General features: G+C 44.3%; 3 protein-coding genes and 1 long non-coding RNA gene across 6 annotated transcripts in view; 1 reads left to right on the top strand and 3 right to left on the bottom strand.

Annotated features, from left to right (window-relative positions):
- LOC118362453 (formin-like) overlaps positions 1-13811 on the bottom strand; it is a 66662-nt gene extending 52851 nt beyond the window's left edge. The window contains exons 1-4 of one of the 2 annotated variants that reach the window (XR_008086205.1): positions 10671-13811; positions 10245-10365; positions 6570-6631; positions 4409-5094 (exon numbers count right to left, since the gene is read on the bottom strand). Coding sequence is in view for 1 of the 2 variants with exons in the window: in XM_035742794.2 (XP_035598687.2) it covers positions 4409-5094; positions 6570-6631; positions 10245-10365; positions 10671-12590 (2789 nt within the window). In the remaining variant the exon portion in view is untranslated. The remainder of the gene's footprint in view (positions 1-4408; positions 5095-6569; positions 6632-10244; positions 10366-10670) is intronic. The other variant, XM_035742794.2, reaches the window with a different exon arrangement.
- Positions 13812-24458: 10647 nt separating this feature from the next.
- Positions 24459-39647, bottom strand: LOC118362451 (formin-1-like). Of its 2 annotated transcripts, none has more exons than XM_035742790.2 (4): positions 39058-39647; positions 38883-38912; positions 35305-37040; positions 24459-24759 (listed from the first exon to the last, which is right to left on the bottom strand). In XM_035742790.2, exons 3-4 carry the CDS (start codon positions 36911-36913, stop codon positions 24725-24727), a joined length of 1644 nt encoding a protein of 547 aa, XP_035598683.1. In that variant the 5' UTR covers positions 36914-37040; positions 38883-38912; positions 39058-39647; the 3' UTR covers positions 24459-24724. The 2 variants fall into 2 exon arrangements, with proteins under 2 accessions (XP_035598683.1, XP_035598684.1); XM_035742791.1 differs by lacking the exon at positions 24459-24759 and adding an exon at positions 34742-34920.
- An 11552-nt stretch (positions 39648-51199) lies between these two features.
- On the top strand, positions 51200-205663 carry LOC118362454 (ryanodine receptor 3-like). Its single transcript, XM_052486186.1, has 103 exons — positions 51200-51342; positions 96183-96302; positions 107053-107157; positions 116591-116665; positions 116888-116966; positions 117697-117809; positions 118842-118941; positions 119045-119138; positions 120641-120715; positions 121192-121348; positions 126907-127071; positions 127709-127830; positions 133100-133280; positions 135148-135283; positions 137354-137449; positions 137697-137815; positions 139296-139429; positions 139622-139863; positions 140089-140281; positions 141522-141738; positions 141977-142081; positions 144783-144886; positions 146009-146092; positions 146274-146433; positions 146901-147048; positions 147153-147358; positions 147655-147829; positions 148519-148727; positions 151908-152110; positions 152220-152289; positions 152397-152557; positions 152677-152842; positions 153571-153657; positions 153786-154012; positions 154135-154951; positions 155414-155614; positions 157356-157458; positions 158202-158336; positions 162649-162922; positions 163088-163202; positions 163952-164084; positions 167873-167976; positions 168123-168258; positions 170397-170583; positions 170732-170840; positions 171043-171163; positions 172088-172257; positions 174195-174415; positions 174579-174669; positions 175229-175369; positions 175931-176094; positions 176315-176393; positions 176673-176762; positions 176911-177057; positions 177398-177460; positions 177572-177647; positions 177765-177888; positions 177981-178096; positions 178216-178283; positions 178389-178510; positions 178687-178736; positions 178832-178892; positions 179808-180046; positions 180174-180255; positions 180352-180482; positions 180594-180935; positions 181185-181425; positions 181610-181697; positions 181818-181910; positions 183190-183360; positions 183528-183587; positions 183699-183833; positions 184638-184750; positions 186890-186986; positions 188438-188547; positions 188849-188900; positions 189012-189065; positions 189150-189249; positions 191858-191937; positions 192025-192101; positions 192213-192286; positions 194788-194805; positions 195412-195492; positions 195649-195737; positions 195832-195960; positions 196075-196179; positions 196923-197004; positions 197274-198586; positions 198987-199045; positions 199786-199963; positions 200568-200654; positions 200739-200939; positions 201248-201378; positions 201534-201576; positions 201714-201841; positions 201944-202004; positions 202106-202252; positions 202384-202518; positions 202823-202979; positions 203520-203584; positions 203661-203761; positions 204419-204470; positions 204584-205663. Exons 1-103 carry the CDS (start codon positions 51295-51297, stop codon positions 204677-204679), a joined length of 14691 nt encoding a protein of 4896 aa, XP_052342146.1. The 5' UTR covers positions 51200-51294; the 3' UTR covers positions 204680-205663.
- On the bottom strand, positions 184762-186357 carry LOC127913623 (uncharacterized). Its single transcript, XR_008086206.1, has 3 exons — positions 186227-186357; positions 185951-186180; positions 184762-185904 (listed from the first exon to the last, which is right to left on the bottom strand). It is a non-coding gene; the product is annotated as an uncharacterized LOC127913623 (long non-coding RNA).
- Positions 205664-264269: the final 58606 nt, after the last annotated feature.

Consider the following 264269-nt stretch of genomic DNA (forward strand, 5'->3'; position numbering starts at 1 on the left):
GTCATGTCATGAGGTCAGGGTTTGGCAGGCCCAGGTTGTTCCACCCGAGAGGAGACATTTTACAACTGTGGAGACAAAGTGAACTCAACAAACATTCCAAAAAGTTGGCAAGCTAGTCATGGCTGAAATACCACAGCAATCAACCACATAGCCAGAGACTCAATTAGGGTGAAGTGAGTCCAATTGGGTCCTATTTGCTATTGGCTTCCCACAGCGGTGGTGAAAGTAACTGTCTGGGACAGCCCAGAATAAGCTTTAACCAAGAACATAATGTTACTCCTGAAAATCCACCCTTTCATTTCATACTGCCTTCACAGGGACCAACTCAAATAACTCCATGCAATGGGCTCTGACTCCAGCACGCTGCAGTGGAGGAAACAATGTCAGAGAATGTTGGGAAAGTAAATCTACATAAACTCCACTTAGCCTTTGTGATTCCACGGTAGACAACATTTATAAATGACCGGATCATGCCTGTATTGTCATTTATGCATTTCCCCTGTAAGTCTTGTATGCAATTCCCCTATATGTCATGTATTCAATCCCCTATATGTCATGTATTCAATCCCCTATATGTCATGTATTCAATCCCCTATATGTCATGTATTCAATCCCCTATATGTCATGTATACAATTCCCCTATATGTCATGTATTCAATCCCCTATATGTCATGTATTCAATCCCCTATATGTCATGTATTCAATTCCCTATATGTCATGTATTCAATCCCCTATATGTCATGTATTCAATCCCCTATATGTCATGTATTCAATCCCCTATATGTCATGTATTCAATCCCCTATAAGTCATGTATACAATTCCCCTATATGTCATGCATTCAATCCCCTATATGTCATGTATACAATTCCCCTATATGTCATGTATTCAATCCCCTATATGTCATGTATTCAATTCCCCTATATGTCATGTATTCAATCCCCTATAAGTCATGTATACAATTCCCCTATAAGTCATGTATACAATTCCCCTATATGTCATGCATTCAATCCCCTATATGTCATGTATTCAATCCCCTATATGTCATGTATTCAATCCCCTATAAGTCATGTATACAATTCTCCTATAAGTCATGTATACAATTCCCCTATATGTCATGTATTCAATCCCCTATATGTCATGTATTCAATCCCCTATATGTCATGTATTCAATCCCCTATATGTCATGTATTCAATCCCCTATATGTCATGTATTCAATCCCCTATATGTCATGTATTCAATCCCCTATAAGTCATGTATACAATTCCCCTATAAGTCATGTATTCAATCCCCTATATGTCATGTATTCAATCCCCTATATGTCATGTATACAATTCCCCTATAAGTCATGTATACAATTCCCCTATAAGTCATGTATACAATTCCCCTATAAGTCATGTATACAATTCCCCTATATGTCATGTATTCAATCCCCTATATGTCATGTATTCAATCCCCTATAAGTCATGTATACAATTCTCCTATAAGTCATGTATACAATTCCCCTATATGTCATGTATTCAATCCCCTATATGTCATGTATTCAATCCCCTATATGTCATGTATTCAATCCCCTATAAGTCATGTATACAATTCCCCTATAAGTCATGTATACAATTCCCCTATATGTCATGCATTCAATCCCCTATATGTCATGTATACAATTCCCCTATATGTCATGCATTCAATCCCCTATATGTCATGTATACAATTCCCCTATATGTCATGCATTCAATCCCCTATATGTCATGTATACAATTCCCCTATATGTCATGCATTCAATCCCCTATATGTCATGTATACAATTCCCCTATATGTCATGTATTCTATCCCCTATATGTCATGTATACAATCCCCTATATGTCATGTATTCAATCCCCTATATGTCATGTCAATCCCCTATGTCATGTATTTCCCCTATATGTCATGCATTCAATCCCCTATATGTCATGTATTCAATCCCCTATAAGTCATGTATACAATTCCCCTATAAGTCATGTATACAATTCCCCTATATGTCATGCATTCAATCCCCTATATGTCATGTATACAATTCCCCTATATGTCATGTATTCAATCCCCTATATGTCATGTATTCAATCCCCTATAAGTCATGTATACAATTCCCCTATATGTCATGCATTCAATCCCCTATATGTCATGTATACAATTCCCCTATATGTCATGCATTCATTCCCCTATATGTCATGTATACAATTCCCCTATATGTCATGCATTCATTCCCCTATATGTCATGTATTCAATCCCCTATATGTCATGTATTCAATCCCCTATAAGTCATGTATACAATTCCCCTATATGTCATGCATTCATTCCCCTATATGTCATGTATACAATTCCCCTATATGTCATGCATTCATTCCCCTATATGTCATGTATTCAATCCCCTATAAGTCATGTATACAATTCCCCTATATGTCATGCATTCAATCCCCTATATGTCATGTATACAATTCCCCTATATGTCATGTATTCAATCCCCTATATGTCATGTATTCAATCCCCTATATGTCATGTATTCAATTCCTCTACATAGTGCATTCGGAAAGTATTCAGACCCCTTGACTTTTTCCACATTTTGTTACGTGACAGCCTTATTCAAAAATTAATTACATTGTTTTTTCCCCTCATCAATCTACACACAATACCACATAATGACAATGCAAAAACAGGTTTTTATAAATTTTTGCTAATTTATAAAAAAACAAAAAACAAAACTGAAATATCACATTTACATAAGTATTCAGACCTTTTACTCAGTACTTAGTTGAAGCGCCTTTGGCAGTAGATTACAGAATGGATTCTTCTTGGGTATGACGTTACAAGCTTGGCACACCTGTATTTGGTGAGTTTCTCCTATTCTTCTCTGCAGATCCTCTCAAGCTCTGTCAGGTTGGATGTCAGGTCTCTCCAGAGATGTTCAAGTCTGGGCTCTGGCTGGGCCACTCAACGACATTCAGAGACTTGTCCCGAAGTCACCCCTGCATTGTCTTGGCTGTGTGCTTAGGGTCGTTGTCCTGTTGGAAGGTGAACCTTTAACCCAGTCTGAGGTCCTGAGGGCTCTGGAGCAGTTTTTCAAAGAGGATTGCTCTGGACTTATCTCTGTTAATCTTTGCCTCGATCCTGCCTAGTCTCCCCGTCCCTGCCACGGAGAACATCCCCTCAGCATGATGGTGCCACCACCATGCTTCACCGTAGGGATTGTGCCTGGTTTCATCCAGACGTGAAGCTTGGCATTCAGGCCAAAGAGTTCAATCTTGTTTTCATCAGACCAGAGAATCTTTCGCCTTTTGGCAAATTCCAAGTTGGTTGTATTGTGCCTTTAGTGGCTTCTGCACTGACATGCACTGTCAACTGTAGGACCTTATATTGACAGGTGCGTGCCTTTCCAAATCATGTCCAATCAATTGAATTTACCACAGATTGACTCCAATCAAGTTGTAGAAACATCTCAAGGATGATCAATGGAAACAGAATGCACCTGAGCTCAATTTTGAGTCTCATAGCAAAGGGTCTGAATACTTATGTAAATAAGTTCTTTCTGTTTTTTATTTGTAATAAATTTGCAAACATTTCTAAAAACCTGTTTTCACTTTGTCATCATGGGGCATTGTGTGTAGATTGCTGAGTTTTTAAAATGTATTTACTTCATCCATTTTAGAATAAAGTTATAACCTAACAAAATGTGGAAAAGGTTAAGGGGTCTGAATAATTTCCGAATGCATTGTATATCATGTATGCCATTCCCCTATATGCATGTAGAAGACGTACCCCCCACACTGCAGGAAGACTCCAATAATCCCCTGCTAAATTTGCTGAAGGAAATCCTAGGGGAAACACTAGTGTTAACTATTTCTTCCTATTGCAGGTGCCTCATAAAGCCTGCTCTGTGTACACAGTCAAATTGTGTATATCTTCACATTTGTTTGTTGACCTGGCCTTATTTCAAAGTGTACTGTATTTCCACTCATAATGTCCATTAGCCCAAAAACTTGTTACAGTTAAGAGTCCTGTTTAATTCTGTTCTCCTGTAAACTTTATAGCAGACATGAAACCCCTGTGGCCCACTCAACCCTCCACCATTGGCCAGGACCAGAGAGTGTGAACCACAAGTCAACTTCCTCTACTAATCCAGCCATAGAAATACAAGGCCATAAAGCTGGGAGCCTGGTATTCAGCAGTACAAACCACAGCCACTGGAAATTAGCTGAATAATCCACTACATCTCACTGGGGCACCTGTACTCATCCAGAGTACTGGTGCAGGGGAGGTCAACCCAGCCTGATGCATTACTGAATGACAGTGTCTCTGTACCGGATGGCAGTGACACACTGGGGAGACAAGGATGATAATAAAGCTTGTGAATGGGCTATAGAAGTAGTACATACTTATTGTCTTGGATCTGTATCCTCGTCCAGTATAGAGGCTTCATGGGAGTAGCAGGTTCCAACGCAGGTTTCCTTGGGGCCTTCTCTGCTGCCTGGCCGAACCCAAACCCAAATAATCCACCCCCAGGAGGAGGGGGTGGGGCACACCCAGGTGGAGGGGGAGGAAGGGGAGGACCAGCTCCAGGTAACCCCGGAGGAGGGGGAGGGGGAGGTGGGGGACCAAAACCTGGGAGGGGGGGTGGAGGCGGTGGCCCCATGTTGCCAGGTAATGGGGGAGGTGGAGGAGGAGGAGGTGGAGGCGGTCCTGATTGGCCAGGGAGGGGAGGAAGGGGGGGAGGGGGAGGGGGCGGGGGAGGTAGGCCGGGGATTCCTGAGGCTCCTCCATGCAGACTCAGGTTGAGTTTCTTAGGCACGTTCTGACTGGGGCCGAGACTGGGCCGACTGGCCTCACCCTCGGGCGTCCTGAGGAAGGTCTCCCTGTCTGTCTGGATGCAGACATTCCGAAATGTTTTGGGAGGCAGGTCGTCCTCGGTGGACACGCAGGCCTCACGGAGCTTGCCCCTCTCGTGGCCCAGGCTGAAGGCCTGTTGACGGTCTGTCTGCATCATGCAGATGACTCCGTCCAGATGGGACATGGCGACAGCATGCTCCCCTCGCACCTGGAAGATCTGTAGCTCAAAGTCTGCCTGTGTGGAGCAGGAGCACAGAGATAAATCAGAAACATCCCACTCAGCCATATGAAACAGAATCACATACTGTGGGGCTCCAAAAAGACCCCTGGGTGACTCAAAATGTTCATCATGACCTTCATGAGATGAAATGTAGTAATTTCTAACATAATGCCCACTCATTTTCATTCTAATCTTTCATCGCCAACCGAAAAGTACAATGACTGACAACATAATGAAGAGCTAATAAGCTTGATGTTGATAGACGTTTCAAACATCAACACAATCCAGACAAACTTGAGGAAAAGTGTAAAGGAAAATATTTTGCTTTGTATCTGACACATGTTCCTTGTTAGCATGTGGTCACATATTTAGGAGTGTCAATATCATGGCCTAATGCAAGGGATCAGGGACAAATGACAGGGTAACACACAGAGGAAGACAGAGAAACCTATATCTGCAGAATCAGCACTGCTTTAATAATAGTAATTTTAAGACACACTTTCCAGACACTTTGCTCCAATAAGCTTGATCTTCAAAAAAAGTGTTCCATAAATAAGGTCAATAGTTTGCTCTATCATCTGGCATGTTTTGACATGCATTCTTATTTATCTCAGGCTGATCTTGGAAGACAGAGAAAACATTTGGCTACTCCACTGAGACCTGTGAGAAACTATTTGATATACTGTTTTCAGTTGCACCTCCTTGGCACCGGTGGCTCAGTTGAACAAACAATGCATTATAGTGCTTCAGTGGAATCTAGTAAATTCATAGGGTAATGGAGACATTTCCAGTTGGAGAGAGACAGTTCAGTAAATGAGATATCTGTTTGCATCCAGCATCCAGGTAGTAAATGGCGATCTTATTTCATATGAGGACATCACAGCTTCCAGAATCAATGCTGACCGCATATCAAATGTGAATGTGGTCTGTCCTACTGGAGGTGAGCACTATCATTCCAACAGAGTCAAACACATTTGACCATTTCTATGCTGACAAAACCTTGGGACTGACAACAGTGTTATACCACAGAGGTGTGTCAATTACTGAGATGCTTTAGTTAAAATGACCATTTGAGTCAAAAGATGACACCAGACCCACTTTGACATAGAGTTTTGAATAAGCCCAACAGGTGAGGCCAATAACATTTAGATAGACACTAAAGGCTGTAAGTGTTCTATGGTGATGAAGAGAAGTGTTAACCACACTATGGGACAAGCTCAGACGTCCAGCGTGGAGAGTCCACTCACTAAAGACACAGGTTGGCTTTGCTTCTGTGGTTGCTTGGTGACATCTAGTGTCTCTGAAGAAAACTGCAGTTTCCTGGGTTCACTATAAGTTACTTTGTTATTACATTCCATGAGGACATGGTGAGGTGACTACAGTTGCAGACCTCTCTCTCTCTCTCTCTCTCTCGATCGAAACAAACCCCAGTGCTGAAACCAGTAGGAGCTATATGTAGTGAACTGCTTCGCACAAGGAGATGAACTTACATGTACTTTCTCCACCTCCTCTTTGCATTCTCTCTTCAGCTGTAACAGGGCAGCCTGGTGCTCTGTGAGGGAAAAGAGCACAGACACTGTAGGACACCATAATGTAATAAATATTTCTACATAAATACAATTACACAGTGTAAGACCATCTCAAATGTCTCGCTAGTTTGAAGGATTATTTTAATGCCTGACAGAGATGACACTTTCAAAAGTCATCAAATGTACTGGCCATTCATGAGATCATTTACTCTGTGATCGTACATTAACCAGTAAAATAGTGACATGCACACAAGATGAACCTATCATTGCAGGGGTAACTAATATGGCAGTAAAACATCATCCTCTCCTCTTCCATATTACACTAGGCTGATGTTGAGAGACAAAAGAGACATGCCTTTGTCTCGACGGACCACTTGAAGAACAATAAAGGACATTAATCTATTTTTTAAGACAACAGTAACATCTGACAACAGTTACTGTAGGGTGGATCACTTACAGCTATGCCAGTAAAAGCGCCTCTTTAGGAAACTAAACCAACCTGTTTTTAATGTCCTTGCTGGTACCGTGAAAGATATTGAATTTTCAAAGACTGCTTTATTTATGTTGCCTTGTTATCCCACAGTAAACTATAGTAATATATAGTTTATAAGGCCAACATACACTGAGAGTGAAAAACATTAAGAACACCTTCCTAATATTGAGTTGAAACCCTCCTTTTGCCCTCAGAACAGCCGCAGTTCGTCGGGGCATGGACTTTACAAGATGTCGAAAGCGTTCCACAGGGATGCTGGCCCATGTTGACCCGAGTGCTTCCCACAGTTGTGTCAAGTTGACTGAATGTCCTTTGGGTGGTGGACCATTCTTGATACACATGGGAGACTGTTGAGTGTGAAAAACCCAGCAGAGTTGCAGTTCTTGACACAAACCGGTGCGCCTGGCACCTACTGCCATAAAACGTTCAAAGGCACTTCAATTTATAATATTCAAATGTTTTGTACACTCAGTGGATGTGAGAATAAGAATGTCTTCGACAACCACATCAAAATACATATTTTTTTATCTAATTGTGCAGTGAACTATATAAAGAGATTCTGGCAGTATGAACAAGTTAGCACACTCAGCAGTAAAGCTATTTGCACGAAGCAATCTGTTGTAGATGGGATATCACAGTATGCTTGTTTGGTGTTATAAAGTATGTAAGTGTAGCCATGGTTTTAGAATAAGAAATATATATTTTATACTGAAGAATATATATAAATGCAACATGTAAAGTGTTGGTCCCATGTTTCATGAGCTGAAAGAAAAGATCCCAGAAATATTCCATACTCACAAAAATATTATTTAGTTAAAAAAAGAAAGAAAATGTGTTTACATCAATGTTAGTGAGCATGTCTCCTTGCCAAGATAATCCATCCACCAGACAGGTGTGGCATATCAATAAGCTGATTAAACAACATGATCATTACACAGGTGCACCTTCCGCTGGGGACAATAAAGGCCCACTCTAAAATGTGCAGTTTTGTCACACAACACAATGCCACAGATGTCTGAAGTTTTGAGGGAGTGTGCAAAATTGGAATGCTGACTGCAGGAATGTCCACCGGAGCTGTTGCCAGAGAATGTAATCTTCATTTCTCTACCAACGTCGCTTTAGAGAATTTGGCAGTACGTCCAACCGGCCTTACAAGTGCAGGCCAACACCAGCCCAGGACGTCCACATCCAGCTTCTTCGCCTGCACGATCGTCTGAGACCAGCCACCCGGACAGTTGATGAAACTGTGGGATTGCACAAACGAAGAGTTTCTGCACAAACTGTCAGCAAGCGTCTCAGGGACGCTCAACTGCGTGCTTGTCGTCCTCACCATGGTTTCGTAACTGACTTCAGTGGGCAAATGCTCGCCTTCGATGGCCACTGGCACGATGGAGAAGTGTGCTCATTATGGATGAATCCCGGTTTCAACTGTACCGGGTAGACGGCAGACAGTGTGCATGACTTTGTGTTGGAGAGCGGTTTACTGATGTCAATGTTGTGAACAGAGTGCCCCATGGTGGCGGATGGGTTATGGTATGGGCAGGCAGAAGCTACAGACAATGAACACAATTGCATTTTATCGATGGCAATTTGAATGCACAGAGATATCGTGACGAGATCCTGAGGCCCATTGTTGTGCCATTCATCTGCTGTCATTCCCTCATGTTTCAGCATCATAATGCATGACCCAATGTCGCAAAGATCTGTACAGAATTCCTGGAAGATGAAAATGTCCCAGTTCTTCCATGGCCTGCATACTCACTAGACATGTCACCCATTGAGCATGTTAGGCATGCTCTGAACTCTATGAGAAGGAAATGTCTCGTGCTGCATGAGGAAAATGGTGGTCACACTAGATACTGACTAGTTTTCTGATCCACACTCCTACTTAAAAAATAAATAAAGATATCTGTATTCCCAGTTATGTAAAATCCATAAATTAGGGTTTAATGAATTTATTTCAAATTACCGATTTCCTTATATGAACTGTAACTCAGTCAAATCTTTGAATTTGTTTAACGTTGCGTTTATATTTTTGTTCAGTATATAATCAGAAACATGTCATGTGTATCTGAGACTTTTATTATGACATTGAAATATATATTTTATGTTGGGACTTCTGAAAATACCCTTCCCAGACTCACCTGCACCTGAGGAGGAATTCACATGAGAGATGATGTGTGACAGATAAGTGAAGATGTGACCTGTTGTGTCCCTAAAGTTTGTGTTACTGCTACTTGGAATGATTCAACTATAGAAAATAACTTGATGGTAACTATTTATCATCGGGCCCTTAGGGGTAAACAATAGATAGTTAAGTAAAATAATTAGGGTTACACACACACACACACACAAACACACACACACACACACACACACACACACAAACACACACACACACACACACACACACACACACACACACACACACACACACACACACACACACACACACACACACACACACACACACACACACACACACACACGTAAACATGTTTTCCTCAACCTTCCAAACTCCATGAGATGGCCTGATATAGCTGCCACATAGCTCTGCTCCAGTATAGCAGGTCTTCTGCAACCAACACATTAAGTTAAATGAACTTCTCCCTGTAATGTTATTAGATCAGCCTATTTAGAGTCCTCTGTGCCTTTACCCTATTTGTGTGAGTATTCTTCTTCAAAGAGAGACAGGCTGAGAGAATGGCAGGCTGCCCACCCCCAGCCTATCCCCAAACTACCTCCCAAAGCTCCACTATACTGTGTGATTCTACCAGACGTCTCAACAGACAGCAGCATTACTGTGGAGGGAAGGTTTCAGTGCGTTCCTGCTTTAAATGGATTTAAGGGTCATCTTACACTCTGTCACTGTGATTAGCTGGCTCTGTAGATACCAGCAGGGCTACACTACATGTTTGTGTCACCTCTCAATTAGACTAAATAGACTGATTCCGTAAGGAGAGCGTCTGCCCTGGATAAACCAGGGTGGAGGCACTCAGTTTATTTTTGTTAAGACTATCTTGTCTTGTGAGAATTAGTTAAGGCAGACAACAGCATACATGCATTTCTTAACAGTACATTGCATGATACTTTAGACGCAGTGTTGAATAAGTGGAGAGCTCCAGGATGGCGCAGGTCCTTACCTGCCTCGGTGTACCTGAGCCCCACCTTCTCCTCCTCATCCTTGGTCTTGGGCGGGGGCCAGATGGCCTGGAGCCGCCCGGGGGTCCGGTCCTCACTGTCTGTAGGGGAGGTGACCTCAGACTGGGAGGAAAGACAGCAGATCATTACTCAATTAACACAGAACATACAGACTTACAGAACAGTTGGTGCCCAGGATAAGAGTATCTGCAATCTGACTGGAAGGTCAACATGTGATAAGACATGAGAACATCTCAAATCAAGATCATGACCAAAACTAATACCCTACTGTCCTGTCTGTCCTGCCTGCCTTGCAGGTCACAACAAAACACAACATACACTTCAAATGGCTCTACATTCCTACATTTCAAAACCTTGATAAGGTACAGAAGGAATAAACTTTTGAGTTAGACACAAACAGTACATACTTTAGACTCCGCTGGACCTTTTTGCTCACTGCTGGGAGACTTGGAGGTTCTCTCAAAGATGGATTTCAGCAGGTCCTTCTCACTTTTATTTTTTTTCTTGACAGCCTCTAAATCCACAGGATCCGCTGTATCCCTTTTAGCAGGTTTGGAGCTGAAGAGACTCTTAAAAGTGTTTAATGTTGTGTCTGAGGCTTTCCTGTTGTCTGCTGGTGGGGTGGTGGGGATCAGCTCTGGACCCTGGTCTGTCGCCCCCTCCTCCCCTCTCTCAGGCTCCCTGTCTCTGAGCTCTAGCAGTGGGTCCGGCTTGTCCTCGGCCTTGGTCCCGTCAAGGTTGAGCAGCTGGCTGAGCTGCCCCAGGAGATTACTCTTGGTCTCAGCCACATGTTTGGGCTCAGGACGTTTCTTGGGTGTGCGGCTACTGGAGGTGATCTGCTCAGGGAAGTTATTGGCTTTGTTGACGGTCTTCTTCAGGCTCAGAAGGGCCAGGTCAGCGTCTCTCTGTTTGATCTCAGACACTGTTTCCCTCTCCTCCCCCACAGCCCCTTTCCTCAGAACCCGCAGTCCACTGAACAGGGCAGGCAGCTGGAAGGAGGGGGCATGGGAGGAGACTGTGCCACTGGAGGGGGAGGTGGAGGGTGAGTCTGTGTCGGGCCTCCTTTTGACAGTCATGTCGCCTTGGCCCCTGGGTGAGACAGAGACAGGAGTGGCACTTGGCTGGCTGTCAGTTGGGGACTCTCCAGGAACACGCGACACGGCCAGACCAGTCCTTAAAATACCTTTTCTCACTTCAGTGTCAGGCTGCTTCTCCAGGCTAGGAGAATATGTCTCTGCTGCTTCAGGTGGCTTTGACTCAGAGAGGGTGGAGGGGGAGTCCAGGCAGTGGACATGATCTTTATGCTCCTCAGTTCCAGTGTTTTCACCAAAAATCTCCTTCCTCTGTCCAGAATCTTGTCCCTCTGGCTGTCCTGACTGCAAGGCAGTGTCGTCTGCTGCTTCCTCTGATGTCTGGGGTTCAGAGGTGAGAGACAAGTTAAGAAGTGAAGCCACTGCAGATTTGTCTCCAGCACACATGTCAGTAAGGCCCAATACCTCCTGGCTGGTGCTGAAGCCTTTGGCTACTTTGTGGTGATGATAGCTGGACCCCTTGGCACCCATGGCGGCTGCATCCACACCCACCTCCACAGGCCTGGGATCAGTGTAGAGGTCGGTGCTGCAGCCGTCTCCAGGCACTTGTGTTTTGGAGACAGAGGAGAGCAGTCCAAGGTCTGTCCCACTGTTTGATCTGCCCATAAACCTCGCAGAGTACAGAACAGAGGTGTCTTTGAGGGATCCCTCCACAAGACTATGTGGCTTAAACACAGGCAGCTTTAAGTCTGTCTCAATGGCACCTCTCACTGGGCCAACGGGTGACAGCTGACCCTTGTTATCATCGAACACTGCCACTGTCCACTGGTCAAAATCAGGTGGGAAGGACATTCCAGGGGCGTCAGGCTTGTCCGATTGGCTGAGGCTGCTGATCCCCTCCTCATCTTCCATCTCTGTGTCGCTACAGATCTCCACCATTGTAACCTGGACCAGACCTGGGTCGGCCGTGGAAACAGACACCTGGCCGGCGTTAGGAGAGGTCACAAAGCTACTGGACTCATTCTCCCATGATTCAATCCTGTCCTCTCTTTTATGAACTACCACACTCATACCCCTCACGTCACTGATAACATCCAGGGTACTTTGATCACTGACCCCTGTGAGATCGTTCTCTTCATCAGACAGGGTCCTGAAAGCCGTCAGCACCGCAGTCTCCCCCGCTAGCCTCTGAGGCTCAGTCTTTTCCCCACGTGTAAGCATAGTGGATATCTTATTGCGGAACAAATTGGATTGCTGCTTCCCCTGAACCTCAGGGCTATTACTTACACTGTCCATTTTCACAGAGCCCTTAAATGCACTGTAGCATGTACTTCGGGCAGTGAACTCTGGGTCGGCAGGTAGCCTAGCGTTAAGAGCGTCGGGCCAGTAACCAAAAGGTTGGTTCGATTCCCTGAGCCGACTTGGTGAAAAATCTGTTGATTTGCCCCTTGAGCAAGGTATTTAACCCTAATTTCTCCTGTAAGTGGCTCTGGATAATAGTGTCTACTAAATGACTAAAATGTCATCAGCCAGCCAGGTAGAAAGGCTACCCCAGTACAGTCTGTCCATTCAGTGTCACTAAAGGATCATCTCTACACCTCCAGCTGTCTAACCTGCCAAACTGTGTCCACTTCTACTGGTTCCAATGAACAAAAGGCCTTTGTGAGGACAAATCCCCTAGCTCTTCTTACCCTCTCCAGGAGGGCTCTAGCTATAACTCCTGCTATCCTGTAATCCCGGTAGGCAACACAAAACCTTGCTATGCTGTTAATAGACAACTTTCTTCAATCACAAACAGCCTCTACTCTACATTTTCCAGAGTTCCTGAACTTCCAGTTTTGTAGAGCAGAATTCCAATGACGTGCCCGGTCAAGTCAAACTGTTCAGAGGCAGGAAGCATGTCCCGGAATAATCTCCCTGGGAATCCAGGAGAAACAAATTATCACTTTCTCAGGAAAACAACGGAACAAGTTATTTGAATTTGGCCCGGAAGGTTCCAATACTCCTCTCCTACTATATGTGTAGATACAGAGACCTGAGTAAGAGCTACTGTCCGAGTTTCTCTCCTGGCATGGTTCTTTCCCCTCTCTTCCTGTGTGTATATGTGTACAGAAGATCTCTGTGTTCCTGAGAAAAGCCTCCAGGTTGGAAAAGAATGTGGCACACTGGTCTATCCAGTCTGGCCCCGCCTCCCCCCGCCCTGACTGGGAGGGAACTGTGGCAGCAGGCAGCACAGGTGTCCGGTTACTGCTTCTTACTTCCGCAAAATGGCAACCATGGGTAGCTGGAGCTCTCTGTTGATTAGCGCTGTGCTCTCTGAGTGAAGTGTAAGAGTGGGGCTGCTAGCTAGTTAGCTAGCTAATCTCCTGATGGTCAGGTGGACCGCAGGGGAGATCCAGCCCTGTGTTACTCTGCTCTTTGCTCTCTGTACTATTACAACATAGGGCTTAAGCTGTAGTGATTAGTCAGTCTGCTGCTGCTGCCCAGCCCTGACCAGCCCTGACCAACACTGCAATCTTGTGCCGTCAGTAGCTCCGCTAACGTCAAGGGTCTAATGCTGCTACAGTTTGGTGAGAGGAAAATAGGTATTGATTCCCTCATCTCAGAGTGTGAATATCGTTAGATAAGATTAGTCTTGACACTAAATCATAAACTGCAAACATACATATCATCACACAAGTTTTCTAGTACAGTGAGTTTATATTGAGTGTACACAGACAAGCAACACTACAATATGTATAGTCTACAAAACCTGCTGCTTCAAAGAGGTACGATGGGTTCAACAATCTATCTAGCACCAAGCAACTTTTATTTGAACACAATGTGCACTACCAATTGACAGATTTTAGCACAAAACAGAGCACAGAGGCCTGAAAAGTACTTGGTGAAATTAGGGCTGCTTGGTCATTTAACTTTCAGAGGGTGCTCAAAGCCCTACTAAGGCCATAGTTAGCGTCCAATGTTCACTGCTCAATGTATTCCTTCAGACATAGGAATATTAAGAATTACCAATGGTTGTCAATGTGATTTAGAGCCCCATACCAAACCAGACATGCAGTTTGTGTTCAAAGACAAAAACATGCCATTAATAACAAAGCTCTGTAAACATGAATAATATATTAGATAATCATATTTATAATGTATTAGAAAATACTATTATTGTACTTAAAACATTATTTCTGATGTTCTGGGGTTTAAAACAAATCCACAGATAGTCAGTCAGGGGCTGTCAAGCCTGGAGCGAGGCCCATTATGTCATCTCAGTGTAAATCCATCAGCCAGCCGCATCGCCAGGCCTCAGCACAACTTACCTTGTCTTGAAGGGCTGAGAGGAGCTGAGTAACAGTGACAGTAAGGAGGTTCTTCTTTAAATCTCCCACTGACTACAACTACTGTTTTTAGGACAGTATCGAATCACAATACAGAATCGTGAGAATCATAATACATATCGTATCAGGAGTATCATGAAAATATTGCATCATGAGGTCGCTGGCAATTCCCAGCCCTAACCACAACTACCGTACAATGGTTGAAAAGCAGTATATCAATCAAGTAACTTGTAAAACAAGTCACCCCAATGGATGCCTTGACTACAATGCCAGTGTAGGCCACACCACACATGAGTATGTGGGTATCTTCATGTTGAGACAGTCTACCACTAGTCTAGAGGTAAAACAAGAGACAGGTTACTTTTGTTATGATATGCTACAACAAAGATCAGGGAGTGCCTTTTGATTAAACTATGCTATGTCACTCTAACTGACACACAACCACACCCAAACCACACAATAATCTACCCTTCAAATCTAGTCAAATGGCATGATGGAATCTTGACAGACAGACACAGGAATTGTTAAGTTGTTACAATTTACAGTTCATTTGGAAAGTACTCAGACCCCTTGACTTTTTCAAATAAATATATATTACAGACTTATTCTAAAATTGATTAAATCATTTTTTCCCTTATCAATCTACACACAATACCCCATAATGACAAATCGAAAATAGGTTTTAGAAATTCTTGCAAATGTATAAAAAAACAAAAACAGAAATACCTTATTTACAAGTATACAAACCCTTTGCTATGAGACTCAAAATTGAGCTCCGGTGCATCTTGTTTCCATGGATCATCCTTGAGATGTTTCTACAACAAATTCTATTGATTGGACAACATTTGGAAAGGCATACATCTGTCTACATAAGGTCCCACAGTTGACAGTGCATGTCAGAGCAAAAACCAAGCCATAAGGTCTTACGAATTGTCCGTAGAGCTCCGAGACAGGATTGTGTCGAGGCACAGGTCTGGTGAAGGGTACCAAAACATTTATGCTGCATTGAAGGTCCCCAAGAACAGTGGCCTCCGTCATTTTAAAATGGAAGAAGTTTGGAACCACCAAAACTCTTCCTAAAGCTGGCCGTGGCCAAACTGAGCAATCGGGGGAGAAGGGCCTTGGTCAGGGAGGTGACTCTGAGTGAGCTTCCAGAAGGAAGCATCCCACCTTTATCAGGCCTTTGAGAAACAGATGCCTCACAAGTCCTCCACTGGCAGCTTCATTAAATAGTACCCTGAAACACCAGTCTCAACGTCAACAGTGAAGAGGCAACTCTGGGATGCTGGCCTCCTAGGCAGAGTTCCTCTATCCAGTGTGTGTTCTTTTGCCAATCTTAATCTTTTTTTTTTATATTGGCCAGTCTGAGATATGGCTTTTTCTTTGCAACTCTGCCTAGAAGGCCAGCATCCCGGAGTCACCTCTTCACTGTTCACTGTTCACGTTGAGACTAGTATTTTGCGGGTACTATTTAATAAAGCTGCCAGTTGAGGACTTGTGAGATGTATGTTTCTCAAACGAGACACTCTAATGTACTTGTCCTCTTGCTCAGTTGTGCACCGGGGCCTCCCACTCCTCTTTCTATTCTGGTTAGAGACAGTTTGCGCTGTTCTCATACAGCATTGTATGAGATCTTCAGTTTCTTGGCAATTTCTCTCATGGAATAGCCTTAATTTCTCAGAACAAGAACAGGCTGACGCGTTTCAGAAGAAAGTTATTTGTCTCTGGCCATTTTGAGCCTGTAATCGAACTCAGATACTCAACTAAATCAAGTCACATGCGCCGAATACAACACCTTAGAGTGAAATGCTTACTTACAGGCTCTAACCAATAGTGCAAAAAAGGTGAACAATAAGTAAGTTAGGTGAACAATAAGTTAGTAAAGAAATAAAACAACAGTAAAAAGACAGGCTATATACAGTAGTGAGGCTATAACAGTAGCGAGGCTACATACAGACACCGGTTAGTCAGACTGATTGAGGTAGTATGTACATGTAGATATGGTTAAAGTGACTATGCATATATGATGAATAGAGAGTAACAGTAGCGTAAAAGAGGGGTTGGCAGGGTGTTGGGACACAATGCAGATAGCCCGGTTAGACAATGTGCGGGAGTACTTGTTGGTCGGCTCAATTGAGGTAGTATGTACATGAATGTATAGTTAAAGTGACTATGCATGTATGATAAACAGAGGGTAGCAGCTGCAGAAACAGAGGGTTTTGGACACACACACACACACACACACACACACACAATGCAAATAGTCCAGGTAGCCATTTGATTACCTGTTCAGGAGTCTTATGGCTTGGGGGTAAAAAACTGTTGAGAAGCCTTTTTGTCCTAGACTTGGCACTCCGGTACCGCTTGCCATGCGGTAGTAGAGAGAACAGTCTATGACCTGGGTGGCTGGGGTCATTGACAATTTTTAGGGCTTTCCTCTGACACCGCCTGGTGTAGAGGTCCAGGATGGCAGGCAGCTTAGCCTCAGTGATGTACTGGGCCATACGCACTACCCGCTGTGGTGCCTTGCGGTCAGAGGCCGAGCAATTGCCGTACCAGGCAGTGGTGCAACCCGTCAGGATGCTCTCGATGTTGCAGCTGTAGAACCTTTTGAGGATCTCAGGACCCATGCCAAATCTTTTTAGTTTCCCGAGGGGGAATAGGCTTTGTTGTGCCCTCTTCACGACTGTCTTGGTGTGTTTGGACCAATCTAGTTTGTTGTTGATGTGGACGCCAAGGAACTTGAAGCTCTCAACCTGCTCCACTATAGCCCCGTCGGTGAGAATGGGGGCGTGCTCAGTCCTCCTTTTACTGGAGTCCACAATCATCTCCTTAGTCTTGGTTACGTTGAGGGATAGGTTGTTATTCTGGCACCACACAGCCAGGTCTCTGACCTCCTCCCTATAGGCTGTCTCGTCGTTGTCTGTGATCAGGCCTACCACTGTTGTGTCGTCTGCAAACTTAATGATGGAGTTGGAGTCGCGCCTGGCCATGCAGTCGTGGGTGAACAAGGAGTACAGGAGGGGACTGAGCATGCACCCCTGTGGAGCTCCAGTGTTGAGGATCAGCGTGGCAGATGTGTTGCTACCTAGCCTCACCACCTGGGGGCGGCCCATCAGGAAGTCCAGGATCCAGTTGCGGAGGGAGTTGTTCAGTCCCAGGATCCTTAGCTTATTGATGAGCTTTGAGGGTATTATGGTGTTGAATGCTGAGCTCTAGTCAATGAATAGCATTCTCACATAAGTGTTCCCAGGTGGGAAAGGGCATTCTCACACATTTGTCCAGGTGGGAAAGGGCAGTGTGGAGTGCAATAGAGATTACATCATCTGTGGATATGTTTAGGCGGTATGCAAATTGGAGTGGGTCTATGGTTTCTGGGATAATGGTGTTGATGTGAGCCATTACCAACCTTTCAAAGCTCTTCATGGCTACGGACGTGAGTGCTCCGGGTCTGTAGTCATTTAGGCAGGTTGACTTTGTGTACTTGGGCACAGGGACTATGGTGGTCTGCTTGAAACATGTTGGTATTACAGACTCAATCAGGGACATGTTGAAAATGTCAGTGAAGACACCAGCCAGTTGGTCAGCACATGCCCGGAGCATACGTCCTGGTAATCCATCTGGCTCCGCAGCCTTGTGTATGTTGACCTGTTTAAAGGTCTTACTCACGTCGGCTACAGGGAGCGTGATCACACAGTCATCCGGAACAGCTGATGCTCTCATGCATGCCTCAGTGTTGCTTGCCTCGAAGCGAGCATAGAAGTGATTTAGCTCACCTGGTAGGCTCGTGTCACTGGGCAGCTCGCAGCTGTGCTGTAATAGTTTGCAAGCACTGCTACATAAGACGAGCGTCGGAGCCAGTGTGGTATGATTAAATCTTAGCCCTATATTGATGCTTTGCCTGTTTGATGGTTCGTCACAGGGCATAGCAGGATTTCTTATAAGCTTCCGGGTTAGCGGCAGCTAAAATCTGCCATTTCCAGCTACAATAGTCATTTACAACATGAACAATGTCTACACTATATTTCTGATCAATTTGATGTTATTTTAATGGACAAAAAGTTGCTGTTCTAAGTGACCCCAAACTTTTGAACAGTAGTGTATAAGTGTATTAAAGTAGTAAAAAGTGTAGTATTTGATCCCATATTCCTAGCACGCAAAGATTACATCAAACTTGTTCGATCCATTTGCTGTTTGTTTTGGTTGTGTTTTAGATCATTTTGTGCCCAATAGAAATTAATGGTAAATAATGTATTGTGTAATTTGGAGTCACTTTTATTGTAAATAAGAATAGTATATGTTTGTAAACACTTCTACATTAATGTGGATGCTACAATGATTACGGAGAGTCCTGAATGAATCTTGAATAATGATGAGTGAGAAAGTTGCAGATTCACAAATATCCCCCCCCCCCCAAAAAAATGCTAACCTCCCCTGTTATTGTAATGGTGAGAGGTGAGCATGTCTTGTGGGTATGATATTTGTATGTCTATAACTTTCTCACTCATCATTATTCACAATTCATTGCAGGAATCGGTTACAGCTTGAAGATTCTTTTTGAGTGGACAACTTGATGACAATCAGTCAATATTTAGGTCACTCAGAAAATATACTTAGGTATCTGTTGATATCAAATACATTATCAAGCATTTCACACATATAGTCCAAAAATGGACTTTTAGCGGTCGGGAGTCTACAGCAACTTCCTATGAGAATAGGCTTTAGGTGAGGCAGGTGAACCTGTAGCTATATTACTTCAACATCATCTGACACTACCCTGCAACAAATGGTTGATGTTTGGATGGATGATTGGCTTCAGTAGTGAAAACACCTAGAGACACACTGCACCTAAGGGGTTAGTACAGTAGCTAGAGTCAGTCCTGGGCTCTGAACCACCAAGGACCACAGCACCACATCCCAGATCTCTTAATGTTAACGCAACTGGCGGAAATCATGATCAGGTGGTTTAGCGCTTCAGTAGATTGGAGTACTCGTTGGCCTGGAGCCCTGAGGGAACAGCACTGTCATGCTACACTGCTCTGAAAGCGGATACGTAATGGAGGATGACTAATGCTATTGTGTAGTAACCTTTATACAGTATCAATTAGGGCCAGAGGTGTTCCTGACCATGTGACTCACCTGACCAGGAAAAACTCTAGGGCCTAGTTACACTTTGGCCAGTTATTTCCTGGTTAGGTCGCATAACCCTAAGTATGACCTATTGCTGTTAGCTAAATGTGTGGGTGCAGCAGCTCTCACCGTGCACTCCAGTTGAGGGTAGTAGGGGGTATCTCCGATGATGTCATCCTCTGGGGGCGTGATCCTGAGGAAGTCCAGGTGATTGGGACGGGAGACACGGTTCAGGGAGTCTTGGGTCTGGGAGATGGCATCATCACCGTCCAGCATCCAGATATCGGCCTCCTCTACACACACACACACACACACAAACACACATGTGCACATGTAAACACACAATAAAGAGTTGTTATGAATTGTAATAACAGGTGTATTAGGATAGACTGAAACACACACTCTGTTAGGGAGGGATTTTACAGAGCAACAGAGCCAGCATGTATCCTGAATGGATCAAGTTGGGGGAGGTAGAAAGCAGGCATCGCAGCTTTTAAAAATCAAAGACACAGATTAAGCACATCTCTGCTGCAGGGTACAGATGTGTTTTATATACTGCACATAGCTAGACTTGCTTCAGCCTGAGGACCACCAACTGCCCTCTGATCTGATAAAGAACAGTGCCCTATAAAACAAATGCCACTATAACCAATATGGATTTCTGTATATGAGTCAATGCATTGGCCATCGCAGCACTGTAACAGAGTACATTACCTACGGAATGGTAATATGCTCTTATCTAAAACAATTGGCTAAAGAAACCAGACCAATTAAAACAGACCAATGTTTATGTTTGTTTTCACTCACTGTAACACATCTATTCTGTTGTCAGGGATTGGAGAGTAGAGCAGCCGACATCTAGCCCACTCAGAGAGAGACTAAACCTGACTAAATCTGACTAGATCACTATGTTCTGGCTAAACTATGGTGGAACAGAGCTGCAAGAACAGGGCTGATGTGAGTCTTTCATCCATACCCTATTCCAATTCTCAGATAATCATCAAACACCTCCACTCCCTTCAGCCTACAGGGAAGGATGGATTCAGATTCATTTGGTCTTTGTGATTCATAGCTCAGAGACAACCTCATCCATAGTCCATCACCTCTCCAGCCTATGATCACAAATAATGTCTAGGTGTTGGCTATTATAGTGCGCTTCCCAAAAACATAACACAACAGTCAGTGCATCTCACAAAATAATACTGTCACATCCACATTGACACATCCACATATGCACACGTGGTACTCTCACACACAGCGAAAATACTTCCTGCATTCTTCGCCTTGGGAGTGAACATTTCACTTTTAGTCTACACCTGTTGTTTACAAAGCATGCGATGAATACAATTTGATTTGAGAAGCGCTGAAGAACGATAAAGACAGAGAGGTGGGGGAGAAAGAGAGATAGAGAAACAGCTCACAATGAACACACTGATGCTCAACAACCTCAATTCAGGGTTTTCTCATGCTGTAATACAACACCTTCCCACGAGGGTCACACTGCTATCACTTCAACCTGTTGTTTAGATAAATAATAAGGTTAAACTGAGACGTACAGTGGTTTGCGAAAGTATTCAACTCCCTTGGCATTTGTCCTATTTTGTTGCCTTACAACCTGGAATTAAAATGGATTTTGGGGGGTTTGTATCATTTGATTTACACAACATGCCTACCAATTTGAAGATGCAAAATATGTTTTATTGTGAAACAAATCAAATCAAATCAAAACATTTTTGTCACATACACATGGTTAGCAGATGTTAGTGCGAGTGTAGCGAAATGCTTGTGCTTCTAGTTCCGACAATGCAGTAATAACCAACAAGTAATCTAGCTAACAATTCCAAAACTACTACCTTATAGACACAAGTGTAAGGGGATAAAGAATATGATAGTGATATATTTTACATAATTTCCCATCAATTCCCATTATTAAAGTGGCTGGAGTTGAGTCAGTGTGTTGGCAGCAGCCACTCAATGTTAGTGGTGGCTGTTTAACAGTCTGATGGCCTTGAGATAGAAGCTGTTTTTCAGTCTCTCGGTCCCAGCTTTGATGCACCTGTACTGACCTCGCCTTCTGGATGATAGCGGGGTGAACAGGCAGTGGCTCGGGTGGTTGTTGTCCTTGATGATCTTTATGGCCTTCCTGTGACATCGGGTGGTGTAGGTGTCCTGGAGGAACAAGAAGTAAGACAGAAACCCCGAAAACTTGAGCGTGCATAACTATTCCCCCCCAAAGTCAATACTTTGTAGAGCCACCTTTTGCAGCAATTACAGCTGCTAGTCTCTTGGGGTATGTCTCTGTAAGCTTGGCACATCTAGCCACTGGGATTATTGCCCACTCTTCAAGGCAAAACTGCTCCAGCTCCTTCAAGTTGAATGGGTTCCGCTGGTGTACAGCAATATTTAAGTTACACCACAGATTCTCAATTTGATTGAGGTCTGTGCTTTGACAAGGCCATTCCAAGACATTTAAATGTTTCTCCTTAAACCACTCAAGTGTTGCTTTAGCAGTATGCTTATGGTCATTGTCCTGCTGGAAGGTGAACCTCCATTCCAGTCTCAAATCTCTGAAAGACTGAAACACACTTCCCTCAAAAACGTCCCTGTATTTAGCTTCATCCATCATTCCTTCAATTCTGACCAGTTTCCCAGTCCCTGCCGATGAAAAACATCCCCACAGCATGATGCTGTCACCACCATACTTCACTGTGGGGATGATGTTCTGGGGACGATAGGAGGTGTTGGGTTTGCGCCAGACATAGCATTTTCTCATTGTCTCATTTGACCAGAGTACCTTTTTCATATGTTTTGGTAGTCTCCCACATGCCTTTTCGTGAACACCAAACATGTTTCTTATTTTTTTCTTTAAGCAATAGTTTTTTCTGGCCACTCTTCCGTAAAGCCCAGCTATGAGAAGTGTACGGCTTTAAGTGGTCCTATGAACAGATACTCCAATCTCTGCTGTGGAGCTTTGCAGCTCCTTCAGGGTTATCTTTGGTCTCTTTGTTGCCTCTCTGATTAATGCCCTCCTTGCCTGGTCCGTGAGTTTTGGTGGGCGGCCCTCTCTTGGCAGGTTTGTTGTGGTGCTATATTCTTTCCATTTTTTTATAATGGATTTAATGCTGCTCCATGGGATGTTCTGATATTTTTTTATAACCCAACCCTGATCTGTACTTCTCCACAACTTTGTCCCTGACCTATTTGTAGAGCTCCTTGGTCTTCATGGTGCCCCTTGCTTAGTGGTGTTGCAGATTCTGGGGCCTTTCAGAACAGGTGTATATATACTGAGATCATGTGACAGATCATGTGACACTTAGATTGTGCACAGATGGACTTTTTTTAAACGAATTATGTGACTTCTGAAGGTAATTGGTTGCACCAGATATTATTTAGGAGCTTCATAGCAAAGGGGGTGAATACATATGCACACACCACTTTTCCTTTTTAAATCTTTTTACATTTTTTGAAAACAAGTTCTTTTTTTCACTTCACTTCACCAATTTGAACTATTTTGTGTATGTTCATTACATGAAATCCAAATAAAAATCCATTTCAATTACAGGTTGTAATGCAACAAAATAGGAACAACTACAAGGGGAATAATTACTTTTGCAAGGCACTGTATCTATGCTGCACAAGATGCTCAACTCTCACACACTATTAGATCCCTGCTCTTTTGGTGTTGTTTCCACTCTCTAAAGCTCCTAAACACTATGATGGTGTTTCAAATCCTAATACTGTAAAGGGAGTCCCTCCTCTTATTGTATATTCCTGGCTCTTATATGGTGTTTATAAACTCCTCATTGGTCATTCCAAAAGTTCAAATTTACGCTTGAATAAAGTATGCTTGAATAAAGGACACGAGAAAATATACTTCTGTGAAAATACAAATTAATACGTTTGTTCAGGATAATAATTATTGAGTACAAAATTATTATCTTCAAGACATGATTTTAAAGCCTCAAATGCTTTATATTTTCATTGCAAATTATCACAAGACAAAACAACAGGTCTTTGTCATTTGTATATTGATAAAGTAAGACAGTTTAAAGATTTGTAAGGTATTTCACTGGCTCCAGGTCATCTACAAGTCTCTGATAGTTGAAGCACCGCCTTATCTCAGCTCACTGGTCACCAAAGCAGCACCCACCCGTAGCACTCGCTCCAGCAGCTATATCTCACTGGTCACGCCCAAAGCCAATTCTTCCTTTGGCTGCCTTTCCTTCCAGTTAGCTGCTGCCGATGACTGGAACGAACTGCAAAAATCATTGAAGCTGGAGACTCATATCTCCTTCACTAGCTTTAAGCACCAGCTGTCAGAGCAGCTCACAGATCACTGCACCTGTACATAGCCCATCTATAAATAGCCCATCCAACTACCTCTTCCCCATACTGTATTTATTTATTTATCTTGCTCCTTTGTACCCCTGTATCTCTACTTGCACATTCATATTCTGCACATCTACCATTCCAGTGTTTAATTGCTATATTGTAATTACTTCACCACCATGGCCTGTTTATTGCCTTACCTCCCTTATCTTACTTCATTTGCACACACAGTATATAGACTTTTTCTACTGTATTATTGACTGTATGTTTGTTTGTTTGTTCTCAACTAGCCTACCTGGTTAAATAAAGGTGAAATTAAAAATATATATATATAATAAATAAATGTAGCATTTTAATGATACATTTTAAAGGAAATATGGCATTTTATTTCACATTCATGGAAACAAAACACAGACATTGACTACTAATGTTGCCAGTAGCACTTGTACAAAACTTCAGCCCATGGCTCAATGTAATCTACAGCTCATCCATTATGCTAATGTCTATGACCTGAAACTTTATATTTAGATGATGGTGCATTGCATGTAAGGTTGTTCAGATGGATTGAATCACAGTACAGTTCAGTTAGATTGTTGACAGTTCAGTTGGAATTTTTAAAATTCTTGTCTTGATTAGCTTTGGTTAGGACTGTCCGGCCGGTAGGTAACGTAGTATGTCTGCAGGGAGACAAATAAATTGCAAATAATAACAAGCAATAATGATAGTACATGAATGCACAATTAGGTTATCTAATGCTATAATATTAATACATTGTAATATAAAAATATACAATTATTAAACAAATCAATAGCAATATGCATACAAATCCAATCAAATCAAATGTATTTATATAGCCCTTCGTACATCAGCTGATTTCTCAAAGTGCTGTACAGAAACCCAGCCTAAAACCCCAAACATCAAGCAATGCAGGTGTAGAAGCACGGGATCATACGTGATTAAGCTATGCAAAACAGGAACAATATAACAAAATGAACGTCAAAGTGGGATGCAAAACCATGTGGTGTGGTTGGCTAAATTGGCAGTGGCTATTTACTGCAGCATATAACATGTGGGTCACACATCAAACAATAGATGAAGCTCATAAAGCTAGTAGGCTTTCCAGCAGCATTAACTAGAAAGCAAACCTCGATTTGCATAAAGACAAGTGCAGGAAAGGAACAAACAATGACGTGTTATTTTACAACTCGAGTACATGACCAAAGGTATGTGGACACCTGCTCGTCGAACATCTCATTCCAAAACCATGGGCATTAATATGAAGTTGGTAACCCCTTTTGCTGCTATAACAGCCTCCACTCTTGTGGGAAGACTTTCCACTAGATGTTGGAACATTGCTGCGGGAACTTGCTTCCATTCAGCCACAAGAGCATTAGTAAAGTCGGGCACTGATGTTGGGGCCGATTATGCCTGACTCGCAATCGGCGTTCCAATTCATTCCAAAGGTGTTCGATGGGGTTGAGGTCAGGCTCTGTGCAGGACAGTCAAGTTTTTCCACACCAATCTCAACAAACCACTTCTGTGTGGACCTCGCTTTGTGCATGGGGGCATTGTCATGCTGAAACAGGAAAGTGCCTTCCACAAAGTGTTGCCACAATGTTTGAAGCACAGAATCATCTAGAATGTCATTGTATGCTGTAGCCTTAAAATTTCCCTTCACTGGAACTAAAGGGCCATGAAATATAGCCGCAGACCATTACCCTTTGTCCACCAAACTTTAAAGTTGGCACATTATGGCGCAGGAGGGGAGTGCTGCCCTCTTATCGGCTCTTAACCAATCATGCTATTTTGTTTGTTTTTTCGTGTTGTTCTTATCTTGTTTTGTACATAATGTCTCTTATGACCGAAAATAACTTCTGGACATTTGAACTTCGATTACTCACCTCAGATTAGACAAAGAGTTTATCTTCAATGAGACGGATGGGAGGGATATACTACAGACACCCGACCAGGCCCAGATCCCCGTCATTCGCTGGAGAAGGAAACTGAGATTTCGCGGAAAACGATCAGGGTGCCTTGTGAGGATCAGGCGACGAGTGGCTAATCTGCCTTTGTCTTCCGTCCTGCTAGCTAACATTCAAATGCTGGAAAATAAATGGGACGAACTGAAAGCACGTATATCCAACCAACGGGACTTTAAAAACTGTAATATCTTATGTTTCACCGAGTCGTGGATGAACGACGACATTAAGAACATACAGCTGGCGGGTTATACACTCTATCTGCAGGATAGAACAGTAGCCTCTGGTAAGACACGTGGTGGGGGCCTATGCATATATGTAAACAACAGCTGGTGCACGATATCTCAGGAAGTCTCGCCTGAGGTAGACAGGGCTCTAGTGGAGCAGGTTGAGAGCTTCAAGTTCCTTGGCGTCCACATCACCAACAAACTAACATGGTCCAAGCACAAAGACAGTCGTGAAAAGGGCACAACAAAACCTATTCCCCCTCATGAGACTGACGGGATAAACCTGTCAGTGTGCTCTCGATGGTGCAGCTGTAAAACCTTTTGAGGATCTTTTGAGGATCAGGCATACTGTTGCGTCGTCACACATTTAAAAATATTGACATTTTACGATCTGTAACACTTTTAACGTGCAAAAAAGACAAATTAATTAGCGGGTGATTGGGGGCTCAGTTTACCTCATGGCGCAGATCAGGCGCTGAGCCAATAGCCATAGATTTACAGTTGAAGTTGAAAGTTTACATACCCTTAGGTTGGAGTCATTAAAACTATTTTGTCAACCACTCCACACATTTCTTGTTAACAAGTGTGCATGACACAAGTAATTTTTTCGCACAATTGTTTACAGACAGATTATTTCTATAATTCACAGTATCACAATTCTAGGGGGTCAGAAGTTAACATACACTAAGTTGACGTTACTTGAAACAGCTTGGGAAATTCCAGAAAATGATGTCATGGCTTTAGAAGCTTCTGATAGGCTAATTGACATAATTTGAGTCAATTGGAGGTGTACCTGTGGATGTATTTCAAGGCATACCTTCATACTCAGTGCCTCTTTGCTTGACATCATGGAAAAATCAAAAGAAATCAGCCAAGACCTCAGAAAAAAATTGTAGACCTCCACAAGTCTGGTTCATCCTTGGGAGCAATTTCCAAACGCCTGAAGGTACCAGGTTCATCTGTACAAACAATAGTACTGTCACGCCCTGACCTTAGAAATACTTTTTTATCTCTCTATTTGGTTAGGTCAGGGTGTGATTTGGGAGGGCATTCTAGTTTTCTATTTCTTTGTTGGCCGGGTATGGTTCCCAATCAGAGGCAGCTGTCTATCGTTGTCTCTGATTGGGGATCATACTTAGGCAGCCTTTTTTTCCACCTTCAGTTGTGGGATCTTGTTTTTGTGTAGCTGTCTGTGAGCAGCCCAGAACGTCACAATTTGTTTGTGCTTGTTTGTTTTTGTTTGGTGAATTTCGATTTATTAAAATATGTGGAACTCTACGCACGCTGCGCATTGGTCCGCTCATTTCAATGACCGTGACAAGCACGTAAGTATAAACACCATGGGACCACGCAGCCATCCTACCGCTCAGGAAGGAGACGCATTCTGTCTCCTAGAGGTGAACGTACTTTGGTGCGAAAAGTGCAAATCAATCCCAGAACAACAGCAAAGGACCTTGTGAAGATGCTGGAGGAAATAGGTACAAAAGTACCTATATCCACAGTAAAACAAGTCCTATATTGACATAACCTGAAAGGCCGCTCAGCAAGGAAGAAGCCACTGCTCCAAAACAGCAACTGCACATGGGGACAAAGATCGTACTTTTTGGAGAAATGTCCTCTGGTCTGAAGAAACAAAAATAGAACTGTTTAGCCATAATGACCATCGTTATGTTTGTAGGAAAAAGGGGGAGGCTTGCAAGCTGAAGAACACCATCCCAATCGTGAAGCACGGGGTGGCAGCATCATGTTGTGGGGGTGCTTTGCTGCAGGATGCACTGGTGCACTTCACAAAATAGATGGCAGCATGAGGCAGGATAATTATGTGCATATATTGAAGCAACATCTCAAGACATCAGTCAGGAAGTTAAAGTTTGATCGCGAATGGGTCTTCCAAATGGACAATGACCCCAAGCATACTTCCAATGTTGTGGCAAAATGGCTTAAGGACAACAAAGTCAAGGTTTTGGAGTGGCCATCACAAAGGCCTGACCTCAATCCTATAGAACATTTGTTGGGTGCGAGCAAGGAGGCCTACAAACCTGACTCAGTTACACCAGCTCTGACTGGAGGAATGGGCCAAAATTCACCCAACTTATTGTGGGAAGCTTGTGGAAGGCTACCCAACATGATTGACTCAAGTTAAACAATTTAAAGTCAATGCTACTAAATACTAATTGAGTATATGTGAACTTCTGACCCACAGGGTATGTGATGAAAGAAATAAAAGCTGAAATTAATCATTCTCTCTACTATTATTCTGACATTTCACATTCTTAAAATAAAGGTGTGATCCTAACTGACTTAAGACAGGACATTTTTACTAGGATTAAATGCCAGGTATTGTGAAAAACTGAGTTTAAATGTATTTGGCTAAGGCGTATGTAAACCTCCCACTTCAACTGTATAAGTCATTTTAGAGAATCCAGGTCAGAGGGCCAGCTGATGAGCTCCATCAGCAGCAGATGTTAGAATGGAAAATGAATATGTTAATGCAACAAATCGAATCGTATCGAACCGAATCGCGTCATGTTGTTCCTCTAATCAAACAGAATCCCACCAAATCGTTTGTAACTAAAACGTATTGAGTAGAGAACAGCACTCTTCCATCTTTTCATCCCTATATTAAACATTTACTGATAATTGAGCTTTTGAGACTAGTTTGTCCACATCTATAGCTGTGACTACACGGCATATTCTGAGCTGAGGACACAGGCAGCAGTGTTAAAATGGCATTAAGAGGGCCACGCTGCCACCTTCTGGACAGGAATAGGTAGAGAGGCTTTGCGTCCCTGTCGAAACAGTCAGTGCAGTGCAGCTCTGACTGGCTCTGAGCAGAAAGACCACCCTAAATATAAAGGTGCACAATTAATTAACACTGTCATCAGGGGATCTCGTGTCTTCTTCTGAAATGATGTGTGCCAAAACATATTATAGACTTCAATCTATTCAACACATATCGAAAAACCCAATACTGGTGCACTGAAAAATAATACTCAAACAATTAAATGAGAGTGAGCCTCCATTCCACTATAATAATAGAACGTTAAACTTATAAAGTGTTGACTAGAATCTGATTTAGAAAGCACTCTGCTGCATTAGGTAATACAGTTATTAGCGTGTGCTCTGAGAACACTTAGCAGTTGCTTCTACACACACACACACACACACACACACACACACACACACACACACACACACACACACACACACACACACACACACACACACACACAAATACACACACACACACACACACACACACACACACACACGCACACGCACACACACACACACACTATGCTGGGTGAAGCAAAGTTCACTGGCACTGGGGAAAATTCTGCTCTAATTGTTATTTAATCTCCAACTTCTCTTAAACAGAAGCCAAGGTAGGCTGAATCGATGCCTGTAGTTCACTGAACACAGAGCCAGAAACACACTTCTCTTTTTCATTGATGACATAGGATCTGATAACACCCTTTCCCAGGCTATAGAGTGGACTGAACCTAAGACAACATTATCATCTTGCCAAACTCATTCCAACTGGATAGTGCTACTGTTCTGCTCCTGCTACTTTACTAGTTGCTACTCTGACTTATAAGACTTATAATAACTCCTGTTTCCACACCTCCTCCCTCTCAGTCAAGGCCTGGCAGGCAGACAGACAGGGAATGCTGTGGTCCTGTAGGTGTTCATTGACAGGGCTGTGATGTGACTGTGTATAAATCAGAGCTTGTGAACTGAGCAGCTGTCAAACAGACAGTGAGAAAGAATATTGTATTTGTTTCCATTTAAAAAACAATTTTCCTTATTTTATTTCACTTAGTCCTGCATGTTGGCGCTCGAAGCCCTGCAATCACACCTGCAACCCTTTACATGTGACTATTAAACACTGAATCTGAAAAAGAGAGCACTTGGCTGGGTGGGGTAGGGACAGCGCAGGGCTAATGGAACAGGGCCTGTGTTAGTTAGGTCACATGGTGCTGAGAAGGCAACTTCTGGCTGATTGTGGAGTGCCTGGAGGTGTCAGTGGTAATTGATGACTGGAGATAATACGCAATTCACCGCTCAACAATCTCAAGGTGAGCAGGAACAACCCTCTTCTTAATGCACTCCATCGAACAGGCTGAAGCCATGCATTATAAACAGTGCACTCTTCTCTCTCTCCCTCCCTCTCACCCACAGCAACTAACCCTCAAAGTGGTGTCCAGTGCCCTACTCCTACCATACTATACAAACATCTATAAACTCATTATTCCAATTTAAAGACTGCCCATGTGCTTGGTTAACTTGAAACACCATCATCTTTGTGCTGGAGGCAGGCTTTATACATCTTCATTTCCTGTCTGTCCTGCATGGTTTAACCCTGCTCCCGCTGCTCTCTGTGGGCCCTTGGTTGGTTGTCTGAGGCCTGGTCTACAGAGGCAGGGTGGACATACAGTAGCTGAGAATGGAGATTCTCTCTCTCTCTCTCGCATCCTGAAGGGGAGAGCTATAATGTAGCATGACGTGATGGTCACAGATTCATCCTCACTCATCTCCTGTCAGCACTAGCAGAGCGAATGGAGTGAAACTTGTGTGATGTCTGCACATCAACATAAAGCACAACAACTAGAGGCTAAACAACTACAGTAATAATACATGTAAGCAATAAAATAGGTTTTCAACAGATAACATCAACCTAAAAGTTACATGATACATACATATTACTATTTATGATTATGATAAGAAAGGTAAGATTATTCTGAAGAGCTCCAACAGTAACAAGTTCCACAGTAGAGAGGGACCGTAGTGTAGAACTATTCCTCTGGCCGTGATACACCTTAGACAGGCAGCGCGAGAGCTGAGCGCAAACCCTCCTACCCAGACGGGCTTCGCACAATCTATTTCATGATCTGAAGAGAGCTGGCCCTTGTCCTCACTTTGAGGAGCAATGTTGCATGACCGGCATTTTGCAATTGACGCTAGGAGAGGGGAGGAAAGACATGTCAACTGACTCCAGGCTGGAGTGGTCATTTCCATATGCCCTGGTTTATGTCATCGGGGTGTTATTTAAGGTACCTCAGATTGAGCAGGCAACATTCACTCATACTCTGTCTCTATTTGTGTCAGTTGCTGCTGTCTCTGCTATAGACAGTGGGAGGGAGTGAAAATCCTTTAAGAAAGTAATTTAAAAATGGGATTTACATTTGCTCTCCTGCTTAGAGCAGAGTAATTGCAATAACAATGAACATAGCATAGATAATCCGAGCAGAAATCTCTAATATAACGTGATTGTTATATATTCCCTATTGTACATCCATAAACAAACTTTCGGTCTAAAACATAGCGGGCGCAGAGCATTTATACTGAACAAAAATATAAACGCAACATGTAAAGTGTTGGTCCCATGTTTCATGAGGTGAAATAAATTATCCAAGAAATGTTCCATACTCACAAAAGTGTATTTCTCTGTATACAAATTAGTTTACATCCCTGTTAATGAGCATGTCTCCTTGCCAAGATAATAATCCATCCACCTGACAGGTGTGGCATATCAAGAAGAGGATTAAACAGCATGATCACTACAAAGGTGCACCTTGTGCTGGGGACAATAAAAGGCCACTCTAAAATATGCAGTTTTGTCACACAACACAATGCCACATATGTCTCAAGTTTTGGGGGAATGTGCAACTGGCATGCTGACTGCAGGAATGTCTACCAGAGCTGTTGCCAGATAATTTAATGTTAATTTCTTTACCATAAGCTGCCTCCAACTTCGTTAGAGAATTTGGCAGTACGTCCAACCACGCCAGCCCTGGACCTCCACATCTGGCTTCTTCACGGCCGGGTTGTCTGAGACCAGCCACCCGGACAGCTGATGAAACTGAGGAGTATTTCTGTCTGTATTAAAGCCCTTTGTGGGGAAAAATTCATTCTGATTGGCTGGGCCTGGGTCCCCAGTGGGTAGGCCTTGCTCACAACTGGGTGGGCCTATGCCCTCCCAAGCCCCCCAATGCTGGGCCTCTGCCCAGTCATGTGAAATCCATAGATTAGGGACTAATTAATTAATTTGGATGTTGCGTTTATACTTGTGTTAGTATAGAAGGGGAAGGGGAAAGGCGATACCTAATCAGTTGTACAACTGAATGCATTCAACTGAAATGTGTCTTCTGCATTTAACCCTCTGAATCAGAGCGGTGCGGAGAGCTGCCTTAATCGACATCCACGTCTTCGGGCGCCCGGGGAACAGTGGGTTAACTGCCTTGCAGAGGACAATAGGTTTCTAAATGTTACATATACACTCTCCCGTACAGCTTCCTTTGACCAATTAAACATTGATAACTGAACCTCACACAGACAACAGAGATGACAGAGATCGTATTTAAATTATAATATTATTGGCAGGACCAACCATGAAGAGCAGCCTTTATTCTGACCTACATAGTAGCAATTCTAGCCCCTCTGTTGTCCATTTGTCCTTGTTAACATTTCAAGTGTAATGAATTATTGAACGTGGAGAAAGGATGGCTCAGAACCCACTGAGGTCCTTCCAAATGAACAGTGAGACTGTTTTCAGATTTCTATCAAAGGGGAGATTTAGAGGGGACAATATGCAGCATGGAGAAATATCATGTTACTATCTATACATACACACACTATACTATACACACAGACACTGTTCATGCAATTCAATAACGGACAGTATTCATGTTATATGCCTGCAGATGAAACTGTATCCTGTTCACTCAGGCCAAAAATAGTTATTTATAGAACTCATATTGATTAATCATGAGCCACAACAGCCTGAAAGGCACACAGTGCCACAGACAGGCTAACAAGGGAAAATAATTATACTGCTTTGAATCCTATTTCTCTTACCATTTAAAGGTAGAAGCACATGTTGACCTTTAAAAGAAAATCGGATTTTCTGTCTGTTTGAATCTAGTCTCGGTAGTCTTGCATTCTGGGAAGCCTGGCGATCTAGGTTCAGAAGATGAATGAGCAATGGAAGTGGTGAAGACTTAAGCCGGCTCTGCAGGAAATGGTGTGTATGTGGTGTGTGTGTATGAATGGGTGGATGGGGGGACATTACATTTACATTACATTACCACGATGAGAATTGATTCAGATTATTCCTTCTATTTGTGCACGCACCTAAACAATGTATGGGCCTAATTATAGAACCACGTATAGAATCCCTATTCATTCATAAAGATTTGTTATTTCACTTTTAAAATGCATTAACTTATATTGTTGCATAAACACAACCAGTCATCATGTTTTCATCTGATTAACAAACAATCACTTCAAACAGCTCCTTTACTAGGATACCAGCGCACGTTCATCCACTCACAACATATTTCCACCTTCCAAACAGTGGTGAATGGAAGGATACATCTGTTACACCAAACACCAAAAAGTGTAATGACATTTGGCAAATGTCATTAGGCCAGAATGTATGTGTCCACTGCTGTCTGCGCTCCTGTCGGTTTCGGCCATGCTACCACATCGCATTTTGCAGCGTAGGCTGCTATACTACTCGTTGTCAACTCCATTTGTCATGCCTCTGCAGTATTGATAGATAATGGTTTAACAGCGTACAGTTTTCTTGTTTTACCGGTACGCGTAACCCAACTATTTATTTTGCTGGGACGCTGTACCGGACCGTACTGCCTTACTTTCACCCCTGGATAGACGTCATCAATGGAGTTACAATGTAATTACAGGTAACCTGTCTAATGGAAGCACCAGGCAAACAGTGATACAATCAACTTGCTTCATGACCTTTGTATCTTCCTTTACCAATTTGGACTGATGGGATGTACCCAAACACTAAGCCACGCTACAGCACTCTTACACTGATCAAATGTTGGGAGGTACCAGACAACCTGCCGACACAACGTAAAAGCAGGCTACTCTTTGCTGTAGGGGCAAGGCATTTGGGGTACAATGGCTGACAGTCAATGTTACATTTTTCAATGACCGAGGCTTGTGACACTTCTACATGGATTTAGAAAGAGGATATGGGGGAGCTATACTTTGTATCACATTTATGCTGTCGATGTAACCATGGAGATACTGCAGTTTATTAATTCCAGATTAAGAGGCCGTCAGGCCATTCGGGAAGTTCTGCTGCACTTCTGCTTCTTCAACTACATCCCAAATCCTAATCCTTTTGTTCTGTAACCCGTGTGCCTATTGAGGCTGTCTTTGTCACCTGGCAGTCTGTGAACTCAGTGGGCAGTGGTTCAGGAGGAGGTGCAGAGCACCGAGAGGACAAATTGGCAATGCTTCAGTTAACATTGTTTTCGTGAGAGCGGTAGTGGGTTTGAACTGCATGTCAACCCAGAGCCTTTGATCTGGGACCCCATCACAGCCCCTCCTTCCCTGCCCGGTGCTGAAACGGTTAAGGGTGTCTCATCAGCATGGGTTAGAAATGAAATCAGTCTCAGGCTCTGCTCTCTCTCTCTGTATGTTGGGTAGCTTTTTAATACGGAGTCGCATGCCAAGGGTAAAGCAAGCATATCAGGCCAGTCACAACCAAAACAGGATGATCAGAAACCATTTTAATTTAAACAGATTGCCAAGGGATGACTGTGCATCAGCTAGCACTGGGACATGCTTTACTCTGTCTCTCACCTAGAGGGGGGAACTACAGAGACAAAATAGCTTCAATCAGTGGGGAAAACTCCCACAGTGTGCAGTAGAAATAGTTTGTTGTTTGACAGCTACCACACTGCAGTAACCAAGCATTTCCAAAACATCTCCAGGCTGAATGGACTGGGTAAAAAATGTAGCTATAGTGCTCAGGTGCTATATTCTAAACATCAATCACTATGTAATCTCTCTTACAGCTAAGTTAATATAACAGCCATTGCAATCCAGTGTTGTATTGATGCCTGATTAAGGACACATTCTGAGAGGCATGTCCCACAAAGGAGTGAAAAGCATTGATGTCAACATTAGTGTCAAGACGGGGGGACATTACAGGAAAGAATGCAAGCGGTGCTTTTGATTGTTAATAAGACTAACTCACCTGTTGCCGTAGATAGGCCATTTAAATTCCATTTGGAAGTCCCTGGTAGTCTGCTGAGGTTCAGGTCCAGCCGTGTGATGGTCCGCTTGTTGCCATTCTTATCTATGACCTCTGTGGTGACTTTGGGCTCCTCTTCGGATCCAGCCATGGGGCTGTCACTGTCCGTCCCCTGGCCAACGTCAACGTCAGAGAGGAGCAGGATGCGGTGGTTGAGCTTAGGGCTGGGGAGCTTGTGCGATAGGGGGGACAGCACTGGAGACATGCTCTGCAGACTGTTGGTGGCAGGGTAGGAGGTGTTGAACACCCCACTCAGAGAGGGTGAAGAGGGGCTTTTTCTGTGGAATTTGATAGAGGAGGCCTCAACAGGAAGTGAGAGATGCAGCTGCAGCCCCTCTGAAGGTTTGGTCCCTCCCATATCTTTAATGTCCCTGTTTAGACTCCTCCACTCCCCATACCCCTGCTGACAGCTGCTCTTCCCCGGCTGAGGTACATCTGATTCAGTCTCTGGATAGAACTCTTTGGACCAGTCTGGGCTAATATGGCCAACATGTTGCACTGTGCCCTCCATCTCCTGCCCCTTGGCAACCACCCTAACCCCCGTGTCCCTCCTGTTGACCTCATCATATAGCTGGTGGGCTGACTTGTCCTCAGACCTCATGGGACGAATGTTGTTCCCACTCATCATATGCTCTAGTTGAACATGATCCTGCACGTCTTCCAATAAACTACAGGACGAAGCTTCGTAGCCCAAGCAGAGTTCACTGTCGTACTCAGACATGTTGTTGCAGAAGTCCAGGTCTGGCTCAGAGGCACGAGAGTCTTCCTCCATGAAGTCCCAGCCCTCTCTAGTGATATGGAAGTGCTCCTCCATACTGAGGATGGGGTTGCTGGCCACACTGACATAGGAGCCTGACATTGGAGTGTCCGAAGATTGGAGAAAGGCTGGGGTCCCAGGAATGATTTTCTCCTCCGCCACTGGGACGAGGTTGGATTGATCCCGGGTCTGAGTCGAGGACTGAAAAAATAAAGACTCTACTGCAGTGCTCCCTATCCCTACTTTCTTCTTCATCTTGCAGTGCAGGAACTCCTCTGCACTGTTTAACTTCTTTCCCCCCAGCTTCTTCAGCTTCCTGCCCAGTGAGGAGGCTCTATCGTGCCCCAGAGACATAGAGAGAGCATGTTGAGCATTGCTGCTGAGGACCTGTCCTGAGAAGCTCCCACGACCCTCCCTGTGATCCTGGAGCTTCCCATCCTGATTACCCATCCTGACTCTGTCAGCGCAGTCTCCACACAGAGGTAGGAGATCAGCCAGCAACTGGTGGTGCTCCGCGGCTAGCCAGCAGAGCTCAGCTACAGCCTCATTTGTTGCCTGGCAGCAGTTGAGGAGTTCGCCTGCGGACTCAGAAGACTGGCTTCTTCTTTTGGCTGCCATGGGATCTACATCTCCCTGGTCTTGGTCATTACAGGGCTGGGCCCACCGAGGGGCGTGGCTCTTGTACATAAACCCTGGGGCCCTCCCCTTGGGTTGATAAAGGCTGATACTGCACAGTTCCCGGATGGGCTCGTAGAGACACAGGACTGTATGCCTGCCCTCCATTATGGGTGCCATAATGTTAATTGCTTAAGCACTTTAATAAAAATGGACTGTTGTCCCCAGACGCTGGTGTGTTTGGCACTGGACTTCAGAGGAAGAGTCTGAAGAGCTCTAGCTGTTCATCATCTGGTTGATTGAACTCCTGTCAGAGAGAAATATGCTTTCATTGGGACAAACAGCCATTTATCTGCCTGAGAAAATATAAAGCATGTAACAGCTGTCAATCAATGTTGATTTTTTTTTACATTTAAAATTAAAAGTTGTATTTTATCTTTAGACAGATTTTTTCTAAACTGCCACCAATGCAAGAAGCCTAATATTACTATTAAAAGGTCCAGCAATACAAAGTATTTTTTTTTAAAGTCATTCAGGGCCAGTGTTTACAGAGTAAACATTGATACTGTTCTGAGGGTATACAACATAAAGGTAGAGCAAAACCATAAAAAGAAATAACAAAACCTTTAAGGCTTTGTTATTTGTCTGTTATTCTATTGAAAATAACACCAGTGGAAATGCTTAGCACAACAGAAGTCTCCACCTTTGACAAATAAGCAACACCAGCCAGACCGTTTTAGACAGAAGATCATTGGCAATAGATCAAGAATAATGGGTCTTAGTTTCATTATTTAATTCACCCCACTGCAGCAGTTCTGAATATAACCTTGAATAGGGATGTATTTCATTTACATTTAGGCTATGCATTTGCACAGATGAGAGGTTTAGGACAGTGGTTCCCAACCAGGGATACTAGGTACTTTTTAGGGGTGGCAGGTAGCCTAGTGGTTAGAGTGTTGGGCCAGTAACTGAAAGGTTGCTGAGTCGAATCCCCGAGCTGACAAGGTAAAAATATGTTATTCTGCCCCGGTAGGCCGTCATTGTAAATAAGAATGTGTTCTTAACTGACTTGCTTAGATACATAAAGGTTAAATAAAAATAAATACATTTTAAAAAAGGAACCCTGGAGGGGATACTTGAAAAGACTCATGAGAACATAGGCTTACTGGTAAAATGCTCAAGCGGGTACTCCGAGCAGAGCAAATTTCAGTTGGTGGTACAGTAAGAGGTTGGGAACCAGTGGTTTAGGAGATAAATTGCCTTATCAGATATACGCTGAGTGTACAAAACATTAGGAACACCTGCTCTTTACCAGACATAGAGACTGACCAGGTGAATGCAGGTGAAAACTGCAGTATGATCCCGTATTGATGTCACTTGTTAAATCCACTCCAATCAGTGTAGATGAAGGGAAGGAGACATGCTAATGATGGATATTTAAGCCTTGACACAATTGAGACATGGATTGTGTATGTGTGCCATTCAGAGGATGAATGGGAAAGCCAAAATATTTAAGTGCCTTTGAAAGGGGTATGGTAGTAGGTGCCAGGTGCACGGGTTTCAGTGTGTCAACAACTGAAACCCCGCTGGGTTTTTCACGATCAACAGTTTCCAGTGTGCATCAAGAATGGTCCATCACCCAAAAGACATCCAGCCAACTTGACACAACTGTGGAAAGCATTGGCGTCATATGCCCTTGCAGCAAATTCATGGATGACTGTCTTTATCTGGTGTAACACAGGTCATTTTGATATTTATTGTACTGTACCTAAAACCAGAACATACTGTAGCATTGGGAGTGGGACATGCACGACTGTGCTGCTGGTCAAATCACAGTGGGCTCATTCAAGAGTGCAAAGCAGGCAGTATCGAAGTGAATTAACAGCATGGAAAGATGTCACTAATGGACATTGGATCTATTGACGATGTATTGTATATCAATGTAATACTAGTCTTGCGGGGTCATCCTTTCAAATGTACGTAATCCTAACCGACCAACAAAAAATGGCATGCTATTTGGTGGATACTCATGAGAAAGACAGACAACATTTCTCATCACTGTTCTAGTCAATTGTTGCAGTCTTCATCCACATCATCATCATCATCAGCAAAACAAACTATCATCTTTATTGAAGCACCAACAACTCACCTAAAAATCATTCCATCAACATTGTATAAGCTGCGTCAACAATGTCCCAAAAAGTGAAGATGAAGTCACAAGCAAAACAAATATGTTAGTACCACAAATAAAAGAGATATAATTTCCCCTTTAAATAATGTATCTGTACTGTAACGTACATCTCTGAGTTTAACTGTTTACATACCTGCCTCTGTAGGGTTTCACCTTGCAGCAGCAAGTCAATTAATGCATGCGTCTCTATTCTGTTTCCTGTTTCACAAACTATGCACATGATATATCGTCAAAATAAACTATTCCATTATGTCTTACGTTATTAAATTCCATGGGAAAACGGTGCACCTTTAAGTTGCACGTCTCCTTTAAATGTTCTCCAAAAGGAAGGATTCCAGTGTCCCAATTCAATAATCAAAAGCATGGATACATACATCCAACGCACCTCCTGCAGATAAATTATTTAGCTGTTTGAGGACGATAAGCTGCGATTTACCAATTTTAGTTGCGTGACAAATAATGTATCTATATCCTTACTGCAGCCAGCGTCCACCGCTGCTTCTTGGAGGGTAGCGTTAATCCTTCAAGACAGACAAGCGTGTGGGCTAACTGGAGAGCTCAGTGTTTTTTTGACAATCTCCTATTGGTGCACCGGGACATGGAATAACTAGAATTAAATATACATTCACTGCAGTCCCGGAGCGTAGCCGCCTTTTACTAAAACCTGCCTGTCACTAAATGTATTATTCTCTACATAAATCCGTGTCACCTCATTTAGTATGATACGTTATGTTACTTGGCCACGCCTAGCTACCTTTCGTCATTTCCTTCTTATTTTTGGACGAGTAGTCAGTCTATGTATAACTTAATGACGATGCTTACAAAGATCATTTAAATATCTCACAAATTTGAAAACTCTTGTTGCTAGTAGTTCCTGCAGGTCAGAGCATATTTCAATCCTAAATTACACCTGTGGTGGTTAGACTATCCACTGCCATTCATATAGTCATTCTTAATTGACAGATATAGTTTGAGATGTCTGGAAGAGGTGGGAAGCATTTCAGTCTGAGTATGTACAGCAGCTGTGTGTCCAAATAAACTCAGCAAAAAAAATAAACATCCTCACTGTCGACTGCGTTTATTTTCAGCAAACGTAACATGTGTAAATATTTGTATGAAAATAACAAGATTCAACAACTGAGACATAAACTGAACAAGTTCCACAGATATGTAACTAACAGACATGGAATAATGTGTCCCTGAACAAGGGGGGTGGGGGGTGGGGGGGGGGTCAAAAGTAAAAGTCAGTATCTGGAGTGGCCACCAGCTGCATTAAGTACTGCAGTGCATCTCCTCCTCATGGACTGCACCAGATTTGCCAGTTCTTGCTGTGAGATGTTACCCCACTCTTCCACCAAGGCACCTGCAAGTTCCCAGACATTTCTGGGGGGAATGGCCCTGGCCCTAGCCCTCACCCTCTGATCCAACAGGTCCCAGACGTGCTCAATGGGATTGCGATCCGGGATCTTCGTTGGCCATTGCAGAACACTGACATTCCTGTCTTGCAGGAAATCAGTCACAGAATGAGCAGAATGGCAAGAGGCATTGTCATGCTGGAGGGTCATGTCAGGATGAGCCTACGGCAAGGGTACCACATGAGGGAGGAGGATGTCTTCCCTGTAACGCACCACGTTGAGATTACCTGCAATGAAAACTCAGTCCGATGATGCTGTGACACCGCCCCAGACCATGACGGACCCTCCACCTCCAAATCGATCCCGCTCCAGAGTACAGGTCTCGGTGTAACGCTCATTCCTTTGACGATAAACATGAATCCGACCATCACCCCTGGTGAGACAAAACTGCAACTCGTCAGCAATTTTTTGTCAGTCCTGTCTGGTCCATCGACGGTGGGTTTGTGCCCATAGGCGACGTTGTTGCGGTGATGTCTGGTGAGGACCCGCTTTACAACAAGCCTACAAGCCATCAGTCCAGCCTCTCTCAGCCTATTGCGGACAGTCTGAGCGCTGATGCAGGGATTGTGCATTCCTGGTGTAACTCGGGCAGTTGTTGTTGCCATCCTGTACCTGTCCCGCAGGTGTGATGTTCGGATGTACCGATCCTGTGCAGGTGTTGTTACACGTGGTCTGCCACTGAGAGGACGATCAGCTGTCCGTCCTGTCTCCCTGCAGCTCTGTCTTAGGTGTCTCACAGTACAGACATTGCAATTTATTGCCCTGGCCACATATGCAGTCCTCATGCCACCTTGCAGCATGCCTCAGGCACGTTCACGCAGATGAGCAGGGACCCTGGGCATCTGTCTTTTGTGTTTCTCAAAGTCAGTAGAAATGCCTCTTCATAGTGTCCTAAGTTTTCATAACTGTGACCTTAATTGCCTACCTTCTGCAAGCTGTTAGTGTCTTAACGACCGTTCCACAGGAACATGTTCATTAATTGTTTATGGTTCATTGAACAAGCATGGGAAACAGTGTTTAAACCCTTTACAATTAAGATCTGCTGAGTTTATAACCATTTCAAGAGAGCATAGGCTTTTATGCACACATGACTGTAAGTCGCTTTGGATAAAAGCGTCAGCTAAATGGCATATATTATTATATTATTTACTACCACTATCTCCATTCCAAACGTGTATACATTTGATACGTTTTCAGATTAAATGTGACCCTGGCATTAATCTAGTTTTATTTTAATCTGGAGGCAAGTTGAATTGAACCTGCAATAGAACTGTGATCAACCTGCTTATCTTTCTGTATTTTGTTAATGCTACAACCCTTACATTTTTTATACAGTAAACTTAGTCTATTACTTTGGTTTATGTCCTGTATAATTTCAAATGGCCTATTCACTCTTGTCAGTATGCACTGTTGAGATTGCTCTGAGGTACTGTATACATCCTGTTGAGATCGAACCCAAACACAACTATTGACTTATTTGGTCAGAGCCACAATATGTAACTTGTGTCAATTGTAGTATCAAACTATGGATTCTGTTCTCTCACTGTATGCAGAAATTACTCTGGATTGTCGTGTAACTAGTATACACGTCCTGCATTGCTTTATTTAATTTGTTCTAAGCATTTTTATGGCCGAAATGAAGACGTAGGATACTGTACGTCCTGCAATTCATATTATATTGTAAGGCCGCTATTCCATTGGTAGCTTAATGCAATGGAATCTACCGTAATGTAACATATCATAGTTTATTTTTAATTTTTATTTAACCTTTATTTAACTAGGCAAGTCAGTTAAGAACAAATTCTTATATACAATGATGGCCGACACCGGCCAAACCTAGACAACGCTGGCCCAATTGTGCGCCACCCTATGGGACTCCCAATCACGGCCGGTTGTGAAATAGCCTGGATTGGAACAAGGGTGTCTGTAGTGACGCCACAAGCGTGACGCCTCCATCTTAAATAAGCATGCCCCTTTCAAAAAATGTGGAACTAAGAACAGATATAACCCTTGGTTCACTCCAGACCTGACTGCCCTCGACCAGCACAAAAACATCCTGTGGTGGACTGCACTAGCATCGAATAGTCCCTGTGATATGCAACTTTTCAGGGAAGTCAGGAACCAATACACGCAGTCAGTCAGGAATGCAAAGGCCAGCTTTTTCAAACAGAAATTTGCATCCTATAGCTCTAACTCCAGAATAATTTGGGACACTGTAAAGTCCATGGAGAATAAGAGCACCTCCTCCCAGCTGCCCACTGCAACGAGGCTAGGAAACACTGTCACCACCGATAAATCCACGATAATCGAGAATTTCAACAAGAATTTCTCTACGGCTGGCCATGCTTTCCTCCTGGCTACCCCTACCCCGGCCAACAGCTCCGCACCCCCCGTAGCTACTTGCCCAAGCCTCACCAGCTTCTCCTCCACCCAAATCCAGATAGCAGATGTTCTGAAAGAGCTGCAAAGCATGATCCCGTACAAATCAGCTGGGCTAGACAATCTGGACCCTCACTTTCTAAAATTATCCGCCGCCATTGTTGCAACCCCTATTACCAGTCTGTTCAACCTCTCTTTCATATCGCCAGAGATCCCTAAAGATTGGAAAGCTGCCACGGTCATCCCCCTCTTCAAAGGGGGTGACACTCTAGACCCAAACCGTTACAGACCTATTTCCATCCTCCCCTAACTTTCTAAAGTCTTCGAAAGCCAAGTTAATAAACAGATCACTGACCATTTAGAATCCCACCGTACCTTCTCCACTTTGCAATCCTGTTTCCGAGCCAGGTCATGGGGGCACCTCAGCCATGCTCAAGGTATTAAACCACATCATAACCGCCATCGATAAAAGACAGTACCGTGCAGCCGTCTTCATCGACCTGGCCAAGGCTTTCGACTCTGTCAATCACTGTATTCTTATCGGCATATTCTACAGCCTTGGTTCCTCAAATGACTGCCTCGAGTTCAGTGTGTCAAATCTCTATGATTTGTCTCTATGGGGGTACCACATGTTTCAATTCTCAGGACAACTCTTTTCTCTGTATATATCAACAATGACGGTCTTGCTGCGGATGATTCCCTGATCCACCTCTACACAGACGACACCATTCTGTATGCATCTGGCCCTTCTTTGGAGACTGTTAACTAACCTCCAAACGAGCTTCAATGCCATACAACACTCTTTCCGTGGCCTCCAACTGCTCTTAAATGCAAGCTTTTCAACCGTTCGCTGCCCGACAACACCTCTTTGGCCGCCTTTCCTTCCGGTTCTCTACTGCCATTGATTGGAACGAATTGCAAAAATGGCTGAAGTTGGAGACTTATATTTTCCTCACTAACTTTAACCATCAGCTATCTGAGCAGCTAACTGATCGCTGCAGCTGTACACAGCCCTTCTATAAATAGCCCATCCAATCTACCTACCTCATCCCCATATTGTTTTTATTTACTTTTCTGCTCTTTTACACACCAGTATTTCTACTTGCACATCATCATCTGCACATCTATCACTCCAGTGTTAATTTACTAAATTGTAATTACTTTGCTCACTATGGCCTGTTTATTGCCTTACCTCCTCACGCCATTTTCACACACTGTATATAGACTTCTTTATATTGTGTAATTGACTGTACATTTGTTTGTGTAACTCTGTGCTGTTGTTTGTGTTGCACTGCTTTGCTTGGCCAGGTCGCAGTTGTAAATGAGAACTTGTTCTCAACTGGCCTACCTGGTTAAATAAAGGTGAGAAAAAAAAGCACTGTGATGCAGTGCCTTAGACCGCTGCGCCACTCGGGAGCCCAGTAAATTTATTTATTTATTTATAATTTAGGTAAATGGAGGGTCACAAATTAAATTCGGTCAAAGCAATCGAGAAATAGGATACTGTACGTCATATAATTTGTGTTAAATTATACAAGTGCTATTGCTTTGGTAACCTAATGTAATTTAACCTAACGTAACATATCCTACTAAAGCAGTCAAACATAATATATCATACTAAATGGGTCAAAGCATACTGATGCAATCAAGACGTTGGATACTATACGTCCTACAGTTCGTCTTATATTCTAAGACCGTTATTCCGTCGGCAGCCTAATGTAATGTAAGCTAACATACACTTAGAAAAAAGTGTTATATCTAGAACCAAAAAGGGTTCTTCAGCTGTCCCCATAGGATAATTCTTTGAAGAATTCTTGATGGTTCCAGGTAGAACCCTTTTGGTTTTATGTAGAACTTTTAGGGTCCTACATGGAATCTAAAATGGTTCTACCTGGAACCAACAAAGGTTTTACCTGGAACCAAAAAGGCTGGAACCATATAACCTACCTACCGGCTCCCTAAAACGTCGGGTAAACAATAGTTTTCTATCTAAAATTCTATCTAAAATTCTCAAATTTAGAGCAGCTGAAGACAAACAGCACATAAAACCGATAAAGTAAGTTTATTGTAATTTTATTCAACATTCTGGCTTGTAAAGGAACATTTACACAATTTTTCAGGGATTCGTTTCAGGCTGTATTTACCAAATAATTGTCTATTACAGCCTAATTAATCAAGCTGTAAACCACTCCTTTTTGGGGGTTATGGGTCAAACCTTTTGAGAACCACTTTTAGACAAACATACATCATTCCAATTGGAACAATGTCACAAGGTGGCAGCATTGGACCATAAAACATTAGGCTATTTCCAATTAAGACTTAAGGCACAACATCTGGTCAACTGTTCGAGAAAATACAATTATAGCCCATGTCAAGTAAAATACTTGCCTAATTATTAATTATAGATCTATGTATTTGTTTTTGCGAAATAAATGACTAATTTGCCCTCAAGAAATACAAAACTGAGGCAGAGAGGTGAGGAAGAACTATTCTGTCAAGATGGTAAAATATTGACTTTACAAACATCTTAGTACATAAGCTCTTTAACATTGTTTTGTTCAAGTTCAAGGTTTTATTGTCACATGCACAGTGAAATGCTTAGCTTGCATTATCAACAGTGCAGTCAGTAATCAATATAAAAATAGTATAACTAATAAAAAAATTAATATATACAGTACCAGTCAAAAGTTTGGACACACCTACTCATTCCAGGGTTTTTCTTTATTTGGACAATTTTCTACTTTGTAGAATAATAGTGAAGACATCAAAACTATGAAATAACACATATGGAATCATGTAGTAATTAAAAAAGTGTTAAACAAATCCAAATATATTTTATATTTGAGATTCTTCAAAGTAATAATAATAATAATAATATATGCCATTTAGCTGACGCTTTTATCCAAAGCGACTTACAGTCATGTGTGCATATATTCTACTTATAATAATAATAATAATATATGCCATTTAGCAGACGCTTTTATCCAAAGCGACTTACAGTCATGTGTGCATACATTCTACTTATGGGTGGTCCCGGGAATCGAACCCACTACCCTGGCGTTACAAGCGCCATGCTCTACCAACTGAGCCAAAGTAGCCACCCTTTGCCTTGATGACAGCTTTGCACACTCTTGGCATTCTCTCAACCAGCTTCATGAGGTAGTGACCTGGAATGCATTTCAATTAACAGGTGTTCCTTGTTAAAAGTTAATTTGTGGAATTTCTTTCCTTATTAATGCGTTTTAGCCAATTAGTTGTGTTGTGACAAATAGGGCTGGCATACAGAAGATATGTTTGTGAAAAGATAAAGTCCATATTATGGCAAGAACAGCTCAAATAATCAAGGAGGAATGACAGTCCGTTACTTTAAGACATGAAGGTCAGTCAATTCAGAAAATTTCAAGAACAAGAAAGTTTCTTCAAGTGCTATGATGAAACTGACTCTCATTATTTACATTTTTGGTTCCAACCGCCGTGTCTTTGTGAGATGCAGAGTAGCTGAACAGGTGATCTCTGTATGTGTGATTCCCACTGTGAAGCATGGAGGAGGAGGTGTGATGGTGTGGGGATTTATTTATAATTCAAGGCACACTTAACCAGCATGGCTACCACAGCATTCTGCAGCGATACGCCATCCATCTGGTTTGCACTTAGTGGGACTATCATTTGTTTTTCAACAGGACAATGATCCAACACACCACCAGGCTGTGTAAGGGCTATTTGACCAAGGGGAGTGATGGAGTGCTGAATCAGATGATCTGGCGTTAACAATCACCCGACCTCAACCCAATTGAGATGGTTTGGGATGAGTTGGACTGCAGAATGGAGGAAAAGCAGCCAACAATTACTTAGCATATGTGGGAACTCCTTCAAGACTGTTGGAAAAACATTCCAGGTGAAGCTGGTTGAGAGAATGCCAAAAGTGTGTAAAGCTGTCATCAAGGCAAAGGGTGGCTACTTTGAAGAATCTAAAATCTAAAATGATTTGTTTAACACTTTTTTTGGTTACTACATGCTTCCATACAGTATGTGTTATCTCATAGTTTTGATGTCTTCACTACTATTCTACAATGTAGAAAATAGTACAAATAAAGAAAAACCTTGAATAATTTTGTGTTTCCAAACTTTTGACTGGTACTGTATATATAATAAAGAAAACACGAGAACAAGAAATAAGTTATGAAGCTTAATACCAAATGTACAATGTGCATGGATACTGGAGTTTTTGATTTCAGTATTTTTTGATTTCACCTTTATTTAACCAGATAGGCTAGTTGAGAACAAGTTCTCATTGACAACTGCGACCTGGCCAAGATAAAGCAAAGCAGTTCGACACATACAACAACACAGAGTTACACAATGGAATAAACAAACATAAAGTCAATACTACAGTAGGAAAAAAAGTCTATATACAGTGTGTGCAAATGAGGTGAGATAAGGGAGGTAAGGCAATAAATAGGCCATGGTGGTGAAGTAATTACAATATAGCAATTAAACACTGGAATGGTAGATGTGCAGAAGATGAATGTGCAAGTAAAGATACTGGGGTACAAAGGAGCAAAATAAATAAATAAATAAATAAATACACTATGGGGATGAGGATGAGGTAGTTGGATGGGCTATTTATAGATGGGCTATGTACAGGTGCAGTGATCTGTGAGCTACTCTGACAGCTGGTGCTTAAAAGCTAGTGAGGGAAATATGAGTCTCCAGCTTCAGTGATTTTTGTAGTTCGTTCCAGTCATTGGCAGCAGAGAACTGTAAGTAAAGACGACCAAAGGAGGAATTGGTTTTGGGGGTGACCAGTGAGATATACCTGCTGGGGTGTGTGCTACAGGTGGGTGCTGCTATGGTGACCACTGAGCTGAGATAAGGCGGGGCTTTACCTTGCAAAGACTTGTAGATGACCTGGAGCCAGTGGGTTTGGCGATGAGTATGAAGTGAGGGCCAGCCAATGAGAGCGTACAGGTCGCAGGGGTGGGTAGTAAATGGGGCTTTGGTGACAAAACTGATGGCACTGTGATAGACTGCATCCAATTTGAGAGTGTTGGAGGCTATTTTGTAAATGACATCACCGTCAAGGATCGGTAGGATGGTCTGTTTTACGAGGGTATGTTTGGCAGCATGAGTGAAGGATGCTTTTGTTGCGAAATAGGAAGCCGATTCTAGATTTAATTTTGGATTGGAGATGCTTAATGTGAGTCTTTTTTTAATGTGAGTCACAAAGTCACATTAAAAACTCATTATAATAAAAATGGTAAACAGTATGGCAGCAGCATAACCGATGGATGGCTGTGTATGTGGTGGTGAGTGTGTCCATGTAAGTGTGTGAGTGAGTGTGTGTGCAAGACTGACAGCGTAGGTACCATGAGCGGATATGTGAACAGGCCTTGAAAGTGACTGGTAGCAACAATATATAAATACTTTTGGTACTATGCTTGTGATAATATCTACATGTAACCACAAACAATAGTGACCAGTAGCAGGATAAAATACAGTGCCTTGCGAAAGTATTCGGCCCCCTTGAACTTTGCGACCTTTTGCCACATTTCAGGCTTCAAACATAAAGATATAAAACTGTATTTTTTGTGAAGAATCAACAACAAGTGGGACACAATCATGAAGTGGACCGACATTTATTGAATATTTCAAACTGTTTTAACAAATCAAAAACTGAAAAAATTGGGCGTGCAAAATTATTCAGCCCCCTTAAGTTAATACTTTGTAGCGCCACCTTTTGCTGCGATTACAGCTGTAAGTCGCTTGGGGTATGTCTCTATCAGTTTTGCACATCGAGAGACTGAAATGTTTTCCCATTCCTCCTTGCAAAACAGCTCGAGCTCAGTGAGGTTGGATGGAGAGCATTTGTGAACAGCGGTTTTCAGTTCTTTCCACAGATTCTCGATTGGATTCAGGTCTGGACTTTGACTTGGCCATTCTAACACCTGGATATGTTTATTTTTGAACCATTCCATTGTAGATTTTGCTTTATGTTTTGGATCATTGTCTTGTTGGAAGACAAATCTCCGTCCCAGTCTCAGGTCTTTTGCAGACTCCATCAGGTTTTCTTCCAGAATGGTCCTGTATTTGGCTCCATCCATCTTCCCATCAATTTTAACCAATTTCCCTGTCCCTGCTGAAGAAAAGCAGGCCCAAACCATGATGCTGCCACCACCATGTTTGACAGTGGGGATGGTGTGTTCAGGGTGATGAGCTGTGTTGCATTTACGCCAAACATAACGTTTTGCATTGTTGCCAAAAAGTTCAATTTTGGTTTCATCTGACCAGAGCACCTTCTTCCACATGTTTGGTGTGTCTCCCAGGTGGCTTGTGGCAAACTTTAAATGACACTTTTTATGAATATCTTTAAGAAATGGCTTTCTTCTTGCCACTCTTCCATAAAGGCCAGATTTGTGCAATATACGACTGATTGTTGTCCTATGGACAGAGTCTCCCACCTCAGCTGTAGATCTCTGCAGTTCATCCAGAGTGATCATGGGCCTCTTGGCTGCATCTCTGATCAGTCTTCTCCTTGTATGAGCTGAAAGTTTAGAGGGACGGCCAGGTCTTGGTAGATTTGCAGTGGTCTGATACTCCTTCCATTTCAATATTATCACTTGCACAGTGCTCCTTGGGATGTTTAAAGCTTGGGAAATCGTTTTGTATCCAAATCCGGCTTTAAACTTCTTCATGATGCTCTCTGCGCTTTTAACGGACCTCTGAGACTATCACAGTGCAGGTGCATTTATACGGAGACTTGATTACACACAGGTGGATTGTATTTATCATCATTAGTCATTTAGGTCAACATTGGATCATTCAGAGATCCTCACTGAACTTCTGGAGAGAGTTTGCTGCACTGAAAGTAAAGGGGCTGAATAATTTTGCAAGCCCAATTTTTCAGTTTTTGATTTGTTAAAAAAGTTTGAAATATCCAATAAATGTCGTTCCACTTCACGATTGTGTCCCACTTGTTGTTGATTCTTCACAAAAAAATACAGTTTTATATCTTTATGTTTGAAGCCTGAAATGTGGCAAAAGGTCGCAAAGTTCAAGGGGGCCGAATACTTTCGCAAGGCACTGTAGATATGTTCTAATAGTAATGCCAATCAATAATCAAATAGCAGCAGAATAGTGGTGGTAATACCTCTAATCAATAACCATTTTAGCAGCAGCGTAGGTGTGAGGGGAAGCAGTAATTGTTAGCCATTTAACAGTCTTATGGCCAGGGGATAGATGCTGCTTAGGAGTCTATTGGTCTGAGTCTTGATGCGCGGGTACCGTCTGCCAGACCAGAGCATGGTGAACAAACAGTCCATGTCTGCAGTGGCTGGACTCTATGGCAATTTTTCGGAACCTTTCTCAGACACTGTACATGTACTTCCTGGCATGTACTTCCTGGATGGCTGGGAGTGATGCGCAGGGCTGTATGCACCACCCTCTGTAGGGCCTTCTGGTCAAGGGTGGCGCAGTTTCCATACCAGACCAGACGGCGATACTACCAGTCAGGAGGATGGAGCATCTGTAAAAGTTCCCAAGGATCTAAGGGGCCATGCCAAGTCCTTGCAGCCGTCTGAGGGAGAAGAGTTGCACTTTATGTCTCAGACAAATACAGAATATTGCTATTGCTGCACAACTTGACCTCGTTTTAGGTTGTGGATCTGACTAAAGCTATGAACATTAACTAAGTAAACCAAATGAAAGTTGAGGTTATGCATTGATTTGCTTTCCAGTGTTGCAACATTATTTGAATCAGGGTTGGTTCTGTCCATGTTGTCAAAACAATGGGCTTTAATATGCTGCTGGACTGGGGAGCCTATGTAGGCCTATTATAGGTTATATTTACACATTTAACCTGACTCTACAATACATTATTTATTTAAGCTACATAAGTCGATTTGTAGCCTACACTGAATATTGATTTTTTAAAAAATTGTGCAAGATTGAAGCCATACTTTTTATTCTGGGTACTGTCCATGGTGTTGATTTTTGGAAGCACTTAGGCCTACTTGGCTACAATTTCATGCATCTTGGATGCTTGATAACCCAATTCTGCTATGTCTACACACCCAAATTCACCATATACCATCGAATACCATCGCTGTAGCATATGTCATAGATTATGTTGGCCAACGGAAAACCAATTGTCGTGCGCAATTATGTGGCAATTGTACGGTGAGGGAATTTTGAAAGCTCGCGCTTTAATGTTTAACGTATATTAATCGTTTGTATTTTTATTTTACCTTCATTTAACTGAATAAGATCCACTGGTGACGTCGACGACAAAAGACCCCACTGCCGTATTTTGACTGCAAGACTACGTTTCACATTCCAGACCCGTTTTCATTTGCTCCCGCCTATACCAACGCTTACACGCTCCTTTGGGAACAGCACCGCTGGCATTTGCAATGAGCGAGCGGGCTTGAGTGAGTGACAGGCTCCAGTAGTTCGCTCGGTCTCCGGTACATGGCTGTGGATTAGCTATATGCTAATATCGATAAGAGAGAGGAGCAGCAGCGTGGTGCTGCAAGCCGACAGTGGAGGCTACCCGAGTCTGAGCAGGCTCCTCAACAGCCATGGCTGAAGGTGGTGAAGGGGAAGATGAAATTCAGTTCTTGAGAACTGTAAGTAGCCTAATTTCCGTCCGCTATTTCGTGAGGCATCATGCCTCCTGTGTGCATTTCGAGCATCTTATCCCATGCATGTCGATGCCTATGCAATAGCCTACTGCTATTAGTCTTACAGATTATGATTTGTGCAGCCAGGTTATAGACTACATGTTGATTATGAAATATGACTATAATGTAGCCTATAGTTCTAATTACGAGTAGACTGTCTCCTGAACGAGTTGGCTTTCTAACCACCGCGCTTTTTGGGTAGCGGTCCTTAACCTGCTCCCTCGTAAAGCAGACCTGCCTCGCGATGACAGGACCTTTTTGTTTGGCCCATCCCTCACCTTGATTCCCTCCCAGATTGAACTTGTCCGGTTGTCTCAGTACGTATTGCTATTAATGAATACAATGGAATGTCTACCCGTGTAGGCCTACTACTCTATCCAGTTTACGCAACGATCTCTGTCTCACTTCCAGCCCACAACCCTCCTGCTTTGTTGTTGTTAATTGATAACTACGTGTTCCTTTTCCAGGCATATCAATGCTGTCTATAGTTAGAAAAAGTTCACCTTTGCAGGCCTAGTTCTTATTCAAGGAAACGTTCCAACTCACAAGATATTGGTGAACAACTTCTTAACCTCAAATTCTGCATATGGTGTCTATCCAGGCAGATTTATATGCAATAAACAAATAACACAAATTATCATGTTATAATGAAAATAGGTGAAGATGCATTGATGACTGATCCATAGGCTAAGATTGAACTGTTTTTGAGCATTTATTTGGAATACTTTTTTTAATCCTTCTGCCCTGTAGATTTATCTACAAAATTGAGGCTATTCTGAAACCAAACTTGAACCAGAGTGACAATCCACCTCTTAAGAGAGGCTACTTACTTGGACATTAGCAGTGGGCTTACTACTACTTGGACATTAGCAGTGGGCTTACTACTACTTGGACATTAGCAGTGGGCTTACTACTACTTGGACATTAGCAGTGGGCTTACTACTACTTGGACATTAGCAGTGGGCTTACTACTACTTGGACATTAGCAGTGGGCTTACTACTACTTGGACATTAGCAGTGGGCTTACTACTACTTGGACATTAGCAGTGGGCTTACTAAGTCTTCCACGTTTGCATTGCTTTGGAAGCCTCCTGTATTCCCAGAGATGCCAGTGGGGTTTAAAATGCATTGCTTTGGAAGCCTCCTGTATTCCCAGAGATGCCAGTGGGGTTTAAAATGCATTGCTTTGGAAGCCTCCTGTATTCCCAGAGATGCCAGTGGGGTTTAAAATGCATTGCTTTGGAAGCCTCCTGTATTCCCAGAGATGCCAGTGGGGTTTAAAATGCATTGCTTTGGAAGCCTCCTGTATTCCCAGAGATGCCAGTGGGGTTTAAAATGCATTGCTTTGGAAGCCTCCTGTATTCCCAGAGATGCCAGTGGGGTTTAAAATGCATTGCTTTGGAAGCCTCCTGTATTCCCAGAGATGCCAGTGGGGTTTCAAATGCATTGCTTTGGAAGCCTCCTGTATTCCCAGAGATGCCAGTGGGGTTTAAAATGAGACCCTGAAAAAGTTGATGATTTCAACTCCCCGCAGCTCCCTGTCCCTTGTTACCACTACATTCAGAGGTCATTACATCAGCATTCACACTGCCCCAAACAGTGCTGACATTTCAGCACCATTACTGCTTGGAGAGCTAGCACCTGTGTCAGCCAGCAGTCTGCAGTTGTGATCTACACAGTAAAAACAATTATCAAAAGTTCTGGTGTTTTGCTGTCTGTGCTAAAATGGTGTTTCTTAGTCAATCAAATTTGTCCTGGCTGGTCCCACCACAGTTGTCCTATTTGGAAAAGTTCAAATGTGACACTTTGAGTTGCAAAGGCGCTGCTCCTTTAAGAGGCTTTGTAGCTTGTTGCATCTTTCCACACGGGGCAGCAGCAGCTGACTGGATGGCACGGGAATGGGGATGGGGTCTGCGCTAGTGTGTGGATGTGTGAATGCAAAGTGGGCTAGGCTATGTGGTGCTGCTGCAGAAGCAGGCAGGCTGCTCAAGATGTGCCACAGCAGAGCAGAGTGCAGAAATGATTCATCAGGCCAAGTTGCAGCTGAGCTGAACCATTGAGCCGTCAATGACTCTCGTCTCTCTATCCTCATGCTGATGCCAACACACATTAGAACGCACACATATGCACACACTAATACACACCCTTGTGCATGTACACATTAACATCCAATCAGAACCGCACACACACAGTCTCTGACTGATCTTGCCTTTGCGTGGATATTGTTTAGCTGTAAATAGGAAGAATGTTTTCCTCCTACATTCAAATAGGTGCACAAACTACCTTTTCTCTAGTAATAACTAAACAATTTCCCGTAAAAGAGAACAGAGAAATTAGCCGCTAGTGGCCTGCTGTCTAAAGCCAGCCCCGGGTTTTACACACCAGCCAAGCTTCTGGGAGAGCACGATGGTATCCTTTTGATTAGAGAGTATTTCTCTGTCATGGGTAATTTGATGCTACAGGAAGAGAAACAGCTCTTATTGTGCTCATGCTTAATGTTAGAGGGTGCTAGGGGGATAGGGGAGAGTGTAATAAGGCTCCACGTCACAATGTAGTACGGTTGTTTCTGTATTTGTAGATGTCCTGAGATGCACCAGCATAGTGGCCTCATAAGCAGGATGATGATTAAAAAAATATCAGCTTATTTGTATTTGTATGTATTATGGATCCCCATGGGATCCGGCAAAATGAAGGCAGTTATACAATTTTAAAAACATTACAATACATTCTTTACAGAATTCACAACACACTAAGCTTATATGGAATAACGGATCAGACTGTTAAGTAAGAACAGTTTTGCAAATTAACTATAGTACGTTGTGTCGCTTTTAATCAGTATCAGTGGACTGTGCTTGTGCTTGTTTGCACACGTTCGTGCCATGGTTCCATCTCTAACTTAACACCCATGGGCTCTAACAGGGAGCTGATCTGTGGAGGGATGGAACAGTCTTCAGAGGGAAACAAGCCATTAGCTTTTTCTAATTGGGTTTGTTATTTCGCCCTAAGTTTGTTTGTCTGTTTGATTGTGCTGTGATTCTGACAGGAGGCCTCTGATTTGTAAAGGCACCACGCTGCGTGGGGCATGATGCACACATCAGATCACTAAGGAATAGATATGTGCTGGGGCCACAAACCCCTCCTCGGGAAGAGTCCCAGCTGGGAGAATATCACAGTCTCCGGCTCCATTAGCAGGTAGCGGGGTAGTGGAGGCAGCAGTGAAAAGGGCAGCGTATGAGTGTGACTAATGTGCTATGGCATCGTTTGGGACTGTTACGTTTTATGTGGAGAGACTGTCTGACCTGGTGTACCAACCAGCTGTCAGCACATTCAGAGAGAAAAGCGTTTGTTAATGAACCAACACTGCTCCCCTCCTAACACAAAAACAACTCCAGGTAAGCTTGACTTGGCACCAGCTCCAAACAGACGCTGGCGTGGAACGTGTTTTCCTGGCTGGTGGGTGTATTCTCTAATGGCAGCAGTGCGGGATAGCTGCCTCCTCTGCCACACACACGTTTCTCTGTGAGTGCTTCTGGCTGTCTCTCTCTCAATTCAATTTCAATTTAAGGGCTTTATTGGCATGAGAAACATAGGTTAACATTGCTAACATTGCTATGTTAACAGTGAAGTAGATTATAAACAAAAGTTAAATAAACAATAAAAATTAACAGTAAACATCACAAAAGAATAAAGACATTTCAAATGTCATATTATGTGAAAATAATTCAAGTACAAAAGAGAAGAAAAATAAACAGAAATATGGGTTGTATTTACAATTGTCACATTTGTTGAAAGGATTTATTAAAAGAATGAACACCGAACAAACTAACAAAATAACAAGCGAAAAATAACAAACTAAAAATAACACAGAATCTGTGCAGAAGATCTAGGTGCTGTTGTAGGCCCTCTTTGGTTGGGGACAGAAGCACCAGATCATCAGCAAACAGTAGACATTTGACCTCAGGTTCTAGTAGGGTGAGGCCGGGTGCTGCAGACTGTTCTAGTGCCCTCGGCAATTTGTTGATATATATGTTAAGGAGGGTGGGGCTTAAGCTGCATCCCTGTCTCATCCCACTGCCCTGTGGAAAGAAATGTGTGTTTTTGGCTAATTTTAACTGCACACTTGTTGTTTGTGTACATGGATTTTATAATGTCTTATGTTTTTCCCCAAACACCACTTTCCATTAATTTATATTGCAGACCCTCATGCCAAATTGAGTCCAAGCCTTTTTTTAAATCAACAAAGCATGAGATGACATTGCCTTTGTTTTGTATTGTTTGTCAATTAGGGTGTGCAGGGTGAATACGTGGTCTGTCGTACGGTAATTTGGTAAACAGCCAATTTGATATTTGCTCAGTACATTGTTTGCACTGAGGGAATGTACGAGTCTGCTGTTAATGATAATGCAGAGGATTTTCCCTAGGTTGCTGTTGACACATCCCACTGTAATTATTGTGGTCAGATTTGCTCTCACTTTTATGCATTAGGGTGATCAGTCCTAGGTTCCAAATATTGGGGAAGATGTCAGAGCTAAGGATGATGTTAAAAGAGTTTAATAAGTATAGACAATTAGAATTTGTGGTCTGTATTCTGTCATGACGTTGCCAGGTTGGTGAGGTTTATGACCCCCATAAATACCTTTCCCCCTTTTCTCTCTCTACAGAATGGACTCTTGGATAGACCGTTGTTAACATAGAGATTGTATTGTAACATCAAAAGGTTGGGGAAAAGAACAATATTTATGTAATCCAACCAGTTGAATGTGTTTGTTGGTACTTAAAGAATATGATGTCAGATCAGTAGTCACATGGAATTGTTGGAATTGGAATTGTTGGAATTGTTGTGCAATTTAAATGTTTAAATATGAAACTATTTGCGAAAATATGAAATGTAATTTTAGTTTTTAAAATGAGAGAATTGTTTTCATAAGTAAAATATGCTCAATCAGTGGCCACGCCCACGTGAATAGGCATGGGTTGGAAATGATGAGCCAACCCCTTTTTTACATTTTTATAAGAGCCCCCGTGACCCAATTCACACAAACTAAGCCAACCTCAGCGTGAGCTCTGGTTGCGAATGGTTGTACGACTACAACCTAACAAAATTAACATTGTGTTCTCGATGACGTGAGGACTGATGTCCATACGTTTAAAATGGCGAATTTCAACAAGGAGGTGACGATCACCACGCTGGAAGGATGAATTTCGACTATACCAGCCAGAATATAGCATGAGCTTATAGTATGGCAACTTGGTATGAACTTTGAACTCTTATTCACTAAAGAAGTGATACATCCTAGACGTTGAGTTAACAGCAACAGCTGTAAACGTGCGTGGCCTAGGAAAGGACGAACAATCTCTTCAGAACGACAGGGTACCACAACGTATCCGTTCTACTAAACGATGACGGTACCGCAACGTATCTGTTCTACCACAAGCCGACAGACAACGTATCCGCCCAGAAATATTCTTCAAAGGACAAGGGAGATCTCTGCTGGGCAATCCAGCCTTCCATCTTCCACCAATCTATCGAAGCGCAGCTCAGAGTAGAGGTCGACCGATTATGATTTTTCAACGCTGATACCGATACCGATTATTGGAGGCATTAAACGGCCAATTTTTTACAATGTATTTGTAATAATGACAATTACAACAATACTGAATGAACACTTATTTTAACATAATAGAATACATCAATAACATAAATTTAGCCTCAAATAAATAATGAAACATGTTCAATTTGGTTTAAATAATGCAAAAACAAAGTTTTGGAGAAGAACGTAAAAGTGCAATATGTGCCATGTAAGAAAGCTAACGTTTAAGTTCCTTGCTCAGAACAGGAGAACATATGAAAGCTGGTGGTTCCTTTTAACATGAGTCTTCAATATTCCCAGGTAATACGTTTTAGGTTGTAGTTATTATAGGAATTATAGGACTATTTCTCTCTATGCCATTTGTATTTCATATACTTTTGACTATTGGATGTTCTTATAGGCACTTTAGTATTGCCAGTGTAACAGTATAGCTTCCGTCCCTCTCCTCGCCCCTATCCGGGCTCGAACCAGGAACACATCGACAACAGCCACCCTCGAAGCAGCATTACCCATGCAGAGCAAGGGGAACAACTACTCCAAGTCTCAGAGCGAGTGATGTTTGAAACGCTATTAGCGCGCACCCCGCTAACTAGCTAGCTATTTCACATCATGTACACCAGCCTAATCTCGGGAGTTGATAGGCTTGAAGTTATAAACAGCTCAATGCTTGAAGCACAGCGAAGAGCTGCTGGCAAACGCACTAAAGTGCTGTTTGAATGAATGCTTACAAGCCTGCTGGTGCCTACGATCGCTCAGTCAGACTGCTCTATCAAATCATAAACTTAATTATAACATAATAACATACAGAAATACGAGCCGTAGGTCATTAATATGGTCGAATCCGGAAACTATCATCTCGAAAACAAAACGTTTATTCTTTCAGTGAAATACGGAACAGTTCTGTATTTTATCTAACGGGTGGCATCCATAAGTCTAAATATTCCTGTTACATTGCACAACCTTCAATGTTATGTCATAATTACGTAAAATTCTGGCAAATTAGTTCGCAACGAGCCAGGTTGCCCAAACTGTTGCATATACCCTGACTCTGCGTGCAATGAACGCAAGAGAAGTGACACAATTTCACCTGGTTAATTTTGCCTGCTAACCTGGATTTCTTTTAGCTAAATATACAGGTTAAAAAATATATACTTCTGTGTATTGATTTTAAGAAAGGTATTGATGTTTATGGTTAGGTACACGTTGGAGCAGCAACAGTCCTTTTTCACGAATGCTCACCACATAGATTAAATGCGACGCAGGACACACTAGATAAACTAGTAATATCATCAACATGTGTAGTTCTATCTAGTGATTATGATTGATTGATTGTTTTTTATAAGATAAGTTTAATGCTAGCTAGCAACTTACCTTGGCTTCTTACTCCATTCGAGTAACAGGCAGGCTCCTCGTGAGGCAGGTGGTTAGAGCGTTGGACTAGTTAACCGTAAGGTTGCAAGATTGAATCCCCGAGCTGACAAGGTAAAAATCTGTCGTTCTGCCCCTGAACAAGGCAGTTAACCCACCGTTCCTAGGCCGTTATTGAAAATAAGAATGTGTTCTTAACTGACTTGCCTAGTTAAATAAAGGTGTACAAAAAATATTTAAAACACAATCGGTGTCCAAAAATACAGATTTCCGATTGTTATGAAAACTTGAAATCGGCCCTAATTAATCGGCCACTCTGATTAATCGGTCGACCTCTAGCTCAGAGTAAATATATTTATTGCATTTTTCTTTTCCGAATAGGCGGTTATTTAGAATGCATAAGATTCTGTATTTACGATAGCATAGCTTCATAAGGTCCGATAGAGACCCAAAATCCTTTTGTTCCTCAGTCTTGCCGCGCTTTCATTCAAACCCAGTCCCTTTTCTTTGTGTAACCAGCCGTCATATTGGCCACGGACGTTTTCTTTTATGCCATAATTAGTAATCAATGTATGATCCATCTTGTGTATATGTAATTCTGTGTGTTTATTTAGGTATTTATTAACTAAATAATTGAGTAATTGCTGATTCAACCTGTTAGCCAGGGTTCGTGAAGATAACCAAGAAGTTCACAATGTTCAGATGAGACTGAATAAGGTGACGATTAATAATTGACTGCTATTGAATTAAAAGATTATCAGGTCTTTAAGATTTTATTCGGAAGACAACAGCTCTATAAACATTCTTCCGTGGTGCCCTGTCTACCTAGTTTATTACATTTACATGATTAGTTTAATCAGGTAAAGTTAATTTCAAAGAATGTATTTGATAAAATAGCATGTCATATATCGCTTAATCCATAGTAAAGGCACAACAGTTTATAATTTCATTGAGGATACCATCAACACCACAGGCCTTTTTGGGTTGGAGGGTTTGTATGTTGCCCTGTAGTTCATTCAGTGTAATTGGATATTCCAGTGTGATCTGGTAGTCTTTAATGGTTGATTCTAAAATGCGTATTTGATCATGTATATGTTTTTGATGTTTGTTGTTTGTTGCTTGTTCTTTGTTATAGGGCCAAAAATATTGGAGAGGTGGTTTACCCATAGATCCCCGTTTTGGATAGATAACTCTTCATGTTGTTGTTTGTTTAGTGTTTTCCAATTTTTCCAGAAGTGGTTTGAGTCTATTGATTCTTCAATTACATTGAGCTGATTTCTGACATGCTGTTCCTCCTTTTTCCATAGTGTATTTCTGTATTGTTTTAGTGTTTCACCATAGTGAAGGTGTCGGCTCATGTTTTCTGGGTCTCTGTTTTTGTTTGGATAGGTTTCTCAATTTCTTTCCTAAGTTTTTGCATTCGTCATCAAACCATTGGTCATTGTTGTACATTTTCTTCGGTTTACTGTTTGACATTTTTAGATTTGATAAGGAAGCTGAGAGGTCAAATAAACAGTTTAGGTTTTCTACTGCCAAGTTTACACCTTCACTATTATAATAAAAAAAATGTCCAGGAAATTGTCTAAAAGGGATTGAATTTGTTATTGCCTAATTGTTTTTGGTAGGTTCTATACTAGTTCCCTTCCATTTATAGCATTTCTTAATATTATTCAGTTCCTTTGGCTTTGATGCCTCATGATTGAGTTTTTCTCTGTTCAAGTAGACTGATTTTGCTGTGATCTGATAGGGGTGTCAGTGGGCTAACTGTGAACGCTCTGAGAGACTCTGGGCTGAGGCCAGTGATAAAGTAGTCTACAGTACTACTGCCAATAGATACGCTATAGGTGTACCTACCATAGGAGTACTCTCGAAGCCTACCATTGACTATGTACATACCCAGCGTGCGACAGAGCTGTGACCCGTTTTTGTTGGTTATGTTGTCATAGTTGTGCCTGGGGTGCATATGGGGGAGGGAATGCTGTCACCACCAGGTAGGTGTTTGCCTCTCTGTGTGCTGAGGGTGTCAGGTTCTTGTTCAGTTCTGGTATTTAGGTCGCCACAGATTAGTACATGTTCCTGGAATTCATTGATTTCTCCCTCCAGGATGGAGAAGCTGTCTTCATTAAAGTATGTGGATTCTAGTGGGGGTATATACAGTTGAAGTCAGAAGTTTTCACAATTCCTGACATTTAATCCTAGTAAAAAAATTCCCTGTCTTATGTCAGTTAGGATCATCATTTTATTTTAAGAATGTGAAATGTCAGAATAATAGTAGAGAGAGAATGATTTATTTCAGCTTTTATTTGTTGCTTCAATATATGCACATAATTTCCCTCCTCATATTGCCATCTATTTTGTGAAGTGCACCAGTCCCTCCTGCAGCAAAGCACCCCCACAACATGATGCTGCCACCCTCGGGCTTCACGGTTGGGATGGTGTTCTGCGGCTTGCAAGCGTTCCCCTTTTTCCTCCAAACATAACGGTCATTATGGCCAAACAGTTCTATTTTTGTTTCATCAGACCAGAGGACATTTCTCCAAAAAGTACAATATTTGTCCCCATGTGTAGTTGCAAACCGTAGTCTTGCTTTTTTTTAATGGAGGTTTTGGAGCAGTGGCTTCTTCCTTGCTGAGTGGCCTTTCAGGTTATGCCAATATAGCACTCGTTTTACTGTGAATATAGATACTTTTGTACCTGTTTCCTCCAGCATCTTCACAAGGTCCTTTGCTGTTGTTCTGGGACTGAGTTGCACTTTTCGCACCAAAGTACGTTAATCTTTAAGAGACATAACGCGTCTCCTTCCTGAGCGGTATGACGGCTGCATGGTCCCATGGTGTTTATACTTGCGTACTATTGTTTGTACAGATGAACGTGGTACCTTCAGGCGTTAGGGTTAGGAAATTGCTCCCAAGGATGAACCAGACTTGTGGAGGTCTACAATTCTTTTCTGGAGGTCTTGGCTGATTTCTTTTGATTTTCCAATGATGTCAGTTAGCTTATCAGAAGCTTCTAAAGCCATGCCATCATTTTCTGGAATTTTCCAAGCTGTTTAAAGTCACAGTCAACTTAGTGTATGTACGCTTCTGACCCCCTGGAATTGTGAATTACAGTGAATTATAAGTGAAATAATCTGTCTGTAAACAATTGTTTGAAAAATTAATTGTGTCATGCACAAAGTAGATGTCCTAACCGACTTGCCAAAACTATAGTTTGTCAACAAGAAATTTGTGGAGTGGTTGAAAAACGAGTTTTAATGTCTCCAACCTAAGTTTATGTAATCTTCCGACTTCAACTGTAGGTAGCACACAGAATGGCATTTTTCTCTGTTGAGATAATTTCCTTTTGAATTTCTTGCCAAATGTAAAATGTTCCTGTTTTGATTCATTTAATAGAGTCAGTTAGGTCTGCTCTATACCAAATTAGCATACCCCCTGAGTCCATTCCCTGTTTCACACCTGGTAGTTAGATGGATGGGACTACCAGCTCTTTCTCTCTCTCCTCTCATTCTCCATTCCCATCTATCTCTGTGTAGTAGCTCCTTCAAAGGGCCTGATTGGGCCCTGCCGCTACTCTGCCTGCCTGTGCGGTATGCCGTTAGGTTCTTCTGTCCTGATCTGTAATTGGGGTATTCTTAGACAAGCATCCAGTGAGCGGCCTGTTAGGGAGTCATGGAAACTTCCCTGATATCTGGGCTGATAGAGAAGGCCATTTCCAGCTGTTTGAATTCATCAATAGTTGTTTGGGATCTGATGGCTCCTGCTTTCTGGGAGGCAGCAGGGGCAAAGGCTCCCTCTATCAGTCCCACACTGTGCCAGAGGGTATCAAAGGTGCCCTTGATCCCTTCCCTTTCCTGGGTAGTGTAGATTCTCACCCTCTTCACATCTAATAATCAGTGTTGGGTCTGTAAACTGCAACGTTATGTTATTGTCACCGTCAATGACATTGAAATCACCTTTGTGGAGTAGGCCTGAGGCTCCTACTTTATTCAACCTCTCTAGGGTAGGTGAGACGCTAATGTCTCACCAGGCCAGCATCCGGTGAAACTGCAGAGCGCTAACATTCTAAATACACCATTCGTTATATTAAACATTCTTGTAAATACATGAATCTTACATCATTTAAAAGATGAACATCTTATTAATCCATCCGCTGTCTCAGATTTCAAAAAGGCTTTACTGCGAAAGCAAACCATGCGATTTTCTGAGGACATCTCCCCGCACACACAAGTATTACTAGCATTTTCCAACCAAGCATTAGCGTCACGAAAGTTAGAAATAACAATAAAATAAATTGCTTACCTTTGAAGATCTTCCTCTGGTGGAAATGCCAAGTGTCCTAACTAAATCAAATCAAATTTTATTTTTCACATACACATGGTTAGCAGATGTTAATGCGAGTGTAGAGAAATGCTTGTGCTTCTAGTTCCGACAATGCAGTAATAACCAACAAGTAATCTAACTAACAATTCCAAAACTACTGTCTTATACACACAAGTGTAAGGGGATAAAGAATATGTACATAAAGATATATGAATGAGTGATGGTACAGAGCGGCATAGGCAAGATACAGTAGATGGTATCGAGTACAGTATATACATATGGGATGAGTATGTAAACAAAGTGGCATAGTTAAAGTGGCTAGTGATACATGTATTACATAAAGATGCAGTAGATGATAGAGTACAGTATTTACGTATACATATGAGATGAATAATGTAGGGTATGTAAACATTATATTAGGTAGCATTGTTTAAAGTGGCTAGTGATATATTTTACATCAATTCCCATTATTAAAGTGGCTGGAGTTGAGTCAGTGTGTTGGCAGCAGCCACTCAATGTTAGTGGTGGCTGTTTAACAGTCTGATGGCCTTGAGATAGAAGCTGTTTTTCAGTCTCTCAGTCCCAGCTTTGATGCACCTGTACTGACCTCGCCTTCTGGATGATAGCGGGGTGAACAGGCAGTGGCTCTGGTGGTTGTTGTCCTTGATGATCTTTATGGCCTTCCTGTAACATCGGGTGGTGTAGGTGTCCTGGAGGGGAGGTAGTTTGCCCCCGGTGATGCGTTGTGCAGACCTCACTACCCTCTGGAGAGCCTTACGGTTGTGGGCGGAGCAGTTGCCGTACCAGGCGGTGATACAGCCCGCCAGGATGCTCTCGATTGTGCATCTGTAGAAGTTTGTGAATGCTTTTGGTGACAAGCCAAATTTCTTCAGCCTCCTCCACTACTGTTCCATCGATGTGGATAGGGGGGTGTTCCCTCTGCTGTTTCCTGAAGTCCACAATCATCTCCTTAGTTTTGTTGAGTGTGAGGTTATTTTCCTGACACCACACTCCGAGGGCCCTCACCTCCTCCCTGTAGGCCGTCTCGTCGTTGTTGGTAATCAAGCCTACCACTGTTGTGTCGTCCGCAAACTTGACGATTGAGTTGGAGGCGTGCGTGGCCACGCAGTCGTGGGTGAACAGGGAGTACACGAGAGGGCACAGAACGCACCCTTGTGGGGCCCCAGTGTTGAGGATCAGCCGGGTGGAGATGTTGTTGCCTACCCTCACCACCTGGGGGCGGCCCGTCAGGAAGTCCAGTACCCAGTTGCACAGGGCGGGGTCGAGACCCAGGGTCTCGAGCTTGATGACGAGCTTGGAGGGTACTATGGTGTTAAATGCCGAGCTGTAGTCGATGAACAGCATTCTCACATAGGTATTCCTCTTGTCCAGATGGGTTAGGGCAGTGTGCAGTGTGGTTGAGATTGCATCGTCTGTGGACCTATTTGGGCGGTAATAAAATTGGAGTGGGTCTAGGGTGTCAGGTAGGGTGGAGGTGAATGTTAGTTTTGTTTGATTACATCCATTTTTATAGCCTAACACGAAACATTGGTAAACCGCTTGTGTCGTGATTTCCGTCTCATTCAACTTTGGACAAAGCGTTCGTGGTAATTACACCCACTAAACAAACGTTTATCCAGTCATGGTTGGTTTCATTGCAATCCTCTGGTTGTTCCTAACACAACCATACGTGATGGTTCTTTTCCCGGGACGTATTGACCGAAACAAACCGATTTGAAGACACAAATCAATGACCTCATTGCGCACCAATGGTAGGACCGGTTTATCGTTGATTGACTGTATTTTGTCCCAATGATCACTGATCATCTTGAAATCTAGCTTGGAAGATAGCCAATGAGCTGAGGTAAATGACAATATGTAATGGTTACTCGTTCGAAGTCCAGCCTTTGTCGTAAACTCTGGCATAAAAGAGGTTAATTCGCCATTACAAATCCTACTTGACAGAGCCACAAGTGTTACTCATAGCAGTACATAGTCAATAGCATTTTCAGCAAGTTGATATATTTAAAATATGGCGAATAAATCAAGAAAAGCTCAAACAAAGTCTAGGTATACAGATTTAACCTAAATCATAGTGGAAATTGATAGAGAAAGCGAGACCGAGTAAATAGTTACCGTTGTTATTAAAAAACAAACAAATTGTAAATATTTTTTATATTTTTTGCGTGTGTGTTAGAATATAATTTATGTATTTTGTATATACACTGCTGAAAAAAATAAAGGGAACACGAAAATAACACATCCAAGATCTGAATGAATGAAATATTCTTATTAAATACTTTTTTCTTTACATAGTTGAATGTGCTGACAACAAAATCACACAAATTATCAATGGAAATGAAATTTATCAACCCATGGAGGTCTGGATTGGAGTCATACTCAAAATTAAAGTAGAAAACCACACTACAGGCTGATCCAACTTTGATGTAATGTCCTTAAAACAAGTCAAAATTAGGCTCAGTAATGTGTGTGGCCTCCACGTGCCTGTATGACCTCCCTACAACGCCTGGGCATGCTCCCGATGAGGTGGCGGATGGTCTTCTGAGGGATCTCCTCACAGACCTGGACTAAAGCATCCGCCAACTCCTGGACAGTCTGTGGTGCAACGTGGCATTGGTGGATGGAGAGAGACATGATGTCCCAGATGTGCTCAATTGGATTCAGGTCTGGGGATGGGCGGGCCAGTCCATAGCATCAATGCCTTCCTCTTGCAGGAACTGCTGACACACTCCAGCCAGATGAGGTCTAGCATTGTCTTGCATTAGGAGGAACCCAGGGCCAACTGCACCATCATATGGTCTCACAAGGGGTCTGAGGATCTCATCTCGGTACCTAATGGCAGTCAGGCTTCCTCTGGCGAGCACATGGAGTGCTGTGTGGCCCCCAAAGAAATGCCACCCCACACCATGACTGACCCACCGCCAAACCGGTCATGCTGGAGGATGTTGCAGGCAGCAGAACGCTTTCCACGGCGTCTCCAGACTCTGTCACGTCTGTCACATGTGCTCAGTGTGAACCTGCCTTCATCTGTGAAGGGCACCGGACACCAGTGGCGAATTTGCCAATCTTGGTGTTCTTTGGCAAATGCCAAACGTCCTGCACGGTGTTGGGCTGTAAGCACAACCCCCACCTGTGGACGTCGGGCCCTCATACCACCCTCATGGAGTCTGTTTCTGACCGTTTGAGCAGACACATGCACATTTGTGGCCTGCTGGAGGTCATTTTGCAGGGCTCTGGCAGTGCTCCTCCTGCTCCTTCTTGCACAAAGGCGGACGTAGCGGTCCTGCTGCTGGGTTATTGCCCTCCTACGGCCTCCTCCACGTCTCCTGATGTACTGGCCTGTCTCCTGGTAGCGCCTCCATGCTCTGGACACTACGCTGACAGACACAGCAAACCTTCTTGCCAGGGCTCGCATTGATGTACCATCCTGGATGAGCTGCATTACCTGAGCCACTTGTGTGGGTTGTAGACTCCGTCTTATGCTACCACTAGAGTGAAAGCACCGCCAGCATTCAAAAGTGACCAAAACATCAGCCAGGAAGCATAGGAACTGATGGTCTGTGGTCACCACCTGCAGAACCACTCCTTTATTGGAGGTGTCTTGCTAATTGCCTATAATTTCCACCTGTTGTCTATTCCATTTGCTCAACAGCATGTGAAATTTATTGTCAATCAGTGTTGCTTCCTATGTGGACAGTTTGATTTCACAGAATTGACTTGGAGTTATATTTTGTGTTCCCTTAATTTTTTGAGCACTGTAGTTATTTCCATCAAAATGTATCACTGTACCATTTCGGCCACTTGGGTACATTTGGTTACATTTGTGTGGGACCCCTGGGTGACTTCATGCTCAATGTCATGTAGCTCGCTCATTTATGAAGTTATCTGTCAAAAATTTTGCTTGGCTATTGTTGCCATCTTATGTTCTTCATTAAAATCAGCCCCAATATCCTATTTGTATGTTTGGCTGTTCTTGGTCATTTGACAGATGATGCAGCAACAATAACAAACAGAAAACGTATGTTTATTTCCTTGTATTTTCTTCTACCAGATCTATTGTGTTGTATTCTCCTACATTCAATTCACATTTCCACAACATTCAAAGTGTTTCCTTTCAAATGATACCAAGAATATGCATATCCTTGCTTCTGGGCCTGAGCTACAGGCAGTTAGATTAGGGTATGTCTTTAGGCGGAAATTGATAAATTCAATCCAGTTGATATCCTATAATAATGTGTTTTTTTGTGAATGAGAACCATTTTTATGATAACTTCACACATGAATGTTCAATTCAAGTTCAAGGTTAATATTTGTGTAGAGTTGTGTTGAATGAAATCTGGATTTCCATCCATGTTGCTTTTCCCTCAGCTCTCTGCATAATTATCCCATAGGATTGGTATTCAGTTGAACACATCACCCCAATCTACTTGACATGAGAATGATAGCTTTAATGCTATTATACTCATGAAGTTCACTGTCATTTCATGGTTGATTTAAAAAGTAATTGGCTCATTTGATTTAGAACTAAATGGCATTTTCAGCATAATGGTACTGGTCTGCCAGCAGACTTGGTAGAACCAGCAGTATAATGGAAATACCCTGAAATATGACTGATTCGAGATTCCAAGTTCTCTGCTCTTGTAAGAGTATGGTAAAGATGTAGGATCTTAATTTGAACCAGATTGCTATAGCAAGAAAATAATCCTGCAGCAGCAGGAAATGTGAAATATTATATGGATTATAATTAATGGATTTTTTTTTGTAGGGGATGATACATTTTTTGTTAGTGCAAATCAAGTCTGGCATTTTAAAGTGTAAATTACAAACTTTAGAACACTTTTCAAACCTTGAATACGCTACAAGTTTGTATTTTCTGCTATGCAGGAAAATTCTCAGCAACAAAAGAGTGTTCAAATTAAGATCCTACATCTGTATGTCTTGGAGAATCCACCTTTCCTCATTTTTATATTATTTATTTCAACACTTTGCCATCTGCTTTTACCAACTGCTTCTACCGACTGTTACTTTTCCATTTAATTAATATTTTTTAAACATTTATTTGATTTACCAATGGAGTTAATTAAATGGATTGAACAATTACTAGTGCTGTTCACCAAGAGTACGCTCTAATTCATGGTTTCCCAACCACCTGGCCGGAAAAAAGAAACATAAAAATATACCAAAACAAAAATAAAATAGTTTTCTTCCAAAAATATTAAGTTGGCGTATGAACGGCATTATAAGAAATGTTTCATTACTTTTCACAATGCAAATTGTTCATAATAAGAGGCTTTTAATTTTTACATTCAATGTTAAAATGGACTACATTTGACCTCCAAGATATTTAATGTAATTTAAAAAAAATCTGACTACATGAATGGTGGTCCTCAAGAGCTTTTGACAGTGATTTGGTGTTCCCTGGAACGGTAATGGTTGGGAATCGCTGCTCTAAATGTTATCTGGTGCTCCTTTCTCTCCAAAAAGTGATCGTCACGCAGATACACTTTTTCTCTGCTCCAAGTAAGCAGAGATTGTCTACCCTATATCCATATTGATTTCCTGTATCTAATAATGGTTAACACATTTCCTGAAAGTCATGGAGTGTTTTCAATAGTGCACATTTAGATAGAAGCTGTTAAAACAATGGGAGTCTCATTTTAGGGTAGAAGCAGTATTCAGCAGAAAGCTGCTCTCCTGTGTTCCTGCCGGGTGGACGGACTGTCACGTTCGTCATAACGGGGAGACCAAGGCGCAGCGGGAGAATACATTCAAATCAAAAATCGAATCAAATTTGTCACACACACATGGTTAGCAGATGTTAATGCGAGTGTAGCGAAATGCTTGTGCTTTTAGTTCCGACAATGCTGTAATAACCAACGAGTAATCTACCGGGCTGGGGACACGCACCTCAGGGCGAGTGCGGGGAGGAGGAACAGGACATACTGGACTGTGGAGGTGTACTGGAGGTCTAGAGTGTAGAGCTGACACAACCCGTCCTGGCTGGATGTTTATTTTCACCCTGCAGGGCGCTGGCACAAGACGCACTTGGCTGTGCAGACTCACTGGAGACACAGTACGCAGAGCCGGAGCAGGATATCCTGGTCCAAAGAGGTATACTGGAGACCAGCCTCCTTCCTGGCTGGATGCCCATTCTACCTCTGCCAATGCGAGGAGCTGGAATAGAGCGCACCGGGCTAGAATAGTGCACTGGAGACACCATGCGCTCTACCGCATAACACGGTGCCTGACCAGTAACACAGTAATCACAAGGAGTTGGCTCAGGTCTCAGACCTGACTCATGCAATCTCCTCATGTGCTCCCCCCCAAAAAATGATTGGGGCTGCCTCTCGGGCTTCCGTGCTAGCTGTGTACCTTCATATCGTCGCTGTTCCTCTATTCTCCGGTATTTCTCCTCGTAGTATCGCCGCTCCGCTTTCGCTGCCTCTAACTCCTCCGTAGGATGGAGATACTCCCCCGGCTGTGTCCAGGGTCCTGCTCCATCTAATATCTCCTCCCAGGTCTATTTCCCCATTAAGCGCTGTTCCTCCTTTTCATGCTGCTTGGTCCTGGTTTGGTGGGTTATTCTGTCACGTTCGTCATAACGAGGAGACCAAGGCGCAGCGTGATAAGAATACCTTCCTCTTTTATTACACGAAGAACACTAAACAAACTAACAAAATGACCGTGAAGCTATAAGACACGAGTGCTGACAGGCAACTACACATCGACAATAACCCACCAAACCAAAATGGAAAATGGCAACCTAAATATGATCCCCAATCAGAGACAATGATAAACAGCTGCCTCTGATTGGGAACCAATTCAGGCCACCATAGACCTATATTTACCTAGACATACCAAAAACCCCATAGATATACATAAACCCTAGACAAGACAAAAAACACACATACCACCCATGTCACACCCTGACCTAACCAAAATAATAAAGAAAACAAAGATAACTAAGGTCAGGGCGTGACACGGACAGAGGGAATTAAACAGCAGCAGAGCCAGAGACATCCCAGTGAAAGATAGCTGTCATGAGCTATTGATCCAGCCACCAAATGAAGACATTTCCTGAGGAATGTCAGTGGTATGCAGTTAACAACCCTCATTTATTTGTGTTTCACAGCATGAATCTTTAATCCAGGAAGTAGATTTAACTGTTTTTTAAGATGCAAGAGAGATGGGTATCGCCTCTTCCTCAGCGATAGTCTGCTAAGATTTATTTTGCTGTTAAAGGGATTTTTCATTTGCCTACTCCTCACACTTTATGACAAGGCTGTCAGAGACTTGCTCTTCTCATTATTGTTAAACTGGTATTTATGGATGTTGTTTCAGTATTTAGCAGGATTTATTATATAACAAAACTTATTAAACAGTTCCTAAAATAAGTGTCTCTCAAGGTAGTTAATTTGTAGTATTACGTGGATTATAATCAATGGACATTTTATGTAGGGCTGGGAATTTCCAGGGACCTCACGATACAATATTATCACGGTACTTTGGTGCCGATATGTTATGTATTGCGATTCTCATGATTGTATATGCAACGTGATTCCATACTGTGATTTTATTGCGATTCGATGTTCCTAATGTATTGCTCACCATATGTCTGCTACAGAGGGCCAAGAGGGCCATGAGAAAACAAGTTTTGATTGGGCATGGAAACAATAGTGCTGACAACAAATTGACTCCCTTTTTAAAAAGAAGATGGAGAAAAAGCTATTAAGGAAAAATACTGGAGTTGTGGTACAGGTACTAGCGCAAAATAATATTGCAATATTGTCAAAATGGTACAATACGATATATCATTAAAAAACAATCTCCCGATATGTAAGTGTATTGTTTTTTTCCTCTACACAGATTTTATGAAGTGGTCGATACATTTTATGTTAAGTCTCACATTTTAAAGTGGAAATTCCAAACTTTGGAAGCCTTTTTGAACCTCTAATACACTACAAGATTGCATTTCCTGCTGTGCATAAAAATGTTCAGCAACTGAAGAGTGAGCAAATTAAGATCCTACGTCTGTACAGCTAAGTTGCTTTCAAGGTAGTTAGCGCTACAAGCTCACATGTTATCAGTGCTGACAGTGACACTACCCAAATGAACATAATTACATCACATGTAGTAAGCAAACTGGATGCTGAGGGCTCACTCCATATATATGCCACTCACTCCATCACGCTAACCTATTTTTAACCAGGGCCAAGTATACTGTATTCCTGAGGTTACTTCCTTCCTGTATATGGTACACATAGACTACAGCCTTATACACACCACATAATGTTTTGCAGTGTGCAAAGTTATGCAGGACTTTTCTACCGTCACATTATCCTCCACCATCTGTGCAACCGCCAACTGTATTCATGCCATTTAAAAACTGTCCCGGTTACCACGGAAACAATGTGAGTGTATTCTATTATAGCACGTAAATTAAAGTCATTCTACCACTTTGCATACGGTACTTGTCTGAATCATTCTCTCCCTGTAAGCAGCACCTCAGGTATTTGTGTGATAATGATATCCAATGTTCTGCTGTGCCCCACTCACTCCCCACTGTGCTCTTAATAAGGGTTTTTGAGGAACATTTAGTATCTGCTGTTTGGATTCTTAGCTTACTCAGCCTCGCATGGCCCAGGCTCCAGTCTAGTGTTGTTTTAGAGCCCCAGTCTAGAGTTTACAGGCTCCAGTCTAAAACGCGTCTGGTCTCTTGTTAACCCTGCACATTACCTTATCCTACCCTTGATCTCGCTGTTCAATTGAGATATCTGCTGCATCTTTACTGCACAGCCCTTGGTGTCTCTTGAACTACGATAATTGTTGTGTCTTGAGAACCTCATATTTCTCTCTCCCGGCTGATGCCAGCCTCTGAGCCTTATGTCCGATATTGACGACACTGCCATTCCCCACCCCATAAAAGATTCATGCCATTTTAACAACCTCTGCGTCTGCTTTCCACCACAAGCATAGACTAAGAGATATTGGCCTCTTTATTGGGCCTTGTTGCAGCAGAGTCAATGATGTGTGTAATAAAACAATGTATTATTCTGCTAGGGCAGCAAGCAGGAGACAGACCAGGAAGTGCTGAGAGCAGTACTAGCGGTGAGGAGGGATATACAGCCTGGACACTGATGAGCATACTTGACCCTCCGCCATGACCTTATCAGGGCCCACTATCTGCACACTCTCCAACCTGGCACTTTTCAATGACAACAGTGTGATTATGACCCACTGTCATACACCTGCTTGGTGAGTAACTTTCCTAAGGGAATCAAAGTAATGTGGAAATAGAGAGTAAACTTTTACAACTGCGGCTCAGCTCTGTGGTATAGGGATGCTGTAAGGTTTCTTCTCCCTTGATTGGCTAGGGTTTCTATCTCAGCTGCCTGTGTTTCTCCCTGCCTTATCAGCCCACAGCGGGGCTCAGGCCAAGCTAGAAGCTTGAAGAGTTACTGGGACATTAACCGAGAGAGCTGACGGCACAGATTCCTTCTCTCAGCTCTTAAAATTAGAGCACTGGGTTGATTTTTGAAGCACCTGAAATTGCACCGCAAGAGGTTGTACTCCTATAAAACATTGTTAAATTGCACCCAGATGAGACAGATTTATGTCACTTTTTAATTTTTTTTTTACTACTACTCTTTGCGTCTTCACATTATATCTGTGAATTGGCTGTCAAACTCTCTCTCTTTATCTTTCTCTCTCTCTCCCCCCTACCTTCTCTCTTTCGATCTGACTTAAAAGTGTTTAAGTGCGGAACCATTGGCCTGGGCAGATCTGTCAATCCCAGGCCCTCAAATTGTTTGACAAAGTGGGAAATCAGGTGTAGTTCACTGTCTGCCCTCTCTGACAAGGCGCCCACCTCTCTATTCAAGGAGGGGATAAGTACATGGAATATTCCCCTGATGGATTCAATTGCTGTCAGAACCTAGAATTCAATACCAATCATCTTTTTATTACCATGGCTTAGTACTGTCACTAAAATTGCCCACATTGAAATTCTGATCTGCTATACAAACACTGAGAGTAAATGTACAACAGTGCTGTAGGTGTTTACCCAAAGGTCCTACGGGTTATCTGCATAGACATGTGGTAGGCTGAATAGTGTCAACCTGTCTCTTCCTCAGCATTCTTTTCTCTGGTGGGAGGCATGAATGAGTAATCCTGTTAGCGGTGTGGCAGTCTGGGTACAAGTCAACAAGCCCAGTTGAGCAGCATAGCCAGAGCCAATTAGTGGGTTTCTAGAGAGTTCCATGTGAACAAGAGAGTCTCTGGGATCTCAGCCTCCCTGAGGCAGGGACACGGTCACATGATCAACCCACTGCATGATTGATATTGGATTGGACTTCTATCAGAGGAAGTAACCTAAATGAGTCAGCCACACGCATGTGGGCAGAGATAATGCTGACTGGTATTCTATATTCTAGTATTTACAGGAACAAAACAACAAAACAATAGTCTATATCATACATTAGACAATACATCACAACAAAACAATATCAGGTATTACCAAATTGGGGTACAAGCAATTCTGTTGGGGGTACGCCAAATAAAAATGTGATTCACATTTAATTTATATATATATATAATGTGATTCACATTTTTACTTTAAATATATATATATTTTAAACAGTCCATTTGTATTTTCCAACGGGGCTATACATTTGGGTGATGTTTTTTTCTCACCTGAGTAGCCTCGTTTCACTGCCAAAAATAAAATTAGTGTTCAGGGAAATAACAACACAATGTCAAATACAGGTAACCCAGTCAAATAATTAACATCCAATCACATTAACTGTTACTCTCTCATGGGAATTCCACAAAGTGTCGGTGTGTAGCCAAACATAGCTGCTGCTCACTCCGTTTGCTCGAAAATTGATAAATGGTTTAAAAAAAAGTAAGGTCCACGTCCATAAAGATACATACAGTTGAAATGGGAAGTTTACATAACTCAGTTTTTCACAATTCCTGACATTTAATCTGAGTAAAAATTGCCTGCCTTAGGTCAGTTAGGATCACCACTGTATTTTAAGAATGTGAAATGTCAGAATAATAGTAGAGAGAATAATTTTTTTCAGCTTTTATTTCTTTCATCACATTCCCAGTGGGTCAGAAGTTTACATACACTCAATTAGTATTTGGTAGCATTGCCTTTAAATTGTTTAACATGGGTCAAACGTTTCGGGTAGCCTTTCACAAGCTTCCCACAATAAGTTGGGTGAATTTTGGCCCATTCCTCCTGACAGAGCTGGTGGAACTGAGTCAGGTTTGTAAGGCCTCCTTGTTCGCACACACTTTTTCAGTTCTGCCCACAAATTTTCTATAGGATTGAGGTCAGGGCTTTGTGATGGCCACTCCAACACCTTGACTGTGTTGTCCTTAAGCCATTTTGCCATAACTTTGGAAGTATGCTTGGGGTCATTGTCCATTTGGAAGACCCATTTGCAACCAAGCTTTAACTTCCTGACTGATGTCTTCAGAGATTGCTTCAATATATGCACGTAATTTTCCCCCCTCATAATGCCATCTTTTTTGTGAAGTGCACCAGTCCCTCCTGCAGCAAAGCACCCCCACAACATGATGCTACCACCCTCATGCTTCACGGTTGAGATGGTGATCTTCGGCTTGCAAGCCTTCCCCTTTTCCCTCCAAACATAACGGTCATTATGGCCAAACAGTTCTATTTTTGTTTCATCAGACCAGAGGACATTTATCCAAAAAGTACAATATTTGTCCCCATGTGCAATTGCAAACCGAAGTCTGGCTTTTTTATGGCGGTGTTGGAGCAGTGGCTTCTTCATTGCTGAGTGGTATAGGACTAATTTTACTGTGGATATAGATACTTTTGTACCTGTTTCCTCCGGCATCTTCACAAGGTCCTTTGCTGTTGTTCAGGGATTGATTTGCACTTTACGCACCAAAGTACGTTCATCTCTAAGAGACATAATGCGTCTCCTTCCTGAGCGGTATGGCGGCTGCGTGGTCCTATGGTGTTTATACTTGCGTACTATTGAACGTGGTACCTTCAGGCATTTGGAAATTGCTCCCAAGGATGAACCAGACTTATGTAGGTCTACAATTTTTCTTCTGAGGTCTTGGCTGATTTCTTTTGATTTTCTCATGATGTCAAGCAAAGAGGCAGTAGGTTTGAAGGTAGGTCTTGAAATGCATCCACAGGTAGACCTTCAATTGACTTAAATGATGTCAGAAGGTAGGTCTTGAAATACATCCACAGGTAGACCTTCAATTGACTTAAATGATGTCAATTAGCCTATCAGAAGCTTCTAAAGCCATGACATAATTTTCTGGAATTTTCCAAGCTGTTTAAAGACACAGTCAACTTCGTGTATGTAAACTTCTGACCCCATGGAATTGTGATACTGTGAAATAATCTGTTTCCAAAAATTGTTGGAAAAATGACTTGTGTCATGCGCAAAGTAGATGTCCTAACCGAGTTGCCAAAACTATAGTTTGTTAATAATACATTTGTGGAGTGGTTGAAAAAGGAGTTTTAATGACTCCAACCTAAGTGTATGTTATCTTCTGACTACCAACAGTACTGCACCTGCACCTGCACCTGTCGATGACACAAGTTGTTCTGTGCCACGAGCACATCCAATGTTAGCATCAGTAATTCTACATGTTGTTGTTAACCCAGCTAGCATGGACACTGACAGTTGTGAATCTGATGCAGCCGACGAGCTACTGCCCCCTTACCCGGGAAAGCACCGAACAACAGACAGGGACGTTGGACCATCGAAGAGGCACAAGTATGATGTGAACTGCATTGATTTGGGGTTCACTTATATTTTCACTAGTGCCTTTCCTCAGCCACAGTTAAATCAAATCACATTTATTTATATAGCCCTTCATACATCAGCTGATATCTCAAAGTGCTGTACAGAAACCCTGCCTGAAACCCCAAACAGCAAGCAATGCAGGTGTAGAAGCACGGTGGCTAGGCAAAACTCCCTAGAAAGGCCAAAACCTAGGAAGAAACCTAGAGAGGAACCAGGTTATGAGGGGTGGCCAGTACTCTTCTGGCTGTGCCGGGTGGAGATTATAACAGAACATGGCCATAATGTTCAAATGTTCATAAATGACCATTATGGTCAAATAATAATAATCACAGTAGTTGTCGAGGGTGCAGCAAGTCAGCACCTCAGGAAGTAAATGTCAGTTGGCTTTTCATAGCCGATCATTCAGAGTATCTCTACCGCTCCTGCTGTCTCTAGAGAGTTGAAAACAGCAGGTCTGGGACAGGTAGCACGTCCGGTGAACAGGTCAGGATTCCATAGCCGCAGGCAGAACAGTTGAATCTGGAGCAGCAGCACTGCCAGGTGGACTGGGGAGAGCAAGGAGTCATCATGCCATGTAGTCCTGAGGCATGGTCCTTGGCTCAGGTCCTCCAAGAGAAAGAGAGAATTAGAGAGAGCATACTGAAATTCACACAGGACACCGGATAAGACAGGAGAAGTACTCCAGATATAACAAACTGACCCTAGCCCCCCGACACATAAACTACTGCAGCATAAATACTGGAGGCTGAGACAGGAGGGGTCAGGAGATACTGTGGCCCCACAGTTTGTTATATTTGCAAAAGTACTAACTCCCAACTCGATAAAACCTTCACTCTTGCGCAGACATTTAGAAACAAAACATGCAATTTTCGAGTAGTAAGACATGCATACAGCAGGAGCGGTAGAGATACTCCGAATGATCGGCTATGAAAAGCCAACTGACATTTACTTCCTGAGGTGCTGACTTGCTGCACCCTCAACAACCACTGTGATTAATATTATTTGACCCTGCTGGTCATCTATGAACATTTGAACATCTTGGCAATGTTCTGTTATAATCTCCACCCGGCACAGCCAGAAGAGGACTGGCCACCCCTCATAGCCCGGTTCCTCTCTAGGTTTCTTCCTAGGTTCTGGCCTTTCTAGGGAGATTTTCCTAGCCACCGTGCTTCTACACCTGCATTGCTTGCTGTTTGGGGATTAAGGCTGGGTTCCTGTATCACTGTGAGATATCAGCTGATGTAAGAAGGGCTTCATAAATAAATTAGCTTTAATTAGGTATTGAAAAACCGTCCCGTAGTATTTCCAAAAACCCTGGTATATGGTAAATACGGTATACCACCCAAGCCAACTATGTAATAGTGTGTGTTTCCCAGCCTCTGTTTTGGACGTAGGAGCTGTAAAGAGACCCCTCTACATTTTATTGGAGCAGCGCTGACATGAGGCAGAACGACAGATTTGTACCTCGTCAGCTCGGGGGTTTGAACTTGCAACCTTCCGGTTACTAGTCCAACGCTCAAACCACTAGGCTACCCTGCCGCTCCTGCTCAACATTGTTGAAGAAGAAAAGCCCATAAGATGAGGGATGCAGTGTGAGCAGCGTTTCCTCCAAGGTATGACAGGTATACAGGTTAGTGGGGAAAGTAACGGCTCTCTCAGGTTCGCTCGTTGGAGTGGCAATGGGATATGGTTACTTTAAAGGTTGGCTTTCCAAGCTTAGACTGCTGGCGGTTATTGTAAAACAGCACCGAATTTCACAAAACAAGCATACAAGAAGGGTACAAATGTATCTATTTGTATTCCCCTCCAATTGGGGACTTTCACAACATTTTCTCCTAGAAATACTATTGCTTGCCAGATGGCAGACAACATAAATGTGTATTTCTAGCGTTGTTTCCCTTCCTTGGTAAATTAGCCTCCTACAGTATGCGAAAAGTAAGTAAAGAAAGTGAACAGTTTGTTTCTGTAGTCCCCAGTGCAACACAGCCCAGAAAGAGCTCTGTCATACACTGGCCCTATCTCAGCACACCGTCAGTTACCCTCACAAACCAAGCATGAAAGAGGGAAATACATTGCTTCCTATATACAGTACCTAGTGGATTTCATCTCAAAGCATACCTGGATTTTCAACCGGAACTTAATAGGTTGGTAGCCTCCTCTTGGGGTGAGAAGCTATGAAAACTGCTCTCTCTCTCTCTCTCTCTCTCTCTCTCTCTCTCTCTCTCTCTCTCTCTCTCTCTCAATTCAAAGTAGCTTTATTGGAATGGTAAACATATGTTTACATTGCCAAAGCAACAAAACTGGAAAAAAAAGAATAATAACAAAAGTGAACTATTACAAATGAACCGTAAACATTGGACAAAGGTTTGAAAAAGATTAAGACATTTCAAGTGATATATTATCAGCTATGTACATACAGTGTTTTAACAATGTGCAAATAGTAGCGGAAGATAAATTAACACAAAAATATTGGTGCTATTCACAATGTTGTTTGTGCTCCACTGGTTGCCCTTTTCTCATGGCAACGGGCCAGAAATATTGCTGCTGTGATCTCTCTCTCTCTCTCTCTCTCTCTCTCTCTCTCTCTCTCTCTCGCTCTCTCTCTCTCTCTCGCTCTCTCTCTCTCTCTCTCCTTCTGTAATGAAGGATGCAGCCTGACTCGATACTCCTTCAAGTGGGAAGGGAGGCTTCGATCGGCTTGCAGGGCAAATGTAAAACATTCAAAGGAGTTTTGTTCAAACTTGCTCAACAGATGAACAATATTAGTACTGCCAATGAACTGCTCTACTGTGGAGCAATCGTAAACACCACAGTGATCGTAAAATATATTTTAATGTTGCTCACTTATATAGTGCACTGTGATATCTGTCACTGTGACTCATTTTATGAGATAACCATTCCTGTCCAATGCTGTAGATGGATAGGAATAGCACAGAATGGTGTTGAAATGCACAACTGTATTGTGGTGATTAGACTGAATGAAATCACCCATAGCCTGATGTGGACCAGATGTCTCTCAGTCTCAGACAGGTGGAGAGCAACCCTGGGCTGTTCAGACAGGTGGAGAGCAACCCTGGGCTGTTCAGACAGGTGGAGAGCAACCCTGGGCTGTTCAGACAGGTGGAGAGCAACCCTGGGCTGTTCAGACAGGTGGAGAGCAACCCTGGGCTGTTCAGACAGGTGGAGAGCAACCCTGGGCTGTTCAGACAGGTGGAGAGCAACCCTGGGCTGTTCAGACAGGTGGAGAGCAACCCTGGGCTGTTCAGACAGGTGGAGAGCAACCCTGGGCTGTTCAGACAGGTGGAGAGCAACCCTGGGCTGTTCAGACAGGTGGAGAGCAACCCTGGGCTGTTCAGACAGGTGGAGAGCAACCCTGGGCTGTTCAGACAGGTGGAGAGCAACCCTGGGCTGTTCAGACAGGGTTAGAACGTAACACGACCACAAGTTAACCTGTGTAAAATAGAGTCAGTACTTTGAACAGTAGTATTGAAAGGGCGGTAGAGAAATAGTATGCTCCACATGAAAAGGGATACATGGAATGGCTTTGTACCCTACATAATGTAGTTCAGAGATTATGCTACTGTAGCAGCCTGTGCCACGTTGGCCAGAGGAATGTATGTACACTTTAAAACTGTCATATTCAGTGCTGTTAGCATCCTGTTTAAAGCAGGCTGAAATGTTTAATGGATGTTGAGATAAATGTATGTTGTCACTCCAGGGTGAGGGAAAGGAATGCAGCGATGGTGTTTCCTCTGGACCCAGTCTTAGCACTCTCTCCCCCCAGCAGCAACAGAACAGCACACTGACAGCACTGTGTCACGGGAACAAAGTGGTCTGCTTGCTACTCAACTCCAACATGGCACTCACTTTCTCTCTGTCTGAGTCACACCACTCTCACTCGCTAAGAGAAGGAAAAAGCCATGAATCACTCCAACACAAACACACACAGCTGGAGAGCATTTTGAAGGGAGGGAGGGAGGCTGGGAGGAAGGGAGGCTGGGAGGGAGGGAGGAATGGAGGAAGGGCGGGATTGTGACAATAATTTCTCTCCAGCTGCCTGCTTCTGAAGTAGCGCTGTAAGGTGATCTCAGTTGATGGTTTGAGAACCACACTTATCACACTCCATTAACTATTTGTATACTGAAAACCAATATGAACGCTGCATGTTAAGTGTTGGTCCCATGTTTCATGAGCTGAACTAAAAGATCCTAGACATTTTCCATACTCACAAATATCTTATTTCTCTCAAAACATTTTACATCCCTGCTAGTGAGCATTTCTCGTTTTGCCAAGATAGTCCATCCACCTGACAAGTGTGGCATATCAAAAAGCTGATTTAAACAGCATGATTGTTACACAGGTGCCCCTTGTGCTGGGGACAATAAAAGGCCACTCTAAAATCTGCAGTTTTGTCACTCAACACAATGCCACAGATGTCTCATGTTTTGAGGTAGCGTGCAGTTGACATACTGACTGCAGGAATGTCCAACAGAGCTGTTGCCAGTGTATTGTTAATTTCTCTACCATAGACCACATCAGCCCAGGACCTCCACATCCGGCTTCTTCACCAGCGGGATATTCTGAGGAGATGGGGCGGGTATAATAAAGCTTTTTTGTGGGGAAAAACTCATTCTGATTGGTTGGCTTATAGCCCCCCAGGCCCACCCATGGCTGCGCCCCTGCCCAGTCATGTGAAATCCATAGATTAGGGCCTAATTTATATATTTCAATTGACTGATTTCCTTCTTTGGACTGTATCGTGCTAAAATGTTTGAAATTGTTGCATGTTGCATTTATATTTTTGTTCAGTACAGGTAGGTATTATTATATGAACCACGTTAGAGCCCTAAGGTGAAGCACTTACAGGCATAGTTAAGTGAGTGTGTATCCTTTCTCTGTCATTCCAAAATGGTGACCCTGTGCACCATTTTCCTGATGCCTTCCTACAGTGCGTCATATGTTGGGACAGGATACTTCTGGAGCCGAGGAGGAGCTCTCAGGTTGCTGTCTGTACAGTCTGCCTCCAGAGACAGTAGAGAGAAGAAGAATCCACCCACAGCTGTATTTTGTTCTATGGGGCCTGACCCGCTGTAACTATCACAGCTATCCAAATACTCTGCTTGAGCCAGCACACGTATGACATTGAGTGACATGGGCTCTCCATGTCTGGCTATGTGTAGGGCTGATAGGGCTGTGTTGTTGCCTAGAGCCCAGAGGTATGAGGACATAGGCAGGAGGAGGCCAGTGGAGCATAACTGACTGCTTCTGGCTTAGGTTGCTCCCCCTGGGAAAGGCAGCTCACGACCTCTCCCCCTGCCCTCGATCTCCTCCTCCCCTGGCCCTCTCCACTGGCACTCCCCTCCCCCCTGCCCTCCATCTCCTCCTCCTCTGGCCCTCTCCACTGGCACTCCCCCTCTCTTCCCCCTGCTCTCCCTGTCCTCTCCCCCTGTCCTCTCCGTCTCCTCCCCATGACCCTCTACTCTCCTCCCACCTTACCTCTGTCTCCTCTCCCCCTGGCCCTCCCCTTTCTTTCCCCCTGCTCTCAGTCTCCTCTTCCCCTGGTCCTCTCTTCTTCCCCTGTCCCTCCCCTTTCCTCCCCCAACCAAAAATATTATATTTTCAACTGTTTGAAGCTGGTGTACAAAAAGTAAAACACGAAGAAAGTAAACTTAAGAACAGGGAGCATAGAAATAGAAAATAACAGATCTATCTACCGCTTCTTAGACTTGATTTCCAGGAGAATGACAGATCTGTAATGCACATTTCTATGTGAATTCGGTTGGGTCGACAAAACAGTTTGCAGATTTCAAATCAAATCAAACTTAATTTGTCACATGTGCCGAATACAGCATGTGTAGACCTTACTAAGAAATGCTCACTTTACAAGCCTTTAACCAACAATGACATTTTAAGAAAATAGAGTTAAGAAAATATTTACTAAATAAACTAAACTAAAATAACACAAATGTTAACACAGGGTACCGAGTCAATGTGCAGGGTACAGGTTAGTCGAGGTAATTTGTACATGTACTGTACAGTAGGTAGGGGTAAAGTGACTATGCATAGATAATAAATTGCGAGTAGCAGCAGTGTAAAAACAAATATACCGGGTGGCCATTTGATTAATTGTTCAGCAGCCTTATGGCTTGGGGGTAAAAGCTGGAGCCTCTTGGACCTGGACTTGGTGCTCCGGGAACCGCTTGCTGTGTGATAGAAGAGAGAACAGTCTATGAATCGGGTGCCTGGAGTCTTTGACATTTTTTGGGGCCTTCCTCTGACACCGCCAAGTATATAGGTCCTGGATGGCAGTAAGCTTGGCCCCAGTGATGTACTGGGCTGTATGCCTTACGGTCAGATGCTGAGCAGTTGTCAACCGGTGCAACCGGTGCTGTCGATGGTGCAGCTGTATAACTTTTTCAGGATCTGTGGACCCATGTCAAATCTTTTCAGTCTCCTGAGGGGGAAAAGGGATTGTCGAAAAGGGATTGCCCTCTTCACAACTTTCTTGGTGTTTGACCATGATATATTGTTGGTGTGGATACCAAAGAACTTGAAAATCTCGACCCGCTCCACTACAGCCCCGTCAATGTGAATGGGGGCCCCTCCTTTTCCTGTAGTCTACGATCATCTCCTTTGTCTTGCTCACGTTGAGGGAGAGGTTGTTGTCCTGGCACCACACTGCCAGGTCTCTGACCTCCTCCCTATAGGCTGTCTCATCGTCGTCAGTGATCAGGCCTACCACCTTTGTGTCGTCAGCAAACTTAATGATGGTGTTGGAGTCATGCTTGGCCACATAGTCTTGGGTAAGCTGGGACACAGGATGGAAATAAGCACCCAGCCCTAAGGGGCCCCCATGTTGAGGATCAGCGAGGCAGATGTGTTGTCGCCTAGCCTTACCACCTGGGGTTGTCCCATCAGGAAGTCCAGGATTCAGTTGCAGAGGGAGGTGTTTAGTCCCAGGGTCCTTAGCTCAGTGATGAGCTTTGTGGTAGGGCTGGGCGATAAATCAATATCAATAATTATTGAGGTAATTACTTCCCTCAATAACGATATAAAAACGTTTAGATTAACTTTCGATAATGTCGATATAGAATAAATAGGTACAGCAGTCCATTTCACCTCTGTGACGCAGCAGGAACGTGCGGAGAAGTGACAATATGCACGTGGAGAGGTATATGCCCACTAAAAACCACTTAGCACCTCGAGTGATGGAGTAGCCACTATTAACCACGAAAAATGAGTGAGGTAGGTGAAAACATTGGCAGTGATAGCCATGGAGAAGGAGCAGCTTCCAACGAAGAAATTATTGATAAAAAGGGTTAAACTGTTTCAGTAATTTGGAAGTGGTTTGGCTTTTTGAAGTCAGACAAAGAGCAGAGCTATGTTCGGTGGAAATTGTGCTGTAGACAGGTGACTACGAAGTCTGGTAATACAACAAACCTTTTTCAACATCTGAAGCAAAATCACTCTTTGGAACATGCAGGAAGTTTGAGTTTGCCACACGGTATTGATAAATGCCTGTCAAGCACCAGCCAATCTAGGGATTTTGGCTCGAAGCAGTCAACACTGACAGCGTTTATGCCATACAAGTAAACATCGAAAAGACAAAGACATCACAGACGCTATTATGCATTGCATTGCTAAGGACATGCTACCAATTAGCACAGTCGAAATGAAAGGTTTCAAGAGGCTTATCAATTTAATTGACCCTGGCCGCAAACATGGAACAATGTTCCTTCAAGTATAATTTGGTGTAGCTCACATAATTTACATTTTTTAAAAACCTTTATTTAACTAGGCAAGTCAGTTAAGAACTTCTTATTTACAATGACAGCCTATCAGGGACAGTGGGTTAACTGCCTTGTTCAGGGGTAGAACGACAGATTCTTACCTTGTCAGCTCGGGGATTCAATCTAGCAACCTTTCGGTTATTGGCCCAACGCTCTAATCACTAATCATTTGTTCAGGCATTCTTGAGTTTGAAGCATATGTGCTCCTTTTAAACATTATTTGATTAATATCATGATATTTATCATTATCAAATAAAAAAATATATAGATATTGTGATAATTTATTTGCCATATCGCCCAGCCCTTCCTTGTGGGCACTATGGTGTTGAACATTGAGCTGTAGTCAATAAAAAGCATTTTCACATAGGTGTTCCTTTTGTCCAGGTGTGAAAGGGCAGAGTGGAGTGCGATTGAAATTCCATCAACTGTGGATCTGTTGGGGCGGTATGCGAATTGGAGTGAGTCTAGGGTTTCCGGGATGATGGTGTTGACGTCAGCCATGACTAGCCTTTCAAAGCACTTCATGGCTACCGACTTGAGTGCCACGGGGCAGTAGTCATTTAGGCAGGTTACCTTCGCTTTCTTGGGCACAGGGACTATGGTGGTCTGCCTGAAACATGTAGGTATTGCAGACTCGGTCAAGGAGAGGTTGAAAATGTCACTGAAGACACTTGCCAGTTGGTCCGCGCATGCTCTGAGTACATATCCTGGTAATCCGTTTGGCCTTGCAACCTTGTGAATGTTGACCTGTTTAAAGGTCTTGCTCACATTGGCTATGGAGAGCGTGATCACACAGTCGTCCGGAACAGCTGGTGCAGTGTTGCTCTGAGTACATGTCGGGGGCAGGTAGCCTAGTGATTAGAGTGTTGGCCTAGTAACTGAAAGGTTGCATGTTCAAATTGACAACGTACAAAAATATGTCTTTCTGCCCCTGAACAAGGCAGTTAACCCACTGTTCCTAGGCTGTCATTGAAAATAAGAATTTGTTCTTAACTGACTTGCCTAGTTAAATAAATAAACAATTGTCCTGGTAATCTGTTTGGCCTTGTGAATGTTGACCTGTTTAAAGGTCTTGCTCACATTGACTATGGCGAGAGATCACACAGTTGTCTGGAACAGCTGGTGCTCTCATGCATGCTTCAGTGTTACTTGCCTTGAAGTGAGCATAAAAGGAATTCAGCCCGTCTGGTAGGCTCGCGTCACTGGGCAGCTCACGGCTGGGTTTCCCTTTGTAGTCCGTAATAGTTTGCAAGCCCTGCCACATCCAACAAGCTTCAGTTGGTGTAGTAGGATTCAATCTTAATCCTGTTTTGAGGCCTTGTCTGTTTAATGGTTCGTCTGAGGGCATAGCGGTATTTTTTACAAAGCCTCCTGATTAGTGTCCTGCTCCTTGAAGCGGCAGGTCTTGCCTTTAGATTTAGATGTAGCCTGTAATCAATGGCTTCTGGTTGGAATATGTACGTACGGTCACTGTGGGGAAGATGTTGTCGATCCACTTATTGATGAAGCCGTGGACTGAGGTGGAATACTCCTCAATGCCATTGGATGAATCCTGGAACATTTTCCAATCTGTGCTAGCAAAACAGTCCGGTAGCATAGCATTTGCGTCATCTGACCACATCCGTATTGAGTGAGTCACTGGTACTTCCTGCTTTAGTTTTTGCTTGTAAACAGGAATCATGAGGATAGAATTATGACCAGAAATAGAGGGTGAGAGAGAGCTTTGTAAGTGTCTCTGTGTGTGAAGTAAAGGTGGTCTGGAGTTTCTTTTCTCCTCTGGTTGCATGTGACATGCTGTTAGAAATGAGGTAAAACGGATTAAAGAATGCCTGCATTAAAGTCCCTGGCCACTAGGAGCTCCACTTCTGGATTAACATTTTCTTGTTTGCTTATCATCTTATACAGCTTGATGAGTGAGGTCTTAGTGCCAGCGTCGGTTTGTGGTGGTAAATAGATGGCTACGAAAAATATATATGAAAACTCTCTTGGTACCTCGAGATGACCTTAATATTAGACATTGAGCACCAGCTGTTATTGACAAATAGACACACTCCCCACCCCTCGTCCTACCAGACGTAGTTCTGTCCTGCCGATGCACAGAAAACCCAGCTAACTGTATATTATCTGTGCCGTAGTTCAGCCACAACTTGGTGAAACATACAATATTACAGTTTTTAATGTCCAGTTGGTTGGATAGTCTCGATCGGAGCTTATCCAGTTTATTTTCCAGTGATTGCTCGTTGACTAATAGAACGGATGGTAGAGGCTGGTAACCCACTCACCGACAAATTCTCACAAGGCACCCTGATCTCTGCCCCCTGTATTTCCTTCTTTTCTTCATGCGAATGACGGGGATTTGGGCCTTGTCTGGGAGCAACATTATATCATTTGCCTCTGACTCATTAAAGAAAACTCTTTGTCCAGTTTGAGGTGAGTAATCACTGTTCTAATGTCCAGAAGCTCTTTTCGGTCATAAGAGACGGAAGCATCAACATTATATACAAAATAAGTTACAAGTAATGCGAAGAAATTGGTTAGGAGCCCATAAAATGATAGCCATTCCCATTGACCCATCCAATCCAGTGTGGAAAACATTACCTGAGGATTAACATCTCAGTCCTCAAACCTTCCACTCTATAGCCTTGCGTGTCAGGCTTCTTGGTACAATTTTTTAAATTTTATTTCACCTTTATTTAACCAGGTAGGCAAGTTGAGAACAAGTTCTCATTTACAATTGCGACCTGGCAAATGCAAATGTGAGATTATCTGGCAATGTGAGAGTACCTGTGATCTGAGCTTGGAGAAGGTGATTTGGAAAGGTGTCACCAGTTTATCATTTTAAGCCCCAGTCTGTCACCTCAAACTGTGCAGTGTCAGTGTTCACAGAACAGGGAGAAAGTGATTTAGTCTGCAGCACATTCAGGGAGATTTGTGATGTGCCTCACTGTTACTGTGCAGAAATCTCACGTTGTTACAGTGCGTGGGGCTAAAGTGATTATAGCACATCCAGAATGAGTTGAGCTATCATTCATGTACAGTAGTAGTAGTAGTTGGGTTTTTAGCTCTGCTCAATGTCAAACTGCTTATCCAGGGATTTGACATTATTTAACGTGTCATGATGCACTCTATTCCCCCTAGGATCTCCCAGGGGAGATGTTCCACCCAAAAGGCCTGATTTAGAGAGGGGCACTGTCAGGTCAAAGCCAATTATGTCAAGGACAAAGCGTCCTCTAAAGCTGTGCTATTCATAGAAAGTGATACCAGTCATGATGGTACTGGTAGATAGTGATGATTCATGACTTGTCTAGTAGAGTGCTGTAATTAGGGATGACCTTATACTGTACATCTGCAAGTTAAATCAGCCAGTGTAAATTTACTCGTTCTAAGCTGACTCTCAGCCTCCCAGCTGTAGAGTAGAGGCACCTATCTCACAGCCAGGCTCACATCAATTGAGATCCATTCATGAATGATGGATGGTGGTTAGGCTTGCAGCGGGCTGCCCTACCTGCTCCCTCCCTCCCCTCCCTTACCTCCTCTGTGTTGGCCAGGTGAGACGGGAGGTGAGTGTGTGGGCCTTGCCTAGCGTGTGTATGATACATAATTCTGCCCTGAGACAGGAGTGAGAGATGAGGTAGACGGAGAGGAGAGATGGGGGGAGTGTGTGCCCAGACGTGGAGGCCAGACAGAGCCCGGGCCAGCCTGGGCTGTGAGAGGAGAGGAGAGTGAACCGATCTGATTAACGAGATCCTCTTGCCGTGCTGCTGGCACTCAGACAGACCTGACGGCACAATATGAGAGACAAATCAATAGTGGCCTCGTATGGCCCAAATCACAACTCCCCCTCCTCATAGAGAGTGATTGCTTGTGCAGTGGTGTCTGTCCACTGTGTTGATATGCCATGCTGGTTATTCATGTCGATTAAATTCATAAAAGGGGAAAACAATGTTTTAAATTGGTCCTGCATGTTTGTATGATATGATTCTGATTTCTGGTAGTGGTTTCCACCATAGTGCAGTGGTTTACAGTGTAGTACAGTGGTTTACATCAAAGTGCAGTGGTTTACAGTGTAGTACAGTGGTTTCCACCATAGTGCAGTGGTTTCCACCATAGTGCAGTGGTTTCCAGTGTAGTACAGTGGTTTACATCAAAGTGCAGTGGTTTACAGTGTAGTACAGTGGTTTCCACCATAGTGCAGTGGTTTCCACCATAGTACAGTGGTTTCCACCATAGTGCAGTGGTTTACACCATAGTGCAGTGATTTCCACCATAGTGCAGTGCATACACCATAGTGCAGTGGTTTACAGGCTAGTACAGTGGTTTCCACCATAGTGCAGTGCATACACCATAGTGCAGTGCATACACCATAGTGCAGTGGTTTAGACCATAGTGCAGTGCATACACCATAGTGCAGTGGTTTCCACCATAGTGCAGTGCATACACCATAGTGCAGTGGTTTCCACCATAGTGCAGTGCATACACCATAGTGCAGTGGTTTAGACCATAGTGCAGTGCATACACCATAGTGCAGTGGTTTCCACCATAGTGCAGTGCATACACCATAGTGCAGTGGTTTCCACCATAGTGCAGTGCATACACCATAGTGCAGTGGTTTCCACCATAGTGCAGTGCATACACCATAGTGCAGTGGTTTCCACCATAGTGCAGTGCATACACCATAGTGCAGTGGTTTCCACCATAGTGCAGGGATTTCCACCATAGTGCAGTGGTTTCCACCATAGTGCAGTGTTATTGTAAGTTGCAGCAGCATCTACCTCAGCATTCACTATTCTATCAGATGTGTTCTACTTTGTATGCTGTAGTTGAATTGCCATCATACATTTCCAAAACTAATAGACAGTTAGTGTCCTCAAGGCTGGAATATGTCATGAACTTTAAAATTAAAATCAAAATGCCTTAGTAGTAGTAGTGCTATAACGGGCATGGATGGAGAATTTCCTCACGGGCAACATCTGAAGCACACGTGTGCATAGAGGACTTGAAATAATGTCTGAAGTAGCGTGTTTTTTAAGAGCTCAGGGCCTTTCACATCGGACTTCAGACACACAGCGACACAGGGCTGAATGCTGTTACTACACCACTCTGCTCTGGAGTGCTACAGCTGCTGCTCTTTCCTCTCCTCTCCTCTCTTTGCAGAATCCCTTCCTTCAGATGAAATATTGTAGAAGCACAATCTCTCAGTTAGCAGCAACATCAGCACATTCTGCCTGTCTGCTACATTGGGAAAAGAACATTAGAAATGTCAGTATTTACGCTGCCAGTGAGTGCTGTAAATGCAATCACAAGGTTTTCAGAACGAGGGCATTTTCTAATATTTATTTTCAGATAGTGGGCTCCCTCAGTAAGCAGTATACTGTAGGTAAATAACACTGTACAGTCTGTGAACACTGAGCAGTGATATGGTTACGGCTGCTGCAATATTACTGTAGTAAAACATGTAAATGCTCACAGCTTTAATAAATCACATCCATTAAACATTGATGTTATTTATTTCTTGCGGGATTCCCATTTATTAATGTGTATGGAACTACAACATAGTGTAAAACAGGCGTGAATAATCGTCCTGTTAATTATTCATTAACTGCTTAGTGATTCTCTAACAGAGACATTCATTAACCACATGCTGAAGGGTGTTTATATGCTCTTATACTTATGTTAATTATATTGTATAACATTCATACAATGAAAATTCTGGTTGGAAACATTAGTCAGAAACAACCAGAAAGTGAATAAAAAGATATTGATATACAGATATACCAAATATACTATATAATGGCAGTTTCCAGTGTATAGCTGTAATAACTACTGTATATTGATGACCAGAATGTGGTGAAAAGACAATTAACTGTTATCAGTATTTACACTGTCTCTTACATGGTCTATGACTTAAACCAAATCCTCCATATCTAATAAACCCTTACAGAAAAACCACATGATTTCACCTATGGAAAATCACGATTTCACCTGAAATTTCACATGAATACATGTTTTCGGAACATGTTTTCATGTGTAGTTTCATGTTATTTCATGTTGCTTCACATGTTATCACATACGATCACATGACAGCATGTGTTTTTGGAACACTTCACATGTGATTAAATGTGAAATTAATTCATTTTTGCCATAAGGGAGGCATCATCAGATGATATCTTCAGCAAAGTGCATGCCAAGTGCCTGTTGTCTCATGAGGTAGGCCTAATCTAACCCAAAGCAATGAACAGCTGCTGTTCTCTTTCATGATGCTCCTCAGCATACATTTAGCTAGATCACTATGAACTCTCCAATCAATGACTTCAGCCTCATTTATACTGGTGACTTCAGAAAGTAGAGCCCTTTCCTTTTTCCACATTTTGTTACGTTACAGCCTTATTGTTAAATGGATCAATAAAACATGGTCCTCATCAATCTACACACAATACTCCATAATGACAAAGTGAATAGATGTTTTTAGAAATGTTTGCAAATATATTGAAAATAAAGAAATAGAAATATCTCATTCACACCCCTGTCAATACTTTGTAGAAGCACCTTTGGCAGCATTAACAGCTGTGAGTCTTTCTGTTTGTCTCTCAAGCAACTTCAGTGTAGATGTGGTCTTGTGTTTTAGGTTATTGTCCTACTGATAGTCAAATTCATCTCCCGGTGTCTAGTGAAACGGTTGAAAGTTTAAACCAGGTTTTCCTCTAGGATTTTTCCTGTGCTTAGCTCCATTCTGTTTATTTTTTTTTATCCTGAAAAACTTCCCAGCTCTTAACGATTACAAGCATACCTATAACATGATGCAGCCAGTGGCGATTGTAGTATGTAAAACTTGGTGAGGCAAACTCAACCATTTTTTTTAGATGCATGCCAGCAAAGCCACTACACGACACAACACTAAACAATGAATTGCACCATAACGATGACAAACGGTGCGATTTCCTCTCAGCACCACCAATACACCTGGCGGAGCCTCATCTGGCAGCAAAGCAGTTCATTCAGTCTCATTTACTGCCCTTTTAAAGACCATAACTGATATGGCTGACTTCCGTAAAAAAATATGGTTTCTACTGAGTCTTTGTAGATTTGTGTAACTTATTAAGATCCACATTCTTCTTCAATGATAATGAATATCGACATGAGTTTTACTTTTGAACCGTACACAAACATTATTACATGTATGTTCAGTAAATGCATAATGTTTGTTCTTATATCATTAACACTTAGCTCTAAGTATAAGCAAATGCAAACAAGCTGCAATAAGGTAGGCCTATTTGTTCAGCACTTTCAAAATAAACACAGACAGAAATTTAGATAGATGTTCGTTCAGATAAATTCTTTACTTTACTTTTCTTTAAGTCAACGTACACACAGAGAGAGAGGGAGGGAGAGAGAGATGTGGTTAGCCTACCATTTGTATTTTATTAGTCCTATGTGGTCTTAAAGGAAGGAAAATACAATCACGAGGATCCACTTTTATAGACAATGTACCGAAGCACAGACAACACATTGTGCAAACAAAACAACCCTCGCAATATCAACTGGAATTACATGGGTCTATTAGCCTAATAAACATTTCTTACATTTTTATTTTAATTGGAAGAGATTGTAACTGGCAAACATGGTTACAGACCGCAAAACACCAGTCTCAACGTCAACAGTGAAGAGGTGACTCCGGGATGCTGGCCTTCTAGGCAGAGTTCCTCTGTGTTCTGGCAGCTTCATTAAATAGTACCCGCAAAACACCAGTCTCAATGTCAACAGTAAAGAGGCGACTCCGGGATGCTGGGCTTCTAGGCAGAGTTCCTCTATCCAGTGTGTGTTCTTTTGGCCATCTTAATCTTTTCTTTTTATTGGCCATTCTGAGATATGGATTTTTCTTTGCAACTCTGCCTAGAAGGCCAGCATCCTGGAGTCGCCTCTTCACTGTTGATGTTGAGACTGGTGTTTTGTGGGTACTATTTAATGAAGTTGCCATTTGAGGACTTGTATGTTTCTCAAACCAGACACTCTAATGTACTTGTCCTCTTGCTCAGTTGTGCACCGGGCCTCCCACACCTCTTTCTATTCTGGTTAGAGACAGTTTGCTCTGTTATGTGAAGGGAGTAGTACACAGCGCTGTACAAGATCTTCAGTTTCTTGGCAATTTCTCACATGGAATAGCCTTCATTTCTGACTGACGATTTTCAGAAGAAAGGTCTTTGTTTCTGGCCTTTTTGAGCCTGTAATCGAACCCACAAAAGCTGATGCTCCAGATACTCAACTAGTCTAAAGAAGGCCAGTTTTATTGCTTCTTTAATCTGAACAACAGTTTTCAGCTGTGCTAACATAATTGCAAAAGGGTTTTCTAATGATCAATTATGATGATGATCAATTAAAAGTATACATTTGGATTAGCTAACACAACGTGCCATTGGAACACAGGAGTGATGGTTGCTGATAATGGGCCTCTGTACACCTATGTAGGTATTCCATTAAATATCAGCCGTTTCCAGCTTCAATAGTCATTTACAATATTAACCATGTCTACACTGTATTTCCGATCAATTTGATGTTATTTTAATGGACAATAACAAGGACATTTCAATAACAAGGACATTTCTAAGTGACCCCAAACTTTTTAACGGTAGTGTATATAAGCAATATAACAATTCGGATGTAGAAACTATTGCATAAGGGAACAATGAGTGGATAAGTGGCAAGCCGTAATTTCCATGTAGACATTGAGCAAGCTAAGACGGACCTAGTCGATATGCCTTTTTGTTCAGCACTTTTGAAATGGACAGCGACATAATTCAGAACATGGGCTGTTCTTACAGTATTCTCCCATTACACCAAATCAGAACCGTAGGATAAATAATGGGAGCATATAAGCAGACAATGAAAGCTCTTACAATATTCAACTATGGCATTTCTCTAAAATAGGCTATAGGCTACATGTGTACCACCAAGTCAGAACAGTTGGCTAAGTTCCGAGGGGGAGAAGGACCAAATTCTTAGAGCGAGACACATGGGCTACTAACAGCTTACTACACAACATACACTTAGTATTACTTTCTTAGCTATAGTATACATATCCTGGCATATTACATCATTTATGCAGCAGCATACAATAAATATTTTTGGACTCTTGTGGGCCTTCTTGTGGGCAAACTTTGTATTCAAACTTTGTCATTAAAGTCTAGCATTCTCTGGATAAAGTCATGCTGGAATGACTGCATGGCCAATGTATTCAACTTTTTCTGGCCCATGGTGTTGCGTGTGAATGTTTATCCTTTTAAGCTAGGAAAAGAGACTCTTTCTGACAGATGTTTTAAATCCTTAAACCCAAACCCGGATAGCAGGCAAGGGAAGCAAAACTGTGATTACTTTGCAATGCTTGCAATGATTCCTTCCAAACCACTCATTGTTGAATTAGTGATTTCCGACATTCTGTATAATGTTTATGTCAAATGGCCAATGAGCACCGCTACATTTTATCTATAATTTCTCTTCATATGACAAGGATTCGAAAGGATTTGCCTGTAGATTGTCGACTTGATTCATGAAGATACTGCTTGTCTAGCTAGCTAGCTAAGATTTTGTAAGTACAGTATGATGTTGATCAGTCCAATCAAAGCTACTGTAGATACACTGCTCCAAAAAAATAAAGGGAACACTTAAACAACAAAATGTAACTCCAAGTCAATCACACTTCTGTGAAATCAAACTGTCCACTCAGGAAGCAACACTGATTGACAATACATTTCACATGCTGTTGTGCAAATGGAATAGACAACAGGTGGAAATTATAGGCAATTAGCAAGACACCCCCAATAAAGGAGTGGTTCTGCAGGTGGTGACCACAGACCACTTCTCAGTTCCTATGCTTCCTGGCTGATGTTTTCGTCACTTTTGAACGCTGGCGGTGCTTTCACTCTAGTGGTAGCATGAGACGGAGTCTACAACTCACACAAGTGGCTCAGGTAGTGCAGCTCATCCAGGATGGCACATCAATGCGAGCTGTGGCAAGAAGGTTTGCTGTGTCTGTCAGTGTAGTGTCCTGAGCATGGAGGGGCTACCAGGAGACAGGCCAGTACATCAGGAGACGTGGAGGAGGCCGTAGGAGGGCAACAACCCAGCAGCAGGACCGCTACCTCTGCCTTTGTGCAAGGAGGAGCAGGAGGAGCACTGCCAGAGCCCTGCAAAATGACCTCCAGCAGGCCACAAATGTGCATGTGTCTGCTCAAACGGTCAGAAACAGATTCCATGAGGGTGGTATGAGGGCCCGACGTCCACAGGTGGGGGTTGTGCTTACAGCCCAACACCGTGCAGGACGTTTGGCATTTGCCAGAGAACACCAAGATCGGCAAATTCGCCACTGGCGCCCTGTGCTCTTCACAGATGAAAGCAGGTTCACACTGAGCACGTGACAGACGTGACAGTCTGGAAACGCCGTGGAGAACGTTCTGCTGCCTGCAACATCCTCCAGCATGACCGGTTTGGGTCAGTGGGTGTGGGGTGTGCGGTGGGTGTGGGTGTGCGGTGGGTCAGTCATGGTGTGGGGTGGCATTTCTTTGGGGGGCCGCACAGCCCTTCATGTGCTCGCCAGAGGTAGCCTGACTGCCATTAGGTACAGAGATGAGATCCTCAGACCCCTTGTGAGACCATATGCTGGTGCGGTTAGGCTCTGGATTCCTCCTAATGCAAGACAATGCTAGACCTCATGTGGCTGGAGTCTGGGAGGAGATCCCTCAGGAGACCATCCGCCACCTCATCGGGAGCATGCCCAGGCGTTGTAGGGAGGTCATACAGGCACATGGAGGCCACACACACTACTGAGCCTCATTTTGACTTGTTTTAAGGACATTTCATCAAAGTTGGATCAGCCTTTAGTGTGGTTGTCCACTTTAATATGAGTGTGACTCCAAATCCAGACCTCCATGTGTTGATAAATTTGATTTCCATTGATAATTTTTGTGTGATTTTGTTGTCAGCACATTCAACTATGTAAAGAAAAAAGTATTTAATAAGAATATATCATTCATTCAGATCTAGGATGTGTTATTTTAGTGTTCCCTTTATTTTTTTGAGCAGTGTATAACGTGATTTGACGTCATTTTTTAGCCAATGACCTTGAGCCTTCTTGAATGGGCACTTCTAATGTAAATCTATGGCAGCACCCAAGGGGGCTTGAACTGCCTAGTTCTCCCTGTAGATTCTGCGGTGACGTAGTGTCTCCATGAGAAACCGAACACTTAGTCAATCACGGCACAACTTAATGCCAGGAAAACATGCAGAGTGGTACTCAGTAATGTGTTGTATTGGATTTGCCCCAAACTTAACACTTTCTATTCAAGACAAATTGTATATTGCTTTGCCACATTTTTAGCAGTATTACTTTAGTGCATGTTTTGGAATATTTGTATTCTGTACAGGCTTCCTTCTTTTCACTCTGTCAATTAGGTTAGTATTGTAGAGTAACTACAATGTTGTTGATCCATCCTCAGTATTCTCCTATCACAGCCATTCAACTCTGTAACTGTTTTAAAGTCACCATTGGCTCATGGTGAAATCCTTGAGCAGTTTCTTTCCTGTCCGGAAACTGAGTTAGGAAGGACGCCTGTATCTTTGTAGTGACTGGGGTTCTTGACATACCATCCAAAGTGTAATTAATAACTTCACCATGCTCAAAGGGATATTCCATGTCTGTTTTCATTTGTTTTTACCCATCTACCAATAGGTGCCCTTCTTTCTGAGGCATTGGTAAGCCTCCCGGGTCTTTGTGGTTGAATCTGTGTTTGAAATTCACTTCTCGACTGACAGAACTTACAGATAATTATAATTGTATAACACTATTTATAACACTATTATTGCGCACAGATTGAGTTCATGCAACTTATTATGTGACTTGTGAAGACACATTCTACTCCTAAATAAAAAATAAAGAACTTAATTCCACTTTGACATTATGTGTTATTGTGTGTAGGCCACTGTCCAAAAATCTAAATTCAATCAATTTTAAATTCAGGCTGTAACAACAAAATATGGAAAAAGTCAAGAGGTGTGAATGGTTTCTGAAAGTATTGTAAATAGCGTGAATAGCCTAAAGGATGTTTGGCAGATTTAAAGGGATCCTCAGTGGATAATTTGTGTTCGTTCATTACCTTAGCAGGAGACTGCCCAATCAACAGCCCGAAACAGTGAACCCAAATAGAGAAATGTATTAGTCATCAATATTAACTCCTCAAAGCAGTAGTTAATATTGCATTGTCTTTTTCTTTAGCATTTGTGTCAACCTATTCTCCGGTTCTGCGTGGTGTGTCAAGACGTAAAATACTAGAAATCTCACCCCACCATTTTTCCTTTATATTTTTAAGGTACCTATTTTGCTGCTGGAAAATATGGTCCTTGAGAAAAGATTGTGAAGCCTGAATCTTAAACCAGCAGCACATTCAATGTAATGCTCTGCAATTATGTCAAATTATTCTGCAATGATGTAAATCATGACTTTTTTCTACCCACCCAGTGTCTGGGTAGATGAATCCCCTGTTTCCAGAACACACTCTTAGAAAAAAGGGTTACAAAAGTGTTCTGTAGCGGTCCCTATAGAAGATCCATTTTTGGTTCCAGGTGGAACCGTTTTTGGTTCCATATAGAATAACTATTTTAGGTTCAATGTAGAACCATCTGTGGAAAGGGTTCTACCTGGAACCAAAAGGGGTTCTTCAAAGGGTTCTCCTATGAGGACTTCCGAAGAAGCCTTTTAGGTTCTAGATTTTGTTCTAATAGTGTGGAGTCACAGTGAATAATCTCCCCCTGTTAAAAGGTGGTTGATGGGCTACTGCTCCTGAGGGTAGTTTTTTTTGTTGTCTACCTCCTCTCACTCTGAAAACCTCAATTTTGTCTTGACAGGATGATGAAGTGGTGCTCCAGTGTGTCGCCTGCATCCACAAGGAGAATCGCAAGTTCTGCCTGACTGCAGAGGGGCTCGGAAATCGACTGTGCTACCTGGAACCCACATCAGAGGCAAAGGTAGGCACATAGAAACGACTTACTGTGGAGAGGAGTAGGGTTGTCACGTTATTCGTTGTTTGTTTGTCTCAAACTAAAATCTTATGCAAGAAAACATGAGACAGAATTTCAGCGTGGCTCTAACGCTAAGATATAATAAAGTATTTCCTACCGGAACTAACATCTTGAATGTAGAATTATCACCCTTATCTTTTCAGTGCCTGATTCTCCTACCGTTCAGTGTAGATTATAATGTTGTGAGAAAGGGTGTATTTGAGTCAGAGATAAGCTCTTCCAAGGTGTTCTCCATAGAGCCCAGTGAGTGAGATGAGAGAATGCCAGGACATGTTAACCATATGTTCACTGAGTTCAGACGTCCATATACATGTAACTAGGGTCTTTACATAACCAGGGTCTTTAAGTAACCTGAATGTACACTTTTTATTTTATTTTAAAAAAAAATTAACCCCCTTTTTCTCCCCAATTTCGTGGTATCCAATTGTTAGTAGCTACTATATTGTCTCATCGCTACAACTCCCATACGGGCTCGGGAGAGACGAAGGTAGAAAGTCATGCGTCCTCCGGTACACAACCAGCCACACTGCTTCTTAACACAGAGCGCATCCAACCCGGAAGCCAGCTGCACCAATGTGTCGGAGGAAACACGGTGTCGCTGGTGCGCGATAAGACAAGGATATCCCTACCGGCCAAACCCTCCCTAACCCGGAAGACAGCTGCACCAATGTGTCGGAGGAAACACTGAGTCGCTGGTGCGCGTTAAGACAAGGATATCCCTACCGGCCAAACCCTCCCTAACCCGGAAGACAGCTGCACCAATGTGTCGGAGGAAACACTGAGTCGTTGGTGCGCGATAAGACAAGGATATCCCTACCGGCCAAACCCTCCCTAACCCGGAAGCCAGCTGCACCAATGTGTCGGAGGAAACACGGTGTCGCTGGTGCGCGATAAGACAAGGATATCCCTACCGGCCAAACCCTCCCTAACCCGGAAGACAGCTGCACCAATGTGTCGGAGGAAACACTGAGTCGCTGGTGCGCGTTAAGACAAGGATATCCCTACTGGCCAAACCCTCCCTAACCCGGATGCCAGCTGCACCAATGTGTCGGAGGAAACACTGAGTCGCTGGTGCGCGTTAAGACAAGGATATCCCTACTGGCCAAACCCTCCCTAACCCGGAAGCCAGCTGCACCAATGTGCTGGAGGAAACACGGTGTCGCTGGTGCGCGATAAGACAAGGATATCCCTACTGGCCAAACCCTCCCTAACCCGGAAGCCAGCTGCACCAATGTGCTGGAGGAAACACGGTGTCGCTGGTGCGCGATAAGACAAGGATATCCCTACTGGCCAAACCCTCCCTAACTCGGAAGCCAGCTGCACCAATGTGCTGGAGGAAACACGGTGTCGCTGGTGCGCGATAAGACAAGGATATCCCTACTGGCCAAACCCTCCCTAACCCGGAAGCCAGCTGCACCAATGTGCTGGAGGAAACACGGTGTCGCTGGTGCGCGATAAGACAAGGATATCCCTACTGGCCAAACCCTCCCTAACCCGGAAGCCAGCTGCACCAATGTGTCGGAGGAAACACGGTGTCGCTGGTGCGCGATAAGACAAGGATATCCCTACTGGCCAAACCCTCCCTAACCCGGAAGCCAGCTGCACCAATGTGTCGGAGGAAACACGGTGTCGCTGGTGCGCGATAAGACAAGGATATCCCTACTGGCCAAACCCTCCCTAACCCGGAAGCCAGCTGCACCAATGTGTCGGAGGAAACACGGTGTCGCTGGTGCGCGATAAGACAAGGATATCCCTACCGGCCAAACCCTCCCTAACCCGGAAGCCAGCTGCACCAATGTGTCGGAGGAAACACGGTGTCGCTGGTACGCGATAAGACAAGGATATCCCTACTGGCCAAACCCTCCCTAACCCGGAAGCCAGCTGCACCAATGTGTCGGAGGAAACACGGTGTCGCTGGTGCGCGATAAGACAAGTATATCCCTACTGGCCAAACCCTCCCTAACCCGGAAGCCAGCTGCACCAATGTGTCGGAGGAAACACGGTGTCGCTGGTACGCGATAAGACAAGGATATCCCTACCGGCCAAACCCTCCCTAACCCGGAAGCCAGCTGCACCAATGTGTCGGAGGAAACACGGTGTCGCTGGTGCGCGATAAGACAAGGATATCCCTACTGGCCAAACCCTCCCTAACCCGGAAGCCAGCTGCACCAATGTGTCGGAGGAAACACGGTGTCGCTGGTGCGCGATAAGACAAGGATATCCCTACTGGCCAAACCCTCCCTAACCCGGAAGCCAGCTGCACCAATGTGTCGGAGGAAACACGGTGTCGCTGGTACGCGATAAGACAAGGATATCCCTACCGGCCAAACCCTCCCTAACCCGGAAGCCAGCTGCACCAATGTGTCGGAGGAAACACGGTGTCGCTGGTGCGCGATAAGACAAGGATATCCCTACTGGCCAAACCCTCCCTAACCCGGACGACGCTAGGCCAATTGTGCGTCGCCCCACGGACCTCCCGGTCGCGGCCGGTTACGACAGAGCCTGGGCGCGAACCCAGAGTCTCTGGAGGCACAGAGCACCACACGGGAGGCCCTGAATGTACACCTCATCGGGGTCTACACGCGTAATCAGGGTCTACACATGTAATCAAGGACTAAACACCAGGGTCTTCAAATAACCAGGGTCTACACAATGCTGAATGTCTCCAAAATTGTTATAAATTCACTGGGTTAAATGACGTGTCTCTCCCTTGCCCACTGCTTGCATGTACTGTGAGAGAGACACTCACGAGTGAGTGATTGCATGGAGTTTATACAGTACACGTTTATAAAAGAAGAGATTAGTCATAAATGGAACGGAAACAGATTATTTACTGTACCCCCTTATACCCAAAACAAGGTAAATAACATGGATTCACACACTCCTATTGGATATGCATTCACACACTCCTATTGGATATGCATTCACGCACTCCTATTGGATATGCATTCACCTGCCTATGACATCTTGATTTACTCAGTTTATCAAGAGATTTACCATTCAAATGAAAGATTATTACCAATATGTTGTTATGTAGTTAAATTGGTAAAAACAAAGTCAAATGAATTGTATGAGAAATGTTGTCATCAAAATGTTCAAATGTTATAATATTGAATATTGGCCATCCTGGACCCCAAAAATGTACTATCAGCATTGGCCCTAAAATAAATCAGATCTTGCTCTCTAGTAACCAGGGACACGCTGAGAGAAGCACAGAGGCAGCTTACTATACCACATTATCAGAAACAGGAACCAATCACAGTCACCTGATTATACATGATGCAACAATTATTATGTATTTTCTTTTGTGATTGTACGTCTCAGCAGGCCTCCAGTTTTATGATAATGCTCAATTTGGAAAAATTAGACCATGCGGTTTTTCTTGATTAGTTCATAAACAAACTGTGGTTGTTTGCTATAATTGCTCAATGTTGTAATACAGCCTGGTGCTTTGTCAGTGCTAATGCATTTGTGGTTTGTGCAACTACGTGCAAAATCACTGCAAGTTTTATAAGGATGGATTGAGCAAGGCTTAATTGTTTTAAAAACCAAATCAGCATTTGTCACATCAAAGGGTGTAGTTCTCTCCTGAATGACTTACAACGTGACAATTCTTACTATTTCAAAGCCGATTAGTTTAATTTGTCACGTTTTGCCTGCTTGTAGTTTTGGAATATACTTGGGGAAGAAGCACCATTGCTGTTCTATAGAACTAGTTCTATGAAAGCATAGCAATATTGCACTTTAAAACATTGCAGCTGTCCAAGTGACAATATTACACAGTAAAGCCAGTCGCCCTCATCAGCGCTTCCGAATTCCATTCCCTCTGTCACTGTAACCTGGCATGATTAGATTATTCAGCATTGATTGTTCTTTTAATCATAATCCATTTAAGGTAGACTTAGCTAAATGACGTTGCCACAAGCAGCACCGGAGATATTGAGACAAGCGAGATGCAACACTTCACTCTCACACAATCACACACGGTATCTGCGCATGTGCACGGGTTCACTTCACTCTATGTACAGCGTGGTAGCCATGGGACCAAAACAGTGGAGAAGTTGGGCCTTGCGCTTCAACGCTCTTAGTTGTTGCGGAAATTGATCTACTATGCTGTTTATTTTCTGCCTCTATGTCATATCACAGAGTCTATACCTTTAACATGGTCTCCGATTCATTTCAACGTGGCCGGGAAGCCAGTTACGTAGACGCTGAGATAGAGACACAGACACAGAGAACATAAGAGAGTGAGAGAGTGTGGAGTGATAGTGATTTATGTTTGCACTGCTTAGCTACAGTTTTCCCCTTTCTTCACCCCCACCCCACAGCACTCACCTAGGGATGGAAGGAGAGGCAATGGGAGGGTCTGGATGCTTTCATCCCAGATGGGATGGTAATTACACTAGACAGGTGTAATGGATGCTCTTCCTGTCTGCCACTTGTTCTTTATTGCTTGGTGTTTGTATGAAATGCCGTCATCCCCCAGGGACAGGACCAGAGACGGGGAGGGGGAAAAAACGACTCAACTAACTACAGTACCACTACTCTTTAATAAAAAAAGGGTTCCAAAAGGGTTCCTTTAACATCCTAAGAACCATTTTTGGATGGAACGGTTGTTTGATGATTCTTTGGAAGGCAAGAAGGGTTCTACATAGAACCATATACTATTTTCCAGAATGCTCTAATGCAGGGAGAATTTGGGGAAATGGTTTGTTTTACTGTAATATCTGTGTTTTTGCATGTATATTGATCGGTTGATTCTTTTTAATCTACACAAAGATAAATAACATACCATTTCTTTATTTTGTATTTATTTAACCCTTATTTAACTAGGCAAGTCATTTAAGAACACATCCTTATTTACAATGACGGCCTAGGAAAAGTGGGTTTAACTAATCCAATCTGTTAGTAATTGCTTTTATTGCACTCTTTACTGAGATGGTTGTTCCCAATTTAGATGATTGAGTTCGTCTCCCTATTCAATCTTCCCTACCCTGACAGTCATTCTGAATTCAGGTTGAGGGTGATTAACAATTCCACTTGTTGGATATCCTAACTCTGGCTGGATTCCACTAGGAATTACACGTCACTTTGCAAGCCTGCATAATGTGACGTGCAGGCCTGATGTGGCCTGTAAACCAGGAGATTCATAACACCACAGTGTTAGGATGTGCGGTGCATTCGGAAAGTATTCATACCCGTTGGCTTTTTACACATTTTGTTACATTACAGCCTTATTCTAAAATGGATCAAATATATATTTTTCTCATCTACACCCAAAACATTTCTGCAGCATTGAAGGTCCCCAAGAACACAGTGGCCTCCATCATTCTTAAATGGAAGAAGTTTGGAACCACCACAAAATAAACTATTTAATCCACTTTAGAATAAGGCTGTAGCGTAACAAAATGTGGGAAATGTCAAGGGGTCTGAATACTTTCCGAATGCACTGTAACTAGGCCCTCAAAGAAAGGCCTTATGATATACGTAATGTATTGTCATAAATAATCAAATGTTAAAGGCTAGTAAGGTTGGTAGAACCGTTCATAGAGGGTTTTTAGGCAGAACCCTTCATAGAGGGTTCTACTGTATGTATAATCATACAGAGGGGGTTCTTTGAAGAACCCTCTGCAAAGGGTTCTACCCAGCACCAAAAAGGGTTCCCCTATGGGGACAAACCCAAGAATCCTGTATGGTTCTACGTAGCACCTTTTTTTCTACGAGTGTACAATCACAATCTAAGCAGAATGAGAGGATTGGTTTTGATGTTCCCTCCCTTGTGATCAGTCAGATCGACATGTGGAGCGTAGGGACAGTGTAGGGACACAGTATACAAAATGTATACAGTGCATTCAGACTTTTTCCATATTTTGTTACGTTACAGCCTTATTCTAAAATTGATCAAACTGTTTTTTCCCCTCATCAAATACCCCAAAAAGCTGGTTGCCTTACTCTTGTACGTTGAATCAACATATTTTTTCTTTTTATTTACAGTGCATGGAGACATACACAAGGCAACAAGGATGTTGATTTAAATGGTGCATGTTTAAATGTGACATCAATCAGCCAATGAATTAGCAGTTGATGTTTATTCATGGTTAGCTGCTCCCCCGCCAGCTCTCTCGTGGTAGGATCACCAGAGAGCTGAAGCCCCCATCATAGAATCAACAATGTACAGCTATTGTAAAGTGAATGTTTAACTAATGAAATGGCCAATTAACTGTTAAATAAGATGAAGATGATGATATAGCCAACTACTTCTAGGTTTCTAAACTAATGCACAGTATGTACTCTGTCATTAGGGTGAACATGAAGGAGCTAAATTGAGAGGTCATCTCTTGGGGTAATCAAAGTGAAAGTGGCATGTAACCTTTTGGATCTCCTCCACAGAGAAGATGGGATATGTGATCCATTGGTCTAGCTGCTCCCCTCCCACAGCATGAGCCATAAACCAAAGAGCAGTGTGTAGGCAAGCAGCCCTAAATATATCTTCATGATATGCCCTCTCAGATTGAGGACACACAGACCTACGCCCCCAGCGCCTCAACACAGATTCCTCCGTGCTTCCCTCTATTGTGTTTCCCCAACAGCATGCCAGGAAAGAGTGGAACGGGGGAGAAAATCAAATCTAGTCAAAGAATAGAACTGGTACAGAGTCCTCTCATAGGGTGCGGATCAAATGGACTTCGGGCTTTTACAGTGTCTGTGCTGCTGTGGCTGTAACCCCTGGTTGTGTGTGGATGGGTGCATGTGTGAGCATAGCATATGTGTGTGTTTTGACTAAAAACAGTGATGACAATTCTCAAAATGCCCTTAGTAATGGCAGGTCATTCAGGTCATTATGTCTGAGTACGTTACTTTAAGCCACTTTGACATCATTTTGACATCTCCGAAGCTGATGCCTGAGGCTGTCCTAAGAGAGACACTGGGCTTCCGATGTTGGCATGTGTCACTACAAATCACATCATGTCTGTTTGACTGGTGTAACTCCACTGTCCTGCCACTGTTGCTCCAGCTCTCTGGATCTATACTCCACCATGATTTAAATGTGCATATTTAAAATGTCTCGAGAATGGATAGCTGCGTCGATACTGCTTTAGATTATTTCACATATTAACTTAGTTTTACCTGAGTGTAGAAAGCAGGTAGGCTCACAGCTGAGTAGAACTAGGTCGGCTGAAGTTCCAATTTAAAGTTAGATTAACCTGTAACAAGGTGAACCAGTTTAGCCAAGTTTTACATGTTGCTACTTAAAGGAGGATAGTGTGTGTGTTTGCTGTGCATCATTTATCTTGTAGTGTTGCAGGTCCCTAAGTATCTCCCTCTCTGCCTCATTCTGTCAGACTGCTGCCCTGTCCTGTATGAAGAAGGGATGAGTGCTCCACTCTCTCTGTTACTTTGTCTCTCTCGGTCTGTCTCTCTCGGTCTGTCTCTCTCGGTCTGTCTCTCTATGTTACTTTCTCTCTCGGTCTGTCTCTCTATGTTACTTTCTCTCTCGGTCTGTCTCTCTCAGTCTGTCTCTCTCAGTCTGTCTCTCTCAGTCTGTCTTTCTCAGTCTGTCTCTCTCAGTCTGTCTTTCTCAGTCTGTCTCTCTCGGTCTGTCTCTCTCGGTCTGTCTCTCTTGGTCTGTCTATCTCTCTCGGTCTGTCTCTCTCCGTTACTTTGTCTCTCAGTCTGTCTCTCTCGGTCTGTCTCTCTTGGACTGTCTCTCTCAGTCTGTCTCTCTCAGTCTGTCTCTCTCAGTCTGTCTCTCTCAGTCTGTCTCTCTTTGACTGTCTCTCTCTGTTACTTTGTCTCTCAGTCTGTCTCTCTCAGTCTGTCTTTCTCAGTCTGTCTCTCTCGGTCTGTCTCTCTCGGTCTGTCTCTCTCGGTCTGTCTATCTCTCTCGGTCTGTCTCTCTCCGTTACTTTGTCTCTCGGTCTGTCTCTCTCGGTCTGTCTCTCTCGGTCTGTCTCTCTCGGTCTGTCTCTCTCGGTCTGTCTCTCTGTCTGTCTCTCTCAGTCTGTCTCTTTGTCTCTCTCTGTCTCTCTCGGTCTGTCTCTCTCGGTCTGTCTCTCTCGGTCTGTCTCTCTCAGTCTGTCTCTCTTGGACTGTCTCTCTCTGTTACTTTGTCTCTCAGTCTGTCTCTCTCAGTCTGTCTCTCTCAGTCTGTCTCTCTCGGTCTGTCTCTCTCGGTCTGTCTCTCTCTGTTACTTTGTCTCTCAGTCTGTCTCTCTCAGTCTGTCTCTCTCGGTCTGTCTCTCTCAGTCTGTCTCTCTCGGTCTGTCTCTCTCGTCTGTCTGTCTCTCTCTTGGACTGTCTCTCTCTCTGTTACTTTGTCTCTCAGTCTGTCTCTCTCAGTCTGTCTCTTCTGTCTGTCTGTCTCTCTCGGTCTGTCTCTCTCGGTCTGTCTCTGTTACTTTGTCTCTCAGTCTGTCTCTCTCAGTCTGTCTCTCTCGGTCTGTCTCTCTCAGTCTGTCTCTCTCAGTCTGTCTCTCTCGGTCTGTCTCTCTCAGTCTGTCTCTCTTGGTCTGTCTCTCTCTGTTACTTTGTCTCTGTCTGTCTCTCTCAGTCTGTCTCTCTGTCTGTCTCTCTCGGTCTGTCTCTCTCAGTCTGTCTCTCTCGGTCTGTCTCTCTCAGTCTGTCTCTCTCGGTCTGTCTATCTCTCTCGGTCTGTCTCTCTCTCAGTCTGTCTCTCTCTGTTACTTTGTCTCTCTGTCTGTCTCTCTCTCGGTCTGTCTCTCTCGGTCTGTCTCTCTCAGTCTGTCTCTCTTGGTCTGTCTCTCTCTGTTACTCAGTCTGTCTCTCTCAGTCTGTCTCTCTCGGTCTGTCTCTCTCGGTCTGTCTCTCTCGGTCTGTCTCTCGGTCTGTCTCTCTCCGTTACTCTGTCTCTCTCTGTCTCTCTCGGTCTGTCGGACTGTCTCTCTCTGTTACTTTGTCTCTCAGTCAGTCTGTCTCTCTCAGTCTGTCTCTCTCAGTCTGTCTCTCTCAGTCTGTCTCTCTTGGACTGTCTCTCTCTGTTACTTTGTCTCTCAGTCTGTCTCTCAGTCTGTCTTTCTCAGTCTGTCTTTCTCAGTCTGTCTCTCTCAGTCTGTCTCTCTCGGTCTGTCTCTCTCGGTCTCTCTCAGTCTGTCTCTCTTGGACTGTCTCTCTCTGTTACTTTGTCTCTCAGTCTGTCTCTCTCAGTCTGTCTCTCTCGGTCTGTCTCTCTCGGTCTGTTTCTCTCTCTCGGTCTGTCTCTCTCGGTCTGTCTCTCTCGGTCTGTCTCTCTCGGTCTGTCTCTCTCAGTCTGTCTCTCTCAGTGTCTTTGTCTCTCAGTCTGTCTCTCTCAGTCTGTCTCTCTCGGTCTGTCTCTCTCGGTCTGTCTCTCTCGGTCTGTCTCTCTCTGTTACTTTGTCTCTCAGTCTGTCTCTCTCAGTCTGTCTCTCTCGGTCTGTCTCTCTCAGTCTGTCTCTCTCGGTCTGTCTCTCTCTGGTCTGTCTCTCTTTGACTGTCTCTCTCTGTTACTTTGTCTCTCAGTCTGTCTCTCTCAGTCTGTCTTTCTCAGTCTGTCTCTCTCGGTCTGTCTCTCTCGGTCTGTCTCTCTCGGTCTGTCTCTCTCTGTTACTTTGTCTCTCAGTCTGTCTCTCTCAGTCTGTCTATCTCTCTCTTGGACTGTCTCTCTCTGTTACTTTGTCTCTCAGTCTGTCTCTCTCAGTCTGTCTCTCTCGGTCTGTCTCTCTCGGTCTGTCTCTCTCAGTCTGTCTCTCTCGGTCTGTCTCTCTCGGTCTGTCTCTCTCGGTCTGTCTCTCTCAGTCTGTCTCTCTCAGTCTGTCTCTCGGTCCGTCTCTCTCGGTCTGTCTGTTACTTTGTCTCTCTCTGTCTGTCTATCTCTCTCGGTCTGTCTCTCTCGGTCTGTCTGTCTCTCTCTTGAACTGTCTCTCTCTGTTACTTTGTCTCTCAGTCTGTCTATCTCTCTCGGTCTGTCTCTCTCGGTCTGTCTCTCTCGGTCTGTCTCTCTGTTACTTTGTCTCTCAGTCTGTCTCTCTCAGTCTGTCTATCTCTCTCGGTCTGTCTCTCTCAGTCTGTCTCTCTCGGTCTGTCTCTCTCAGTCTGTCTCTCTCGGTCTGTCTATCTCTCTCGGTCTGTCTCTCTCAGTCTGTCTCTCTCAGTCTGTCTCTCTCGGTCTGTCTGTCTCTCTGATATATAATTCTGAATTTGGCCCTCCAGTCAGTTGATATGCTTTCAAAGTTGCATCTTGTAGAGCAGGTGGACTGACTTACGCAGGCATTCAGAACTATTTTGGGAGACACAATATAGATAAATGACTGTAGGCTTTTCCTTATCAAATAAGATTGATTGAATGTTTTCAAAGACATCTGTGTTATTGCGTTTCTCTCACTCTGCAGTGCTGAGGGAATGTGGAACAGGCATCTAATATGGTTTTCAAGTATAATCAATCTCTGGCGTTTGTAATTGATGGTTGTTATGATTATTAGTCATGAGTGTAATGGACAAAAAATGCTTAGTAAAGAACAACACACTCAGTCACAATCTGTGACTAACCAATCTGAGGACCAGGCATCTGTAGTGACCAATCAAAAGCCTTTTCTGGGTTTCCATTTAATCGAAATTTTATATTGAGCCTTTTTAACATGGTTTGAAATCCTCACTTGTAACTAGCAATTGCTGCTGCATACAACCCTAAACCCAATCTCCCATCCTCTGTCTCTTCCAGTATGTCCCTCCAGACCTGTGCATCTGTAACTTTGTGCTGGAGCATTCTCTCTCTGTGCGAGCCCTGCAGGAGATGCTGGCTAAGACGGGCCAGAACAGTGAGGGGGTGAGTACTGTCCTTCTACCGCAGCATCCATACACACACTCCACACGTCCATACACACTCCCACCCCAGGACAGACGGCAGAGAGAAGGTATCATCACGTCACAGAGAGCCCTCTGAGAATCTACTGAACATCCCCGTTTCACATATTCCATTTAATTGATTAAGACTAAAATGTTGTGAAATTGTTTCTTATAATGATGCAAGCACCACCTGTTTATGTTCATTAATGGGATTAATGAGAGGAATTGGCCTATTACAGTGGCCTGGGGACCTGGTTGCTGGGAGGTTGAGCCCTCCATGAATAGTAATGTGAATGAAAGTCATCAGACGGAAAGCGCTGCCCTCTTATTGCAGCTTTACTGAAGTGGTTCTGCCCTGTGCTGCTCGGTTGTCCATTTGATTAACAATGAGGCTGAAAGGACAAATTCTCAATGCTATAATTTTCACTATAGAGCAGAATTGCACTGTAACTACTTTTGGTGTACTGTAAAACACACACAGAGAACCAAACAAGTTCAAATGACAGAGCCACAGTGTAGAATATACAGCACACACGTTACCGAGGCAATGGAGGCAATCTCATTGAATGGACCTTCATATAGCTTTTGCATAGCAGTTTAATCTGTGTGTATAGCTGGTCTATTGGTAGTCAAAGCAGGTCTCGTCACCACCTCCCTATCTCCTCTGAACAGCCAGTTACACTGGGTATCATAAGTATACACCCCCCTGGATTTTCCCACATTTTGTTGCTTTACAAAGTGGGATTGAAATAGATTTAATTGTCATTGATCCGCACAACATGGTTCTACACGTTTTTACGAATGAATACAAATGAAATGTAGTTGTTGCATAAGTATTCACCCCCTTTGTTTAGGCAACCCTAAATTAGTTCAGGAATAAAATATTGCTTAACAAATCAGATAATAATTTACATGGACTCACTGTGTGAAATAATATGGATTGACATGATTTTTTTATTGACTACCCCATTCCTCTGTCTCCCACACATACAACATCTGTGGAGTACTGCATTTCAAGCATCGATTTTTTATTTAACCTTTATTTTGACAAAGAAGACATATTGAGACCTAGGTCTGTTTTCCAAATGTGCCTGTGATGTATGGCAAGATTCAACTACAAAGACCAGGGAGCTTTCAGAAAGCCTCAAAGAAGGGCAGTGATTGGTAGATGGGTGACAATAGCAAATCAGACATCGACTCTCTTTAAGCATGGTCAAGTTAATAATCATGCTGTGGATGATGTATTAAACCACCCAGATACATCAAAAGTGGTCCTTCTGAACTGAGCTGCAGAACAGGAAGGAAACTGCTCAGAGATGTCACCATGGAGACAATGGTGATTTTAAAACAGCTACGGAGTTCAATGGCTGTGATGGGAGAAAACTGAGGATGGATCAACAGTAACCTAAATGACAGAATGGAAAGGAAGAAATGTTCCAAAACATGCATCCTGTATGCAAATCAAAATCAAATCAAATGTTATTTGTCACATACACATGTTTAGTAGACGTTACTGCAGGTGTAGCGAAATGCTTGTGTTTCAACAGTGCAGTAATATCTAACAAGTAATATCTAACAATACACGCAATCTAAAGTAAAGGAATGGATTTAAGAATATATCAATATTTGGACGAGCAATGTCAGAGCGGCATAGACTAATATACAGTAGAATATGACAGAATACACTATATCACTATATACATATGAGATGAGTAATGCAAAATATGTCAAAAAGTATTAAATGGATTAGTGTTTCAATTATTAAAGTGGCCAGTGTTTTCAAGTCTATGTATACAGGGCAGCAGCCTCTAATGTGCTAGTGATGGCTATTTAACAGTCTCATGGACTTGAGTTAGAATCTGTTTTTCAGTCTCTCAGTCCCATTTCAGTTTGTCAGTGATGTGTACACCAAGGAACTTGAAGCTTTCCACCTTCTCCACTGCGGGCGGTCCTGTCGATGTGGATAGGGGGGGTGCTCCCTCTGCTGTTTCCTGAAGTCCACTATCAGCTCCTTTTTTTGTTGATGTTGGATGAGAGGTTATTTTCCTGACACCACACTCCCAGGGTCCTCACCTCCTCCCTGTAGGCTGTCTCGTCATTGTTGGTAATCAGGCCTACCACTTTGGTGTCGTCTGCAAACTTAATGGTTGAGTTGGAGGCATACGTGGCCACACAGTCATGAATGAACAGGGAGTTTATTTGGTAAATCATTTATTCACTCTATTTCTTGAACTGCATTGTTGGTTAAGGGCTTGTAAGTAAGCATTTTACGGTAAGGTCTACAGCTGTTGTATTCGGCGCATGTGACAAATACGATTTCATTTGATTTGAAACACAGCTCGACCAAGTTGCTCTCTATGCTCCTCTTGCAGGGAACATTCTAAACAGTGGCTGTCCTAAAATATAATGTTTCATGTTTCAGAGGAAGGAGTAGGGAAGATGTGAACATATGCTAATTTCTCATCCATTGTATTTTAGTATGACATTACACTTTTTCCAGGTTGCAGTGGTTTACTGATCTCATTTATGCACTTTCCTGAGATGGGATTGTTGTAGTTCATTACCAGATGCAGCATGTTGTATTTTAGTACATTATTAATCCAATAGATAAGAGTATATTGTAAGTGTAGAGAGAGCGAGGAAGTGTAATTACTAGATCATTTATCATCTTATTGTTCTGTTGTCAGTCGTTCTCTAATGTATTCTAATAGACAGATAATGCATTTCTGATACTGATAATGATCTTATTCGATGCAATCTTCTTTGTTAAAAGTATCGTTGCAAACATTGTCTTTTGCTTTCATTGATCAGCTGTGAAAGATCTGTACTGTTTGCATTGCTATGTTCATCCATTGTGTTCTGTTATTCTCTCTGCCTGTTAGCCTCAAGGCAAGAACCGATGGGTATGTTCACCATTCATCCCGTTCTCCTCTCCTCTCACCTCTCTGCATTGCTGTTTAGTCATGCTAGCAGCCTGCTCTCCCAATTTCATATGTCTCCTAGGGATACGATAGTCCCTTCAGTGAAGCAAATAGGTTCCCCACAGAATGCTAGGGTTTTTTTTATATGAAAACATGAATGCGTATGCTGCAGAAATGACTGCCATTATGGATTTATTTGGTTAAACAAGTGAATCAATTTTGTCACAGCACTTAGCAACATGACAAAGACAAATAGATCTGAGTATAGACGTTGTTCAATTGTTACTGCTCACATTTCACCTGATCAAAGAGAACATTCTACATCTATCCTGAATTAACATCAGAATTAACATCAGATCAATGTCAGTCTTCATTCATTCCTTAGGGGATTTAGAGTTATGTTTTAATGTTTTAAAGTCCAGAATCATTGAATTTTACCAACAAATGATTACCTGTTCAGACATTCTACACCTGAAATCAAATGTTATTGCTCACATACACATGGTTAGCAGGTGTTATTGAGAGTGTAGCGAAATGCTTATGCTTCTAGATCTGACAGTGCAGCAGTATCTAACAGGTAATATCTATCAACTCCACAACAAAACCTAACACACACAATCTAGTAAAGGAAAGGGATGAGAATATATAAGTATAAAATATATGGATGAGCAGTGACAGAGCGGCAAAGATGCAATAGATAGTAAAGAATAGATAGTGACGGATACAGTGGCATTATTAAAGTGACAAGTGTTCCATAGTGTTCCATTTATTGAAGTGGCCAATGCTACTTTAATAAAGTCTATAGATAGGCAGCCGCCTCTCTGTGCTAGTGGTGGCTGTTTAACAATCTGATGGCCTTGAGATAGAAGCTGTTTTTCAATCTCTCCCGGCTTTGATGCACCTGTACTGACCTCGCCTTCTGGATGGAAGCAGGGTGAACAGGTAGTGGCTCGGGTGGTTATTGTCCCTGATGATCTTTTCTGCCTTCCTGTGATATCAGGTGCTGTAGGTGTCCTGGAGGGTGATGCGTTGTGCAGACCGCACCACCCTCTGGAGAGCCCTGCGGTTGAGGGCGGTTCAGTTGCTGTACCAGGCGGTGATACAGCCCGACAGGATGCTCTCAATTGTGTACCTGTAAAAAGTTAGTGAGGGTTTTCGTTGACAAGCCCCATTTTTTCAGCATCCTGAGGTTTAAGAGGCGTTGTTGCGCCTTCCTCACCACACTGTCTGTGTGCATGGACCATTTCAGTGATGTGTACACCGAGGAACTTTTCACCTTCTCTACTGCTGTTCCGTCGATGTGGATATGGGGTGCTCCCTTTGCCGTTTCCTGAAGTCCACGACCATCTCTTTTGTTTTGCTGACATTGAGTGAGAGATTATTTTCCTGACACCACACTCCGAGGGCCCTCACCTCCTCCCCGTATGCTGTCTCGTCATTGTTGTTAATCAAGCCTACCACTTTGGTGTCGTCTGCAAACTTGATGATTGAATTGGAGGTGTGCATGGCCACGCAGTCATGGGTGAACAGGGAGTACAGGAGGGGAATGAGAACACACCTTTGTGGGTCCCCAGTGTTGAGGATCAGAGGAGTGGAGATGTTGTTTCCTACCTTCACCACTTGGGGGCGGCCCATCAAGAAATCCAGGACCTAGTTGCACAGGGTGGGGTCGAGACCCAGGGTCTCAAGCTTAATGAGTTTTGAGTGTACTATGGTGTTGAATGCTGAGCAGTGGTCAATGAACAGCATTCTTACTTAGGTATTCCTCATGCCCAGATGGGATAGGGCAGTGTGCAGTGTGATGGCGATCGTATGGTCTGTGGACCTATTTGGAGGGTAAGCAAATTGGAGTGGGTCTAGGGTGACAGGTAAGGTGGAGGTGATATGATCCTTGACTAGTCTCTCAAAGTACTTCATGATGACAGAAGTGAGTGCTACGCGGTGATAGGAACAATGGTGGCCATCTTGAAGCATGTGGGGACAGCAGACTGGGATAAGGATTGATTGAATATGTCCGTAAACACACCAGCCAGCAGCTGGTCTGCGCATGCTCTGAGGACGCGGCTAGGGATGCCGTCTGGGCCGGCAGCCTTGCGAGGGTTAACACGTTGAAATATTTTACTCACGTCGGCCACGGAGAAGGAGAGCCCACAGTCTTTGGTAGCGGGCCGCGTCGGTGGCACTGTATTCTCCTCAAAGTACGCAAAGAAGTTGTTTAATTTGTCTGGAAGCACGACTTCGATGTCCGCGAAGGGGCTGTTTTTTTTATAATCAGTGTTTGCCTGTAGACCCTGGCACATACGTCTTGTGTTTGAGCCGTTGAATTGCGACTCCACTTTGTCTCTATACTGACGTTCTGCCTGTTTGATTGCCTTACGGAGGGAATAACTACACAATTTGTATTCGGCCATGCTTCCAGTTGCCTTGCCATGATTAAATGCGGTGGTTCGTGCTTTCAGTTTTATGCGAATGCTGCCATCAATCCACGGTTTCTGGTAGGGGAAGATTTTAATGGTCACAGTGGGTACTCTTATACACTTCCTTATAAACTTGCTCACCAATTCAGCGTATACATCAATGTTATTGTCTGAGGCTACCCGGAACATACCCCAGTCCATGTGATCGAAGCAATCTTGAAGCGTGGAATCCGATTGGTCAGACCAGCGTTGGGTAGACCTAAGCACGGGTGCTTTCTGTTTTAGTTTCTGCCAATAGGAGCGGAGGAACAAGATGGAGATTTGCCAAAAGTAGGGAGGGGGAGGGCCTTGTATGCATTGTGGAAGTTAGAGTAGCAATGGTCGAGCGTGTTACTCGCTCGAGTACTGCAATTGATATGCTAATAGAATTTAGGTAGCCTTGTTCTCACATTAGCTTTGTTTAAATCCCCAGCAACAATACATGCGTCCTCATGATATATGGTTTCCACTTTCCATAAAGTCCAGCGAAGTTCATTTATGGCCGTCTTGGTATCTGCTTGCAGGGGGATATACACAGCTGTGACGATAACTGAGGAGAGTTCTCCGGAGATAATATGGTTGGCAATTGATTGTGAGGAATTCTAGGTCAGGTGAACAAAAGGACTTGAGTTCCTGTATGTTGTTACAATTACACCATGAGTCGTTAATCATGAAACATACACCCCGCCCTTCTTACCGGAGAGATGTTTATTCCTGTTGGCAGGATGCACTGAAAGTCCCGTTGGCTGTATGGACTCCGTCTGCATGTCTCCAGCTAGCCATGTTTCCGTGAAACAGAGTATGTTAAAATCCCGGATATCTCTTTGGAAAGCAACTCTTGCCCTGATTTCATCAACTTTGTTAACTAGGGACTGGACATTAGTGAGTAATATACTCAGAAACGGTGGATGGTCCGAAGCCTCACTAGAAGACCGCTCCAACACCCTCTCCTCCGGCGGCGTTGTTTTGGGTCGGACTCTGGTATCAGTTCAAATGCCCTGGGAGGTGCAGACAAAGGAACCGCTTTGGGAAAGTCGTTTTCCTGGTCGTAGTGCTGGTTATGCTGGTAAGTTAACGTCTCTCTGATATCCAGTAGTTCTTCCCGGCTGTATGTAATAACACTTAAGGTTTTCTGGGCTAACAATGTAAAAAAATATATATACACTGCACAGTTTTCTAAGGACTGGAAGCGAAGCTGCCATCTCTATCTGCACCAACCAACTTAAGACATACAATAGTGCCCTACATTACATGTATTATAAATCCAGAAGTCAGTGCACTGACATTTAGAAGGATAAAAATAACATTCTTATATTTGTGAAGTGAAGCAACCCCTAGACAGGCTGCCAGTCTGTTTCTGCTTTAGCTAACTCGTTGTTGCCTTGCCAAACTTATAATAATTTATTAAGAATTTCCATAATTTGATAGGTGGAGCTTCATACTAATTGAGTCGAGTTCAAAGATAAATGGACTTTGTCAAAGCTGCAGCCTAGTGACCACACTAGACTCCCAATGTAGGGGAATTAACTAATCAAGCCCCATTGGTTCTGCCACAGCTGTGTGAACTGGAAAAGCTCTTTGGCAAGAGATCATGCAAAGCACAGGCTGACTGGACCTTCATGGGAGCTTACTGTCCCTTTAAAGCTTAGTGAGACATTTTCAAGTGAAACTGCTGGTTTGCGGTAGCTAAGCTGCTTTCTAGGTGCCACTCTCACCCCTCTTGCATTTACACTTGTGTATTAACTTAACATGACTTGCTAGACTAGTTCAACATAACCAAAGGGAAGGCCATGGGTTAACCAGTATTGATGTCTGATTGTAATCATACAGTGTACTCTAATCACTGTTTCTCCTCCACGGACTATCCTCTCTCTAAGGAATGACGTGGAGACTGATTCAGATCCGTTTTAACACTACAGTATGTTACGTCTCTGCAAATTCTCTCTCCTCACATGTATCTTTTTTCAATAACCCTTAGCTCTCCATTCCTCTATTCCTGCTCTGAAATGTCAACGGAGGAAACACTGATGGTAGTTAAATGCTGTATGTCATGTTTCAGGACTCAATAGTCTGTCGTGGAGCTGATGAGCTACAATGAGGGTATCGACTCACAGAAGGAAGAACTTATTCATTTATTCAGCTGGTCTCAACGTATATACAGGGGTTCCTCAAAGTGGAATACGGTCTTATTAATGGTATTTTGGACTAATATTGTGTGGGTTTGAGGGTTATCAGTCTCATAGATCTTGTAAACGGTGAAAACACAATGCTCAGAAAACCATTGAGTCAGCTATCAAACATTCATTTATCACCATTTCAGCTAGTGACCCAAATTGAGTTTGGAGTGAAGCTGTTCTAACTCATCCAAATAGAGTGCTGAACACACTTGTGATTTCATCACTTTGTTGACAGGGTTTTGGATCAAAGTTCAAACAATCAGAGTCAGTGACTGAAGTGCCCAGGGTAAGGCAGGGTGAGGCTTATACCCTCTGGCAGGGCGATGTGCGCAGCGGTATTTCAGTACCACCTCTTTGTGTCAGTCTGCCTCTGTCCCCCTGGTGGCTGCTGGGTAAACGCAGTGGGGTGACGTGCTGCTAAAGGTCACACTTCTTCAATTGATGTCAGCATGTCATATCCCGGCTACAGCTGTGGGGGTGAAATCGGTCCCCCCCCCACATCTTTGATCAGCCTTTTCCCCTTCTGGGCCAGATGGCCAGGGACACGACAGTAGGGACACTATGGACACCAGGGACACTAGGAACACTAGGGACACCAGGGACACTATGGACACCAGGGACACGACAGTAGGGACACTATGGACACCAGGGACACTAGGAACACTAGGGACACTAGGGACAGGGGAATCTGAACCTGCCAGAGCTTTGGATGGTGTGAGGTTAGGATAAGAAATGTTAAGAGCTGGTGTAGTTTTCTCAGGTTGTGTTGGGGAGAATGCAGCTGGAAATGCCTGATGCCTATTAGACTCTCCCACAGGAAGTAGAACAGCCTGGCATGGTGCTGGTACTGCTGCAGTCTATATAACCCATGGTAACTGCATTGAACTGGAGACTAATTGTCTTAGCAAATAGCAGCGTAGATAGATGTTGCACGGTTTGTTTGGACTAAGAGACACTGGCATGCAAGATCAAGTACGTTACAAATAAGATCTTACACAGCACGTCACCATCTGTGAATGACCGACAAGGACTATACACAGTTTACTGTGGATAGGACAGACAGAGACCAACTCAGACAAAACTTACAGCACATTCTCAGTAATGTAACTCTCTCTTATCTTACTGCTCCATAGAGGCTCATAAGAAAGGTGAGTAACACAATGTTGCCTGAAAAAAGTAGGGACAGGTTTGCAAGCAGAGCCCAAGTCCGTGATGTCACATCACTCTTACCCCTATGCATCTCCTCAAACCACTATGGAACCAGAGTGGAACCAGAGTGGAACCCGTTTGTGTCTTTCCTTCCTAGCTCTCTCTAATATCACAAACCAGAGACTTCTTACTGTAACAAAAAGTCTCTGTTACCGACTCATTAGAGGCAGAGAGCTCTCGCTCTCGCTCTCTCTCTCGCTCTCTCTCTCCCACCTCCCATTCCCTTCACCTGTAGTCATGTGATGATGATGATCTGTATTCTGCTCCATGAATACAGGAAGCAGTCATCTCCCCTGAGTGACACGTCTGACTGCATGCCTTCAGTATTGTGTTGTGGACAGTAGGACAGTCGTCCAAGAGGAGAGTCAGTCTGTGGCCCCTGCCTTGTGTGAGGTCACCCCTGCCTTGTGTGAGGTCATCATCATGAGCCAGAGTCTTGGTTCTCCCACTATGATGCAGATAGATGCAGATAAAGAGAGAGAGGAGATTGAGAGAGAGAGAAGAGTGAGAGAGAGAGAGAGAGAGAGAGAGAGAGAGAGAGAGAGAGAGAGAGAGAGAGAGAGAGAAAAGGACAGAGAGCGAGTGGCCACAGGGGACATTCTGTCTGACAGTGTGTCTTGTGTGTGATGGGTGTTGTGCTGTCTCCGCAGGCGGCCCAGGGGGGCGGACACAGGACACTTCTGTATGGACACGCTATCCTCCTGAGGCACTCCTTCAGCGCTATGGTGAGAGTACACCACCCGCACTCACTCATCCATTACCCAAGAAAAATGTATTGTTTTCTCATTCCTCCATGTGTTACTGTTTCATAGTTACGACAGTTTATCTGAAGATTTGATGCACGTGTCCTAGTGACATTTGTTCCAGTTCTGACTGTGACACCGGAGTTGTGGGCCTCTTTTGATCAGCTCTTTTATGTTGTTTTGATGTCTATCTATCTGCTCCAGTATCTGACCTGTTTAAAGACATCAAGGTCACAGACAGATAAGCTGTCCTTTGATGTGGGGCTGCAGGAGGACTCAACAGGTAAAACCTTCCACTCTATCTGTCTCTACTCTCATTATCACACAGTCACTCTCTTAGCTGGGATTCTGAGTGGGACTGACTCATGGGATTTCACCTGCCCCAGTGTTCATTTCAGAGCTCCTAAGCACTGCACGAAAAGAGGGACTTTTGGTTCGGATACTGTAAAAAATGTACCACCTTTGCAGAGATTTTGTGTCAAGTCATTTATTCCATAGGATATCTCTGAAAACATTCCAAGCAGACTGAAATAAATGTCTTAGATGTGCTCTTTGTCACGATGTCGAGGCTCAGCTAATTTGTCTCATAGAGATGTAAAAGATGGTTTGGCTGTCCAGGTATTGGAAAGCTGGTTGCTATGGTGCTTGCATGTTGAGTGTGAGTGGGCATATATTAGTGCTTGTGTGAATACATTTGTGTGTCAAATCTAAGTTGTGTCTTTGCTGTGCTCGCGCGCGCGCGCACGTTTGTGTGTGTGTGTGTGTGTGTGTGTGTGTGTGTGTGTGTGTGTGTGTGTGTGTGTGTGTGTGTGTGTGTGTGTGTGTGTGTGTGTGTGTGTGTGTGTGTGTGTGTGTGTGTGTGTGTGTGTGTGTGTGTGTGTGCGCGTGCGTGCGTGCGTATTGCTTTCACCATTGTAATCTGAGTTTCAATCACCTGTGTATGGAGATCAAGGAGTTGTAATCACCATTGTGCAGGCATGTGTCCCCACCAGTGTCTCTCTGTGTTCCTGCAGGTGAAGCCTGTTGGTGGACCATCCATCCTGCCTCCAAACAGAGATCAGAGGGCGAGAAAGTGCGCATCGGTGATGACCTCATCCTCGTCAGCGTGTCATCAGAACGATACCTTGTGAGTACTCCCTCAGTCTATAAACGTCTTATTAAGAATAGTTTATATGATAGGCTATTAAATGGTTACAGCCCCATTACACAGGACCATTATGCCATTCAATCCAGTAGGATGAGCCATGAATTGTAGATCTCGGACTGAAGGTGTCTCCCTCCCACTCAGCTCCCTCTGTCCAGTAAAGAAGACTAGATATTGGGGACATGAAGCTAAGAAAGAGCAGGAGAAGGCTACGTACGGAGAGCAACACTGTCAAACTGAATACCCTATCTTACTCTGTCCCCTATCCCACCTTTCCTACACTGTGTGGCCTGGCAAACCCTGCTCCCCTGTTCCTCATCAGCCCCATCTATGACCATCTCCCAGACCCCTCTGTTATTCTACTGTGTGGGCCTCAGGGCCTTGTGGCATGCTGTTCCTGGAAAACATCTCCAGCATGATGCAGGGAGAGTGTAACAACAGCCAGCCCAGCCAAGCCCATGTTTATGGGAATTAAGCAGGGATACGGCAGCTTTCACTGGGCTAGAGGCCCACTTTCATGTGACTGTTACTGCCACAGCTCCTCTCTGTGCTGCTGTCACCAGCGAGACACTAACCAGGCCTACAGCACCTTCAGGACCAGAGCTGGAGAGTTCCCCTGCGGCACTGCTGCAGAAATGTCCCATGCACGGGCATGCCAACATACACACCTCAACCCACACACACATACACATACACGCACACACACATACAGACACACACACACATACACACACATACAGACACACACACAGCCCACTAGAAACTGGCAGTCCCAAGTTCACAGTGCTGTTGTCTCTCCAGTGCCAGCTTCTCTCCAGGTTGATGAATGACTCTAAATCTACTGCAGCAATAGCTTGCATGCATGGACAAACCTCTGAGTTGTAGCCTGGCTCAATGCCTTGAATCAAACTGTGTATTTGACATGGCTCCTGCAGTATAGGCCAACGGTAGTTTATGTCCCATAATGTAGTTATTGATGGTGTGTGTAACATAATGTTTCTCTGTCCCCACCAGCACCTGTCCATCTCCAATGGCAACATCCAGGTGGACGCGTCCTTCATGCAGACTCTGTGGAACGTCCACCCCACCTGCTCCGGCAGCAACGTGGAGGAGGGTATGTCCAACTGTTAGTTTAGTTTCACTGCTAAACTGGCTTATAATGTTGTTTGAAATGTATGGGTATCAATGAAAGGTGCTGTTAATCCACTCTCCAATAGGTTATCTGCTGGGTGGCCATGTGTTGCGTCTGTTCCACGGTCATGATGAAGTTCTGACCATCCCAGGTTCCGACCAGAGTGATGAGCAACAGAGGTAAGTCACACAACTGGGAAACAGCTGTAAGACTAAACGCAGTGAGTCTTCAGGAGTTAAAGAGCGGCTGCCTTTAAAAATCAGCTAATCCCTTTGAAAAACAGCTTATGTGGCATCGATATGAGTCAAACAGTTATTCTGGTGTCAAAATGTACTACAAAGTCTAACTAGGATAATTTTGGACATAAAGTCAGTCTCGTTTAAAATGGAGTGTGGCACATCCTTGCATCACAACGGGTAAATGAAGGTTGGGTTTTGATTAGATAATGTCTGTTTGTCCATTAACATGGGATGACAAGCTGTGGTGATTGCTCTCTATCCAATAGCATAGACAGTGCGACAGACCTGCTCAAGCAGCTCCGACTGTTTACATAAGACACGTTGCGTTTTTTAAAACTTGAGAAATACCCCCACTAAACACCTTAGTTTGATGTAAAATGGCCCAACTTAAACATCCTTGGAAAAACGTCAAAATGATCTTAGATTCTTTCTGGGGATTATGAGGAAGTGAAATAAATATGTGTCCGTGTCTACTGTGTCTCATGGGAAATAAACACCATTAACCAAACGTGGAATCAGTCAGGAAACACACCTCCAAGACTGAAATCAACTTTTTCTAATGAGCAACAGAAAAACACATGTGCCAATTGGCTTGTTAAGTGACTCTTTAAGGGGTTTGTTTTTTCCTTAGTCTTTTGTGAAAGGGGCCTAAAATCGAACTTGGTGGACCTGGCTGACTGTTTTGAATTCCCTGTGGGTCCAACAGGTTGGTGTCACTACTCAGTCTGACACTGGGTCTCAGGAGCAGGAAAAATGACCGCCCTGCTATCTATAGTCGCACAGCGCTAGCGCTGACAGACAGCAAGGTAGCAGAGGGATATGGCACACAAGGCCTGAAGTGGGTCGAGACAACAGTAGCAGAAGCCCACAGCAACGTTAACATAGCCAGTCACCGAAGACGTGTGAGATGACCCTTCGTCTTCCTCTCAGTCAAACAGTCTATTTTTAGGACGGTGTGTGTAGGACAATAATTCGCTGAGGATTATATATTGGTTGTCAGTTTTGGCTTTGCCTTTAGTCATGTCCTTGAAATTGAATAGAGGAAGCATTTTTTTAAAGACGCAACATTTCAGGAGGTCCATCAAACCTAGTCCAAACTGTCACCAAGGGCCATGAAAGATTCCTTTTATCTTTGGAGCCAGTCCCCCATATCAGTGATAGACAGTGTTGCTCTCAGTCTCCGTTGGTTAAGTGGGTGGCCTCGATGAAAGATGTGCTGTGTTGCCGGGAGGGTAAACAGTATGGTTCATCTGAGGTCCCAGTCTGAGTATTACCTCCTGTGAGCTGATATCACTATGACTGTAGGGAATAAAGCAGTCAGAGATGGTATCCTGCTAAAGTCATAAAACACGACTTTAGGACCATTATGAGCCTGTGGCAGTTTTAATAAAACATTGCAGAGATCCAGACATGACAACCTCATGCTCCTCTCGTGTCCCCAGGATAGTGAACTATGAGACGGGGAATGCAGGAGCGAAGGCCAGGTCTCTGTGGAGGCTGGAGCCTCTGAGAATCAGGTGAGTTCAGCTCTTTTTATCCTCTCCGTCTTCTGTCTATATGTGTTCTCTCTCTCTCTCCCTCTGATCTGTCTATCTCTTTCCTTCTCTCTCTCTCTTTCTCCCTCCCTCTGATCTGTCTATCTCTTTCCTTCTCTCTCTCTCTTTCTCCCTCCCTCTCTTCCTCCCTCCCTCTCTCTCTTCCTCACTCTCTCTCTCTTCCTCCCTCCCTCTGCTCGGATTCACCTTGATATTTCAAGATGCTTTGAGTCATTTTGACTTTTTGACCCCAACTATTTGTAGTCTTTCAAAGATTCCTTTCCTCTCCTGCACTTTCAGATCTGGAATGTGTCATCTGCTATTTTGTTTTGATCTGAGAAACTGGTTAATGTCTAGTCATAGGAATAATCCTGTAAGTGCCTAATTAGTCATTTTTGTAGTTGATATAATTCTTTGTGTGTGTTTGTGTGTGTATGTGCTTGTGTGCCCCTGGACAGCTGGAGCGGGAGTCACATTCCCTGGGGCCAGCCCTTCCGTCTCCGCCACCTCACCACGGGGCACTACCTGTCCCTGACGGAGGAAAGGGGGGTGGTGCTGCAGGACCGGGAGAAGTCTGACACATCCTCCACTGCCTTCTGCTTTAGAGCCTCCAAGGTCAGAGTGCAGGACCAACTCTCTCTCACACACACACACACACACACACACACACACACACACACACACACACACACACACACACACACACACACACACACACACACACACACACACACACACACACACACACACACACACGCACACACACACACACACACACTTCTCAAACTTTGCCTTTCCATCACAGTCAAGGACTTAGCCGCACACTCACTTACAGAGAGCTACTGAGATTATATTACAGTCCTAGGAACAATTCTAAAGACTATCAAATGAATTGCACCTCCTCTCTTTGAGTTATTAAGCACATTAAAGCCATGCCATAAAGGTTCATTTAGCTGAAGTTGCTCTCTATAAATGTATGGACCTGCGGAACCATACCATTCTGGACTAGGGTATTTAAGTCTATTCTTGGTAATGGTGCTTTCAGACGTAGCTAGTGATCGGAAGCTATTAGTGACCTCTTCACAATTAGTGACCTCTTCACTATGGATCAATAGCATGGTGTAATTCACCATTTCACTGAGGCAGTTTATCATAGGTTTAATATGATTCCAAGAACACAGGATGAGATGTTACTATCCTTTGTGCAAGCACTTCCAAGAGTTAATGAACAGAGAGCATGGTGAAATTTGGGGAGCGCATCGTCAGTAGTGTACCTTTGGTTCCTAGGGTGTTTCGGCCTTTCACACTATACACCCTCCCCAAAGGCGGCCAGCGACAGGGTGATCAATCCTACGCTTGCGTCCCATTCCCAATTAGTCATAGGAGTTGCCTTGTTGTTGATAGCCAACATCCCATGGGACTATGCATGGCAGGGGCGTCCTCCTCCCTGAGTCAAGCATTGTTGACCGCATACCTCCTGGCCCTCTCACTTCGGGGCCCAGCTGGGATCTTTCCTCTTCATCCAGAGCCACTGACTGCTGCCTTCTGCCGCCTCTGATACAGCTTTGATTGCCGAACGCTGGCTCTGGCCCTTAATTCCCAGGTCTCTAAGCAGTCTGGTTGTAGATGTTGCCACAAAACCTCTGCAGCCCACCTCCACTGGTCGGACTTCTGTGTTCCAGCCATGATGCCGTGCTTCGGCAGCTAGATCAGCATAGCGCAGATGTTTTCGCTCATAAGCCTCATCTACTGAGTTTTCCCAGGGTACTGTGAGCTCAATGATGAAGACCTTATTGAGTGAACGGGACCAGAGCACCATGTCAGGTCTTAGGGTGGTGGTTGCGATCTCCGGAGGAAACACAAGTTGCCGGCCAATGTCAGCTAGCATTTTCCAGTCGCGGGCCAAGCACAGCTGGTCTCGCTCTAATGGTGTAGAGCCGCTCTTCGGTGGTTTAGCCCCTTCGCGGACAAAGTTTGTCCGTAGGAGTGTGATGCTGCTGTGGGTGGTAGGGAGTTGGTGGCAGCTCGCTTGTCCTCCAGGGCGGACGCAAGGTTTTTAAGGACTTGGTTGTGACGCCAAGTGTAGCGTCCTTGGGTGAGGCTTGTTTTACACCCTGTGAGAATGTGCCTGAGGTTGGCTGGCATGGAACAGAGGGCACAGTCCGGATCTTCACCATACCATTGGTGAAGATTAACTGATGTTGGAAGGACGTCATATGTTGCTCTGATGGAAAAGCTCAACCGCCTCGCTTCCATGGCCCACAGATCCTTCCAGCTGATCTTCCTCTTCTCCACACTGTCCCATCGAGTCCACTGTCCCTGTTTGGCAAGAGAGACTGCCTTGGCCCACCTTGCAGCCTCCTCCTGATGGCGTACTTCCTGCACTACCATCTTCCGCCGCTCTGGTGCAGTGGCCTTACTCCAAGCAGCACGGCTAGTTAGCCCAAGGCCTCCTCTCCCTTGCTGAACATGACCCACAATGTCAGCATGTCTGAGGGCTGCTGTTGCCTCCTGGACTGCTTTTCCTGGCCTCCATTTGCGCCCAGTTGCCAAGGTCGATGCGTTGTTGCTCACCACTGGGTCTTGAGATTCATTCAGTGTCATCTGGAGCCTGGTTTTTGCACACTTGAATTCCTCTGTTAGACTGGTGAGGGGCAGCTTGAGGACACCATCTCCATAGAGGCCTATGGTGGTAAGGCATCGTGGAACTCCGAGCCACTTCTTTAAGTAGCCTGTGACTCCTCTTTCCATCTTCTCCACTGTTGAGATTGGAACCTCATACAGTGCTAAGGGCCACAACACCCGGGGTAGGAGACCAAAATGCAGAAACCAGGCCTTTAACTTTCCAGTCAGCTGGGTGTTGTCGATGGACTGTAGGCTACTACTGATGTCTTTGTGCAGCTGTTGCACCTGGTCTTTATCCTTCAGGCTTGCATCATACCACCTTCCAAGGCTTTTTACCGGCTGCTCAGACACTGTTGGGATTTGGTCATCTCCGATGAAGAATTTCAGGTCAGAGAGTGCTCCCTTCACAATAGAGATGCTGCGTGACTTGGATGGTTTAATCTTCATACGGGCCCAGCTGATGTTCTCCTCGAGTTTTCTGAGCAGTCTCCTGGTGCATGGGACAGTGGTGGTCAATGTTGTAATGTCGTCCATGTAGGCTCTGAGTGGAGGGAGGCGGAAACCAGAGTCGACTCGCTGTCCACCAACAACCCATTTTGAGGATCTGATGATAACCTCCATTGCCATTGTGAATGCCAATGGAGAAATGGTACATCCCGCCATTATACCTACATTCAGGCACTGCCATGAGGTGGTGAACTCTGAGGTGGTGAAGCAGAACTGCAGATCCTGGAAGTACGACTTCACCAGGTTTGTGATGGTGTCCGGTATGTGGAAAAATCTGAAGGCAGACCACAGGAGTTCATGGGGCACAGAGCCAAATGCATTGGCGAGGTCGAGGAAGACTACATGGAGGTCCCTTTTCTCCACCTTGGCCATTTGGATCTGGTGCCAGACCATGCTGGAATGTTCCAAGCAGCCAGAGAACCCTGATATTCCTGCCTTCTGTACAGATGTATCGACGTACGCATTCCTTTGCAGGTACTCGGCCATCCTCTGGGCAATGACCCTAAAGAAGATTTTACCCTCGACAGTCAGTAAGGAGATTGGGCGGAATTGGCTGATGTTCACTGCATCCTTCTCCTTAGGGATCAGGACCCCGCCTGCCCTACGCCACACTTTGGGTATCATCTTCTTCTGCCAAGCTGTTCTCATAAGCCTCCAGAGGAACCTCAGGACGTCTGGTGCGTTCTTATACACTTTGTACTGAACTCCATTTGGCCCCGGGGCTGATGCTGTTCTTGCCCGTCGAACTGTGTTTTCCACCTCTTTCCATGTCGGAGGGCTGGTCTCAATATGATGTTCCGGGGGTTCAATAGGTGGGATATCTGATGGGATGGCCAGATGTTCATGTCGCTTTGAGTCAAAGTTTGTTGTTCTCAGGTGCTCCTCTAGGTCTTTCTTTGTTGTTTTTAGAGCTCCACTTTTTTCCTTTGTGAAGAGACTTTTAAGGAACTTGAAGGGATCTTTATAGAATCAAGTTCTAGTTTGTTCTTTCTTCCTTCTGCGTTTCCGTAGGTTCTCTGCTCTACGGAGGGATGCCAACCGGGTTTTGATGTCAGCCTGAAGTGCCTCTATGCCCTCCTTTTCCACTTCAGAGGCCTTCTTCCACTGTTTCTTAAGCTGCCGCCTTTCTTGAACGAGGCGCTTGATTTCTTGTTGCCTCCTGGAAACTGGTGGGGTTGGAACCTTTCTCCCGCCTTTTGCCTCTTCCACTCCAAATCTTTCTGTCCCGTACTCATAGATGATGTCCCCCATCCTCTCCAACTTCTTCTCCACTGTGCCTCGAAGTTTCTAGAGGGTCAAGGTAAGGTCAGTATTCACTGTTTCCCACAACTTCTTGTCATTGGCGCCAGGCCACTTCACATACGGTCTGTGCCCTGGTAGTCTCCTCTCGACTGCAGGTCTGGGAGGCTGGGTGAGTTCCGCTCCTGTTGTTGGTTCCACCTCAGTTGCTACTTCGGTGCTTGAGTTTACGTCCTCCATGACAGTGGTACTGATGCACTGCAAACTATGGTTTGCGTCCAGTTGCTGTGCTTCATTCGACTGATCTGATCGCTTTCGCAGAAAGTAATCAATGCGAGTTCTCTGTATCTCTTTACCCAAACACCCCTTCTTCCCCTGGTGGATCCTCAACCCATGGTGTGATGTAACTTTCCTCCAACCACAGACACATACCTGCATCTGTTTGTGGCCCACTGTTGCAGCAGAACTTGTGACAGTTGCTGTGGTGTTCTCTTGTGCTGTGCTCTCATTACTCGTAGTCGTTTCCAGTCCAGTCGTTACCATGTTGTCAGCTGATGAGTCATCTTCCGCCCCCGCTCTCGCAGACTCTAGGGGTATTCTCGTATGTTGACTTTCTGTAGCTAAAGCGGGTGTTTCCAACATACTGCGAAGCATGGGAAACTACAGAAATGGGAAGCTACCCCATGACTGTCCCAGTGGGGTCTATTCCCTCCTGTCAGCAGTCTCTCCGTGCCGCCACAAGGACTTTCCCCTGTTGTCAGCTGATCTTTCTCAGCAGTCACTGGACAAGTCCAGATATTCAGATTCCAAGAACACAGGATGAGATGTTACTATCCTTTGTGCAAGCACTTCCAAGAGTTAATAAACAGTGAGCATGGTGAAATTTGGGGAGCGCATCGTCAGTAGTGTACCTTTGGTTCCTAGGGTGTTTCGGCCTTTCACACTATACACCCTCCCCAAAGGCGGACAGCGAAAGGGTGATCAATCCTACGCTTGCGTCCCATTCCCAATTAGTCATAGGAGTTGCCTTGTTGTTGATAGCCAACATCCCATGGGACTATGCATGGCAGGGGCGTCCTCCTCCCTGAGTCAAGCATTGTTGACCGCATACCTCCTGGCCCTCTCACTTCGGGACCCAGCTGGGATCTTTCCTCTTCATCCAGAGCCACTGACTGCTGCCTTCTGCCGCCTCTGATACAGCTTTGATTGCCGAACGCTGGCTCTGGCCCTTAATTCCCAGGTCTCTAAGCAGTCTGGTTGTAGATGTTGCCACAAAACCTCTGCAGCCCACCTCCACTGGTCGGACTTCTGTGTTCCAGCCATGATGCCGTGCTTCGGCAGCTAGATCAGCATAGCGCAGATGTTTTCGCTCATAAGCCTCATCTACTGAGTTACACTATACATTATCCATTGTGTCTGTTCTTAATGGGGAAACAAATGCATAGTGATGCATGAGGGCTTGCCTACGGCCATCCTTTATTGCTCAGTGATATAGGCTATACACATTGTATGCCCTCTTCCTATCTCTTCCTCCCTCTGTCTCTCTCTATTAGGCTAGCCGTCATAGCGTGTGTAATTAGAAGTTGTATCATGGAAAGCTGTCAGTGCTCCTTCAGTCCTTGACCAGCCTGATCCAGATCTGTCAAAATCTTTAAATGGCTTTTCTTAGATCAAGGTCCCTCAACACCTGCTGCTTAGCATAATAACATGTGATTTGAATAAAACTGTATAACGTTTTGAAGCCTGGCTTGGAGACTTTGTGTGACCGCTTGATCTTGTTTTGGATTCTTCCTTCCCTCTAGGAAAAGCTGGAGTCGAGTCCAAAGCGGGACATCGAGGGCATGGGGATGGCAGAGATTAAGTATGGGGACTCAATCTGCTTCGTCATGCATGTGGCTACAGGACTCTGGCTGTCCTACCAGGCGCCTGATGTAAAATCATCTCGCCTGGGCCCTCTGAAGAGACGGGTGAGACACCAATACACTGCTTTATTTGTCAGCTGTTTATGATACAGCCAGGACTTTTTAAAATCCCTAGTTGGATGAATTAACTGACTTTCAAGTGAGAACTGTTATGGTGTGACTATTCCACTAACAGTGATAAAAAATAATTCCATTGAAAAAACAATTGACCAGAAAGTAGCACATGTAATAAACATCATTAGAAAATTCCTAGTGCAGAAGAGAATTCTCTTGCTGATTTTCTAGTTGATAGATTTGAGATAAGTGTATTATACTGATAGTGCTTTTCCTGTGACTAAATCAAACCCTGTGGCTGTAATGAATGAGATGTGAGAGGAGTGTATCTGACAGTCCCTGGATTCCACAGATACAGAGCCTAATAGCCTGTAGTGTCAGCAGCACCTGCGTTACAGCCAAGCCATGCTCATCTCTGCTAATGTCTGGAAATGGCTCCCTCCCTCCTTCCCTCCCTCTTTCCTTCCTCTCTTTCGCTGTCTTTTTCTTTATTTTTTCTTTTGACTCTCTCTATCCCTATCTATCTTTCTATCTATCTCTCTCACACACTCTATCCCCTCTCTCTCTCTCTCTCTCTCTCTCTCTCTCTCTCTCTCTCTCTCTCTCTCTCTCTCTCTCTCTCTCCCAGGCCTTCCTCCACTCTGAGGGTCATATGGATGATGGGCTGACCTTGCAGCGGTGTCAGCACGAAGAGTCCCGTGCTGCTCGCATCATCCGTAACACCACCCGCCTCTTCAGTCACTTCATCAGGTAGCACCACTATCACCGGTACACCTAATATCACCGCTACACCTAATATCAGCAGCATACCACCCTGCATACCACTGCTGGCTTGCTTCTGAAGTAAGCAGGGTTGGTCCTGGTCAGTTCCTGGATGGGAGACCAGATGCTGCTGGAAGTGGTGTTGGAGGGCCAGTAGGAGGCACTCTTTCCTCTGGTCTAAAAATAATATCCCAATGCCCCAGGGCAGTGATTGGGGACACTGCCCTGTGTAGGGTGCCATCTTTCGGATGGGACGTTAAACAGGTGTCCTGACTCTCTGAGGTCATTAAAGATCCCATGGCACTTATTGTAAGAGTAGGGGTGTTAACCCTGGTGTCCTGGCTAAATTCCCAATCTGGCCCTCAAACCATCACGGTCACCTAATAATCCCCAGTTTACAATTGGCTCATTCATCCCCCTCCTCCTCTCCCCTGTAACTATTCCCCAGGTCGTTGCTGCAAATGACAACGTGTTCTCAGTCAACTTACCTGGTAAAATAACGGATAAATAAATATCACCGCTACACCTAATATTACCACTACACCTAATATCACCGCTACACCTAATATCACTGCTACACCTAATATCACCGCTACACCTAATATCACTGCTACACCTAATATCACCACGACACCTTATTTAACTGCTACACCTAATATCACCACTACACCACTATCACCCTACACCTAATATCACCGCTACACCAATATCACCCTACACCTAATATCACCGCTACACCACTATCACCTCTACACCTAATATCCCCACCTCACCTAATATAACCACTACACCACTATCACCCTACACCTGATATAACCGCTAAACCACTATCACCGCTACACCACTATCACCGCTACACCTAATATCACCGCTACACCTAATATCCCCACTACACCTAATATAATCTCTGAACCTAATATCACCGCTACACCATTATCACCGCAACACCACTATCACGCTACACCACTATCACGCTACACCACTATCACCGCTACACCACTATCACGCAAAATCACTATCACGCTACACCACTATCACCGCTACACCACTACACCACTATCACCGCTACACCACTATCACGCTACACCACTACACCACTATCACCGCTACACACTATCACCGCTACACCATTATCACCGTTACACCACTATCACCGCTACACCACTATCACCACTGCACCATTATCACCGCTACACCTCTATCACCGCTACACAACTATTACCGCTACACCACTATCACCACTACACCACCACACCACTATCACCGCTACACCACTATCACGCTATACCACTACACCACTATCACCGCTACAAACTATCACCGGTACACCATTATCACCGCTACACCACTATCACCACTGCACCATTATCACCGCTACGCCTCTATCACGCTACACAACTATCACCACTACACCATTATCACCGCTACACCTCTATCACCGCTATACAACTATTACCGCTACACGCCTATCACCACTGCACCATTATCACCGCTACACCTCTATCACCGCTATACAACTATTACCGCTACACCACTATCACCACTGCACCATTATCACCGCTACACCTCTATCACGCTACACCACTATCACTGCTACACCATTATCACCGCTACACCACTATCACCTTTACACCACTATCACCGTTACACCACTATCACCGTTACACCACTATCACCGTTACACCACTATCACCGCTACACCACTATCACCACTGCACCATTATCACCGCTACACCTCTATCACCGCTACACCTCTATCACCGCTACACCACTATCACCGTTACACCACTATCACCGCTACACCACTATCACCACTGCAACATTATCACCGCTACACCTCTATCACCGTTACACCACTATCACCGTTACACCACTATCACCGCTACACCACTATCACCACTGCAACATTATCACCGTTACACCACTATCACCGCTACTCCACTATCACCACTATCACCTTTACACCACTATCACCGTTACACCACTATCACCATTACACCACTATCACCGCTACACCACTATCACCACTGCACCATTATCACCGCTACACCTCTATCACCGCTACACCTCTATCACCGCTACACCACTATCACCACTACACCTCTATCACCGCTACACCACTATCACCGCTACACCTCTATCACCGTTACACCACTATCACCGTTACATCACTATCACCGCTACACCACTATCACCACTGCAACATTATCACCGCTACACCTCTATCACCGCTACACCTCTATCACCGCTACACCTCTATCACCGCTACACCTCTATCACCGCTACACCTCTATCACCGCTACACCTCTATCACCGCTACACCACTATCACCACTGCACCATTATCACTGCTACACCACTATCACCACTGCACCACTATCACCGCTACACCACTATCACCACTGCACCATTATCACCGCTACACCTCTATCACCGCTACACCTCTATCACCGCTACACCACTATCACCACTGCACCATTATCACCGCTACACCACTATCACCGCTACACAACTATTACCGCTACACAACTATCACCACTACACAACTATCACCGCTACACCACTACACCTCTATCACCACTACACAACTATCACCACTACACAACTATTACCGCTACACAACTATCACCACTACACAACTATCACCGCTACACAACTATTACCGCTACACAACTATCACCACTACACAACTATCGCCGCTACACCACTACACCTCTATCACCGCTACACCTCTATCGCCGCTACACCACTATCGCCGCTACACCACTATCACCGCTACACCACTACACCTCTATCACCGCTACACCTCTATCGCCGCTACACCACTATCGCCGCTACACCACTATCACCGCTACACCACTATCACCACTACACCACTACACCTCTATCACCGCTACATCTCTATCGCCGCTACACCACTATCACCGCTACACCACTATCACCGCTACACCACTATCACCACTACCACCACTACACCTCTATCACCACTATCACCACTACACCACTATCACCACTACACCACTATCACCACTACACCACTATCACCACTACACCTCTATCACCACTATCACCACTCACCACACCACTATCACCACTATCACCACTACACCTCTATCACCACTATCACCACTACACCACTATCACCACTACACCACTACACCGCTATCACCACTACACCACTATCACCTCTATCACCGCTACACCACTATCACCGCTACACCTCTATCACCGTTACACCACTATCACCTTTACATCACTATCACCGCTACACCACTATCACCACTGCAACATTATCACCGCTACACCTCTATCACCGCTACACCTCTATCACCGCTACACCTCTATCACCGCTACACCTCTATCACCGCTACACCTCTATCACCGCTACACCTCTATCACTGCTACACCACTATCACCACTGCACCATTATCACTGCTACACCACTATCACCACTGCACCACTATCACCGCTACACCACTATCACCACTGCACCATTATCACCGCTACACCTCTATCACCGCTACACCTCTATCACCGCTACACCACTATCACCACTGCACCATTATCACCGCTACACCACTATCACCGCTACACAACTATTACCGCTACACAACTATCACCACTACACAACTATCACCACTACACCTCTATCACCACTACACAACTATCACCACTACACAACTATTACCGCTACACAACTATCACCACTACACAACTATCACCGCTACACAACTATTACCGCTACACAACTATCACCACTACACAACTATCGCCGCTACACCACTACACCTCTATCACCACTACACCTCTATCACCGCTACACCTCTATCGCCGCTACACCACTATCGCCGCTACACCACTATCACCGCTACACCACTACACCTCTATCACCGCTACACCTCTATCGCCGCTACACCACTATCGCCGCTACACCACTATCACCGCTACACCACTATCACCACTACACCACTACACCTCTATCACCGCTACATCTCTATCGCCGCTACACCACTATCACCGCTACACCACTATCACCGCTACACCACTATCACCACTACCACCACTACACCTCTATCACCACTATCACCACTACACCACTATCACCACTACACCACTATCACCACTACACCACTATCACCACTACACCTCTATCACCACTATCACCACTATCACCACTACACCACTATCACCACTACACCACTATCACCACTATCACCACTACACCTCTATCACCACTATCACCACTACACCACTATCACCACTATCACCACTACACCACTACACCGCTATCACCACTACACCACTATCACCACTATCACCACTACACCACTATCACCACTACACCACTATCACCACTACACCACTATCACCACTACACCACTATCACCACTATCACCACTATCACGACTACACCACTATCGCCGCTACACCACTATCACCACTATCACCTTTACACCACTATCACCACTACACCACTATCACCGCTACACCACTATCGCCGCTACACCACTACACCACTATCACCACTACACCACTAAACCATTTTCACCGCTACACCACTACTAAACCACACAACCAAAATATAACTAATCATTGACTGTAGTGTAATATTCATGCTGTCTGCGTAAAGCCCTGTAGATTTGAATGCGCAGCAGCAGTTGAGCTCATGGCCTGTGAGAAGGGTCCTCTATGGATAGCACGGCCCCCAGACAGCATGCTGCCTGCCTTGCTCAATGACCCAGTCCCTAGCCAAACAGGACAATAAACATCTCATGGCATGAGGCCACGCAATGGAATGGAAGAGAGCGCAATGGATAGAACAAGTATTAAACTGGCCTGTGACTGTGACTCAAACCCAAACCCCCTCGGTGACGTCAGTCGTTCACACATGGCTGACTGGCTTTCACCACTGTCCAGACCCAGATCGCGTCTTGTGAGCTGTACCTTTCCACACACCCCTCCCAATCTGTGTGACAGAGTAGGCACTATTTTTAGCTCACAGAGAAATAACATTTCAGCATGGATGAACCTCAAGGCACAAATTATGTTCACTATGGCAGTCACTCCTTGAGTCATATTCTAATACTGGAGTTTGGTGTTGTTATGAAATCTAATGGCATCATTATGAAACCTTCTGATTATATAATGATATAGTGATATAAATGAGCTGCTCTCATAATATTATGTTGTTTTGATGCTGAAAAATTGAGTACTTTCTAATAGTCATCTGATGAAGATAATCTCTTCTCCTGTTCCAGAGACCTAGACTGTCTGGGGGGTAAGAACCATGCGTCAGTAGCCCTGCCCATCGAGGAGGTCCACCAGACTCTCTACGACCTCATCACCTACTTCCAGCTGCCTGATGCTGAGCTGGAGCACGAGGAGAAACAGATCATGCTGCGCTCTCTCAAGAACCGACAGAACCTCTTCAAACAGGAAGTGAGTTCATCCACACAGGAAGTATTGCATCGCAATCCTGCATGGCGGTTGGTTGGCAGCAGAGGACAATAAAAGTCAAAAGTCAGGTTTTTGTAGGGACCGGGCGTTGACACAATGTTCGCAATACACACTGTTTTTAAAGGCTAAATCAATAGATTCTATAGTATTTCAATGGCACATTGTATTTCAGAGCATTTATTTTTAACTGTCAGCAGTTTTGCTCTGAGTTTTTCTGTGGTGACAACAATGCCTTTTGATAAGCCTCTCGGCCCAACATTTCTCTTATCAATTATAAAATGTCAGCTTCCTTCCCTTGTGCCTGTAATGTCAAATACTCAACGTCAACTACTCTCCCTAACTCAAACAAAAGCCGCTGCTATGGATTTTATTTTCCCCCAGTGGTTCACTATGTCCTCAAGCAATACATTGATAAGTTGAATTAATGTAAAATAGCTGTATGCTGTGTTTATGTTATGTTTACATAACTAGTATTACCATGGATCCTGCCCTTGGAATGCTGCTATAACTCATCTATATCCTAGCCTACACCATCATTTTATTAGCATCCCCAAACTGCCCTTTTCCATCCCACTCTCCCATACATCCTGGTTATAAGGTAAATGTTTCAGTATTGACAGCTGACATAAATAACTTGCTTTCTCACTGGGCTTGCATACCTCTTAGCATGTCTGAGGTGGGACCAAGTCATTCTTTTACAAGTCACAAGTAAGTCTCAAGTCTTAGCACTCAAGTCTCAAGTCAAGACCGACAAGTATCAAGTCAAGTCAAGTCTCAAGTCCTAAACTTTGAGTTTCGAGTCCTAAACAAGTCATAATGTGCTCTTCACCAAATGTAATACCATTTCATATGTTTAAGAAGAGTAATATTTAGTATATTACATTCATGCAAATCATGAATGCATTTAAAAATATCTATATATTTATTACTTTCCAAATAAATGTTATATTTCCATGTAAATACATGGGGGGGTCTTTCTCATGGGTGGCCATGAGAAAGACGCCCCCCCATAGTGATCGACAATCGAGGATCGCTATGGGACGCAATCGGGCGATGTAGGCTTGTACACAATCACCCAACATTAACACACGCAAACACACTCTGTGTGGTTACAGTGGGATTTAGGGAACCAAATGCCTAGCCAGTTGTAGCTCAATCTTGGGTGCAATGATCACGTTCCTCCACTGACTGACTGTGTGGAGGTTCATTGATTTAACATTATGTTAGCCTACATGCTACACTCACAAAGTTATAAAATATATAGTCGTCGTCTGTAATTTTGTTCCCGCATGTTTGCGTTTTTGTTGATACAGCGTCGTCGTTATATCCGAAAATAATAATTTTGGGTATCATCTTTCCAAGGGCTCCATCTGAATTCAGCCGCCGACGTTCCTCTGCATTGCCACGCACAGCTTTTTCTCAGCTGGCACAGTTTGATTGGCTGCTGTCTGATTCAAACTGTAATCCGTTAAATGAAGAGTTGATGTTCTGCACACTTTTTTTAATAGCATCATTTTTTATATTTGGGCTTGGGGAGGGTATCAAGTCAGGTCGAGTCAAAAAGTCCAAGTTAAGTCACGAGTCATTGGTGTTAAAGTCAAAGTCGAGTTGCAAGTCATCATATTTGTGACTTGAGTCACATGACTTGGGCTCCAGTGAGACTCGAGTCACAAATATGATGACTTGCAACTCGACTTTGACTTTAACACCTCTGCGGATCAGTATTATTACCATTCTAGATTAATCACCAAGACATGCAGTGGGAGTAGTGCACAATATAGGGATAATGGCACCATTTTGGAAGCACCCTAGGAGCTGACAGGTGATGATGGGTGCGACTGTGTTTCAGGGCATGCTGACTCTGGTGTCCTGCTGCATCGACCGTCTCAACGTGTACAACAGTGCAGCCCACTTTGGGGAGTGTGCCGGGGCAGAGGCTGGGGCTTCCTGGAAGGAAATCCTCAACCTGCTCTATGAGCTGCTGGGTGAGAGAGACAATAGAAGAGTTAATTGTCCTCCAATGAGGACAGAGTCTTATACACAAGTCATCACGCCAATACTGTAACAGTGACATAAAGAGTCACAGTAGGCCAAGACAAACAAACACACACACACACACAATGTTGATTACAACTCTATGATCTACATACACAGGTGATTGAGACTCAGTCTCACCTTTCACTACTGTTTAGGGAGAGATTACAATGGTGAAAACAACACACATGCACGCAAACACACACACACACAGTATTCAGTCACAGGTACCAGAGGCATTGTAGCCTGCCACTAAAGCCCTGGCCATCCCAGCGTTGCTCTTACCAACCACAGGCCTGCGTCTCACTGCTGCGCTGGGATTATTTGGGATACCTGAGCTGGTATTTACAGAGCTGTTTCTGGTCCTCTAGGCACCCTGGGGTGGTGTTTCCCTAACGTACACTGCTGTTTGCTGTCTGTAAGGATGCCTCAGTACACATGCACTCTAGCACACACACACACACACACACACACACACACACACACACACACACACACACACACACACACACACACACACACACACACACACACACACACACACACACACACACACACAGCCTGTGTAACGGATTTCCTCCTCTTCGTCTGAGGAGGAGAAAGGATCGGACCAAAGCGCAGCGTGGTAGGTGTTCATGATGATGTTTAATTAAAACTCAGAACACTAAACAGTAAATGACAACGTGAATTTAGCAAAACGGAAACAGTACCGTGTGGCCCAAACACTCACACGGAAACAAACACCCACAAACCAAAAGTGAAACCCAGGCTACTTAAGTATGATTCTCAATCAGAGACAACTAACGACACCTGCCTCTGATTGAGAACCATACTAGGCCGAACACAAAAACCAACATAGAAAAACAAACATAGACTGCCCACCCCAACTCACGCCCTGACCAACACTAAAACAAAGACGATAACAAAGGAACTAAGGTCAGAACGTAACTGACACAAAATCTATTCTACAGTGTATCCTATCATCAGCTAGCATTAACACAAAGTTACACGTTCACTCTATGAGTACACAGGGGCTGAAGTTGGGTGCTGGGAGTGGATAAGGATAGCATGTAGATTTCAGGTCTGTGAGAAGTGCTTCCCGGGCTTCTTCCTGACTGTACATCTCCCACAGCACACAGAATGTCCAACACACACTCCTAGCCAGCCTGGACTGTGCCATGCTCACCAGTTGGCTTTTTACCCCATAAGGAACCACACCATCCCTTCTCACCATTGTATTTGGTTGTTGTTTGGTCACTCTGTTATCCATGTCCTTACTTAAGAACTAAAATTGCCAGAATCACAGACCAGTCCAACCGTTCATGGTAGTTGGACATTACAGCCATTCCCTCACAGTGACAGAAGCGTTTCTTTGTCTCAGAAGCTTCCCAGCTCTAGTGTCTGTGTCACTGTCTAAGCCCTTCTGTTCCCCTCTGAGTGTGTCCTTCACAGCGTGTTTACATGGTGCTTTCTCCTCATGGGGAGCATTAGTGTGCAGACCACGTCCCCCATCTCACATTCCTTCCTTCATGCACCTGTTCCAGCTAAATGGATTTTTGGAGCCAGGCTTCCTCTCCTCTGTTTGTCTGCACTGGGTGACCCTGTCATTTTTGGCTTGGACGACTCTCCTGTGCCCCCGATGTCACGCCCTCCCTCTGCACTCTGCTGCTTAATTAATATGGATGAGGATTAGGAAAAAGACACTACTCTTTCCTTGGCATGGAGTGTGGTTTAAGGTGTGCGTTTTGGGTGACGTGGTTGTTGTGTAAAGATGTAAGTTTTGGCAGTGTTGTTGGCTGTAGGTCAAAGACATCTTCATAACTATGTAACATGTCTCCTTGGGTTTAATATGTTGTGAAAGATGTACAGTAATGTTCGGTAGTGTTTTTCTATAGTTGCTAGGTTTTCTGTACTGTAGGTCAAAGATCAGCAATTTGCATGATCCTCTTCAAACCAGCCAACTGTGTATGAATGTATCTCCTCCCCTTGACCAGTGACCTTCTTGTCCATGTGTCCTTTAGCGGCGCTGATCCGAGGCAACAGGAACAACTGCACCCAGTTCTCCAACAACCTTGACTGGCTGGTCAGCAAGCTGGAGAGACTCGAGTCCTCCTCAGGTACCATGATGATGACATGTTTAAAGCTCTGTTTGTCCTTGACCTACCGTTCCTTCGGCTGCATGCTGACTGGACAGGGTTGAAAAGGTGACGTGTAGTTGGATTACACTGCTGTAGACCCCAGATCTGGTGTTTAGAGTCCTGAATGGGTTTAGTTATGCTTTACTATGTATGGTCACACCCAGAAGCATGCGTTTAAGGAACGTCCTTTCGTGTCTTGTTCCCTTGTTCTCTGTGGCCACGGCAGGCATACTGGAGGTTCTCCACTGCATTCTAACTGAGAGCCCGGAGGCTCTAAATATCATCCAGAGAGGACACATCAAGTCCATCATCTCCCTGCTCTACAAACATGGACGCAACCACAAAGTGAGCTGAAACCGGAGGAGGAGCTGTATCAAATATCACCATGATCATGTGGATGTAGAGACATTGTTTGTTATTTTGATAACATTTGTCCATCACAACAGTTATAAAGCACAGTAATTCACTCATGAGCCTGCGTTTTATTAGTACACCCAGTGCTGACAGGGCTGCAGAGAGTTGATGAGTTGCCATTTATTGTCATGATTCTTGCCCTGGAGGCAGCTTTGCAGAGTGGTCACTAACTGGCACAGCCACAAAGTAATAAAAACTGATTTTAAACCTAACCCTAACCTTAACCATGCTGTTAAACCTAATGGCTAACACTAACCTTAAATCTAACCTGTAACCCTTCACATTGCCTCGGTACCGGTACCCCCTGTATATAGCCTCGTTATTGTTATTTTGTTGTGTTACTTTTTCTTATTTTTTACTTTAGTTTATTTGGTAAATATTTTCTTAGCTCTTTTTTGAACTGCACTGTTGGTTAAGGGCTTGTAAGTAAGCATTTCACAGTAAGGTCTACACATGCATGTGACAAATCAAGTTTGATTTGATTTGAAATCTGCAAACTGTTTTGGCGACCCGACCAAATTCACATAGAAATGTGCATTATAGATCTGTCATTCTCATTGAAAGCCTGTCTAAGTGGTAGATTTATCTGTTATTTTCTATTTCTATGCGTCCTGTAATTAAGTTTAGTTTTTGCGTGTTTTACTTTCTGTTTTGTACTCCAGCTTCAAACAGCTGAAAATATAATATTTTTGGTTATGGAAAATATATTTCACAGCGGTTTAGATGGTATAATGATTCTCTACACTATACTTGCTTGTTTTGTCACATAAACTGAAATTAGGAAAAACTATTCGAATTTTAGCAACAGAAAATGGCAGAGTGATTTCTGCATAGTCCACCATTAAATTAAGCAAATTTTTGTTTTCATAAATGTTTTACAATTTTGACTTTGCAGCTGGCCCATCTAGTGAAAATCAGTCTGTTCTGCCTCCAAGGCAAGATTCATGACAATAAACGTCAACCTGCTCTCCAGTGGGCTGTCATCTCCTTTGTCATAAATCACAGTTGATGTATCATTTGGCTGTGGCCCCTTATGAAGCGGTGGATAATAAAGCACAGGTCTTGGCCTGGCGCCCTTGGCTGCCGTTCCTTGCCCATTTAATTCCTCTGCTTTGTAAAGCCAGGTTGGGCCCCCATGCATCAAAATGATATTACTGGATATGGTTTCACCCTGATTAGCATCTCTCAGTAATTATGGCTGGCTGCATTAATAGCTGCATAAAAAGGTTCTCCCTCTAATAGCAACATGAAAAAGGACTACGGATGAGTTGGTAGTCCTTAGTGCTCTCTCTCTCTCTGTCTCTCCCACTCAGGGTTTGAATGGGTTAGATGAGCTGTATTCTGTACTCAGTGATTAGGGAGCTGCTGTATTCACCCCCTCTCTCTCTCCCTTTCTCTCTTCAACCTGCAGATTCTGGATGTGCTCTGCTCCCTCTGTGTGTGTAACGGGGTGGCTGTAAGAGCCAATCAGAATCTTATCTGCGATCACCTGCTCCCTAAAAGAGATCTGCTTCTCCAGACCCGATTGGTCAATGACGTCCAAAGGTAACAAGCCATCCAATCCCAGCCCGGTATAATTAGATTAATGCGCTACTGGTTGTAATATAAGAGTGATAGATAGTGTTGGTTATTCTTCTCTTTGCTGTGTTTGTTTGATGGGATTGTGCATAGTGCCTAAAGAAACATCAATCACAATTATATGATTAAACCCTAATCCGAGTCTCTGATACTTGGCAGCATGAGGCCCAACATCTTCCTGGGAGTGAGTGAGGGCTCGGCCCAGTATAAGAAGTGGTACTACGAGCTGACGATTGACCAGGTGGACCACTTCTTGACCAGCGACCCCTCTCACCTGCGTGTGGGCTGGGCCACCAACAAGGGTTACGCCCCTTACCCTGGTGGAGGGGAGGGCTGGGGGGGCAACGGGGTGGGGGACGACCTCTACTCTTACGGCTTTGACGGACTTCATCTCTGGTCAGGTGGGTATTCGCAGTAGATGTTTGCTTTCATCTTAACCTAGCTGCTCCAAATTAAGTCACCTGATTCATAAATGATGAGAAGTAACCCAGGGCTAAGACCAGATTGTGTCTAGACAGTGTGTGTGTCCTACAGGGTAAATCGGTCTGCTCCGCCCAAAGAGTGTGTGTTCATGTGTGTGTGTCTTGTAGGTCATATTTAAGTGCTGACACTGTGGTTTATTGCAGGTCGTATCTCCCGGACGGTGGCTTCTAATAACCAACACATCCTGACCTCTGAGGATGTGGTGAGCTGTTGTCTGGACCTGGGAGCTCCCAGCATCTCCTTCAGGATCAATGGACAGCCCGTACAGGGCATGTTCGAGAACTTCAACATCGATGGACTCTTCTTCCCTGTTGTCAGCTTCTCTGCTGGCGTCAAGTATGTGTTTGTCTTAGACACACACCTATGTCATTAACATGAATGAACACGTATACACACCTACAGAGCACTCTCTTCAAATATCTTCCTCTCTTCCCTCTAGTCTGCATGAAAATACATCTAATCTCTCCCTACATCATTTCCTCTATATACTGTATTAAACCTTAAGGGCTCAGATGCAGGTAGAGGCCATCTTACCCACTTGTGTTGCCATGGCAACTTCAGATGATATGAATGACGTCTGCTAAATGAAATTTCAGGCCCCAGCAAGCTTCACAGGATTTCATGATCGACTCCGTTTTTGCAGCAAAATGGCATTTTACTATTCTGAACTTCACTCTGTGCCGAGATGTGACGCTTGACAGTTCCAGACATTTCCATTCACATCCAATTCCACCCAGGGCTGCAAGCTACACTGTATATCAATTACCACAATCAAATTTGCGGAAGTGTTAAACAAAATTAACATAACCTCATATTTATAGAAATTCTGTCAGCGTTATTCTGCATTTGTCTGTGTGTGTCACGAGATGCAGGCCACATCAGATCATGTAAATAAGGAACCCTGAGGGGCTTGAACATTTCCTGTGCTCTGAACTGCTGGCCGTGCTATGCCATGGCACAGCCAGTCACTGTGCAGCAACACTTGTTAATAATTGATTGGTGCACTGCACTCAGAATGGACTTGGAGTGAATGCGTCATCATCACTACTACTTCAGCTGCTATTTCAGACAGGGCCCAGGAGGGCTGCTGATTAGTGGGCTGAAATGCTGCATCATTCTCAGTGTGGGGTAAGTCATAGTCACTCTCTGTTCTACTGGGCTCAGCTGGGGCGCGGTTAGAGATGAGCTGGGGCTCGGTTAGAGATGGGCTGGGGCTCAGTTAGAGATGAGCTGGGCCTGGGGCTTGGCTAGAGCTGGGCTGAAGCTGGGGCTTGGTTACAGCTGGGCTGGGGCTCGGTTGGAGCTGGGCTGGGGCTCGATGGGAGCTGGGCTGGGGCTCGGTTGGAGCTGGGCTTGGGATCGGTGGGAGCTAGGCTGGGGCTCGGGTTGGAGCTAGGCTTGGGCTCAGTTGGAGCTGGGCTGGGGCTCGGTTGGAGCTGGGCTGGTGGCTCTATGCTCTGCTCTAATCCTCTCCTCTAACCCCTCCACCTAAATCAACCCATCAACCCTCTTCATCACTTTCAAGCTCATGCACATACTGAACACACTAATTGACTAAGTCCCCCTCTCCCTCTAGGGTGCGTTTCCTGTTGGGCGGTCGTCATGGCGACTTCAAGTTCCTGCCTCCGTCAGGCTACGCTCCGTGTTACGAGGCCCTGCTCCCTAAGGAGAAGGTGAAGGTGGAGCCAGTGAAGGAGTACAAGAGGGACATGGAGGGGGTCCGAGACCTGCTGGGGACCACACAGTTCATGTCCCAGGCCTCCTTCATACCCACCCCTGTGGAGACTAGCCAGGTAACAGGGGTATGGCATTCAGCTCAGAACGCGTCATATTAACTGCAACATGGCTCATCTGAAACACAGTTACAGTGATTATACTGCATGTTTGTAAGGATGTTGTACAATCATACCTACAGAGGAAGGGTTTCCAAATATCCACACATGTATGATTGATGACATAAGCCTGCTGTACTGTCTACAAACAGATGCTGTTTATCGACGACACAGATTCTTTGCGTTCTCTGTCTCTCAGATCGTCATGCTGCCATACCTGGAGAAGGTCCGGGACAGACTGGCTGAGAATATCCACGAGCTGTGGGCCATGAACAAGATAGAACTGGGCTGGTCTTATGGGAAGGTAGGAGACATCTTTAACACTGATGGAGAGAATAGAGTCACAGAGCACTGGCAACCCCTTTTGGACAGTCCATGTCATTGGCTTACATAGGAAAGACATGATACACTATGATGGGTTATCACTCAGCTGATAATTTCAGCCAATATAAACATGAATGCAATTGTATTATGAAATACAGTACACATCAGCTTGCACATTTTTGTTTGTTTTAAACAATTATTAATATACTGTAATTGATCGATGTGAAATGCATTAACCCTAAACTAAACGTACAAGTTCTACCATCATTAAAGCAACAAAACAAGCCTGTACACCATTTTGCTTTGTCTTTTATAATTTGCGGTACAAACCAAACAGAGGGTAAGTGAAGAATACTCCTGTCTTTCTCCCATTGTGCTCCTCATACCATTCATTCTAGAGACTTCATTATAGTTTGTTTGTAGGGGTCTTTTTATTTCTCTCTTGATTCATCAAGTCCTGTTTCTTGGTTTCATGTGAGTAGATGATTGCCAAAGTGACCTGAGGTGCGTTCAGTTCGCTTGAACGTTTGCTATGTTGTGGGACGGTTTGTACTGAGCGACACGTTTCTCCAAAACGTTCTTGTACATTCTTGAGCAGACTTTGAGGTACGTTTGCTCCCGTTTGGTGGGAGTGGAGAGGTGTGGCTTGTTGCAGTGAGTGACGTATTTAAAGGGCAGTCGCAATGTTGACAGCTTTCCCCAACCCACAATCCAACCCCTCCATGTTTTTCAACTGGTCGTTCAGAACAGCACCGTTTCCCCTTAATTGAACGTCCCAGAACGTAAAAACATTCTGAACGTCCGTCCCAGAACGTAAAAACGTTCCGAACTTCCCAGAACGTAAAAACGTTCTGAACGTCCCAGAACGTAAAAACGTTCTGAACGTCCGTCCCAGAATGTAAAAACGTTCTGAACGTCCGTCCCAGAATGTAAAAACGTTCCGAACGTCCGTCCCAGAATGTAAAAACGTTCCGAACTTCCCAGAACGTAAAAGCGTTCTGAACGTCCCAGAACGTAAAAACGTTCCGAACTTCCCAGAACGTAAAAGCGTTCTGAACGTCCCAGAACGTAAAAACGTTCCGAACGTCCCAGAACGTAAAAACGTTCCGAACTTCCCAGAACGTAAAAACGTTCCGAACTTCCCAGAACGTAAAAGCGTTCTGAACGTCCCAGAACGTAAAAACGTTCCGAACGTCCCAGAACGTAAAAACGTTCCGAACTTCCCAGAACGTAAAAGCGTTCTGAACGTCCCAGCACGTAAAAACGTTCCGAACGTCCCAGAACGTAAAAGCGTTCTGAACGTCCCAGATGTAAAAACATTCTGAACGTCCCAGAATGTAAAAATGTTCTGAACTTCCCAGAACGTAAAAGCATTCTGAACGTCCCAGATGTAAAAACATTCTGAACACAGGCCTGTTGTGCCCTACTTACTACCCTTAAAGGTGCAGACAATCAATATCAGAAACAATATGCAACACAGCTCTTATGTCCATATTACAAATGTGATGGAGTTGTATAGAGTAGACCCTCTTGTTCTCTCAGTCTTACTGAATGATTCTCTCAGTCCTCCAGTCTCTTCATCCACCCTTTCCCCATTTGTAAACTCCACTGTGACAGCCAGCCATTCCTTCAGTTCCAACATCTTAATAAAGCCTTTTATTTGGGGTGAGGACATCTATTACGCCGGGGTCAAGTTCTCTCTCATTCATTATAACAGAATTCTGCACCCCAGACATACCAGGTCGGCTTTTATATGTGATTTTAGCGAGACCTTGTTAGCTCAGGCCAGGTGACATTGTCCTGGCCGGCTATAGAGCTAGCTTCACCAGGGAGGCATCAGTGTGCTGAAGCCAGGCTGAACCGAACTCATACAGTACCTGGACAGCACTGGTATTGTATTCCAGTCCACAGCTCCAGTGCTTAATAAAGAGGTGAGCGTTGTAGTTGCCGGGGTTGCTATGGGGTAGAGCTACCTGACACACTTCCTAATCTGAGTCCAGTATTTGGCATAGCATAGTTATAATAGTTGTATCAGGATGGGCCATTGAAAGTATAAAAAGGGTCTCAAACAAGACGTGTGACTCATATGGAGGCTATTAAGAATGGCATGTACTTCTTTGTCCTGTTGCACAGCCCTCTTTGAATGGACTGTAATAGGCTGCAGGAAACTCTGTTCGATAAAAGCATTCATTCAGGAGAGTTCTTGTACTATTCACAAAAGAGCTGCCTGGTGTTCATTTAGCACACAAATAGCCATGTATGTGTACATGTTTTCTTGGTCAACATGGATGTAGTACTGCTTGGGCTGCAGAGAGCAGCCAAACGGATTAGTTGGCGTAAAACAAAGCAAGTCAATTAATTACTGACTTGGTAATGCAGACTCACACCTCTCTATCTTCCAAGAAAACATGCTCCTCCAACTACATTCATAACATGTCCACTAGACTAGATCACGTTGTCACTCCAGTACACCAGTAGCTCTCTGTAATTAAGGAGACAACATACCTACTCCTCTGTTGATTCACAAATACCTTCATTGTGATTCAAATTATACTTATAGTTGTCTGTTGTGTTTTTTTAATACGTTTTTTTCTTTTGGAGCATTTCTGCCCCTCTTCTTCAATACATGTACAGTAACTGAAATATTCATACGCCAACAATTATTTCTATGTGTTTCTCAGATAAGGGACGATAATAAGCGGCATCACCCCTGCCTTGTGGATTTTTCCAAACTGCCTGAAACAGAAAAGAATTACAACCTGCAGATGTCAACTGAAACCTTGAAGTATGTCCTGCATTATAAGTAACACTATATTAGACGCACTGAGAAAAGGAGGAAGACAAGGAGAGAGATATGACAGAAGGTGTGGGTGAACCAGGGGCTCAGTCAGGAAGTAGACTAAAGGCTCTCTCTGTAACGGCTGTTGGTGGAAGAAGGTGAGGACCAATGTGGAGCGTGGTTCGTGTTCATCCTTTTATTAATGGAACTGAACACTGATGAACTAAAACAACAAAGAGCACAACCGAAACAGTTCTGTCTGGTGCAGACACAAAAACAGAAAGCAACTACCCACAAACACAGGTGGGAACAGGCTACCTAAGTATGGTTCTCAATCAGAGACAACGATTGACAGCTGCCTCTGATTGGGAACAATACCAGGACAAACACATAGAATTACAAAACCTAGAACAAAACATAGAATGCCCACCCCAACTCACGCCCTGACCAAACCAAAATAGAGACATAAAAAAGAAACTACGGTCAGGATGCGACACTCTCCTGCTGGGCTCTCAGCACCTGAAACACCCCAGTGTTCCTGACATCACCCACCTATCACCGTAGGACATCTGCTATTGATCCACTGACAGCCCACACTGAGAACACTGAGAAATGAAAGTTTCACGAGACAGAGAAGTGTGTGTGAGTGATGCGTGTGTGTGATTCGAGAGGGCGGCAAAGACTGCTTTGATTAACGTTCATCTACAGTGACATTGACACAACAGAGACAGACAGCGTGGGCCCCGAAAGAGCAGCCCCGCCCTTCTGCAATCACACCACATCTCTCCTTTGTCCTCTTACTATGACAAAGCAATGAGATCCTGCTGATAGTTGTACCTAGTGAATAACTCTTCCCTAATACGTCTTTAAAGGTTTCATAATGGACAAGGACATGCATGATTGAACAAATCATTTCTCTCTTCACGTTGGTTCTATTGCCAGTCTGTGTGATTTGGAAATAGGGCAGAAACCCACCAGACCTAGTATCATAACATTAAGCCTGCTGATTATAGTATTTAGTAGAGTGTGAAGGCAATGTGAGTGTCTTAAACTGTCACTTACTAAGAAAGCTGATAGACAGATCTAATCCCCAGGTTGGGGAGTGTTAATATGTGTGTCTCTTCACAGGACCCTGCTGGCATTAGGCTGCCATGTTGTCCAGGTCAACGCCAACGCTGAAGAGGACCTGAAGAAGATCAAACTCCCCAAAAAGTAAGTGTACTGTAGAGTAACAGAGGATGGAATGGACAGAGAATGGTCAACATCAATAACCCAATACATGATATACTAGATATGTAGACATGTTCTGTATAGGATAGTAGAAATATGAAACATCTAGACATGTGTGTTTTGTCCAGGGGTTCATCTTGATAATGTCCTGTTTTGATTGAAGCTACATGATGTCGAATGGTTACAAGCCCACACCGCTGGAGCTGTCTGACGTGAAAGTGACCCCAGGTCAGGAGCTCCTGGTGGAGAAACTGGCGGAGAACGCCCACAACGTGTGGGCCAAGGACAGGATCAAACAGGGTTGGACCTACGGCATTCAGCAGGTAAAGCACACAGTCATCTGTGTTAAGTATTTGTGAAAGGACTGCAGGTTCATACTATCCCAGCTCATACAGTACCACACAAAGTTTTTATAACGACTGACAAAACAATGACCCTCTCTCTCTATGCAAGCCACAACAAATGGGAAATGGAACACAACCTCCACCACCTCCTGCAGAGTGAGGAATGATGCTGAAAGGATTCACAGAGTTTAGAGTCATAGTAATAACATCAAACACTCAATGACCCTTAGGGATTGGCAGTGCAGTCGTAACAAGCATTGGCCTAGAGCGTGTGTGTGTGTGTGTGTGTGTGTGTGTGTGTGTGTGTGTGTGTGTGTGTGTGTGTGTGTGTGTGTGTGTGTGTGTGTGTGTGTGTGTGTGTGTGTGTGTGTGTGTGTGTGTGTGTGTGTGTGTGTGTGTGTGTGTGTGTGTGTGAATCTAACTGTGCCTGCATTTTCTCAATGCAGGATGTGAAGAGTAAGAGGAACCCTCGCCTGGTGCCATATTCTTTATTAGACGAGCGCACTAAGAAGTCCAACAGGGACAGCCTCCGTGAGGCCATCCGCACTCTGATTGGATACGGATACAACATCGAACCTCCCGACCAGGATGGCGGTAAGTTATCATTACCACACAAACCCATGCTGACATCCATGGTTAGGATGTATAGAACAGTAGAAGACTTCCTGTGTTGATACTGTGGCTGTCCTCCTACCCAGCAGGCCACGTGGTGGAGAGACTGAGCATTGACAAAATACGCTTCTTCCGTGTGGAGAGAACGTATGCGGTGCTGACAGGGAAGTGGTACTTTGAGTTTGAGGCGGTGACGGGAGGTGACATGCGTGTGGGTTGGGCCAGACCTGGATGTAAGCCGGATGTAGAGCTGGGTACTGATGAGCTGGCTTTCGTCTTTGATGGATACAAGGTGAACCCTCCCTTTTTCTTCCTACATCATTGAACATCATGTACTCATAGAGTGAACGTTTAACTTTGTGTTAATGCTAGCTGATGATAGGATACACTGTAGAATAGATTTTGTGTTGGTCCTATAATTTAAGATTGAGTAAGATTGCAAAGGTTAACCTGACTGTGTGTGTGTGTGTGTGTGTGTGTGTGTGTGTGTGTGTGTGTGTGTGTGTGTGTGTGTGTGTGTGTGTGTGTGTGTGTGTGTGTGTGTGTGTGTGTGTGTGTGTGTGTGCGTGTGTGTGTTTTTATCTTCAGGGTCACCGTCTGAACATGGGCAGCCGTTTCTTTGGGCGTTGTTGGCAGGCAGGGGATGTGGTGGGCTGCATGATCAACATGGAGGACAAGTCTATGATTTTCACCCTCAATGGAGAGATCCTCATCACCAACAAGGGCTCTGAGCTCTGCTTCGCCGACTTCGAGACGGAGGACGGTAAGTGTGTGAGACTGAAGATGGTGGGCATGTACAACAGCCAGCAGTGTGTGAGACTGAAGATGGTGAGTTCTGTATGTAAAACAGCCAGCAGTGTGTGAGACTGAAGATGGTGAGTACTGTATGTAAAACAGCCACCAGTGTGTGAGACTGAAGATGGTGAGTTCTGTATGTAAAACAGCCAGCAGTGTGTGAAACTGAAGATGGTGAGTACTGTATGTAAAACAGCCACCAGTGTGTGAGACTGAAGATGGTGAGTATGTAAAACAGCCAGCAGTGTGTGTGTGAGACAGAGGATGAAGAGTGTCTGTCACGGACCTCTCTAAGCTCTGCTCCCTCTCTTATGTCTCTGTGCCGCCGGATCACTGACAGACATGCTGACAAGTTAACCTAAAACCACCATGCTGAGAAAATGAGTGCAAAATCAGTCCCTCCCCATTATGAAATTAACTTTATATAAGGTGACACTTCTAAATTGACTTGGATAGATTTGACCCTCCCCCAGCTGTGTGTGTGACAGGTGCTCTCTCTCTCTCTCTCTCTCTCTCTCTCTCTCTCTCTCTCTCTCTCTCTCTCTCTCTCTCTCTCTCTCTCTCCCTCTCTTTCCCCTCTCTACCCTCTCTCTCTCCCTCGCCCCCCTTCTCTCTCTCTGTTTCTCTCCCTCCTCTCTCTCTGTCTCTGTCTCCCAGGTTTTATCCCAGTATGTAGTCTGGGCCTGTCCCAGGTGGGTCGTATGAACCTGGGGAAGGATGCCAGTACCTTTAAGTACTACACCATGTGTGGTCTCCAGGAGGGCTTTGAACCCTTCGCCGTCAACATGAACCGTGAGGTCACCATGTGGTTCAGCAAACGCCTCCCCACCTTTTTCAATGTGCCAAAGAACAACAACCACATAATGGTAAGACAGACGATAATATCTTTTAGAAAATCAAAATCAATCACAAAATCAATATTGTAATATACAGTTGAAGTCGGAAGTTTACATACACCTTAGCCAAATAGATTTAAACTGAGTTTTTCACAAATCCTGACATTTATTCAGAGTAAAAATTCCCTGTCTTAGGCCAGTTAGGATCCCCACTTTATTTTAAGAATATGAAATGTCAGAATAATAGTAGAGAGAATGATTTATTTCAGCTTTTATTTATTTCATCACATTCCCAGTGGGTCAGAAGTTTACATACACTCAATTAGTATTTGGTAGTATTGCCTTTAAATTGTTTAACTTGGGTCAAACGTGTTGGGTAGCCTTCCACAAGCTTCCCACAATAAGTTTGGTGAATTTGGGCCCAATCGTCCTGACAGAGCTGGTGTAACTGAGTCAGGTTTGTTAGGCCTCATTGCTCTCACACATTTTTTCAGTTCTGCCCACAAATTTTCCATAGGATTGAGGACAGGGCTTTGTGATGGCCACTCCAATACCTTGACTTTGTTGTCCTTAAGCTATTTTGTCACAACTTTGGAAGTATGCTTGGGGTCATTGCCCATTTAGAGGAAAAGGGGAGAGATGTCTGAGATGTTGCTTCAATATATCCACATAATTTTCCTTCCACGTGATGCCATCTATTTTGTGAAGTGCACCAGTCCCTCCTGCAGGAAAGCACCCCCACAACATGATGCTGCCACCCCCGTGCTTCACAGTTGGGATGGTGTTCTTTGGCTTGCAAGCCTCCCCCATTTTCCTCCAAACATAACGATGGTCATTATGGCCAAACAGTGCTATTTTTGTTTCATCTGACCAGAGGACATTTCTCCAAAAAGTATGATCTTTGTCCCCATGTGTAGTTGCAAACCGTAGTCTGGCTTTTTTATGGCGGTTTTGAAGCAGTGATGTCATGATGTTGGCCTGGGGGTATGTTTATGACAGTCATAAATACCTCTTCCCCCTTTTTTCCTCTCTCTACCCTACTGATGTTACATTTGAAAATCCCTTTGCTTAACAAAGAGATTCTGGGAACATCAGAAGGTGGGGGGGGAAATTAACTATATTCTGGTAATCCGACCAATTGAACATATGCGGTGGTACTTAATGAATATGATGTCAGTTCGGTTGTCATCTGAGACATTTTCATCAATGATAAGATGACATAAACTCTACAGTGGAAAGTCTACACATCAGAGTTATCGGATTCACATGGAATTGTTGTTCAATTTAAATGTTTGTATCTGAAATTATTTGTGATGGAATGAAATGTGATTGTAACTTCTAAAATGTGAGAGTTGGGTTTTCATAAGGTTAGAGCTCTGCTCAATCACTGCCCCCCCCTGTGAAGAGACACACAAAACTTTTCAGACACACATATCGCTCCACTATATAAAGCCTTGACGAAAATGTAACCTCCTGTTCCGAGGATGTGGGGACGACGGTCCAATGTCAGAATGGTTCAGATAATAACTACAGAACAAAGCCAACATCAGCGTGAGCTTTGGTTGCGAATGGTATGAACTTTGAACTCTTATTCACTACAGAAATTATACCGATTAGCCGTTGAGTTAGCAACAGCAGCTGCAAACGAGGGTTAGGAAGGAACACAGAGAATATCCCGTCTATAACACAACAACGTTACTACAACGTATCCAATTGACCACCAGAGACATTCTACAAAGGACTCGGTTTGGCAACACGGCCTTCCATCTACCACCAACCTACCGAAGCGCAGCTCAGAGTAAATATTTATTGCATTTTCCTTTTCCAAATGGGCGGTAATTTAGAATGCATAAAATACTGTATTTATAATAGCACACTTTCTTCCTTTGGTCCTCAGTCTTCCCGCTCTTTCACTCAAACCCAGCCCTTTTCTTTTGTGTAACCAGCCGTCAAATCTGTTCCGCCCGTTAGGGACGTTTTCCTTTATGACGTCATTTGTAATCCAGGTCTAATTCATTCTTTGTATATGTAATTCTGTGTGATTCGTTAGGTATTTAGTAAATAAATAATTAAACCCAATTTTGCATTGCTGATTCAACTTGTTAGCCAGGGTTCGTGAAGATAACCAAGAATTTACAACTTTCAGATGAGACTGAATTAAGGTGACGATTAATATTGACTGCTATTGATGTAAAATATTACTAGGTCTTTAAGAGTTTATTTGGAAGATAACAGCTCTATAAATATTATTTTGTGGTGCCCCGACTCTCTAGTTAATTATATTTACATGATTAGCTCAATCAGATAATATTAATTACGGAGAAATTATTTTATAGAATAGCATGTCATATTACTTAATCCGGTATAGCCAAAGACACGACAATGGCTTCTTCCTTGCTGAGCGGCCTTTCAGGTTATGTTGATATAGCACTCGTTTTACTGTGGATATAGATAATTTTGTACCTGTTTCCTCGAGCATCTTCACAATGTCCTTTGCTGTTGTTCTGGGACTGATTTGCACTTTTCGCACCAAAGTACGTTAATCTCTAGGAGACAGAACGCGTCTCCTTCCTGAGCGGTCCCATGGTGTTTATACTTGCGTACTATTGTTTGTACAGATGAACGTGGTACCTTCAGGTGTTTGGAAATTGCTCCCAAGGATGAAACAGACGTGTGGAAGTCTACAATTGTTTTTCTGAGGTCTTGGCTGATTTCTTTAGATTTCCCCATGATGTCAAGCAAAGAGGCACTGAGTTTGAAGGTAGGTCTTGAAGTATATCCACACCTCCAATTGACTCAAATGATGTCAATTAGCTTATCAGAAGCTTCTAAAGCCATGAAATAATTTTCTGGAATTTTCCAAGTTGTTTAAAGGCACAGTCATCTTAGTGTATGGAAACTTCTGACCCACTGGAATTGTGATACAGTGAATTATAAGTGAAATAATCTGTCAGTAAACAGTTGTTGGAAAAATGACTGTCATGCACAAAGTGGATATCCTAACCGACTTGCCAAAACTATAGTTTGTTAACAAGAAACCTGTGAAGTGGTTGAAAAACGAGTTTTATTGACTCCAACCTAAGTGTATGTAAACTTCTGACTTCAACTGTACATATATGTAGAGGTCCACAGAAGGTGAAGATAATAGGCTATTTCACTATATTGTTTAGAATGAGTAAATTAACTGGCAAAAAAATGTATCTATGCCAGGTGACCAGAATAGATGGCACCATCGACAGCCCTCCCTGTCTGAAGGTGAGTCACAGGACATTTGGGACCCAGAACAGTAATGGTGACATGGTATACTGTCGTCTGAGCATGCCCGTGGAGTTCCACACCTTCTTCAAGACCATCCCTGTCATGGACATGAACGGAGTGCACGAAGAGCACGAGTCCCTCAAACTCAAACACAGGTCAGACCTCTGAACACATTCACCGTGGTACAACACAAACACAATTTCTAAAAGCACGTTATCTTCTCACATTTGAAATGTTTCTTCAACGCTCATGTTTTCCTCGTAGACATCCACTGAAGTCCATGAGACACAGTCATGACGGAATAAGAGGAACAGATTACAGCAACATCACCACGGTATGAAGTGGATGATAAACAGCTACTGATGGTGCTTGGTATAATGTCACCATTATAGACTTCAGGTGTTGTAGATCAAGCTAACCTGCCACCATGTTGTCTTGCAGTACTACTACTCTGTCAGGGTATTCGCTGGTCAGGATCCATCCTGCGTGTGGGTGGGCTGGGTCACCCCAGACTACCATTACTATAGCAACCACTTCAACCTCAGTAAGAACCGGACGGTGACAGTTACCCTTGGAGACGAGCGTGGGCGGGTCCACGAGAGGTAAGCATGTTGTTAAGGAAACCCTCATCCTCATGTCGGTATCAACAGTAATGATCAGTGCTAATCAAATACCCATCTCTCTTCCTTTCTTCCCCTCTTCCTCCCTCACCATTCCCCAGTGTGAGGAGGAGTAACTGCTACATGGTGTGGGGAGGGGATGCCACCAGCTCAGGCCACTCGTCCAGTCGCAGTAATGTGGACCTGGAGATAGGCTGCCTCATTGACCTGGCCACTGGCCTGGTGACCTTCACTGTCAACGGCAAGGAGCTGGCCACCTCCTACCAGGTTCTGCATTGCCAACTACACAGAGTGTCTCTGTACAGTCTCTTTCCTCACACACTTTATCGCTTCAGACTCCTTTCTGCTGCTATCAACCCAACACTATCTGTCCCATCATGCAGTCTGCATCTTATCAGACCTGCATCATCTCTAGAAACATATCATTCTGTCCTGGTCTCTTCATTACTCATTGTAATAATCACTCAGTCCTCCTGCCTCGGGCTCAGAAGTAGGGTAGGCCTGTCTGTCCTGCCTGCCAGCTCTTAACCCAGCGTCTGGCTGTCTCTGTATGTACTTTCAAAACCGAGAAAAAAAATCTCCCCTTTGTAGGGCATGATCTTCTTCATTCCTCCCATGGCAGAAACACGGTGAGCTTTTAAACTGTTCTGAGTCATCCTGCCAGCCTCTTCCCTCGTCTCTTTCAGCAATGCCTGACCTGACACCAACGCACATAGGCACACACACACACACACACACACATACACACACACACACACACACACACACACACACACACACACACACACACACACACACACACACACACACACACACACACACACACACACACACACACACACACACACACACACACAAACACACACACACCAAGTCAGATAGCTACAGAACATCATGCACTTTCACTTCCAAGCTGCTCTCTAAGTCACCCTCTATTACTGCACCTTTTCTGTCTGCAAACGTCTTACATTAATGCTGTGCTCTTTCTTCTCCAGGTGGAACCCAACACAAAGCTGTTTCCTGCTGTGTTTGTGCGACCGACCAGCCCCAATCTCTTCCAGTTTGAGCTGGCCAAGATAAAGGTAGAGTAACTCAATTCCAATCGCTACTTTCCTGACCTAAAGTGTGTTCAATTCTTCTCCGGTTCTACTGGTATACAATCGACTGTGCGGACCACAACGTCGCTCTGTGTGACCTCTGACCTCTACAGAACACCATGCCTCTGTCGGCGGCCATCTTTAAGAGTGAGCATAAGAACCCAGTGCCTCAGTGCCCTCCGAGGCTGGACGTCCAGACCATCAACTCAGTGCTGTGGAGCCGCATGCCCAACACCTTCCTAAAGGTGGAGACATCCAGGGTCAGTGAGAGACACGGCTGGGTGGTGCAGTGTCTGGAGCCCCTCCAGATGCTGGCTGTGCACATACCTGAGGAGAACAGGTAGACATTTACATGTGCTTATACATACTGTACACACATACACAGAGGCAGCACACACGCCCTGCTTGAGGACATAAGCGCTCCTGTATACTGCCAAACACAACATGTTTGACCTCCCCCAGGTGTGTTGACATCATGGAGCTGTCTGAGCAGGAGGACCTGAGGACGTTCCACTACCACACCCTGAAGCTCTACTGTGCCCTGTGTGCACTGGGTAATACCCGTGTAGCACACGCCCTCTGCAGCCACCTAGACCAATCCCAGCTGCTCTATACCATCGACAACCAGTACCTGTCGGGCATGCTGCGTGAGGGCTTCTACAACGTCCTGATCAGTGTTCATCTGGAGACGGCCAAGGAGGCCCGCCTCATGATGAACAACGAGTTCATCATCCCTGTCACTGCCGAGACTCGCAGCATCCGCCTGTTCTCCGATGCCACCAAGCACCACTCTCCTCCCGGCGTGGGCCTCAGCACCTCCCTGAAGCCCCGGCTCAACTTCTACCCTCCCTGTTTCATCAGCACCAAAAGGGAGCAGCAGCTGTACAGCCCCCAAATCCCCCTGGATGCCCTGAAGGAGAAGGCAATCACCATGCTGACCGAGGCCGTACAGGGCGGTGGGCATTACATCAGAGACCCTGTAGGGGGCAGCGTGGAGTACCAGTTTGTGCCCATCCTGAGGCTGATTGGCACGCTGCTCACCATGGGCGTGCTGGGCAGTCAGGACGTTCATAAGATCCTGCTGCTTATCGACCCCAAAGTGTTCGCGGAGCATCACGAGGAGGCGGCCACCGCGGTGACGGAGGCCGCGGAGAAGGAGGGACTGACAGGTGCCGAGGAGAAGGCGGTGGAGGCCGGGGAGGAGGAGGCTGCCAAAGAGGCCAAGCAACCAATCAAAGGCCTGCTGGAGAAGAGGCTGCCTGAGCCAGTCAAACGACAGGTAACATGGTCACTGAGACAGAGTCCCTGCTTCAGCTAGTCTTTCAATCACATGCTCTGCAAAATGCACTGACATTTATAGTCCGTTCCAAAGTCACTTAACCATGTAATGTTTCTGTATCAGTGATTTCTCTACTCATGAGTCCACTCAGATACAGTATGTGTCATTAGATGCAGCGGTCTAAGGCACTGCATCTCAGTGCTAGAGGCGTCAATACAGACCCTGGTTCGATTTCAGGCTGTATCACAACATAGGGCGGCGCACAATTGGCCCAGCGTCGTCCCTGTTAGGGTTTGGCCGGGGTAGACTGTCATTGTAAATGAGAATTTGTTGTTAACTGACTTGCCTAGTTAAATAAAGGTTAAATAAAAAAATAAAAATGAATTTCTGTGTGTCCAAATCCCAGCTGATGTTAAATGTGGAGGCTGACAGATTGTCTCTATGTGTTTTTCTCTCTCGTAGATGTGTGAGCTGCTTCACTACTTTTGTGACTGTGAGCTGAAGCATCGCATCGAGGCCATCGTGTCCTTCTCAGACAGCTTTGTCTCCAAGCTGCAGTACAACCAGAAGTTCAGGTACAACGAGCTGATGCTGGCCCTCAACATGTCTGCTGCCATCACCGCCAAGAAGACCAAGGAGTTCCGCTCCCCTCCCCAAGAACAGGTACACACTGAAATAGAAATAACCTAGGATGGCCTCCTAGTTAAAGATGTAGGTAATGGTGAGTTTATCATCTCTCTCCTGTAGAGTCATAGTATGAGAAAGTCACAGGCAAGCAGTTTTATTCACAGACTTTCAGACGTGGCTGTAACTCTGTAATTGAGTTAGGCTTTTTGAAATGCTGCCCACTTCATGAGGACTGGGATGACTGCAGACATCTGTGCGTGTTAACCTTGTTACACGAGTATTAGATAGAAGTGTTTGCACATTAACACAGGACAGGCTGCTGCTCCTAAGCGAGTGTGCGCACACATACACACTGCAACAAGGGCACATTGTTCTCATAAACCTCAAAGTGATCCTCTGGCCGCCTCTCCACTCTAAACTAAAAAGAGAGTATTTTGGTGGGAGTTGTGGGAGTGTTCAGTCATTTTTCCACATTCATGGGTAATTGATTTCTTCCTTTTCCTTAAATTCCCTTTGGTTTTGTGTCATTGGGTTCTTTCATTTGTGGAGAGCACAGCTGGCCCGGAGTGACTGAGTGAGGCTTAGTGACCGGCTCTATAACAGTCTAACAGCTCCCCAAAGATCTTTCATTTGTGGAGAGCACAGCTGGCCCGGAGTGACTGAGTGAGGCTTAGTGACCGGCTCTATAACAGTCTAACAGCTCCCCAAAGATCTTTCATTTGTTGAGAGCACAGCTGGCCCGGAGTGACTGAGTCAGGCTTAGTGACCGGCTCTATAACAGTCTAACAGCTCCCCAAAGATCTTTCATTTGTGGAGAGCACAGCTGGCCCGGAGTGACTGAGTGAGGCTTAGTGACCGGCTCTATAACAGTCTAACAGCTCCCCAAAGATCTTTCATTTGTTGAGAGCACAGCTGGCCCGGAGTGACTGAGTGAGGCTTAGTGACCGGCTCTATAACAGTCTAACAGCTCCCCAAAGATCTTTCATTTGTGGAGAGCACAGCTGGCCCGGAGTGACTGAGTGAGGCTTAGTGACCGGCTCTATAACAGTCTAACAGCTCCCCAAAGATCTTTCATTTGTTGAGAGCACAGCTGGCCCGGAGTGACTGAGTCAGGCTTAGTGACCGGCTCTATAACAGTCTAACAGCTCCCCAAAGATCTTTCATTTGTTGAGAACACAGCTGGCCCGGAGTGACTGAGTGAGGCTTAGTGACCGGCTCTATAACAGTCTAACAGCTCCCCAAAGATCTTTAATTTGTGGAGAGCACAGCTGGCCCGGAGTGACTGAGTGAGGCTTAGTGACCGGCTCTATAACAGTCTAACAGCTCCCCAAAGATCTTTCATTTGTGGAGAGCACAGCTGGCCCGGAGTGACTGAGTGAGGCTAGGTGACCGGCTCTATAACAGTCTAACAGCTCCCCAAAGATCTTTCATTTGTGCATGTCCCTTCGCTGCCCAGCCTCAAGGCTGTGGGAATCCATCCCTGTCTGCTGTGTCATTGTCACTTCAGGTTTACCAGGGCTCTTTACGACCCGCCCCCCCCGGCCCTGCCAGACAGGAGGGAAGATCACCCTCATCTCATCCACAGTATGTCAGGGTCACAGCTCCCTGGTCACTTCAGCACTTTTCACAAACTATAATGACTTTTTACCTGGCTCCTTCAACTTCTCCTACTGCACACAAGCTTTGCTATTTTCTCTGAACTATTGATGTATAAAGTGTGTAGGGCCATTGTGTAGCACAGTCATGTGGTCTAAATGACAGTCTATGTGTGTTTCAGATTAACATGCTGTTGAACTTCAGTACGGGGGAGGACTGCCCGTGTCCAGAGGACATTCAGGAGGAGCTCTATGCCTTCCACAACGAGCTGCGGCTGCACTGTGGTAAAAAACACCATCAGGTTTTATATGACCAGTCTGGAGATGGAGATTATGACCTGCCGTCTGACTAGGATTCAAAATTAATGTCAGCATCAAATGGTCTGTGGCGGAAAATGATACCGTAGAGATGAGCTGTGGAATTCATCGAAAACAAAAATGCCAGCATTGGAGATGTACTTTACTTACAGCAAAGGGGACACAATGCTTGTCCAAATAGGACTGGATAAAACACACACAACAAGAGTCAACATAATAGCATTTTTACTTGACAAACGGTGTAATATAGCTTGCTCTCATCCTGTATCCTTGTAAATATCCGTGTATTGCCTGAGCTCCCCAGGTTGGTTTGAAGTACAGGGGATGTTGTATTAGAGCTTCCGGTGTGTTTCTCGGCAGAATGGAAGCCTTCTCTATCTCTGCAGATATCTTATAGTTCACTGCCTCTCCAGATTGCTCTGACGTCTGAATGTTTTGCTAAATAATTAAAGGCTTGGTCCTGGGGGGGCGGGGGGTACTATACCAATGTAATGTCTTCTACAGTCACACTGCACTACTCTGACATAATGCAGCACCGTAGAATGGAGACTGCAGGGAAATAAAAAGGAAGGACACAGAGGGGAGAAAATAACGCTAGCAAAAGAAAACCTGTAATACATCTAAAATATGGCGCTAGATTGACCGCTAGGAAGCAACATTTGTCCAGGAGTGGGATATTGGTTTCATCTCTGTGCCGTGTGCTTGTGTAGGAATCCCTATGGAGGAAGAGGAAGATGACCAGGACACGTCTATTAAAGGTCGTCTGCTGGCCCTGGTCTACAAGGTCAAAGGTCAACCTCTGAAGACTGAAGAGGAGCCCACAGAGCAGGAACAACAAGCCCCCTGTAAGACTATTACTTCTACAGCTATGTCAGAGCCAGCAATAACATGACCTGGTGACTGTGGAATCCACCTCATTCCCATAGTCCCTGAAGATAATACAGTCTCGCAGTAATAACACACGTTTCCTAATAGGCTCTTTGTTGGAGGTTATCCTATTTTTGTCCTGAACAAGCCACTGTTTACTCTCTCTGGCTAACATAGGTGGACGGGGAAATTGAAAGGAGCCGTGTAGCAGCTGAATAGTGATGCTGGCAAACAAGCCCTGTTCCATTTGTCTGGCATGTAGTAGCACAGACACCCAGTTGCATCCGTTTCCATTTCAATGTCTTTTTCAATGTTATTATGGTAATGTCGAGCCGGTAGAGGATTGGCTGCTCTGCCTGGCAGTGAGGGGCATCTTCACTCGGTCCTCCTTCTCTTCTGCAGAGAGAGAGGAGAAAAACACTGCGCTGAGATAACTCAGGCTTCTTCATCCTGATCTTACACACATACACACACACACACACAGGCACACACAAATATACACAAATGCAGAGCTCTGTACCAGTATGGAAATTGTTTGACATTCTTCATGTACAATGCAATATCAGAGGCTACTAATTAATTCACTGATTGCCATTAATCACTTCCCTCCCTTCCTGTCCTTCAGGACAGACCACTGTCACAACACTGTTTCACCATAGCAGAATCCTTCCCTCCCTGTCCTTCAGGACAGACCACTGTCACAACACTGTTTCACCATAGCAGAATCCTTCCCTCCCTGTCCTTCAGGACAGACCACTGTCACAACACTGTTTCACCATAGCAGAATCCTTCCCTCCCTGTCCTTCAGGACAGACCACTGTCACAACACTGTTTCACCATAGCAGAATCCTTCCCTCCCTGTCCTTCAGGACAGACCACTGTCACAACACTGTTTCACCATATCAGAATCCTTCATATTATCGGGACAGTTCTATTGAAACCTTTTATGGCGTTTAATTATAATTTTACTCCCCTGTAAGACAATAAAGCAATCAATAAAATTAAAGCCCTATCTTGAGTTTAGAAGCCTCTCTGTATCCAGCACAGGAGGTTGGTGTCACGTTAATTAGGGAGGATGGGCTCATGGTAATGGCTGGAATGGAATAAGTGGAATGGTATCAAATACATCAAACATGTGGTTGATACCATTCCATACGCTCCGTTCTCCTGTGGTATGTATCCAGGATGGGCTACACTTGTAGTTGAGATCAGTACATTTCATTCAAAGGAAAACATGTTTGCACTTTTCCTGACCCCAAACCAATATGGGTACACCTCACTGCCTATAATAATAGTGCTGCTGGCAAGGACAAGTGCCCAATTTGCGGCAGGTAAATTTGGTCTGGAATATGCAACAGTGAATGCAGACAGTGAAAGGCAATCTGTCCCCAGACCGTTAGACTGGCCCTGATGTGGACCATATGAGACCCTATTGATCCCACAAGAGAGAGGACATGAATATAGAGGTTGTGTGTTTCCACTTAAACACTTGTTTGGATATTTTTTTGCCCCTGTTTTCTGTTTTTTTTCCAGACATGATTTATTCTAACTGTGCTGGGTTCAGGGTTCCTACTGGGTTCAGACTGGGTTCAGGGTTCCTACTGGGTTCAGACTGGGTTCAGGGTTCCTACTGGGTTCAGACTGGGTTCAGGGTTCCTACTGGGTTCAGACTGGGTTCAGGGTTCCTACTGGGTTCAGACTGGGTTCAGGGTTCCTACTGGGTTCAGACTGGGTTCAGGGTTCCTACTGGGTTTAGACTGGGTTCAGGGTTCCTACTGGGTTCAGACTGGGTTCAGGGTTCCTACTGGGTTCAGACTGGGTTCAGGGTTCCTACTGGGTTCAGACTGGGTTCAGGGTTCCTACTGGGTTCAGACTGGGTTCAGGGTTCCTACTGGGTTCAGGGTTCCTACTGGGTTCAGACTGGGTTCAGGGTTCCTACTGGGTTCAGACTGGGTTCATTACCTCATCTTGTATGTCTTCCACTTCCTAATAATTGCTCCCACAGTTGATTTCTTCAAACCAAGCTGCTTACCTATTGCAGATTCAGTCTTCCCAGCCTGGTGCAGATCTACATTTTTTTTTCTGGTGTCCTTTGACAGCTCTTTGGTCTTGGCCATAGTGGACTTTGGAGTGTGACTGTGAGGTTGTGGACAGGTGTCTTTTATACTGATAACAAGTTCAAACAGGTGCCATTAATACAGGTAACGAGTGGAGGACAGAGGAGCCTCTTAAAGAAGAAGTTACAGGTCTGTGAGAGCCAGAAATCTTGCTTGTTTGTAGGTGACCAAAAACTTATTTTCCACCATAATTTGCAAATAAATTCATAACAAATCCTACAATGTGATTTTCTGGATTTTTTTCCCCTCATTTTGTCTGTCATAGTTGAAGTGTACCTATGATGAAAATTACAGGTCTCTCTCATATTTTTAAGTGGGAGAACTTGCACAATTGGTGGCTGACTAAATACTTTTTTGCCCCACTGTATAAACAGCAGCTCTTTAATGTATTCATTGACAGTCTCTCTCTAGTCATGGTTTTAAAAGTGTTGAAATCTCACAGCATCAACTTTGCTGTACTGAACTTTTGTACCTGCTACGTTACTGCAGACACAGCCATCCGATTGGCCAGCGGTTGGCCTCTTGTGCACTTCATTTGCTCTCTGTAATGTCTTCATTGTACCTTCATGAAATGGTTGAAAATGGCAACAATTGGCCTACCCGGCACACAGGGCAGCTGAATCAAGTGCACCTACAGCTTGAGACAAATAAAAAGAATAGGAACACAAGGCTTTATCATTGGGTTTTTACAGAAATGTTTGGCGATCGACTAGGAATGCATTAGAGATCAACCAGGCGATCGCGATGGACGTCTTGGTGAGCACTATTCTAAAAAGTTGAGTGAAGTTCAATCTCGTGCTCTGTGGGATGATATTTCTGCGCGGCAGTCCCGGGGAAGAGGTCTCGGGGAGGAGGTCTTGGGGAGGCAGTTTCGGGGAGGCAGTGTCGGGGAGGCAGTCCCAGGGAGGTCTCGGGGAGGCGGTCTCGGGGAGGCGGTCTCGGAGAGGCAGTCCCGGGGAGGCGGTCTCGGGGAGGCAGTCCCGGGGAGGCGGTCTCAGGGAGGCAGTCCCGGGGAGGCGGTCTCGGAGAGGCAGTCTCGGGGAGGCGGTCTCGGAGAGGCAGTCCCGGGGAGGCGGTCTCAGGGAGGCAGTCCCGGGGAGGCGGTCTCGGAGAGGCAGTCCCGGGGAGGCGGTCTCAGGGAGGCAGTCCCGGGGAGGCGGTCTCGGAGAGGCAGTCCCGGGGAGGCGGTCTCAGGGAGGCAGTCCCGGGGAGGCGGTCTCGGAGAGGCAGTCTCGGGGAGGCGGTCTCGGAGAGGCAGTCCCGGGGAGGCGGTCTCAGGGAGGCAGTCCCGGGGAGGCGGTCTCAGGGAGGCAGTCCCGGGGAGGCGGTCTCAGGGAGGCAGTCCCGGGGAGGCGGTCTCGGAGAGGCAGTCCCGGGGAGGCGGTCTCAGGGAGGCAGTCCCGGGGAGGCGGTCTCAGGGAGGCAGTCCCGGGGAGGCGGTCTCGGGGAGGCGGTCTCAGGGAGGCAGTCCCGGGGAGGCGGTCTCGGGGAGGTCTCGGGGAGGCAGTCTCGGGGAGGCGGTCCCGGGGAGGCGGTCTCGGGGAGGCGGTCCCGGGGAGGCGGTCCCGGGGAGGCGGTCCCGGGGAGGCGGTCTCAGGGAGGAGGTCTCGGGGAGGCTGTCTCGGGGAGGCAGTCCCGGGAGGCGGTCTCGTGGATGCAGTCTCGGGGAGGAGGTCTCGGGGAGGCGGTCTCGGGGAGGCGGTCTCAGGGAGGCAGTCTTGGGGAGGAGGTCTCGGGGAGGCAGTCTCGGGGAGGAGGTCTCGGGGAGGCAGTCTCGGGGAGGAGGTCTCGAGGAGGAAGTCTCGGGGAGGAGGTCTCGGGGAGGCAGTCCCGGGGAGGCAGTCCCGGGGAGGAGGTCTCGAGGAGGAGGTCTCGGGGAGGAGGTCTCGGGGAGGCAGTCTCGGGGAGGCAGTCTCGGGGAGGCAGTCTCGGGGAGGCAGTCGGGGCTTCTGCACTTAGAGGAAGCATTGCCTACAAACCTCTTTGAAAAGGCTCACTTCCCACACACTAGTTCCATCGACTGTACTTCCGTAAACTGCTCTTGTTTTTACCACTATAATGTTAGGACTTCTTACTATACCACTATATGACAAAGGTTACAAAAAATGTGGCGGTACAGTACATATCCTAAACATGTAAAGGAGATAACAAGGTTCTGCTGTCTGTTCTCTAGCCAACCTGAAGGAGTTGATCTCCCAGACCATGGTGAGCTGGGCTCAGGAGTGTCACGTCCAGGACCCCGAGCTTGTCAGAGTGATGTTCAGCCTGCTGAGGAGACAGTACGACAGCATTGGAGAGCTGCTCCGGGCCATGAGGAAGAGCTACACTATCAGTGCTGCCTCTATACAGGACACCATCAACCTGCTGGCCTCTCTGGGTCAGATCAGATCACTGCTATCCGTACGCATGGGCAAGGAGGAGGAGAAACTCATGATCGACGGTCTGGGGTAGGTTACATGTCAGTGACACAGTCTACTGCACGAACATATATAGTCTGATAACCAGGGAGCTTTAAAGTACCAATGCTTAATTTAAGATACAATAATGATCTCAATCACTGTTCCAAGTATTTGACCTGTTCTGAGTATTCTGTGTTTTATATTTCCATCCAGTGACATCATGAACAACAAGATATTCTACCAGCACCCCAACCTGATGCGTGTTCTAGGCATGCATGAGACGGTGATGGAGGTGATGGTCAACGTGCTGGGAGGAGGCAAGTCCCAGGTACAGTTCAGTACTGCTACGGATGATAGAGGAGACTCTGATGTATCACAGCATCCATGAGAGTTGTTGATGAGAGATTCAACTAGCACTGTGTGGCTACTGGGTAGGCGTCAGATGTAGCATAACACAACACAATGGCCAATTACGGGGAATTACTTTAATAAACACACTTGAGAATAAATATTGGTTGTATACAGTATTTGAAAAACAGGTTTTCCAGAGCTCCAATGTCTATGTGCTACAAACCAAGGCAAGGGAGGCTGTACTGCATGTAGAAGGGAGGCTGAGTGTGTGTATGGGAAAGGAGGGGAGGGCAGTAATAAATGCACCACAGCAGGTGGTTATTCTCCCAGGCAGACGGCTCTCTACCATGACACTGGGGTATAGAGCCCGGCCTGGGGATGGAGGAAGGCCTTTTTAGACATTCGTTAGTGAAGGGGATTTATAGCAACACGCCTTGAGGAAGCCAAATAGTCAGTAAACCCAACATAAGCCCAGAATAAAGTGATACTGTAACTGTACCCTCTCGTCTGTCTGCCTGCCTGTTTGTCTCTTGTTGATGATCACATGAGTTAAGCTTTTATTTATCCTTTAGGTCTTCTAGTTTCAACAGTTTAACTTCTAGTAGTTTCAAGTTTTTTCTACTAATAATATGCATAGCTGTCAGAATGTCAGCTGAGTCTCAGTTTTATAGTGAGAATTGGACAGGTTGTGCCTCATCAACCCTAGTCTCTGTGTTTTCCTCTCAGGAGATAGCGTTCCCCAAGATGGTGGCCAGCTGCTGTCGCTTCCTGTGTTACTTCTGCAGGATCAGTCGTCAGAACCAAAAGGCCATGTTTGACCACCTCAGCTACCTTCTGGAGAACAGCAGCGTAGGCCTTGGTAGGTACACTGCTCCTGGTAGAGCTAGGCCTGGGGGTACACTCCTCCTGGTAGAGCTAGGCCTGGGGGTAAACTGCTCCTGGTAGAGCTAGGCCTGGGGGTACACTCCTCCTGGTAGAACTGGGCCTGGGGGTAAACTGCTCCTGGTAGAGCTAGGCCTGGGGGTACACTCCTCCTGGTAGAACTGGGCCTGGGGGTAAACTGCTCCTGGTAGAGCTAGGCCTGGGGGTACACTCCTCCTGGTAGAACTGGGCCTGGGGGTACACTCCTCCTGGTAGAACTGGGCCTGGGGGTAAACTGCTCCTGGTAGAGCTAGGCCTGGGGGTAAACTGCTCCTGGTAGAGCTAGGCCTGGGGGTACACTCCTCCTGGTAGAACTGGGCCTGGGGGTAAACTGCTCCTGGTAGAGCTAGGCCTGGGGGTAAACTGCTCCTGGTAGAGCTAGGCCTGGGGGTACACTCCTCCTGGTAGAGCTAGACCTGGGGGTAAACTGCTCCTGGTAGAGCTAGGCCTGGGGGTACACTCCTCCTGGTAGAACTGGGCCTGGGGGTAAACTGCTCCTGGTAGAGCTAGGCCTGGGGGTACACTCCTCCTGGTAGAACTGGGCATGGGGGTAAACTGCTCCTGGTAGAGCTAGGCCTGGGGGTACACTCCTCCTGGTAGAACTGGGCCTGGGGGTAAACTGCTCCTGGTAGAGCTAGGCCTGGGGGTAAACTGCTCCTGGTAGAACTGGGCCTGGGGGTAAACTGCTCCTGGTAGAGCTAGGCCTGGGGGTAAACTGCTCCTGGTAGAGCTAGGCCTGGGGTAAACTCCTCCTGGTAGAACTGGGCCTGGGGGTAAACTCCTCCTGGTAGAGCTGGGCCTGGGGGTAAACTGCTCCTGGTAGAGCTAGGCCTGGGGGTAAACTGCTCCTGGTAGAACTGGGCCTGGGGGTAAACTGCTCCTGGTAGAGCTGGGCCTGGGGGTAAACTGCTCCTGGTAGAGCTAGGCCTGGGGGTAAACTGCTCCTGGTAGAACTGGGCCTGGGGGTAAACTGCTCCTGGTAGAGCTGGGCCTGGGGGTAAACTGCTCCTGGTAGAACTGGGCCTGGGGGTAAACTGCTCCTGGTAGAACTGGGCCTGGGGGTAAACTGCTCCTGGTAGAACTGGGCCTGGGGGTAAACTGCTCCTGGTAGAGCTGGGCCTGGGGGTAAACTGCTCCTGGTAGAGCTAGGCCTGGGGGTAAACTGCTCCTGGTAGAGCTAGGCCTGGGGGTAAACTGCTCCTGGTAGAACTGGACCTGGGGGTAAACTGCTCCTGGTAGAGCTAGGCCTGGGGGTAAACTGCTCCTGGTAGAACTGGGCCTGGGGGTAAACTGCTCCTGGTAGAACTGGGCCTGGGGGTAAACTGCTCCTGGTAGAGCTAGGCCTGGGGGTAAACTGCTCCTGGTAGAACTGGGCCTGGGGTAAACTGCTCCTGGTAGAACTGGGCCTGGGGGTAAACTGCTCCTGGTAGAACTGGGCCTGGGGGTAAACTGCTCCTGGTAGAACTGGGCCTGGGGGTAAACTGCTCCTGGTAGAACTGGGCCTGGGGGTAAACTGCTCCTGGTAGAACTGGGCCTGGGGGTAAACTGCTCCTGGTAGAACTGGGCCTGGGGGTAAACTGCTCCTGGTAGAACTGGGCCTGGGGGTACACTCCTCCTGGTAGAGCTGGGGCTGGGGTACACTGCTCCTGGTAGAACTGGGCCTGGGGGTACACTCCTCCTGGTAAAGCTGGGGCTGGGGTACACTGCTCCTGGTAGAGCTGGGCTGGGCAGTACACTGCTCCTGGTAGAACTGGGCCTGGGGGTACATTGCTCCTGGTAAAGCTGGGGCTGGGGTACACTCCTCCTGGTAAAGCTGGGGCTGGGGTACACTGCTCCTGGTAGAACTGGGGCTGGGGGATACACTTGCTGGGGGTTGATGTAAATCACATTCTCAGTACCCTACACCCCTGAGTTGATGGAGAGTCTCTGACATAGGAAAATCACATGCTATATCCAGCATCTCTTACTTCCTATTGGAACAACAGGCTTATACTGTAGTTACACTGGGGGTAAACTGCTCCTGGTAGAACTGGGCCTGGGGGTAAACTGCTCCTGGTAGAACTGGGCCTGGGGGTAAACTGCTCCTGGTAGAACTGGGCCTGGGGGTAAACTGCTCCTGGTAGAACTGGGCCTGGGGGTAAACTGCTCCTGGTAGAACTGGGCCTGGGGGTAAACTGCTCCTGGTAGAACTGGGCCTGGGGGTACACTCCTCCTGGTAGAGCTGGGCCTGGGGTAAACTGCTCCTGGTAGAACTGGGCCTGGGGGTAAACTCCTCCTGGTAGAACTGGGCCTGGGGGTAAACTGCTCCTGGTAGAGCTAGGCCTGGGGGTAAACTGCTCCTGGTAGAACTGGGCCTGGTAGAACTGGGCCTGGGGGTAAACTGCTCCTGGTAGAACTGGGCCTGGGGGTAAACTGCTCCTGGTAGAACTGGGCCTGGGGGTACACTCCTCCTGGTAGAGCTGGGGCTGGGGTACACTGCTCCTGGTAGAACTGGGCCTGGGGGTACACTCCTCCTGGTAAAGCTGGGGCTGGGGTACACTGCTCCTGGTAGAACTGGGGCTGGGGGATACACTTGCTGGGGGTTGATGTAAATCACATTCTCAGTACCCTACACCCCTGAGTTGATGGAGAGTCTCTGACATAGGAAAATCACATGCTATATCCAGCATCTCTTACTTCCTATTGGAACAACAGGCTTATACTGTAGTTACACTGGGTGTGACGGCATCTCTGACACTGTTCTCATTGTTATGGACAATAATCTCATTGGGGCCTCACGTTAGGTCCTTGAGCTGTGAGTCTGCATACATTAGACACACACCTGAGATTGTGTGTGTGTGTGTGTGTGTGTGTGTGTGTGTGTGTGTGTGTGTGTGTGTGTGTGTGTGTGTGTGTGTGTGTGTGTGTGTGTGTGTGTGTGTGTGTGTGTGTGTGTGTGTGTGTGTGTGTGTGTGTGTGTGCGTGTGTGGTTGGTTGGTCAGTTGGTTGTGAATTCATCAGGGGAGAGGGTGAGTCATCATACATTCTGTCAGGAGGGGTTCTTCACTCTTTGAACACCGTGCTGTGGCAGGGAGAAAGATAGAGCGGTTCTCTCCTGGGCTAACTCTCTCTCTCTCTCTCTCTCTCTCTCTCTCTCTCTCTCTCTCTCTCTCTCTCTCACTCACTCACTCACTCACTCACTCACTCACTCACTCACTCACTCACTCACTCACTCACTCACTCACTCACTCACTCACTCACTCACACTCACACACACACATAATTGTCCAAAGGCGAGGGACAACGTAGTCACTTACAGTATATTGGACAAAGTCTTTGAGTGTGATTTTAGCCTGAACAAATAATTTGCACATCTTTGAATGTTTCTGTTTATGAAAACAAAGATAGTGAAATATACTGCTGCTTTAATGAGCTTAAATAAACAATAGAAGGTATGAGTCATTACTGCCAATATGAGTTGGACATTTTGGTTTAGCTCAGTATCACTCAGCTGTTGACAGATGAACAGTCTGACAGTCCAATCAGAGTCTGGTCCTGATTCATCATGAGAGTGTAATGCTGCCACCTGCTGTTGGCTTTAGGTTACTCCCACAACTTCCCATCTCAATGAGAAGAACCTCTGACTTTGTGGACTGGAGAATCATTCTCTGAACACCAGAATTGTTGTAAATACCTGTGAGAAATGAATAACTTAACTTGGATCCCATGTATGGTTTCTCCACGTAGCATCCCCAGCCATGAGAGGCTCGACTCCTCTAGACGTGGCTGCCTCCTCTGTGATGGACAACAACGGCCTGGCCTTGGCCCTGGAAGAGCCCGACCTGGACAAGGTAGGGGATACTGTCTCTATTGGATGTGTGTGTGTTGGTGTGTGTGCATTAGAATTGGGTTTTTGTGTCTATGTGTTTCAGAGTATCCTCAGTCCATGTGACTGTTGCTAAGCTTGTCTTTGTTTTGTCCTGGTTGTGTGTCGCAGGTGGTGACGTACCTAGCAGGCTGTGGGCTCCAGAGCTGTCCCATGCTGCTGGACAAAGGTTACCCTGACATCGGCTGGAACCCCATTGAGGGTGAACGCTACCTCTCCTTCCTGCGCTTCGCTGTATTTGTCAATGGTAGGTGGGGCACTGTACTGTAATGACTGTCAGCAGCTCCTGTACTGAACCTTGGTCTCTGTAGGGTAAAGTGGAGGATGCTGCTTGGTAATGTACTGTACTGTGCCTTCCATACCAGGGGTGGGCAGTGTCGTGTCTTTACTATCATTAAATGAAGACTTTTAGTTTTTATCAAAGATTCTCTGTAATTAGTATTACGCGATTAAACTGATGAATCATGTAACTGTAATTAACGCGGAATTCGGGGCACCAAGGAAAATATTCAGATTACAAAGTTATCATTTCCTAATATTACTTTTCAGATATTTTATATCTGATCAATTAGTCTTCGAATTCATGAATTATTTACTTTACCTCACATTAGTCTCATTCCAAACGTTGTAAATTGTTGGTTATCTGCACGAACCCAGTCTTCACTATGAGTCATCCATACATCAATTGTCTTAAATCATTTATTTATTACTAACTAAGTAATTCACAAAAATGCATAAACAAACAAACAAGGTAAATATGGTTACATGAAATGATAGGGGAATGTGCCCTAGTGGGCTAAACCGGCATCGCGGCTTGGTGGACAAAGGGGGGAGTCACCACAGAGTGGTAATTATAACAATTGAAATGCTAATCCTTTGCACATGAACACTCACTCATTCAGGAACAATTGCAATCGATATATATATTTACTCTCAGTGTCGTCTTGATCGCTATTGAAAAGTTCATTTCTGTTGGAGAGTTTGTCCTCTCTCTCTCTTTCTGTCTTGGTTAGAGTGGATTGTTCAGAGTGACATTCATTCGTTTCGTCATAGAATTGTTTTGGCGGTTGTCGTTCTTCACGTTCAATGATACCGAATTCCTAGCTGCAGACTAGTAATTAATATCAAAGACTTGTTCTTATTCTGTCGGTATCAATAGTCTAAGAGGTTAACCACGTGGTATGGTTAAGAGATTCATCAATGGTCTACAACCTTTGTACTCCCGTGATTTAGAGAAACATGGTCTGGTGATAATTTCTCAAAGTTGTGGTTTTATTCGGAATTGCAGAAAAGGGCTGTCCCAGGATGCCTGACCATAACTAGGCTCAGGGGCGGTCCTCTGATTTAGTTCAACTCAAAAGGGAATTGGAGTTTTCTTCATTAAACAGCCCAAAATCACATCACACAATTTTACAAACAGTATCATACTCACTCATTCATCTTATACAACAATTAGATGTAAACCTCATATCTGAGGCTATTATATAAACAGCGTTATGGCAATGTGGCCACACGTCTCCCATGAGCTTCCCCAAAATGTAACAAACGGACCAGTTCGTAGCTGGATTCTTCACCGATCTTAAATACATTGTCCGGAACATGACACTTGTTCGGACCTCAAGTTCTGTGAGGTGAAAGAAATTCCTTTGTTCTCTATGAAAATTCCCCCCGGTCTCTTATACTGTGTGGCCATGAGGCAGGGTCTTCTCAGGAATTTACGACATCTCTCTGACCACAGCAGCCTAGTTGAAGGAGGCAGGGGGAGGCAGGGAGAGGGAGATGGGCTCGCTGTACCCAAAGAGGGCAACGTCATGACAGCAGTTTTAGAGATGGCCTGTCTGTGTGGATCCTGCTGGGCAGGCTAGACTGCCTGAGGGGGTTAGCTGATAGGAGCCACAGCCTCAAGGTCAGTAGAGCTCAGTGGAGGAACAGGATCTCACTAAAGAGAGTGAATATTGGAAACTGCTCCTGGATGAAAGAGCAGGGCAGCCATTAATTTGCTTCCTGACAGTGATGGACTAAAAACAGTGGCGATACATTGTCGAGCACTCACTAGATGAGCTTTATGTCTGGTGCTGTTCACCTCCGAGGTGTTTGGGAGCCCAAAGGAGTATTTTGTTCATATCAGTTGTTGATGTGAGTGTGTGTGTACTGTGTGCCTAATTTGTGTGTGTTTTTCCACTGCCAATGCATTTTATGTGCATCTTGTGTCGATATCTGCGTTGATGTCAATATGCTAATGCAGTGTATTACTGAAATATATGTTTTATTAACCTGGTGGGGTGTGTGTGTGTGTGTGTGTGTGTGTGTGTGTGTGTGTGTGTGTGTGTGTGTGTGTGTGTGTGTGTGTGTGTGTGTGTGTGTGTGTGTGTGTGTGTGTTCCAGGTGAAAGTGTGGAGGAGAACTCCAGTGTGGTGGTGAAGCTACTGATCAGGCGTCCAGAGTGTTTTGGCCCGGCTCTGAGAGGAGAGGGGGGTAACGGGCTGCTGGCAGCCATGAAGGAGGCCATCAAAATCTCAGATAACCCTGCTGTGGACTTGCCCTCATCCGCCCAGGGGGTCAGCTCTGACGCGTAAGCTACATACTGTACCTGCCATAGCTATAAAGCAAGAGCTAACGGCATAGAGCATCGCAAAGTAAACGTTGTAAGATCATCATGAGTTAGTTGAGATGGCAAGGTAAGGCCCAGAGGACCTTCTCATTGGTTTTGTTATGGGCAGGTCTGCTGAGGACGATGAGGAGGAAGAGGTGGTGCATATGGGCAATGCCATCATGTCCTTCTACTCTGCCCTCATCGACCTACTGGGACGCTGTGCCCCAGAGATGCACGTGAGTTTAGCTGATGGTCCCACTCCTATCACAGATCACCTGTACTCTAACCTACTCTGAGAGGTTAATTTGCATACGAGACATCTCAGCATCTGTTCTCTCTGACTCATCTGGATAAGTAAAGATTGAATGAATGTCTGTTTTCCACCAGTGAGATTTCAATAGGACTAATGACCTTCTCTCCTTCCTCCTCCTCCTTCAGTTGATCAACAAGGGTAAAGGGGAGGCCCTGCGAATCCGTGCCATCCTGCGCTCCCTTGTGCCCACTGAAGACCTGGTGGGCATCATCAGCATACCCCTCAAAATGCCTGTCGTCCACAAAGGTAGAGGACTGCCCAGTTCCCACTTCAGCACTTATAACGCTCAACAGCACACACAACAGCACACAATAGCAACACACAACACACAATAAAATCCCAAATCACTCAGCCGTCGTGGTGATCTAATGGCATGCACACTTTACTCTCTGAAGTCTAGAAACAACAGAAAGTGATCTAAATAATGAATTGGTTGAGGTAGAAATGATGAAGTATGAAACTTAATCGTTTAAATGGTGGTGCCGTGCTTTTGATCCCAGCTCACAATTCATGTGTTTTTAATCAAACCAAGGCTTTCTACCTCCCACGGCTCTCCTCGTCTCCCTCTCATTTTTGTTTCCGGGTGTTTTTCTCTATTGATTGCTCTGCACAAGCTTGGCATTACTCGGATCTTAAAACGCTGCTAGCTAGTGCTGCCACACAACGAGCACTGTCGGCAGGCCAATAACTGAATAACTCAGCCATGCCTCGCTCCCCAGAAACCCTCTCACAAGCTGCACTGCTGCTAATGAATACACATTAATTATCTGGACTCGCATGCCTTTCAGATGAGGCTTGCTATAATGTATGGGTAGGTCTCCCTGTTTGAATACTGCAAGAAAAACATATTTACACAAGTCCTATTTATACAGAGACCCACCTCTTCTTCTTCTTTTGTTGTCCTCTGTGTATCTCATTATTTTTTATATCCTCTTTCTTTGTCTATCTTTCCCTTTTATGTTATTTTCTCTCTCTCTCTCTCTCTCTCTCTCTCTCTCTCTCTCTCTCTCTCTCTCTCTCTCTCTCTCTCTCTCTCTCTCTCTCTGTCTCTGTCTCTCTCTCTCTCTCTCTCTCTGTCTGTCTCTCTCTCTGTCTGTCTCTCTCTCTCTCACTCTCTGTCCCTCTCTCTCTCTGTCTCTCTCTCGCTCTCTCTCTTCCTCTTCCTCTTAGACGGCACTGTGACAGAGCCTGATATGGCAGCCAGTTTCTGCCCGGACCACAAGGCCCCCATGGTGCTGTTCCTGGACCGGGTCTATGGTATTGAGGACCAAAGCTTCCTACTTCAGCTGCTGGACGTGGGCTTCCTGCCCGACCTGCAAGCCTCTGCTTCTCTGGACACGGTGAGTGGTGAGCTCACCCTCAGCTGAGAAGTGGGAGATGTGGAAGACCACAAATTAGGCTAAGGCATCAAGTTGTTTGTTTTGGCAACTAGTTCATTGTTTATCAGACAAGTGGGTTGAGGTATTCAAGGATGTGGGAGATGAGTGGAGTGGAGGCTGTGTATTGAAGGCTTGTGTGTGTGAGAGGGAGTTTAAAACATGTATTTAAAGCTGAGTGTCTACGTGGAGTCAGCTAAGAATATCTCAAAAATCTAATCAAATCAAATGTATTTGTCACATACACATGGTTAGCAGATGTTAATGTGAGTGTAGCGAAATGCTTGTGCTTCTAGTTCCGACAATGCAGTAATAACCAACGAGTAATCTAACCTAACAATTCCAAAACTACTACCTTATACACACAAGTGTAAAGGGATAAAGAATATGTACATAAAGATATATGAATGAGTGATGGTACAGAGCGGCATAGGCAAGATACAGTAGATGGTTTCGAGTACAGTATATACATATGAGATGAGTATGTAAACAAAGTGGCATAGTTTAAAGTGACTCGTGATACTTGTATTACATAAAGATACAGTAGATGATAGAGTACAGTATATAGAAATACATATGAGATGAATAATGTAGGGTATGTAAACATTATATTAAGTAGCATTGTTTAAAGTGGCTAGTGATATATTTTACATCAATTTCCATCAATTCCCATTACTAAAGTGGCTGGAGTTGAGTCAGTGTGTTGGCAGCAGCCACTCAATGTTAGTGGTGGCTGTTTTTCAGTCTCTCGGTCCCAGCTTTGATGCACTTGTACTGACCTCGCCTTCTGGATGATAGCGGGGTGAACAGGCAGTGGCTCGGGTGGTTGTTGTCCTTGATGATCTTTATGGCCTTCCTGTGACATCGGGTGGTGTAGGTGTCCTGGAGGGCAGATAGTTTGCCCCCGGTGATGCGTTGTGCAGACCTCACTACCCTCTGGAGAGCCTTACGGTTGTGGGCGGAGCAGTTGCCGTACCAGGCGGTGATACAGCCCGACAGGATGCTCTCGATTGTGCATCTGTAGAAGTTTGTGAGTGTTTTTGGTGACAAGCCAAATTTCTTCAGCCTCCTGAGGTTGAAGAGGCGCTGCTGCGCCTTCTTCACAATGCTGTCTGTGTGGGTGGACCAATTCAGTTTGTCTGTGATGTGTACGCTGAGGAACTTAAAACTTACTACCCTCTCCACTACTGTCCCATCGATGTGGATAGGGGGGTGCTCCCTCTGCTGTTTCCTGAAGTCCACAATCATCTCCTTAGTTTTGTTGACGTTGAGTGTGAGGTTATTTTCCTGACACCACACTCCGAGGACCCTCACCTCCTCCCTGTAGGCCGTCTCGTCGTTGTTGGTAATCAAGCCTACCACTGTAGTGTCGTCCGCAAACTTGATGATTGAGTTGGAGGCGTGCGTGGCCACGCAGTCGTGGGTGAACAGGGAGTACAGAACGCACCCTTGTGGGGCCCCAGTGTTGAGGATCAGCGGGGTAGAGATGTTGTTACCTACCCTCACCACCTGGGGGCGGCCCATCAGGAAGTCCAGTACCCAGTTGCACAGGGCGGGTCGAGACCCAGGGTCTCGAGCTTGATGACGAGTTTGGAGGGTACTATGGTGTTAAATGCTGAGCTGTAGTCGATGAACAGCATTCTCACATAGGTATTCCTCTTGTCCAGATGGGTTAGGGCAGTGTGCAGTGTGGTTGAGATTGCATCGTCTGTGGACCTATTTGGGCGGTAAAGCAAATTGGAGTGGGTCTAGGATGTCAGGTAGGGTGGAGGTGATATAGTCTATCTTTGACACACCTATTGATAGTGATTGTGGAACAGTTGAAGTTGTGCCTGGGTTGTGAGAACTGCTGTGTGACACTGTGTTGTGTTGACCTCTCCCCTTTGACCCCTCCCCTATAGGAGGTACTCAGCACCACAGAGACAGCTCTGGCCATGAACAGGTACATCGGCTCTGCCATGCTGCCCCTGCTCACCCGCTGTGCCCCCCACTTCGCTGGCACAGAGCACTATGCCGTGCTCATCGACTCCACGCTGCACACCATCTACAGGCTGTCCAAGGGCCGCTCGCTCACCAAGGCCCAGAGAGACGCTATCGAGGAGTGTCTGCTGGCCGTCTGCAAGTAAGGAGTTCCACTATGTACATTAGCACCCCTTAAGGAAGCGATATGCTCACTGTGTGGCCATTGAAACACTTAAGCCAAACAGATACAGTATTATCCTGGGTCATGATGTAGTCTCTCTCTGATTTCCTGTTCCCTCCCTGGTCTGGTCCTCTGTCTGCAGGTACCTCCGTCCCTCCATGCTGCAGCATCTCCTGCGACGCCTCGTCTTTGACGTGCCCTTGCTGACGGAGTACTGCAAGATGCCTCTCAGGGTATGTCTCCTTTCCTTCCCTCTCCCTCTCTCTTTCTCTTCCTCTGCCCTTCTGCTGCCCTCCCACAGTAGGCTGTGGTTTCAGGGGTGTGCTCTGCAGCCTGCTCTCTATCCTGTTGCGCGTTAAACACACTGTTTATCAAACATACCGTCTCTGTCTCTTTCTCTGCCTCTCTCTGACTCTCACTGCTATTAATGATGACGTTCTCAGCATTAAGCAGATGTTGCCAGTTGTTTCGTTTTTATAACAACACCCGAGCACCAGGGAGCAGAGAGCAGCCTGGAGGAATTTGATTGCCTGTGGAAGACGGAACACAGTTGATTCTGCCTCCACTTACACTGAGATAGGTCATGGGTTATTCATTCTCACTATCATCAGCTGTAGATCCTATTGGAGATATTTGGCTTGGTGCCAGTGTGTAGTTGTCTTTCAGTACACCAGTAAAGTGGTGACCTACGTGTCTGTTTTCTATTCCTACAGTGTAGCCCACAGCAGACTGTACATACATCCTCTCTCTCAGTCTGATGGACTGTCCTTTGACCCTTTGTGCCCTCCACAGCTCCTGACCAATCACTACGAGCAGAGCTGGAAGTACTACTGTCTGCCATCAGGCTGGGGCAGCTACGGCATGGCCTCAGACGAGGAGCTGCTCCTCACAAAGAAGATCTTCTGGGGCGTCTTGGATTCGCTCTCACAGAGGGTACGATGAGGTCTCCTTTAACACAGCACTTAGACCCAGGAGAATGGCAGGGCTCCAACAGGATCCTTGTTGAGGCTATAAAATAAAAAGGCTGCTAATGAGCCAATAAAAACAAAGCTGCACTGAGCTTTGATCAGGAAGTGCTGACCATGTGGATACATGTTCAGGCCAAAAGGTCATAACCTTTAGTAATCTGGTACTAGACACTCCTCTTTAAGTGTCCTATTGAATTATCTCTCTACAAATGCCTCATTGCCTTTCTGTGCTGTTGAATATGGCCATTGATTTTATGGTTCATCTTGTATGCTCTTTTTGAAGTATGGTAAATGTCTGGACCCAGCACATGAAAGTGAAGATGGTGACAGAAAGACCAGGCCGAGAACATCAATATTTGAACAGTCATCATCGATCTCAGCCTCTGCTCTCTGTAACTGGGACGACTAAGCATGTCTCTTAACCTCTCGCCATTCCTGCAGTCTCTAGTCGATAGTTTAGCCTTACTCAGACCTCAGTGGAGGTACCTCTGATAGTCCACCAATCAGAGTGTGTTTGACATTGCAGAAGTACGATGCAGATCTCTTCAAGATGGCCATGCCCTGTCTGAGTGCCATATCTGGGGCCTTACCGCCTGACTACATAGACGCCACCATCAGCACCACCCTGGAGAAGCCTGTGTCTGTGGACGCTCAGGGCAACTTCGACCCCAAACCCATCAGCACAGCCAAGTGAGTGGCCATTGGAGATTATGGCACATAAGGCGTGACTGTCTGATTCCACTCTGACATTATATGTAACAACTTGTTATAGGTGCCATGTAGAAGTTATGCACATAACTGATTTGATGTAAAGTGCAGTGCTTTTATATACTTTATGACTGCGTTTACATATGCTTTATCCCAGCATGCATCATACCTGCAGTGAGTAATGGTTACTCTCTCTTGACAGCATATCTCTTCCAGAGAAACTGGAACACGTTGCCAACAAATATGCTGAGCATTCCCATGACAAATGGTCAGCAGAGAAGGTAGGACAACGATGAGCTCCTCTGCCAAGGAAATGTGTATTAGATGCTGCAAAATTACACCTGGAACCAATTCATTATAACAGGCCATGAAGATTAAGAATCTACTGCGTTTGCACTGTGTTTTATAAAGCCTTACCACGACCCTCTTGGATGAAACAATAGGAGGCTGGTTTCAGGGTTGCTCTCTCTATCCTGTTTGTTTTTATTTGGGTTGAAAAACTAGCTGGTAATGTATCAGGTCTGTAGTAGGGTCATACAGTACTTGTCTGTTCTCTCCAGGTGATGTTGGGATGGAGGTATGGGGACTGTATAGATGAGAAGGCCAAGACTCACCCTCTACTCAGGACCTACAAAGGTCTGACAGAGAAGGTAGAGTGTAGTACAACATTACACAATATGGAATTGGTACACTAAAGTACGAGCTCAATAGGTAGACCTCATGATGTGGTGATTTGTTTTGAACTGATTGTATATCTTGCTAACTCTTGGTGTGTATCTGTGTCTGTGTGGTCCTCAGGAGAAGGATATCTACAGGTGGCCTGTGAGGGAGACTCTGAAGAGCATGCTGGCTATGGGCTGGAACATCGACAGGACCAAGGACGGAGAGACCATGTCCCTACGGGAGAGTGAGAAGATGCGCAAGATCTCCCAGTCCTCCTCTCATGTACTCAGTTTAATAACGTCCTCCTCCTCCTAGTACTTTACACTCTAAGAAAAAAGGTGCCATCTAGAACCTAAAAGGGTTCTTCGGAGGTCCCCATAGGAGATGCCTTTGAAGAACCCTTTTGGGTTCCTTTCCACAGTTGGTTCTACATGGAAACCAAAAGGGTTTTTACCAGGAACAAAAAACGGTTCTACCAGGAACTAAAAATAGTTATCCTATGGAGTACATCCAAAGAACTCTTTTGGAACCCTTTTTTTCTGAGAGTTTATACCAGGACTGCTGAGTTATCTGTTCAGTGTTTGTTTTTATTACTGAATGTTTTCTTGTTGGCATTTGGCAGGCTAACGGTTTCAACCCGAACCCAATAGACACCATCAATGTGGTTCTGTCTAGAGAGTTACAGGTGAGTGAACCACACAGCTGTTATTTTGTAACTGTAAATAACTGGTTTGTTTATGACTAGGCTGTTAATGTTATTTAATTAACATAGGTTCTCTTTGCTCTTTGGATCAAGGGCATGGTGGAGGTTGTGGCTGAGAATTATCACAACATCTGGGCTAAGAAGAAAAAGAATGACCTTGGAATTAGAGGTGATTCTATAATTATCTACCCTCCCTGTGAGATGGAGGAGCCAGATTAATGTAGTCAAGAGTAAATGTGAGATTTATTGGTTCTGATTGTTACAGTGTTGTCGTTTGTGGTTCCAGGTGGGGCAACTCACCCTCTGCTGGTGCCCTATGACACCCTGACCGCCAAAGAGAAGGCCCGGGACAAAGAGAAGGCCCGGGACCTGTTCCGCTTCCTGCAGATCAACGGCTACGCCATCACCAGGTCAGTGTGTGAACTTCAGTCTTTGTAAAAACATTGATTTGTATTGTTGTGACAGAATGACAATTTGTCTGTCCCTTCTCCCTGTGTTGTAGAGGTCTGAAGGACATGGAGCAGGACTCTTCCTCCATGGAGAAGAGGTTTGCCTACAAGTTCCTCAAGAAGCTGCTGAAGTATGTGAACTCAGCCCAGGAGTTCATTGCCCACCTTGGTAAGAGCCTGGTGACATTCATATCGTTGATCTTTGAATGCTCCTCCTCCTTTTCTCTGTTATGGACAATGCTGCCTTATTGACCTGCTCTTTATTGAACTTTGACCTTGTCGTTTCAGAGACCATGGCTACCAGTGGGAAGACCGACAAGTCGCCTCATGAGCAAGAAATCAAGTTTTTTGCCAAAGTGAGAATATTGTAAATCTGTGTGAAACACATGAACATTTTAAGTACAGTACATGAGATTACACAAAGATTGTCACACATCTCCTAAATGGTATTTATTCTTTAGGTCCTCCTCCCTCTGATAGACCAGTACTTCAAGAACCACTGTCTCTACTTCCTGTCTTCTCCCAGTAAGAACCTGAGCAGCAGCGGCTACGCCTCTAATAAGGAGAAGGAGATGGCCACCAGGTCGGTACAATAACATCTCACGACTCTGCAGTTCCACTTTCTCACTCTCTGTGAATGCTACTTACTTACTCTTCTCCGTAAACTCCTTTCATCTTTTCATCTTTTCCTACTCTTAGCCTTTGACCTCCCTGATTTCGTTCTTTCTTTCCTTCCTTATCTCTCCTTCACTTTTCCAGCCTGTTCTGTAAACTGGCAGCTCTTGTCAGACACAGGATTTCCCTATTTGGTAAGAAGCTGATTCTCATCGCTCTTTGTTGCTGTGAATATTAGGATGACGATTAGTGTGTGATATGCTAATGACTGTACTGTGTTCTCCTGTAGGGAGTGACTCCACCACCATGGTGAGCGTTCTCCACATCCTGGCCCACACACTGGACACCAGGTGGGTAGAACTCAGTCCTGCAGTCCTATGCCACAATATAACCCTTAGAGTTTGAAATTAAATCAAAGGTTTGAAAGAGGTCCGTCACGTAGCAATTTTACAGTACATGTCATTGGAAAAGAGGGCTAACCTAATGTCTAGCCAACGTTGCATTACTTAGGCCCACACATATGTTGTTCTCCACCATGTTCATAATCACCAGTTGTTGTTATTCGTGTCGTTTTGGAATCACTGACATTAAGAGAAACAACTCCCGCTGGTATTTAGATAAGTACACTCATCATGCATACACAGCAGGTACTGTAGCTAGCTCCGGGCTCCTAGTGTTCTTTAGAAACGATGTGTTGTTTGAGGCAACAGTTCTCACAAATGAGGTTAAAATAGCAATGCATTAAACATGATGTTTATGCTGAGGATGTAGCCACTGTACTGTACTGTACTTGCCCATAGGCCTTGTCTTTCAACTCCCTCCCTTTGGGAGATTCATCACGGCTTCAAAAAGCTTTAAGAGTCACAAAATGCATTACTAAAAATGGACTAATCTAATCTGCTTAATGTATCAAATAGTTTTTGGGGTGTAATATTTCTGCACGTCCTTACACTGATAGTCTCACCTTGAATCTAAATATTTACATAATTTACTGTATAAATCATACACTGTAAATATTCAAGGTCAGATAGAAGTTTTTATCTCAGTCACATGACATGACTAGAGTCCCTTGGGCGCTCTCTGTAGTATAGCTGGCTCTCCTCTATGGAAATGATGCTGTCCTTTGGGAACTCTTCTATCATATGGCAATTATTATTCTAATCAAATACGATCATTTTATTATCCCACATGGGGACATTGTTTGGTTATTGTGTGCACAAGCGGCAACTCCACCATTTAACCCCTTCCTCCCTCTCCTCCGACAGGACGGTGATGAAGTCTGGCTCAGAGCTGGTGAAGGCGGGGTTAAGGACGTTCTTCGAGAACGCAGCGGAGGACTTGGAGAAGACACTTGAGAACCTGAAGTTGGGGAAGTTCACCCACTCCCGCTCACAGATGAAAGGCGTGTCCCAGAACATCAACTACACCACGGTGGCACTGCTGCCCATCCTCACTGCCCTGTTTGAACACATCACCCAGCACCACTTTGGAGTGGACCTGCTCTGTGAGTGACCACAGCAAGACCTACACATCTAGGAGATATGAGGAGTGGCGAGAGTATGCTTTATATGTCAAATCACTGATGCTGTGCATATGAATGTAACCAACATACCTTTTCTGCTGTTTTTCAGTGGATGATGTCCAAGTGTCCTGCTATCGTATCCTGACCAGCCTCTATGCGCTCGGGACTGGGAAAAACATCTATGTGGAAAGGTAGTATTATTTAGATCTTGCTAGGAGACTGATATCACAGATACTATATGTCTGAGATCTGTGTGTCTGTCTCTCCCCCCTCCCTGTCCCCTCCAGGCAGCTGCCGGCCCTGGGGGAGTGTCTGGCCACCCTGGCAGGGGCCATGCCTGTGGCCTTCCTAGAGCCCCTGCTCAACAAACACAACCCCTGCTCTGTGTTCAACACCAAGACCGCCAGAGAACGCGCCAGTGAGTTACACACACTTATACGTGATAGTGTTGTACATGTTACACCATGATACACTATTTAATGGTTCTTTACCTGTGCATGTAAAATAGTGCTCATCTTATTCTGTGTAGTCCTGGGCATGCCAGACGCGGTGGAGGAGATGTGTCCGGAGATGCCTCGTCTAGAAGTCCTGATGAAGGACATCAACGACATGTCTGAGTCTGGGGCGCGCTACACAGAGATGCCCCACATCATCGAGGTGGTGCTACCCATGCTGTGTAACTACCTGTCCTACTGGTGGGAGAAGGGCCCAGAGAACCAGGCGTCTCCGCACAGCGGGGGAAGTGTTGGGGGCAGTGTCTTCTCCACCACCGTCACCTCAGAACACCTCAGCCTCGTCCTGGGAAACATCCTGAAGATCCTCAACAGCAACCTGGGCATCGACGAGGCCTCCTGGATGAAGAGGATCGCAGGTTAGCTGGGTTGCATTACTGTGTGGGAGTGTACAGCAGTCTGTCACAGTGGATGGGGGGATTTAGGAAACAAATTGGTTTTGAGGGCAAAACTGTCTTCGAATTTGTATACAGTGCTGATCAGATGAACCAGACTGAAAAGCGATTGTCTTTTGCATTCCTAGCAAGACAGCTTTTCTATTGTTTTGTTTTTAATTGATAATAAAACAACTAACTCTGTGTCTGTCACTACGACTGCTGTGTGTGCAGTGTACGCCCAGCCCATCATCACTAAGGCCAGGGCTGTTCTGTTGAAGAGTCACTTCCTGCCTACACTGGAGAAGCTGAAGAAGAAGACAGTGAAGGTGGTGTCGGAAGAGGAGCTACTGAAGGCTGACAGTAAGGGAGATACCCAGGAGGCTGAGCTCCTCATCCTGGATGAGTTCGCTGTGCTCTGCAGAGACCTCTACGCCTTCTACCCAATGCTCATCCGCTATGTAGACAACAACAGGTGAGCCCGCTGAACCCTGGGTAATGGAGTAGTTTACAGTGGCATGATGTGGGTGTGTTTTACTTTTACCATAGGACCTATTGTAATGAAGGAATGTACTAGTTTGGTAGCAAGGCTTTGGAGCAGAGGATATTATATTGATATAGTCTTTGGGTTCATCGCTCCTCTCCTCTTTGTCCTGCAGGTCCAGGTGGCTGAAAGAACCAGACGCTGACTCCAATGAACTCTTCAGAATGGTGGCTGAGATCTTCATCCTCTGGTGCAAATCACATGTACGATTTCTCCTTGAAAACCATGGACAAACTAACAGTTACAATGGAGAGGACGCTCAGAATGAGAAGTAAACAAAGCAGAAATGTCTTCTTCATACATTGTCATTACTCTTTCCTCAGAACTTCAAAAGGGAAGAGCAGAACTTTGTGGTTCAGAATGAAATCAACAACCTGTCATTCCTGACTGGTGATAGCAAGATCAAGATGTCAAAGGTAGCATTTATTATTATGTGCCTGCTTACTGAGACAGTCAAAACAGTTCTGCATCTTCCCCTTATTTTCAGTGGTGGAGAGTCTGCAGCCCGTGTGGTCATGTATGTTCACATCCTAACCCTGCTAACCTCAGTTCAACCTCCCACTGCTCTCTGTCAGCACGCTCTCCAGCTGAGCCTTGTTACTGGGCTTCATTCTGCAGAGGCAGCCCTTTCTCTCTCACTGCTCCAGTACTGCAGCAACCCTAACACTCATATCCCCCGTGGCCAACCAGCGGCCATGTCACCACCTCAGGGACAGAGAATAGATTTGTTGATTGTTTTTTTTTTTTTATCCTGTCTGCATTTACACTCCATTCACTGGCATAGGCAGCAGCCATTGGCGTGCCCTGCCTCGCTGTAAACACATCACATCAGCCAATCATTAACACCTATCGGCCCTCCATCATCAGACCCGCCTAACATCATAACTAGTGTTTCTCATTCCCTTATGGGCCGACCACGTCCCATCTCTGTTATTGAAAGTCAACATGCCCATGACAAATAACATGAGCACATGTCAATGGTGTTTCTGGGTTATGGGGACCCTGGTGTGTGTGGCTCCTGCCTTCTACTTGCTGTCTCTATTAGTCACTCAGCTCCTGCACTGGTGTGTGTGTGTGTGTGTGTGTGTGTGTGTGTGTGTGTGTGTGTGTGTGTGTGTGTGTGTGTGTGTGTGTGTGTGTGTGTGTGTGTGTGTGTGTGTGTGTGTGTGTGTGTGTGTGTGTGTGTGTGTGTGTGTGTGTGCGCCCATACATACAGTTAATTGTGTTTCTGTCTCTCTTGCTCAGTTGAATATGAGTGTCTCCTTTGTGCCAGCTTCTTCCATTAGCCTTTTTCAGTGTCGTCGTTCTTGAATAATACCTCACTGTATGGGTAGAGGCAAACTGTGGGCTAATGCTGCTTTCAGGCTATAGCTCAATTTGAAATGCTTCATTGGCACAGCCTCTGCAGATTTTGCTGGTGATTAAAAAATGCCTTGGTTCTCTCTGCTATCCACAGGCTTAATTTAGCGTGTGGTGTGCTGTGTGCTCTCCCACTGTTAAATAAGCTCCAGTGAAATACAGCACAGTCAGGTCAAGGTAGCAATTTGAAAGTAAAGGTAGACATAGAGAAAAGGCTAGACTTTGTCCCAAATTACTGCCTATTCCCTTTAGTGCACTACTATACATAGGGTGGTGTCTTGTGAACTTCCTGGTACCAGGTGAAGTTATTAACATTTCATTCCGTTCTGGTATCAGTCAGGGGGTCAGGACCAGGAGAGGAAGCATAAGAGGAAACGAGGAGAGTTCTACTCCATCCAGACCTCCCTGATCGTGGCTGCCCTGAAGAAGATGCTGCCCATTGGACTCAACATGTGCACCCCCGGGGACCAGGAGCTCATCTCCCTGGCCAAGACACGCTATATCCTGGTGAGACGGCCTGCCTAGCCCACACTGGTCTGGGGTCAGGTGTTACCGACTACACAATACTCAGCAGAGACCAGTTTTCCATTTTTTTTTTGGTCATCAAAGGTGGTCAACAACTGGGTACGATTAATGAATGGTATATCTAATTGTTTCCTCATATTACTCAACAGAAAGACACAGATGATGAAGTGAAGGAGCATTTGCGGCAGAATCTGCACCTTCAAGAGAAGGTGAGCTAGAGAAAATTATGAATTACTGTAATTCATTAAACTAGAACAGCACCTCTGTATCATACGGCAGTGATGTTTTCTAAGCCCTACACTGCGCTAACCCACCCCCAGTCAGAGGACCCTGCAGTGCGGTGGCAGCTGAACCTGTATAAGGATGTGATGGTGAAGAACGAGGGGCCTCCAGACCCTGAGAGAACAGTGTTCCGGGTCCAGAGCATCTCAGCTGCAGTCTTTCATCTGGAGCAGGTCAGTGGCTGGCTGCATCCTTACTGCCTACAGTACATCCAGTTTTCTCCGTCTTATATCTGTGCCCCATATCTCCATATACTGGCTGTGCCGCATATCTCCATATACTGGCTGTGCCCCATATCTCCATATACTGGCTGTGCCCCATATCTCCATATACTGGCTGTGCCCCATATCTCCATATACTGGCTGTTCCCCATATCTCCATATACTGGCTGTGCCTCATATCTCCCTATACTGGCTGTGCCCCATATCTCCGTATACTGGCTGTGCCCCATATCTCCATATACTGGCTGTGCCCCATATCTCCATATACTGGCTGTGCCCCATATCTCCATATACTGGCTGTGCCCCATATCTCCATATACTGGCTGTGCCCCATATCTCCATATACTGGCTGTGCCCCATATCTCCATATACTGGCTGTGCCCCATATCTCCATATACTGGCTGTGCCCCATATCTCCATATACTGGCTGTGCCCCATATCTCCATATACTGGCTGTGCCCCATATCTCCATATACTGGCTGTGCCCCATATCTCCATATACTGGCTGTGCCCCATATCTGCTATGGGGCACAGCCAGTAGATCTATGATCAGAGAAGCAGGACATAAAGGATCCAGGATATAGGATATAGGACACAGCCAGTATATGGAGATATGGGGCTCAGCCAATATATGAAGATATGGGGAACAGCCAGTATATAGAGATATGGGGAACAGCTTCTGCTCCAAACCATACTCCTTATATCATTTGATATATATAACACAGTACATATTTTGTCTTAATTTATTCAATGTAGGTTGAGCAGCCGTTGAGGTCTAAGAAGTGTGTGTGGCAGAAGCTGCTGTCCAAGCAGAGAAAGCGTGCGGTGGTGGCCTGCTTCCGCATGGCTCCTCTCTACAACCTGCCCAGGTACCACACCCGTATCCATTTTCTATAGTCACATTCCTTTACAAACAAATTCATTAGCTGACTGAATGTAGTGTAATGGCGCCTAACCAACTGTTCTATTCATTTATTTTTTAGCATTTTTTCGCACGAGTCTCACTCCTCTTTCCTAGGCTCCAGACCCTGTATTTAATGTGAAGCTCCCCTCCCCCAACCTGTACGACAAATGACTCGCCTCGGCCAGTTATCAAGGAATAGAAAAGGACACGAGCAATTTCATGCCCTGCTGCACTGTAACTCAATCACAGAGACCCAGGAGGAGAGACAGCAGGGAGAAAAACAATTAGGAGCCCAACCTGGGGTCGGCCATCTTTAATGTGTGCTTTGTTGCCGCTCCTCGACACCAGATGACTCATTTCACCTCGTTATTGGTGTTCTTTTAGGAATATGACATTGCCTCACATAGTTGAGTAATGAGTAAGCATTAGCCTTCTCAGTCAGAGTAATGTTTTTGAAAGAATGACATTGTTGAGGACATTTGATGAAATGTCTGTGTATTTTTCTCCTCCACCTGTTAGCTTAAATTTCCACCACCTCTAAAACTATTACATACCCTTGTTTCAGTGACTTACCACGCTTCTTACTGTGTCTCTACTACTCTGTCTCTACTACAGACGTACTTTCTTAATGTTATAACTCTGTTGTTACAGAGAACATTCTCTGTTCCTGCGCAGCATCAAATGCAAACTTGTATTGTATTCAAGTTTTAAAAAGGCTTCTGAAGTTTGTCATTTCCACTTTAAAATGTCAGACTTGATTAGCCCTAATGATAAATGTATCAAATCCTACAACAATGTCCATTATAATCCACATAATAATTTACATTTCCTGTTGCTGCAGGATTATTTTCCTGCTGTGAGAAACTGGTTAAATGAAGATAGTACATCTGTACTTTACGTTCTCTCCTGAATGACATTACTATACTGTACTTCACCTTCTCTCTGTTCTCTCCTGAATGACATTACTATACTGTACTTCACCTTCTCTCTGTTCTCTCCTGAAACACATTACTATACTGTACTTCACCTTCTCTCTGTTCTCTCCTGAATGACATTACTATACTGTACTTCACCTTCTCTCTGTTCTCTCCTGAATGACATTACTATACTGTACTTCACCTTCTCTCTGTTCTCTCCTGAATGACATTACTATACTGAACTTCACCTTCTCTCTGTTCTCTCCTGAATGACATTACTATACTGTACTTCACCTTCTCTCTGTTCTCTCCTGAATGACATTACTATACTGTACTTCACCTTCTCTCTGTTCTCTCCTGAATGGCATGACTATACTGTACTTCACCTTCTCTCTGTTCTCTCCTGAATGACATTACTATACTGTACTTCACCTTCTCTCTGTTCTCTCCTGAATGACATTACTATACTGTACTTCACCTTCTCTCTGTTCTCTCCTGAATGGCATGACTATACTGTACTTCACCTTCTCTCTGTTCTCTCCTGAATGACATTACTATACTGTACTTCACCTTCTCCCTGTTCTCTCCTGAATGACATTACAATTCTGTACTTCCCCTCAGGCACAAAAGTAATAATTACTTCCTGAACGCCTACCGACTCTATTGGCTTGAAAAAATGCATGAGATCACAGACTATGACAGTCTGCTCTCCATGCTAACGGTAATGTAATGTTCAGACAACGTTTGTGACCTCCACTTCCTTCCTCCTGTAACTCTCATACAGTGATCCAACTGGCATTCTGACTGGTCGGCCTGGGAGCTACACTCATTACAAAAATATTCACTCTGACCCAAAAGTATTTTTCTCCTAAATTCTAGGTTTCTGTACTGATGTCTCTGTCATTTATACCATATATTTATTTAGCTTTAATCATCATAGTACACTATAGATGTTTCTAAAAAATAAATATGTTCCGTGATAATTGTTTACTGGTGTATACATGACAGGGTTATGAATTTGGGGGTACAGTTCAGTCTGTGTTTTTTCAGTGTTTCTCCACAGTGACCAGTTGGATGTTCCAGTGCCATACTAAAAAGTATGAACCATTCTTAAAGTAATACCCCGCTCATCTCCTCTCCCCCTGGCCCACCCTGCTAACCCTCCTCATCTCCCTCTGCACCCCCAGGCATCGCTCTATTAACCTCTTCCTCCTGGGCTATCAGAGAATATGGATAGAGACAGAGACGTACTCTTTTGAAGAGAAGCTAGTGCAGGACCTGGCAGTAAGTACTGTACTTGTCCTCACAGTGCCCAGCCTTCTCTGTGTTATTTGTGGTACTAGCCTGTCCTGTCCATCCTCACCTGGCCGTGCCACAACCCAAGCTCTTCGCCAGCACAATGCCTGCCAAGCACTTCGGGTGTTCCGCCAGTCATCCATGTTTTGCCCCTGGTTCCATATTGATCTGTTCCTTGCTAACGAAATGCCTTCCCAGGCACGCATGATATCAGTCTGGATGTCAGTGCCATGCTGCCAGCTGTACTGTACTGTTATCCGGTTCTAGAGCTGTCCCCCATCCCACAGGGGTAAGAGAGCATCCAACCACGATGCTACGGCTTACTGGTGAAATTTATGGAAGGTGTGGCGTCTTTCGTACATTTTCTGTCGCAGCATGGACACATTATCGTGCCATATTCATGTCGTTTGAGGAATTTGTTGTAATAAAATAATGAAGGAAAACTGTCCCTGCAAGGGTTGCTTTCTTTACAACTTTGATTCTAGATTTCTCAGAATGTCTTCAAAAACACCATTCTGTCCTGTGTAAATATTAGAATTGGCTACATTTATCAAAACAGCAATTAATACAATGGATATAAACACTCTATAACACTTTATAAGATATTGTGGACTTAAAAGAGATGACCATGTGGAATAGCATCCCATCGACCACTTCTTTTTGCACCATCTTTTCCTGGTGCTCTCTCTTCTTCTCTGTCTGTGACTGTCATAGCGATACAGTGGTAGACTAGTATAGAGTATTATAGAGTATGGATCAGGCTCATGGAGAGTCATGCTTAACCTCCATCTTCCTCTCTTTATCTCTACTGAGCACACACCTTGACACCGCTGACCTTGACACTGCTAACCTGGACACTGATGTACCGTCTAAATGTGCTGTGCGTATGTCCCTGTGTGTGTGTGTGCCTGCATGGTCTGCTGATGTAGGAGTGGCGTGCCGTACCCATAATGCTATCCTGTTGAGATACACTCAGTCTGTGTTTTTCCATGGGCCATGCTTCAGTGAGACAGGGTTTGACTGCACATTAGGCATCTTTCATTTCAATGTGTTTCTGTTGATCAAGTACACCCTGTTGTCTCTGAGGTAAGTGATGCGCAGTAAGATAAGACTACTTATGACATGGCAGTGGTTACTGCATATGGATAATAAGCGTCCATATTTTTGTTTAGATACCTTGGCCTTCTAGCAATTGTTATTTTTAAAGTGTGTTGCAGTGTAATTTGAACAACTTTAACTTCCATTATTAAAATATCACTAATTCAAAATAGAGCACACTGATTTAGAAGTTAAATCTATAAGATTTGTATCAGCTCAGTGTACAGCAGGCACATTTAGTCACTCTCAGAGGGTCAAGGGAACTGCTACTGTATATATGACAGGTGATTGGGTGTCAGGCTGTACTCTGATGTACTCTGTGTGACTGGGTGTTTGTGCAGAAGACCCAACTGAAGGTGGAGGAGGAGGAAGAGGAGGAGGCAGAGATGCAGCCAGACCCTCTTCATCAGCTCATCCTGCATTTCAGTCACAATGCGCTCACTGAGCGGAGGTAAAACACACACACACACACACACACAACACACACACACACACACACACACACACACACCTGTGCACCTGGCATCATGCTGCTAGCTCCATCTGTGCTATGTAATATTGCTGGTGTATCCCTTGGCTAATAAACTGGCACATTAAACTAAATCACTGCAGCATTTCTCCCCACACAAGGAGAAGCACTCGGGCACAAGTAATTGTGTCCCATTTGTTCTTAGTCATGCACCTGAGATACTTGTTTATTATGGAGTTATGCAAGGTTTATTCACATACGTTTATCCTGCTTTTTCATTCAGTTCTTTGGAAGAGGATCCTTTGTATATTGCATATGCAGACATGATGGCAAAGGTACAAAGCCTATAAGGATTGTTTGCTGATTTGTTATTGGATTCATATCTTTAGTGTCATGTAGAGGTCAACAGAGACCTGGCTAACAAAGCTCTCGCTTGTCTTCTTTAGAGTTGTGCAGAAGATGAAGAAGAGGAAGATGAAGGAAAAGAGAAAACGTTTGAGGTGTTTTGGATCTCCCGTCAGGGTTTTAGATTTGACTAGTCTCAAATGGTTTTGTAAGGAGCTGTTTGTTTGTTGACCTGATAGGAAAAAGAGATGGAGAAACAGAAGACTCTGTACCAGCAGGCCAGACTGCATGACAGAGGAGCTGCTGAGATGGTGTTACAGATGATCAGTGCCAGCAAAGGTACAGGGTGTTCTGGTGTTCAGAGATAGATGGGAATGGTTGAGGGTAGCTGAAGGATGGGACTAAAAACATACAAAGATAACTATTGTAAAATGTATATAGTATGTGTCACGTTCGTTGTAACGATGAGACCAAGGTGCAGCGTGATTAGAATACATTCTTCTTTTATTAACGAAAAACACGAAGAACACTTCAACAAACTAACCAAAAACAACAAACGAACGTGAAGCTATAAACAACTAGTGCTGACATGCAACTACACATAGACAATAACCCACAAAATACCCAAGGAATATGGCTATCTAAATATGGTCCCCAATCAGAGACAATGATAAACAGCTGCCTCTGATTGAGAACCAATCTAGGCAACAATAGACATAAAAACACCTAGACTATATATAACCCCATAAACATACAAAAACCCTAGACAAGACAAAAACACATCACCCTCGTCACACCCTGACCTAACCAAAATAATAAAGAAAACAAAGAATACTAAAGTTCAGGGCGTGACAGTACCCCCCCCAAAGGTGCGGACTCCCGACCACAAACCTAAACATATAAGGGAGGGTCTGGGTGGGCATTTAACCTTGGTGGCGGCTTAGGTTCTGGACGCCGCCCCCCTTCTTTACACTGAGGGCTGAGGACCCTCGATGGGGACCCCGGGCTGGGGACCGTCGCTGGAGGTTCCGGTCTGTGGCCCGTCGCGGGAGGTTCCGGTCTGTGGCCCGTCGCGGGAGGTTCCGGTCTGTGGCACGTCGCGGGAGGTTCCGGTCTGTGGCCCGTCGCGGGAGGTTCCGGTCTGTGGCCATTCGTTGGAGGTTCCGGTCTGTGAACTGTCGCCGGATGCTCTGGACTGGGTACTGTCGCCCGGACTCTCTGGACTGGGTACTGTCGCCGGACACTCTGGACTGGGTACTGTCGCCGCTCGCTCTGGACTGGGTACTGTCGCCGGACGCTCTGGACTGGGTACTGTTGCCGCACGCTCTGGACTGGGTACTGTCGCCGGACGCTTTGGACTGGGTACTGTCGCCGGACGCTCTGGACTGGCGAGGCGCACTGTAGGCCTGGTGCGTGGTGCCGGCACTGGTGACTCCTGGGCTGGGGACACTTACCTCATGGCGAGTGCGGGGAGGAGGAATAGGATGTACTGGGCTCTGGAGGCGCACAGGAAGCCTGGCGCGTGGTGTTGGCACTGGTGGTACTGGGCTGGTGACACACACATCAGGGCGAGTGCGGGGAGCAGGCACAGGACGTACTGGACTGTGGAGGTGTACTGGAGGTCTGGAGTGTAGAGCTGACACAACCCGTCCTGGCTGGATGTTTATTTTCGCCCTGCAAATGCAGGGCGCTGCCACAGGACGCACTGGGCTGTGCAGAATCACCGGAGACACAGTACGCAGAGCCGGCGCAGGATATTGTGGTCCAAGGAGGTATACTGGAGACCAGGAGCGCTGAGCCGGCACCCTCCTTCCTGGCTGGATGCCCATTCTAGCCCGGCCAATGCGAGGAGCTGGATTAGAGCGCTCCGGGCTAGAATAGCGCACTGGAGACACCGTGCAAAACTCTGCATAACACAGTGTCTGACCAGTTACACGCTCCCCACGGTAAGCACGAGGAGTTGGCTCAGGTCTCCTACCTGACTCAGCCAATCTCCTCGTGTGCCCTCTCGGGCTTCCGTGCTAGTCGTGTACCCACATGTCTTCGCCGTTCCATCTCCACCTGCCTCCATGGTAGGCGATCCTCTCCTGCCAGTATCTCCTCCCACGTCCAGGATCCTTTACCGTCCAGTAATTCGTCCCATGTCCATGCTGTCTGCTCCATCATATGCTGCTCCTCCTTTTCACGCTGCTTGGTCCTTGTTTGGTGGGTTATTCTGTCACGTTCGTTGTAATGATGAGACCAAGGTGCAGCGTGATTTGAATACATTCTTCTTTTATTAACGAAAACCACGAAGAACACTTAAATAAATTAACCAAACATAATGAAGGTGACGCTATAAACAACGAGTTCTGACATGCAACTACCCATAGACAATAACCCACGAAATACCCAAGGAATATGGCTACCTAAATATGGTCCCCAATCAGAGACAACGATATACAGCTGCCTCTGATTGAGAACCAATCTAGGCAACCATAGACATAAAAAAAAACTAGAATTAGACGTAAAAACACCTATAAATAACCCCATAAACATACAAAAACCCTAGACAGGAAAAAAACACATATCACCCTCGTCACACCCGCCACACACTAACCAAAATATTAAAGAAAACAAAGAATACTAAGGTCAGGGCGTGACAGTATGTATTAGCTGGAAGTAGAAGCCTAAGTGTTGTTTTCCATTAGTTTACTCCAATTAGGGGAGGGATGGTAGGGTTAGGGTGAAAATAATAAATAATAATTACAAATAAATATATGGGGGACTGGAAATGATGCAGACACTTACATTGATGGGAATGTGCAATCTATCTGCAATATTAAAGCTGATCTACCACCTAAAAAAAAAAATATATATATATATATATATAAAGTACAGGGGAACACTATTACAAAGACAAACACACACACACACAAATCATGTGATTACTGATTGTCCTCTTCAGGTTCACTTGGGCCCATGGTGACCTTTACCTTGAAGCTGGGCATCTCTATACTCAACGGGGGCAACATACTGGTTCAGCAGGTATATTCGAATATTTATGGAATCCATATACATTTTTTCAGTATGTACAGTGCAGCTCAAATGTTATTGTGTATTTCCTTTTTGTAGAAAATGCTTGACTATCTGAAGGAAAAAAGAGATGCTGGCTTTTTCAAGAGTTTATCAGGACTCATGCAGTCTTGCAGGTAAAATGATCTCACAATACACAAACAAATCTTTGACGGTTTGACATTCAAGCAAAGCAAAACCGTACGTGTTGAAAATGATGTTGGGTCTCTTTCTTTGTACTTAATTAGTGTCCTGGATTTGAATGCATTCGAAAGGCAAAACAAAGCAGAAGGTCTTGGGATGGTGACTGAGGAAGGATCAAGTAAGTGAGGAGAGATAAACAAGGGGAAACAGTATACTACCTCAGACAGACATGTGCACTATAACCTCTCTCTCTCCTGTCAACACTACCTCAGACAGACATATGCACTGTAACTTCTCTCTCTCCTGTCAACACTACCTCAGACAGACATATGCACTGTAACCTCTCTCTCTCCTGTCAACACTACCTCAGACAGACATATGCACTATTTACCTCTCTCTCTCTCCTGTCAACACTACCTCAGACAGACATATGCACTATAACCTCTCTCTCTCCTGTCAACACTACCTCAGACAGACATATGCACTATAACCTCTCTCTCTCCTGTCAACACTACCTCAGACAGACATATGCACTGTAACCTCTCTCTCTCTTGTCAACACTACCTCAGACAGACATATGCACTATAATCTCTCTCTCTCCTGTCAACACTACCTCAGACAGCCATATGCACTATAACCTCCCTCCTGTCAACACTACCTCAGACAGACATGTGCACTATAACCTCTCTCTCTCTCCTGTCAACACTACCTCAGACAGCCATATGCACTATAACCTCTCTCTCTCTCCTGTCAACACTACCTCAGACAGACATGTGCACTGTAAACTCTCTCTCTCCTGTCAACACTACCTCAGACAGACATATGCACTATAACCTCTCTCTCTCCTGTCAACACTACCTCAGACAGCCATATGCACTATAACCTCTCTCTCTCTCCTGTCAACACTACCTCAGACAGCCATATGCACTGTAACCTCTCTCTCTCCTGTCAACACTACCTCAGACAGCCATATGCACTGTAACCTCTCTCTCTCCTGTCAACACTACCTCAGACAGCCATATGCACTATAACCTCTCTCTCTCTCCTGTCAACACTACCTCAGACAGCCATATGCACTGTAACCTCTCTCTCTCCTGTCAACACTACCTCAGACAGACATATGCACTATAACCTCTCTCTCTCCTGTCAACACTACCTCAGACAGCCATATGCACTATAACCTCTCTCTCTCCTGTCAACACTACCTCAGACAGACATATGCACTGTAACCTCTCTCTCTCCTGTCAACACTACCTCAGACAGCCATATGCACTGTAACCTAGAAATACATGCATATCTTCGAAATGTTTAGTGTTATAGGAAAGTAATTGTAGATTTGTTTGATTATAAGATGACAATTTATTTTCTTACTTTTGAGAGTCAAGTCTACTTGGTGCTCTTGCCAAATGCTGACCCATGATGCTCCATACACATTTCTTAAGTGTCTAAAACCCTACACAAGTATAACATATACATGTTAAGTAGGTAATGTTGATTTCCATGTTACTCCATGTTGATTTCATCTGACCCCGCCCCCTTCGTCCCACCCAGCCACAGGGTCACAAGTCACCTGTCTTCTGATCTCCAACCAATCAATGCTCACAGACCAAACCAGTCTAAAATTACATTATTCCACTAATGTGATTATTTGTGGTTTGCTCTTACTGCTTGTGCTACAGCCAGTGGTCAATGTGTTCCTATTAACACCTTGTTGTCCATTCTGAATCTGCCCGTAGAGAAACGGAATTCATTAATAAAGATTTACTGTACCCTACTCCATAGTGACAAAGGTAATGTTATGTCAGAACTGCATGTGGAGGCTAGTAATTCCTACAACCTTATGCACAAGCAATAACAGCAATCCATAAGGATACACCCCTTGCCATTATGATTGGTCAGCCAATGTCCAACCCACCCGCTAATGATTGGCCCAGGTCTTTTTGTTGTGTTTGAAGGCCTGTGATAGGGCTATTACAGCCACATGATACAGAATTAGTGTGCCACATTCACTCTTTTGTTTGTGATGGAAAAGCTCATCTCCATGTCACATATGTCACTGGACGAGTTCGTTTTGCATGGCCCGGTTCCCCGGGTAGGCAGAGATTGCACATTTTACACCATTCCATTGGTCCTTAAGTGAAATCTCCACCACCCGGGGCACCGGGCCATGCCAAATGAACTGGCCCATTGTGTCTGTGTTCATTGGGCAGGTAAACCTGTGCTACTGTATGTTCCTCAGTCACGTGATGTCTGAATACTGTCTGTCAACAAGATAAAAAACTCCAAAACAACGGATCTATACACAATGTAAATCACCCACCATAGAAGCTGTTGGATCTAATGGAGCGCATACAGTAAATGTCTATGTTCTCATACATACTCCAGCTCGTTCCCATCTCATGTAAACCAGGCATATGTGATGGTGACTGCAGTACTGTAGTGATTCTCACTCCCCGTCTAACACCTGTCCTGGCAAACTGTGCAGCAGAACCTGTAGACCTACCTACCCGAGACTCTTAACCGCATGTCTACTGTATGTCCAACGCCTAAAATGATGTCGATCTATCTCTTCTTCTTCTTCCTTACTTCTTATTGAAACTCAATGTTTTCTACTTTGCTTATGTCTGCTTTTTTTGTTTGTTTGTTTCTTCTTATCATTTTTGAACTCATCGGTCGCAGTCAACGTGAGTGAGCGGGGTAAATACACGGTTTAGATTCTACTCATTTCGCCATCCTGATTGCTCTTCGTCCAGTTCCCACCTCTTCCCCCTCCCCTCAGTCTGGAATGTGATAATAACCTACTGCTCTGATCTGAAGGAACACATGCATGCTCAATAAGCCATATAGCTTTAGATCCAACTGACTCTTACCTCTCTCTCCTATACAAAGTTACTGCTTGTCTGCTTGTTGTGTGTGGAAACTTTTATTTCATTTTTATATTGATATTACTAACCAATATGAATTGATAAAGTAAATTAGTAAATAGAATAAAATGTCCAAAGCTTTGCTTGTATCTGAAGGACCGAGCAACAAAGCTCACTTTTATTCCTATTATCCCTCACCTCTGTCCAGTATGTATATCAAGTCAAAGTGATATGAATGTCTCATAGAGAGCATAAGACGTCCATGACAAAGTATCCTAGTCTAGGAGCTAGAGGACTATACAGCAGCTTTGTAGGGAAGTGAAAGTTATGCTGCCCATGGTGTAAGCTTGTGTTAGATCAAGCTGGGGGGGGGGTCATCTGGTTTCTAGCCCCCTCCTAACCAAAGGGGACAGTCCTTAATCTCATCTGCTGTTTCCAGGTTCCAAGGTACTGCAGAACGATGAGTTCACTAAGGATCTGTTTAGGTTTCTGCAACTGCTCTGTGAGGGACACAACAACGGTATGTCCAAGACGTTACACAGAACACCGTACATCAATAACACTCCTTAGTTTACCTACTGTAGCCTACTTGTGACAATGTTCAATATATATCATTACCGTACACAGCTGAAAGGGATCCTCTTTTTTCCATTTGACCCCCTTTCCCTTTCTTCAGACTTCCAAAACTTCCTGCGGACTCAGACAGGGAACACAACCACAGTAAATATCATCATCAGCACTGTGGACTACCTGCTCCGTCTGCAGGTAAAATACTATCCCCGCCCTCACTCCCTATATGCTTTATGTGTAGCGTCTGTTTATATTGTCCTGTGTTACATGTTGATTTATCCAATATTAGGAATCCATCAGTGATTTCTACTGGTACTACTCTGGGAAAGACATCATGGATGAGGCTGGCCAGCGGAACTTCTCCAAAGCCCTGGCTGTGGCTAAGCAGATCTTCAACTCTCTCACTGAGTACATACAGGTAACACAAGCCTCTTGGGTTGGAAGAAACTAACCTTCACGGACAGGAATGCGTTGTATGGTTAATCATGGTTATCGTCCTGACTATAGTGATATCTTCTCTGTGTGTCCCCAGGGCCCGTGTATTGGGAACCAGCAGAGTTTGGCCCACAGCAGGCTATGGGATGCAGTGGTGGGCTTCTTGCATGTGTTTGCCAATATGCAGATGAAGCTCTCACAGGTAATACAACTAAGGACCATTTTCTAATCAACTCACTCCTTGTCAACCAGTGGCTCAATATTAGATCTATCAATTCAGATATGAAACTGAATAGCATCTGGTTAGTGTGATACAACATCAAACTGTATGTGGATGGAGAATTCACATCCTGACTTTCTTACCAATCAGCTGTTGCCACAAGAGGTCCCTCTTAGTTCAGGGATGTTCTCTGCAGCATGCCTTGGTGACAGGCTTTTCTCCCTGCCTTCATTTGAAATGTTATGAAGGCTATGTGATCCATCACTCCCACAGCAAGACACCTTGGATGTGCTTTGTAGCCAATAACCCAGGTGGGATCAGAATGAAACCTCTCGGACCGTTAGACCGCCTCGGCTTATCTCAGGGTTATCCGGAGGGGCAGGGCTGTTTGCAAGTGACCAGATTGACAGGGCTGCCGGGTGCATTTTGATTAAGATAATCAAAGTCCCTCCTCAGATTTATTGCATGCTGGGGAGGCCCAAAACGAGTCATCCCCTCCCAGCCATCTGCTCTGGCCCAGCAGAATGACATTAGGCCATGTGCTGATGGATGGTTGGGGCCTAGCGAATCCTACAGTAGCGGGTCCCAGTGCTCGCAGAGGACCTTGATCTATCCAAATGGCGCTCTGGGACATTAGCAATGGACTGGCCCCTGACAGAGCAGCACTAACCTTGATTGGGTGCAGAATGTGTCTCAAAGTTGCTTTTGTTTCCTGTCCCCCCCAGGACTCAAGTCAGATTGACTTATTGAAGGAGCTGCTGGACCTGCAGAAGGACATGATTGTGATGATGCTCTCCCTTCTGGAAGGTTCTATTACACCTTTTTATCTCAGTCGTGACTCATCATGGAACACAATGTGGCTATCAGATGACACTGATAGAACAGAGTTAGCTACTAACCATTTGATCCTTTATCCCTAAAACTGTAAACACATTTATTTGCTTGAACTGATTTTGCATGGTATCAAACATCTAGACGATCTACCTTGACAATAAAATAATCAGATTGTGTTATGGTTACTGTGTACTTTGTATTGTATGTCCTAAACTTTAGTAACCCTCGCTACCCTCCTACAGGTAATGTTGTCAACGGAACCATTGGCAAACAGATGGTGGACACCCTGGTGGAGTCCTCCAGCAATGTAGAGATGATCCTCAAGTTCTTCGACATGTTCCTCAAACTCAAAGACCTGACCTCCTCGGACAACTTCAAGGAGTACGACCCGGACAGCAAGGGAGTGATCTCCAAGAAGGAGTTCCAGAAGTCCATGGAGAACCAGAAGCAGTACTCCCAGTCAGAGATCGAGTTCCTGCTCTCCTGCGTCGAGGCTGACGAAAACGACATGTTCAACTACGAGGACTTTGTTGAACGTTTTCATGAACCGGCCAAGGACATTGGTTTTAACGTGGCGGTCCTGCTCACCAACCTATCAGAACACATGCCTCACGACGCCCGTCTAGCCACCTTCCTGGACCTGGCTGAGAGCGTAATCAACTACTTCGAGCCCTTCCTGGGCCGCATCGAGATCATGGGAGGGGCCAAGCGCATCGAGAGGGTCTACTTTGAGATCAGTGAGTCCAGTCGTACGCAGTGGGAGAAACCCCAGGTCAAAGAGTCCAAGAGACAGTTCATCTTTGACGTGGTCAACGAGGGCGGGGAAAGCGAGAAGATGGAGCTGTTTGTCAACTTCTGTGAGGACACCATCTTTGAGATGCAACTGGCCTCCCAGATCTCTGAGCCTGACTCAGTGGAGCGTCTCGAGGAGGATGAGGAAGACAGCCAGAGTGTGGAGGAGGAAGGGGAGGAGGAAGAGGAGGAGAGCATGATGGAGTCTCACTCAGCCTTCACAAACTCCTGTGTCTCCATGAGGAAGAACCTGTCCAGCTTCCGCCAGCTGCTCACCTTCAAGAGCATGCGGCGGCAGTACAGGAATTTCAGGAAGATGAGTGTGAGGGAGATGGTTCGAGGGTTATTCTCCTTCTTCTGGAAGATAATCACAGGCCTCTTCCGCTTCCTCTACAACCTGGTGTGGGGCTTCTTCCACATCTTGTGGTCCTCCATGTTTGGTGGGGGCCTGGTGGAAGGGGCAAAGAACATGAAGGTTACAGACATCCTGGGGAACATGCCTGACCCCACACAGTTTGGTATCCATGGCGACGTGCTGGAGGCAGAGAAGATGGAGGCGAGCGAGGCATCGTCGGTTGCAGAGATGGTCCAGATGGCCCAAGTGGACAAGGCAGAGGCCGACCTGATGGCTGAGCTGCTCAACATTCAAACCAAGAGCCAGGGGGGCAAGCACGCAGCCGAGCCAGGTCTGGGGGACATGGGGGAAGTGGTGGGGGTTGACGCCCCCTCTTTAGCCACTGCCGTCAAACAGAAGAAGGCCAAGGTCTGTACCTGGATCTCCTCAGAAATCACACATGTTCAGTCTTAGAAAAAGAGTAATGGTTATCTGTGTAAGGTCAGGCCTCTGTAATGTATATGTCACATAATGATTAGGTGCAAAAATTAGCTGTACCCTCTTAGAAAAAAGGGCGATTTAGAACCTTAAAGGGTTCTTTGGGCTGTCCCCATAGGATAACCTTTTGAATAACCTTTTTTGGTTCCAGGTAGAACCCTTTTGGTTGCAGGTAGAACCTTTTTAGGTTCCATATATAACCTTTTCTACATGGAACCAAAAAGGGTTCTACTTGGAACCAAAAAGGGTTTTCCTATGGGGACAGCAGAATGTTTTTGGAACCTTTTTTTGTAAGAGTGTAGTTTAACCACATTCCATGTGTTTCTTGAAGGAGGCTTCTACTATGGAGCCTGCCAATGGAGATCACAAAGCCAAGCCAGAGAAGGCAGAGTAAGTGACCTCGTAAAGTCCTTGATGTGATGTGATTGCACCTGATTTGATTCCCAGTGTGGACACAATATTCCCTACCAGGCTCAGCCCTATCATGATTTGTTTTGCTCCTGGTGGAAACTGAACTGATTTGTTGAGGGTGCTTGTCTGTCTGTCTGTCTGTCTGTCTGTCTGTCTGTCTGTCTGTCTGTCTGTCTGTCTGTCTGTCTGTCTGTCTGTCTGTCTGTCTGTCTGTCTGTCTGTCTGTCTGTCTGTCTGTCTGTCTGTCTGTCTGTCTGTCTGTCTGTCTGTCTGTCTGTCTGTCTGTCTGTCTGTCTGTCTGTCTGTCTGTCTGTCTGTCTGTCTGTCTGTCTGTCTGTCTGTCTGTCTGTCTGTCTGTCTGTCTGTCTGTCTGTCTGTCTGTCTGTCTGTCTGTCTGTCTGTCTGTCTGTCTGTCTGTCTGTCTGTCTGTCTGTCTGTCTGTCTGTCTGTCTGTCTGTCTGTCTGTCTGTCTGTCTGTCTGTCTGTCTGTCTGTCTGTCTGTCTGTCTGTCTGTCTGTCTGTCTGTCTGTCTGTCTGTCTGTCTGTCTGTCTGTCTGTCTGTCTGTCTGTCTGTCTGTCTGTCTGTCTGTCTGTCTGTCTGTCTGTCTGTCTGTCTGTCTGTCTGTCTGTCTGTCTGTCTGTCTGTCTGTCTGTCTGTCTGTCTGTCTGTCTGTCTGTCTGTCTGTGTAAACCCACGGGGTGTGTGTTTGTAACTGCAGCCCAGAAGATGAGGAGAAGAAAGACAAGGACGAAGCCAAAGAGGAGACTCCACCTGAGTCCCCACCAGAAGAGGAGAAGAAGGCCCCCAAGAAGAGACCGGGACTAAAGAAAGAGCCCCCAGAGGCCTTCATGGCCAGATTCTTCTCTGGCCTGGAGATCTACCAGACCAAGATGTTGGTGAGCACACTCACCCATTTTGTTGAGCCCTGTAAATCACAACAGTACATTCATGTTTGTCCTGTTGCATATGACACAAATGTATGAGTACTATACACTGAGTGTACAAAACATTAGGAACTCTTTCCATGACATAGACTGACCAGGTGAATCCTGCTGAAAGATATAATCCCTTAATAATTTAATCTGTTAAATCCACTTCAATCAGTGTATATGAAGGGTAGGAGACAGGTTAAATCATTATTTGTAAGCCTTGATACAATTGAGACATGGATAATGTATTTGTGCCATTCGGAGGGTGAATGCGCGAGACAAAATATTTATAAGTGCCTTTGAATGGGGTATGGTAGTAGATGCCAGGCGCACCAGTTTGAGTCAAGAACTGCAACGCTGCTTGGTTTTTCACACTCAACAGTTTCCTGTGTGTTTCAAGGATGGTCCACCACCCAAAGGATATCCAGCCAACTTGACACAACTGTGGGAAGCATTGGAGTTAACATGGGCCAGCATCCCTGTGCAACGCTTTCGACATCTTGTAGAGTTCATTCCCAACAAATTGAGGCTTTTCTGAGGGCAACTCAGTGTATACATGTGTGTTTTGCAGAACTATCTGGCCAGAAACTTCTACAACCTGCGTTTCTTAGCGTTGTTCGTTGCTTTCGCCATCAACTTTATTCTGCTCTTCTACAAAGTAAGTCAAACCCTATCTAATCAAATAGAGCACAGTGTTGCTGTTGAACTGCCATGGATATAAACTGGGTGTTTGTTGTGTCAGGTGACTGGCGATGATGGGGATGACGATGATCCAGACCCCTGGAACGGTGGTGGAGGTACTGATGAAGAGGAGGATGAAGGTGGGATGGAGTATTTTGTCCTGCAGGAGAGCACCGGCTACATGGCACCTACACTGCGCTTCCTGGCCATACTACACACAGTCATCTCTTTCCTGTGTGTGGTGGGATACTACTACCTGAAGGTACATTTTGTAAACACACACACACACACATACTAACTCATCGACACCGACATCTTTATAGTATCCCAAGAGGATGTATTAACCATCATTATAATGGACTAGTAATTCAAACTTAGATATCACACTTTTCGAAGTGGTCAAAATCCTTTATATTGTGATATGGGAACTAATTTACCACCAATACATATCAACCCTTTTTCTGAAGGTGTATTTGGTGAAGTAATCATCAGAGTGTAATGGTATTATATCCAGACAGTGCCCTGTGGAGCTGTGATCTAATGTTCCATCTCTCTGTCTGTGTCCTCAAGGTGCCTCTGACGGTGTTCAAGAGAGAGAAGGAGATCGCCAGGAAGCTGGAGTTTGACGGCCTCTACATCACAGAGCAGCCGTCAGACGATGACATCAAAGGACAGTGGGACCGCCTCGTCATCAACACCCCGTGAGTCAAACAGAACAAACTAGAATCATCACTTTGGTATTTGATTGTAGTATTCAGATTGTGGACTGATTGTCTACACCAGGTATTTTGTTTGTAATTTCCTCTCATGTAAATCCTTCATGTGATAATTCTATATTCTATCCTCTGTTGTATAGTTCCTTCCCTAATAACTACTGGGACAAGTTTGTGAAACGCAAGGTAAGTAGACAGTATTTAATTCATTCTTGTTGGGCTTGTAATTTATATTCACCAGATCAATACAACTTGCTCATGCACATACTATTACTACTATTTACTGTTAGTTTCTCCTTGTTATCCTGGCCTGCTGCTGTTAGGTGATCAATAAGTATGGAGATCTGTATGGAGCAGAGAGGATAGCAGAGCTGCTGGGGCTGGATAAGAGTGCTCTGGACTTCAACCCCACAGAGGAGACAGTGATGAAGGAGGCATCGCTGGTGTCCTGGTGAGACCCTGGGAGAGTGACCTATAATAGAGTTATCGGGTTAGCATACACAGAGTGAAGTCAAAAACAATACCATTCACATCATTCCACCTCTTTTGACAGGTTGAGCTCTGTCGACACCAAGTATCAATGCTGGAAAATGGGTGTGGTGTTTACAGACAATGTGAGTGTCCTACATTTACAATGAACATCATTTGGTATATGATAACAACACATTATTGACTTGATCTGTCTGATCTGTTTCTTTGTTGTGTGTCCCTACAGTCGTTCCTGTACCTGGTGTGGTACACCACCATGTCCATCCTGGGTCACTACAACAACTTCTTCTTCGCTGCCCATCTGCTAGACATCGCCATGGGCTTCAAGACCCTCCGGACCATCCTGTCCTCAGTCACCCACAATGGCAAACAGGTGGGTGGATGCCATTTGACCACCAGGCAGCAGGGGTCAGTGTTGAGTTAGAGCTCTAGTTCTACTCTGGTATTAACCAGAGCTAAAGTATATCATCGTGGTAGTAACCTGAAGTATTCTCTATGTGTCAGCTGGTTCTGACTGTAGGTCTACTGGCGGTGGTGGTGTATCTGTACACTGTGGTGGCCTTCAACTTCTTCCGCAAGTTTTACAACAAGAGTGAGGATGAGAACCAGCCGGATATGAAGTGTGACGACATGATGACTGTGAGTTCCTGGATTTTTTTGACTAAAATCATAATGTAGAGGCCACACTATTAAAAAACAAATTAATTAATTTATAAAACATCAGCCCAGTTCTCAACAATATTTTAACTAAGGCCTAACCATCCTGTTTGGGGCCTTTTGAGTGGTCCTATTATATTTCCAACCCTATTCCATTTCCAACTATCATGTGGCTGAAACATCTCTGTCCTTTTCTCTCTCTCTCTCTCTCTCTCTCTCTCTCTCTCTCTCTCCCCTCTCTCTCTTACCTTCTATCTGTTATTTCTGTCTCTCTCCCCTCCATCAGTGCTACCTGTTCCACATGTATGTTGGTGTGAGGGCAGGGGGTGGCATCGGAGACGAGATAGAAGACCCTGCGGGCGACCCCTACGAGCTATACCGCATCCTCTTCGACATCACCTTCTTCTTCTTCGTCATTGTCATCCTGCTGGCTATCATCCAGGGTACATACTGTACTGGTCTGGCTCACAGAGGGCAGTTTCAGAGACAACGCGGGGACCAGGATGAGACCAAGCAGGGTCAAAGTCACTCTGGCTCCCTGGTGTCAAAGTCACCCTGGTCCCTGTGGGCAGAAAGGGGCTGTGTAAAGGGCTGTGCAGCTATGTACGTCTGTCTGTCTCTACCGGGCCCTGATAGCAGACAGACTGACAAACTCCCTCCTACACAGTAATGTTTCTCTCACAGTCAGACAGTATCAAACTGTCCAATGGTTCTTCCACCTCAGACCGAGACAATCAGTCAGCCTCATGCCTCTCCCACAGACACACTGAAACTGTCAACTCGCCTCACAGTCATTCACCAGAACACACACAGATACAGATGTAACCTGTACCTTAATACAGAGTAATGCTGCTTCCTGTTGTCAAAAGCTGTTCAACCATGAAGTATTTTACACTGCAATGCAAAACCCGGGGGAAGTAGAATTGTATTAAATTGCCATGTCCATGAAGAAACATGTTCACTGTTGGTTGTTGTGGCTGCAGGTCTGATCATTGATGCTTTTGGAGAGCTGAGAGACCAACAGGAGCAAGTGAAAGAGGATATGGAGGTGAGAGACTAATTTGCATCTGTAGTACAGGTCAGCAGAGGACAATTTTGGAATATATTATCTTTTTTCTCCTCAGACCAAATGTTTCATCTGTGGCATCGGCAATGACTACTTTGACACGACGCCTCACGGCTTTGAAACACACACCTTACAAGAGCACAACTTGGCCAACTACCTGTGAGTATCCCTCTGTATCTAGACTGGATGTAACCCAGCACTTTAAAGCTAGACTTTTCCATCTAAAGTATCAATTAGCCCACATGTCTTTTGTCTTCCTGCATCTTTATACTTGTTTACTATTAAGTCACCTGATTGATGGCTTTTACACAACAATAGATGGTATCTGGTATCTGTGCCAAAGTTAAAAAATACCTGCAGTGCCTCATAGTGCCAGCACCCTTTCCCCCTCTAGGAGCTCAATGCTCATCTATTGTTTATCTGTGTGAGTTAGCTGGACAATAGGAAGCCATGTGGCCTTAATCTGCCTGCTCAGTCAGCTAGAGGATGCTGTGACGCTATCCTCATTAGCTCATGCTGTTTAAGTTGGTTGGAAAATAGTGTGATATTCTCTTATGCATCGCACATTTTGATTTGGTTAACAGTCGTGGACAGACTCAGTAATCTGATTGCTGCTCTATGCCTGATAGGACACGTGGATGATTGATAAGATCATCAAGAACTCTAACATTATGCTTGAATGAATCTTTTATTCCCTCCTGCTATATTTATGTGTAGTTCTGAAAAGGTCAGTTGCTCTTTGAATGTTGAATGATACTAGTGAACCATGACCGTGGATAAGTGGTCATTTTCATGTCTCGCCATTTTGCTTGGCAGGTTTTTCCTGATGTACCTCATCAACAAAGACGAGACAGAACACACTGGCCAGGTATGGAGCTTGTCACCCTTTTGTCCCCTTAGTCCTGAGAAAATGTTGCTTGTCATTTCAGGAACCAAAGGTATATATATTGACCCGTCTGTTTGTCTGCCTGCTTCCTCTAGGAGTCATACGTGTGGAAGATGTACCAGGAGAGGCAATGGGACTTTTTCCCCGCTGGAGACTGTTTCAGAAAGCAGTATGAGGATCAGCTTGGATAGTCCTGACAGACAGGATTGCAGTCCTACAGAGAGCTGCTCCAGATCCACTCCCACTTCCTCTTAACAGCTGAGGACGGTTGATAACCATTCACCGCCTATTGCCTCCTTGAAATCTGTGAGACTGACTAGAGGAGAGGGGAGATGCTATCTTTCATATGGCGGAATAACCATTTTCACATCAACATCAAATGTACTTCTACATGTTACCTTTGGTACAGAGAGTGATTTTACCACAACCTGCCCAGACATTTGATTTCAGTTTGGTACTATTTTTTCATTGTTTTTTGACAAGGTGTTGCCTTTTCCTCCACATAACCCCAAACCATTGCACAAATGTTTGTCTTTTTGAGAAACACTGGGTTGTGTGGGGTTATGGGACAACGTGTGAGTCTGGGCCCGTACGAATATGCACAAGAAGACTACTTCAATATTTCAAGAATGATGAAAATGACACTTATGCCAAAAGATAGGGGGAAAAACAGATTTATACAGAGAGCCAGTGTGATATAAGAACGTTTTTAAGATGTTGTTACAGTCTCGTGCTTGCAGAGATGAAGTATTGAATATAGAGGACTTGACAAGGTGAACGGTTTATTATATGATGAAATGCCTAAATCAAGTACTGATGAAGTGCCTTATCTACATTACGACACAGCTATGCAAAACCATATGTTTTTCTTTCTGAGATGGAAGTGCAGTAGTTTTCCTGGATAGCTGTTCAGAGTCATTTGTTTGTGGCTTATGTTTTTCATTTGAAAAAGTATGAACAGTATTGAGTTTTTTGCCAACTGCAGCGTCCTAACTGCAAACGTACATGGTACAAAGAGTATAAATGACACACGTCTAAGTATATCACGTCAGAATTGATTAAACACCTTGAAACAAAAACAACAACAAGATAAATTGCTATTGTATGGCCATTTGTATGTAGTAACTTTGCTGAACCGTGCATTTTCTCTGAAGGGAAAATAAAGAAATGAATGCAATAAATGAAGTCTCTTCACACAGTGTTTCTTTAAGGATTTTATTAAACTTTTTTTGCTATTGTTAAGGACAAAGTATGTCGCCTACAGTACAAACTACACTCTTAGAAGAAAAAGTGCTATCTAGAACCTAAAAGGGTTCTTTGGCTGTCCCCATTAGGGAACCATTTGAAGAACCCTTTTTGGTTCCATGTAGAACTATTTTGGTTCCAAGTAGAAACCTTTTGGGTTCCATGTAGAACCATTTCCAAAAAGGGCTCTACCTGGATCCAAAAAGGGTTCTCCTATGGGGACATCCAAAGAACCCCTTTGGAACCTTTTTTTCTAAGAGTGTACACAAGCTTGCGTGTCATATCTCACTGTCCAGTTGGTCCTCTACTGACCCCTACATCATTTTACATTACATTTAAGTCATTTAGCAGACGCTCTTATCCAGAGCGACTTACAAATTGGTGCATTCACCTTATGACATCCAGTGGAACAGCCACTTTACAATAGTGCATCTAAATCTTTTAAGGGGGGTGAGAAGGATTACTTTATCCTATCCTAGGTATTCCTTAAAGAGGTGGGGTTTCAGGTGTCTCCGGAAGGTGGTGATTGACTCTGCTGTCCTGGCGTCGTGAGGGAGTGTGTTCCACCATTGGGGAGCCAGAGCAGCGAACAGTTTTGACTGGGCTGAGCGGGAACTGTACTTCCTCAGTGGTAGGGAGGCGAGCAGGCCAGAGGTGGATGAACGCAGTGCCCTTGTTTGGGTGTAGGGCCTGATCAGAGCCTGGAGGTACTGAGGTGCCGTTCCCCTCACAGCTCCGTAGGCAAGCACCATGGTCTTGTAGCGGATGCGAGCTTCAACTGGAAGCCAGTGGAGAGAGCGGAGGAGCGGGGTGACGTGAGAGAACTTGGGAAGGTTGAACACCAGACGGGCTGCGGCGTTCTGGATGAGTTGTAGGGGTTTAATGGCACAGGCAGGGAGCCCAGCCAACAGCGAGTTGCAGTAATCCAGACGGGAGATGACAAGTGCCTGGATTAGGACCTGCGCCGCTTCCTGTGTGAGGCAGGGTCGTACTCTGCGGATGTTGTAGAGCATGAACCTACAGGAACGGGCCACCGCCTTGATGTTAGTTGAGAACGACAGGGTGTTGTCCAGGATCACGCCAAGGTTCTTAGCGCTCTGGGAGGAGGACACAATGGAGTTGTCAACCGTGATGGCGAGATCATGGAACGGGCAGTCCTTCCCCGGGAGGAAGAGCAGCTCCGTCTTGCCGAGGTTCAGCTTGAGGTGGTGATCCGTCATCCACACTGATATGTCTGCCAGACATGCAGAGATGCAATTCACCACCTGGTCATCAGAAGGAGGAAAGGAGAAGATTAATTGTGTGTCGTCTGCATAGCAATGATAGGAGAGACCATGTGAGGTTATGACAGAGCCAAGTGACTTGGTGTATAGCGAGAATAGGAGAGGGCCTAGAACAGAGCCCTGGGGGACACCAGTGGTGAGAGCGCGTGGTGAGGAGACAGATTCTCGCCACGCCACCTGGTAGGAGCGACCTGTCAGGTAGGACGCAATCCAAGCGTGGGCCGCGCCGGAGATGCCCAACTCGGAGAGGGTGGAGAGGAGGATCTGATGGTTCACAGTATCGAAGGCAGCCGATAGGTCTAGAAGGATGAGAGCAGAGGAGAGAGAGTTAGCTTTAGCGGTGCGGAGCGCCTCCGTGATACAGAGAAGAGCAGTCTCAGTTGAATGACTAGTCTTGAAACCTGACTGATTTGGATCAAGAAGGTCATTCTGAGAGAGATAGCGGGAGAGCTGGCCAAGGACGGCACGTTCAAGAGTTTTGGAGAGAAAAGAAAGAAGGGATACTGGTCTGTAGTTGTTGACATCGGAGGGATCGAGTGTAGGTTTTTTCAGAAGGGGTGCAACTCTCGCTCTCTTGAAGACGGAAGGGACGTAGCCAGCGGTCAGGGATGAGTTGATGAGCGAGGTGAGGTAAGGGAGAAGGTCTCCGGAAATGGTCTGGAGAAGAGAGGAGGGGATAGGGTCGAGCGGGCAGGTTGTTGGGCGGCCGGCCGTCACAAGACATCATGTCCCAACGTCACTCTAAGTTCATATCAGAGGATTTAGAGTTTTTTAAAGCATTGCATAATTTCCTCCCAAAAAATAATCTACATGTGAACCTGAGCCTCTGGCTCTCCTTTACCCATCAACATGGCCTAAAGTTTAGACCTGACTGTTACAGCTTAGATCTGACTGTTAGGTGTTAGCTAGGGTGGCCTTGAAGGTTTACCACATTCAGTCTCCACATTAGGTATTTTAAGCTTTGTTATTAATTAGTAAGCTAGTATAATCAGTCATAGCTTTAGATTTTAGCTAGTAGCTACAGAGTAGTGTTGATCAGTACCTGTCCAGTCGTAGCAGGGTGCAGGTGGCAAGCGGGACATAAGCAGGCTGGCTCCCTGCCTTGGCCGTTGGGAGTTTTATCTATATTACCCACGTTGCCACCTGTCAGTTCGTATTATGTCCCTCCCACCTCAGTATCACACTGGGCTGCAGCCTGGCATCCCTCTAACCTCACACAGCCATCCCTAACCAGCCTTACCACCTCTGACATGTTGATGTCTGATCATGTTTTTAAGTCATTTTAGGTGAATGGACTGAAGCTTACTAAAGAGCGAATTACCATTTCAAAATCCCTGAAATTATAATAATCTTCAATAATTAGACATAATGAGAGCAGCAGGAACCCACTCTGGCTAATTTAAAATAATGTTGAAGCTATTAAAGTACTGGAGACAAATTATACCCATTAAATGTTAATTTTCCATTTCTCTCCTTTTGTGTTTAATTGTCTCAGTCTGACGTCCCAACAGTGGTTGATGTTGTGTGTATGTGAAGTGATGGTTGTGAAAACAGGGCTGTGGTAGTGGGGATCATCTCCCTCTCTGTGGTGGAAGCATTAGTTCTGTAATTACACACCGCTACTAATCTGAAAACTCAATTAAACTGAGTCAACCTTAGAGAGCCATTTACTTAACTGATCGAATGTGGAGACCTTGGAGACATACAGTATGACTGGCTATGGCTATGCTGTCCACAGCAGAATGGATGTATTGTGTATAACAGACCGTTGTCCTCATAAAAACCTTCTCTCGCATGAAACATTGGCTGTTTCCCAGATAGCGCACGCCCACCATCACCACCACGACATGACACCGAGAACATGAAGATTAAAAGCACCTGCTACACGGCCCATTTCAGAGTACCTCCACTTGCAACTAAGAATAGCCTATGGATGCTACGGCTGGCATGGCTGGGAATCGATCCTGCAGCACTCCGTAACCTCGTTGATGGCCTGATCAATGAGCCAGCAGCAGAACACAACCCACAGGAGCTGAGCCCACAACTTTTTTACCCCATTCTCTGTGACCTCACGCACCCTTGACCAGCAAGAAATGACCATGCCGTAATCTCCCTGACTATGGGAACAGAGAGCAGAGGGTGACTGGCTGGTGAGGAGCTGGGATATTAACATGGTCATTCTAATGTTTCTAGTCACATCTCAGAGCACTCAGGGTCTGACCTTCTGCTCCGTCTGGTCATTCAGCAAGACACACGGCCGGAAGCCAGATGACCATGCTCAGGGGACATGTTCCACTTCATTTAACTGTACTCCTATTCAAGACCTGGAACCACTCCACTCAAATATTTCCAAGTCACTTTAGGAGTATTATTGTCAACGTGATAACTGAATAGTTTTAAGGAGCCGAAAGAGAACTACAGAAATGTATAAAAATCGTAATACCTGAATGTTGTTTATTTTTCCTAAAGCAGAAATAGATATGCCTTCAGTGGTGACAATGTTACCTTTTTTAAATGTTGTCTTTAGATGTAGATTCAGTCGAAAACAGAAAAGGTTGGGCAGTACACAACTAATAACCACATTTTGACAGCTATTTGTCTTCCAACAAGCATCCCCACAAATAGCCAATTGTCATGTGTGTAAAGCTGCTGCATGCTGTTCCAACTAGTATCTGGCCTGTCATCCAGTTCTCCTTCTGGTGGTCTCTGCTGTGCTGAGACAGAGACACAGACAGAGCAGAGGAGAAGAATGAGACACACTCTGCTCTGTCACCTGCAGCGGTTTGGTACCTGCAGAGCAACCTCGCCCAGCCTAGCGCCGCTGAGTACTGTCCCCTGCTACATCCTGCTGAGTCTCTCAGGGTTCTCAACCTACAGTATCATCCGTCAGATAAACACTATTAGTTCAGCTTCAATCAGGTTGTACTGTAGCAGCAGTGGAAAAGTGGAAGCAGAGCATTTTGTGTAATTAATCAAATCAAATCGTATTTGTCACATGCACCGAATACAGGTGTAGACCTTACAGTGAAATACTTACTTACAAGCCCTTAACCAACAATGCCGAAAAATAACTGTAAAGTAAAAAATAGATAAGCAAAAAAAAAATAATAATAATAATAATAACAGTAGCGAGGCTATATACAGGGGGTACAGGTGCAGAGTCAATGTGCAGGGGCACAGGTTAGTCGAGGTTATCAAGGTAATACAGTATGTACATGTAGGTAGAGTTGAAGTGAGTATGCACTGAGAGTAGCAGCAGTGTAAAAGAGGTGGAGGACAGCCTGGGTAGCCATTTGATTAGCCATTCAGGCGTCTTATGGCTTGGGGGTAGAAGCTGTTATGAAGCCTTTTGGACCTAGACTTGGCGCTCCGGTACTGCTTGCCGTGCAGCAGCAGAGAGAACAGTCTTTGACGAGGATGTCTGGAGTCTTTGACAATTTTTAGGGCCTTCCTCTGACACCGCCCGGTATAGAGGTCCTGGCGGATGTGTTGTTACCTACCCTTACCACCTGGGGGCGGCCCATCAGGAAGTCCAGGATCCAGTTGCAGAGGGAGGTGTTTAGTCCCAGGATCCTTAGCTTAGTGATGAGCTTTGAGGGCACTATGGTGTTGAACGATGAGCTGTAGTCAATGAATAGCATTCTCACATAGGTGTTCCTTTAGTCCAGGTGGGAAAAGGCAGTGTGGAGTGCAATAGAGATTGCATCATCTGCGGATCTGTTGGGGCGGTATGCAAATTGGAGTGGGTCTAGGGTTTCCTGGATGATGGTGTTATGTGAGCCATGACCAGCCTTTCAAAGCACTCCATGGCTGCAGACGTGAGTACTACGGGTCAGTAGTCTTTTAGGTAGGTTACCTTAGTGTTATCCCGACTAAGGGTACGACCCAGATGCAGACATGGGAGGCGGATAGCACAGTTTACAGATTTATTAGAAACATGGGGCAGGTGAAGGGCAGGTTGAGGGCAGGCAGGGGTTAGTGAACAGGAGTCAAGCAGGTACAAGCAGGTACAGGATGGCAGGCAAGCTTGGGGTCAGGGCAGACAGAGGTTTGTAATCAGGTCAGGGTCAGGCAGGTAAAGGACAGCAGGCAGGCTCGGTGTCAGAGCAGGCAGAAGGGTCAGAAACTGGAAAAACTGGGAAACACAACGAGAGAAACAGGAAGGCGAGAAAGAATGGTGGTAAGACCTAACAAGACAAGACGAACTGGCAACAGACAAACAGAGAACACAGGTATAAATACACAGGGGATAATGGGAAGATGGACGACACCTGGAATAGGGGTGTAGACAAGCACAAAGACATGTGAAACAGATCAGGGTGTGACAGCGTTCTTGGGCACAGGGACTATGGTGGTCTGCTTGAAACATGTTGGCATTACAGACTCAGTATAAGGGACAGGTTGAAAATGTCAGTGAAGACACTTTCCAGTTGGTCAGTGCATGCTCAGAGTACACATCCTAGTATTCCGTCTGGCTCTGAGACCTTGTGAATATTGACCTGTTTAAATGTCTTACTCACATCGACTATGGAGAGCGTGATCACACAGTCGTCCGGAACAGCTGATGCTTCATTGTTGCTTGCCTCGAAAAGAGCATAGCAGTCATTCAGCTTGTCTAACTCATGGCTGTGCTTCCCTTTGTAGTCTGTAATAGTTTGCAAGCCCTGCTACATCCGACAAGCTTCGGAGTTGGTGTAGTACGATTCAAACTTAGTCCTGTATTGACACTTTGCCTGTTTGATGGATCGTTGGAGGGCATAGCGGGATTAGAGTCCCGCTCCTTGAAAGCAGCAGTTCTACCCTTTAGCTCAGTGCGGATGTTGCCTGTAATCCAAGGATTCTGGTTGCGGTATGTACGTGCAGTCACTGTGGGGACGACGTCCTCGATGCACTTATTAATAAAGCCAGTGACTGATGTGATGTACTCCTCAATGCCGTCGGTAGAATCCCGGAACATATTCCAGTCTGGGCTAGCAAAACAGTCCTGTAGCTTAGCATCTGCGTCATCTGACAGAGTCACTGGTGATTTCTGCTTTAGTTTTTGCTTGTAAGCAGGAATCAGGAGGATATAATTACGATCAGATTTGCCAAATGGATGCGAGGGAGAGCTTTATACACGTCTCTGTGCGTGGAGTAAAGGTGGACTGGAGTTTTTTTCACTCTGGTTGCACATTTAACATGCTGGTAGAAATGAGGTAAAACGGATTTAAGTTTCCCTGCATTAAAGTCCCTGGCCATTAGGAGTGAGGCCTCTGGATAAGCATTTTCCTGTTTGCTTATGGCTCATTGAGTGCGGTCTTAGTGCCAGCATCGGTTTGTGGTGATAAATAGACCGCTACGAATAATATAGATACTCTATCTCAGGCGAGAAAAACCTTGAGACTTCCTTACTATTAGATTTCATGCACCAGCTGTTGTTTACAAATATACACATACCCCCACCCCTTGTCTAACCGGAGACGGCTGTTCTATCTTACCGATGCAGCGTAAAACCCGCCAGCTGTATGTTATTAATGTCGTGGTTCAGCCACGACTCTGTGAAACATAAGATATTACAGTTTTTAATGTCCCATTGGTAGGATATTTGTGATCGTAGTTTGTCTATTTTATTATCCAATGATTGTACGTTGGCTAACAGTACTGATGGTAGAGGCAGATTACCCATTAGTCGTCGGATCCTTACAAGGCACCCAGACCTACGCCCCTGATATCTCCATCTCTTTCTCATGCGAATCACAGGGATTTGGGCCTTTGCAGTTGTCTGAAGTTAATCCCTCACGTCCGACTCGTTAAGGAAAAATTAATTAGGACAGTAATAGGACATTAATCGAGAAGCTCTTTTCGGTCATAAGAGACGGTGGCAGAAACATTATATACAAAATAAGTTACAAAAAATTTGAAAAAACACACACAATAGCACAATTAGTTCAATGAATGAAATCCCTTTCACACACCACAAACAAAGAGCCCAATCTTTAATAGTGATGGTGACCTATTAAGCCATCATTACTGGCACGAAGAAGACTGAATTTATCTCACTCCTTGGTGGTACGATGTGTCTCTTCCTCTGGCTTTATTGAAATGTATTTTGTCAACCTGCTATTTGTGTGGGAATTTCCAGATTTGCGATTATGTTAACTTTTGCTAAAATGGACAGCTAATTGGTAGTTCAATTAAGGTTAAAATGCAACAAAAAAAAATTTGGTAAAGATGAGCTTAATTTAATGTCTTAATTACAGCTCAAAGCACATAGAGAAATGAACGAATGAAGAAGGAATGTTTTGTGAACAGAGATTATTAAAATGGTAGTAAGGATAGGAGATATACTCTACACGGTTTACCCTTGTGAAGGTGAATGACCTGAAACACAGGGGCTTAATATGGAGAGTGTGTTCTATTTGCAGATTGGCACTGCATGGACATTGTAATAAGAGATTAAGCACATCAATTGTTCATCAACTTGAACCCATGGGTCATTTTCATGGGACATGAAAGACAGTAGAAACAACAGCAAATCAGCTCTAAGTGTTTTTAATTTAGGAAATCTGTTTTCAAGTATTCCCATGCATAATAAACTCAGCAAAAAAAGAAACATCCACTCACTGTCAACTGTGTTTTTTTCAGCAAATATAACACATGTAAACATTTGTATGAATATAACAAGATTCAACAACTGAGACATAAACTGAACAAGTTCCACAGACATGTGATTAACAGAAATTGACTAATGTCTCGCTGAACAAAGGGGGGGTCAAAATCAAAAGTAACAGTCAGTATCTGGAGTGGCCACCAGCTGCATTAAGTACTGCAGTGCATCTCCTCAACATGGACTGTACCAGATTTGCCAGTTCATGCTGTGAGAAACAGTTCTTTCATGGGAAATGAATGAAGATATGTTAAATTATTTGGATTTTTGCGAATTATCTTCGAAAGACAAGGTCCTGAAAAAGGGACATTTATTTTTTTGCTGAATTTAGAAAGATACAGTTGAAGTCGGAAGTTTACATACACCTTAGCCAAATACATTTAAACTCAGTTTTTCACAATTCCTGACATTTAATCCTAGTAAAAATTCCCTGTTTTAGGTCAGTTAGGATCACCACTTTATTATAAGAATGTGAAATGTCAGAATAATAGTAGAGAGAATTAATTATTTCAGCTTTTATTTCTTTCATCAGATTCCCAGTGGGTCAGAAGTTTACATACACTCAATTAGTATTTGGTAGCATTGCCATTAAATTGTTTAACTTGGGTCAAACGTTTTGAGTATCCTTTCACAAGATCCCCACAATAAGTTGGGTGAATTTAGGCATTTTCCTCCTGACAGAGCTGGTGTAACTGAGTCAGGACTGTAAAGGCCTCATTGCTCGCACACGCTTTTTCTGTTCTGGACACAAATTCTCTATGGGACTGAGGTCAGGGCTTTGTGATGGCCACTCCAATACCTTGACTTTGTTGTCCTTAAGCCATTTTGTCACAATTTTGGAAGTATGCTTGGGGTCATTGTCCATTTGGAAGACCCATTTGCGACCAAGCATTAACTTCCTGACTGATGTCTTGAGATGTTGCTTCAATATATCCACATAATTTTCCTCGTCATGATGCCATCTATTTTGTGAAGTGTACCAGTCCCTCGTGCAGCAAAGCACCCCCACAACATGATGCTGCAACCCCCGTGCTTCACGGTTGGGATGGTGTTCTTTGGCTTGCAAGCTTCTCCCTTTTTCCTCCAAACATAACGATGGTCATTATGGCCAAACAGTTCTATTTTTGTTTCATCAGACCAAAGGACATTTCTCCAAAAAGTACGATCTTTGTGCCCATGTGCATTTGCAAACCATAGCCTCGATTTTTTATGGCGATTTTGGAGCAGTGGCTTCTTCCTTGCCGAGTGGCCTTTTAGGTTATGTCAATATAGGACTCGTTTTACTGTGGATATAGATACTTTTGTACCCGTTTCCTCCAGCATCTTCACATGGTCCTTTGCTGTTGTTCTGAGATTGATTTCGCACCAAAGTACGTTCAACTCTAGGAGACAGAACGCGTCTCCTTCCTGAGCAGCATGACAGCTGCGTGGTCCCATGGTCTTTATACTTGCGTAATATTGTTTGTAAAGATGAACGTGGTACCTTCAGGTGTTCAGGCGAGGTCTTGGCTGATTTCTTTTGATTTTCCCATGATGTCAAGCAGAGACACTGATCTTGAAGGTAGGCCTTGAAACACATCCACAGGTATACCTCCAATTGGCTCAAATGATGTCAATTAGCCTATCAGAAGCTTCTAAAGCCATGACATCATCTTCTGGAATTTTCCAAGCTGTTTAAAGGCATAGTCAACTTAGTGTATGTAAACTTCTGACCCCCTGGAATTGTGATACAGTGAATTATAAGTGAAATAATCTGTCTGTAAACAATTGTTGGAAACATGCCTTGTGTCATGCACAAAGTAGATCCTAAACGACTTGCCAAAACTATAGTTTGTTAACAATAAATGTATGAAGTGGTTGAAAAACGAGTTTTAATGACTCCAACCGAAGTGTATGTAAACTTCCGACTTCAACTATATGTGATTGTATACAAATGTAAGCCAGGTTTCAAATAATTATATTTTAGTCCTATATCTGTTTGGGCTTCTTGCGGTCAGTTTGCAGTCCACAAATTATTTGTAATTATGTTCCTGCCCCCCGACCATCCGCACACGAAAATATCAGCCCGTGGATGATTCTAGTTGATGATCCCTAGTTTTCAGTATTTTTGTGTCCGGATGCTGGTTCGTGTCCGTACGTGCATGGTGTGTGTGGCACTGTGCACCCTCTGAGACGACGGAGTCCCCTCTGTCCATTCGTAAAAATAGAGAGCTACAGTAGAATAGAGACACAGACAGAGAGTTGATGCTGCAGTTTGTGTTAGGAGCAAGACAGAAAGATGATTGAAGAGATCCCAGGATTACACTGTTTTAAATCCAAATGTACCTTCTCTGATCTCTTCTTTCAGAGTGCATATTTGCTGTGAATTCTCATATGGTCAGTGCGTTCTAAGACGTGATTTAACAGGATTGCGGGCTCATGGTGGGTTCGATCCCAGCATTGTCTTAGAAATTGAAGTAATTATGTAAGTGCTCTGCGCGACTGAGTAAATCCTCATATCCGCTCGGGTCGTGACACTGCTGCCTCAGGGACTAGGCCTTGAGTTGATGTACTGTACAGTATGCCTTATTACATCTGAGACACAGTTCCAGTGACACATTAAACAGTCGGAATGGTGTCTTCTCTTTCCTGTAGGATGTCAGATCTTTCTTCCTCATTTACAGAGGGCAGGGGGCAGTAAAGCTGACTAGTGGAGAATAATTCACCCTAACATCATTCTAAGTAGAAGTTAGTGTTATTATGCTTCAACACAGCTCAATGTATCAATGTTGTTTCAACGTAATTTGTCAATGTATTGTGATGTGGATTCTACAGTATATGGAAAATACACTGGATTTGAAAAAAGGAATCACCTGTTGTTTTGAGAGTGACACTTCAACCACAGGATTATGTCATCATGATAACCAAATTTCAACGGAGACCATGTATAAAAAAATACATGAATTTGAATATGTACCTTTAAAACAATGTTAGATCTTCGACGTTATATCCACTATCAGAAAAGAAAACTATAGGCTGGGGAGTACCTCCTACCCGAGAATTGATCTATCTACAGCTACCCTTTGGTCTCCCCCCGGGGTTTTCACCTAGCCCTGCTTAGCTATGCTATTTTACCAATTTGCTATTGTGAGAATAATTGTTGAGAGATCTCCACTTAAAACCTAAATAGACACACTGTTGCTATTGAAGTCATTCCAAAGGGTAGGTTGAACAGAGAATATTAAATGTGTATATACATTATTATTCATATATCACTAGGAAAGTCAGTTAAGAATAAATTCTTATTTATAATGACGGCCTACCATAACCCAGACAGCGCTGGGCCAATTGTGCGCCGCCCTATCGATCTTCCAATCACGGCTAGTTGTGATACAGCCTGGAATCAAACCGGGGTCTATAGTGATGCCTCTAACACTGAAATGCAGTGCCTTAGACCGCTGTGTCACTCAGGAGCCCCATATTGTTTCAATTCAACCCAGAATTTCAACAAAAAATTTAAAATACAATAGGCCTAGGATTTCAAGCTCTATTTGATTTCAAATGCAATGATATTTAGTGATGTTGAATTGTGTTGTTGTCAAAGCAACCAAATATCACATTTGAAGGAGATTCATCTTCTGCTTGGATAGTTCCATCTGTGCCAATCACTTAAATGATGACCAGACCAGACAAGTCACGTGCGCAAGCTTTACAAAATAAATGTAGAAATCCATGTTATTCAATTATTGTACCCACACTGCTCCCGCGCATCAACGAGCGCCTGCGTTGCCAAGAGCTAAAATAGAACTGGTTTCTATTTCTGATGCAGATCGCGCTGCAAGTCCTGCCTCTCCAAGAGCTAAAATAGAACTGGTTTCTATTTCTGATGCAGATCGCGCTGCAAGTCCTGTCTCTCCAAGAGCTAAAATAGAACTGGTTTCTATTTCTGACGCAGATCGCGCTGCAAGTCCTGCCTATCCAAGAGCTAAAATAGAACTGGTTTCTATTTCTGATGCAGATCGTGCTGCAAGTCCTGCCTCTCCAAGAGCTAAAATAGAACTGGTTTCTATTTCTGATGCAGATCGCGCTGCAAGTCCTGCCTATCCAAGAGCTAAAATAGAACTGGTTTCTATTTCTGACGCAGATCGCGCTGCAAGTCCTGCCTCTCCAAGAGCTAAAATACAACTGGTTTCTATTTCTGATGCAGATCGCGCTGCAAGTCCTGCCTCTCCCATCTCCTCATTGGTTTATAGAAGCAGGTACCCACGTGCCATCTCCTCATTGGTTATACCCACGTGGGTGATTGAAAGACAAACTGTTTTGCCGGTCGTCGTGGTAATACTATGAACGTTTAGATGCCAATCACCATATAAGTTCAAAAATGAAAAGCCTGGAAGTAGGAGAGATGACTAGAAACGATTTGGTTGACCGTTTTATATGTGGATTAATTGTCGGAGTAGAGGACCTTGTGCATTTCAGGTAAAATAACAACTCAATGTTTATATCTTAGGACAAATTAGCTAGCAACAGCTAGCTAGCTAAATAGGACAAATTAGCTAGCATGTGCAAGCTAGCTAACTAAATTGCCATACATGTTTAATGCTTTTCGACCTGTCCCCAAATGAATGTAATTGGTTCAGAGATTGTTTTGATATTTTAACCTGCGTGTCATGATCGCGTTTGGTGTGGGGGGACAAAATTTATGCACGATGGCGCGCGCGCGCAGTCGGTTTGGGTTCCGTGTTAGTCTGGCTTTAATTCTAGTTTGTCTACAAATTAGTAATTGATATGTTGGATTCATGTCTCCATCTCAACCAAAAATCTAAGTTAAAGAATAGGACTAAATCAAGTGCAAACTCTAATTAAAGTCCTACGCCTTAACTTAGATTTTTGGTTAAAATAGAGACAACAATCCAACATATCAACCAAACACAATTCAATATTACTTTGAAATACAGTAAATAGCCTAAAGTTAAGGCTATCTTACAAACTAATAGCATTCAACCTTAAAATTATTAATTGATATGTTTTATAAATCGTATTCCCGTTTGCTGTGCTTTAAATGATTGAAAGCCCACTGATAGAAATTTGATAGAAAATTGTTTTTGCATTGGAATTTGGTTGTGCTTTTAGGTGGTTGAAAGCATAGTAATAACTGATAACACATTAGAAATGTAACTAACTTTTGGATGTCTTTTTTGAGTGGATGACTATATGTTGGAATCTCATTGATAAACATCTCAATCAAATATTACCCAATTATCCACGTTGAAATGACATGGTGTGCCCAGTGGGAAGGCGTTCTATGCTGCTCTGCAGCTCCCTGCTGAGAGTTTAAGTGTTTGAGCATCAGGAGACAAAAATAATCTTCTGTTCAGTACAGGGGACATCTCCTTAGTGAGAGCAGCTTTCAACATCTCCAGCAAATACTCTCTTAGTGAGTTATTCAATAAGCTACATTCAAACAGACTTCAGAAAAAACACCATCATAAGATTCGATCATGGGTGCGCACTTCAAGTTGAGTGTGTGCTTTAAAAAGAAAACACTAATCAATACAACAACCACGTTTCCATCTAGAGTTTTTATGCGAGTAGGCCTACAGTCCTGCGATATAAAAAAATAATCAATAATAGCTGGAAATATGATGTTTCGATAAAATCTGATAAACGCTGGCAGATAATTTGCTCGTTCGACATGGTGGGATCTTTTTGCGTCTGTAAAACTATTTATGCAAGAAATGAACCGCTTTTATGCGCAAATATTCATAATCACCATAATATCGAAGTAAATTTGGAGTCATGTGGTCCTCCCACTATGACTTGGGAAACCATGCAGTTTATTATGCTACAAATTATGATATACTTCATCAGGTGGTGAAGTGTCCGGTGATGAGCTTGATGCTGCTTTCCAATAAATATCGAGGGTCTTACTCTGGTGACATGACGATCGATGCTTGACTGCCGTTTGACAAATAACAATATTTTTGCTCTCATCCATAATAATTTAACTGTGTCTGCAAGCTGTTAAGTAGAATGCAGGTGCCAAGACCAGAGTAGGGACATTAGCTATTTATTAATACAACAGTTTTTGTGACGCCAGGGGCACACGCACACACACACACACACACACACACACACATTCTGAAATTGCCTTTTTGTGCCCCCCAGTTTTACCTTTGCAATGCGATACCAAAAAACGCAACCATGTGCTTCAGGACAATGCAGACCATAGGCTTGTTGGAGTGTTCAGCTGGCTGGATTTAGAACCACATGGAAACCCCAGAGCTGGCTGAGGCTGTGAGAAGGCTGGCTAGACCAGCATGGTAGAGTTGAGCATAGTTCAATGTGTATGTGTTGCACTCTATCACAGAGTTTAGTTCACTGATGTAGCTGGCAAGGTAACTGCTGTTTAACTTGACAGAAAAAAACGAAACTAGTGTTTATTTGCAGTGCTAAGCTAGTATTGTAACTGACATGTAACGTTAGCTAATATTTCATCCCCTCTTACTGAGGTGAATGAATGAGCTACACTAGCTAGTAGCTAACACAGCCAAGTCAGCACGAGCCTCTAGCTATCTGTCAGATAGTAATAATAGCCACCTCATATCGCTATCTAACAGAAGTCGTTTGTATGGAAATGTTTTGTAGCCTTTAATTTGTCCCGTTTCAACAGAGTAAATTAAGTTGGCTAGCTTTCACCAGTTGATGTACCGTTAGAGAGAGCTGGCCAAATATTTTGCCACAGTCACAGTCCTAAGTCAAATTCAACCGCAGTCCGGCAATGTTATTTTAGGCAAATGAGATGCAGCTCACTTGCCAGCCATGGTCCCAGCAAGTTTGTGCCCTATAGGTAATATCAAATGTGCAAAAATGACTTAAGAAATATTTACAATTTCCAGATATTCTCACATGGCCCATATGTTGTATTACTGGGCTGTATCAGCCAATATGCTAGATGTAGTTTGAAGAGAGTAGAGTAGGAGAGACTTGCACTTTCTCTTGAGCTATTTTTATAGCCTACCTTTTAGGAGTGGGAAGATTTTCAGACAGAGAAATATGGGTGATCAATATCTAGGCCTATTTCTAGGCAATGTAGTAAACTATTTAGGAAGTACATTTCCTTGGAAAGATAACTGACCCATGCATCTCCGGCCATGCATAGGCTATAGCCTACTGTATTTAATTGAGACCACAGGCGCACCTGAAGAATGATAGCAAGAATGATTACAGCAACACTTGCTATGTTTGGCCTATAGCAGGGGTTCTTTTTCACCCTGGGACCCAATTTAGAAATGTGTTTTTCTGGGACACAAGCTTAGTAAAATATGCAACTATATGTAAATATCGGTACATTTCATTGCCCTTATGCCTAAAACAAATGCAATATAGACAATAACAAATAACAATGAAATTAAATATTAATATAAATATATATCCAGGTTTATTTCCCCCCATTAAAAGCACTCTTACATATCTGTCGAGGTTGGAACTGTTGCTGTTAAAATACAATAAATAATTTTCATTCTGAACTGGAATAAACTGATGGATCACATCACACAGATGAGTTACAGAACACACACACAGGCTTTTTGATAGTGCAACCCTAAGTAACAGTACAGATGAAAAATTATCAGGCCAACTGTACATCTTACTGTACAAATTATTGTTAAAAGAAAATCTAGTTTGGAACTGTTGCTGTTTAAAAAACAATACATTTTTTATTCTTAACTATAATAAACAGATTGATCATATCACACAGATGTAGACCAGAAAACACACACAGTCCTACACACTGTGGCAAAACACACATAGGTCCGAAGACCTATATCCATCCTGCCATGCCTATCTAAGGTCTTCGAAAGCCAAGCAACAAACAGGTCACTGACCATCTCGAATCCCACCTTACCTTCTCCGCTGTGCAATCTGGTTTCCGAGCCGGTCACGGGTGCACCTCAGCCACGCTCAAGGTACTAAACGATATCATAACCGCCATCGATAAAAGACAGTACTGTGCAGCCGTCTTCATCGACCTTGCCAAGGCTTTCGACTCTGTCAATCACCATATTCTTATCGGCAGACTCAGTAGCCTCGGTTTTTCGGATGACTGCCTTGCCTGGTTCACCAACTACTTTGCAGACAGAGTTCAGTGTGTCAAATGGGAGGGCATGCTGTCCGTTCCTCTGGCAGTCTCTATGGGGGTACCACAGGGTTCAATCCTCGGGCCGACTCTTTTCTCTGTATATATCAATGATGTTGCTCTTGCTGCGGGCGATTCCCTGATCCACCTCTACGCAGACGACACCATTCTATATACTTCCGGCCCGTCCTTGGACACTGTGCTATCTAACCTCCAAACGAGCTTCAATGCCATACAACACTCCTTCCGTGGCCTCCAACTGCTCTTAAACGCTAGTAAAACCAAATGCATGCTTTTCAACCATTCGCTGCCTGCACCCGCATGCCTGACCAGCATCACCACCCTGGATGGTTCCGAACTTGAATATGTGGACATCTATAAGTACCTAGGTGTCTGGCTAGACTGTAAACTCTCCTTCCAGACTCATATCAAACATCTCCAATCGAAAATCAAATCTAGAGTCGGCTTTCTATTCCGCAACAAAGCCTCCTTCACTCACGCCGCCAAACTTACCCTAGTAAAACTGACTATCCTACCGATCCTCGACTTCGGCGATGTCATCTACAAAATTGCTTCCAACACTCTACTCAGCAAACTGGATGCAGTTTATCACAGTGCCATCCGTTTTGTCACTAAAGCACCTTATACCATCCACCACTGCGACCTGTATGCTCTAGTCGGCTGGCCCTCGCTACATATTCGTCGCCAGACCCATTGGCTCCAGGTCATCGACAAGTCCATGCTAGGTAAAGCTCCGCCTTATCTCAGTTCACTGGTCACGATGGCAACACCCATCCGTAGCACGCGCTCCAGCAGGTGTATCTCACTGATCATCCCTAAAGCCAACACCTCATTTGGGCGCCTTTCGTTCCAGTTCTCTGCTGCCTGTGACTGGAACGAATTGCAAAAATCGCTGAAGTTGGAGACATTTATCTCCCTCACCAACTTCAAACATCTGCTATCTGAGCAGCTAACCCGATCGCTGCAGCTGTACATAGTCTATCGGTAAATAGTCCACCCATTTTTACCTACCTCATCCCCATACTGTTTTTATTTATTTACTTTTCTGCTCTTTTGCACACCAATATCTCTACCTGTACATGACCATCTGATAATTTATCACTCCAGTGTTAATCTGCAAAATTGTAATTATTCGCATACCTCCTCATGCCTTTTGCACACAATGTATATAGACTCCCCTTTTTTTCTACTGTGTTATTGACTTGTTAATTGTTTACTCCATGTGTAACTCTGTGTTGTCTGTTCACACTGCTATGCTTTATCTTGGCCAGGTCGCAGTTGCAAATGAGAACTTGTTCTCAACTAGCCTACCTGGTTAAATAAAGGTGAAATAAAAAAAATAAAAAATGAGAGGTGTGTGGCTGGTTGAAGTTTTCAACAAGCATGTCTATTCTGGGCTGTTTTTGAAAGTGCAACACTGAGGTCATACTCAGCAATGAGACCGTTTCTGTACTGACTTGCATAGGTATGTGGTGCCAGACTGGATCAGAACATTTACTGCTTTCTCAGTCAGGCAGGAGGCCGCTTCCTGTTGCAGATGAGCAACCCAGAACTGTGTGAGTGTTTGCCTCAAAAAGCATCTTGCTTCAATCAGTTTATTCCAGTTCAGAATATAAATTATTACTTGTATTTTAACAGCAACAGTTCCAACCTAGACTAGTTTTCAACAATAATTTCTACAGTAAGATGTACAGTAGGCCTGATCATTTTTCATCTTCATCTGTACTGCTACTAAGGGTTGCACCATTAGTAACTAGCTAGCTTGCTTTGGCTAATGTTAGCTATTAGCTGTGTAATTTACAAGGCCACGGGATTGTTTGAAAGCGAAACTCACATCTACTACTATGAGAGTTAGTACTCCCTTATTTCTACTTATCATCGCCTGTTATAAAATTACAACGCCTTACTAGTTGACTTACTTTTCCACTGTCGAAGCACTGTTTCTTGAAGCTTTTATGCCCTGCTCTGAAAGAACTCCCTGGGTTTACCATCATTCTGTATGTTTGGTCAGGACGTGTCGTTGTATTAATGTGTTCGTTTTGAGACTCGTTACTAACGTTAAGCACTTCCCCGCACAAAACACATTGTGGGCGCTCCTCGTTATTTCTCAAAGTGTGTATGAAAAAGAGAGAAACTCATCCCTGTATTTGCGTTTCATGACAATTGAGCTCAGTCAGAACTTGACAAGTCAGTGGCTGACAGGGCATCATCTGCTGCTGAACGACAGCGCTGCAGCGTGTGTCGCGGAGTGGTCTTCAAGAAAACCGTAGAAAAAAAGATCCGGTGAACCGCGAAGCACACGGGCATCTCCCGCTCGCGCAGCTGCCAAAATGAGCAGAGACTGCTGCTAAGCAGAGAGCGCACTGAACAGAGAGCACAGATGCACTTGGCCAAATCAATTCCAGTAATAAAATAAATAATTATACATGTACTTAGACAGGTCGCGACCCACCAAACCCTCCCCTAACCCGGACGCCGCTGGGCCAATTGTGCGCCGCCCTATGGGACGCCCGATCACTGCCGGTTGTGATACACCACGGGATCTAACCTGGGCATGTTGTGACGCCTCTAGTGGCGCAGCCTTAGACCGCCGCGCCACTATTAAACATATTTAACAATTATCTCTTACCTAGCTTGATGACTGTGGGCATTTTTGCTTACTTTTGTTTTAAATAGAGATGGCATATTGGCGTGTGTAAAAATGCAGGAAATGAGGTTGACATTCCCACCCAGTACATGAACACTTAAGCAAAAAATGTAATTCTATTACTGATTGTTTTATGCACAAAAAGTGAATTTGGAAAGGTGTTTCCGCTAACACATTGGTGCGGCTGGCTTCCGGGTTAAACTGGCGGGTGTTAAGAAGAGCGTGAGGTAGGTCATATTTCTGAGGACGCATGACTCGAACTTCGACTCTCCCGAACACGTTGGGGAGTTGAAGCGATGAGACAAATCTTAATTGGATATCATGAAATTGGGGAGAAAAAAATTAGTAAAAAAAAAATGTATGTCAGTTTGGTAGAAGCACACTACTGTTGGAAAAAGTTGCATATTTTCTTAATGCGGATTTTCCAATATTTGCATGAATGTCTGTCACCATTGGATGCAAACCGAGCTAATGTTTTACATTAGCAGTCCTCACTGTACTTTGAAGTACTACACTAATAGCAATTTACGCTCATATCTGACATAGTCCACTCAAATGGTATTGGCATATCAACACCAGTTATCAGCATAATCACAAAGTCCTTGCCCATGTCTTTTACTTAAGGAAGTGAAAGGTAGTCCTCATCAGGGGGATCAAGTTACAAGGTCAGAGTGAAAGGCCTGCCAGCAGAGTGAAAGGATGCTGCAGGGGGGAAAACACAGTCGCCTACTGTAGAGGTGTGCTAAGGTGAGCCCTGCTGAGCTGTGCTGAACTGAGCATGGCAGGGCGACCAGTACTCCACCGGTGTTCTATTGCGCTGATAAGGCAGGAGACGACCTCAAGAGAGCCTAAATTAGTCCTTGTCCTAAAGCCAAGCACACTGAGTCAGGAGAGGGACAGTGTACCGTTGAAACCGGGCAACATTTTGGAGGTGACTAAATAATATCTTGAGCCTTACTTTGGCCTGTCTGAGATGATGAGATGAGATTCAGCACCACATATTGTAGCAGCATGAGGCCTTCATCCCTGATACCTGGCAGATAAGATGGATAGAGAGGGCAGAGTTCATAACTCTTTGAAGCCAGTCTCAGCAGAGGCTCAGAAATGTAACTGGGTCGTTCGACGAATAGAGTACATTTTGTGTCCCTTTTGATATTTTAAGTTGAAATTGTGCACCGATATTGCAATTATTGCCTGTTATAATAAATTAAGTCCCCTTTAATATAGACCACATGGGAAATTCAATAAATCAGATTTTTTAATATGAATAAAGACTTGCTCAAGATTTGCATTTTGACATTCTCCCTCATCATGTTTTTCAGACCTCTAGGAAGATTTCAACCCACTTAACCCCATTATTTCTCTAAGTTTTCACCAGCCCTAGTTATGTTCCTGCTTTGACAAAGTAATTTCTTAAGATTATTATTTATTTCTTGTGATTTTTTATGTATTTATTTCACCTTTATTTAACCAGGTAGGCAAGTTGAGAACAAGTTCTCATTTACAATTGAAACCTGGCCAAGATAAAGCAAAGCAGTTCGACACGTACAACAACATAGAGTTACACATGGAGTAAAACAAACATACAGTCAATAATACAGGATAAACAAGTCTATATACAATGTGAGCAAATGAGGTGAGATACGGGAGGAAAAGGCATAAAAAGGCCATGGTGGCGAAGTAGATACAATATAGCAAGTAAAACACTGGGATGGTAGATTTGCAGTGGAAGAATGTGCAAAGTAGAAATTGAAATAATGGGGTGCAAAGGAGCAAAATAAATAAATACAGTCGGGGAAAAGGTAGTTGTTTGGGCTAAATTATAGATGGGCTATGTAAAGGTGCAGTAATCTGTGAGCTGCTCTGACAGCTGGTGCTTAAAGCTAGTGAGGGAGATATGAGTGTCCAGTTTCAGAGATTTTTGTAGTTCGTTCCAATCATTGGCAGCAGAGAACTGGAAGGAGAGGCGGCCAAAGGAGGAACTGGTTTTGGGGGTGACCAGAGAGATATACCTGCTGGAGCGCATGCTACAGGTGGGTGCTGCTGTGGTGACCAGCGAGCTAAGATAAGGGGGACTTTACCTAGCAGGGTATTGTAGATGACCTGGAGCCAGTGGGTTTGGCGATGAGTATGAAGCCAGGGCCAGCCAATGAGAGCGTACAGGTCGCAGTGGTGGGTAGTATATGGGGCTTTGGTGACAAAACGGATGGCACTGTGATCGACTGCATCCAATTTATTGAGTAGGGTATTGGAGGCTATTTTGTAAATGACATCGCCGAAGTCGAGGATCGGTAGGATGGTCAGTTTTACGAGGGTATGTTTGGCAGCATGAGTGACGGATGCTTTGTTGCGAAATAGGAAGCCAATTCTAGATTTAACTTTAGTTTGGAGATGTTTGATGTGAGTCTGAAAGGAGAGTTTACAGTCTAACCACACACCTGGGTATTTGTAGTTGTCCACATATTCTAAGTCAGAACCGTCCAGAGTAGTGATGCTGGACGGGTGGGCAGGTGCAGGCAGCGATCAGTTGAAAAGCATGCATTTAGTTTTACTTGTATTTAAGAGCAGTTGGAGAGTTGTATGGCATTGAAGCTCATCTGGAGGGTTGTTAACACAGTGTCCAAAGAAGGGCCAGAAGTATACAGAATGGTGTCATCTGCGTAGAGGTGGATCAGAGACTCACCAGCAGCAAGAGCGACATCATTGATGTATACAGAGAAGATAGTCGGCCAAAGAATTGAACCCTGTGGCACCCCCATGGAGACTGCCAGAGGCCCGGACAACAGGCCCTCCGATTTGACACACTGAACTCTGAACTCTCTCGAGTCTGCCGATGAGGATGTGGTGATTGACAGAGTCGAAAGACTTGGCCAGGCAATGAATACGGCTGCACAGTATTGTTTCTTATCGATGACTGTTAAGATATCGTTTAGGACCTTGAGCGTGGCTGAGGTGCACCCATGACCAGCTCTGAAACCAGATTGCATAGCGGAGAAGGTGTGGTGGGATTCAAAATGGTCGGTAATCTGTTTGGTGACTTGGCTTTTGAAGACCTTAGAAAGGCAGGGTAGGATAGATATTGGTCTGTGGCAGTTTGGGTCTAGAGTGTCCCCCCCTCTGAAGAGGGGGATGACCGCAGCTGCTTTCCAATCTTTGGGAATCTCAGACGACACGAAAGAGAGGTTGAAAAGGCTAGTAATAGGGGTTGCAACAATTTCGGCAGATAGTTTTCGAAAGAAAGCGTCCAGATTGTCTAGCCCGGCTGATTTGTAGGGGTCTAGATTTTGCAGCTCTTTCAGAACATCAGCTGACTGGAGATGGGAGAAGGAGAAATGGGGAAGGCTTGGGCAAGTTGCTTTGGGGGCTGCAGTGCTGTTGACCGGGGTAGGGGTTGCCAGGTGGAAACATGGCCAGCCGTAGAGAAATGCTTATTGAAATTCGCAATTATAGTGGATTTATCGGTGATGACCGAGTTTCCTACAGTGGGGAGAACAAGTATTTGAATCACTGCCGATTTCCAGAAAATCACATTGTATGATTAAGTAATTAATTAGCATTTTATTGCATGACATATGTATTTGATCACCTACCAACCTGTAAGAATTCCGGCTCTCACAGACCTGTTTAGTTTTTCTTTAAGAAGCCCTCCTGTTCTCCACTCATTACCTGTATTAACTGCACCTGTTTGAACTCGTTACCTGAATAAAAGACACCTGTCCACACACTCAATCAAACAGACTCCAACCTCTCCACAATGGCCAAGACCAGAGAGCTGTGTAAGGACATCAGGGGTAAAATTGTAGACCTGCACAAGGCTGGGATGGGCTACAAGACAATAGGCAAGCAGCTTGGTGAGAAGGCAACAACTGTTGGCGGAATTATTAGAAAATGGAAGAAGTGCAAGATGACGGTCATTGCCCCTCGGTCTGGGGCTCCATGCAAGATCTCACCTTGTGGCGCATCAATGATCATGAGGAAGGTGAGGGATCAGCCCCAAACTACATGGCAGGACCTGGTCAATGACCTGAAGAGAGCTGGGACCGCAGTCTCAAAGAAAAACATTAGTAACACACTACGCCGTCATGGATTAAAATCCTGCAGCGTACGCAAGGTCCCCCTGCTCAAGCCAGTGCATGTCCAGGCCCGTCTGAAGTTTGCAATGACCATCTGGATGATCCAGAGGAGGAATGGGAGAAGGTCATGTGGTCATGAGACAAAAATAGAGCTTTTTGGTCTAAACTCCACTTGCTGTGTTTGGAGGAAGAAGAAGGATGAGTACAACCCCAAGAACACCATCCCAACAGTGAAGCATGGAGGTGGAAACATCGTTCTTTGGGGATGCTTTTCTGCAAAGGGGACAGGACGACTGCACCGTATTGAGGGGAGGATAAATGGGGGCCATGTATCGCAAGATCTTAGCCAACAACCCCCTTCCCTCAGTAAGAGCATTGAAGATGGGTCGTGGCTGGTTCTTCCAGCATGACAACAACCCGAAACACACAGCCAGGGCAACTAAGGAGTGGCTCCGTAAGAAGCATATCAAGGTCCTGGAGTGGCCGAGCTGAAAGTCCGTATTGCCCAGCGACAGCCCCGAAACCTGAAGGATTTGGAGAAGGTCTGTATGGAGGAGTGGGCCAAAATCCCTGCTGCAGTGTGTGCAAACCTGGTCAAGAACTACAGGAAACGTATGATCTCTGTAATTGCAAACACAGGTTTCTGTACCAAATATTAGGTTCTGCTTTTCTGATGTATCAAAATACTTGTGTCATACAATAAAATGCAAATTAATTACTTAAAAAATATACAATGTGATTTTCTGGATTTTGTTTTAGATTTCATCTCTCACAGTTGAAGTGTACCTATGATAAAAATTACAGACATACTTTGTAAGTAGGAAAACCTGCAAAATCGGCAGTGTATCAAATACTTGTTCTCCCCACTGTATCCTCAGTGCAGTGGGCAGCTGGGAGGAGGTGTTCTTATTCTCCATGGACTTTACAGTGTCCCATTACTTTTTTGAGTTTGTGTTGCAGGAAGCAAATTTATGCTTGAAAAAGCTAGCCTTAGCTTTCCTAACTGCCTGTGTATATTGGTTTCTAATTTACCTGAAAAGTTGCATATCACGGGGGCTGTTCGATGCTAATACAGAACACCATAGTATGTTTTTGTGTTGGTTAAGGGCAGTCAGGTCTGGAGAGAACCAAGGACTATATCTGTTCCTGGTTCTAAATTTCTAGAATGGGGCATGCTTATTTAGATGGTGAGGAAGGCATTTATTAAAAAAAACAGTTATCCTCTACTGATGGGATGAGGTCAATATCCTTCCAGCATACCCAGGGCAGGTCGATTAGAAAGGCCTGCTCGCTGAAGTGTTTCAGGGAGCGTTTGACAGTGATGAGTGGAGGTTGTTTGACCGCTGACCCATTACGGATGCGGGCAATGAGGCAGTGATCGCTGAAAACAGCTGAGGTGTATTTAGAGGGCAAGTTGGTTAGGATGATATCTATGAGGGTGCCCGTGTTTACAGCTTTGGGGTGGTACCTGGTAGGTTCATTGATAATTTGTGTGAGATTGAAGGCATCAAGCTTAGATTGTAGGATGGCTGGGGTGTTAAGCTTGCCCCAGTTTAGGTCACCTAGCAACACGAGCTCTGAAGATAGATGGTGGGCAATCAGTTCACATATGGTGTCCAGAGCACAGCTGGGGGCAGAGGGGGGCCTATAGCAGGCGGCAACGGTGAGAGACTTGTTTTTAGAGAAGTGGATTTTTAAAAGTAGAAGTTCAAATTGTTTGGGTACAGACCTGGATAGTAGGGCAGAACTCTGCAGGCTATCTCTGCAGTAGATTGCAACACCGCCCCCTTTGGTCGTTCTATCTTGTCTGAAAATGTTGTAGGGATGGGGATTTCAGAGTTTTTGGTGCTCTTCCTAAGCCAGGATTCAGACATGGATAGGACATCCGGGTTGGCAGAGTGTGCTAAAGCAGTGAATAGAACAAACTTAGGGAGGATGCTTCTAATGTTAACATGCATGAAACCAAGGCTATTACGGTTACAGAAGTCATCAAAAAAGAGTGCCTAAGGAATAGGAGTGGAGCAAGGCACTGCAGGACCTGGATTCACATCTACATCACCAGAGGAACAGAGGAGGAGTAGGATAAGGGTACGGCTAAAAGATATGAGAATTGGTCGTCTAGGACGTCTGGAACAGAGAGTAAAAGGAGAAGGTTTCTGGGAGCGATAAAATAGCTTCAAGGTATAATGTACAGACAAAGGTATGGTAGGATGTGAATAAGGTGGAGGTAAACCTAGGCATTGAGTGATGATGAGAGAGATAATATCTCTAGAAACATCATTGAAACCAGGTGATGTCATCGCATGTGTGGGTGGTGGAACTGAAAGGTTGGATAAGGTATAATGAGCAGGGCTAGAGGCTCTACAGTGAAATAAGCCAATAAACACTAACCAGAACAGCAATGGATAAGGCATATTGACATTAAGGAGATGCATGCTTAGCCGAGTGATCATAAGGGTCCAGTGAGTAGTGAAGTTGGTTGGGGTCACGGTGATTCAGACAGCTAACCGGGCCATGGGTAGTAAGCTGGCAGAGGATGGAGGTCTGTTTTTAGCCACCTCGTTCGTTTCCATCGGTAAATTAGTGGGTTTCCGTGTGGTAGATTCATTTACGCGATTCATTTAGTGATTCATTTACGTCTGTCCCTCATTTTAAGGTCAACCCTGTTATGTGAACTGAACTCTCATTTTAATATGGTGAAGCTGTTCCTTTTCAAAATATATAAAAAACATTGAACATAATAACAGCCAAGTGTCATAGTTTGTCATAGTGTGGCAGCAGGTAAACTGGCTGTCCTCCTTTTGACCATTTTCTGGTGTTTTGTGGTGGACAGCTGAGTGCGTCTCGCATAACATGTAAACCCTGTTACCCATATATAGATAGGCTAGAAATGTTTTAACAATTAATACTAGACCCTCCCTGTTGCACACAACACACTTTCATTCCCTCTGTCACAATGGCTGATTAAAGATAAAAACCTCAACCCTGATATGGTCAACCCTGTTATTTTAATGGCACTTACTATAGTCATTTTTTTCCCAACCCCTTGAAATGGGACAACATGTACTTTATGAAGTTGAACATATGCTCTTTATGACAGCATGTTAAAATTAAATGAAATTCATTGTTTATTTTTATTATGTTACATTAACCAAAATGTACTCTATTTGTGGAACGACCCAACCAGCATTTTGAATATCACTGTATTCATCACATTTTTGCTGGTTCAAACATTTGCCTTAGTTTTGCATTGCTAAACCTGCTTACACCTCTGGCTTTATGGGAATCTCTTGGATTGCTTTAATCAGAATAATAGCAAGGGAGGTCAGGGATGAGCATGTAATGCAGTAATTAACCCCAATTATTAAAGCAAAATCCAGTCAGATGACTTGTCATGAAAACCTGCTCCATCTTACCAGTAATAAAATAACAGGATAACACACCGTAAAGTCCACAATAAATAACTAATGGTTCCATCATACTTTAAGAGACAGCTCCTCTCATAACTTAAAGATGAGTTCTAAAATAAAAACCGTTATCCATTTAGCATATGTGTCACGTCCTGCAAAAACAAACAAAAATAAATCAATCATTTTTTCCCCAACAATTCATATGATATGTTATGAATTCCAATTCGTACAATATGTTACGAATTTGCAAGTCCTTAAGATCCCATTCAATCTCTTTAAGACCATTTAAAAGCACATTAGTAAAAGTGCAATAACACTCCATAGATTCAGAAGCAGACATTTGTGTGATTAGATTTCAATAAAGCTTTTGTGCTGCACCCAGCTCTGAATAATTATTCTAGTAATCAACAGAGAATATAGATGGTTTGACACCACAGACATCTCATTAAAGCAAACAGAAAGGGAGCTACTGTAGATAAATATCTGTGAGACAATGGAAGAGCTGCTCCTCCTCTCTTTTACAGGCTTCTATTTCATTATTACATTTTCTGTCCTCCCCTGGACGACGGCCAACAGCCTACTGGCCAGGACATGTCCTGAATGATGGTGCCTGTGGTGTGTATTAAATGGGAGCAATCTATATAGCTGTACCCCAGTGGACCCTGTCATTCAGACTACATGGCTTTGGATAGGAGCACCTGCGATGTGACTACATGTGTGAACATATAGCTATGGTGACAGAGGTCACATTGAGAGTGAAGCAACAGTGAAGATCCCAGAACCTGAAACACACACACACACGTATGTACGTCAGAACACCATACAACACACGTTATTTAGTTACATTTAATTTGTCCTTTCATGCATTTCTCATTATGCTACATCTGATTTATCCATACACTATCTCCATTCCGGACTGGATCCTGGTCAGGGGGTGCCGTTAAACCATAAGATTCCCATGGCTTTGGCACCAAGGTTGTTAATCGCTGACTGATGATGTAACAGCTCTGAGCAGCACACTATGCAGTGCAGAGAGATGCAGAAAGGATGAGATCCAACACCAAAACCTTTCAGTAAAATGCAGCATGTTTGATTGCAGGAGACTGCAGCATGATGTGAACTAATAAACAGATTTGATGCACTGTCTTTGTCTCTGTTTCTGTCCCTGTCTCTGTTTCTGTCTGTATCTCTGTTTCTGTCCCTGTCTCTGTTTCTGTCTGTATCTCTGTCTCTGTTTCTGTTTCTGTCTGTATCTCTGTTTCTGTCCCCGTCTCTGTTTCTGTCTTTATCTCTGTCTCTGTTTCTGTTTCTGTCTGTATCTCTGTTTCTGTCCCTGTCTCTGTTTCTGTCTTTATCTCTGTCTCTGTTTCTGTCTGTATCTCTGTTTCTGTTTCTGTCTGTATCTCTGTTTCTGTCCCTGTCGCTGTTTCTGTCTTTATCTCTGTCTCTGTTTCTGTCTTTGTCTCTGTTTCTGTCTTTGTCTCTGTTTCTGTCCCTGTCTCTGTTTGTGTCTTTATCTCTGTCTCTGTTTCTGTCTGTATCTCTGTCTCTGTTTCTGTCTGTATCTCTGTTTCTGTCCCTGTCTCTGTTTCTGTCTTTATCTCTGTCTCTGTTTCTGTCCCTGTCTCTGTTTCTGTCTTTATCTCTGTCTCTGTTTCTGTCCCTGTCTCTGTTTCTGTCTGTATCTCTGTCTCTTTCTCTGTTTCTGTCCCTGTCTCTGTTTCTGTCTGTATCTCTGTTTCTGTCTTTATCTCTATCTCTGTTTCTGTCTTTGTCTCTGTTTCTGTCTTTGTGTCTGTTTCTGTCTGTATCTCTGTCTCTGTTTCTGTTTCTGTCTGTATCTCTGTCACTGTCTTTGTCTCTGTTTCTGTCTGTATCTCTGTCACTGTCTTTGTCTCTGTTTCTGTCTGTATCTCTGTCACTGTCTTTGTCTCTGTTTCTGTCTGTATCTCTGTCACTGTCTTTGTCTCTGTTTCTGTCTGTCTCTGTTTCTGTCTCTGTCTCTGTTTCTGTCTTTATCTCTGTTTCTGTCTTTATCTCTGTCACTGTCTTTGTCTCTGTTTCTGTCACTGTCTTTGTCTCTGTTTCTGTCCCTGTCTCTGTTTCTGTCTTTGTCTCTGTTTCTGTCTTTATCTCTGTTTCTGTCCCTGTTTCTGTCTTTATCTCTGTTTCTGTCTTTGTCTCTGTTCCTGTTCCTGTCTTTGTCTCTGTTTCTGTCCCTGTCTCTGTTTCTGTCTTTATCTCTGTTTCTGTCTTTGTCTCTGTTCCTGTTCCTGTCTTTGTCTCTGTTTCTGTCTCTGTCTCTGGTTCTGTCTTTATCTCTGTCACTGTCTTTGTCTCTGTTTCTGTCTTTATCTCTGTCACTGTCTTTGTCTCTGTTTCTGTCTGTATCTCTGTCTTTGTTTCTGTCTTTATCTCTGTTTCTGTTTCTGTCTTTATCTCTGTCTCTGTTCCTGTCTTTGTCTCTGTTCCTGTTCCTGTCTTTGTCTCTGTTTCTGTCCCTGTCTCTGTTTCTGTCTTTATCTCTGTTTCTGTCTTTGTCTCTGTTCCTGTTCATGTCTTTGTCTCTGTTTCTGTCCCTGTCTCTGTTTCTGTCTTTATCTCTGTCACTGTCTTTGTCTCTGTTTCTGTCTTTATATCTGTCACTGTCTTTGTCTCTGTTTCTGTCTGTATCTCTGTCTTTGTTTCTGTCTTTATCTCTGTCTCTGTTTCTGTTTCTGTCTTTATCTCTGTCTCTGTTTCTGTTCCTGTCTTTGTCTCTGTTTCTGTTCCTGTCTTTGTCTCTGTTTCTGTCTTGATCTCTGTCACTGTTTCTGTCCCTGTTTCTGTTTCTGTCCCTGTCTTTGTTTCTGTTTATGTCCCTGTCACTGTTTCTGTCTCTGTCTCTGTTTCTGTCCCTGTCACTGTCTCTGTTTAGGTCCCTGTCTCTGTTTCTGTGTCTTTATCTCTGTCTCTGTTTCTGTCTTTCTCTGTCACTGTCTCTGTCTCTGTTTCTGTCTTTATCTCTGTCTCTGTTTCTGTCTTTCTCTGTCACTGTCTCTGTCTCTGTTTCTGTCTTTATCTCTGTCACTGTCTCTGTTTCTGTCTTTCTCTGTTTCTGTCTCTGTTTCTGTCTTTATCTTTGTCACTGTCTCTGTTTCTGTCTCTGTTTCTATTTCTGTCTCTGTCTCTGTCTTTCTCTGTCACTGTTTCTGTCTCTGTTTCTGTCTTTATCTCTGTCTCTGTTTCTGTCTGTCTCTGTCACTGTCTCTGTCTCTGTTTCTGTCTTTATCTCTGTCACTGTCTCTGTTTCTGTCTTTCTCTGTTTCTGTCTCTGTTTCTGTCTTTATATCTGTCACTGTCTCTGTTTCTGTCTCTGTTTCTGTCTGTTTCTATCTCTGTCTGTTTCTGTCTCTGTTTCTGTCTCTGTTTCTGTCTCTGTCACTGTCTCTGTTTCTGTCTCTGTCTCTGTTTCTATTTCTGTCACTGTCTCTGTTTCTGTCTGTTTCTGTCTCTGTCTCTGTCTCTGTCTCTGTTTCTATTTCTGTCACTGTCTCTGTTTCTGTCTGTTTCTGTCTCTGTTTCTATTTCTGTCTTTGTCTCTCTTTCTGTCTTTGTTTCTGTCTTTGTCTCTGTTTCTGTCTTTGTCTCTGTTTCTGTCTCTGTTTATGTCTCTGTCTCTGTTTCTGTCTCTGTTTCTGTCTCTGTCTCTATTTATGTCTCTGTTTCTGTCTTTGTCTCTTTTTCTGTCTCTGTTTCTGTCTTTGTCTCTGTTTCTGTCTCTGTTTATGTCTCTGTTTCTGTTTCTGTCTCTGTTTCTGTCTCTGTTTCTCTCTCTGTCTCTGTCTCTGTTTCTGTCTGTTTCTGTTTCTGTCTCTTTCTCTGTTTCTGTCTCTGTCTCTGTCTCTGTTTCTGTCTCTGTCTCTGTCTCTGTTTCTGTCTCTGTTTCTGTTTCTGTCTCTATTTATGTCTCTGTTTCTGTCTTTATCTCTGTCACTGTCTTCATCTTTGTTACTGTCTCTGTTTCTGTCTGTTTCTGTTTCTGTCTCTGTCTCTGTTTCTCTCTCTGTCTCTGTTTCTGTCTCTGTCTCTGTCTCTGTTTCTGTCTCTGTTTCTGTCTCTGTTTCTTACTCTGTCAAGACTAAATCAAATGCTGTGAGCCAGAGCTTGATGATACACTTAGTGTTTGGCTTTCAGAGGGGAGACATACACATACGTCACTGTATGTCATAAAGAAAGAAGATGGCTTTACTATGGTCATTGGCTTATTATTATGGTAAATGGCTATATCAACTTGCTGTAAAAACAATCATTTTTAGAAATTATATGACCAACATTTTGTATAGCCCACATGAAAAGGCCAATACAATAGTTGAGTGCAACAATAAGGTTCTTTGTCTTTTTGGAGAGATGACCAGCCAACTCCCCACACAGATTAGTATTTGATAAAAGGACACTGTGTGTGATTGGGCCTGTTTGGGTTTTCAGTAATAACTACTAGTACATCACCGGGGCTGAGCTTTCTGCCATCCAGGACCTCTATATCAGGCAGTGTCAGAGGAAGGCCTGAAAAATTGCCAAAAGTTGCCACACTCAATATACTATATAATACAAACCATACACAATGTCTCACACACACTACATTGACAATCCAAACCCACACACATTCGCTACATACACCCACACAAACACGACCTCCACTTGTCCCCCTGGGTTTGACCTCTCTGTTGTCCCTCTGGTCCTCCTGGGTTCTGACTTCCACTCTCTCCCTCTTGTCCCCCTGGGTTTGAATTCCACTCTCTCCCTCTGGTCCTCCTGGGTTTGAATTCCACTCTCTCCCTCTGGTCCTCCTGGGTTTGAAATACACATACTCCCTCTGGTCCTCCTGGGTTTGGCTTCCACTCTGGTCCTCTGGTCCTCCTGGGTTTGATTCCACTTCTCTCCCTCTGGTCCTCCTGGGTTTGACCAACATTTTGTCTCCTTCTGGTCCTCCTGGGTTTGACAATAAGGTTCTTTGTGGTCCTGGAGAGATGACCAGACAACTCTCCCCTGTGGTCCTAGTATTTGATTCCACTGTGTGTGATCTGGTCCTCCTGGGTTTGTAATAACTACTAGTACATCACTCCTGGATTTCTGCCATCCAGGACCTCTGGTCCTCCTGGGTGAAAAAATTGCCAAAACTCTCTCTCCTGTGGTCCTGCCACTCAATCTCTCCTGTGGTCCTCCTGGGTTTGACTTCCACACACTCCATCTGGTCCTCCAAACCTCCACACATTTCCTGTGGTCCTCCTGGGTTTGACCTCCACTCTCTCTCCTGTGGTCCTCCTGGGTTTGACTTCCACTCTCTCCTTCTGGTCCTCCTGGGTTTGACCACTCTCTCCCTCTGGTCCTCCTGGGTTTGACCTCCACTCTCTCCTTCTAGTCCTCCTTGGTTTGACTTCCACTCTCTCCTTCTGGTCCTCCTGGGTTTGACCTCCACTCTCTCTCCTGTGGTCCTCCTGCGTTTGACTTCCACTCTCTCCCTCTGGTCCTCCTGGGTTTGACTTCCACTCTCTCCCTCTGGTCCTCCTGGGTTTGACTTCCACTCTCTCCCTCTGGTCCTCCTGGGTTTGACCACTCTCTCCCTCTGGTCCTCCTGGGTTTGACCACTCTCTCCCTCTGGTCCTCCTGGGTTTGACCTCCACTCTCTCCTTCTGGTCCTCCTGGGTTTGACCTCCACTCTCTCTCCTGTGGTCCTCCTGGGTTTGACTTCCACTCTCTCCCTCTGGTCCTCCTGGGTTTGACTTCCACTCTCTCCTCTGGTCCTCCTGGGTTTGACCTCCACTCTCTCTCCTGTGGTCCTCCTGGGTTTGACTTCCACTCTCTCCCTCTGGTCCTCCTGGGTTTGACCACTCTCTCCTTCTGGTCCTCCTGGGTTTGACCTCCACTCTCTCCTTCTGGTCCTCCTGGGTTTGACCTCCACTCTCTCTCCTGTGGTCTGGGACGGGAGCTGCCTCTGGTTTGTGTTCTTTGTACTTCTCATCCTCCGTGTCAGCTTGGGACACACCTTATTAATGGCACACGGGGGCTACAGAACTGATTTATTGACTGGAGGCTTCATTAGCAGGCTCTACTCCTGAGGTGGTCAATTTTAGGCAGAAGTGTTAACGTCAGCTGCCCTCTGAGATGGCACCTCTCCACTGTCTGTCCCACACCCAGTCTAAATCAACCTACATCTCTAGATGTATCTAAATCCATCACAGAAAAATCTGTTTGAGTGTAAATAATGCCAGAACCATTCTGTTTCTATAGACTCAGTGGTGACGTCCATGTTGACTGTGGCCAAGCCTTTCCACCAGGCCTTTGTTCAGACAGTTGATTAGGAGCTCTTTGGTAAACAGCTGATGACGAGAGGCTATTATAAATGTGGGCACACAGACAGACGGCTGGGTCCTCTCAGCGACGCCCACCTGTGTGAGTTATGCAAGGTTGTTTAATTCTCTAATCACTCATTCATATATCTTTATGTACATATTCTTTATCCCCTTACACTGTGTATAAGACAGTAGTTTTGGAATTGTTAATTAGATTACTTGTTGGTTATTAGTGCATTGTCGGAACTAGAAGCACAAGCATTTCGCTACACTCGCATTAACATCTGCTAACCATGTGTATGTGACAAATAAAATTTGATTTGATTTTTGACACACCTTCTAAGCACAGTTCAGCCTTGGCCAATTAGCATGTGGCACCCTGGGATACAGACTCTCATCAGTTATTCATTACTAAATTATAATCAAAGTTAAACATCCATGTCACAGACTCAAAAACAGGGCAAGCTACCACCTCAATACATCCACCATATGCTGCGATGGGAGAATCAAATTTCAGTTCAAACATTTGGGCAGAGGGGGCTGGTGGGTTGAGCTACCGGAGGAGGGGCTAATTGTAATGGCTGGAATGGAGTAAATGGAAGGGTATCAAACCGATATAAACACACAGAAACCACAGGTTTGACTCGTTCCATGAATTCCATTCCAGCCATTACAATGAGCCCGTATATCTCCTCACACCAGCCTCCTCTGAATTTGGGTCTACCTTAATTTCAATATTTAGTAAATAGCCAGGCTAAGTAATGCAGTAATCATGACAGCCATTGCGTTAGGAAGTCTCAGCAGCCTGCGTGTGTATTTACTTTGCATTCATTCTGCAACTCTCTTGCTGCTCAGCCTAGCATCCAGTCATTGTGGCCAATACATCATAAAAGCAGGGAGACTGAAAAGTGCTGACGGCGATGAAGGAGACACACTCCACACCACGGTTGTACAGTTTCAAGTCTGGAACCCTCAAAAGGAGCATCCATACAGTAATTACACACAGAGATAGAGACAAGCCAGATAGCCGGTGAGCCATTCATGTGCAAAGCACCATCCTACTTAGTATGCCTGTCACTGGAACCAGAGCAATATGGCAAGCCTTGTTTGAGGCGAAACGCAACATGTTGTGCACAAATACGTATGTGAGTAAGCACAGAGTTAGAGAAGGGAACAGGTGATACCTGGTCAGTTGTACAACTGAATGCATTCAACTGAAATGTGTCTTCTGCATTTAACCATTCATTTAATCGGCTGTGTGTGTGTGTGTGTGTGTGTGTGTGTGTGTGTGTGTGTGTGTGTGTGTGTGTGTGTGTGTGTGTGTGTGTGTGTGTGTGTGTGTGTGTGTGTGTGTGTGTGTGGGTGTGGCAGAGGTAATTTCCTAGAGTTCACAGGAACGTTGTTGCTCGTCTCTAGATAGAGCATGCATGACAGACTCTTCAATGAGCACCAGGCTCCTAAAATAAACGTCCCCATCATACGGCCCAAGAGACAGCTCTGGTGGTGCTGAGAAGAAGCCCTGCAGCCAGCGAGCCACCGAGGACTCCTTCTGACAGACATCCCACTCAATTAACATTCAGCATGCATCCCAATGCTACAGGCAGCCAATACGTTCAAATAAACATGACTTCAACAACAAGGAGAGGTAGTCCAATTTGTAGTGGCACAGCCACCATGCATGTCCGGGCATGTTGGAATCCACAGCTTGGAAACTGGTTTAGAAACTTGAGGTCGAGAATGCAATCAAAAAATGTGGGACAAATTTAGCGTATTACTGCTCAAACAAAATGTGTAATTTCTTTTATTTTGTAAATGCATTTTGACAACAGTACATTTGACAAATTTGATAAATGGTGTGAAGAAACAACTAAGTTACAATGGGTTGAGGGTTAAGAACAAACATAGCCTGCGCCAACATGCACCATGCAGGGGGAGAGAAGCACATGCACTCTGTCCCTGAACTCATCTGGGCCCTGAGTGGCAGTGCCTAGGATGAGTCTATGCCAGGCTCATAGAAACAGCCCTCTGACAGGCAGCTGCCTGACTTGGCACCACTCCTGGCTCCTCATAACTTCACATCCCATAATGACTGTGAAAAATGCCCTGTCACCTTTCACGCGCCACATATGGTGTCACAGCTTAGAGGATGTCACTCCCAGGCATCAATGCATCACATGGATTAGGGAATCTAGTGAAAAAAAAGCAGGAAGGAAGGGCAAACAGCAGAAATGTTTGTTCTATCTGTTGTGTCTGCAAGTTGAAACCGGTCCTTGTCTGCACCCAGGATTTACTGTTGAACATAAAACTATTCTGAGGTATAGAGATTGGGAATTTGGTTTGATATAGTTGATAAAAAATGTGTCTGGTATTTTTTGATAGCACTATTGATGATAAACAGTATCGCAGTTCTATAGTTAGATCCATATCTTTCTCATATTTTCTTCTTTCTTAAGTTGCAGGGCTGTTTGGTATTTTGGGGTATTTTATTAGGATCCCCATTAGCTGTTGCAAAAGCAGCAGCTACTCTTCCTGGGGTCCACTGTTGTAGTCTAATGGAGAGAGAGGTGGAAGGCTGTGTTTTTAGTTGTCAACTGCCTCCACTGTCAGATATTCATTAGTGAAGGTATTTTTGAAGATCTAAACTGTTTCTGACATTTTAGCAGCAAACAAACCTAATGGCTTTTTTTACGAGCTTATTTGCTCAACATCCTGCCATTTTGTGCTCATTAATGCATGGCCTTTTAAAGGGCATTTACTAAGATATGGGGATGGAGCTGTAACAAAGCCAGCATATCATTATTCACACTTCACAAAGCCCATCGCAGGTGCTTTCATGTGTACAGAATGTCCTTGTTTTGTAGATATCCAGCTCCTGTATTTGATCACATAGTCAAATGTAATGGAGGTGAACATCAGGTACAATGTGACCTTAACAGGAATGAAAGTAGAATAATTAAAGGGAGGCCTTCAACTGTTTCCCATTGTGCCAATTAATGTGGATCTTTTCTATAATGGCCTTGGCACTGTTCTCTTTCTCAACTCTCTCCCTCCCTCCCTCCCTATTCCTCCTATCTCACGTACACACACACACACACACACACACACACACACACACACACACACACACACACACACACACACACACACACACACACACACACACACACACACACACACACACACACACACACACACACACGCACACACACACACTCACACAAACACGCTCACACACACACACACATGCAAACATGCTGACAGTTACACACACACAAACACACACAATTTGAGGAGAGTAGAGTTTTAACATGATTCATTGCAGGGTTAAACAAATAATAGATGGTATAATGAATGCCATCAGCTCAGACACTACTGCAAAATAGAACAAACAAAAACTCTGATATTTACATATCATATATATATATATATGTTCACCCAAATGTTCAAAAAGTCCATTCAAATGTCTGAATAGAACCCTCGGAGCAGGTAATGAATCTCTTTTGAATTCAAAAGGGGAGAAATATAACATTTCAATGATAATGACATTTTGAGTGGCTCCACGCTGTCATTTTCTGTGACTGGTGAGTCACTGAATGAAATTAATATTATGTCACCGTCTGAGCATGAGTGGAAAGACCTTTAATTGTTATCCACGTCGGCACCAACGATGTTAGGATGAAACAGTCAGAGATCACCAAGCGCAACATAGCTTCTGCGTGCATATCAGCTAGAAAGATGTGTCGGCATCGAGTAATTGTCTCTGGCCCCCTCCCAGTTAGGGGGAGTGATGAGCTCTACAGCAGAGTCTCACAACTCAATCGCTGGTTGAAAACTGTTTTCTGCCCCTCCCAAAAGATAGAATTTGTAGATAATTGGCCCTCTTTCTGGGACTCACCCACAAACAGGACCAAGCCTGACCTGCTGAGGAGTGACGGACTCCATCCTAGCTGGAGGGGTGCTCTCATCTTATCTGCCAACATAGACAGGGCTCTAACTCCTCTAGCTCCACAATGAAATAGGGTGCAGGCCAGGCAGCAGGCTATTAGCCAGCCTGCCAGCATAGTGGAGTCTGCCACTAGCATAGTCAGTGTAGTCAGCTCAGCTATCACCATTGAGACCGTGTCTGTGCCTCGACCTAGGTTGGGCAAAACTAAACATGGCGGTGTTCGCCTTAGCAATCTCACTAGGATAAAGACCACCTCCATTCCTGTCATTACTGAAAGAGATCATGATACCTCACATCTCAAAATAGGGCTACTTAATGTTAGATCCCTTACTTCAAAGGCAATTATAGTCAATGAACTAATCACTGATCATAATCTTGATGTGATTGGCCTGACTGAAACATGGCTTAAGCCTGATGAATTTACTGTGTTAAATGAGGCCTCACCTCCTGGCTACACTAGTGACCATATCCCCGTGCATCCCGCAAAGGCGGAGGTGTTGCTAACATTTACGATACCAAATTTCAATTTACAAAAAAAAAAAAAAAATGACGTTTTCGTCTTTTGAGCTTCTAGTCATGAAATCTATGCAGCCTACTCAATCACTTTTTATAGCTACTGTTTACAGGCCTCCTGGGCCATATACAGCGTTTCTCACTGAGTTCCCTGAATTCCTATCAGACCTTGTAGTCATTGCAGATAATATTCTAATCTTTGGTGACTTTAATATTCACATGGAAAAGTCCACAGACCCACTCCAAAAGGCTTTTGGAGCCATCATCGACTCAGTGGGTTTTGTCCAACATGTCTCTGGACCCACTCACTGTCACAGTCATACGCTGGACCTAGTTTTGTCCCATGGAATAAATGTTGTGGATCTTAATGTTTTTCCTCATAATCCTGGACTATCGGACCACCATTTTATTACGTTTGCAATTGCAACAAATAATCTGCTCAGACCCCAACCAAGGAACATCAAAAGTCGTGCTATAAATTCACAGACAACACAAAGATTCCTTGATGCCCTTCCAGACTCCCTCTGCCTACCCAAGGACGCCAGAGGACAAAAATCCGTTAACCACCTTACTGAGGATCTCAATTTAACCTTGCGCAATACCCTAGATGCAGTTGCACCCCTAAAAACTAAAAAAATGTCTCATAAGAAACTAGCTCCCTGGTACACAGAAAATACCCGAGCTCTGAAGCAAGCTTCCAGAAAATTGGAACGGAAATGGCGCCACACCAAACTGGAAGTCTTCCGACTAGCTTGGAAGGACGGTACCGTGCAGTACCGAAGAGCCCTTACTGCTGCTCGATCGTCCTATTTTTCTAACTTAATTGAGGAAAATAAGAACAATCCGAAATTCCTTTTTGATACTGTGGCAAAGCTAACTAAAAAGCAGCATTCCCCAAGAGAGGATGACTTTCACTTTAGCAGTGATAAATTCATGAACTTCTTTGAGGAAAAGATTATGATTATTAGAAAGCAAATTACGGACTCCTCTTTAAACCTGCGTATTCCTCCAAACCTCAGTTGTCCTGAGTCTGCACAACTCTGCCAGGACCTAGGATCAAGAGAGACGCTCAAGTGTTTTAGTACTATATCTCTTGACACAATGATGAAAATAATCATGGCCTCTAAACCTTCAAGCTGTATACTGGACCCTATCCCAACTAAACTACTGAAAGAGCTGCTTCCTGTGCTTGGCCCTCCTATGTTGAACATAATAAACGGCTCTCTATCCACTGGATGTGTACCAAACTCACTAAAAGTGGCAGTAATAAAGCCTCTCTTGAAAAAGCCAAACCTTGACCCAGAAAATATAAAAACTATCGGCCTATATCGAATCTTCCATTCCTCTCAAAGATTTTAGAGAAGGCTGTTGCGCAGCAACTAACTGCCTTCCTGAAGACAAACAATGTATACGAAATGCTTCAGTCTGGTTTTAGACCCCATCATAGCACTGAGACGGCACTTGTGAAGGTGGTAAATGACATTTTAATGGCATCGGACCGAGGCTCTGCATCTGTCCTCGTGCTCCTAGACCTTAGTGCTGCTTTTGATACCATCGATCACCACATTCTTTTGGAGAGATTGGAAACCCAAATTGGTCTACACGGACATGTTCTGGCCTGGTTTAGGTCTTATCTGTCGGAAAGATATCAGTTTGTCTCTGTGAATGGTTTGTCCTCTGACAAATCAACTGTACATTTCGGTGTTCCTCAAGGTTCTGTTTTAGGACCACTATTGTTTTCACTATATATTTTACCTCTTGGGGATGTTATTCGAAAACATAATGTAAACTTTCACTGCTATGCGGATGACACACAGCTGTACATTTCAATGAAACATGGTGAAGCCCCAAAATTGCCCTCGCTAGAAGCATGTGTTTCAGACATAAGGAAGTGGATGGCTGCAAACTTTCTACTATTAAACTCGGACAAAACAGAGATGCTTGTTCTAGGTCCCAAGAAACAAAGAGATCTTCTGTTGAATCTGACAATTAATCTTAGTGGTTGTACAGTCGTCTCAAATAAAACTGTGAAGGACCTCGGCGTTACTCTGGACCCTGATCTCTCTTTTGAAGAACATATCAAGACCATTTCGAGGACAGCTTTTTTCCATCTACGTAACATTGCAAAAATCAGAAACTTTCTGTCCAAAAATGATGCAGAAAAATTAATCCATGCTTTTGTCACTTCTAGGTTAGACTACTGCAATGCTCTATTTTCCGGCTACCCGGATAAAGCACTAAATAAACTTCAGTTAGTGCTAAATACGGCTGCTAGAATCCTGACTAGAACCAAAAAATTTGATCATATTACTCCAGTGCTAGCCTCTCTACACTGGCTTCCTGTCAAAGCAAGGGCTGATTTCAAGGTTTTACTGCTAACCTACAAAGCATTACATGGGCTTGCTCCTACCTACCTCTCTGATTTGGTCCTGCCGTACATACCTACACGTACGCTACGGTCACAAGACGCAGGCCTCCTAATTGTCCCTAGAATTTCTAAGCAAACAGCTGGAGGCAGGGCTTTCTCCTATAGAGCTCCATTTTTATGGAACGGTCTGCCTACCCATGTCAGAGACGCAAACTCGGTCTCAACCTTTAAGTCTTTACTGAAGACTCATCTCTTCAGTGGGTCATATGATTGAGTGTAGTCTGGCCCAGGAGTGGGAAGGTGAACGGAAAGGCTCTGGAGCAACGAACCGCCCTTGCTGTCTCTGCCTGGCCGGTTCCCCTCTTTCCACTGGGATTCTCTGCCTCTAACCCTGTTACGGGGGCTGAGTCACTGGCTTGCTGGGGCTCTCTCGTGCCGTCCCTGGGGGTGCGTCACCTGGGTGGGTTGATTCACTGTTGTGGTCGGCCTGTCTGGGTTGCCCCCCTTGGGTTGTACCGTGGCGGAGATCTTTGTGGGCTATACTCGGCCTTGTCTCAGGATGGTAAGTTGGTGGTTGAAGATATCCTCTAGTGGTGTGGGGGATGTGCTTTGGCAAAGTGGGTGGGGTTATATCCTTCCTGTTTGGCCCTGTCCGGGGTGTCCTCGGATGGGGCCACAGTGTCTCCTGACCCCTCCTGTCTCAGCCTCCAGTATTTATGCTGCAGTAGTTTATGTGTCGGGGGCTAGGGTCAGTTTGTTATATCTGGAGTACTTCTCCTGTCCTATTCGGTGTCCTGTGTGAATCTAAGTGTGCGTTCTCTAATTCTCTCCTTCTCTCTTTCTTTCTCTCTCTCGGAGGACCTGAGCCCTAGGACCATGTCCCAGGACTACCTGACATGAGGACTCCTTGCTGTCCCCAGTCCACCTGGCCATGCTCCTGCTCCAGTTTCAACTGACCTGAGCCCTAGGACCGTGCCCCAGGACTACCTGACATGAAGGCTCCTTGCTGTCCCCAGTCCACCTGACTGTGCTGCTGCTCCAGTTTCAACTGTTCTGCCTTATTATTATTCGACCATGCTGGTCATTTATGAACATTTGAACATCTTGGTCATGTTCTGTTATAATCTCTACCCGGCACAGCCAGAAGAGGACTGGCCACCCCACATAGCCCGGTTCCTCTCTAGGTTTCTTCCTAGGTTTTGGCCTTTCTAGGGAGTTTTTCCTAGCCACTGTGCTTTTACACCTGCATTGTTTGCTGTTTTGGGTTTTAGGCTGGGTTTCTGTACAGCACTTTGAGATATCAGCTGATGTACGAAGGGCTATATAAATAAATTTGATTTGATTTGATTTGATACTTCAACCGTATAGTTTCAGCAAAATCAAGCCAAGCTTATTGACAGCTCAGGTAAAAAAACAAACCATGGAACTGCATGGGCCACTGACTCCTGAAGAGAGCACAAGAATATGTTCATAATCAATCAATTATTTTCAACCAAACTTTTACTTTAATACGATTTAATCACAATATATAAGAGCATTGCTGATTACATGAAGGGGCAAAGCCCTACATTAACATGGGATACTTGTGGTATTGGATGAGGTATGTGTAGTTAGGTACAGGTCTATTTTTCCCTTGGGAGCCATTAAAGAGGGTGACTTGCAGGCCGCCTGTTTCTCAGTGTGGGACTAAGCTGGAGTAATTTGTGAGTTGTGTGGAGTGAGGAGAGCTGGGCCCACCGTGTGGCCGTGGCAGCGTCAGGTTCAGAGTCTGGATAATGAGTCAGGTTGGATCATTAGGGCACTGAGACGTGCACACAAAGAACCGGACTTCAAAAGCCTCAATGGAGCAATGGCTCCACACATTTCCTTCGACCACAATGTGAAAGTCACACGTACAAAAGACCCCTGACGATCTGTAGCCAGGCGGGTCTGAGGTTGAAGAAATAAATAAAACACTGTTTTTCTTCCTCAGTTGTAATGTGGAGCTGTCTCGGAAGTCTAATTCAGTCTTTACCTCTGGAAATCATTTAGCAGCCTCTCATCTTTTTCATAAGAAAGAAAAAGTACACATTTGTTTGAAGGAGAGAAAAAAAAGCAGCAAAGAAAGCCAGCCACGGAGCCTCCTGGGTGGCGCAGTGCCACCAGAGGTTCTGGGTTCGAGTCCAGGCTCTGTCGCAGCCGGCCGTGACCGGGAGGCCATGGGGCGGCGTGCACTTGCATCAGCGTGCACTTGCATCAGCGTCGTCCGGGTTAGGGATGGTTTGGCCTTCAGGGATATCCTTGTCTCATCGTGCACTAATGACTCCTGTGGCGGGCCGGGCGCAGTGCACGCTGACCAGGTCGCCAGATGTACGGTGTTTCCTCCGACACATTGGTGCGGCTGGCTTCTAGGTTTGATGGGCATTGTGTCAAGAAGCAGTTGGGTTGGGTTTCGGATTCGGTTGTTTAGGTTGTGTTTCGGAGGACGCATGGCTCTCGACCTTCGCCTCTCCCGAGTCCGTATGGTTGCATCGATTAAACAAGACTGTAACTACTACCAATTGTGTCAGGTTTTAGCCAGGGTTGTTCCGGTTTTGGTCACTAGATGCCCCCATTGTGCTTTTTGACCCTTTTGTTTTCCCTTGTTTCCAGTTATTATTTGCACCTGTGCCTCGTTTCCCTTGATTGTATTTAAACTCTTAGTTTTCCTCAATTCTTTGCTCTGTGTTTGAATGTTGGCACCCAGCCCCGGTGATGCTGTAAACATTTGTTGTTCCAGTTGGACTCTCTTGTGGTACTCTGTTTTTGGTCTTGTTTATTTATTTTTGATTATCTTTTGAGGCTTTTTTTCTGCTGTACCTACCACCTTGTGGATTTACCTTTTTGACTTGGAGGATTACCTTTGTTCTCTTGGAATTACTTTTGACGTTGTGGATTTTTATTTTTGCCTGAAGAACTTTCCTTTTACTTTATTAAAACACCGTCTCAAGTACTGCTGTGTCTGCCTTATCTTCTGGGTTCTGCCGACTATTAGTGGCTCAGTTTGCTAAGGGACTGTTTCTCACACCGGAGACCCAGGTTCGTAACCGGGTCCTGACAAATTGGGGAGAAAAAGGGGTAAAAATAAATGTAAAATGAATGCAGGCCACGTCAGAATCAGAGTGATACAGCACTCACACATTCTACAGCACTCCTACAAGCCCTAAGAGAAAGTTAACATAGGGTATGTTTCAGCCATACATTACTCTGGGGACATAGGGTATGTTTCAGCCATACATTACTCTGGGGACATAGGGCATGTTTCAGCCATACATTACTCTGGGGACATAGGGCATGTTTCAGCCATACATTACTCTGGGGACATAGGGCATGTTTCAGACATTTATTACTCTAGGGACATAGGGCATGTTTCAGCCATACATTACTCTGGGGACATAGGGCATGTTTCAGACATTTATTACTCTGGGGACATAGGGCATGTTTCAGCCATACATTACTCTGGGGACATAGGGTATGTTTCAGCCATACATTACTCTGGGGACATAGGGTATGTTTCAGCCATACATTACTCTGGGGACATAGGGCATGTTTCAGCCATACATTACTCTGGGGACATAGGGCATGTTGCAGACATACATTACTCTCGGGACATAGGGCATGTTTTAGCCATACATTACTCTGGGGACATATGTTTCAGCCATACATTACTCTGGGGACATAGGGCATGTTTCAGACATTTATTTCTCTGGGGACATAGGGCATGTTTCAGCCATACATTACTCTGGGGACATAGGGCATGTTTCAGCCATACATTACTCTGGGGACATAGGGCATGTTTCAGACATTTATTTCTCTGGGGACATAGGGCATGTTTCAGCCATACATTACTCTGGGGACATAGGGCATGTTTCAGCCATACATTACTCTGGGGACATAGGGTATGTTTCAGCCATACATTACTCTGGGGACATATAGTATGTTTCAGCCATACATTACTCTGGGGACATAGGGTATGTTTCAGCCATACATTACTCTGGGGACATAGGGTATGTTTCAGCCATACATTACTCTGGGGACATAGGGTATGTTTCAGCCATACATTACTCTGGGGACATAGGGTATGTTTCAGCCATACATTACTCTGGGGACATAGGGTATGTTTCAGCCATACATTACTCTGGGGACATGGGGTATGTTTTAGCCATACATTACTCTGGGGACATAGGGCATGTTTCAGACATACATTACTCTGGGGACATAGGGTATGTTTCAGCCATACATTACTCTGGGGACATGGGGTATGTTTTAGCCATACATTACTCTGGGGACATAGGGCATGTTTCAGACATACATTACTCTGGGGACATAGGGCATGTTTCAGCCATACATTACTCTGGGGACATGGGGTATGTTTTAGCCATACATTACTCTGGGGACATAGGGCATGTTTCAGACATACATTACTCTGGGGACATAGGGCATGTTTCAGCCATACATTACTCTGGGGACATGGGGTATGTTTTAGCCATACATTACTCTGGGGACATAGGGCATGTTTCAGACATACATTACTCTGGGGACATAGGGCATGTTTCAGCCATACATTACTCTGGGGACATGGGGTATGTTTTAGCCATACATTACTCTGGGGACATAGGGCATGTTTCAGACATACATTACTCTGGGGACATAGGGCATGTTTCAGCCATACATTACTCTGGGGACATAGGGTATGTTTCAGCCATACATTACTCTGGGGACATAGGGCATGTTGCAGACATACATTACTCTCGGAACATAGGGCATGTTTCAGCCATACATTACTCTGGGGACATATGTTTCAGCCATACATTACACTGGGGACATAGGTTGTAGTGCATGTCTGACATCAATAATGACATCAGGAGTAGCTATACTGTAGCTTTTCTTCAACACTTCAATTGACACACAGACTTCACCTTGATTCAAACCAATTGTAGGAAAGTTTGACATCCTCATTTGTTCAATTTAGACATTGTGGAATCCTTTATAGCCTCCCCTACAGTCCTTTAGCTTGCCATTGTTGGGTAGAGCTCCAGAGTTTGATGATATGTGAGTGGAGCCGCTGCAGACAAGATGGACTCTGACAGCTCTGCTCCAGCACTGCGGGACCACTGCAAATGTCAGGAGCCAGACTACTGCATGTGGGGAGAGGTACAGGGGAGAAAGAGAGAGGGAGAGGTGTGGTGTCGGCTGTGTGTTTAGTTTAGAATATGTGTGTTGGGGGTTTTCTGAGAGAATATTCCAGGCCTCAGGGTTAAAATAAAGGCAATGCACGTGGAATGTACAGTTCATAGTACCTTGTCTAACACCTCCCCTAGCCCAACACTTTGAGCTGAGGGAACTATCTTACTGAGGATGGTTTAAGTCAACACAGCCATCAACACGTCATTCCCCGGGGCTCCACTAGGTGAATCGGCAGGCAGAATATGGAATTCTACGTGGACTTGCTCCAACAAATGTTCAAAGCTCTAGAGTCCCAGCCTGTGATGAGAACTGAGAGGTCAGACAGACTCACATTGAGGATGAGCCTGCCTTTCACATCAACGCTCACAGAGCTCAGGCTTTAAAAGCTCTGTGAGGACCCAGACTGGTAGAAAAAAGCAGAGCGATAGAGAGTGAGTCACTACACAAGGCTCTGCTATTCTCTGCTCCTAATGATGACTCATGCCTAACCTTTACCAAAATACTACATCATTGTCTTTAGATTATTTGCAAACTCTTTCATTTCCTCCACACAAAGGTAAGAAATTATACTTTATGTTGTCAATACTGAATTGATGATACTTCCTCTCACGATCTTGATAACATAATGAGAGGAACATACAGCGGAATATTGCTCCTCCCCAGCGCTATATGGAATAAAATACTAGGGGGTTGCGTAGTGCCTAAGAACAGCCTTTAGCCGTGGTATATTGGCCATATACCACACCACCTCGGGCCTTATTGCTTAAAAATTCTGGGGCGAAGCAACATTCTGTGTGGGCCTCTCATTATTTTATCATAGTATGTTATTAGACCAGGACTGGTATGGAATGTGAATATCTCTCTTTTTCTTCCTTTCAAGGTCTTATTCAAAAGACTACGAAAATAAAAAGCAGTGTGGTCCAGTGTGCACCGTGCGTAGGCCTACAGATATAGCCAAGTGGCCCCTGGTTCAGTGTAACGTGGCTAACATGCTGACCACACCGGCCAAGTGCTTGCGATCAGACACGATCGTGTTATGCAGGTTAAAATATTAAAACCAACTATATTAATTTTGCCGGCATGTTAAAACACATGAAATATGAATGGAAATCTAGCTAGTTGCTATTGCTAGCTAGTTGCTATTGCTAGCTAGTTTGTCCCAGATGAACATTGGGTTGTTATTTCACCTGACACACATTTGGTCTTATTTTAACTTAACTGCTTCATTGTAGAATTTTGGAGTCATTCAAAATTGTGTGTTTCTCTACTCCGATAATTAATCCACAGATAAAAAGGGAAACCTAGTTAGTTTTTAGTTTGTTATCTTTGATTAATCTCTCCTTGTTTGTCGTTCAAGCGTCCACGTGGGTTTGTATCTTCCTGGTATCCAATAAGGAGGGGACTTGCAGTGCACAGAGCATCTCAAAGAAAACCATGTTCTATTTTAGCGCTTGGCAACGCAGATGCTCATTCACGCGTGCAAGCTGTGTGAGTGAAATTATTGAAAAATATGCATGTGTAAATACATTTTTCAACACTGGCAGGCACAATGTGGCCGGTGTAGTTTGGCTGTAATGGGGCCCAAGGTTGACTGACAGGCCTCCATATGGCTTGGCCTGTGTGCTGCAGACTTCAGTGACAAGTGTATGCCACAGAGGTCAGGTCACCTTCTTTGTGTCCCGCAGCGCTACAGCAGAGCCATATCAGAGCATCATGACTAATGTTGCCAATGGTACGGCTGCTCCTGTCTTCTCCCTCATGTAAAGAAGCACTTAGAGTTATACTGAGATGAGAAAATACATTATTAATAGCAGGAAGGTTTATGGGGTAAAGGGCACTTGGAGTTTACAGTCTTTAAAATTATGTGCATGTAAATTGCTATATGTGTGTGTGTATGTGCGCGTGTGTGTGTTTGTGTGTGTGCATGTCTGTGTGTGTCATCATACTTCTGGAGGATTCCTTACTAAACTAGAACATAAAAAGAGCAAGATATTGAGGGATTTTCATAAAATGTAATCCATAGAAAAGTCCAGTGAAGGAAGGATTGTTGAGAAATATTTGATATTTGTATCTTAAAGCATAATTGAGAAATAATTAATTGAAGTTGGAACATTTGTGCCATTTTGGCCTTACCCAGGCCTCCTTTAAGACTCAGTGTTTCTTCTGTAGGTACTACAAAGCTAAATAAATGGTAATATAAAGCTCTATTGCTTGCACTGTAATATGATTACTATTTTGATTCCAATATCAATTGTTATTTAGGAATATTTTAAAATCGAAAGATAATATTTTTCAATATAGAGGAATCCCCCTTCTATTAAACCTATTTCATTGACGTCAGTTGGACACCAAAAAGGGGCTCACTTTATTGCCAAATGGGGTTTTTCCCAACAATCAATCCAGCTTTAATAAAGTAAAGCAAGAGAAGTGTATACTGTACTGGGATAGTAGCAGGTGCTGTATACATAATCATATTTCATCCCTCACGCACTCCCCATCTGGCTTGCTAGTACTCATGTGTAGACAGAGCACATTGCTACTCACCTGCTACTAACATGGAGAGAAGGTCTTTCATTTGAATTCAAACACTTCAAAGTGAGATTTTCTCTGACAGACTGATCTTAATAGATCAGAATCACCTAAATGCTGCTTTGGAAATCCAAGTCTAATATGTTTCCCAGAGATCTACTATATAATCTGCTAGATTCTATTAATTCTGTTTGAAATTGACTTTATTACTTCATGGTACACTTTCAGCCTCTCTTTTCATCTTTATGGGCGTGTGGTGTACCCTGGTCAGAAATGATGTTCTTGTTAGTGCTGAAAGAAATACAACAGAGTCAATGTGTGCAGAATGCGCAGCACTATGAATGTAGCAACGATTGTACCAGAGATTGATTTGAGCTGGTCTGAAGGAGGCTTAGGTGGACATTGATCTCTATGGGTGCATTCCAGAGGAGGCTGGTGGGAGCAGCTATAGGAGGAGGGGCTCATTATAATGGCTGGAATGGAATTAATGGAACGGAATACTTTTGAAATGTATTGCTACCTCCCCACTCCTACAGGATAGTGTTGACTGAGACATCTGTCTGTTATGTAACTCCTAATGCCCAGCACCTGAACCTGACACGTTTGCCTGACTGGAGCCATCACAATAACCTTTCCCCCATCGCCCTGTGCAGGAGAAAGAGCCTTTGACCCCCAGCTTCACTCCTTTATACGTGAGCAGTGATGTTGAAAAAAGACTAAGTGAGAAACTCCAGTCATCCGTGAAGATCAGCCATACAAGTCTCACCTTCCTACAGAGAAGCAGGTTTCTTTCTCAAAGGCAGCTATCACAAGCATTGCCTAGTCACACAATGGCCGGAGCACACCCTGTGTAGTAATACGCAAACAACATGTAGTTCTCCCATTCCTTGGAAATATTCATCACTTTGTGTGGAGGCCTCAATGTGGTTCTCCTGTGATTCTTCATGTGGAAATGTGGGTCAGGAAAAGTGTTCGTGGGCATAATGTGAAGATTGGGTCTCGCTGAAATAAAAAGTCAAATGGGTCAGGATGCTTTGGTACGAGAATTGAATGTAGTCTGTTGGAGAGCATTCAAAATGTCACCAGGAAATATTTTGCAATTAATTATTTTGTTTCATTAAATAGCGACCACTTTATGAAAATATTTTATGAATGACAAAACATGTTGTAAAAAGAACCCAAGCAGTATGCATACAGGCTATTTAAAATCCAATATTAAACAATTAAATAAATACGCTATTATTAACTAGCTTTTCCACAACCTGTCTGTGAACTACTCCTAAGTTCCAAATGCAAAACAACTCTAACCCACACAACAGAAAACCAGTTCTTCAGAATACCTAATAGTAGGGTAGAGGCATAGTAGAGATGTTAGATATTCTCTAAGTACTAGACATTGAATTATTTAAGATTTTCTCCATGTGATCTTGACCGTCACAGACTGTAAAAGAAAGGGGGATAGACAGGATGACAGGTTGAACAGTCAGCCTCGACTACTAGAGAGAAGCAGAGAGCTTTTCTGGCTGGCTGGTTTTTAACCAGAGAAAAATGTTTACTGGTCTGAGGGATTTGGACAAGCACATACAGTGCCTTCAGAAAGTATTCGCACCCCTTGACCTTTTCCACATTTTGTTGTGTTAGAGCCTGAATTTAAAATGTGTCACTGGCCTAAACACTATACCGCATAATGTCAAAGTAAAATTGTGTTTTTAGAATTGTTTTACAAATTAATAAACAATGAAAAGCTGAAATGTCTTGAGTTAATAAATATTCAACCCCTTTGTTATGGCAAGCCTAAATAAGTTAATCTGCTTAACAAGACACATAACACGTTTCATGTACTCACTCTGTGTGCAATAATAGTGTTTAATTTTTAATGACTACCCCACACATACATTTATCTGTAATTCAGTCAAGCAGAGAATTTCGAACACAGATTCAACCACAAATACCAGGGAGGTTTTCCAATGCCTCACAAAGAAGGGAACCTATTGGTAGATGGTAGTAAAAATACTTGAAAGTACTACTTAAGTAGTTGTTTTGGGTATCTGTACTTTACTATTTATATTTTTGACAACTTTCACATTTACAACATTCTTAAAGAAAATGATGTACTTTTTACTCCATACTTTTTCCCTGACACCCAAAAGTACCTGCTTAGCAGGACAGGAAAATGGTCTAATTCACACTTATCAAGAGAACATCCTGGTCATTCCTACGTCCTCTGATCTGGTGGACTCACTAAACACATGCTTAGTTTGGTAATGATGTCTGAGTGTTGGAGAGTGCCCCTGGCTATCCGTAAATTAAACAAACAAGAAAACGGTGTCGTCTGGTTTGCTTAATATAAGGAATTTGAAATTATTTATACTTTTACTTTTGATACTTAAGTATATATTTTAAATTACATTTACTTTGATACTTAAGTATATTTAAAAGCAAATACTTTCATACTTGTACTCAATTAGGATTTTACTGGGGGACTTTCACTTTTACTCATTTTCTATTAAGGTATGTTTACTTTTACTCAAGTATGACAATTGGGTACTTTTTCCACCACTGGTAGATGGGTAAAAAAAAAAGAAAACACTGAATATCCCTTTTAGCATGTTATTAATTTGATTTTGGATGGCGTACCAATACGTCTAGTCACTTCCTAACTCAACTGCCGGAGAGGAGTATGAGGTCAATTGTGACTTTAAAACAGAGTTTAATGGCTGTGATAAGAGAAAACTGAGGATGGATCAAACGATTGCAGTTACTCCACAATACTAACCTAAATAACAGAGCGAAAAGAAGGAATCTTGTACAAAACAAAAATAGTCCAAAACATGCATCCTGTTTGCAATAAGGAACTAAAGTAAAACTGAAAAAAATGTGGCAGAATTTCCTGAATGCAAAGCGTTATGTTTAGGGCAAATCCAACACAAAGCGTCACTGAGTACCACTCTTCATACTTTCAAGAATGGTGGTGGCTGCATCATGTTATGGGTATGCTTGTCATTGGCAAGGACTAGAGAGTTTTTTTAGGACACAAAGAAATGAATAGAGATACATGTAAGCACAGGAAAAATCCTGTCTGCTTTCCTGCTTTCCTAAAGTCTGCTTTCCTACAGACACTGAGAGACACATTCATCTTTCAGCAAGACAATAACCTAAAACACAAGGCCAAATATATACTTGTGTTGCTTACCAAGATGACATTGAATGTTCCTGAGTGGCCGTTACAAGTTTGACTTAAATCATTTTGAAAATCAATGGCAAGACTTGAAAATGGTTGTCTAGCAATGATCAACAACGAATTTGACAGAGCTTTAAAAACACTTTTAAGAATAATGTGCAAATATTGTACAATCCAGGTGTGCAAAGCTCTTAGAGACTTACCCAGAAAGACTCACAACCATAATTGCTGCCAAAGGGGATTCTAACATGTATTGACTCAGGGGTGTGAATACTTATGTCAATGAGATATTTCTGTAATTCATTTTAAATACATTTGCAAAAATGTCTAAAAACATGTTGTTTTTTTTTTTTTACATTTAATCCATTTTTATTTTAGGCTGTAACACAACAACATGTGGAATATGTCAAGGGGTAAATATACTTTCTGAAGGCACTGGATCACAGCCTCTTGGGATGAGGCACTAAATCAGAAGAGCACACTGATATCCAGGCAATACAAGCTTTACTGACTAGTCAGGCTCACCAGGGTTTTTTTCTACGAAGATATTTCTTACTGACAAATCAGTATAGGTATATCTTTTTTTAACAAAGTTAATACAAAAGGGGATAGTTATTTGTGAAACAGAGATTCAGCTGCAGACTGTGGATATGGATATGGATATGCTCACCAAGCGAGAGACAACATGGGTGATAGGGGGGACATCTTCCCTCTTTCTTTCTACGTGTCCTTGTTTTGTATGTCGTGTTTTCTATTATTTGTTCTGCACCCAGAACTCTGTTGTTCCTGAATGCACTTTTATGTTTAGATAAGAATTGTATACCTGTCTTGTATACCTATACACCATTCTTGTGTGTGTTTACTAAAAAATATTTAAAACAGAACAATCTCTCCCTCAATGTGATCAAGACAAAGGAGATGATTGTGGACTACAGGAAAAGGAGGACTGAACACACCCCCATTCTCATCGACGGGATTGTAGTGGAGCAGGTTGAGAGCTTCAAGTTCCTTGGCGTTCACATCACCACTCAGACTAACATGGTCCAAGCACACCAAGACAATCGTGAAGTGGGCACAACAGAGCGACTATTCCCCCTCAGGAGACTGAAAAGATTTGGCATGGGTCCTCAGATCCTCAAAAAAGTTCTACACCTGCACCATCGAGAGCATGGTTGCATCACTGCATGGTATGGCAACTACTCCCCCTCTGACTGCCAGGCACTACAGAGGGTAGTGCGTACGGCCATGTACATCACCGGGGCCAAGCTTCTTGACATGCAGGACCTCTTGACCAAACGGTGTCAGATGTAGGCCCTAAAAATTGTCAAAGACTCTAGCCACCCTAGTCTTAGACTGTTCTCTCTGCTACCGCACAGCAAGCGGTACCGGAGCGCCCTGTCTAGGTCCAAGAGGCTCTAAACAGCTTCTACCCCCAAGCCATAAGACTCCTAAACAGCTAATCAAATGGCTACCCAGACTATTTTCATTGCCCCCCATACTGCTGCTACACATTGACTCTGTACCAGTACCCCTGCATATAGCCCCGCTATTGTTATTTACTGCTGCTCTTTAACTGGGGGGTATTTTCTTAAAACTGCATTGTTGGTTAAGGGCTTGTAAGTAAGCATTACACTATAAGGTTGTATTCGGCACATGTTGTATTCGGCACATGTGACGGATAACATTTGATTTGATTTGAGAGTTTCCATGAAATACAGAAACATAATGTTGATAAAGATGACCAATAAGGGAGTAGATGTTACCAAAGAGCATATTTGCATCTTTGACATATTCTATATTTACAGTCTTTTAGCAGGGTCATATTAGACTTTAAAGTGGAATTTATCATAGTGATATTTATTCTCATCAAGAGTGACTGAAAACAGTATTATTTCCCCAGAATGATTTGCCTGCACCGGAGGAGAAAAACATCAGCTCAAGTAAGCGGCTTCAGTAAAGACAGAGGCTAGTGGCTTATACCCTGGGTCGGAGTTAAATAATAATTCTCCTTTGCGTGATTCTGTGAAAGTTACCTGACATTTGGCATGTGAGTAGAGGTTCTGACGCGGTCAAACATAGCATGCAGATACAGTACAGCAGATTAGGATGATGTCCTCAGGATCTCCCTGCAGGGCATAGCATGTTTAGTAAAAGCCCACAAGCTGATAGTAGACTAATAGGCTAAACAGCTGATACAGCTCATAATAAGAAGAATAGTGGAATCTGGATAATGCATGTCTGGAATCCACCGTTTAGCCAATCAGAATGCGTGGCTGAACAGAACTTACCATGTCAAGGGAAAACACAAAAATACTTAACATCACATCTCAGCATAGTGTTCAATTCCTTTCAAATGTTTAGTGTGTTCTCAAAAACAGCAATAGATAGCATTTTGGTTACTTCTGTTAGGAATTGTTGCTGTTTGTTTTTACCTCTCAGTAGGTGCGGAGCTTGGCTCTATCTCCTGAGGACTATCTATTAATCCCACCTCAGAGAAACAGATGGAGGAGTGTAGCGGGTGGTCCCTGTATAAGACCAATTACCCAGACACAGACACAGACAGTCCTGGCACACCAGCACTACACATTGGCAGGATAGCGCCATACCGGGAGGGCAAAGCATGAGCAGCCATGATCAATTATTTGCAGTATTCTCACTCTTCTCTCTGTCTCTCTCTCTCTCTCTCTCTCTCTATTCATATATCCATTCATATTTCTCTCTCGCCATCTTTCTCTACATCTCTCTCTCTACATCTCTCTCTTTCTCTACTCATCTCTCTCTCTATCTAGGTTCAGACTGAGGTGGTTGTTATAGCGTCACAGGGAATGGGTTAGATGTTTTATTTTTGGGTTGGCTGATAAGGCTCTCTTCATGTCATTGGCCCCCCAGAGCCTTAACACCGTGGCTGCAGATAATAAATCACTCAGACAGTGGGTGGCCAGATAGATACATATTGTTTGTCCAGTCATACCTCAGTGTCTGCTGCAGTAAGAACTCTAACCCCAACACACCTGCATGGAGATGTCTGCATCTGATAGGCTAATGTCTGCACTGCATTCCCTGACTCACCAGCGCTAACGGTCTGAAATTACAATCCTGGTGTCAAAGAGGCCGAATTGGTACCCATTATAATGATCATTACAAGATATTAGCTGTGCTTGTCGTTGTGGCAACCCATTTCCCAAACTCTCATTCATGACCAAACCAAGCAAAATTGATGGAGGGCCATTTAAGGGTAAGTATTTTGTCTTCCTGTTCATCATTAAAAACCTATCAAAATGATTTTTACAATTAAACTTCTCCCACTGCATATTATTTTTTACCTTTATTTAACTAGGCAAGTGAGTTAAGAACAAATTCTTATTTTCAATGACGGCCTAGGAACAGTGGGTTAACTGCCTGTTCAGGGGCAGACTGACAGATTTGTACCTTGTCAGCACGGGGATTTGAACTTGCAACCTTCCGGTTACTAGTCCAACACTACCCTGCCGCCCCATATGCTGCTAGATAGAAGGTATCAGTCAGGAACTGTAAAAATGCAAGTGTACAGTTGAAGTCGGAAGTTTACATACACCTAGGTTGGCGTCATTAAAACTTGTTTTTCAACCACTCCACAAATTTCTTGTTAACAAACTATAGTTTTGGCAAGTCGGTTAGGACATCAACTTTGTCATGACACAAGTAATTCTTCCAAAAATTGTTTACAGACAGATTATTTCACTTATAATTCACTGTATCACAATTCAAGTGGGTCAGAAGTTTACATACACTAAGTTGACTGTGCCTTTAACCAGCTTGGAAAATTCCAGAAAATGATGTCATGGCTTTAGAAGCTTCTGATAGGCTAATTGACATCATTTGAGTCAATTGGAGGTGTACCTGTGTGTCAGGACCCGGTTACAAACCCGGGTCTCAGGAGTGAGAAATAGTCACTTAACCAACTGAGCCACGAATAGTCGGCAGAACCCAGAAGATGAGGCAGACACAGCAGTACTTGAGACGGTGTATTTAATGAAGTAAAAAGTGAAGTTCTTCAGGAAAACATGTAACTCCACAACCTCAAAAGGAATCCTACAAGAACAAAGGTAATCCTCCAAAACAAAAAAGGTAAACCCACAAGGTGGAAGGTAAAGCACAAAAAGCCTCAAAAGATACTCAAAAAACAAACAAACAAGAACAAAAAACAGAATTCCACAAGAGAGTCCACCGGGATCAACAAGAGTTCTCAGAGTACTAGGGCTGGGTGCTAACATACAAACACAGAGCAAAGAACAGAGGAAAACAAAGGGTTTAAATACAATCAGGGGAAATGAGGCACAGGTGCAAATAATAATGGGGATCAAGGGAAAACAAAAGGTCAAAAGGCACAATGGGGGCATCTAGTGACCAAAAACTGGAACAACCCTGGCCAAATCCTGACACCCGTGGATGTATTTTAAGGCATACCTTCAAACTCAGTGCCTCTTTGCTTGACATCATGGGAAAATCTAAAGAAATCGCCAAGACCTCCGCCCCAAAAAAGAGTAGACCTCCACAAGTCTGGTTCATCCTTGGGAGCAATTTCCAAACGCCTATAGGTACCACGTTCACCTGTACATACAATAGTACGCAAATATTAACACCATGGGACCACGCAGCCATCATATCGCTCAGGAAGGAGTTTCGTTCCTAGAGATGAACATACTTTGGTGTGAAAAATGCAAATCAATCCCAGAACAACAGCAAAGGACCTTGTGAAGATGCTGGAGGAAACAGGTACAAAAGTATCTATATCCACAGTAAAAGGATTCCTATATTGACATAACCTGAAAGGCCGCTCAGCAAGGAAGAAGCCACTGTTCCAAAACAGCAATAAAAAAAGCCAGACTACGGTTTGCAACTGCACATGGGGACAAAGATCGTAATTTTTGGAGAAATGTCCTCTGGTCTGATGAAACAAAAATAGAACTGTTTGGCCATAATGACCATCAATATGTTTGGAGGAAAAAGGGGGAGGCTTGCAAGCCGAAGAACACCATCCCAGCCGGGAAGCACAGGGGTTGCAGCATCATGTTGTGGAGGTGCTTTGCTGTAGGCTGGTGCACTTCACAAAGGATAACAAAGTCAAAGTATGGAAGTGGCCATCACAAAGCCCTGACCTCAATCCTATAGAACATTTGTGGGCAGAACAGAAAAAGTGTGTGCGAGCAATGAGGCCTGCAAACCTGACTCAGTTACACCAGCTCTGTCAGGGTTAATGGGCCCAAATTCACCCAACTTATTGTGGAAGCTTGTGGAAGGCTACCTGAAACGTTTGACCCAAGTTAGACAATTTAAAGGCAATGCTACCAAATACTAATTGAGTGTATGTAAACTTCTGACCCACTGGGAATGTGATGAAAGAAATAAAAGCTGAAATAAATAATTCTCTCTACTATTATTCAGACATTTCACATTCTTAAAATGAAGTGGTGATCCGTACTGACCTAAAACAGGGAATTTTTACTCGGATTAAATGTCACAAATGGTGAGAAACTGAGTTTAAATGTATTTGGCTAAAGTGTATGTAAACTTCTGACTTCAACTGTATCTCTGACTCCACACACATGTCAACCTGGGTCTGGTCCAGACAAGGTCACTGACGTATGGCCTGGTGGGGAAGAATGGTATCAGGTGTACTTTAAAGGAGTGCAAACCACAACCTCACAATAACAGCTCAATCAGAGTTACCGCTAAACTAATCTCTTCTATCAAGGATTCTTCAAAGTTTCATCGGAAGGAGGAGGACTCACGTGTCACGGTGAAACCTGGTTGGCAAGGTTTGCGTGCAGCCAGTAGTCATTCATGAACAATTCCAATGGTTTAATGAGTCATATGTTGTTTTTTTGGTTTTCAATTCTAGTTGAGATGATTTAAATATGAATGAAACTATAGGATGCTTTCTTAATCAGCCTTGTTCAAATGGTCAAAGAAGAGATATAAATCTTTAGCTGTTTTTCAGCCGTTCAATAAAAATATTATCATAAAAATGCTATAAAATGATTACATCAGTCCATTAAATAAATATTGAATTCAGTAAGAGCAAATAAAAAGTGCGCTGAAGGTTTGGTAGGTTGTTTACAACTCAGAACAGCCTAGTCTCTTAGAATGTTAAAAGATAAAAGCTAGCTGCTCAGAGGGGAATTTGTAAATCCACAGAAACAAGGAGAGTTATTGATTAATCAATATGTCAGTCGAGGAGCTGTTGCTGAGTGGCACAGAGAGGAGGTAGGAAGACAGAGACAAACAGAGAGATGCTCATCTCTCTTCAATGTCCTGATGTATACTGCCCCAGGCACCCATGAATAGGAGATGTCACTATAGAAGTCAATGTCATCATGGATAAACAAGTGCATCTTTGATCATTTCATCAAAAAGATCCCTCCCTTTTTCATTGGATGTGGGGAGATCATCTTTTTTGACTACCTGTCACCATTAATATGGTTGTGGAATGTCCCATTCAATCATTTCTTAAGCATATTTTTCCTAAATAGGTATAGTATCTGTGTTTCAGCAACCTGAATCTAATCCCTAGATAGAGATAAGGGCTGAACGCTCTGAGGCAGACAAATGTGTTTTGTTACAGTGCCACAAAAAAACAACAATACAGAGCCTGATCTTTTGTCAGCATTTGGGTGCAACATTGGGTCAGGAGATAAGCAATTCCCTGTGGACTGTGGACAGATGTGATCCGTCTCTGGCTGTATTTCCGTTCTTTGCTCACTGCCAGGCAGATCAGATGGTGACCTGTGGAGAAACAGCTCTGCCCTGGGGGTCTGAAAGGCAGCAGGAGCTTTTGACACATCAGCCGTCATCATCAGACGTGATGAGAGATAGCACAGAGATAAAGAGAATTTTGGTCTGTCATCAGAGGCAATGGGAGAGAGCACAGAGATAAAGAGAATTTAGGTATGTCATCAGAGGCAATGGGAGAGAGCACAGAGATAAAGAGAATTTAGGTCTGTCATCAGATGTGATGTGAGAGAGCACAGAGATACAGAGAACATGGGCCAGTCATGATCATACTACAACTAATTAATCCAGAACTGAAGTGTTGAGTAATTGGTCAGCGGCTCGATTAAGTTCTGGGTCCATACATCTTAAGAGAAGGGATTATTAAGAGATGCTAGAATGAGGAGCTCCACCCTCTCTATGCCAGTGATGTGTCCAAATAACCAGTGACGAAAAACCCAAACACCGGAAATACCGCTGCTCATTAGCCCACACATCCCATTCCTTCCTGACAGATTCTACGGTAGGCTACCAGTTATGTTGACGTAGATCTGTCCACGAGAGATTATACTACAACTCATCCCCACTAGGTCTAAGGAAAAACACTGGGGTTTTGGCATAATTTATCTGGTGCCATGAAACAGATGTTTTACTGCTCTACTCACAGTAAAAGGTCAGATGTTCTATTTGACTTCCTCCAGCACATGTTTTGGCCATTGAAATCACTGATTTATTGATGTGTTATCCAATGTATTATTGGCAAAGTCATTAATAATGCAGGTCATGTAGATTTGAATAGATTTTTGTGGAAAATACAAACCATTCAGCATTAATAATTTAAAAAAGGCTGAAAATATGCATGTGTGTGAAGGGTGAGGGTAGACTCATGACGATCAAGCCATAAATCAAGAACAAGTCAGTGGTACATGTCAGATAAGCCCAGTCCAGGTGTGCCTCTCTCTTGACCTGGCACCTGACAGAGGCATTATTGAGGGAGATTTGGGGGACAGATGTGGTGATAGGGTTTAATGAAAAACACCCAGCATGTCATTCCTATATAACTGTTCCATGGCCTCCTTCCCATCTCAGACAGAGACATTATGTTTTTGGAGTGATGTGGGGGGTTCCCGGACTGTCATCTATCTCTCTGGGCCAGTGGTAAGCTCATTCTTCCCTCAGGGAGCTGAAACCAGTTAGAGCACATCTCCATCCACGGAGTTGTGTGTAACGACCGTCGTCTTGGCTGACCAATATATGTATAATAGGTACAATTCCAGAATAAGCATTTTCTGACCAGGTAACTATACAATATTATTCCAGATGGAACTAGTAAAACATACAAAGAAAGAATAGTGCTCTATTTGAAAGCCTTTATACAGCACTGACCTTCTGAAGAAACCGTTGTTATAATGATGATTATTATGTTTCTATGTGATGTACTGATATCTTTGTTTCCATCTCTGAATGTGCTTGTCAATATCTCTTTGTGTCATTCCCCTGGTGATTTAATGGGGCC

This window comes from Oncorhynchus keta, chromosome 29, assembly GCF_023373465.1.
Source record: "Oncorhynchus keta strain PuntledgeMale-10-30-2019 chromosome 29, Oket_V2, whole genome shotgun sequence".
Lineage (NCBI taxonomy): Eukaryota > Metazoa > Chordata > Actinopteri > Salmoniformes > Salmonidae > Oncorhynchus > Oncorhynchus keta.

Coding starts and splice junctions, on each gene's coding strand:
- LOC118362451 (XM_035742790.2), bottom strand. CDS start 36,913: ATGGCACCCATAATGGAGGGCAGGCATACAGTCCTGTGTCTCTACGAG. Junction 24,760..35,304: donor TGGCCTATCTACGGCAACAG/GTGAGTTAGTCT, acceptor GTCTCCCTGCAG/ACATACTACGTTACCTACCG.
- LOC118362454 (XM_052486186.1), top strand. CDS start 51,295: ATGGCTGAAGGTGGTGAAGGGGAAGATGAAATTCAGTTCTTGAGAACT. Junction 155,615..157,355: donor GCTCCCCTCCCCAAGAACAG/GTACACACTGAA, acceptor TGTGTGTTTCAG/ATTAACATGCTGTTGAACTT. Junction 198,587..198,986: donor TCAAACAGAAGAAGGCCAAG/GTCTGTACCTGG, acceptor TGTTTCTTGAAG/GAGGCTTCTACTATGGAGCC.